Genomic DNA, 240,365 nt, shown 5'->3' with positions numbered 1-240,365 from the left:
TATGAACAAAATTTTCTACCTCTTCTCCCAGTATAACCACCTACATTCATCCTGAATTTGTGGGAGATCCATAGTGACTGAATCTCATTGCAGAAATTATCTGCAACAGTTTAAAAAATGTTTCTCTTTAATGCAAACAAGCATAATATCTAGACAAACAGACTTGGATTACAATGTCATTGTAACTGAATGAGAGAAGGAAATTATTCCAGGTTTGAAGTGAATACTAGTTTCAAACTATAAACATGGCTGCTGTATAAATATTTAATATTGAAACATCATTTTTCAAACTTTTTTTTTAACATAAGATAGTTATAAATCCTAAACCATGTTGAGAATCTGCAACTTTTTTTAGTTTGTCTGTTGGTTTTTTTTTTTTAATATCACTGGCTTCAAAGTGCTTACCAGCTGCATCAGGTTTGTTCTCACTTGTTTTGAGATTTTGAGCTAAAGATTCTGTGAGACTTATTTTGGTGTTTGCAATCAAAAACATTTAAGGCACTTCAGCAGAAAATATTATGTAAATTACTGTACCATTAAAGTGAGTCATAGTAATTGTACAGTCATTGCCCTGGAATTATGCCATGCATGATCAGAAAGTCTCTCTCTCCTGCTCTCCAGACACCCGGACCCTGCTCCGTTTCCAGCGCTGGTTATTTTTCAGCCACTGGGTGCTGCTCTCGTTAGAGGAAACACAACGTGCAGAACCGTGAAAAAGAAAACTCAGTGACAGTTTCATGGCATGAATGTGCAGTTGCACTATTCACCATCCACTCAGCTTTTTCCTTTGTAAAACTTATTTTAAAACTTTACCCCAGGTTTAGCACAGCGATCGTTTCCACTGGCTTCTGTCAGTCTGGGCTGTGACAGGTCTTCCATGAGATGCTAAGAATGGTGACAGGAAACCTGGCTGTGCTCTAACAGTTTCTTGCTTTTTTACATTGCAGCATGTAAAACTATGCTGAAAACCTTTATATTGAATTCCCACATTTTAAGGGACCTAGCAGTTTTGTTTGTCTTTAAGCAAAAAAATTGCCTGGTCAACATTTTCAGAGATGATATAACTGCACAAAAGAGGATAGGATGAAATAAAGCACAGAGGTGAAGTAACTGGCCAAAAATCACCTTACAGCAACCAAACTCTGTTTGTCATGTATTATTTCAGTGTTATTCCACTGCCTCACCAGAATCCAGATATTGTTTTGCTTACTATCTAGATATAACCACACTGTAATACTCTAGGATAACAGAGTTGGAAACACAGTAACCTTTTCCACTACCACTTAATCTAAAACTGTATTATGGTCTATTGTTCCAGAAGATTTTGTGCATGTCAGGAGTGAAAACCTGTGTTTTGGGCTCAGGAGAAGAAATGTCAGATTGCAATCAGCCAAGCATCAGGAGTAAGTAGAAATAGCAGTAACAGAAGGAGTATTAAATGAGGACACAGGATAATTCATTTTGTATGGAAATCACATTCAGCAGTGCCCTTGCTACTTCAAAGAAATGAGGGGATGACACAGGACACAAATCCAGGACACAGCAAAGAGTTTTCAGATACACTATTGCCAGACTTTTGCCTCATTTCAAGCTGCTAAAATGAATTAACATTTGGTAATGCCTGAACAGCTCTCTGATATGCAAGAGAAATATAACATGTCTCTCTAATTCACTTTTGATTGATGTTGCTGAGCTATGGGAATAGGAACCATACAGCTGTGGATGCAGACAGCTTTATTGCTTTATTTATCCCTGTTCATTATATTGAAGTGGCAGAGAGAAAACAGAGAAGAGCTGTTTGGGATTCCTTTTAGTGCTTCCTTTCCTAACCTCTACATCCCACCCTGCAAAGGACTCCTCAGAGGGGTCTGTTCTGATCTCATATCCATAAGCATTAAACATGCTTGAGAGCATGGTAATAAAATAAAGGAGCATGTCAAAGCTCTAATGGGAAAAAGCCTCGTTCTTCTCCTGGCTGCTTCACTGAAACATGGAACATCAATCCAATCACCTCTTTGGGGCTTTTGGTTGTTTGTTTGCTTTAAATGCACCAGAACTCCAGAAGAATGGCCTCCTTACATCTCAATTCCCTGTGCCTCTCTTATTTGAAGCAAGTTCATTTGAAGAAGTTCATTTTACTCTGAATTTCTGAGGGAACCATTTGCTGCTTCCAGGATCCTCTATGTAAAATAATAAAAATCACATCTCTGCAAACCAGAGCTTTTGTCATGGCTGGCCTTATCCATTTTACTGACTCACTAGTGTCCACAATCCAAATGGTCTGTATTTCCCAGTTACCACGTACTATCACCTGAGATTTATGAGGTTCTTTTAAAAAATAAATTCTGACTTCAGTTAAAGGACTTTTGTTGTGTTTGTTGCTTTTGAGTGCAAGAACATGATGAAGAAAATGAAGCAACAATGAGCTGATTCAGTAATTAATTGCAGGCTCTTCAAAGGCTCATTAATGAATAAGAAAGCCTAGAAATGTCACTGGAAGTGACCTGCAACTGCTGGTGGCAACTTGTAACTCAAGATTTTCACCTCACCTACCCACATTTTCCAACATTTGCCTTCAAGCCTATGATGAGCACACACACAAAAAAAGGCATGGCAGAGAGCAGGTAGCAGAGACACAGGAGAAGATGTTTTTTCTTTTTAAACAATGACACAATTCATAAACATGAGGAAAGTAATTTCATCCAAATCTAGGTGGCTCAGGTTATCAAATTAAATCTTACAAACTAATATAAAGTCTTCCTAAATAATAATCTAACAAATTAATATTTGTATATCTAAGACACATAAATCCTCCAATTTCAGAATTTTTTTTACTCTTTTGGTCAGTCAAAATTGTGCAGATTATAAGAACCAGGAATCATTCAGAGCATTAGGCATTCATTTTATATCCATTAAAGGTAGTATTAGTCCTTCAGTCACACTGTGTCTGTTATAGTCCATGAAACATAAAAAAGGTAGTTTTCTTGAGCTCCACTGGCAAAAGAAAAGGTCAGGCAAAGTGGAAGAAAGGTGTTTTACACTTCTTTCTTGCAGAGAAGACAAGCACACAAACAGAACATGATCTAATGTTTGTTACCCACAGGTAAAAGAATATGTATGAAATGCAGATTGTCAGCAGTTGAGCTCTGTTTAAGCAGCAATACCTCTACAAATATGACCTGTGTTTGGGGTGGGCAGCTGAGGGGGGTGTGTGGACATGAGAATCACTATGCCCTGCACATGATTACTAGATGAATTTGTTATGATCACAGTTATGCCAGTGGAACACAGAGTATTCCAAATGAAATAATGCTGCAAGGGGATATCTCAAAATGTTCCATCAGCCCCAGGGCTGTTCATTTCAGATAGTAAGGGCCAATTCTTCAGTACTCTAGAAAGCTATTTTTAATTCAAGTTAAATTACATACTCAGAGCTTCTTGTTAAAATGATTTCTTCCTTTTAAACTGTTTTGACCTCCAGAAAGTCCATGCCCATCTCAGGAAGCTGACTAGCTGGAGGCAGTAATAAGAACATTGTTTTGAAAATGTGAGAAGGCAAGCAATTTCAAGGAGCTGTTTCACATATCTCCCATTCTCTGTTGGAAAGATCCAACAAGTAATAGCCTGAGATTAGTTTCAAGTCATGTGTCCCACACCACTCACTGTTGCCAACAGAATTGCTTGGATACTTCTCTTAATTGCACAAAGAAAATTCAAATCCCCACAGACTTTCCTCACCAGTCAGACAGAACCAAAGAAAAATCATTTACCTAACACATAACTCATTACACTATTGGAGATAATTAAGCAGTCCCTTTTTAAAATTCTACATAATGTTGAAAACATCACATTAAAATACTATTAGAGAATTCCATTTAAAAAACAGCTGCTTTAATATTAGGAATAGGCAAGCTAGATCTTGAGCTTTACAATTTGTTCCTGAATCTCTGTGTATGCCAGGCCATGCTGCAGTAGAAGTCTGTGTATGTGACTATTTGGAAGGTAAAGCTCTGCTTAGTGATAGGATGTACAGCAGAATCTGCTTTGTGGTAACTCAAACTACATAGTGCTTCATTTTTAAATCAGCCATCACAAAGTAATGAGACATCACAATCCTTTCTATATCCTTCCAAAACAGGTAAATAGGAAGTATAAAATCACAGAATCATTAAGGTTGGAAAAGACCTCCAAGATCATCGAGCCCAACTGTTAACCCAGCCCCACCATATTCACCACTAAACCATATTCCCAAGGGCCACATCCACTGACCTTTTGGACATTTCCAGGAGTGGTGATTCAACCACTTCCCTGGGCAGCCTGTTCCATTTCATGAACAAGTACAGAGTGCTGCTACTGTGATATGTCCAAAGTATCAGGCAGAAGCATGCTCCAAGATAAGCTTAAAAATATAGTGTCACTGAAAAATATTCAAATCATTTCATTGAGCGTATATTATATGTGTTTCCTGCTGGACTTAAAATCACAACAGGCAAATCATCACAATAAAGGAATAAAGCATGTTTTTCCAGGATTATATATGCAGACTGTCCCAGCCCAGCACAAGGAGATCCACACTCAGTACAATGGTACAACTGCTGATCCCCCTGCAAGTGCAGCTGGACTAACCTGCAGCTATAGAAATTACCCTGCAATGGCCAACTGAAATCACTATCCACCACTCAAAATCTGCATCCTTCAGGAGCTGCAATGTTATGTAGTACCAGAATCCAGAATTTGTAGAACAAAAAAAAGTGGCTTAGCTCTTTCTTCAGTGCAGGTCCCAAATTAGACTCATAAAAGCAATTACCTGGCAGAAATAGTCTCTAAGAACACATTATAAATATTTTGGCCTTAATTTACATCAGGCTGTCATTTACATATTTCATACACTACTTGAACAGCTTTCTTTGGTCTTTTGGGAACACAAACCCAACAGGTAAAAACACAAGCATATTCCCACAACAGAGCCATTCATTGCCAATGTCCCTGAAACACATTGGAGAAATGAGAAAAAACATAACAGGTCCAGATTTTCCCTTGAAGTGTGTGCACATAATACCATAAAGCCATTAAAAGTTAGATGCAAGCAAGCAGAAGCAACCAAGAGAAATAATAATTAAAAATTCATATTCCATTTTATATCACTGAAGCACTGTCTTGAGTAATTGGCAGAATCCCTGAGCTCCTGACCAGGGAACACCAATCACTCTGTCCCTGGCCAGGGTCCTTTCTCCTCCAGAGTCATTACATAGGATAGACCAAATTAAAAAACCCACACCAACACCACTCTTTCAGGCTCTGCACATGGCCACAAGCATTCTAAAGAGTAAAAGAAAAAAGCTGGGACTGAGATCTTTATATTTAGATATATTGTAGTATCAGGAGGGGCCTTCTGGGGCTCTAAAAATAGAGAGCCTGGAGTAGACTGTACTTATCTGCTGGTTCCTGTGCCAGAAATTTCATCTTCCTACTCTGTCTCTGTCTTGTCCTCCAGCAAGGTAGCTGGGCACAGCACTACATCCCTTAGGTAGCAACACAAAAACACAAGGCACAGGAAAGGAAACAGTCTGTGCTCTGAAAACTGTACAAGCCACTCAAGTCATAGAAAAACCCTGGACAATTAAAAAAATGCAAAGAGCCCAGCAGATAAAGAACAAGGACAGCAGTTTGCTGGAGAAAGGATTCTAGGCATATATACAGTTTGAAATATAGTTCTTTCCCATTAGTCTTCACTTTTAGATACATTTAAAAGGGGTAATGTGGGACAACACACAAACTACTGCTTGTGTGAATCTGAAAGCTGTAAAGGACAAAACTGAATCCAAGTGTGTTTGCAAAAGAAATGCCTGGGTGGATTTTGTGTTCATCTGCAGAAAAATTCTGCTACATCTGCATGTGTGTATTTCACCACATTGCCTGATAGATAACTATTTCTTCAGTTCTGTGCTCAAAAAGAATGACAGATGTACTCTGAAAATAAGATGTATTTCCCTCATGAAGAAAAAGAAGGGAAAGAATGAATTACAATCATGAAATACAATCCCACAGTGAGCCACAGGTCCAAAAAGAGTTTTTCCCTGTGTTCTTGAAAAGGACAGGCATGAAAGCAATGAAGCCATTAACAATTACTTCTACATACCCACTGCAAAGCCAGCATAAATGAAAAGTTGACAGGGAGGCACACACAACTTCACTTAAAAAGCAGTTTCAGGAAACAGTTCTTTTTTTAAAAAAAAATACCTTTTAAGAAATACTGGACATAATAGGAACAGTAGGTGGATTCAAAATATTGTGTTCAGTCATATTTCTGAAAAGCTTAAGGTGAATTATAAAAAGCTGACAAACACCAAAGCTCTTTCAAAGCAAAAAGAAGGAAAAAGATAATTTTCAGAAAACTTCTCAAAGTAGCTGACCAACAATGGATGATTGTGTTAACAAGTGAAGGATTTGTTAGTGATCTGAATTCTTTCATTTTTCACTAGAATTATTAAAAAGTCATTGATAAAGAGGTTAATTTCTTTGGTATCATGCTGAACTCCTATATTTTAAAACTGCCTCTCTTGCTGGAGACTGAGTGGCAATTAAATTGAATATTCAACAGTATATTGTATATGATGAGGACTGGAGCTCACCATCTAGATCTTAATAAGCAATGGCAATATCCCATAATTTACATTTAACACCCACCAGTCAGAGAAGTGAACTTTTCTGGAAAATAGATGACACAAGCTTTACTGATTGTATCAATAAAAACAGCCACTCCCAGCTTCCAGTCATGCAAAACTGACATTTCTAAGTTTCCTGCAGGGATTAAGATAGCATGGTCAGAATTGGAAAACACAGGTTACTTATAATGTTCTGCTTTAAAATACAAGAGTGATCTAAAATTCAGGAAGACCAACAGAGAGTTCATTTTCCTACAGCACTTAACAGAAGCAAAAGAATTGCATAAGTTTTCTTGCTCTTATATCAAGGTGTTTTGACATCAAACATCAACTCAATGGTTAAAAGACCTGAACTCAAAATTTGTTTCATAGTTTGTATTTTTGCCTCTATTGCTTTTTATTTTTTTACATTTATTTCCCTTCTCTGCATCTCCTGGTGTTTTTAAGCACCTACTGTTATTCTCTTTATTCTCTGCCCATTCCTCGTGTTTAGTACTTTTATTTCCTTCACCTTGTTTCAGAGTATCAACCCCCTCTCCCAATATCTACACTTCCTATGTGGTAGTCCAGTGTATTAACACTACTGCCAACCACAACAAAAATCATATTTTGGTCTAAACATATAATACATTTCTTGTAGCAAATAAATCAAAAATGTTAGGCATATGTCTTAATATAAGCAGGCAACATTAAAAACAAAATCCACATGATTCTTTTATAGTAGAAAGGAGAACATTTTCTACATTCTAAGCAATGTAAGTTCAGGATATTTTAATCCCTCTTATACCTTAACAACTTAAATTTCTGAAAGTTCAAAGTGTATTCATGCATCTTTTGAAGAGGAGAGTTTTACTGTAAAACGTTTGAGTTTGACTAACAGGCATATTTAAAACCATAATTCTGTGGATTAAACTTTTATCTTTAAGATCTTTACTATCTCTTGAGATTCCTCCCCTTAAAAGCGACACCCTTTGCCTTCGCAGAAGTGGAGGAGGAGGATGTGCCAGGAAAAAACTGCAAGAAACACTCTTTCACATGTATATTTATTTCAGTTTTATATATTCTTAAAAATGAATTTTACTAGAAGCTTTGATATTTTTTCTTTCCTTCATGATGGGACTGAACATGTCCTTGCCCACAGCAGGGGGACTGGAACTAGATGATTTTTAAAGGTCCCTTCCTATGATCCATTCTGTGATTAAGTAAACCAAACAAGAATGCTTGATTTAATAGGACATGGCAGGACACATCTAACAATTTTTCAAGTGCAATACTTGAAATACTGAAATATTCTGTGTGATAGTAGAGATGCTAAGTAAGATAACAAGATAAACAAGATGCTAAGAAAGACAACTGAACCAATAAGACACTAAGAGAAATTTCAATACCTAATGAAATCCTACTACCTAGTGAAGTCCTCTTGCAGCTGTTCTCAAGCTGGACAGTGCTTCTGAATAACAGATGAACACACAAAATGCTGAATTCTCAAAAGCAGTGATCTTCCCATAAGAGTAGCCAAGGTCAAATAAAAACTCTGACTGTACATTAATTCCTTTGCATTAAAGCATATTAGTCTGAGAGAACACTGTACATTTCAAAAGAAAAAAAAAAGAATTAAAAACTAGTAAATGCTTTGTCAGTCACCAGCAATATTTTCAATGTAGTCAATAACAGAAATGTATGGAACATCTACTGCATTTGATTTTATCTTAGAGAGTACATCGTTTTCCACAATTTAGACTGCAGATAAATTTTGGGGATGAACTTTTTCAAAATGAGATGTGCTATTTTAAGAGCCAACCACAAATAACACCTATCTAAATGAGCCACTGAAATTACAGGACAATATTCTGCCGGTTTTCCAGCCACTATAATTTTAAATGAAAAGAACAAATTACAATTAAAAAAAAAATAAACAAACCAAAAAACCCTTCACCTAATGCATATGCTTCTGTTCATGCTCAGACAACAAGAGCTCCATGAAAGTCAAGTCAATCACATATGAATCAGAATAAAATGGAAAGCAAATAAGAAAATTTTATATGTCAGTTAAAAATATGTATTGCCTTTGTACTAGAGAACTGTTTCAGATCCAAGGCACGTGAGTAGAAGACCAAACACAACCGACTGTCAATAGGTCCAACATGCACATGCTGAGAACAAAACTTATGATTGTTTACAAATTCAGAAGTAAATGAATTAGTTGGGAACCAGCAGAAGGATCCCCCCCTAAGGATATTCGAGCCTGCAGTGCAGTGAGAGCAGAGCAGAGTAAGAGAACAGTGGAGCACTTTCACCCAGGTGCTGCACCCACTAGAAATGGTGTTTCCAGTTTAGCTGAATCCTGAGCCCCAGCTCAGCAAGGCTGACTGTAAAACTCAGGAGCAGATTCAGCGTGGCTGCACAGCTCCAGGCTGCACCTGGAGAGGTCAGACAGAGCAACCAGCATCTGCCTTCCAATGCCACACACACACACACACTCTGATTAACGTGAGTCCTCATGGTTAGGGCTGCACTTAAACCAGAACAGGCCAATCACCAGAGTCTGGCCTTAATTCTAATCTGGCCCAGGACAAAATTCCCCTGGAGTCTTAATAACAGGCAGTCTGTTAATATTGAATGTTCTATATTTTAGTGATTATCTTCATGGGAAAACAGCTTTTGCAGAAGCAAACTAAATGAGATAAAAGATTTCAGTTCAAAAAAAGGTTACCTACAAAATGTTTGCTCTCTCAATTAGCAACTCCCTCCCACACAAACTTATTTCTTAGCAGTTTGCTTTAGGCTGGAATAGGACATGTTTGATTCATTATCATGGGACTGAAAAATTAGGTTTATATTCTATATCCCTTGAAAGAGCAAGAAGAGAAGAAACATAGGCTAACAGACTAACTAAACAGGAATACACATCCTTTATTCTGGCATAAGAAATCACATCTGCAATTTATCATGAAAAAATCCATTAAGAATACCCCACAGCTAGGAAAAATCCTCAAGCTGGTGTTAGCTTTTGATTACAGAGGAGTAGAGCAGCTGTTCATAGAAGGGAAAAGAGCTACTTTCCTATTCTGTTCTTTTTCACTTTGCCAATAATACAGCTGCGTTTTCACCTTCAGATAGGTAAATTTCAAAACCAATTAGCAGGTCAGTAATTACCTTATTTATTTATTTATTTATTTATTTAAATTTAACAGAAAAACCTATTGATATCCTGTCCAGCCAAAACTGTCCTTTGTCCTTTTACCGATGTACTTGATCCATTCAAATGTCACCTTTTCATCTCAAAGCACACAGAGAACACTTGCTATTAGGTCTTAGAGCAAACAGAGCAACCAAAGTGTCTATACTTGCTTCTTTCTTCCCTTTCCTTTCTACAACGAAGGGAAATCTTTTAGGAGAAAAAACAAAAGCATGTATCTTAGCTTCCCAAAGCAGCCATTTCCCCCCAGTTTAATTATTTTCATTTATTCACTTCTTGTGAAGTCTGATTTTCCCAAATCCAAGAATTACCAATGGCTGCAGGTTTGGCAGGGAGGACTCAAGAGAAAAGCACTTCCAGATGTTAATAAAGACTATAGTTGGGGATTAGAGTCTCCACAGGTGTTCTAATTATAAATTCATACCTTTTGCTAGAGAAAACATCTCTTCTAGTGAGTGCTCTGCTGTTCTCTGTATTCACATACCCTCTCGGATTTGTTCTGTGCCTCATCCCCTGCTCCTCCTGATAGTTTCACCCTTTGTCTTTAGAAATCTCTACCCTCTTCCATCCACACTTGCTTAGCCAGACATCTTTGGAGATAGCTTACTTCCCTGTTATTCAATGCCTCTCAGTTCGCAGATCCCTAAATATTTTCTGACAGAAAATCTGGGTCCTAACGAGTGAAATAAAGGGGAATGTGTCTTGTCACAGTCTATTTTCAAGCAGAGCACGAACACCATCTCTTCTGTGGCCTCCAAACATGTGCTGGAAGCCCCTGGGCTAGTTCTTAAAGAGCAGGAGGAGTGAAAATACTTGTTTCTGGCTTGGTCAGCAGTTTGCTGGGTTACTTTGTTAACCTTTTTCTCCTTTGGTTTCTTCCCTACAAAATGCAGAACCAGTACCACACTCACAGCAGCTCACATAGCGATGACAAAAATTAATTTAAGTTTAAAATGCTCCATGCCTCTTGGATTAAAGGTGCTAATGAGATGAGAAGTGCAATCATCATCTCAGGCCTGACCTGCTGCACTTCAGCTGTTCATCCTGGCATGTGCTTCACACCCGATTACACAAAGCTTTGTCACAGAAGCTTTCTGTGTAGCTGTAGCACCAGTAACAGAGCAGGGGTTTATGTAGAGAAGCAACTGCACATCAAGTGTCTGCTTTTTAAAATGCATGTCTAATTTTCACAGGCCAAAGACTTCCCATGAACTACTTCATACAGCTGCCTAAATAATGAATACAAGTGAGACAGACAGGAAAAACAAGTGTAACAATTTTGAATATCAGCTGTGATATGCAGAACATATAACAGACTTCCCATCTTAGATTGTATAGCTGTCACACCACAGCTTTAATTACTCTCAATATAACAATATGAATGCAGCCATCTGAAGCTGTCTGGAAAATTTTCTCTAGTCATCAAATGATCAATGAGAACAGGCTGCTACTGTTGACTTAATTGTTCTAAGGCATTGTTTCTCTCTGTTTGTCACATTCTTGCCATGACCAAATTTTAGGACACATTCTCTGGCGTGCAGCCCCTTCTTCTCTACATTCAACTTCAACCCACTCATAGCCAGATTATTTGAGATAATTATCATAGAATGGTTTGGCTTGGAAGGGACCTAAAAGATCATCTAGTTCCACCTCCCCTGCCAGAGGCAGAGACACTTTAAGCAATTTATCCCAAAATTTTAATGCTGATCACTTACTGGGGCTTAATATTGAATTTCTTAGTCTCTTAATAATAAGCCCTAGTCATTAAATGATTTATCCTATGCTAGCCCACAAAAACACTGGGTTTTCTGCATTTGCTTTCCCATATTAATCATTCCTCTTTCTTTGTAATTCTGGAAAACCGCTATTCTACAAAAATTTTTCTCACAATAGGTACATGGGAGACACACTTTCTGTTCCTAGGTCAGACCTGACTATTTGGGAGACTTGCAGTCATCTCATTTATTTTGTATGTACTTCAGCTTATTCACATTAAAACACCCCATGTATTAAGCTCAAATATTTTTAATCTGAGAATCTGTTACTGCTCTTGTGATTTCTATCCGTGAAGCTCTGAAAAGGGCACCTATTACATCAAAATATGTTTTTTAACTAAACTTTATTTTGTTTACTGCTTTTTTTCTAACAAAAAATTTAAGGACAGTTGCTGATCCAGCATCAGATTGAAATCTTTTTTCTCTATGAAGATAAATGACCAGCAATTGAGACAGTACCCTAAAACAAGGTATATAACTAGCACAAATATAACTGGCACATAACTCTGATGATTGCACCGCCTCCTGTGAATTGCCCTGAAAGCCCTCTCTATGATGTGTTACCAACTGACCCCAAGCACATCAGTCAGCTGCATCAGTTAGAGCCAAAATGTAGTTCTTTCATCAGTGCAGTTCTGTAGTCAGTGAGAGAAATGAGCTCATGCTCTATGACAGATAATCACAGACTTTCAAATAAAATTAAAAGATTGATGAAAAAAATGTAAAAATAGAAAAAGCAGTTGCCAAACCTGCAAAGGAATAAGAAGATCACCTCAAGCAGACAAACCCCAAACTTTAGTATAGAAGGAAAAATATCAGGATCATGTGACTTAACATTAATACATAATTCTTCAAGATTATCAGTGCCATCTATTCTAATTAAAACTAGAAACTCAGGATTTACTTAAATTCAATAGTGGATGTTCATTGCAACATTCAGAACACCTACTTGCTGGGTGTTGGTTTTCAGTTTGCTTTTTTGAACATAAAGCACACAAAGATTTTCCCTAACTATTCTTCCATGCAAAGCCTGCATTTCCCACAGGCAGAGTATGCTTTAGCATTTCATTAGATGGACAACATTGAACTTATTTAAAAACAGAGAAGCAGTGTCATAGCTCATTTGCTCTGATGCAATTGTGGGGAGACAGAGCCTGTGTGCCCAACCACAGGGAACATTTGGCATAAAAAGACGCAGCAGGAACAATGTTTTTATATAACTAAGCACAATGGTTTGTCAGAAGGGGGTTTTCATGCTGTAGGCAAATGGCAGCCTAACCCCTTTTGTTTCTTGCATTGAAGCCTTTGCTGAAATTCAGGAGATGTGGCACTTAGCGAGTTTTAGGAGTTTCCATGAAGTCAGTCACCCAATACATGCTTGGTTTTGACTAGCAGAAACATCCTACCTGAGATGGTAATAACTTAAATGAAGCCCAGCAGTGCCAAGAACTATGCTGAGTTATGTCAAATGCCTCAACAAATCCTTGGGGAAACAATACCCTCACAGACCTACAAAACAGTAGCTAAGTAACCTGGCAAACATTTAAATTTGGAAGTGTTTTGCATCAAACCTGTAATGTCATGCACAGTATTTTTCTACTTGTTTTTCATAACATTCTTCCTTGCTTTCATTATTATGTTGTACTGTACAGAACTGACAGCATCACATCACAAAAACGTGTATCTGAAGGGTCCTTGCACCCTAAAAGTTTCACATACACAGTAACAGCAGACACACAAATGCTTTGCTGACTTCAGCAGCTTCACTTGAAGTACCTCAACTTCTTCCTGTGGACTTTTAGTATAACCATGACAGACTTCTGACAGCTCCACCAACTTTGTGCTGGAACAGGACTATTTGTGAAGATGCACAATCCACCTCCTGCAGAAAAACACAGACAGAAGGCCTTGGCCCCAGACACAGAGCCTCTAAAATCCGGTGCACTGATTTGCAGGGACACTCAAGCAAGTATGACTATCTATGTGTTATCAATATTCTCTGAATGAAACCAGGATATCACATTCACTAACCACTACTGGAGAGACTGAGCCAGAAATAATAATATATAATAATAATAATGATGTAATGAATCACACAGGATGCTTTCCAGGGCTTCAAGTCTTCTCTTTGGAACCATGAGTAGAATCACTGCCTAAAACATCGTAGGAAACCTCTCTCTAGAGCAGTATATAGGATTTTTTTTTGTTAGTTTCTAAGGTAATTAAGATAAGTGTGGGGAGAATCTTAAATTAAAATCACACCTAATTACACCTGTGTCTTTTCTATATATTAGACACTTTCTGTTTATCACGTGATAGGAAAGCTAGTCCACAGTTTCTGCTGTTCTAAAAACATCAGAAAACATTTTGTTACCTAGAAACACACTAATCAACCTGTAAAAAAAAATAGTACTTCCTTTTTTTTTGCTACATTACCTGTCCGAATGCTTATCTTTTTATTTTTGATGTTTCATATTCATTGGGACAATCTCATCTCTAAACAGAACATGAAAATACACACATATGATGAAAGCTTATATATGTAATTATATGTATATTAAGCATACTATATAAGATGCAGAGAAACCAATAATATCTTTTGCACTGTGTCATGGTGCAGAAATATTACACAGTAAACTGTATCAAACTCCTCTGTGCAGCTGGTTTTCAACATCATGAAATACTTTTTGCACTGCCTAAGGCATTTGTTTTTTAAACTGATGAATGTATGGGTTAGTTCCTTGGTTCTGCAGTGAGCATAAACTGTTCCTTCAGAGGGGAAAAATAATCGGGGGGGAATGTTCAGAGAGGAAGTATTACAAGAGCTTAATAAACAGATATAAAAGTACAGCTTCAGGTAAGACTTTAGACAGCAGCACTGATAATAACCCTCTAAAAGGAAGCGAAGCGAGATTTCGAGATGCTGTGAATATAGATTTTAGAGCAAAGAAAATACAGACAAAAACAGAAGGAGTCTTATGAAACGCAGAAATGCAGGGAACCCCAGAGGTCACCCATGGTAACACAGCCCTGGGAACTGTCTGTATGGCAGGAGGAAAGAGGAGCGAGTGCTGATGGCAGCTCTGAATCAGTAATGCATTTAGCCCAAAGGTAATGCGGGCATGTGAAGGGAAGGCATTTTAATCAATAGTTTGGAGATCTTGGAAACAGCTCTCTGATCTAAGGCCAGTGAAAGTGAAACACTAACGAGCTTCTCAAAATAAGCAGAAGGCAATTCACACTTCCTGAAACACAGATTCTCTTTACTCCTCCATAAGGCCCAAGACTTCTTCCCATCTTCTAAGAATTTATGAAATCTCAATAGCTCATACATAGCATTGGGCAAATTTGTATTGATTATCAGCCAGCAAGAACTCTTTACACACATATATTAAGAACTTGATATATCTCTAGCTTGGGTATGGCTTCTGGAGCTTAAAATATCTTTAGTTTTTTACTCTGAAGGTCTGCAAATATGTGGTGCAACATTAAAACCATCAAGACTGCAGTCTTCATAATTCTCTTAACAAAATATTGCTCATGAATTATCTGTCTTGTTAAGAGAAGAAAGGAGAGTAATTTATCAAATCCACATTTATGTATTCATTCTCTTCTCTTGTTATTTCAAAGCTTGTTTTGTACCTAATCTGCATTTAGATATCCCTGTATACACATGGCTTTTATAAATCACAGAAATCTGAGATGAGAACAAGATCTTCTTTTGCCTAAATGATGTTTTGCTTCAATTTTTTTCATTAGGGGTAGAGAGAAGTTACAAAATAAAACACAATTACCTCAGGAGTAAGGAAAAAAAATCCAACATCATCCTCTAGACATTCCAAATCAGTACAAATCTGTTTTCTTAGAATCTTTCAGGTCAGAGGGGACCTTAGTATGGGATCTAAATCCAAAATCCTTATTGAAACAGGAGAAGCATTGAACTCTGACTAGGTTGCTTAGATCTGTGTGTCAACGGGTCAGAAAAATTCCCAAGACAGAGATTCCACAACCTTTCTGGGCAACAGGTATCCCACCTCTCCCAACCTCCAACTTTCCCAGTATCCACAGCTTGGCAAATCTATCAGAGAACAGCCTTGCAACGACATCTGTTAGTTCTCTCTGCTCACTCAAACACATCCCATGTTCTATAGACACATGTAGGTCAAGATTCCTCCAGAAATCCCTGCTGAGTCCCTGAAATATAACTTCACATTTATGTGGAAAAAGTAGTACTGGGTGATACAGTAAACCATCGAGCAAAGAATCAGATTAAAAATTAATCTCTCACTAAAATACAAAAACTCTGTTGGGCACAGGAAGAAACATTTTATCCCCTTTGTAGCTAACAGGAGAGTGGCCCATGAACAGGTTGTGAAAACAAAGAACATCAGATATGTCAGCGAGGCAGAAATTTATACATGTCCTATCTGTAAATTCAAGACTGTGTGCAGTAAGCATTTGTAAAGCATCTTTAAGCTGGTATTTCTAACACAGTGTGTTGACTTTTAAGGCCAAGTTTGTTCTTAGTAAATACTATTATTTTGAGATGGTGCTCAAACCTGCAATTGCAGATGAAACATCATTATAACTGTAGCTGAAACAACAGTACAGAAAGGATAGTCCTAAGAATTGTTCTAAGTTCAGTATCTAATAAAATGTGAAATAACAGAAAATAGATACTGAGAAGCACATGATGATGATGATCAGCATAAGTCATGGCATGAGCATGTCAACATTACAATTACAGCCAAAGGCAACTATCAAATGACAGTCCAGTAATTTCAGTACCACTCTTCAAATGTTATCAGTCTAATAAAGCTGGATCCATCCTCAGAATCCGAAGTGTTTAAAATATCTCATATATTCTGACCTTTCTTTTGTGCAGCAGGATCTCCTATTTTGTCTACCTAAAGGACAAAACCAGTAAGCATATCCTCTTCATTGGATGCATTCATTTCAGAGAGCAACTGGCCATGTAAAGTTTGGTTTCTCACTTTTAGCAAAACAAAGACAGGATTAAGCAGAGAAAGTTTAGTGTTTGTGCCTCTGATTTAAGTATTACAAGATGTTCTTATACATGTAAAAACAAATTTTAAAAATTGTACTAATTCAGTAAATGATCTTATTATTCTGTCTGTCCCACCTTCTCACAATCTCCCTTTTTATTCTGACCTCTCCAAAACACTGCAAAATGAAAGTTTTCACAAAAACTATGCTAAAGGTACAGCTGATACCAGACTCCAGGATGGTGGGGTGAAGAAAACTCCCCCAGACTGCATCTTAAGCTGAATCACTTCACTTTTCTTATGTAACACCACTCAGAAAAGAAGCTTGTGTAAGTGGTATAAGCAGGAGATGTAATGCATAGGCCTAAATTTTAATGACAAGATGTCCCTCAGCCACTTCTAGAATTAAGTTTCAGTTCAGGAAGAACCCAAGCCAGAGGTTACTGATCCTGGAATTAGCACATATCAGTAAAGGTCACCACACTTTAGGCTGAGGTGCCTCCATAAGTCAATTTTTCAGTGGAGCCAGTTTCACTGGGGACAAACTGTATCTGCAGTCTTATGTAATTGTGGCAGTAGGCAAGCAGCCTCTCTTTGTGACAGTCATGGACTATTTTGCTTTCTTGATTTACAAATAATTAAAACTGTTTATTATCTTTGTCAGATAAGAAAATTGCATCCACATGTACACATTCACTTTTCTGAAGGTAGTGTGAAGTAGAAGTCAAACAGCAAGAGATCCCGACTGAATTCCTACAGCAGCCAACACTTCATATCTGCTGCAATAGAAAAACAAATCATCCAGAACCACAAGTTGCTATTTGTCTTACAGCTATAACTTAAAATAGTGCCTTTAAATTAAAGCTGACGCACAAGAAAAAAACCCGCAGAGAGATAAACCCCCAAACCATTAACTCTGGAAGTGATGGCATCAATGGAGCACCACTGAGGCCTGATGGACTAACCATGTATGGAGATCTGTTGGCAAAGTGAGGAGAACTCTTCAAATCTTACCAAACCACACACCCCAGAGAGGTAATATGAACAGAGACACAACTTACAAAATACTGGTTCTTGTGAATCTTTTCGATTATCTTTGACCTTTGCTCTTAACTGCTTCCTTAAAAAAAACCCAAACCAAACCAAAACAAATAAAAAAAAACCCCACACACACAAAAAAAACCAAGCAAACAAAAAAAAAACCCAAAACAAAACAAACAACCAAAAAAACCAAAAAAACAACCACCAGCAAATACCATGCAGGTCACATTTCAGATTTTATTTTTCATGTTGTAACTGCCTTTAAGAACAGTAATTGACATGAGACCCACGGTATCAAATGCAGTAAACACATGTAGCAAGATGTAGCCCCTTTATGAATTTGCTTAATAGTCCACATGGAAAACATGGGAAAAAAAAGATATAAGAAGGGGGGAAAAAAAGCAACATAAAAGGCTGTAACATAAGCTAAAGGACTAGGAAGGTCTCCAATTGCCATGTTAATGCTGCAATTTACTGCTCACTTAGTATGCTGATGTGTTTAATTTTTTTTCAGTGGAGCTCTGCTGAGAGGATGGTGATGTGGAAAGAAAACACAAGACAATGATTTGAAGGACAAAAAATCTTGACCATGAACAAAGAATTAAACCATCTGCTGAACAGCCACTTGAGATGTTTTTTTGATTTTCCCACTTTCCCCTTCCAAAGTGTTCCAAAATGATTGCAGGGAAGACTCAGTCTGAAAACTCACACCCAGCCCCTGACCAGGATAACGAGTTTGAACATAGGAACGGGGAGAGGTTGCAAAGTCAGTGACACAGTTCAGTGGAGGACCGGGGGCATTTGTGTAAAAGACAAAAAGACTGTGAAAATAAGGCAAACCTGGGGTCTGTGAGAGCCATAACTGCCACCTCTTCGGCTTTGAAAAACTTCCTCTTTTGGTACCCAAGAATAACATTTAGGGCAGCTAACTTTTTATTTCTTTTAACAACTATTCACTGTTTTTCCTCTTTCTCCTCACATTTTTTTCCCTTTCAACAAGTCTGTCATGTCAGTATGTGTAAGTATCCTCAGGAGACATTTTCTGTGGGAAAGGCCAAGCAATTACATTTAAAAGGGAAGAGATCTTGGTGTGCCACAAGTACAAACAAAGCAAAACAGCATTCTCAAGTGATGAAGCTAAATCAAATAAATTCCTGGTTTTCACTTACATGAATGATAACTCATCTTTACAGTTACTTTGATTTTCTCAGGAAATTCCTAGAGCCTAACCTACAAGACACAATATGGGAAAAATTAAGCTGTTTGGTCCTTTAAGAAATCAAACATCAGTAAGTGATGTGAAGAACGAATCTCTACATAACAAGCACTACACTAAAACTACAATGAAACAATTCAGAATGTAAGAACTGTTACAGATGGCATGAAGATAATTTTGACATGTAATCCAACATAGCATAAAACTGAATTAGATCTGTGGGACTTTGAAATTATAGTTCCATATGGCTGCCGTTACAGCAAACCATGAGAGATTGCTCCCAAATTTGTCAAGCTACTTAAAATAAAAATTTATTTTCTAAACAAGTAGGTTATTATAATTCTTCAGAAAAGTGAAGAGCCCAGCAAAGAAGTTGAAATTGGATCAGTTTAACGTTTGCTGTGTTGAAAGAATATATGATTAATATTTTATAAATCAAATCATTTAAAGATTATGTAGAAACTGATAAAAATATTGGAATAATATAAAATGGGTGTTGTGCATCAGTGTTACATGAATAGTGACAAAGGAGCAGAAGATGCTAGGATTAGCATGCTAAGACATTCATGTCTTTTGCATACTGACAAACTGTGGTCACCTGTTTCCTCAGAAAAGCATTCTGTATTTAGGCATGTGATGGTTTTTCCACAACAGGAATTACTATTAGATCTGTTTGGTAATAAAAACATTGTATTTCCCTGATCAGTGAACAGGCCTCAAAAATCAGAACAGCCACAAAAGGGGAGGTGGTTTCAGAATGTCTGTGTTGCCCACATCTTATGGGACAGAAGAAACCCAAGCAGACTCTTCTGGCAGCAGCGACAGAAAAGACTGCAGGCAACTGCTTTTCTCTCGAAGATGCAAGGAGATGACAGGGCTATAAAGTCTGTTGTGAGAACAGCAGATGGAAAACTGCTATATTTTTTAAAGTGCATTCTAGGGTGTGTGCTAAATGGAAGCAGCAGGTCACCAACAAGATGTGCAAACCAAACCCAGCCAAGTGATTCAGTCTGACCTAGAAAGTGAAAATTCACAGAGAATTTGTCACCTCCATGTGCCATGTGCTGAATCAGCAATAGGATTTCCTACTTCCTATCCTTCCTTTCTTCCCTCCTCTAAACAGACCACATTCTATCTGTTCTTACCATCTAAATAAACTCATATTTTCGCCAACAAATCTTATTCTTTTGATCCATCCGGTTATCTCTAGCAATTTACAAAAGGTAACTTTCTGTGTTTCTTCTTTTTAAATGTTCTCTTGTACTAGATTGAAGCATATTAAAAACGTGCTTTCTATACCCACTCTCACTCAAGCATTTTAAAAATGCAGATGTACAAACTCTGTAAAGGAGGTGACAGAACTTAATTGTCTTGACTTCCCGTGTTGCAAAACGACAGTGACATTACACAACATATTTTCTGTCAGCAGTTACACTGTCATCTTGCTTTTTTAACTACAGGCCAAAGGAACATGAAAAGCATGATGTGATCTAAAATACGCAGTAACTACGAAGTGCCACTTTGATAACTTACTACAGCATTTTCAGACATTGTCATTTGGGTGTATTTATACAAAAAGTAACTAAAAATTCTGCTGTATCAAGCCAACAGCTTGAAAAACACATGCAAGACATGAGTAAGAAATTGAGAAATGCAACTCCTCAGCATTGAGGAACATAGTCTAGTGTAGACAATCTGAATATGCATTCAGAAAAGCAGTCATGTCAGGAAAAATAAGAGAGTTCTATAAATCATTCACCACCAGCTGTATCCCCAACCAGCCATCGTATTTCACACCTCTCTTTCCTTTCACCAGAGGGAGCTGATACGCAGCTCTGAGACCATCTGTGCAGCCAAAGTGAGGTTTTAAGATGCTTTCAAGCCCCATATGCAGTAAAAGGGGAAAAAACTCCCATGACACTATTTAGGCACTTCATTTGGCAAGCCAATCTCCCTAAGACTCCTGCAGCATTCATGGAAACAGAGGATCATCTAGACAGGAAGTTCTCAATCACCATTCAGATCTTCTCTGCATTCCACACGGGCTATAAAGCAAGTCTGTGAAAACTACTTGACTAACTTAAGAGTAAACAGCTAGAGTAGAACTGCCCAAATTGTTCACCCAAGATTTTCTACATAAAGAGCAACCACAATTTCAAGTGATAATGTTTGAATATAGACAGAGAAAGATGGTGAATGAAGATATGCTCAGATGCTGTGCAAAACAGCAGGAGCACTGGAGGACAAAAGAACTTAAAATACACAGATATGATGATATATTTGCTTTAGTATTACAGATCTAGACACATCCTGAACACCTTGTGTTTGATGTCCAGATAAGATGGGAAACTAAAAGCAGCATAACAGCAATAATTAAGTAACACTTTATTATTTACTTATGGCTACAGAAATGCAACCCCAACTGTACTAACTGAAATAATATAATTTCCGTTGTTATGATTAATTAATCTACCAATCTACTGCATATTCAGTCCTGATTTCACGGTCTCTGTTCAATGCTCCCCCAGCATGAAAAGGTCACACTGTCATATTAATTGACTTTCAAAAAAAACCAATCTGAAATATACCACAAAGTAAAATCTTGCTAAGATAGAGCTAAATTTCTGGGAAATCTTTTATCACATGTGAGAAAAAGAGGGGGGAAAAACTAGTGAGGAAGTCCAAGTAACCAGACTGTACTATTTTTTGCCTATTCAGAGCAGCAAAACACAAAATTCATAGACTGAATCAATACTTCAGAAGTTTCTGATAACAAATATAACTCACTGAAACATAAAATACAAACACAAGTTTTAAGATGTATTTTAAATTCTCAAGTACTTCTTTTAATCACATGTGGCAAGAATGGAAGTGGTAGATTAGTGATTGGTTCATTTATTTTTCTTGTAAGATGGTCTTCACATTCAAAAGTCTTGCTGCAGGGCAAGGAACCAAACTGACACGGGATAACTACCAACTGCCAATGTGACAGAGCAGATACATTCCAAATTACAAAGATCATTATGTGTTGGATGCTGATTACTTGCCTGCTGAGCCTGATGTCACTTATCTGTTGCATTATGTACTCTGATCAGGAAAAGTGTTGGCAATTTGTTGAATTACTTTTTATTGAGAAACTGTCAAGACTGCTATTTAGTATTATAAATTCTGCTTGATTCTCAACTATTATTTCCATTCCCATCTCAAGAACAGGGTCATAAAATTTAATAAGCAAGAGTCAAATTTATTTCTTTTTTATAATTATTTTTAAAAAGACAAACTCTGGATGCCAGAGACCATTTTCCCTGCATTCTCCCTGGCCTAATCTTACTTTTTTTTTTTTTTTTTTTTTAAATTTCAAATCAAATCTTCAGTTAATGTTTCAGACTAGGCAATATCTCCCCTGTTCCTCTCCAGGCTCCTTGTCACATAGATGGCAGCTTATTTTCTTTGACACAAACTCAACTTTGAATACTCAGCTTGACATGCTTCAGCCATCCTGCCTCCTCTGTTAAATCCTGTGGTGGGGGAGGGAGGAAGATCCTGGGGAAAAGGGGTGTAGGAAAATACCAGGATGACAGCTTTAATGTTCTTTCACTAACACTCCTTTGGTGCAGTGCTAAGTGCCTTTCCTGAAAAGAACAACTTTTAGTAAGTACAAAACAACAAGTAGCCTTGAAACAGGCTCCAGAGTCATTGAAATATTACACCAAATAACTCTTCCAATTGGATACAAATATATCCTTAACATCTCATCCAGTATCAATGATGACAAACCAGTAAAACAGGCATGAACACAGGAATATCTAAAACAATAAAACAACAAGTAAGTTAATCAACAAGAAATATCCAGCCCACACTTAACTAGTTTCTTGGAAATCTCTAGTTCCATAACAAAAGTTGGAAAAATACAGTCCATTTCATCTTCTCATGACATGAAAAGGAACTTATAGGAAAGAAGATATTAATCTCTCAAATTAGTAGCTGAATGACCTCAAATGTCATTATGACTTGATAGACAAAGAATGTCAACAGTATCATGTAAAGATTCTGTTTGTATCCTGTATTTATATGGAACCTTAACTGCTATTTGGCTATTTAAATTTAAAGAGGAATTCTAGTGTAAATAAATTCCCTGATACAATTCATTTAGAAATCTACTGATAGCAAAGATCTATTTTTTTAAAGAAGTGAAACCATTTCATTGATTCTTCTATCAGCAATAGTGTGGCAGCAGGACCAAGGCAGTGACTGTCCCCCTGTGCTGGGCTCTGATGAGGCCACACCTTGAACACTGGGGGCAGTTTTGGGCCAAACATTGAGGGGCTGGAGCAGGTCCAGAGAAGGGCAAAGAAAGCTGGTGAAGGGTCTGGTGAAAGGAGCACAGGTCTGATGAGGAGCAGCTGAGGGAGCTGGGGGGGCTCAACCTGGAGAAAAGGAGGCTCAGGGGGGACCTTCTCTCTCTCTCCAACTACCTGAAAGGAGGCTGGAGCCAGGTGGGGGACGGGCTCCGCTCCAAGGTAACAAGCAAAAGGACAAGAGGAAACGGCCTCAAGTTGTTCCAGGGCTGGTTTAGGTTTGGATATTAGAAAAAAATTTCTTCACTGAAAGGGTTGTCAAGCACTGGAGCTGCCCAGGGCAGTTTAATGGTGGGCTTGGCAGTGCTGGATTAATGGTTGGGCTCAATCTTACAGGTCTATTCCAACCTCAATGATTCTCTGATTCTGTATCTTTATATTATCGTGAGGCCACAGTGGTTGCACAGGCAGTGACAGAATACCAAAACATCAGAGAGCAATAATAATAGAAATGACAAAGTAGTTACTCTGCCTAAAATGAAGGAATTGATTTTGAAGCTCATTCAAGTTTTTCTTTATAAATTTATAGTGAATGCATTTTATTATATACAAGGGTTTCAAAAATTATCTAATACGGAGAAAGTAAATTACTCTTCAGTGAGATAAGTGTTAAATGATAAAGTGCTCCAGTGCTGACACAACACATAAATATGCAGTATCCATAAATCAGAAAGGAGCTAATGTAAAAGCTGAGAATAAGAACTTTAGGAGTAGTCCTTTTACTTCTCCAATGATTAATATTGCCATGTATTACATGAACATAAACATGTCTGTCTCTGCAGAAACACAACGCAATGCAGATTGTAATTCTGCTTGTAGAGTTCTGCCTGCTAAATTTTCACTGAAATGAACAGGAATATTTACATGAAAGACTCACAGAAACGTTAGCATGGGTATTTGTTCTATAACTCTGTTCAAATGGATCTTTGGGAAGGGGTGACCAAAGTAGATGCTACCAACAATAGCAAGATTCTTCACCTTCTCTTCAGCTACAAAATCAGTTAATTACCTATAGTTCCTCATGAATATTAATACTCAGTTATGGAACACTGTTATCAACCCATTAGCCATAGAAAGGAAAATATTTAACTTGTTCTGAAAATTCTAGGTTGGTATTAATTAATTATTTCCTCCTCCTTCTTTCCCCCCCGCTCATTCCCCTAATTGATTAAACAAGATCCTCCACTGTCACTAAAATGAGAATAGAGAAGGGAGAGAAACAAGTAAAATGATCCCAGTTTTGCCTTCTGATTCCAAGTTATAGTAGAGTGAGTTCAGTGGAGGGCCATTGTGATGCTCAGGGACACAACGGCCTGGTAGGAGGATGCAGAGACAACAGAGGTGAACTGTTCTTGGCTCTGCACAAGAACGTGAGAACAGGAGGTGCAGAGCAACAGACACAAGTTGGAAAAGTGGAAATTCCTTTTTTCCCATTTTTTTTTTTAAATTAGAGTGGTCAAATACTGGAACAGTCACATAGAGAGGTTATGAACCATCCGTTCTTGAAGGTGTTCAAAACTGAACTGAATTTTTTTTCTGAGTAGCCTGCTCTGATTAGGTCTGCTTTGAACAAAGGGTTAGAACAGATGGGGAACTCTGGAGGTCCCTTCTATCTTAGAATATGTTACAAATCTAAACTTCTGTATAAAGATTCTTATCTTGTGATTTATTCTACACACACTGGAACTCTTCACAGAATCCCAGCCCATAAGTATCACTTCTGGCTGGTTTCCTCAAGTACCTTGTGATATCAGACTACACATTTTATCCACTTCTGAGGGAGAACAGTCAATTGGAACACAGACACTAAACTCTCCCAAGGACTCCCAGGTTTCTAACTTCAAACCAGGGTAATTCCCAAACGAAATACATACCCTACAACCTTAAATGAATCCTACAGACTATAAAATGAATTTTAATTTACCATGCCTCTCTATAGTCTCTTAAATAGCTTGGTTTTCTTTTCCAGTTTCAAAACCTACTAAAATTAATGTGAAATGATAAAAGTCCAGTAATCCTTTGTATAAGGAAGACACTGTCTGAATCTAAGAAATGACCTGATGTGAGTGAACATATAAACCACGATGAAGGAATTTTATAGTAACAAAGAGAGTGTGAATATAGCAGAAAGTAAGGGATTGTTGCCAGAGAAACAGAGATAAGCAAGGATGGTGTTGCTATAGCAACTGGGTGACATCAGAGCTTTCCTATTCAGTGCACTGGGTGATAATGAAGTGGTGAAACAGCAGCTTCTCTATCTGCCTGCTCCCGGGAGGTGGGCAGAACCCCAACTCTGATTGTTTCACACTTAAGACATGTCTAATTAGGAGGTTTACAGGTTTCTTGACATCCCTGTGTTAGATCCTCTAATGTCTAGTTCTCACGTGGGAGTCCAAGAAGAGGCACATTCATTCCGAAACAAAGGAATAGCCATTTCTCTGTCCCTCAGGAGCAAAAAGAGGATTCTAAAAGAGAATGAAGAGAGTCAAGGAAAAGATGGAAATATGGTCCATCACACAGCACTGTGCCTCTCAGGCATCATCAGGCCACAGCTGATCAGCCAGCTGCACAATGAAATTTGGGACATGATAAAATAAATTAGGTTATAACTGCTGCCAAATCAATGCTTATTTTTAAGCTTCTACATTTTCCAAGGATAATGGTGTCTTCCTGGACCACATTGCAACATAATGGAGAATGCTTTTAAGACAGTTACTTTAAACTTTTTTTAACCTTGAAAAACATCTACGATGGAGGAATAAGATATTCTCAGTATTGTAGAGGGAGAGCAAATAGAAAAGTATTGGTGATAATATAAATAGAGTTTTAAAAAAACAAACCTTCATAAAACCCTATTCATAAAATGCATAGAAGACCAAACAATATTTGTATTTCAAATAGCAAATACATCCCCAAATAGGAGCTTATATTAGCCTTGTATCTATCAAGGACTGAAGAAGCTAGAGTTTCACAGCAGTTGCATCAAAATTCACATTATGACTTGACATTTATTCTGCAAGAGGGACTACTGAATCTGTGATAAAACCCCAAACTTTCAATTCACCTAAGCCTGGCATATCACTCCTATTTATTAAGTACACAACAATAAGCAAGATCTGGACTTAATGCATTGCTAAGTTGAGAGCCTTGTTAAATGAAATTGTGCAGTTAGCTTTAAACTGAGTTGCTTAGACACCAGTAAGAAACTACCTACAGGATCAGTCAGCTCAGTGCAAGATGCAAAATCTGTCAAGAAGTTGAAGAACTATTCAAATAGCTCACAGTGAGTTTCCAGCTGCAAATTCCAGTGAGCCAGACAGATGGACAAACCATGCACCCACAGGCCTGGTTGGAGCCACATCCCATGGTGGCCACAGCAATGTCTCCACACAGACAGGAGAGTCCAGACACGAGAAATTTCTCTTGTGACAGGATGAACAAAAGCAAAAGTCTCATACAAGTAAAGCAAAGTCCTTGGTAAAGCAAGGAACAAAATAAAGGTTTCCTAACGCTACCACTAGTCCCTGTTATTTAGAGTGTGATAATACCTGGCATTATCTAAACTTCTGAAATTTTTAACATATTTGATTTATCTAAAGTCATATAAATGCAACTGGATTTGCATAATTTCTTGGTAATTGCTACAGCCAAGAGGAGAGAGGGAATAATACAGAAGGAAAAGTATCTGACAAGTTTTGACTTCTGATCTTTGATCTTGCAGTTCTGCCTGGTGAGAATGTAATTATCTGCACCCAGAACTGAATTTCACTCTACATCCAAAGGTGACAGTGCTGGTGGGTGTGACAAGAATATCTAATGAGAAGTCCATCAGTTAAAATATTGCCTTATGGCAGAAATACTGTCTTGGTGCAAGACTTTCCTTGGATCTGACTACCTTGTCACAAGAATATTTAGCCATTTCAAGTGGGTAATCAAGGCAGAATTATCTCCCATATAAAATCACAAACAAGGAAAAAGGGCTTTGCAATATGAAAAGTCCAAGGTATCACAACCAAGACAGCTGCAGTTCAGACAAACTTATCCCAAATTCCCTTCTGGACATGCTTGTGTATTTAAGAACAGAGAATAACAAATAGCCTTTAAGGAACAAGAAAAGGAGCAGTAGCATTTGCACAGTTTTGATATTTCAAATAGAATATGAAAATACAAAGAGCTTAGCAGACACAAATATTACTCAACACGAAGACTGGCCATAAACCAGTTATAACTGCAAACTCTTTAACAAGTGCTCATCTGCAAACACCAACAAATCATGGTGTGCTAATACAGATGTACATATAGAGCTGCAGCAGATGTATTGAAATTCATTTCCTGAGCTGGATTTTTAGCATTTAGGTACTGGTAAGGATGGTTGTAGATGACTCAATTCCTAAGGCCAAAAGCAAGGAGACAGATCTTCAATATTCTATGTCTGTCTTTACAGGATAGTGCAAGCACTTAATCATGTCATAGGTATTTAGCAGTCATTTAAAGACTTTTTTTCCTCATTTTTACATGTTCTTTGCTGGTATCATGGAGTCATTTCACTGCCAAAGAGCTGGATCCTGCCAGCAAGGAACAAAGCAATCCCTGAAGTTTTAAGGCTGTGCTGAATCATTAGCCCTCACACCAAGGAATTCTGCAAAGTGTGGCCTTCCAGGCAGTGGCAATATTGGATTAAAAAATAAATAAATTAAAAAGCAAACTGTAGACATCAATACTGAAAAGCTTAATCAGATTAGTTTTTAGAAAATGAAATTAACTCTTCTAATGCCATTTTACAGGAAGAAACTTGCCCTGGCATATCTGAGAAGCGCCCTAAACAGAAGCTTGGATGCACACAAAAGCTGGGTTTAAATTTTCTAGATCACTGAAATCCTTTCAAGCAAGAGTATCAGAAATGTAGCCATTTCCAGAATAGCAGACCTTTCTCACACTTTACCTTGTTTATAAATTCACATCTGATAAGAAACATATCTAAACACATTTTCTTTGCACAATACACAGCTGAAATGGAAATTGTTTTGTCTCGGGCAGTGAAGTAAGGACTTAGGTACAATAGCTTCATCTTTTTCCTCCCCCTGCCTCCAGGGACAGTGGAAATCTCTAAATCTCCTCATTGGAATTCTGTCACCACTGTTACACAAAATATCCCAACTAGTAAAATAAAATCACTGATTTAAGTATCTAAAAAATACATGGAATACACAACTCTTTCCATGGGAAACTATGCTGAAGATGATTTTTATGTAATCCTTCCTTTATTTTGGACCAAGTGATTTACCAGCTGGTGAAAGATGAGAATGAGCAGGAGAAAAGGTTTTCCCCAGGACTGAGGGGCAGAAGAGAATTGGTAGAACTAGAGGAAGATTGCATAAACATATCTTGTCTAGAACAACATTTCTCCTCAAGATGATGTTTCCACACAATTCTAAATATCTGCTATTAGACAAGTTGCTCTGCAAAGTAGCTATTACTATCAAAAAACACAGTGGAATCTGTGGTTTATTCTAAATGCCCATGAAATAATGTGGAGTCTCTCAGTTGTATCAACAGGCTTTTTGTTCAGGGCCTATGGCTTCTTTATTTTGTGAAACAGGTGACACGTTGAGCAATTTAGAAAAGATGAAGCCTGGCATTCCCCACCTGCAAACCATCTGTATCTAATTATCACAACACTAATTAGAATCATTATCAAGAGAGATTGAAGCAACAAACCCTGACTCTTACAGTACACTTTGCTCTTTTGGAAAGACAGGCAAGTTACAAGGCAGCTTAAATGAATTTGTTTCAGTTACCTCTAAGATCTGACATCAGCTGCAGAAGTGATATCTGTCTTGTGCTGTGGCATCTTGAATTTTTCACTGGAATAATACTATACAGGCTGTGTGGGGAATAAAAGATATTTTTCAAAAAACTCAGTGAACAACATCATAATTTCTGATAGTCATGTGCACCAAAATGAAAATACTCATTTTCTACAAGAACAAAGCATGTCTTGGGAAGTTGTTAAATGAGATATAGTCTATGCATGATAAGATTTCTTCTGTGCACATTAAAACATTGCCCTTTTTGACTGTTGAAAACCAGTAAAATCAAAGAAGCTGTTTCTTTTTCAGAGTAAGTACGTGTTATATATACAACATTTCTTTTACTCTTTCTTAAAATAGTTCAGATTTATACAAACACATTCAAATGTATAGAGGAACACAAATAATTTCTCAATGGACTCCCACAGAAAAGATCATTAGTGTTGTGGGATACTTGATCATGCTTCTTTCTGCATAGGTAAGGAAAAGTGTTCCTCTGATTATCTCTGAAAAAATCATTGTACAACATTTCTCTTGCTCTCAAGACACACATGTATGCAATACTTCCTTTCTAATAAAAGGAAACCTTGGTTTCTGATGAAAAGCTAATTTCATTTTTATTAGCTTCTCTGGAACTAGCAAGTACTTAGGAGTTAATCCTTAGTCACATTTTTCCAATAAGATGCCGACTCCTACTCGGAACAAAAATGTTGATGCAGTTGGAATGAATCAAGATACTTCTAGTAAACTGATTCATGCCAATTTATATAAATATCCTGCTTGAAAGTCAGAAAAGTACATAATATTTTGCATTTTTCTTACACCAGAACTGAACTGCACTTTCTAATGTTAGACAGTAAAATTCAGGAGGGAAATTCTCATTAAATATGTATTTTTTATATATATATATATATATAACCTACATTCACCTTTCACTTCCATCTTGAGGAATCACAATAGAATACCCTGCACAGTTTTGGAAAATATTTTGCCAAGAAAATGCCCTATAGACAGAGAAAAGCACTGATTAATGAAATACCTTGAAATCCATCAAAAATAATTTTTTTAAGACTGTAAAAATTAGTATATTCAAATTGTGACTTATAAAGTAATTTCTATTTTTCTCAAAGGACCACTATCAGCATGATCACAGGAAAAAAAATTAGTGCAGTTTGCTGGAATGAGATAAAACAGAATAGGATGAAAAAATGAGCCTCACAAATCTTCCCATCCTTGAAATGTGCAAAAATACAGGGGCTTTGTAGAGAGGAATGCTGAAAGCATGACTTCTTAATAAACATCATCTCCATAGAGAATACATGGCAACATTAAGCAATTATTCATTAATAGAGCAGATTAGAAAAAATTATTTGGGCTTTTAAAATTTCTAGTTTCAATTTTTTTTGCTTCTGTATATTTAAAAAAAAAAAAGACAATGTACACTTGCATTGTACTTTTTCTAGAAGAAGTAATGGCTTTATGATATTAGATTTTTTTTTTCTGTAAACTTTTATTTCTGAAAATATTTGCATAACAAATTTCTCATTTGAAATAACAAAGTTCCATCCTGTGGATAAAGCAATGGACGGGGACTTTTTGAGACACCAATTACCATTTCAAAGCTTTATCTGAGCTTCACTTGTGTATGCACAGCCAGCAATGCCTGTGCCCAATCCCAGGCCTATAAGGCTTCAAAAATGATGTTTGAGTAGACAGTTCAATCATGCTGCCTTTCTAAGGATGCTTCCCAAAGGACTCTCCTTAGCAGACAGCCTGGCTCACAGCTTCCCTCTTTAGGACCACGTGAGAAGCAATGTTAAACTGGAAACTGAGATACACAGCTATGTCTGAGAGACTGTAAATCAAACAAAACCAAAGAAAATGAAGTTCCAGTGCCAAATCCTCCTCACTAAAGCTCCACTTTTTGTTGAAGTCCTAAGGAACTTCCATAGTCACATAGGTTCTTGTCTGGATCATCAAAATCCAGCAGTAAGAATTCTCAAACCTGAGTAATGCCACACTGAAATAGTGAGAAGCAGGACCACAACTATTCTAGTTCTTTTATGGACTATATTTTTCCCTGTTACAGGATTTTTTTTGACCAGCACAGTGAGTGACCACAACAGCCTGTAACTATAATCACTGTGAGTACATTTGACAGCACCATTCCCTTGCTTTGTAGGTTACCTATATAGTTCTTGCAAACACAGTTGTACAAATTATAGTCTGAATTTTAAGATTTGTAACTGAATACAGTCAAGTAAACTTATTAACTTTTAAGGTTGTCAGTGTATCCATCAGTTCCAGCTGAATATGGGATTACTGAATAAGCAAATACAATGTGTGTGATCATCACATGAACTGCAAGGTATTAGGAAACCTAGAATGATATCCAAATCCCAAAGGCAAATCCAGAAATGGTCATCAATTCTATAGGCCAAAAATGAATGGAGCAGAGTGATGCACAACCCAGTGGTGACCCTGACAGCCCCTCACATGAAGTGAGGGAACAACACTGAAGCCAGACAGAATTATGTATGGAAACAAATAGTTGGTCCAATTATCTTGAGTATTTTGCTTTCTGCACACTCATATGACCTCTGATCACTACCAGTGTTATATTGATGTCCCTGTGCTGTAGATATTACCAAGAATGAAATGGCTTCAAAGTCAAAGATTATGTTCATATTGGTTTTAATTTTTTTTGGAGGGAGTTATCTTGCACTCCTAAAAATATTCACTGCTCTCCATCATATTGGAATACAGGGTGTACTGTGGCCCCACAGTATCTTGGGGGCTGGTTTGAATGACAAAAACTAAACAAATGTGACTATTATGGTTCTGTTCTTCGCCTGTTGTTGTTCCTTACCCTCTTCCTTCTCCACACCAGGGTCATTTCTGAGTACATAAGGAGTGTCCACACTGGTTCCTCAGCTGTTGGTGATCCTCATCCTCCTTCTAAAACTTCTCAATCTGCAAAAAGAAGCTTCTTGTCTAGTACAAACCATTCCAATCTAAAGTGCACTACTTCTACAAGAAAGCACAATTATTTCTCAGATGCTACAAAAAAACCTCTTCTCTGCATGAATGTTCTTCTTTCCAGTTAGAGGGAGGGGAAAAAATAAATCATCATTTGATTCCTCTCTTCCCCACAGGGGAAGCAAAGCACACTCAGTGAAGGTCATTTTTCACCTTCTCCTCTGATTTACCACAAAATTAATCAAAATGTGAGGTCTGATTTTACTTCTGGATTCCTTATGGCCTTATTATTAAAATAGAACTAAAACATTTAATAGACTTACCGTATGAAATTTTAACAGTTCTTGAATTCCATGAGACAGGGCCATGTGCTGTGCTTAATAGAGCACCAGCTAAGCCCCCGATCTCATTACAAATTCACTCAAGTGAACAGAGGAACCTGAGAAAGACAATAAGCAAATTTTCATTTAATTCTGGAAAAAAAATTACATATTTCTATTTTTCCATTACAGATTCGCTCTTGATACATCTCCATTTCTTTCCAAGTTTAAATACTTCAGTCTTCAATGTCTTTGAACAGGAAGTTTTTGTCAAGTGATCTTTCAAGGCTTTTTTCTTTCCAGAGGACACGGGGTTCTTAACTGGATTCCAGCAACTTAACCTTGCAATACAAAGACGGTTCAATGCCACTGAAGCAGAAAGCTACAGATGCTGCACTCTGCCACTTAAATCCTGCCTTTGGAACCAGCAGTACACAGTAAAGGGAATCTGAAGAGGGAGGGAATCAGCTGTGTTCACTTGCAGGAGACAGGCAGGAGCATGAGAGTTTGAACAGCAGATCTCTCAATGCACCTTGCACTTCTTTTGCAGGAGTAACAAAGCAAAGACCAAATCTTTTGTAAGCAATGACAGGCCCCAGGCAAACCTCAGCCATTTGGGGTCACTGCACCCTTCAATGACATTCTTCCCTGCACTCCTAGTATAAAACCCACCTCCCTAAACTATAATTTTCCCAGTTTTTCGACTTGAAGCACAGAATCTGTTAGCACTGTGCATCTGGCTGCTCTCATGACCTTTTTCCTTCCTCATACAGTTTTTGACCTCTGTCTATTAAATCCTGTTGTTCCACACCTGAACTGTGCTGTTAAATGGAATACAGCAGCAAAACCACAGAGAACCTTGTTCATTCATACACCAAGCCCCTGATTATCTGCTAGAAAGCCTCTGCCAAGCCTGGAGAACACAGAAGCTTTCCTGGGCTGTGCCTGGGAATGTGAGGAGAACCAGTTCAGAAGTCTAGTTGGCAGCTGGCAAGTCCTACTGAAATCACTGGAATCTCTTAGTATATTAATAGGCCCCACTTTGCAAACACATTTGTAGAAATACGGTCCAAATGCTAAAGAATCTACTACCACAATATTGATTTTGACAAAAGTTGTGGTATTTTCTCCTAGCTGGCAGATGGTGCTGTCTGAAATTCAGTAGCAAAACAATTCATGTAACTTGAGCAATCTCACTCCAGTGTGATTAAATAATTAGCAAAGTAACCTGGTAGCCAGAGCACAATTCCAAACCTTGTGAAACTGTCCCTGAGTAACCTTGGAAAAATTACTTATCTGCTTTGCTCTCTAAAATAGAGATGACAGTATTTCCTTCCATATAGAAGCACCGTGCACCTGAACAGAGAAGACCCTTATGCAACAAGTACAGGCCATCTGGAACACAAATATTACACAAGTTCACTTGAAAAGTCACATTGTTAAAGGCTGTAAAGAATTGTTATTGCTAAGAAGTTAAATACTTTGCATGGGGTCTAATGCATGTGGTTATAAGCAGTTTTCGATATCTTCAAATTGCCCATAGGAATAGAAACATTCATCTTAAAGATGAATTAACACTCTAAAATAAAAAGGATAGAGGAAACCAAAATTTTAGTAAGAGTTATTTTTCATTAAAATAACAACAAAGGATAACACTCCACTGAATGAAATGTCTTTGTTCCTTTGTATACATTTTCCTGAGCCTCTTAAATTGTAAGGCTGAATATATGATATTTGGGATTCTTTATTGAAAGTTAGATGCAGTTAAGCACAAAACTCATTCAGAATCACTTTTAGACAGTACAGTATAGTTCTTAATAGACATTTTATATAGTGTGCTTTTTGATTACTGGATTGCACAATTCTTGTTCACAATAAATTAAAAATAAAAAGAAAAAAAAATTGGACCTAGACTTATCAAGAAATTAGGACCAGTAACTATACAACCTGACTGTGAAAAGCAACAAGTTTTATTGACTAAATGCCTTTTTTATTTTTTAAACCAGAGGCTGTGTGTATAATTTTAAAACCTTTCCTTATAACACCAAATATCACTTAGAAAAGAAGGTATTTGTGAACCTGGCCTTTATGGCCATTGCCTCTGAACTCCAGTATTGTTCAGAGATCTTTCCAAATACCTACAACCCAACAGTCCCCCATATGTATGAAAAAAAACCTCAGAGAAACTGAACTCTCAAGTGATTACATTTTCACAGATGGGACCATATCTGAAATAGAGCTGCTTTTTACTGCAAAGCATCGGAAGCAAACATCTGTTTCTAGATTTCACCTTAAATTGTTATACTAAAGGAAAAAAAAGGTGGGTGGGGGAGACCACCACAGTAGGTATAGAATACAGTCATAACCATAAAATGTTAAGACACATGCAGATTCCTAGAACTACCAGGAGTCTTTTTTTTTATAACTGGTATGAAACCAGTGTAAAAAAAAATTCAATCTGCTAGGACAGAATATAGAGTACTTATATGTAGGTTAAGAGGCATTGTAAAAGGGTTTGCATTAAATTAGGTTACCTACATGGCTAAACTGCAACCAAATTTGGCAAAATTTCCAATTGTTCCAGGCATATTTTTAACAATCCAGAATTCTGCAACTGCATCTGCATCCAGTTTTGGGGTACAATTCCATACTGTCACATCTCTCCTTTGCTGACAAGGCTTTGATTGAGACCTCTTATGGCAAGGACCATTTCCTTCAAGTATAGATGATATTCAAATCAAATAATGGTTCGAAGGGGGAGGAAAACAGAAGAAATAAATTTATTTTCGTAGAAACAGATGGAGAAAATGCAGAACATTGTTATATTTCATGAAACTGCTGTCTGTGTAAGAAATGAAGCACAATTTATTATGTATTCATTTTGCCCATCTGCTAAGTTTGTCATTAAGACAATGAATTCAGTTCATTTCCTTCACTCCCCAGCTAAGCAGTGCAATTACGGTTTTAGAACACAGCTACTGATAAAAGGAACTTTTTTCTATTATAGTCTGTATTCCAAGCATTTTCTCATTAAATAGCTTGAAGGGCTGTCTTCCTCTCTCCTATTTTCTCTTCTAGTGTTACCAACTTCTCTTCCATATTTTCAGACTTCCTCTCTCATATTCATCCAAATACTTATCTTTTTTTTTTGCCACACTATTGCTTCTGGTGCTCCTATAGCTTCCTGTAGCTGTAGTTCTGGAGAATTTATATGTATATAAAAATTTACTTAAAGGAAACAGATAGCTACATTGGGAACTGCTTGTTTAGGTCTCATTTTTTAACCAAAAAAGAACAAATGCTTTTCTGCATATTAAATGGACAGGGAGTCGAGTTTAAAACCATCATTGATCATTGGAATTGATAGTTGGATTAAGTACTATCTTAATATTAATTTTTTTCCCCTGGAATCACACTTGAAGAAATGTTTCTCAAACACTAAAGGCTTATGTACTATTTGTTAATAACTATCTGTATTAGAAACAAATTATTCTAAAAAAGCTCTTAAAAGACTGTATGTTTTGACACTTTATTGGAGCATGTGTTTTAAGTAGGACTTGCTTTCTTCTCTTATCCTGTTCTGTATGTAGTCTGTGTGCAAAATTCTGATTTCTAGATTTCTAGATTCTAGAATCTAGATTTCTAGAATTCAATACAATTTGGGGCAATTCTTTTTCCAACTGCCTTTCTAACCACATTAGAATATCTAATGGGATGCAAAACAAAAACATTATCACTCTTAATACCACAAGAAGGCCTGTTTTGAGTTGTTGGGGTTTTTTTCTTCTTTTGAAGGAACAGTGTATTTTTCTGTAAAACAGAACATTTTAATGAGGTTAATGTCAATTGTGAAATATGATAACTCATTAAGACAGGACTTTTTATTACTAATGCCTTTGTTGTTTACTAAGAATGGAACAGTTGGTGCTGTGAGGTTTTTAATGCCTTGACAACACACAAGCCACTTGGTACCAACCCCACATATAGTCTACCAGCACACCCAAAACCTCTCACCTGCAGGATTCCTTGCTGTAGACAGAAAGTATGTGGCAAAGATCCCTGGCAGAGCGACTAGGAGGCTGCATTTCCTATCCTGCTTTAGTGTGCTCAAAATGATCTGTGCTGACAAGCTCCAAGGGTCTGAATAAATGTCATGATCAGGGCTGACCTGAGTAGGGTTTAGAAGAGATGCCATGAGAAAATGCATCTGCCACAAGATCACTTGGAGCTATAATCTGAAACTGCCTTAGGCCTATGTGAAGTATGTGAAGTATGCTTGCTGAGCAGAGCAGCAGAGTCTTTGAACTTCATTGCAGAAAACTGACTTCTTTCTCAAATGACCTGATCATCCTCACTCCATCACTGTCGTGGAGGTGAGAGGTTGTGGGTAATAAATGATAATAACTGATAGATGTTGTCTCCTCAGTGGGGAATCCCTACAGTTCAGGCATAAGCATGGCAAGAAACAGGATCTTATCTTCTCTAACACTTGCAGCATAAGCAGCCAGAACAGAAGACAGAATGGCAACCATAACATCATCCTGATCTGGCTTTACACAGAGCACCACAAGAGTTACACGAACTTGTGTCACTGCCAGTGATCAACAGCAAGCCAAAACAGAGGCAATCTGGGCCCATCTAGAATTTTCTTCTGCCCTTTTTATTATTGTAGTTCTATTACAAAACTAGTAGGAATATTTAGGTATATGTTGTTTAGGAATAAAAAAAACAAGAACACATTTCAAAATTGATGTAAGATTACTATTAACATAGTTAATGGCATGGTTTCTGATATTCAAAGTCTTGGGCCTTGCTCACATCTCATCTTGATCTGTATGGTGATCATTTGTCACAGATACAAGGGGGCTGTAATTAGCAGCATCATCACAACCCCATTTTTGGTGGTACAAGGGTAGAGCTAGAAGCTTTTGTCAGCATAATTAGGCACAAATTATACCTCAAATGCCAGAGTCATGTTTGTAGAAGCTTGGTTTGGACATCAAGCCAGACCATCCAGCTTTTCAGCAATCCTGTTTTGGCAGCCACTCTGATATTAAAAGCTTCATCTTTGACAATTCTGACTTTGACTTTATTGCCAGGTATTAAATATACTATTCCATTAACTCCCTGTGCAAACTCTCCAACAATAAAGGCTGTAAATGTAAAAGTATTTGTAACAAAGTGAATAGGTGGTCTATTTCCACAAAAAAAAAAAAGCAAACCAACACTCAAACCAAAAAAAACTGTAATACAAACCATACCTACTAACATACTAAAAGCACATTATTCTCTCAGGATAATGTGCTCCATATGGCTAAAACAATAAGGATGCCAATCTTTGTACATCAAGGAAATGGTTTAACACAATTCAAGTACACTGTTATTGACAAAAATGATTCACATTAAATCATTTTCAGCAGTTCCAACTAATATATGCTAGCCACAAAGTTTTCTAATTGTAATCAATGTGCACACTCCATCGATTCAGTTCAGAAGCATTCTTTGTTAAGCTTTTTAGCTGTTCTGACAGAATGCCTTCAAAAAAAGAACTTGAATAAGACAATTACAAATTGTGCTAAATGTCCTTTTCCTCAGTACTTACATCTCTAATCTATACAGTTATCATTACAGATGTAAGAGTAGCAGTGATCACATAAAACTACCAAAATAACATTCACAAAAGCAAGAAAATTCATAATTAAGGTTGATACTTCCAATTCATTCTATCCACCCTAGATGCTACCACTTCCAGAGCTTGGCAAATTACCCACTGTCTGATGACTGAAGCTGCATCCCAGGATTCAATAGAGACTGAGAACAATCTTAGTTTGGAGTCATTACACTTTGAACTGTACTTGAAATTATACCCATCAGTAGTTGCTCACGTGACACTTAAGATTTGCTTCTCAGTGAATTGTTTTTCCATTCACAGTATCCAAAATAGCCTTCTGCATTAACAACAGTTTTGAATTCTGATTTCATGCAGGTAGATGTTAGCTATGACTCCATTTCTATTGTGCATCTCCTGCATTTATTCCTCCTTCATGCCTGGTACCCTACTCACCACTGAGGCCTGAACAGTGTCCTCAGAGTTCTGCAAGGTAAATATTGTTACCTGGAGTTAAAACGATTTTAGGAAGTCTGATTACAAAAACTGTTTCCTTTTTTCCATTATGAACTGGCATTTTTCATGCAGCTTGATTACACCCAGATTTTTCCAAATATATTTAAAGCCAATGAAGAATGAAGCAAGCAATATGTCTTAACCAAGATGAAGTATTCAAACAATTTATCTATTTGTAAAATATGAGTTAGACACTTTTTCAGAGGACAAATGAAAAACTTGGGGGGAAAGAACTCAGAGGATTCTCAGGTCTGTGCAATACCCATTAAATGCTGATATCAGAAAAAAAGGACTGAAACTATCCTCATGGTTTCCCTCATTTGTTCTTGTTGTTCCACCATATTGATTAAAGGGAATTAAGAAATAAAGCTTGGATCAAGGGTGAAGTTACTTGCCAGGATTCCTTGCAGCAAAGTGACAAGAAAAAAGCAGGCAAAGCCCAGGTGAGGCCAGAAACAGCAGGCTCAAGCATTGGTGTTACACTTCTAAATGGCTGGTTTAGCTGTTAAATGCTGAAGCTAAAAAAAATGGTAGGAAAAATATGCCTATTTGAAGAGCAACGTAAACATGCCTTTCTTTCATCAAAAGGCTGGGAAAATACATTATTGATTTAAACAAGATGAGCTCACTATTCAAAGTGCTGAAGGACTTGATCGATTAGATGGTTAAATATGAAATTGGCAGAAATTATGATAAATTCCAAAAGGAAGATTATTACTTCAAGCAGGTAGAGAGTCAGGGCATTCATTCACTACATAAAATTTCTACTGAAAAAATTTTGCAAGAGTAATACCTTTGAATTTTGCTGAACTGCAACAGTGAGTGGGAAAGAGTGGAATCCCACAGGCCCTGTTATCTAAAGCTGGCTCAGCCATCAGACACAAAATAGTTGATTAATGGGGTAATTGTTAGAACTATTATCGGATCCCATGGCAAAAGAGGATGCCCAGACCTAATTTGTATTATGCAAAATAAAAATATCCTTTGACAAACTTCCTGTAAACAAATTTTTCTGGAGCCAAAACTCTCACATCTTAACATAATTTGGGATTACCGAGTCTAAAACCTTTTCCTTGTGAAGGACAAACATAATTTTCCAATATTGTTGTTAAGTCATGGAAAAAAATGACTTCTCTGATAGAATTCAGAATTCACAAGGATACATATTTATTGCATTTATTACTATTTCTGATAAATGAATGAAAAGCAATTGCAGTTTCCCTGTCCCTTGGGCTCCTTGCACCCTGTTCATGCCCAGTCCTTGTCAGCCATTCTCAGCACACAGTTGAGATAAGTGGCACTACTCCTCACCCTGCTCCAACCAAGAACTATATAAGAGATGAAAACCAACCAAGTTAAAGGTCACTCCAAACAAAAAGTTTAGCAGAAGTGCTAAAAACATTTTCTGTCTTCTGTAAAAATAATTTTCTCCAATATGGGAGATAATAATCATCATAATACACTTATCATGATGCAGCATTTTCATACCTTGACTACAAGAGATGAAAGTGTATATGAAATTTCATCATGAGGAAAAAATTTGTATTGAGGAAAGAGTATTAAGATATTAATGAAAATTAAACAGACAACTCATCCATGATTACAGGGTACTTTTCCTCATTATTCAGCATTAAAAGTAACACTTAAAGTGTTAAAAACTGGCATTGCAAGTGAACTCTGTGGAGACTCTGATGCTCAGCTTGCCCAGTGACAGGACAGCTGAGGGCAGGGTGTAGTGGCTGCACGAGCACACCCTTCCACTCACTCTTGGAAAACAATGCTAATATTGCTGCAGTGAGAATTCATTAAAACAGGTTGCTTATTCAAGGATAAACATTGAGTATCAGTAGCCTGGAACAGAACTAAAGTGAAATCATCTTAGCTCGGTTACAATTTTGTGAAAATATTTAGTGCATACACTTTTCTCAAACTGTTCCATTGCTTTGTAAATTAAAGCAGACTTATGAAAGGTTCTGCTAGAATACTGATGAACACAAAATGAACATTAATTTCTGGTTCATTTCTTGATACTGAAATATTTTCCACAAAGCAAAATACATTTTTAAATGACTCCTGAAAGAATAAGCTATTTTCCAGGTATCAGTAAACAAACGTGGTCGTGCCATTTCAAGTTACTGGTTTCTGCAGCAGGTCTCCAGAGCTTCAGTTTATTTCTTATGCCTTCAGACACAATCTTTTTCTTTTTCTTTTTTTTTTTTTTTTTTGGAGTTGGAAATCAATCAATTAATCCTTGAAATGACAAAGACTTTGCTTGCATTATTTCTGCACCAGTGGAAATAACCCATTAAAATCAGATTTTAGGAGGTAACATAACGGGGTTTGTTTCCAGCAAATAAGAAAACAGCTGAGAGTCACATTTCCTCCCTTTTCCTTCCACAGGCAACAGCTTTCCCTTATTACTTTTATTCACCAATATTGTCCTATGAGTTATTTTGTTTTGCTGGCAAGTATACCTCCTCCCCTACCAAAAAGATGTGCAACCTATTTATGACTCAAGCCATTTTGTTTCTAACGATGACAAAATACCTACTTTATATCATGTCCTACTGCACAACTATCGAGAACACAACATTTGAGTTGTACATCTGTATTCTTAAAGCCTAAAATTAGCCCAATTTTTCATATGACAATAATCTTATTAGCATAATTTCTCTGCCCTTGAATGATAACATCTTAATGTTATCAAGTTAATTTAAATGGTTGGACATATAGACTTTTATAGCTCATTAAAACTATTAAAGAGACCAAGCTAGGACATTCTTGATCCAAAATTACAACATATCAGTCACCCTTACTATGGTTTGAATACAGACCCAAATAATCTGATTTAATTATTTCCAATTTGCTCATTTCTACTCCTTTACACTTTCGTGATCTCCATATTATTATATCTGTTGCAACCACAAATGTTATACACATAGCAGCTGATATTAAAGAACTGTATAAATATTTTTGGTTCAGTAAAATCTGTTGTAGGCATTCACAAAATGCTTTGGCAATTACAGTCTGAAAATACAGTTTGAAGGTGTAATAACCAACTTGGAAAAAATGTTAAGCTGATGAAGAACATCACTGAAACTGATATTTAAGTTAAATAGCTCAAATATTCTTAGTTATATGTTTATATCATTGAAATTAAATATGCTAAGCACTTTTCTTTCCTGAAGTCTACACAGTAGGAAACACAAACATTAACTTTCTGGGGAGTTACAGTATTTTAGAATATCTGTTTTAATGCATCAGTGCTCCTACATTTTGTTCTGCTTATTTTTCTCTACATAAACCATAAGTGTGCATTTTATCTTTTGAAATTTCTACTTTATCCACCGAATGTGTATCACAGGTCCTCAGTCCCTACACTCCCGAGAAAGGTTGTGTGAACCATACAACCGTGTGATGCTTTTTTCCTGCTCCTCCTCCTCCTCCATGCCCACGGGTACCAGCACTGCTGAGAACTGCTCCCCTCCTCACCTGTTCGGAATCCACCTCCATCCTCTGGCTCCCCTCTCCTCAAGGTTCTTCCTCAGCTAACTGGGGAGAAACAGCAATTCCTCCTGTGCTTCCTCACCCTCTTCTAGCCCAGAAGGAGAAGGCTGAAGTAAGGCCACCCCAAACCGCAGGGTTGCTCTGCTCCCTCGCCTCAGAGTCATTCGGGTAAGGATGTTCTTTCAAACTTATCCCAAAGCACTGCCTAAAAAATGACTGCCTAAAAAATTTTTCCCTTCAGAAAAGAAGAGGGAATACATGGCAGCCGACACAAAGGGGCACCCACAGTGTAGTAGGGGCTTCCACACCTCTTCCTCTGTGCCCCGAGAGGCGCGCACAGGGCGGGCACCATCCCTGCCCTCAGAGCACAGGGCGGGCACCATCCCTGCCCTCAGGCCGGCAGGGCACAGGGCGGGCACCATCCCTGCCCTCAGAGCACAGGGCGGGCACCATCCCTGCCCTCAGGCGGGCAGAGCACAGGGCGGGCACCATCCCTGCCCTCAGGCCGGCAGAGCACAGGGCGGCTCTTTCTCTCCCGCAGGTGAGAACATCCCCCAGCTCATCACCTCCGGCGGGCGCAGCAGGGACGGCCGCCTCTCCCTCGCGGCTGAGTGGCTTTCCGAGAGAGCTGCCGGGAGCCCCGGCACAGCCCAGCGCCAGCCGGAGGAGATTCGCCCTTTCAGGTACTTCCCTCGGGCTTCCCAAAGTGCAGAGCGGCCAGTGCGAGCCCCAGCCGCCCCTCACACCTTCCCCCGCCTCGGGCAGGGCCCTGGTGGCTGCTGAGAGAGGAGCACACCAGCTCCCTTCTTCTCAGGGTCTTATCTTCCCACCTCGTTTCTTTATGTGGTGGGACTCTGCTTCTCCCTGGTCGTGTTCTGTCTGCTGTTTGACAAGGTGGACAGGAGTTTGTGCGGGTGTGCAGCTCACTCACCACCGTGGCCGGTGTTCCTGCTTGCCCAGCCAAAGCTTTTGCCATGACTGTGGAAAGAGCAGCCTCCAAGAAATGTCTTACAGGGTCTGCACATACACAAGCTCTGTCCTGTTGTGCACCTGATGCCAGGCAGAGAGCTGAACACAGAAACAGCCAATTATACGTGTAGGGGGGTTGTTAGCATTTTTAATTGAATGAGGTGTATGTGCAAGTGGAGTATTTGATTGCACATTGGGACAGTTTGGGATGGAAAGGTCAAAAGCTGAGAACTGATGCAGCAGAAAAATGGATTTGAGGGTCCGGAATAAAACAGATCCAGTTTCAGTAGGGCTGCCAAAGGCTGCTTATGTGCAGCCTGCCTGCACTGTCACCTGCACTGTCACCTGCACTGTCACCTGCTCCTGAGCACGGGGCACAAACTGGAGTTGGGCTTCTCACCTCGCTGAGCCCCTTCCTTCCCTGCTGTGCCAGTGGTGACACCCCACTGTAAGGTGAGGCCACAGCTTGGGCACTGCTCTCCCTGCCGTTCCCCTGCAGTTTGCTGCACAAGGATCTTGTACAACAAGTTACTTTCCAGTTCCTCAGGTATTCAGGCCCTTCCAGGAGTTGCTCCAGTCCTGTGGTTGCTCCTGCTGCCTGCCCACATGGGCAGTCCTGCAAACACTCTGGCTCATTGGTTGTCTGAGGCCATATCCTGCACCTCCAAGCACCTTCATTTTCCCCAAGCCCAGGAAGAACCCACCTTCTTCTTCAGTTCCTGGGATTCCCTAGGTACAGTTTTTGCATTTTCCTTACTGTTTACACACATGGTATTTTACTATCCTGATAAACTGTTTGATTTTTTTTTAATGTATAAATATGTAAATCTCAGTAGGTAGGTTGCATAAGGTGATGCATAAGAAGCTCTAGATATTTTAGGTGCAATAGAATGAAAATTATTCCAGCTAGAATAAAGTTGTTCTTTTTTTTCTGGTGGTTGTTGGTTTTTTTTCATTACAATAACTAGTGCCCTGTTTAGATTCTGGCAATGACATGATCTCTTCAATAGTTAAAAATCTTGGTATTTCCTCCTTTTTATACGTTGAGCAAAAATTTTTGCACTGATAAAATCATAAATGTAAATAAAATGTAACAATAGAATGCTATTTTGTTTTAGCTATTCTCTTTAATTCAGTAGAAATACATGTGGGCTATGGAAATGCTGTAGGTAAGCAGATATCTTGATTAATTGCTGAAAAGATGCAAACCTTGAAAAAGAACATTCTTCAAATAAATAGGTTTTCCTTCTTCAGTATTAATAATTTATTTCTTTGTCTGGCATACCCAGGTTTTTTCCCCTGAAAGTATCATCTCTCTTTTCCATTGGCAGGTCCTTACTTTGCCTTTGCAATTTGATTTATTATTGCCAACTTGGTGTTCTGGACTCCTTATCTTCTGTACTGTTGGGGTTTAGTTTGGGGAGTTTTTTTGGTGGAATCTTGTATTTTAAAAAGGTATAAAGTTGTTGTGTTTGTTTTTTTTCCTGACAGTTATTGAATTGATACTTTTGCCCAGAGGGGAATCAAATGAGTTCAAAAGAGTGGTTTGTGAATCTGGTTTTTGCTTGGGTGAGCAGCTGTAGTAGTGGAGAATGCTACTGGCTCTCAAGGTTAGAAAATGGAGGTGTGCTTGTTCTGGATTTGCTAAACTTCAAATATATAATCCATGTAAGAAACTCTCATCACATTTCCCCATGGTGATTCAAGTCATTTGGATAAAAAGTATACCTGCTGTTCTTTTGATTACAGGAGAGGAACTCAATTTGAAAGAGGTTTTAAATTCAAGACCTACAACTCTCAGCCTGTGATGCATGTCTTGACTTCAGATAACGAAACCAACCTGCTCCAGACAAATTCCATTTAAATAATTTGCAATTCGAAATTGTGGGAGTTATTTCAGGCTATAAAGTTCATACAATTCTTACATCAAGAATCTGTGAATAGTTAAAGCAAAAATAATTGAGTATTATTTGACAGTGCTCGCCAAATAGCCCAGGAAGAACTTATTTATACGAAATTCTGAAATAGTGTTTTGAAGAGACTGACTGAAATGTTTAGGCTTCTCTAATTGTCAGAGAGATTTCGTATTTGGTAATCAGATGATATACAAATGAGTCATACAGCAGTTGGGACTGAAATCTCTTAAGAAGAATATGAGCCTTCCCTATAACACACAAACAAAGGATGGGGTAAGTGTCCAAATGAACTCTGTGCAAAGTGACCCTGTGGGAACCCACCTCTGAGCTAATTGACTTAATGAGGACTAATGAGGACTTTTTACTTACTTGTAAATACTTTATTTATAATATTAAGCACTGTTAGTAGAGTAACTGGCTTTAGGAGTTAGGCATGGAAATTCAGTATGACCCCAAAAGAAAGTAGTAACTCATTGTCCAGAATGTGGACTTTGTCTAAATAAATGATTGTTGCACTTGTTGACACCCTAAAGAATTTTACTTGATAGGGATATTACGTTCCCCTACCCTCCTTTGCCATCTTGTTACTCGAGATATTTATGTATATTAGAGTGGTTGTCAATATAGGTTGTACAAATAGCACAAATAATGAGTAGCACAGACAGAAAACAGGAAAATGGAGCTCTAAAAAAGGTGGTAATGACTGCAGAACCATTATGTAGAACACAGCAAGTTAATACAATTTTTAAAATTACAGTAATTTTCTTTCAAATCCATTTGGAGCACTCGTTCCATTTTTTTCTTTTTGCAAGACAGAATGCTCCTTTCATTGCTCTTAATTCCATTGTTCTTATCTATATTTCTGGGATGAGCATTACTTTTAACAACCAGCTCAGAGACACAAAGAAGAGATGCAGGTAGAAAATGAATTTTAGACAGAATTAAAGCACTGAAGTTTGAGCAGATGTGAAGTTGGATGTGCAACTCAAAGCTCTGCTTCTGTGCATGTGCAGAGCTATGCTTGGCATATAAGGACCATTTACCCCTTCTATCACTTCTTAGCTTCATAGATATACTTAAACCAGTTGTTTCTCTGCCTAAATCCAACATACATGATCAGTTAGTGTATAAAAGCACACTGAAATCCAGCAGGAGTGGCTGGTGTACAAAATCCAGAAGCATTCTTATTCAAAGAATAAATAATCTTAAATTAAATCACAGCATTTGTGTAGAGGGAAAAGCTCAGACCTCCTTTATCAGATGAATTTTTATGTTTGATGACTCAGATTGCTCTGAGGAGATCCTGGTTTGAAAAACCAAACCAAACAAACAAAACCCCCAAACAAACAAATGAAAACAAACAAAAAAAGCTAAACCCTGAGAGCCACTCAAACACCAAATGTCTAAATCTTAGGAGAATGCTGGGCTGGTATAAGATTGCATCAAGTTTGCACCTACTTTGCAGTTTTGCATGAAAGGTGCAGGGTGACCTCATGAAACCAGGTTGTTCTTGTATTGAAATAATGCTGCTGAGAGATCCTGCTTCATATTTCATAGGATGTCCATTGCTGGTGCTTCCTAAATAACAGCTCTGAGCTTTCATGGAGTTGCTGCTTAGAGTGCAGTTGCAGGTCTCCAGGTGGGTGTGGAGAGGGGAAAGAAGCAAAATAACCATGGTATGGAGTTCCTTTGGCTGACAGTTCTTCCACCCCTTTGACCTGCAGAGGTGGAGATGCTGTTCTAAAATACTGCATACTGCTCAGATTTTTAAGAAGTGGTTAGAAGGAATGTTTGTAGACAAAACTAGGGAAATAAGATGGGAGGGAGGACATCATAACTTCAGAAAACCTTGTAGCTCCTTAGATTTAGTGGCTTTGGAAAGTGGTGCATTATCTCTAGAAATTCCATTGAAAGGTTAATAAACCTATCATAATCTATGTTTTAGTTATCTTTTTGCCATCTTGGAATATTATTTTCTTTGAGTTATCTGCATATTGCTCCTTCTGTCTCCTTGTAGATGATGCATAACAATCTTTAATTTTAAACTTTTACATCCCCTCAGTCTGTAAATAGCAGTTTGGCACCTGCGGCTTTTCCAGGACTAATTATGGAATTTTATTTCCTGATGCTTTAATCAATCTTGTGTGAGCTGTAAATGTCAGTACACACTTTTACAACATCTTTGCTGTTGGGAAGTCAAATAGTTGAACAAATTTTTAACAAGATAACTTCCTCTTCCCTTTCAATTTACTGTGTCTAAATATATGGCAAAATGCATCTGTCTGAAATGACTGCAGTGATTTCAGTCGAGTTGTGCATCTCTAAGCCCTGTTTCTCTTGCATTCTGTCACCATTTTGTTTGCACTCCAGGTTGAGGTACAAGTGATTCAAGTGATATGTGTTTGTTCAGACTCCATATCCTCTTGCCTTTAGTTACAATGCCTTCAGGCTGGAGTTGCCCTTCTGATGTTGATGTAACCTGTATTTTTTTGACTCCAGAAATAAAAATAATGCTTCTGTCCTGTCACATTTGGAACAATTGCTAGCCAGAGTACTGCATAAGAGAGTTTCTAAACTTGTGTTTCCTGTATAATACCAGATATGGTATTCCTGTGTAATACCAGAATTATGAGAACTTCATGGCTAATAATGAGCTGCTTATTCTTAATGAAAACTATGTACATTTTCAGGAAATTGCTACAGTGGAAATGCTACTGTATGAACTACTGGTGATCAATAAGCTGATGAACAGTTTGTTAAGCATTATCCATAATGTTAAATTGTATGTATTGTCCTTCCAAAACCAACCAACCAACGAAAAAACCTAGAATTATGAACATATTTGCTTTGACTGATCCAAGCTTTTTACAAGGGAATAAACCTACTTTAAATATATATATAAATGTTTGGCTGACTGGAAATGTAGGTGGTACCTTTCCCTTCAGATGTGTTTGATATTTCTGTGCTAGCTCTAGGAACCTCTTTAGGGGATTTAAAATAAAATCCATAACTTCTGTGGTGTGGGCAAAAAATGTCTGTTTTCCTTAGAATGAATGTGTGCACAGGAAGGAAAATTAGTTGTCTTAAGGATATTACTTGGTAATAAATGTCCTATTTAAGAACTCTGCAAAGCAAAGAACCAGTGTGGTGCTGCAAAATAAAGATCAAATTAATCTTTGAGAATTATTTTCCTTCAACCTAAAGGATATTACTGATACCAGTTTGAATTCCGGCCCAGGTATTTCCATTCATCTAGTAGGCTAATATTCTGCTTGTTTTGCCTTTCTAAGTTGGAATATTAAGGGAGGAAATAAATCAGCATCTTTGAATGTTTTTATATTGTCACAAATTTATAGGAGAAACTTATTATTTTTAGCAAGCCCCTCCAAGATCTCTACTTTCAGACACAATACACCTGCAACATCTCCTAAGAAACAGTGGGTGTGACTCAAAGCCAATTTTAATCAGGAATGATCTATTAATGCTAGTAGAGTAGCTGAAATGATACACCAAGATAAGAGTAAGCTATCCTAATGTGTGCAGTATAAGCTTTACCTGTATAATAAAATCAAGTACTCATAATTCATTTTGTTTGTTTGCCACACGGGGTAGGGATTTGATTTCTTTCCTTAGAAGTAATATTAGGAATACAAAAATAAAATTGTGAAACAAATGTCTGAGAAAGTGATCATGCTCTGAGAAGTAACCTGATGCCATCTAAACATTCCTGCATTATAATCTGTGTTGCATTTTCGACCTTTAGCTTGTCTGAGCTGTGCCACGCACTTAAATTCTATCCAAAATAGTATAATGATGGTATACTGTACTTTAGTATCTCCATGAACTTTAATTGTCCTGGAGGTATTTTTCTCCCTATCACTAGGGAGAAAAATACCTCCAGGACAGGCCCCTATTGCATGGGTTAGAGAGAGGCTAATGCTGGCCCTCACCAACTGCTCCTTTCCTGCAAGGTGTTTTCACCCTCTCTCAACAGCACAGTTTCAGGGGAACCTTCCAAAATCACTCCATGTGGGAGGCTACATATCTGTAGGGAACAGGGTAATAGAAGTCTGCATCACTGTTGGAATGATACTTCTATGCATAATTCCTACTGGATTTTTTCCTAGTTAACTTTACAAGTTTTGAAAAAAATATTCTATCATCTCAGCCATTCTTTGCTGGTTTTGAACTGGTGGCTGATCTGCATTTGGGGATTGGGCTTACTGGCTTGGGGATTTTCTCCTTTTTATTGCTGTTCTCTTTGGTTGCTTTACTCTATGCAATTTGCTGAAGCTTTACCATGAAACCTAAAATAAGATTAGAGTAGGGTAAACTCATAAAGGTTTGTCTTTCAGGTGATAGGTAGCAAAGGACTTGTGGCCACATATAGAAGCAGTATGCCAGGAACAGCTGAATCCCTGGGTGAGGATGCCAGCAGCATTTTCCTGTTTCTATAAACAATGATCAGATTATAGATCCTCAGCTTACTGGTTTTTAGATGTTGATATCAAAACATCTTTGCAAACCAAGTGTTGTAACATCCCTGTTTAGCAGATCTGAGTTTATTTAATAGCTTGTTCAAGTCTTCTAGTAAAATATTCTACCAAAACAGTCAATTTGTTTCATGCTTTTTAGGTGTTCAAGGGGACTTTTGAAGAACATTGCCATACAAAAAATATGTTAACATCAAATATTTCAGTAGCAATAGGGGTCCATGGGAATAAGATCAAAGATTACTTTTAGATGCCATGAGACTAGAAGTTAGACAGAGTTTTATGGTTCATGTGATGAATAGAAAAAACATGGTAGAAACTAGACATGAAAAGCTCATGTCTGGGTCTGACTGTGATTTTAAATGAAACACACCGAGCCCCATCCGTGAGCTGCACTGCAAAGGATAGAGGATGGCAGGGCCATTCAACTTTTATCCTGTGTGGGAAGTAAAAAGCAGTATTGTTTTTCATTTTGTTTCTTCCTGTGAGTTCTACAAAGTGCATTTATACTGACACATTCTGAATGTTAAACATATTTTTGAATAAAATGAATTTGTGTCAATGTATATGAGATTTGCAGAGAAAGATGCTCACTTGCAGTTCTTCTAAAATAGCATGTCTGCAAATAACTTCAGTTTTGAAAGGTTACTTTCTACTCCAGATTCCCTTTTTTTTTTTTTTTTGTTATATCTAATTGTCAGGACTTTATTTATTTTCCACCACATTTTTTTTTCTATTTAATGGTGTTTTCATCTCTTTGGTGTTTTTTTCTTCATTACTCTTTAATAATAGTATCTTGAATGATTAATTTTCATACCAGTCTACTTTTAAAGCAGTGGTTTGTAAGACAGTGTTGCCATCCAGAGCATCAGGTGCTTTTTCCCTTCTCTTTGCTGCTGGTTCTCCTCAGCTGTGCTGGCACAGGTGTGTGTGCAGCAAGGCAATGGAGAGAATGAAGCAACAGCGCAAGGTACAGCCGAGGTGGCACTTTCATGTGTCTTCAGCCCCAGTGCTGGTTCCTGTCAGTTGACTGACATTATCAGCTTCCCCATCACCAAGAGGTGTAGATGACAGGTTAAGGGCATTCTGGCAACCTGTAAAGACTGGAAAGTGTGACAAAATGTTGCATACATGCTTTGTACATTAAGGTTTTATATATGACTTTAATGACTGTCATCACAAGTTTTTACCCCTAAGGCTTGTATATGGATTTGTTTTGCTTTAATAAGTTTTTTTATTCTGTTCAGTATGACAGTGATGATGGCTAAATACTTGGTCACAATAGAGTAAAAAGGGTAAAAATCTGCTTTAAACTAAGCTTTCTATGTGTGATTGATGCAGTTGTTGATGTGTATTCATAGATACACAGCCCTGGATTATGCATGAACTAACACGTAGAACACAAATGTCAGCTAAACTGGTATGGAATTTATGTGCCACTCTGCATGAGAAAGGCCAGGATGGTAATGCAATTGCACTGTTTAGAGAATTCAGGTGTCAATGAAGTATTTTATGTGATGGGGTTTTTTGCCTCAAGTATTAAAAAACAAGCCAATGTTAAAAATAAAATATGTTTCATGTCAGTGCAGCATTAGAGAAGTGCTTTTTCAGATTTCACAGATGACAGCTCAGGTTCTGTTAAGTCAGGATGGATTGTGTCAGTCCCACTCTGTTACAAAAAGGATAGGAGTGATAAAAACTGACAGTATGCTGTGGTTGGGAAATAAAATCTAGTTTCCTCCAACCTGGAATGGAATGAATGCAAATTCTCCTGAAGCATTTTGGTACTCTTCTTGACACAGAGGGGACTCTTAAGCAGAAAGAACTGCTGTTGTCTTGGATCTGATTTTCTGCTCTGTGCACCAAGTACGACTCAATGCAAATAATTCTGCTCTAGTGGTGCTAATGAGAGAGTTTTGTTTTACCTCTTTTTTCCGTGTTTAAGGCAGTCTTTTCAATAAACATATTCTAACTCTTCTTAATTTAGAATTTAAAGAAAAATTACTTTGCACTTAAATAATTCTCCTAACCTGATTTTATTTTCTTATGCTACAATGAAATTTTCTTTCCAAGGTAGTTTTGCACTAACAAATGCAGCCATAGAAACAACTTAATGGCTCATTTTGTTCTTTGTCCTTTAATACTTCATTTCTTTTTTGTTTCTGCATATGTTCAGAATCTACAGCATGTCAAATACCACATTTCCTAGTTTTTGTTCAATAAAGATTTCTGTAATGTTAATGTTTTAACACAAATCTCTTAAATCTTATTGTGCTATTCAGTCTTCGTGTTCTCAATCCTAAATCCATCGAGACACTTAAATTTCTTTTCCTTTCTCCAGGAATGACTCCTGTAGATTCTAGAAAATCTAGAAAAATACAGTATTGTGTTTTAATGTGTGCTATATCTTCTTGCACTTATTTTTGAACTGAGGTTGTACTAATGATGGTATACAATGTACTAGAACAATTCCTTGTCAGCCTGTGAAGTCCTCCTTTGGTGCAGCTGGTTTTCTAATCAATGCTGGGACCTTTCATGTGGATTACCTGACTTGGTGTATTCTACAAGGAGCACTGCACAATTTGTTCTGTGTTCCTGGCTGACACTGTCAGGAGTTTGCCTTGGGAGGAAGGGTATGAACCTGTAATTCCAAGGCACCTGCTTTTTCTTGCCTCTGTGTCTTTGAACTGTTATTTGATCCCTCTGATTCTCCTTTATGTGGAATTTCTTCCTGAAGGTGCAACACCAGTCTCCTTTCAAGATGAATTCTAGACCTGGTGAACGAGGCAGACAGACCAGTCTGGGGCCTGCAGCAGCTCCAGTGATGTCCCAGTTAGTCTCTGGGAAGGCAGAAGTGCAACTGCAAGGAAAAGTGTTCCCTGTCTATGTTGTGTACAAGGAACATGGGTGCACCCCCATGCAGGGCAGCCATGGCAGCTCTCCTTTCCTTCCTTTGCCTTGAGCGTTAAACACTCTGGCATTTGGGAATTTTGTTGTGTGTTGTGTCACAATAACGTGACGCCTTTTGTAGAAACATCACCTCAGTGCCCTGTTTGCAGTGGTAGCAAACTGACTTGGTGGCAGTGGATGCTGCAAAGTGCAGCTCCCAGGGATGGATTGCTGCTGAAAACGGGCTTTTGCTATGGTAAAAACCCCAAACTGGACAGCTGTGATTTAATAAGCAGCATAAGAGGTGCTGCAACTGGGGCCATTTTCAGTCTCTGCCCTCACACGTGGGCAGATTTGGAGGCTGAGACACCGGTCACTGCTGCAGCAGGTTAATGAAGTGTGTTGCATTTTGTTTTAATTCATGTTATAAAGCTCAAACTGCAGCTTCCAGCTGTTCTTCCACTGCATGCTGAAGAAGCTTTTGAAATTATTTGGTCCTTGAGAAACCCACATATTTATAGATTGGAATCATTATTGTCCTTCTGTTGTGGTTGTTTTTAACACTGAAGTTGTCTGTCAGTCTTTGGGAATTTTCTGTCACTCTACCAAACTATTAAAGATGTCCATGTAAATGAGAATAACAAGTCGACTATGTAATGAAGATACAGAGTGTGCTGTCTGCATGCAGTGCATTACTAGTGTCACTTTTCCCTCCCAGTTGGGTTTTATTTTTTTTCTTAAAGCCAAAAGTAACTTTACAGAATGAATGATAGTCCATGTTTATGGAGGTTTGTCTCTTAAGTTTATCTGTGTACAAATTCAACATATTTTGTAAAGAAATGCAGTTGCTGCCTAGCTTTCCTCTTATTCCTTTAATTTTTTATGTTATGCAATATGAAAAGTTCTCTGGAAGAAGTAGTAAACAAGCAAAATTTTTATTACTTAAGCTTTGAATCCCCCATTTAACTAACTGATGTAGCCTGGATATTTACTGATACAGCATGTCGTGATAGACAAATTATCCTTATGTGCTTCTAGGCATCCCCAGCAATCTATAATAGCAAGTTCTCTAGTGACAGCAAGCTAGAAACAGTGTGTGTGCAGGGAAAGCTATCTGGTTACAGAAATAAATTCTGCTTCCCCAGAATAGCATGATGCTATTTCAGTCTTTAAATCATTTAATTTAAATAGTTCCTGCCTTGAATTGTTAACACTCTCCACATTAATGTCTTGGGTTTTTTAAACCTTGCCATGCAGACTTCTAATGAATATGTATATATATCTCCCCTCTGGCTATGTAGTTAGACACTAGAAAACTTGCAGTAGTCTATAAAGAAAGCCTTGGAAATTAAGTAATTCTGTTATTAGACTAATTTTTGTAGCACATAATCTAGATTTGTCCTCTTTTTATGGCTTAGCCCTCTCTTCCTTTATAAAAAGAAGAGGCAAGAGGTACACTCTCCTGGCTAAGCTGCATGGACAGGAAAAGAAAATACAGCTGTGTTAGTGAAGCCATGTCATTCTCTGTTGGATTTTTCCTTTTCAGTCTCCCATAGCCCTCTGTGCCTTTTTTCCCTTTGTTGGTACTTGCTGACTCTCATTAATGGTGAACACAGGGAAAGTTGTTTTGGAGGGGAACCTGAACAGCCAGTGCTTATTCTCTAAAAACAAACTATGTTCGAACCAGTTTGTCATCACAGAATTAGGATTAGGATTTCACATTTCCCTACTCCTCTCCTAATTGCTGTGTTGTATCAGTTGTTCCAGGTCTAATTTTGTGGCTTCCTTTGAAGTGTGGAGCAGGGGGATTGTTCTTGTTTCATGGAAGTTGCTGGGATATGGGATAGGCTGCTGGCCATTCCTAGTAGAACAGTTTGGTGCAGTTGGACACTGCAGATTTGGGTGGAAGTCTTTATGAAGCAGGCTAGTGTGCTCAAAAATGTGCCCACAAATATGCCCAAGCACAAGCTGTGCAACAGTAAATAGCAAGAGTAACTAATTGGGCTTTAGAAGAGGAGGCAAAAAATCTTTTGACTTGTAGCTGCCATGTCCAGCTGCCTTCTTAGTTCTAAGCCCCCAGAGGAAAAATAAACCAGATGCAGGATCTTTTTAGCTGCTCACTCTTCCTACTCTTTGCATGGACAGTTGTGTGCCCTGGAGATGTGCAGGGAGGGGCTGGGGGAGGAGGTGAACTGGACTGGTCCTGCTGCTGGTCTGCTTGGGGACTCAGCCTAACAACTAGAAGAGCTTGCTGTGCAGCAATATTCACTTACCTTCCTGTGATATCTGCATCTAGCAGAACTTATAAATCTAATTTGTCTCTTAATTTAGTATGAGGCATTCAGTCTTTCAATTTGCATGCTGTGCTAATCACTCAAAACTCAGCTCTGCCACAGTCAGTCTATTGTGTGCTCTCTAGTGTAGTAGATGTTGCCTGTTTGCCCATTAAAGAATCAAGAGAGTGTTTTGTGGAATTCTTATCAAGTCTCCGAGGTAGAATATGCAGGAAGAGTGGCCAGTTTAAGTGTTGCTAATCATTCAATTGAGAAAACTCAGAGAAATCTGAAACCACTAGTATGAAAAAGTTATTCAATCCAGTAAGAATGAAATTTAATTAATATTCACAATATATTACACCTTCAACTTAAAGAGTTCATTAGAACCTTGGTTTTGGCTGGTTACAGAATAGGCTTTGAATTTCTGAGTTATATTTTTAAATCACAAAAGAATTCGTAATACCCTTATCATAAAGGATCTTAGCATATCAGCTCTTCTCAGAGAAGTGAATAATTAATATCAAATCTGTAAGAGGAAGTGGTTTGTAGTTCAAAATAAATTATAGAAGAAGTTGACACAGAAATCTCCCTTGGCAAACCTTGCGTATTTATTGAATCTCTGTGGAAACAGTGCCTGATGAGAAGGGAATCCAGACTTTCCTTCCTTGCATTTAGTCATGTTTTCCTCCATCTTTTGAGAAGGTTGAACTATTTAGCTTGTTTCCTCACCACAAACAGGAGGCATTAGATTTGCTGACAAGGATGATACAGTTTAAAGTTTAAAATGAGACTTTTTAGACACATCAAACCAAAGAAAAGCTAATAAATTTGTAATAAATTCTATCTTGATTACCCAAGAATATTCTTCTTTTGAGATTTTAATTCAACCTTCTATATTTACACATGACTTGCTTGCAGTCATTCTTGCATATTCCTAGTACTTGCTTTGGTGTATTAAGTATTTCCAATGAGTTCAATAAAATTTTTTTAAGCTTGATTCAGAACTTGAGTCTGAGAGTGTCATAATCTTGGATCACTACAAACAAGTGTAGTTGGATATATTTGCAAAGCACCTTTTATAGTTGTCCTAAAAGGAAATATACCTTCTCTGTTGGTGGTTTGGTTTGATTTTTTTTATATCCCCACCAAGAAGACAAGTTTCTTTCTAAATTTTATTGGTATTTCAAAACAAGCTGTGTAATAGGAAATCATTTTCCCAGTAAATATTGCTAATCTTTCCTTGTCCTTGTAGTCTTTCTCATCTAAAAAAGAAAAGGTAAAATGTTGGATTTATTTTCTTCTCTTACACAACCTTTATTTTAACAATGTTGCATCTGTGAGTGGGCTTTCAACAAAAAAATTCTATATTTTTAACATATCTATTGTCATCAGGATTTTTGTGTGAGAGGGTGATTTAAAATACTATTCATTTGAAAATTTCAGCTGCTTTGTTTGTGCTGATCTAATTGTTGTAACCATGGAAACTGGAGGGGTAATGCCAGGCAGCTGCCTAGTTCTCTTCTGAAGTGCTACTGAAGATTGGCAGTACAGAACTTCACAGGCCAGTTCCCAGTCTGCAGGCTTGGATATTGGAGATTTTCTGTAAGATTATGGAAAAGACATGGGGAATCTTCTAAAGTAGTTTCTGGTTTCATATCTCCCTGTAGGCTGTTACTCTGCAAATTAAAAATTGGGGCCGCTGGCCTCAAACGCACAATGCTGTAACCCCTTGGAGAGCTGGGGGGAGCAAGGGGCAGAGAGAAGGGACTGCTGGCACAGGAAGAGCAGTGGCAGCCTCGGGAAAGGAAAACAGGTAACACTTGGGGAATTGTTGCCTGTTAGTCATTCAGATGCTGATGGAAACTTTCCCATTGGCGTAACAGAGCAACGTCAAGCAGTTCAACTGAATGGGTTCGAAAATCCTGTGCAAAAATAGCCTCCCTTGCTGGCACGGGGCCAGGGGGCATTTCTGATGGAAGGCATTTTGTAGCACTGTCATAAAGCTCATGTATTCATTAGAACTTAATGGCAGTTTTTCAGCACAAATAAGTAAACTGTTACATTTTAGCATATTATCAGGGATACTCCATAGTGGAATTCTGCATTCCAGGGCAGTTCTTCAGGAGGGTTTGGATGCAGCTGTAACACAGGCATGGTTTGATTCACGAGCAGTCCCGGTTGAGTCTGTGTTACCAGCCTTCCATGAAGGGCTCCTCTCAAGGAAGATCTAAAGTAGAGCTCTCTACTGCATTGACAGCAACCTTTTTCTATCCCAGAAGTGTGAAGGTTCTGAGGGCCAAACTTTGTAAGGCTTGTATTGGTTTTTATTTGATGCTTTGATTGATCAAAACTATGTAGATTTCAGTGGAATTTTTGAATGCTGAAGTGTGCTTTGTATAATTTTGTATTATTATATTATTATATTATTTGTATTTTATATTGAAAATGATTTGTCAGTGAGACAAATGTTCCTTTATGTACAAAGTTGTTTTTTAGCAATCTACAATTGATTAAAATTTTTCTGGTAGGAAGCTCTGAGTAAATTAAACTTACTGCCCTACTAGATCCCTGACTGAGATGAAAACGAAATGTGTCACATTTTGACAGGGAAATGAACACAGGAATTGTTTTTCTAAAGGTCCAGTAGAATTTGAAGCTCTGTTTCTGTAACTATGAAAGTCCTATATGCATAGGATACAAATAATTCCCTGTGCAATAACTGTGTCAGTTATGAACAACAAATGAAAGAAGTCTTAAGTCCTGCAATGACATCTTTGTAGGGTTTTTTGCTTCCCTGTCTTACACTGAGGCCTTTGCACCAATGGCAACATCCTCTGCAAAGCTCTTTCCAGCCTAAGGGGGATGGAGTTTTGGCTTTTGGTTGAAGCCTACAAGAGTGTTTGCACCATAGACCTGCTAAGTCTCACCTGTGGTTAATCTACAGCATAACCTGCTTATGAGTGCAGTGAAAAGGGAAAGATTCTCACATTATGCCAAAGCAGTAATTTTTCTTTATGGAGATGGCATTCCATCTTCTGCAAGAGTTATTATAAAATGTTAGTGTTGAAACTAGTGGCTGTAGTCTGCAATGCCATGGAACAGTTCGGTGAAAAAATACAGTTTAATAAAGATACAGCTTTGAGGGTGGGCTAGACAAGGGTTTGTGCCAGCTCAGGTGAGAATTACTTTGGTCATGTGACATGGGTGCCACTAACAAAAGATGCAGGTATTTATGTTATGTCTGTTCCTGTCCCTGTAGGAAGCCAAATGTTTTCATATCAGCTCTAAGTATTTGCCTGTGAAATTACATGTATGGAGTTTGCAAGCTCAAAAACTGTATATATAAAACTAAAAATCAGCTTAGGGGCATGCAGGAATGCAGATTAGGTGTTCTGTGGGTTTTTGAATGAATTAAATTTAAGGCTCTTGAGGCTGCTTAGTCTCTTTTTTGATATTGATTTCAATCCTTTAATGATTGTTTAATGTCAGTTAAGAGGTAGATGATTTTGTTTCAAAGCAATGACAGCAACAACAATCTTAAAATGCTTTGAAAGAACAAACCACTATTGCCTGTGAATGATAAAGTCAGGTAACTAATTCTTTATTTGTCCTTGTCCTCCATTTTCTCTCTTACAAAACGACTTGGCATCTTGAAGCCTTGCATTGCAAGGAACTGCAAAATATTTTTTGAAGGGTTAATTTCTGTCGTGGAGGTTGGTTCAGAGCCGTGTTCCAGTCTGGCAGGTCATTTAGATACAAAGGAAATCATAATGTATCATGATGGACTAAAAGAGATAGCTGACATCCCATAGATAAATATTTACTTCTCCTTTGTGCATTTTCGGGTAGATTACATTAAAATTAATAAACTGCTGCTGTCTTTTAAGGTTTATCCTTTTCTCTATGCAAATTGCACTGTCGTTAGGGCAGTGACACTGCAATCTGTGTGAGGGGGATGTGTCAATTTGCCACATAACATCTCCTCCAGCTGCCTCTTAACCTCTAGCATTTATATTCTGTAATGTACAATGTATTTTTGCATGACAAGTAAAGTGTTCTGAGATAAACGCATTTAGAGCAAATCAGAGTCAGCTCCAATACAGGAGTTGAAATTGTAATCAGGTAAAGATTTTTTTTTAGTCAATTTAGGCAATGAGATATTTAATATAAGAGCTTCAAGATACAAATGAGTTCTCATGAGCCCACTATTAACCTGCTCTAAGGTAATGAATACTCCAGTACTGGGAAGCAGACAGTGTTAAGGTAAAAAAAATAAATATCCAGAAGCAGTAAATTCATCTTGTCACTTGAGGCTTGACCCAAAGCTCATGTGAATCATGGCACAGAAGCAGAGGCTGACAGGACTGAATCCGAAAACCTGCACTGTGAAGAAATCTTAATTTTAGAAGAGTTAGTGAACTTTCTCTGTTTCTTTTGGCCAATGCCATCAAAAGACAGGAAGGACAACATGACAATGCCTGCACGATAAGGGGATTTCAGAAACAACTTCAAAGAGAAATGAGATCCAAATACTATTCCATGTTTGCGTGTTCTCATATCTAATTATCAATATTTCTGAATATAGGTACAGTTTTCTGACAAAGATAACTTTCAAGGCTAGGGTCTTACAAAGTATTTGCATTTTTAAAATATATATATATATAATTATTCAAATAATTTTGGTTTCTATGTGGCATGAAAAGTATGAGCAGAAAATATCCACGAGGAGGGACCGTAGCCTCCCTAAGCACAGTATTTGACCAGGGGCCTTCCTACTCCTCCATGAGAGGCACAGGAACCTGCCAGGGTTGTGGGACAAAAGTCCTGTGCAGTTTTCCTGTAAAACATCTGTGCTTTGAAGAGAGAGATCATTTATTGCAGCTACAGATACAAAGTATTTGTGCTGTGGGCCAGTTACTCATCAGTTGCTTCTTGCTGGGAGAAGAAAAACTAACCATTCACTGCAGCAGAGATCAGAAAATCAGGCTGCCAAGGGAGAGTTGCCATTTTGCTGTCATTTTGAAGGATTCTTGCGAATACAATAATTTATCCTTTCCAGCATCATATCAGTGATTTGTGTACAGTCTTTTGGGAATATTTGTGATGTTACTGCCTTGGGTGCAGTAAAATCAGGCATGGGAGAATGCCTGATTCTCTTTGGAGAATTACTAAAGTTGTTTTTCTGATGGTGGTGTATTTTTTCTTGTTTTAACCCAAAGTGCTAAAAAAAGTGGTGGGGGGGGGGGGAACCAAACCAAAAATCCTTTTTCTCAAGTGTCTGTTATATCATGTTATGCAAGATTTGGATATACTAGCTGACACAAACCAGGTCTTTCTGTTTACTTTTTCAGATGCAAATAAATTTCTTACTACAGAATGAGCATGCTAGTCTTCAGTACTGTTATCTGGGCTAAGAGAAGCTTTAACACTATTTGTTATGTGTTTGTAATGCTTCATAAACAAATAATGCATAATTCATCTCCTTGAATGACCACAGTGATGCTGAGATTAATTTATGAACCCAAACTCAAACATTTATTGTAGACCATTCACAGGAGAATTGAAAGTTTGTACCATGCTCCTGAAACATGTTGATTTTTCGAATAGTTTTGCAACAGCTGTGGATTCATTAGTTTTGTGATGGGACCTTTGAGATGAAAATCACTAGTTTTAGTAAATCCTCTATTTTGTCTCTCTCTAGAATACAAATACAATTGCTCTGTTAGTGACTCACTGATTTATTTCTTTTTTCAGGAAACCTTCATTCTATCTGCCCAGTGTAAATCCTCATTACTGATGTTTTGTATGGTTCTCATTAGACTGGTTAATTTTAATGTTCTTGAAATCTGAATAAATCCCACAGAACTTGTACTGTGCTCTAATTTATTTCAGCAGAAACTGTACTATTGATAGGAAAAGAAGCACTTGCATTTAAAGCCCTGAGGTCCCCAGTACTGCAGAGGAAACAACATAGCAGGGAAGGACATTTGTTGCCAAAGAAAAGCATTTTGGATTTAGTTAGCTGGCTCAGTCTGGAGGCATGGCATGAAGGCTTAAAGGAATTTTTTTTTACATTGTTAAAGGCAGTTCTGTTTCTTCTTACTTGCTATGCTTTTATGCCCTCCTAGCCAGCAGTGTTAGATACCTTCAAGTAGATGAGAATCTCTGTTAACGTTTTCTTTCTAGTTTGTTTTTATGACTTATAATCATTTATAGAATAGATGCATGAACACTGCAGGTTAAGAGAATGTGCTAAAAAAGACAATCTTCTCTAAGCATATTATTGTTTCCTTTATAAATTTTGCAGCATAATTTATCCTCAGGAAATTCAAGTTCAACTGTGTAGCATACCTAACTAAATACGCTGTGCCTGTCCCTGGGAAACAGATACATTTTGGGTTTGCTTGCCCTGAAGTCAGATTAGTCATCTGTGAGAGTGTGAAGTGCAGCCAGGTGACTCAGACACCAGCAATACCAGTAATTTCACGTTTACTGGCCTGGCTCATTGACAGCCCTGTTGCTGTACTGATACAGGAGCCTTCAATAAGCAGACCAAGAGCTTGAGATGCTTGTCTTCAGTACCAGTCCAGTTCAAGGAGGAATTAGATTATATGTTTTAGTTTCTGGAATATAACCCAGAGGGACATACATGCATTATTATTCTTCAGTGATGTGGTAGAAAGTGGGTTTTGGGGGTATTTTCATCAATTATTTTCTCATGAGTTACTTTTTAGTAAATTGTGTGTTTCCTACCAGAATGGAGTGATATGCAAGTTTTAGGTCTGTGGTCATGTACAGGTGTAAACCAACACAAGGTCCTCTCTTCCTACGTGCACTTGAACCTGAGTGGATTTCTTGATGTGCCAAGGCATAGAACCTCCATACCCCTTTCTTTTGATAGTTTCACTAATGTGAAAATTAAGTAAGAAACGGTTCCTACATAACTTTTCTTTCCTGTGTATGATGTCACCCTTTCCCCCTCTCTGTTTGACCTCAACTTCTTTCCTAGAAACACCAGCTGTGGCATTCTGAAAAGGCTGTCTAAGCTTCATGGCACTTGCCCATAGGGACAAGGCTCAGGTGGGATTAATCCTGTCTGGCACTAGCAGGAACCATTGTTCCAAATAACATCTCTTTTGTCTCAGAAGGTTGTTATTTTAGGAAATAAGAGACAAGATTTTTTACTTGACCTGAAAAAAGTAGCAGTTACCCTATGTGTATTTAAGTGAAGAGGGGAGTCATTCAGTTCCTTTTCCCCTTCCCTTGTCAGAAACACACACTGTTACAGAATTCTTACACAAGGAGCCATTGCAAGCCTTTTAGGGAATTCTGTCTGATTCAGGAAAGACCCACCACATGTAGGTTTTACATTCCTTATATCTGGTGTTTCTGCATTTGTTTTTGTTCCAGCTCCTGCCAATGTGCAGAAGGAAAAGCATGCTCAGGTGGAGAAAACCCATTTATGGTTCCTGATGTCAGAGTGCTGCATAGGCAAGTGAAAAGAATACAACTTCCTTATTCCACTCCCACAAAACAAACACCCACAAAAACACAAGACTACAACACCAAGGGGAAATTCTTTAAGTTCTCTCTAGTTCAGACCCCGCTGTGTTTCCTTCTTACCTTCTCCCCATATTCACACACATACAACCCATGACTTGTAATCGAGGTGAAAGGAGCAGGAGTAGGTATGGACAGTGTGTAACCCTGTGACAGGAGCAGGAGTAGGTATGGACAGTGTGTAACCCTGTGACAGGAGCAGGAGTAGGTATGGACAGTGTGTAACCCTGTGACAGGAGCAGGAGTGGGTATGGACAGTGTGTAATCCTGCATGTTTCCTTTAGGCTCTCAGCAGTGTTTTACAACACTATTTCATTTTGTGTTTATGGCAGAGCATAGATTTTCTTGCTTATTTAATTTTCTCTTCCCATGCTGCAAGCCTTAGTTCATTAGCTTAAAAGACCGTCACGCTTCTGGAGAAGAGAATATGTCTGGCAGGGGTTTTGTGGATAGTAATTATCTAAAAATTCAATCAAGTCGTTCTCTTGATTGATTTCTGGGATGAAATATAGAGGCTTCAGTGGAATTAATTGTATCCCAGTATTTTTATAATTTATGTTTTAAGCATTAGACTGCCCCACCACTCCCACTTCCTTTGGTACCATTTATTTTTTTCCTCTTACAAACTAGCATACAAAGTATCTTCAAGGTATATGCTGTGACTATGTAATTGGGTTTTTTTCATTAAATATGTCTTTCAGTGATATTAGTACTGCATTTTTACAGAAGGACAATTTTCAATCTTAAAAATGCCATTGGTAAAGCAGGTAGACTTTCCTGAAAACCACGGGAGGTACATAAATATAGAATGAAGCTGATTGTGAACGATGACCGTTTCTTGAGGAATTTATTTTCATGAACTCTGTGTGCAAGATTTAAGAAAGTATTTTAAATAGCAGTGAAAACAAAAAATAGGAGACCTAAATTACCAAAGCAGAATGATGACCCTGACGTTAGCTCAGCTGGTTAGACCACAGTGCTAATTACACCAAGGTGCTGGGTTTGATCCCTGTATGGGCCATTCACTTAAGAGTTGATCCTTGTGGACTCTGATCCTTGTGGGTCCCTTCCAACTCAGAATATTCTGTGATTTCTCTGTGATATTATCATATTAACCCTAACGTTGCTGTCATCAGCCACTGCTTGCTGATAGACCTTGATGACAAAACATTATTCAGAAAAATGCCCCATGAGTGTTGTGACAGCACCACGTTTGGATTGCTCCAACAAAAACCTGTTCAAATCAGGATCTCCTACTATGTTTTCTGCTATGGTGCATTAGCAAGTAATGAAAAGGATTTCTCAGAGATTTATTTATTATTAACCTGGCTGTCTATTTTTTTCTGTTTCCTTTCTGTGTCACAAACTGATCTGTAAGCCAAGGAAGGCTGAAAAGTCATATGGAGGGAAGCAACAAAGCAAACAGCAAAAATGCCAAGAAAGTCTTGAACTGCATGTGTCAACTTCTTACCTTCTGAATTCTGCCAAGGACTAGAGCAGTTTGAAATGTCTGATGTGCTGTGAACATGACACCTATTAACTGTCACAGTAACCCACAGTGTGAAGACAATGGTTTTGACAAATCTGAAGGTGACTGAGTTTGAGGGTGAAGAGGGGGGGTGGGTTTATGTGTCTTTACACCAGGAGATGTCACTGCAAGTTGGTATTTCCCCTCTTTCTAATGGCAGAGGAAAAAGGGATTTTTTTTTTCTGTGATTTGCTCAGCTGAAACACTTTGGTCTTCTTCTCAAGAGCATCTGATAGAGGAACCTGGAAAAAAAACAAAACTGCTTTTACTCAATAGCTAAACTTTAACCTTTTTCAACTACTGTTTTCTCATTGTTTTAATGGATCCTACTTCCCCTTGAAAGCAGAATGGTTTTTCAAGTTTTGGAGCACTGTGAAGGTGTATAATAAGGAACTGAATGGTGTGAACCAACACTGAACCCTTTGGGACTTATTTCTTTAATGGCTGGAGAAACTATTGCCAGCAGCTCTTGTCAGTACACAGGGCACTGTATTGACTGTTGCACCTGCAGTTATTAATTTGCAACCCCAAAAACATCTCTTTCCTTGCCTTTTTGAGGCAGAATGTTTTCAAAGAAATTAGGACCAAGTTTATTAAATACTAACCACACATTACTTGACCTATGGCTGTTTAAAAACCATCTGGTTTACCTTCTATTTTCTGCTGCCCTCTTTATTCTCATAAAAGCTTATCTTCCCTCTGTGATTTCAAACATTGTATAATGTAGAAAATTGTTTAGTAGAAATTGTTGTTTCTATTCCAATCATCTCATCTTATAAAACTATAATTTTATAGGCAAGCTATGTGAGAGCCATTTGTGTCAAGCTCCTGTCTTGTTCCTACTTCATCAAGAGAAAAATTAATGGTATTGTCCTTCCAGACTCAAGAACCTTTTTCAGAGAATGTGGACTCTGCTGAATTTTGGTATCTTCATTTTCTAATCTGTCCTTATTTTGTAGAAGCTGAAAAATTGTCGAACCACAATTTCATAAACTATGTTTTCAAGGCTATAAAGGAAAACAAGAATAGCTTGCATGGATTTTCATTCCAAGTTTGAATAAGGAAAAGTAGTGACTGGCATTTTCATTCACTTGCAGTTATAAAGGTCAGCCCAAGATCAGCAAATCCAAGGCTTACAAGTAACTGAGGTATTAATAGAGTAAGAGCAAAAGAGAAGTAGCAAGAAGTGTTAAGAATTAAAGTGCATTAACATTTTAAATTACAAGCAATTGACATCAACATGGCAACAGCTGATTCACAGATGAGCTGGCACTGGTCATCATTAATTAGGAGGTCAAAAGTTGCCACTAAAGTCAACAGGAGTCTCTTTGCATGTCACTTAAAGTCTTTTTATTGACAGGTTTTTTTACAAGCATTTGCTTTTTATTATTTTCACCAAAATAAAGCATATTGCGTACAGTATTTTCACACATTGAGGAGATAAATAAGTGGATTTTGAATTTTTTAATGCAAAGATAGCATATGTAATAGAAACTTATTTCTTCATTGATGTTAATTTTAAATACAGCTTGTTTGCCCTTTTTTTTAATACAAACTTTTATCTTGTTACCATACATTTCCCTTGTTAACTTGCAGATGTTTAAACTACAGTTGGGAAACTGCAATGATATGTATTGCTAGAGATAAAAAGTTGCTCTATTAGGATGAAACCTGTATATCAAGTTACCAATTGGTAAATTAAAAAAAAACCACCTTAAAAGAATGCTGTCAATTTAACTGATTCAGAAAACCTTGAATGAATAACAGCTCTTTAACCTTCAGCTACAATTCGTGTGTAAAATAGTAAGAAAATAATCCAATGTTTGTATTTCCATACTGACTGGTATGCATGTTAATTATGGTATTTTCTGAATTTCATTTAGAATTTACAATAAACCTGTTTGTAATTATAAATAAATAGAGGTATAAAGACAAAAACTGCTTTTCTTTTGAAGTTAACCAGCTACATTAAGTGCATAATTTAAGATCATAAATACATTCTTATTGAACTTAATCAATTATCATCACACTAACTTCATGTGCTCAGTTACATGCTGCATAGTTGAGAAAGAAAAAAATTAGGTGGCACTTGGTATCTTTAATGGCACTTCTTTCAGCAAAGGATAATATGCATTTGTATTGCTAGCCAGGGTTACTCTTCAAAACAGTATTTTAATATATGCTTGAAAAATACATAGAACACTAAGTAAAGCAACAAATCCTTTTTGTGTTTCAAAGCTTCAGCTGATGGTACAGGGATCATCATTGCTTGGTTTCACTTCCCCTTCCAGCAACAAGGTGATCACAGCTTTACTCAAGTAGCTGCACGTTCCCTTCTTCCCCAGTGGGTTGGTGTTGTAGAAAGCAGTCATGTCACTCTGCAGGACAAGGAGAAGATGCTGCCATTAGTGCTGACTGTGGAAAGCAGCCAAACACAGGGTTACAAGAGGAACAGCACAAATATGGCAGAAACACAAATGTGTTTTTTCGGAGTCTAAAGCTACAAAACAATTCTGCTCAATTTTCAGAAATCTCCCATCACACTTACCTTAGCACGTGCAGAACAGATTACTAAGATTTACTGCATCTACTTCTTCATTGAGTTTTCCAGGACTATACAGATACCACCTTCTTAATATTTTTTTAAATGTCACAGCTGTCAGAGAACAACTGCTCTCCTAAAACATGCAGCTGGATGCTGACTGTGGGACCTCACTGTGCTGCCACAGTACAAGTGTGAGCCAGAGCCTGGGGGGTACCTGGAGATACAACACTGACTGAAGGTTTATTCAGAAGGAAAAAAATCCAAGATCCAAACCACAGGGATCACATGAGCTAACTCATTAATCAGTTCACCAAAATAGGTGTCCTTCACTCCACACCTGTTTTTCACAGTTAATGATGTTGAAACATCTGCTTATTCTCAAATTATATATTAGCTGCTATATAAAGGCTCAACACTTTAATTCGGGAAACCGGTTGCTTTTATTAAATCAAGGGCAGAGATTGTGTGGTGCAAATATTAGACTGCTGAAGTTTTAAGGTGTGTTTGAAATTACTGGAGAAAATACTTTTGACATTTATTACATGTTAACAGGGAACTAGGAAGTATCAAAATATTTGCAAATCAGTTTTATGAAAGACAAATTAGGAGTTTTTAGCAGTGTTTTTTAGGAAACTTTGAGACAGAACATCATAAGAACAATCCTAAATAGGATACAGTTAGCTGCCAGCAGGCATACACCTGGGAATATGGAGAGGCAGATTCCAGAAAATTTACATGTAAGGAGCTGGAATTTACAACAACAACCTTAAACACACTATTCACAACTATAAATAGGGATGTCTTTCTAAGAGTCAAAAAGGCATCATTCCAAGTAGATCTGGCCTTGGGAAAAAAATCCATCACTTCAATGGAAGCTAGGGCAGCACCAGTAAAAACTGGGATTTGCATGGAATCTTTCTTTGGTTATAGCTATTGGGGATTTGCAGATTGTCACAAGAAGTCAGAGGTCCAGTGTGGAGCTGGCACTTAATAGCCTTTTCTGTGGATTATGTGTGATTTTGTTACGGCCACAGAGTCATTACCCTCCAAAATGGGCCAAAAGAATTGTAATTTCAAGAAAATTGTGTTCTTGTATAAGCAAAGGTACTATGCAAAGCAACATGTTGCTGAGGCTGGATATGTGGCTTGCTTTCAAACCTTATTACAAAAAACTAGTGGCAAAAGAGTGAACACTGAAACATTTGAAAGAATTCCTAAGGAGCATATCCTTCCTCTTCTTTTAAAGGAGCTAAATTCAGCAAGAGGAAGTGCTGTTGCATGTCAATGTTATGAATCAATAATTCTTCAGAGCTAGCACAGATATTTTCAAATATATTGGGCACAATAAAATGCCAGACAGAGCAAGGAAGATCATCCTCAGCAGCACAGGGACTTGTCCCACTGCTTTATTCCTATTTCCTCCTTTAACCAGTTCAATAAACTTGGCTTTATTACAGAATTTCAGAGCTTTGAGGCACCAAAACTTGTAGTATATTTGAAGGTCTCTAAAGCATAAACCCTACACTTCTAGTGAAGCAAATATTAGAAGCATTTATTCATTCATTTGAATTTTAACCCTTAGACATCAAAAGCTTGCTAGGTCATGAATGCAACTCCAGCACAAAAATCAGTAACTAAGAACAGGTTTGTATTTCAAGTTCTTACATTAATATAGTCAATAAGAGTTCTTTGGTTACTAAATTTTTCTTAGTATCTATGTACATAAGATCTTAAATCCACACTTCCATGCTGAGCTTTAGGTTTTTTATTTTCTTATTTTTAACTCTTTTCTGTTCTAGTGTCCCTCTTAATGAATTCTGTCCCCTTTAATAAGCAACTTTCTCAGCTTAACACAGACTCCCATTTCAGAGCTATGTAACACTGAGTGTTCTCCCTGCCCTAAAATTTTGAATTTACAATTCAGCAACAAAGTGTACCTCTTTCATCTCAGCTTTACAGGCTCTTTGCAGACTTAGGCAGCACTTGGGTATACTAATTTCTTATTTGTGTTCCATTCTGAACTCCTATCAATTGTTATTTACTCTGAACTGCACAGAATTAGCATTTATAACTTCAGTAAGAATGGTAAATTCTGTAAGACAGCAATATTTTACTCACTTGATTTTCAGCTCCCTTTGAACTGCTCTGATCTTTCTGAAAGTCATGAAATGCTTCTTGCACCACTTTGTCCAAGTCCACTTTGTCTTGGAACTCTAGCTCAGGATTTCTCTCCAAAATAACAGATATAACCATCAGCAACTAGAAGGCAGAAAAAGACTGTAAGACTTTAAATTTGATTTTTTAAAATTCAGGTTACATAACAGCACTGCTGGTAATTGCATATGCCTCTGAAGCAGGAAGCCATTTAATAATGGCACAGGTAATAGTGCACAGATAATAGGATTCTGACTTTGATAAAAGAATCACTGGAAAAGCAGGCTTTCATAAAAGGTTACAATTGCTGGTGACTACCTAGTTAAGGGCACTGTGTAAATGATTGACAATAACATCTAACTTGGCTGGGAGCCAGGGAAGTTATTTTCCATTTTATTCAGTTCACTGTGTGGCTGCACAAATGCTGGTGCTCAAACAGTGGAGAGGGCGAAAAGCAGCAAACACTGAACCTCAGCATTTGGTATTTTGAGGCATAATTACAGATTATATGTCATACTTTGACAAAGTTCATAAAAACCAAGGTCCATAAACATCAATAAAGTCTCAGGTCTTCAGAGTTTACATTTCTTACATCTGAAAGAGGTTTAAAATAGGAAGGTGAGATGACAAGTGTCCTGTTGAAATACCTACAAGTGGGCAGTGGAGTCTGTACTGGCCATGTTTGGTTTGGTAATTTTGGTATCTTTTAGCAAAAATTGGGGATGTTCCAACCACCAGCCTGGCCATTGGATGTGAGCCAGAAGGGAGAGGGATTTGATTTTCCTGTGGAGCAATACTCAAGCACCAGGGGGACATACCTGGGGACTAACAGTGAGTGCTGCTGACACCAGTGTCAGCTACCAATGGTGCAGGTGCTCTTGGTCTGCTCCAAAAGCAAACAGTATGTGCAGTGGTGGGGAGGGGGTTTAAACAGCCTCTTGCTTTACTGTTTGGTACAGGAACATGAGGAAATGGGAAGTTATTGGATTCATTAATATAAAGCAACTTATTAGAGCAGCCTCAGCAAAAATGGAAAGAAGAATCCTTTGGAAGGCAAACGGATTATTTTAGAGCAGTTTTGGCTAGACCTAGAAAATTGTTAGGAAAAGGCATGGGCTAGGGACTTGAAGGAAAGATGCTTTGGAATTACTCCTTATTAGTTTTTACCTCCTGTGACCTAATTGCATTGGTACTGTCATTAATATTTTGTAGAGGGGAAGAACATTTAGAACTTGGTATATTCTGAATATGTTAACAGAACCTGTTTAATCATAAACAATCTACGGAGAAACCACTGAAGCAAGTTTTAAATTTAAATTGCTAATTCTTGAGATATTTGAGTCTGGGTTATTTTTTTTTCCTTCAGGCTGTAACACACTCATGCATATTATAAAATGTCATTAATTGTTGGCCACAGACCTCTACAATAATTTGCCTATATTGTGGCTGGTCGATGTTTTGCAGCATATCTTCAACCAGAAGGGAAAAATTCATTTCATACATCGTCATATCCGATAAGGTTGGTTGCTGAAAGATAAATAATACTGTTACTCAAAGACCATATGCATTAAATCAAACCCACCCCCAGGTAGGGCCTGTTTACTTGTTGAATCCTACTCAACAAAGAAATATGACCAATGTAGGATCAAAAAGGGAGCAGATTTCAGAGTCCATGATTTGGAAAGAGTTTTCTAGATTTATGCTTTTATCAATGTGCATTAATAGAAATACTTGGCTTCCATTCTATTCTAACTGTATTTTACTCCCCCCCCTCCAAAAAAGAACTTGAAAACACTTTTCTGTTTTTCAATTACAACAGGAACAAGTAAAACACCATGACATAAAATAAATATTAATGACAAAATAATTCACCATTTTCAGGTAGAACAGAAATAACTGAGCATCTCTGCTGATTTTACCTGTGGCAGGAATCTCCCTGCCACTATCAAACCATTGGGGGTCCTCTCGAGGATCTGCCACACCCGATCATAGAACCCGGCCGGAGTTCGGTTGAGGGAACCATCAATCTGCCTCCTGTTCAGCCAGCTCCTGGGGGCAGACAGGGGAAACCTCACGTGAAAACCTCTTACAGATGCACAACAAAGCCATGTTCTGTGCTGTGAGCCAGTAAGGGGAGCAGTGCCATCAAATACATCTCAATATGCACATGCAGTACATGCGCTTTCAGGTGAGGGTCACTCCCAACAAACACAATAAAGATGCTCAGCCTGCAGAGATCAGAATGTTATTCTTAGGTGTGTGTTTGTTTTATGTAACTGGAGAAAAAGAATTAACTGTGAAATCTATCCAGCATAGTCCAGTAACAGCAGCAGATCGAATTCATCATGTCTAATCACATTAGAAGAACGTATTTCAGCAGAAATTTTTGCTGAAAGGTAAGAATTGCTGAAGGTAGGGGTTTTTTTCTGGTGGTGTGTAGAAAACAAGTGGCCTGTAAATTTAGAAAATTCAACAGAATGGTTTTGTTGAACTAAAGCTTTGAACAAACTGAGTTACATTCGCCATAAATCACAAATCTTGTTTGTCTTCAGAAGCCTACTGTCCACACCCTCTTTCACTTACATCCATCAAGTCTGGAATTTATTTGTCCTATTTTTTTCTTCACAATATTATTACAGCAACGGGGCTTTAGCCACAGAGTTTGAGACACCAGCAATGTGTCACTCAACTGCCAAAAACTTGTGTCTACTATGATAGATCCATCTTACTCTCTGTACAGCTCTATCCTTGGATTAGGACAAGAAAACATCCATAAAAGCAGAAAGACCAGTGGTGGTAGAAATAAGAGGTTGTTTTCTTGATTCAAAGAATGAAGCATTTTGAAAATGTCAAAAATACTCAGACCTATACATATTACCCTGGCAAGGAAGACAGTCTTGTAAACTGAAAAAGCAAAATTAGTTTTACAACTATTTGGACAATTAAAAGAACAATGCTTCATTTAAAAAAAGGTTACCTGCAATCTTGTAACCTACATAAATAGATTCAAAGTATCTATGGAGTCTGCACTCTGTTGGTGAGATATGTAATATATGCATCTACATGGTATCATATCCTGGAGCCCAGTGTAAGAGGTAGGAAAATTGCAAAAATTTTACCCTCTGTGAAAACTTGGGGAGAGGTTGGTGGTGGAGAGACTGGTTGGGGAGGTAAATAGACCATTAGCCCTTCCTTTATGACAAATTAACTGGCAGCAAGATATGGTGTCACACTAGAAGAGATTTTTTTTCTAAAGATCACAAGAGTAGGAAAAACTGTCACCGAAAAAAAAAGGCAAGGAGACAGTGTTCTGTAGTTCCTGGCAGGAAGAGAACTTCTAAAAACGAGTCACTAATGGGCAGGGAAAAACAAGTTATAATTCTGTACAGGAAGAAGTTAAAGATAGGAAGTTTTGAAGGATATGCTGGCAAGCTTTTGTACTCAGATAAGCCCCAAAAAGAATCCTCATCCTCAGAAAATCCATCTGAGTGCTCTTTACTGACCTATCTATGCTGTGTTACAGGAATCAAAGGCAGAAGCTGCTGTGGCAATTCAGGTAAGATCTCTAATGATGGATGGTGCTTGAAATGCTTACTGTGATTGACCAAATTGTTTCCTAAATAGCCTAATACATAATGGAAAAAGCTGCAAAGAGAGACTAGGGGTTGTTCTGCTACAGTTTTAGGGGAATAATGTCAGCATTAACGTGAGTAGAGAGAGCAACTAAACAACAAGAATTTAAATAAACGCAACCAATACACTGAAAAGCACATGGGAGATATAGTACATGGCCAGTTGGACTGAGAGATGACACACCAATTTAAGGAACTTGTTTCTCAGGCATTACAGATTGGGGAAAAAACCAGATGTGTTCTGAATGAAGCACAAGTAATAGGATGTGTTGTGCATTTCCTCTTTGTTGAGAGATAAGGCCATCATCCATTCAGTCAAGGACTATGGAAATTATCAGCTGTATTATGTGCCAAAGATTAATCTAACTTAACTTGAAGTAAAACCAAAAGGAAGAGTTTTGACTTCACTCTTATCAATACAGTTCAGTGGAAATATTGTAATCTTAACTTTTGTCTTGCATACTTTGTAACACAGTGAATGCTCTTTTTGGCAGCTGATTACAGCTTGGAGAAGATGGCAAGTTTCAGGCAGTACCACTCTCTCAAGAATTCTAGAGAACATCTGTTCTTAATTCATTTAATAACCCAGAAGAAAGAGGGCACTGAACAGCAGACAAACTGTTCTTACAAACTACTTAAGTAGAGGTTATTGGGTAATTTTTGGCTCCTTTCCCCACGTCAAAGAATGTAATGCTTCATTTTACAGTAGACAGATCTCTTTTCTGTGGCAGTAAAGAGAATTCCACAAAGATGAAGCTGAAAAAGGAACATGCAATATAAAAGAAACAATTGTGGAACCTGAACACATACAAAAGAATGAAAAAGTGCATTTTCCTACCTTTCCTTAAATAAGTATATTACTGATTACAGATGCCTGGTGATTTCAGGGGTGTTCAAAGCAGTTCAGAAACTAAATTCACTTGAACAGTGGATTATGAATGAAAACAGGTGCCACAAACCCCCCCATCTCATTACCTGCCCGACTGCTGTGGCTGAAGGACATCCAGCAGAAGCTGCTTCACTTCACTAGGGGACATCTGGTACAAGTCCTTGGCTGGCATATCCCCAGCACGGATTTTCAATTCATATTTCATAGCATGAATAATCCATCTGAAGCAATGGAAGGAATATATTTACTAATTAAATACAAAGTTTCCAAATATGAAAAATTAGTCTAATAAAATAGCTCATAAGAATTCCACATGATCCTTCTGTTTAGCTGTCAGGACATGCATAAAATATCAGGCTCTACTACTCGTACTGTTGGATTGGAACATGATATGAACTGAAAGGGATAATGCATATATTTTAAGAAATGTGTTGTGGAGCGTGCTTTCCATAGAAAAATTTGATTTGACTACAAAAAATTGATTGCAATTGACTACTAAAAAAATTGACTGCAAAAAATTGATTTGACTTCATGCCCTACATCCCATGTTCATTAAGACAAACATTTACCTGGCTTTTGATGTTAAAATTCTTATTCAAAATTAGGCTCTGACAATATATGCATTTTGCCAAAGAGTTTTAAAAAGCCATTAAAATGACAAGATTTTTTAAAAATACTTCAGGGCTTATTTATACTTTTAGCCTTTGAAACTCCTTTTTGCAGTCTGTCACACTTTCTTCTGCTACTCCCTTTTGAAAAAATGTGATTCAATAAGAATATGGCAACAGTGATGATTTTTAGCCTTAGGTATCAGAGGCAGACCTTGGCAAAGTATTGAAGGAAAATGCTGAGTTTTATTCTGCACATTATGTAAAACTAGTGCTACAGCCTCCAATGCAATATCAAAAGATGAAATAATGTATAGATACATTTGAAGCCAAATAACTGAGCACAGAGCTCAGTCTCTTACCATCTACACTGGATCAGTTCAAGCAGGTATTACTAACAAAAGGAAAAAGAAACTTAACTAGTTTGTCTTCAAACAGTCCATCATATAACACCTGATCAAGTCTGGGTTACATCAAAGAGCCTTTCTGTGATTATCCCAAAATGCAGCATATTCTTAAGGGAGCTACATTGTCATCAGTATTAGTCACATTCCACGGTCACTTAATTATTCAGCCAACAAGGTGCAGAATGTCTGTGTTTATGTAAGTCAAGTCACAATCTTTTCTAAAAAATTCTCAGTAACTACAGGCAATGAGGAGATGTCCAGCCAGCTGATCCAATGTTGCTTTAAATTTGATGTTTCCAAGGCCATGCATTGGAGGTGCAAGACACCAGAGAAGATTAGGCAACATGGACATATTACATTATGCAGAACATACTACTTTCATTTATTTTAGCAGGGGAATAGTGTCCTTCTCTTGTTATTAACAACACAACTGGCTCAGGAATCTGTCCTTTCCTCACTGAGGACTCAAATGTGCCTGTGGGTAAGTCCCTCACTAGTATTTTCTCTTTGCAATGGCCTACAAACCATAGCAAAGTCAAGACTGGACCTTCTACTGAGCTCTTCACTGATAAGAGAAGGGTAGAAGTCACAGGTTGGGAGTTTTTACAGTAATAGGCCTGTCAGCAACTTGATCTATTTCAACATGAAACCCTGAAAGCAAATCAATAACAAGACACTAAATCAAATCATTACCAAACTGGAATGGCATTTCTGTGAGAAGGTTAATTTTGCTCACTGGAGTGGGTGATAACACTGAAATAAAGGAAATTGAATCTCTAGCATTAACCTTGGAAGAAAGAAAAAAAAATTGCAAAAAGGACTAGATACAGGGAATAAGGAGGGGGAGGAAAGAAGAGTAACATGGATCTGTAGAGGGGACAGAAAAGCATTTCAGTGCCAAAGATTAGATGTGTTCCAGTCAAATCTAATACAGGCATTTGAAAAATTTTTGATTTTATGATGACTGGAATGTACTGCTGAAGTGGAAATATGAATTTTGTCTGCTTGAAAAAAGGCTGCTGGTATCTACCTCCAGTGCTGAAATGCTATATTTTTCTCTGTGGAAAAAAAATATGGAAGATGGAACACTTAAGTTCTGGTTTTTAAAGCATGCTCACTAATTCTGTATATCTCAGTAGCACCTGGCCTCTTCAAAGAAGTGCTTATTCAAATGCATGTATCTTCCTAAATGTGAAAAATAATTAACTCCTGTAGATAGCAGAGTAAATACAGATACCATGGAATATGACAATGCTCCAGCACAGACTATTTGTAGGTCACCTTGTCAACTAAACAGAACAACCCACTGGGTAAATGATGTTTTAAACTTGATTCAGCTTTGTGGTTCCTGGCTCAGACAAACCTATTCAGTATAGAACTGGACAACTAGGCAGCTGATGAACAGTCAAGAAGTGTTGTATGTTGTCTGCACTAGGGATACTGTTCAGCTGGGGAGTGAGGGTATTTGGTTTGAGGTGGTTTTGAAGAACAAAATTAATTTTCAACAACAGAATCCCACAGCATCCAACCCCACTCAGGCCCATTGTTACAGGGATCCAGCTGCAAAAAATCCTCTAGTTCACCATATCAGCAGTAGGAATGCTCCAAATGGACCATTACAAGGACTGCCCCTCCTCCACTTTACACTACTGACTGCCAAATTTGAGAATAGTTGTGCACCTGTTTTTGGCAAACTAATTTAAAGCAGGCTTCCTAAAACTGAAGTATACAAGTTCTGCTGCATCATCTTACATAAACCATTTCTGCAATGTAGCAACCATCTGCATACATCTGAAGCATGTATGTTCTTCTGCAATACCAGTAGTAATAAAGAACAATATGAGATACTTTACTGACCCAATCCGTATCTTCAGCATGCCCCTGAACAGCTCAGGTGAATTGGAGATGATCCAGCCAATATGTATGACAAGTTCCTGCTGAACTACGGCTTCTCTTTCATCTTGTAAATGGCATTTTTCATAGATTATGTTCTTAATCACTGCTGGGGATAAGGGGTTAGAAATAACTTCTTCCTCCTGGCCAAAAGCTCCAAGTGTCACCTACAGTATATTGAAAACAATTCAGAAGATACAGACAGGAATAAAAGCACTGGAGAAGCGATTCAGAAATTCAACTTCATCAACTCTGCTTTGCTTGTTAAAATTGCACAATACAAAAATAATTTTTTGTCAATGGCTGATGCTTGTTAATACTGTTAATTGGATGCTATTGAAGTAATAAACTTCCCTTAAGATGACAATAAATATGGAATATATTTTTCTAAAGTAAAATAAAAATGCTTTGGTTATAATCATAACTGTAACATTAGGTCTAGACAGTATGTCACTTCATACATTTCAGCTGTGAAGCTCACTTTAAATTCAAAATCAAATTTATAGTTTTGTTTTTTTATTTCTAATAGCATCCTAAAAGTTACAGCCTTCATTTTAAGAAAACATATTGCTGCTACCGGATTGTTTAACCACAAAAAAGGAATTTTGTCGGAATTCGGGTTTGTTTTTAACCTGCTGTCAGTAAAACAGCAACACTAGTTTTTCTCCTATAATAAAGACCATTGTTATAAAGTGATCAGTGAAGAAAAGTTAGGTTAAAAAGTTGCAAATAGCCTCAAATCATGCTGCACGCAGGTGCAGTTTCCTCTGCAGCTGTGGAGCGCCAGAAGCACGAACCTAAACCTCAGTCTGGAGTAGGACAAAGACAAATTTGTCACAACAACATTGCATATAAGCAAGTATACACATACACATACTTAATACAAAAATACATAAATATTCAATTAGCATTATTTGGAAGCAGCTATTCATGAACTTAATTAAAATTATTGTGCTGGGGAAAAAAAAAAATTACATCCTCCTTAGGAAAGGAAGAAACACTGTTGATTAAACTTTGTTGAAACAGAATACTAAAATCCTGAAAGACCTTTTGCTCAGCTGCCACCCACGTGTTGTCTTATGTTCAATTACAGAGGATGGCTACATTTTCATTAAAGAAGTCTTTCAAAACTTTTGTGAAATAGGAGAATATATATATATATAATATATATATATATATATATAATATATATATAAATTTTAGAATGGTTTGGGTGGGAAGGGACCTTAATCTGCTCCAAGCCCCATGCAACCTCACCTTGAATACTCCCAGGGATGGGGCAGCCACAGCTTCTCTAGGCAACTCTAGCCAGGGCCTCACCACCCTCACAGTGAAGAATTTCTTCATAATATCTCATCTTAACCTACCCTATCTCATTTTGAAGCCATTCCCCCTTGTCCTGTCTCTGCATGTTCTTGTCAAAAGTCCCTCTCTAGCTCTACTGGAGCCCCTTTTGGCAATGGAAAGGGCTCTAAGGTCTCCCCAGAGACCTTAAACCTAAAGAGTTTCATGCAAATCATGCCTCTTCCCCTCTTACCCAAATGCTGAACTGTCTTTTCAGTCCCATTCTGTCACTGATTAGAAATAGAATTATTAGCCAATTCCATATGCAATTATTAAATATATCTTCATTTTCTCTGGATTTTTCTTCTTCAGTAAAGATTTTTTAAGCCATTGGGGACTTTTAAAAGAAGCATCAGAGGCCTTCAAAATTAAAAAGTCATTTGTTTAGTTTCTTTGTTATCATTCCTTAATACATTTCTGAGGAGCAAAGACTTACCTGCTTGCCCTGAACTAAAACATTAGTAATAGATGGTGCAAGGCTGTCCACTAGTTTACCTAAAAGACTTGCTGCGAAGCGCACAACAGACCTGAGGGCAGAAAACAGAGCAATCCCACTACATATCACAAGCTAGTTTAATGAATTCATATAGCAGTTTAATGTCTGCCACAGCAGAGATCTCAAAACTAACTCAGTGAATACATCAGTATTTATAAAGTGGAATTTGGATCAGATTTTATGTACTCTTCTACGGATTTTCATTTTTTAGTCTAGATATAGGTTGATGGATCAATAATATATCTCGTTAGAACTCATTAAACTGCCAGCTCCATAAAAAGCTTCTTGTTCTCTTCTCAGCAGCATCTTGAAAACAGACAGGTAAGAGATGCCAGCTCCTCTTTTAAGACATTTTCATCATTTTGCAAGATAAATAGACTAAAAAATTACCAAGGTTAAGGAAGAGTCAGAAAGATTTTGCAAGAGAAAGTACAACACGTAACACCAAGGCTTTGTTGTGTGTTCCATGCTGAGGTAACATTTTGCATATGTAACATGAAAAGAAGAGACCTGTGTAACCTGCTAGGCTCAAAACAAGCTGCAGCTTCTAAGAAAAACATTTTTCCATATATGCAGTTGATGGCTAAAGATACAAATACTTTTAATAATAATTTCCTGACAAAATACAAACCTAACAGGCCTGTAATTGAGCTTTTCTAGCACAGGTTTTGAGGCTACTAAGAATCATTTATTCACAGAGTTAAGGAACAAATTGTAATATTCTACAGTGTTAGTAAAAGCTCAAACAGTTGATGCTGATTCCTGTGAAAACTGCTACACACTTCTTAAGGTCAAGAGCAAAGCATTTAAAAATGCATTAGCTGATACTATCAAAATGCAAATAAGCAAAAAAATAATCTCACAGAGCTGCACTTCAGCTTTCTGGGCACTTTACCTGTTTCCCATGTACCAGTAAAGTAGTAATATGTGGGGTTATAGAAGAAGAAAATTTCTGTGCAAATGCAGCACTGTAGCGCAACACCAACCTATATGTATGTCACATGGCAATCATGGAAGAGAAATGAAAAATAGTTTACATATTTTGTTTCTAAAAATACTTTTGATTTTAATTATTTACAAAAAAATACCACCAAGGTATTTTGGTTCTACCTCATTATTGGCAAAGGCCCGTTTAACTGTATGAAGAGACCAAAAAAAAAATGAAAAACAGTTTTATATTTACAGACTGCTCTGTTAGGAGTAGTTACAGAGTGAGAGAACAGAGTTCAAGACAGGCTCAACTCATTTCTTTGATAAAAATAAATTAAATTTCTACTGAGCTTTAGTGCAAAGAAATTAATAAACAACACGTAAATATCAACCTGTTTGCTAAAACCTTTCAAAGTTATTGTGACAAAGTAAGGCTCAAAGCAAATTAATTCAGGGCAATAAATCTGTATTGTATCAGTCTAACTGATTTATATCTGATCAGCAGCCTTGCTACAGAAAGCTATTGATAATATTTTATCATGCCCTGTAAGAAGTAAGAATATTAGTAATTTTTTCTCATTATTTCAATTTAATGAGAATTGTACATCGGCAGTTTTGCACTCAGTGCAAAACCAGCCTATCACCTTTCTATTTTAGAAGATAACAGTAAGAAGACATTTGTTAATTTTTTAAAGCATATTAAACCAGATCTTCAGCTGCCATGCACCAACATCATTTTGTCAGTAAAGCTGTCATTTTTCCCCCTTTAAGTGTGTAAGGATCCAGCTTTACTTTCTATAAACACATTAGGACAAAAAAACAGTGTAAAACATAAGGAACATGATTATGTGTATACAAACCAGAGCTTTCTGCTGCCAGCTCGTCTATAGATTCTTTCAATATGCTCAGCAACAGTACCTAAATGCATTTAACAAAAAAAAAAACAAAACAAAACAAAACATAAGCAAAAAAGATGCACAGGTTTTCATTTAATAGTAATAAGTTAATTTTATGAGATTGTTAATTCTGAATCTGCTTTAGTAAAGCACTTTTTTATTATGCTTAACATCTAAAATTTAGATGCAATCAAGTCCCCTGTCTCCCAGCATATGTTGTTATGCAAGAAGCCAAACCAGATTTCAGCTGAATTTGCTGCTTATGATATAGAGATGCTCGTGATATCACCCATTCTTGCTATATGTTGGGGAAAATTAATCTACATGCAGATTTGGCCTATGAAAGGTACATCCCATCATAAGGTACATACACTCAAACTGCAGAACCCAAGGTTCTGCTTCTCTTTTTAGATTTAGGTTTTATTGACTGTGTGATTATTTAATGTCAGCCTCAGTAGTCTCCAGTCGTAGGATGCAGGGAACTTTCAGTCAGTGACTCAGACTGTTTAATACAAAGTGCATATTAAAAAGGTTATCATCACGCACCATTTCATGTGGGATGGCACAGAAAGGTCTCTACAAGTTAGTTCTGAACGGTCAGAGGCACAACAGCCTCTGACCTTTTTTTTTTTTTACACAGATGATTTCAACAGAGTGATCCAATAGTCATTAAGTGGTAATGTTAGTTGCTTACAGAGGTTAGGAAATCTGCCTTGAGATTTTTCTAGAGCAAAGAACACAACCTACAAAGGTCGAAAAGAAAGCTCCTGAGGCTCTCAAAACCTGACAACAGTACAGGTAACTGGCAGAAAAGCTACATGGGCCTAATGTGCAGATTCCAGTCACAACCTGCAACAATACACTGGGCTTCAGCCAATGAATTTTATTCCACTTGACATTGTTTTCCAGTACTGAGTGCAGTTTTGGGCACCACAACATAAGAAAGATACTAAAAAGTGCCCAAAGAAGAGATCCAAAGGCTTTCCCTTGCAGGGAAGCCATGTGAGGAGCGGCTGAGGGCACTTGGTCTGCTCAGCTGGAGGAGACTGAGGGGAGACCTCATTGCAGGGACAACTTCCTCAGGAGGGCAAGAGGAGGGGCAGACACCCATCTCTGCTCTGTGACCGGGGACAGGACTCCAGGGAATGGCCTGAAGCTGAGTCAGGGTAGGTTTAGGTTGGATATTAGGAAAAGGTTCTTCCCCCAGAGGGTGGTTGGTCACTGACCAGGCTGCCCAGGGCAGTGGGCACAGCACCAGCCCGACAGAGCTCAAGGAGTGTTTGGACAATGCTCTCAGGCATAGAGTGGGATTCTTGGGGTGTCCTGTGAGGGGCTGGGAGCTGGACGTTGATGAACTTTGTGAGTCCCTTCCAACTCAGGATATTCCATGATTCTATGACATTTTTAATATAGCAATACAGATATAATATATGCTTATGTCAAAATGACAACTCTTCATCACAAGACTCAGCTGACACCAAAATTAAGAAGGAGGGCTCAATAACATGAGGTGCTAAGTCACTCCTTGGTGAATAAATAAGAGAATATTATTTGATCTGAACATTCCTCTTTTTCTGAGGAGTATTCTTATATACAAAGGCAGCTAATAAGCAGTCTTTGAAAAAAACAAAACACCAAAACTTGCAGCACAAAGGCCACGAGCCTCAGTAGCCTTCTGAGAATTATTTTACAGGAATTTAAATCCTGTGCTCTAATACAAAGCCATAATAAAAAATTAGAGTAGGTTTCACAGATACATTGAAGTCAGATTACATCAAAGTAGAATAAAAATTAAGTATATAGATTCATATATTTCATACTGTTACAGACATACAGACTTGTCTTAAGTTTGAGTTTTCTACACAGGGTCAGATCCTCTATTTTTTTAATCTATGCACAGAAAATTACAACTAGATAGAGCACTGGCCTACAAACAATCTAAAAGAGTTCATACATTCAGCAGCTCATTCCCCACCACGCTATGAATTTGCATGTCCCATTTAATGCAGAAATTGCTTTAAATGGCAGAGAAAACAGCTACACAACTGCTGGCATGCACAGCTATTATTCACGTTCATTGCAACCAAACATACATCTGCTTCCTCAAATACTCTGAATAGTCAAATGAAAGAAGCTCTTACCTTCCTTGGTGATGAAATTCGGTCCTTCCCTTTTAAGCAATATACTCGAGAGTAACGCTTGACTTGCTAGGCAATTGCAGTCCTTAAAAAAGAAAAAAAACAGCAACAACAAAACCACAAATAGCCTTCAGATTTTCAGTGAAGCAAAACCAGAACAGCTATTAAAAATTTCAAGTGCAGCCAAAGGGCCTTTTTTTTTTTAATTTAGGAAAAAGTCTACAAATGTTGTTTTTAAGGGGATTTCACAACCATTTCATACACTATGCGTGCTGTATCCTTGTCACTGCTGCTTGCAGAGGCTTCTCTGTGCTTCATACATATTAAGTTGTGATAATTTGACCTTGGAAACATTTCCTGACTTTTCTTTCTCAGGTCCTTTCATTTACAGCAGAAATGCTTGTAATGACATAGGGAACCAAGCAGAATACTTTGTGGGTTTGTATCAAACACTAGATCTAGAACAGATATTGGTAGTTTTCCTCTATATACAGGAAAAATACCAGATGGGAACTTTCCCTTGATTAAGAGGTTCGCAGTCCATCCAAGTGAATACTCACTACTCAAGCCTTTTGAATTTCAGTTTGTGAATAAAGTATCTATTCCTAAGACACATAACAAATGGGTCCCCTTCTAAGTGGTCATTTAGGAGCAAAGATGATTGGGGTAGCTGGGACAACTGACAGGCAGCAGTTACAGCACGAAGGGCCAGAGGGTTCTGTGATGCTGAGATGAAGGACTGTAAAGAGGAAGATTCTCCGAGTATGAAGAGGAACATCACACATTTTATGTTATTAGTTGCATTATTAACACTGACCATGACACTAATGCTGACTTAAGTAGGCTGCTCTTAAAGAGAATACTGACACAGAATTTCTTATTTCACAGGAACGAAGTTACACCGTATTTTTATCAAGTTTTCTTACATTAAGTTTCTGCAGGATCTCATATGTTGACTTGTTTTTCCAGTCATTAATATTTACATCTGGTTGCTGCTCAAGTTCAGAAGCATTTGGAGTACTAGACTGTCTCTTGACTTTTGAATGTTTTGGGAGATCCAACTCCTCCAAACTCTTAAATACAGGAGCCCTGAAAAATAAATATTTCATTTCTTCACAGTTCAAAACATATTTTAACTATCAAATACCACATTGTTACTATTTACACATAGCCTTACTCTTCGGTTTCAGTGATTCTTAGGAAGTCAAGTTGTTCAACAACTGCTCCAGATATTAATGTCTGAAATGAAAAATTGAAAAAAATTTAAAAATATATACATTACTATATAACTGTCTTTTGATTTCAGTATGTTGCTGGTGGTTTCAACTGACAAAGTAGTTTCTTTATCTACAGTTCCAAATATTTTTACACTTCCAGAGTATTTTTCCTCTCTCATAAGGAAAATGACAGCTTAAGACAGCAGAAGTCTCCTGAGGCTGCTGTCTCTTCTTTGCTGGTGTTTTGTTGTTCTTTTGCCTGCAATTTATGGCTTCATCAAGCAATGTCCATCCCCCAAAACTCAAGTCTGATGAAAACACCTGAGATCAAGGATTTGCATTCGAGTCCTGCACAGTACCCATGTTCTGCATCATATTGCTCATTATTTCCTGGATTGCTGAAGGACGGGCGGGTTTCCTGTCAGTCTCAGCGATGTTTCAGGCAAACACTACACAATAACATTCCTACTCTGTGTCATTCCTTATTCCAAGCATGCCTGCCCTAAGTTTGCACATCAAATGCAGCTTACAAATACATGCACCTCAAAAGATTACATACCTGAAACCAAATGTTGCATTTATCTGATGTAGTCGTTACAATTTGTTCCTTCTGAATTTATGTGAATTCCCTATTTATCTACTGCCAGAGGGAATGTATTGTACTACAGCATTTTTAAGACTGCTTTTGATGGTTCTCATTAGCTAAGTAAAACTGAGTGTGTATTATGAACTTCTATATTCCATTTTCCTTGTACACGAGCTGCAGTAAAATATTGATCTCTTACACTGTGAGATAACTGAATATAAAAAAACCTGCTTTGCCTTTATTACCAGTGTCATTCACTCTCTGCCTTGCACATCTGCTTGAACACAGGATGACAACGAGGGGAAAAATCAGAAAAGAGCTGCAAATCTTCTGAGCATACATATTTTTAAATGAAATAAGATTTGGTATATTTTACAGGAAGAAAAGAGCATTCACCCAGTTAGAGACACACATTCTCTCTAGGCACGTTTACCACGTGCATCTAAATGAAGCAGCTGAATACAGTTCGCAAAGATCAATATATATTTTGTCAGAATAGATGAATTATTCAAGAAAACACCAGGAATTAGACATGTCCCTTGTTCTTTTTCCAAATCCTTTCCTATAATGAAACAACTGTGCAATAAGACTGAGAGATTCTAGTTCAACTGCTGGAGAAGGGACACTGTATCCCAGCAGGAAAGGCACCCACTACCATCTCCACTGGCCTTAAAGTGAAACAATCATTTGTTTGTAGTTTTCCCATGTTTTAGTGGCTAATAAATAAAGCAAAGACCAGTGACTGTCAACACCTTAAACCCTTTAAAACTGCTCCTTACTTTTTACATTAAAAAAAGGAGTTTTCCAGAAGGTCCATGAGTATGGAAGCAAAAGTTTACTCCCTGAGAGTTGTTCAGTGTAGTGCTTAAAATAAGGGCACATATAGATGGAGAAATTTCTTGCCTGATAATACACCAGTTGAATCAATGCAATGCAAGAAAGTCCTTGCAGTTAAAAAAACCAATAAACAAACCAAACCACAATAACAAATGCTGTAGCCAAATGAAAGGTTCTCCCTGGACCTTTGCTGTAGAAAGAGTCAATGGTACCAGGAGAGACAACATGACCTACACAGGACCAGGAGAAATACATAAATATTTAAAGATTCCAAGAATGTCTTGAACCGTCATAGGTAGGAGCATTTCCTTTAAAAATGACCCAGCTCTTCTACAAATTAATGACTTTTTAGGGAACAAGAAGTCATAACTTGGTCTTGTCTCTTACAAAAAAGGGTTCTTCAATAGGTATAAACTAAGACGAACTAGCACATACAATTATGTAAAATCAGCACCTCAGTAATTTTCACATTTTAATGAATAAATGTTTCTGCTTTAAGAAGAATTCAAACAGCAAAGATGTTAAAACCAAATCTTAGTTCTTGTAAGAATTTTAATATATGTGAAGCATCTTTTCTCCCCCCTTGTTGATTACCTAATCAAAAGAAATCCCTCAGTGCTTGACACTCTGCCTTTATCCTTTGGTAGTAATTTCACAAGACTACCTAACATAAAAAAATCCTTCTCCCTTTTGAAAATCCTCCGTGAAGATTTTGACTTTCAAAAGACTCATCAAAAGGAATTAAAAAAACCCCATGTTTCTTTTGAGACAAACCAAAGTGTACCAAATGTCCTGAGTCTTGACTTCTTAATTTTATGATACTAGATAAAATCCTTAGAACCACATAAAAACCAAAAGCAGTAAGAATACATGTACCCATATTAGGAGTTAAGGACACAACATTCAGAAAAAACCAGCATACCTGTACTCTGTCAACATGAACTTTCACTCCTCCAACAACTCCCTTTCTAAAGGCTGCCAACATATCTAATATTGGGCTGAATCTGCTCCCTCTGAAATTTGAGACAGAACTCCATTAATTTTGCAATGAGGTAAATACCACATATGTAAGTCATGCTTTCATGTCTCTCTACCTTATATTGTCCTCACGGATAAGCACCACAAACAGGGGCCGACCGTGCATCTTCCAGTACTGCTTAATGAACTGCAGGGCATTCTAGGGGAGAGAAAATACACTGGTCACAGAAAATCACAAAACAACAAAACAAGCACAATGTACCACAACATACAGTACAAGACATTAAAAGAGCTGTCTCAAAATAACAGCACTCAAACACCCAACAGGTTAAAACCACTATATCTAATCCATCACGAACAGATTTCTTCAAGGGATACAAGCTGCTTTTCAAGCCCTGCTATTTCATAAGTGTTCTGAAAATACTCATAAGCTTGTATATCAACCAGGGAGTAAACCATGAGAGTGCAGGGTATTGAACTACATGCAGTGACCTAGGAAGTGTACATGGTGATCCAGGGTTTGAGTCCCAGCCACTAGGGTGGAATAACCAGGGCCACCTCCTGTGCACTGGAAGTAGCTGCTCAAGCCCAGGGCATGTGGCAGGTAAGCTCTGCACTGCTGCCCACCTTACAGGCAGGCAACTTCTAATATTTGTGTAAAATCAAGTAGTATTTCTTCCATGTAAGGCTTCTCCCATAACACCAGTCTCATCCCTCTTTTCAGCCAAGAACATTTGTTTTCCCAAAGAAACAAATGATAATTTGCTTGCTGCCCTACAGCATTCCCAGTTGCTTCTGGGGCAGTTTTTCTGTCAGACAGAAATGCTCACTAGAACTCATACTGGGCTGACAGGATAGTCATCTTAATACACTTTCCAGCTGCAAGATTATTTTTGTATTAAAAGAACACACATACAGAGTGTTCCCGTTTCAGTCTTCTCTTTTATCAGACTTCCCAGTTTATTCTTCTACAGGCTCTACTTTTGTCACTTTCTCAAAGGAGAAGTTACAAATACCTTAATGTCATCAATCAACATCATAACATCCTGAGACATGTAGAAATCACTGAGATCAAAAATGATGGAGTAGCAAACTACTGTCTTCCCCAGTATTCGATAGATCTGTTGAGAGAGAAAACTTCCATTAATCTTTTCTCTAAAATATCTGAAGCACTGAAGTAGCTGAAAATGAAAATTTATTTTGAAACTATCAAAGTAATAATGACTGTAGAACAGCTGAATTTAAAAAAATAATATAAAACCTACATATTTAATTTTTTATCCCCATTCAGCCAAGTATTCAAATACAAGGACTTGAAAGTAAGATATATGCATAAAATAAAATTGAATTTCAATTATGTTTAAAATAATTCAGAGAATAGCTCAATGCTTATCTAAAATATACACCAATAATAGGAATATAAACATTTCTTGAACAACCTTTGATGTTCCAAGGCACCCTATAGGTCTGTCTGGTCTTCCAGATAATCCCAGTTTCTCGTTGACTCCCAAATGAAAGTAAGCCTGTAAGAAAGAATCAGGGAAACTGATAAAAACAGCTTTTCTTATGCTCCTGCCATATCTTACAAAGAAAGTTGTGTGTATTCTGCTCTGACTAGAAAACAATTCCTAAAACATGGTCATTATTTCTATTCATGGGGTTTTTTTTAAAAATTTGTGGTTTCCTATATTAGGTCTCCTTTATACTTTCTTACTCCTATTACTTTTCTAATCTATATAATTAAAATTTTTCAATTTGCTTAATGAAATAATTTTTTTAAAGGATCATTTGCATTAACTGTCTGGCCAATTTTGCCTTCTGTAATGTTTTTTCCAGTGTAGATACAAAGGTAAAAGAGGAATATAGGAAGTCTTTGAAAATCTATATTCTAATTTTAGTACAAGCCTGCAAAATTAAAGCATCAACAACACAAACAAAAGGGAATTATCTCATTATTCATAGCTTGACTCTTATTCATGTATTCCTAGTACATATGAAAGAAAAAAATCTTCATTTATTACGGTATATGAAAATAAAACCATAAGAAAACAACTAAGCTGTGAGCAAGACATACCAGATAAACCTGACTGAAAGGTGTAATTCTTCCTTATTTGGGTGGTTTTAGGTAAGGAACCCACCATTACTACAGAATATTTAGAATTCTGAACATTTTCCAAAGTTCAGTTTTTCTTTATGCTATAGGAGGATAATTGAGAAGCAAATGAAAACAAACACTTGAAAAAGCATTACACTCAATAGCTTTTTATTGCTGTCAGCTTGGGGCCTTCCTGATCCTGCCTATGTTTCTGCATTAATAGCAAGAACTATTTAAAAGAGAAAACAAAATTACCTACCTGACCTGTTCATCCAGGCTATGTAACCCTATTCAAGTGGGAAAGGAATGGAGCCACTAGAACAGGAACAGCTTTAAATGACCCATCCTTGCATAACAAAACCAAACAAACCTCTGCTTGTAGGAAATAATGGAGACTAGAAAAATGGCAGCAGACATGACAATTTAACACTAAAACAACCTTCCTTTTGATGGAATGAAAAGCAGAAAATGCTTTCTTAACAAAACCAGAACTCCATTAGCATTGTAACATTGTCTCTTTCCTTGAAGACTCTCAGCTGGAGGCCTCATGTTGACAACACAACTACTGAAGATGTTTTGTCTTCTAGCAATAGTACTCCATCTTGACCTGTTACAATCAAAGCATCAGTTCTGATTCAGCACTAGAGCACTGAGCAGTGCATGGTTTCATGCAAGTCCAGCTGCTTCAAGCAGGTGTGGTTTTTCTTTTATTAAAATGCCCTTCAATTCTAGATTATTAGATCTGCTAATAGCAAGAAATGGCTGTGAAAGCAAACCAGACTGTTGGGTTGATTTATGAGCATGAACCAAACTACAGTGGTCTTGTACACCATCTGTTTCTGTGTTCCCTTTTCTTTTATCAGTCTGTGCCTACAGAGTATTCCACTCCTCTCCTGTGCTATACTCCATGTATCTTATCCCATTTTCTTGTTTTCCTCTTCTTTCTGTTTTCATTCCACTGCCATTCAAAAGAGGTAGATAACAAGCTTGGGGAGATACAAGCCTAATAGCTTGATATAAATTCTTATTTTTACAAAAGAAATGTATAGTTAGATAAAAAAATCTTAAATGCAAAACTCCTTACTTTGACAAGTTCTTTTTGAGCCCATATCTGAATTGGTTCCACCTGCTGGGGGGTCTGAGTTTGGATTCCATATGTGTTCAGAAAAACTTGTAAGCTACAAATGAAATAAAGACAAATTTAATGACAAAACACAGAATAGTCTTAGTTTTAACAATTATCGTGGCAGGAGATACACAAGTAGCAGTATTTTATTCTACACCATTTAAGATATCTATTGTTCAACCCTTCCCTAATACATGCATTCTTAATAAAAGTAAATACGTACCGCTGACTTTCTGCTATGAGGGCCACATGTACTACCAAATCATTTTCTAAAGGACCCTGGAAAATAATGGAAAAAATATTATTAGCATTGCTAATTAAAGATTTTGTTCAATATAGCATGAACAGGGACAATGGCTATTTGAACAATTCACAACTACAACAGACATCACTGTCTGCATTTCTTTTTCTTACAGCATGAACAAATTGAAAGAACACCATAGCACTAAAACTTGTCAGTCTCAAAACTATGGGAAGACTGTCCTATCACTAAGACTCTGCAAGAGATGTGTTCTGGAAAATCATTAATAAACAGATTTCTGGTAATCACTGTTTGGATTAGTTTGGGGGTTTTTAATTAAAAAGAATCACATACGAAAACCACTAAATTTCATACAAAAATTTAGAACTTATCTAATCAATGTATCACTTATATATGCCTGATACAACCTAATGTTTTGATACACGTTTTTGTAATGAGTGAAATAATTCAGCTTTTTGGGTAATCAATAAAATTCACTTAGAAATAACGACCTGATGATTTCAACCCTTTACTCTGAAAAATTGTGATCAGACAGGTAACTGCATTTCCTCACATTGTTTATTACACTGACACCAGTATTTATTTCAAACATGAAGTATTTTACATCAGGCAACTATGCAAACAGGAGTGAATTCAGCATGTTGGGTGAAAACACTGACTCAGCTCCCTGGGTCCTGAAGTGGCAATTCACCTTTCTTATCACAGTGGCAGCAGCACTATGAGCTAGAAAATGGCATGTCCAAGTTATTCCTTGTTCCTTTCTTCCCTGGCATTCAACAGCTGCAAAATCAACAGAACTAAAAGCAGCTCACACTTTCATTGCTAAAATGCTTTTTGTCTCCTCTTGTCTAGAAACTGGCAGAACACAAATAAGAGAAGTTAAACACATCTTCTATCAATTGTATAAAAAGACAGCATTTTCTGTGACCATAGAGATATAGATATATTGATTTAGAACAGGAAGCTCAGAGTGAATGCTTGCTTGCTCAGGCATCTGTGAGCCTTGATATGAAGTTAGATCTTAGGGATTTGCAGAAGAAATTCTTGATAATATTCTCCCAGAAGTCTGTCAGCACTACACTTCCACTACAAATTTTGGACTTTTTGCCACATGAAATAAGTTGTGATGGAAGTACGTGCACAAAGAGACCAGACGAAGGAGTCAGAAGTTCAAGTGACATTAAAAGATTTTACTGCTCAGAATAAGGTCATTGTGCCATTACTTGCATTTATACAAACCGTAGGAAAACTCAAACCAATTCTTTACCACAATAATTGTTTATAAAAAAAAAGCAAAGCCCCGATATACACATCTGAAAACAAGACTGTACTGATTCACAGACAGCCTGTGATCTACCCTGGGGGATGGTCTTCAAGTTAAGACTCATTTATTACTCTATCAGTGATGAAGTTAGCAGGACTTTGTAACCACAGACTGTAAGTTGTACACAAATCCATGTATTCCACATCACCAGTGAGGCACATCCCTCTGCAATCCCAGAACCAATTCCTCTCACACACAGCCGTGCCCAAGGACACGATTCATTTAGAGCAGTCAGTAAGTGGTGGTTCTAACACCTCCCAGAACTATGCAAACTGCATCTGCAGCACAACTGGCACAACACAAAATCTGTGGGAAAACTTGCTAGACCCTTAAAAGTATTGTGGAAAATTTTAACTGTAATTGCTGTACAACTACAGGACTGCTGTACCATTAAACATGTAACATTACTTTCACTGTCATTTGACATGTCACAGCCTGGAGAATGACAAGTATGGCCTAAAGAAACACAGATCAAAATAATTGATACAACATTCAAAAAACTGTGTCACCCTTTTCAATAACAATTGTTCTAAATAGCATTTGCTGTATATTTTTTTAAAAAAAGAGATGTGGAAAAGCATTAAACTCCTAAATATTTCACTAAATAAATCCTGTTGTTGTTAAAAGTTCCATTTTAATGTGTTGGCTTCCACATTTGTCTAATAAGGCAAGGTCAGGTATTGTTCACACAACATCAATCACCATCTCCCCAGGACACAAAAACAGACCCCCCCTTGCCCAGGCTCAACCTTCTGCCTTCCCTTTCCACATTGGATAGTGGGCAGAAGGGGCTGTTTTCAGCTATATTCTGCACGCTGTGTGCATGATAAATATACCTCAGAAGGCCAAGACAAAATAGTGATTAGTTCTTTTTTCTCTCCAAAAAGGAGAATAAAAAAAAAAATTTAAAAATCATAGTTTTTTAACAAGGTTATAAACCACCAGAGGTAGGACAAAGGCAAAAATCCTTGACTCCGTCCCTGGCACAAGCAGAGAAAGCAGCTCAGTATTAGTCTTTAGCTGCACTCTCTCTGGACAGATGTTATCACTATATGCCTCTCTGCTTACAGTGCCAGGAAGTCTCAGAACTCTGAAAAAAATCCATTCATTCTGAGCATGTGAGAAACTGGGAACAGTATCCAAGAACACCAGTGGAAATTACACCTACTGGGCTTTCCAAGCATATGGAGCAAGGTGAGGCAAACAGAAATAGCCCACAACAGGAGACACTGTACTTGACCCAAACGACCCACCTTGCTGCTACTGAACTCCAAGCTGATTGTCACAGAGCACATCTGCTCCTGGAAGCAGCTGGACCCTCTGAACACTGTGTGGCCATTGGTACTGACACACCAGGCTTGTTAAATGAAATAGAGCCTGCACACATGTGTGCCTCAAATCCCAAAACAGCATTTGACACATTTAGAATTGTGTTAACTGTGACAGACAATTGTATTAACAGGAATGAAAGCAAGAATATGTTTATAATTATCATGACAAAACAAATCATCCAATATATGGTACATCTCTCTAAACCATCCAAATTAGACATGGTCCAACTCTAAACATAACTCAGGTAGCTGAAAAATCTAAAAATATCTCAGTCTACCTCCACTTAATAATTTTAGTTCCTTCTTTACACATTATCTATCTCCCTGAAAATAAAAAAATAACCAGTCTATTATTTTAACTATTCTTTTCCCAATTCTCTTCATCAATAGGTATTAATCTCAATTCACAGTAACTGGAGTCCTCACAAATGACTGCCAAGTCTACATAGCAAAACACTAAAAGAATACAATTAATTAATTGTAACCCTAAACACATATTTCAACATAACCCAGCAGACAAATTAGTCTTACTATGGCAATTTAGTAAGATGATTTTTTGTTAAATATGAAATTAAACATAAGACAGCAATAAATCAGCTTTCACATGTGCCAGTAAAATGCAAAACAAATCCAGAAAATCCCCATCCTACCTCATTTCTCAAATGTTGTTACCATCCAGGCCTCCTTCTACACTACATTCCCCAAAACAGAATGCAACAACCATTGTTGTTATAATCTGTGTTATAATCTCGGCTGAATACAGAGCCAGTAAAAAGGAGTAACCAAATAAGCTATTCTAAGGAATCCAGTTCTAAAGAGTCCTCACTGAACTAGAATTCCCTGCATTATCTTCTTTCAATAGAGTAAATGGTGTATGGATGATTCCATTTTCTTTTTACCTTATGAATGGGATCTAACCTGACCATTAGCACTGCAAAGCAAAAGGAGAACCTCTCTGACTGCTGTTGGATTTTGTTGTGTTTTGGAACACAGACTAAAACCAGCAAAGAGAGCCCTGCTCCAGCACCACACTGGCATTCCCCAAGAGGAAACATATGGACACAGCTTCCTGTAAGTGTATTATTTATTATCACTTTTGGGAAGCTCTTAGGGCAGAGGCTACTTCTCTCTGAAGATCTGGAAATTCTCTATCATATATTGGGTACCCCAAATAGAAGTAAAAATGCTTTTCTGCTGAAACATTTCCTGATGAGTGATGCAGTGCCTTTAGAACAAACCCTCATCTTCTTCAAAGTGTTCAGCTGTGGCACATTAAAAGTTCCTGGTTTGAAGAATCAGAAGAAGAAGAGCTGGATGGGCTGCAGTAACCCTGACTCAATACAGGCTTCTTCTGAGGGCACTCCTGAAAGGGCACGTGGGATCAGCAGCTCACAAGCTCTGTTCTATTCGTAACCCATGAGGTAAGAACAGACAAAAACTGGGAAAAAATGAAGTCACTGAGCTTTCATTATCTCATATTAACATGGCAGAAGTGCTGCACCATGAACAATGAAAGTCTCACTAGGAATGAACCAACAGCCAGGCAGGCGGATTACCTTGGTAACAGCAAAGAGGAGGAAACTGAGGGCTTAAGCAGCATTTGGATAAAACAAGAAAAACATTATTCAGTTCTGAAATACTTCATCTTTTATGCTTCAATAACAAATTCACAACGCTGAACAAGGGACTTCTTGAATATATATTCCTTATATAAGGAAACATAACAGCTGAAATACATCGTTTAGCTTCCACACATACAAGTTCTCACCTCGTTAATAAAAGAAGTCCCCTACATACAGACCACGTTTTCAAGCATTCCCCATCCCTGTTCACTCATTCCTGCTGTGCATTTAATCCAAATACAGGAGAACATGGAATCATGGAATCATTAGGGCTGGAAAGGACCTTTACAATCACTAAATCCAACTGCTAACCCAGCACTGCCAAGCCCAGCACTGAACTCTGTCCCTAAGTGCCACATCTGCATGTCTTTTAAATACCCCCAGGGATGGTGTCTCAATCACACAAAAAAAAAGAACCTAATCCCTGTAGGTCTTAGGAGCCCTAAATACAAAAAAAATATGAACACATTGAAATTGTTTCGGAGGAATTTTTGCATTCCTGGCACAACCTATTACTCAAAGAAACATACCTATCTATTAGCAACAACTTAAACTTACATTTTCTGTATCATTTTGACTGCACTGCTTAATCTGAAGGCAAATGTGTATCACTTCCCCAGAACTGCAGATGTTATAAATCTTCCTTTTAAAAGCAATCCTCCATCAACTCAGAAAATGTATATACACTTAATATTTTCCTTGCACTTTAACTGTAATATTAGAAGACCATACATGACATGTAGATGACAATTTCTCAGTGAAAATATTTTAAAACTAAGCCTATGCTTACCTGATTTGAAAATCTCATGCTCACATTCCGCTGGTCTTGGGGAGCTACGTACCGTCCAATAGGGTCCAGATCCTTAGGACTTATTAACTTGTCAGCTGAAAGTAAGTGATAATAAAAATACAGAATGACTTAAGTACCTTCAGCAGCTTTTGTGAAGAAGGCATGCTAACTTATTGATGGAGTTGGTTCTGCTGCTACAGCCCTTGTTTTGGATCAGTGACTTACAGATCAAAAGGATATTCTGCAAAATTAAGAATCAGATATTGTAAAAAAACCTAATTAAATTTATTTGAAATCAAGCCGTTTCTACCATGGAGTTTTTTACATGGGAGGAAAAAAGCCCACCTAAAAATTCATTATTTTAACCTTCTCCTGAAAAAAAATGAAGTATTCCAATAAAAGTATGCTATTGAAAAATTTCAACGAATTCCTCGAATAAAGGTTCATAATCTACTATGAGCCACTATACCCTTCAAATAAGCATTCTACCAAAGTTGCATTTTGCCATGAAACTCTCCAAGCTTTATTTAATTTCTGCTACAGAGTAGGCCACAATGCATTTTCATTTCTTCTATATAGAGGTCAACAATTTTGTACCTATTCTTAAAAGCCTCCACACTGGATAACAAGCTATCAGTCTAAAAAAGAAGTGACTCATGACTCCATTCAGCTGCAAGAGAAAACCAGCACTGCCTTGATAAGAATGTTTCCGAACACTGCACCACGTAGTAAATGAAGACTACAGTTTATAAACTCAAAATATGTCCTTACTGAAGGTTACAAGTGTTAGGAAAGAAGAGAATAGATGGTACAGTGGAAAGAAGATGCTCAGGCAGCAGTGAAGGGCCCTGGCTGGGCAGTTCACCACGGAAGCTGTGCTGGAGATGCTGGTGCCAGGAGCTCTGCCAGCTACTGGATACTGCCCTGTCCTCAGCCTTCTGCTGGGACAACATGGCTGGACTCCTGCCAGGACAGGACCCCCTTCCTCTGCTCTGCTCCTGCAGGGTTATGATCCATGGGCACAAAACCAGCAAAGCTAGATTATAAAAAAATCACCATGGACAAATCATTTATATACTGACACATGAGTTACCAGATCATACATAAGGAAATCAGTCATCTAAGCTCCAGTTCACACAGAATTCTTATGCTGGCTAAAGGAATGGAAGTTACTCGATTTATGTGTGATGCAATAAAATTGATTAACCAAACGATTGCAAGATCAATGGGCTATGCATCAGTTCTTAAAAGCAAGAGCAGTTTCCAGGATACATGTTCTATTCCCACTGTTTTTTACATTGATTTATGTTGCTTAGTAATTAAAATATAAGGTCAGAATACTTTAATATTTAAAAGAACTATATCAATAGACTATTATAAAATATAACTTCAATATTTACAATTTTTTTTAAAATAGGATCTCAGTGAATATTCATCACCATTATTACAAATACAAGTGTATTAGAATGCAAAAGCAGAGATTTCTTTGTTAGCTCACTATCTGCAGCAGCTGACAACATTTAATCCATTTGGTCTACACTGTAAGAAATATTAAAAATCTTATTAAAACTAAGACTCTTAACCTAGTTCTAGGCAGCACTGAATCCACAGAACAAAATACAAAAATTATAAGGAAAAGGAAAGGAAAGGAAAGGTAAGAGAGCTACTAAATGAAAGCCTGAGTGAATTTTCAGTTGCATGAAAGAGCTGAAGGCCTGGCATTCCTTTCCCTTGTTTCAAAATGAGGACCTTACCATAAAGGTTTTACAAACCTCCTCATCCAACGTAAGGAGGAAATTGTATGAAAAATAGCATTATCATCTGCAAAAACATGTCTTTTTTTTCATAAACAATTTTTTCAGTTGCATAAACATGTGATGCCCTCCAATAGGCATCTGACACGCAGACACTTTCATTGCCTGCTACTCAGAGTGTTTATAAGCAGGACCCAAATTTTGACCTCCCTACTTCTGTGGGAGGCAGAGAGATGTGTAAGAATTGACTCTGTTTCATGTTGCTGTATTTAGAAAAGTTTGGAGTGCAAGAGGCAGAGCCCAGGCCCAGAGACAGCAGAGGAATCTAAAAGGTGATGTCGTGTGCTCGCCTACACAGCAGGAGCAAGGAGGCTGAACAAATACAAATTAATTGCTACCCTTGAGGCAACACAGTGATTTCTGAATGGATGATGAAATGGGAAAACAGTACCTTCCCAGATATCAAAGTATTTGGAGTCAGGCTTCCACTTAATTAGCAACCACCAACAAGCAAAGTAACACTTCCATCAAGGATGAGACTGTTAGTCAGGCAGGTTTTCATCCAGAAAGGAACAAAATGGAATGCAGCAGTTATAAATTAGTATGAATAAATGGAGTTCCTGATATAACAACCACCAAAATGTTGAAATTTTGAATATTTGGGAAAAAAAAGAGGGTGAATGAAAGTAGTGAATACAGTGGAGAGAAAGTTTTAGAACAATAAAGGAAACAGCAACTAATGACAACATTTCAAAAAGAGATTTAGCACAACTATTTTTTAAAAAAGCAGTGTGTAAGAATGCTCAGCAAAGAACTGAAACACAAGAATGTTATGTTACACAAACAAAATTTAGCAAATTATAAATACAATTTATTTAACCAGCATTCTGCAGGTACAGAAATACACAAATATGAGTACAAGATCAATACTAGCAGAATTAATACAGTATTCCTACATACACACTTGAGGATTACTTGACTAATATTTTTAAAGGTTAAATTAATTTTTTTTAATTAACAATAAGATTGCCTGCATTTATTTTAAAGCATTGGCTGAAAAAGGAATTATGTAAGGAATACAGTGAAAGCAAACAGGTGGAGCACCAGACAGGCTCTGTCCCTCCATACTTAAAGATACATCCACTGCTCTTGCCAAGTCTCGAATTTTTAAACCCCCCTTCAGTGTTTCTCATTTTTACTACCAACAGCCTGTTTCCCTTTACAGTGTTCACAGAAAAAAGTTTCTAGAACTCAATTTACTGATTACCAGGTAAATGCTGATCCTGTTAAAATAAACTGATATATCTTGCCCCTAAAAGAAATACTAAATAAAAAAAACAAGTGTGAAGATTTTTCTGGCTTAATCATTCTTTTTGCATTAGCCTTTAATAAAATCATTTCAAGTGAGACCAAGAGTTCATTTGTGACTGAAATTCACCATAACAATCTTCAATGGTCAAACTTTAGAAAAGAAACTAGATGAGCAATTGAAAATACATTTCAAAGGATAAAAACAACACAGGCTGAATAAATTATTAACTTTCTCTGAGACTGCAACTATTCAAAGTTTAAACTTTTCGTGCCTAAAGCAGTAAATAATTTGAATTAAATGCTATAAATCACTTACAAACATCACTGTACAGGTGCAGCTGATATAGTTAATCCAGAAAGCATCACATTAATATACTTTGTTACGAAGAAAAGGAAATAAGAAGAAAAGCTAGGAAAAGAAACAGCAAAAAAAGATAGATCTATCATGTTTAAAAGATTTTCAGTAATCTATGAAATATTCCACTAAGCTTCACAGTATGTTGCATGCAGCATAAAAACGAGAAGACTTTTAAAAAGCAATTTTTGTCCATCATGTAGGTACTAAAGCAAAAGACACACATGCCACTCATAGTCCATTCAAAACTCAAGCCACTGTTTTCGTTCAGAGTCAGAAAAACATGATCAAGACACAGTGAAAACTTGAGAGCACCTGCTCAGGCTCTTACCCAGGAGTTTGGCAATGATGTACATGGCCTGGCCCCACAGGAACAACTTCCCATCCCGGCCATTGTTACTGGGAAAGCGTTTCTGACTGCCAGGGTTCTTCTTTTCCATTTCAACAAAATCAGCTGGCACATAGTAATACTTGGGCACAACAGGACAGCCTGGGATTTTTAAAATAAACAGTAAGTCATCACTTCCCTCATTATTTGATTGGAGTCCCCCAATAAAACTGAGTCCAAAATAGGAAAAATTACACCTTAGTAACAATTTGATTGAACAGAGATGGATGTCATTCACTATCCTCTCTCAAAGCCACAAGCAGTGTAGGAAACCCAGGGCAATATTAAACTACTGCATATTTCACCAAACTTTTCCTCAGAATTTCTTCCCAGAATACATATGTTGTCTGTGCAGCATCTTACTGTGCAAATTGAAAATAAAACAATTCACCTAAAGCAAAACTCAGTTCAGGTAACAAACCATAACCAAAAGCAATGAAAGCTGGGTCACAGTGAAACACTTGGGGTGTTTTGCCCTGCAGTTAACACATGCTCAGTCTCAGGCAACTTTTTAAAATTAAAATCCTGGTCAAAAAAAGTCAACTTGGGTTTACATACTTTTATTAATTAAATGCTTAAAACTAGCACTTGAATTTTGAAACATCATGAATCAAAACAGCATAACTTCTTCACTGAAAGATAATATACCTTCTATCTAGAATTATGCCACAGGTATTGCTGATCATTGTAGATCAATAACCTTTATTTCCGCCCTTTTAAGTAATTTAGAAACATAATGACAAATGATTGACCTAATTATATGAAATAGAAATGCAAATTAATATGCTTCCTGCAAAACTAAATTTTACCTTAGTATTGCTTTAGTTCTGAATTTATTTGGATAAAGAACTGGTGATAAACAGAATAAAGCTGCAGTGTCTGGCTACGTGCTGAGACAAAAAATTGCTGGCAAGAAGCAGAGAAAAAAGTGGAAAAACGAGAGTTATTAGAGATAGAATATTCAAATGAGTGAGGTATCAAAGCACACCCAGAAAGTTTAAGATGGGATATTTGTGATGACATTCAACAAAAGAAATCACAAGATTAATTTAGCATCCATGAAACTTCACATATTCATTAACAATCAGAAAAAAACAAGGACTAGCAAGGTCAGAAAATTGGTTACATAATGAAAACTTGGTAAGGAAATGTTTGTTTTTCTTATAGAAACTAGTTCACTTCAATAAGTTTAAAGAACAAGTCAGACTAAAATACTCTACATCTACCTGTGTAACTGTACCACAGATGTAAGAACAGGTGACTAAAATGCTGAGTTTTAAAATTGGATTGTCAGTATATTGAAGCTTGTTCTGTTCTCTGGCCATTTCTTTTCCTCCCACTCAAACTTATGGTCTTTTTCTTTTTTTTAACTGAATTTTGGATGAATGAGCCTGTAAGCCATCAATAGCCTCGTCTGCAGTGCCACAAACATTCTGGAGTGCACAAACTAAGCAAGAGAACATTTATATTAGAATGCTGCCATTTTCCCTGCTCTAAGCTAGAACCAATTTCATATGCATGTAGTAAATTATTTTTTAAATCTTGTGAAATTAAGTGACAATGAAAGATGAGAGCAACTCTCAATTGTATCCAGGTGGAACACTGAAACAACCTAACTGTTGGCAGTTACTATTTGCCAGGAAAGTCAAAGTGAACAATGTAAATTGTAAAAAATGAAGCAGGGGAGGAATGAGTGGGTACAGTATAAAACTTATATCAGTATCAGCAGCATTTTTCCAGACAATGTTACTTTTGTTATCACACTTTATGATGTAATGTATCTACTACATAAAAGAGATTATTTTAGTATCAGTATTATGCCATGGAGAAACATATTGATATTTTTACTTCTCCTTTGCTCTGACCACAATATACATTAATAGGGAAGTCAGTATTTTAATTATTTCAGATAAATAAAAAGCTACAAGTGTTTCAGAGAATGATTTCCAGATAATACCTTCAGGTGTATGTTGAAGCAAAGGGTCCAGAAGATCCTGATATTCCTTTACCTGTGCAGGATTTCCTTTAAAAACGCCTAAAAATAACCAAACAATAATTGATTTAATGGAAGAAATAATTTTTTCATGAGCCTAATGTTCATAAAAGAAAAAGAAAAAACAATCTAGTGCTTATTTTTCAAAACTAAATATTTTTTCAAACTGTTTAGTATCTACACAGAAGTAAAAGACTAAACTGTATATCCTCACTTACTGCTACAGCTCAATCTCACAGGGATCATGAATCAGGTGTTCTGTTAGTAGCTTAAACTGAAATAAATGTCAAGTTACATGGGATAGGAAAGCTGTGAACTTACAGGGGGCAGGACCTGGACACAGACAACCAGCCCAGCTCACTGTAAAGAACTTCCTCAATTATAGCAGCACGAAGAGGCAGAGCTTATGTGCCTGTGTGGACACAAACAGCCTCATTCTAAGTATTGAGAGCAGAGTTGCAAACTGATCTAGATGAGAGTTGCCCAGAAATCCCATTAAATAAATACAAAAGAAATTTGAAGTAGCAAATTGAATCTCTCCAAAGATTTTTTGATGGAATGTTACATCTGTAAGTTATACAGGTATTATATCACCATATTACAAAGACTGAGAATTGCTGACACACCTCAAGATTAAATAAAACAGTTAACTCTCTGATGCTGCTTCTGGGGAGACACTGGCGTGTTTGGGAGTACCAGTGCCTTAAATGGGTTTTTTTAGCAGAACTTCCCAAAATGAATCTGATCAACACTAACATGACCAGTGCTAAGTTCATCAAAAGTTCTTAAATGAAAATATACGTCAACAATACCAAAAGCATTTCTGCTCATCCAGCAAAAACTGTATCACTTTGACAAGCACTGTCCCATTGTCATACAGGTAACAAAACCCAGCTACCAGAAGTTACCTGGATATTTAGTTGCTTAATACAATTTGCAGAAAAGGCTTTCTTTTGTAGTGTGTGTGTTGGATGGGCAAATAGGCTTACAGCTAAACCACTATTCACAATGCAGCAGTTTGAGGGGTTTCTTTAATGCTTTCATTACAGAGATATTCCCCTGTAATCTGCTCCTCCCATTCCATTGTCTTTTTGCAGTCTGTTTACACTTCAAATTTTGCATTAAGGAAAGCTGTGGATTTGGAGATATTTGCACAAAATCTACTAACAGAATTGGTCTACTTGCTAAAAGTGCGGTCCAGGAAGAAAGGACATGTATGTGCAAAGTATTCTTTACTCTTTTTTGTACACAAGAAGAGTAAAATGCTTCTTTTATTCTTCTGATAACTTCAGTTAAAGATCACTACCTTTTTGTTCTTCCCAAAACTGCAAGTGGGCAGCATTAAATGTCAGTGCCTTTCTCCTCAGTTTTGGGCCTCACTCTTTGAAAAACATCAAGCACTCCTTTAGAAATATCAATTGTGAAACCTTATTGTATCTTCAAACACAATATTTTAATCTGTGGCTGGCCACAGAGGAGTCGAGGCAGACAGCATATTTCTATGCCTCTCACTATCTTTATTTGAAAACTATTTAACATACTACAGAGGGGGGAAAAAAGAAAAAAAAAAGGCCAGATTTTAATCCATTTAGAAATCTTTTTGACAGTTGTAACCCTACTAATTTGCTTAATCAGACTTCTGTCCTATCGAAGTTTTAGCTTCCATCCTGAATCATCCCCTGAACTTCTTTGGTGTGTCTCCTATCCTCAAGACAAGGTTTAGGTAGTGGTGTTTTTGCTGCTGTTGTGATTTTATGTTTGTTTTTTTTTTAATTCAGTCAGACTGACTGTGAAAAATTGTGGCCTTTTCTGGTTCACTTTCTTCTTTCTGAATTCTGTTTCAATTTCCACTCAATATTCAACTTGAAAAGACCTGCTGCAACATTCAGTGTGTCAATGTGTTCTCTCTTCCATTTTCTTTTCTCTTGTGTGCTGCTGCAAAGGTTTGATACACTGTGAAAGATTTTTAGGCTTAAAAGGCAATGCAGGACAATGTCACAGACTGAACCTTTTAAAACACCCCTGTCAAGTTCTATTCTAAAAACAGGTCACCACAGGTTGGGGTGCTTGGGGGTTTTTTAACCCAGGAGGCAGAACTCTCAATGAGATATTTAGTGTCACTGCATTATGGTTTATTTTCGCAGGACAGGAAAATTTTGTCTCTTTCTTCTAAGAGCTCATCTCTCTAATGCCTTTCAAGGACAGGGATGTAAAGCTACACTTACCATCGATGATCATGAAAATAAAAAAAAGAGGGAATTCACACTCAATGCCATCAAAAAGCTGAAAAGAAGAAAAATTCAGACATTTCATCATTTTCATTGAAGGAAATATATCTGAATAATTCTGTTGAATAATTTCTAAGCAACAAAAGACAATCATAAAAGCAAAAACATTTTAGAATGTCAGTTTGTCATTTAGGTTACCACTCCTGAATCCTACAGTCACTTTAACTGTGCCTTTATATCTGCTGTGGCTCATTCTCAAGCAGAATATTTAAATAACCTACTTTGTAATTTTTCACAGGGAAACTATGGGAAAAAAAAAAAGAAATAAATTTTCATTTAGATAACTTTTACTGATAAATATTGTGATCAAAAGCAAAATTGTTTTCTATGCACTCAGACTGTAGTCAGCTGTGAAATGAAATGAAATGATAAATAATTTCCTTATTTGTTATGTGAAATCAACTGTACCCTAAATGTAAATGAAAGCACATTCATTACAAAACAAACCAATGACTCACTTGCTGACTTAGCAATCTCTGAAAACTGCACATGCAAATTACAAAATGCATCTCCTTCACTTAAAGCAATTAGGCATCACTGGGCAATTCAAATTACAATTACTGCAGAGGGGTGTCTGGCTTGGCTTTGTTTTCTTTTGGGGTGTTGTGAGGATTTTGTTTTGTTTGGCTTTGGGGTTGGTTTTCTTTTTCAAGTACTGCCTAAACATTTTGGAAAACCCCACTCTGTCCATAAGGTCACAGGTCAAGTATTGCTCTACCTTGATCTCTGCTGGTTTGTAGTACCGCCGGGTTCTGTCCTCCAGGGCTGTTCTGTACCCATCTCTCAGAAACCTTTTAAACCCGTATTTTCCTTTCAGTTTTCTGATAATTTTATCTAGTGTTTGACCAAACAAAACCTCATCATCCAAAGCAAATGCTGGGTAACTAAGACAGGGCAAAAGGGCTGCATCAGTATTCTGTAGGAGGAGAGGGAGAAATAGGACGTTACACGTTTAATTAGATTCCTGACAATTATTTGATGCACAAAGACTGTTTAACTTACTAAGTGAAATATAATGTTCCAAACTTACCTTTATCAAAATCCTAGTACTAACATACTAAAATAAGGTGCAAAATAAGACTTCTAAAGAGACACCAGGATAAACTACAACCCAAATATCCAGACAGAGGATTTAAAAGAGAACTCTGACTCAGAATCTGACCTGTTTTACAGTTGATAATGTGCAGGCATAAGTGAAAACATTCTAAAACTTTGTGTTTTGTTGCTGGGTTTTTTTTTTAAAATATATCCTCCAGGTTATTCCTGGAAGAAATACAAACATTTGGGTATCATATGCTCAAAAGAATCACAAATATTTTATAAAGGTGCAGTGATTAAATTATCATTTCTGAACATCTTTTTCAGGAATAGTCTTCAGGTGCTTCAACAAACAAGCTTATCTGATTAACAATTAAGAGGATAAGGGAATAATTCCAGAAGAAAATATGAGCAACCTTCTCAAGAATCATGTGTACCTATCATAAATTAAAAACATAGAAAAATTACTAACCAGTGCATCACCATTACAGGTAGGCTTACAGAAACACAAAAGAGTATTCTTTTCTGCTGACATATTCAAGATATTCAGCTGTTAAAAATAACATGTTTTTGCCAATATGACTGACATGAACCCATAAAAAGAAGAAAAGGACACAAAGATTCCTTCTATGGGATAAGTAAGCTGTGAAATCAGCTTCTGCTGGAATATTTCAAGTCTCCAGCAAATAACAAACAGCAAGAGTTATAAAAGACCATTTGACTATAAAAAAAGTAGCTGACAGCATCTTTTATTTTAATTATCCAGCATTACAACTCTTCCATAATTCTTACCCACAATAAGTAAACTATTAACGTTGAAGATTATAACAGTCTGTTTCAGGAACAAAAATGCTCTTACGTCCAAGAACATACAAAAAAGCAGAACTCTATTAACACTCATTTTAAACTACTGATTTTCAAAACCCAAATTCACCTTTGATGGTAGCAGTGAAATAGATCTTTTTTTAACTAATCTATACTTATGTCACTTAGATTTACTCACTGAGGAAATATATTTGTAACGGTAGTTTATAATAACAAGAAATTGTCTATATTCAGTAATTTATGATAAGTCAACCTTAAAGGCTTTTTTCCTAGACAAAAGAAAGAATTAAAGCTAAAACAAAAAGTGTTTGAAAAACGCAGGCACAGAGTGTATAGTGGAAACTAGGCCAAAAGGAAAACAATCACCAAGACTGCAAAACTTCAGTTATTTCCAATTTTATTTTACAATTGTTTAGGAAGCTCCCAAGATGCTACTATTCTAACCTATGTATTAACAAAATAAAGAACACCACTGTAATTCCACTTCAGAAAAACAACTACAGCACAGTGACACTTAAGAAGCAAAAATTTAACACCTTCCCAGCAAATTCCCATCCTTATCAAGCAGAACATAAGGGCCATCATGCAACTAAGAATTCACATCCATTTATTTTCTCCACAGTCTGTCGAGGAGAATTTTATTTAATTACTTACATGAGACCTTGACTCTCGGGGCAGCAGCGAACACAGAGTCTGCCTGTTACGATTATGGGCATCAAAATCCACAAATATAACAGACCAAGAGCAGCCCTGTAAACACATTACATTTGTTTAATGGAAAGGGAAGAAGGTTAGCTTATTCTGGGGAAACTAATTGGTTCTGTGTTTTATTTGGGTTATGCTGTCATAGTCTGGTATTCTGCTGGTAATTTCAGTCAGAAAATATAACATCGAGTTGAAAATAATTTGGATTTTTAAACTCATTTAAGTATAGCCAAAATTAATGATTTTATCTGTATCTATTATAATACTGATTATCAATTATATGATTCATTCAGGCTATTAATCCTTCCATTAATTCTTGAAAAATAACAACTGTATTAAGGACAAACAAAAAGAGTAGCTGTCCTTCCCTGTGACTGCAGGAAATGTTCCTAATAGTGATGTTGAATATTTCATTACAAGGCAGTTAGAACACATATTCAGCATAGAGGCACTGCTTAGATATTCAGCAGAGGTACTGCTTTGGAAAAGGGCTTCCATAGCAAACAAAAATTGTCTGCTTTTCAGTTATTGTAAGGTCTGCATTATTAACATCTACTCCTTGCAAAATCTATTTCCTAATAACATTCTGTAATTCTACACTGTATCTGTCACCTTTTTGATACCTCCTGAAACACTCAGAAAAATTCCCATATCTGAGACACTGTTTAAACACAATCAACAGCATTTAGAATTATTACCAGTAGGCAACTTCTTGCAAACTCAATGCAGTTTGTTAATGAAGAGGTATCTCCATATACATTCCAACTGATACTGAATCTCAGAACCACCCCACTGGAGGACACATTCAGTGCCAACTCATTCCATTATGGTCATAAACATCAGACCATGAGTTTTCATAAATCCACCAAATTTCTCCTAAAAAGCACTGTTTCTTTGGTACACTACTCTCCCAGGGAGACTGTTCCAGAACCCTCCCTTTCTAATTATTAAACACTTTCATTTCCAATTAAGTGTCTCCAGAAGTAGTTGGCCACCTTTCTTTGGGTGTCAGTACTACCACCCACTGAGATGCCTTTCCAGAGGGTTTTTTCTGACTCACTCTTTAACTGCACTCTAATTATACATAGTTATCATACAAATACTCAGCTTTTGCTTTACTAGGCTAAACAAAATGTTTTTTCCACTGTGCCCATGGAAAATAATCTCTGTTTTCTTAATCATTCCAGTAAGATATATACTGAATAGTGCTAAGAATGCACACAAATAATCACATTTGCTTTGATGATTTGTTAATTTACTTTCTTCCTAATCCAGACTCTGATTATTCACAAATCTCTAAATTCATCTACAAGCTCTGAACACAGCCTGCCCACACATGTGCACTGCAGTTTCAAATTCTGTGCTACAGTGAAGAATTCTTTGGGGATTCAAAAGCAAGCTAAACCCACAAGCACCTTGTCTTACAAATGAACTATTTTTCACTTCTCTAAAGACTGTAAAGTTCTGGAGTAAGGACACATTACAAAGGCTTGATTTATTTAAAAAAAAAATAAAATTGTCTTTAATATAGGATATATAGCTCATAAACAAACAAGTGATTACACTCTGACTAGGTCAGACTTCAAACATGTTTATCTTGTCACAAGCTGTCTGTCTGTCACCCCAGCAGTGATTTATGCAGGTTATACTGGTGCAGTTGCAGGTGCAAACAAATCTCTCGAGGGGCTCAACAGGATTTCTCAAAGCTTTTGGAACACAGCTGGAGTTAAGCACAAAGGCAAACTCTGCCATAGACTGAAGGTCAAAATGGTTTCTGTTTATGCCAACTAAATATCTCGGAAATAAATTCTCAAAGCATAACTGGTCTTGCTTCAGCAATTTATTCATCCATTTCAGAATTTAGTAAAAAATAATTTGAAAAAAAAACCAGCAGCCACATTTACTGGTGCTTGAAACTGTTGGGAAGGTAAAGATTACAGATAAATGTTATTTCTGAAATACAATGCATGTATAATGTCTGATCATTACTGAAGATCCTTACTAGCTCCTAGTCCTTAACACTTGACATCAGCTTTTAAAATGGATGACGTATCTTCCATTTGTACATTTTCTAAACCATTAATTTCAAAGAATATTCTTTTATTTTAGCTACAGACTACTGTAGGTATAATACCAAAAAGAAAGAAGCACATACAAAGGGAATACAACTCAGATATAAAACTCTCAGAAAAGGCTTGCTTTCCTAATTCATCCAAACCATGTGAAAGATTGGGAAAAGATTTTACAGCTATGCCACATATTGAAATTAAAAACCAGTAAAACAGTGGGATCATATAAAAGTAGTTTCTTTAAAGTCTTAATCAAAAACATAAGGGAAGCAGACAAAAGTAAGGTATTGTTTGTAGGCAGAAGAATACTCTATCATCAAGAGATACAGTCCTGAAGGAAAAAAAATGTTTTGGCAACAAAGTTCTTGTTCAGGCTAAGCTGGAACCATTATAGAATTTTTTTTTAAGGAAATAAAAAAAGTAATTCTTGATAGTAAGGGCACAGTGATTTTATCTGACAAATTCTCTACCAGTCAGTTTGCAAACCAACTTTTTTAAAGCTGGAATCTAAAACTGCCCAACTCACAGTCTAAACCATTACTGCTAAAAAAAAAGGAGAGAAAACAAACACATTTATTACCTGATTTCCAAAGAGATTGAAACCATTAATTGCTTCTAAAGCTGCTTTTGCCAGCCCCACGGAGCTGAGGAGAAAACAAAACAAAATCCCAGAGGTATCATAATTCAAGCCCAGGCTAAAATTTAACACATTTGCCAGCTTTCAGAGCTAATGATCTTCTCTTGATTTGAATTTTGTGCTTAACCTCTATGTTACTAAAATGATGACACAGCAAATTTGGGGTTGTTTTGGCTTTTTTCCTTTTTTCTCTCAAACACTATTCAGCATTTTTATTTGTCTTCAAATGGCAGAGACCATCTGGAAAAAGTGCTTTTGCTCTCACCTTGCTACCAGACATCTGGCATTATGTATCTCAAGGTCTTGCTAGTAGTTTATTGACAGAGGATTTACTTCAGCACGATTTTTCAACCCAGCTCTCAAGCACTGAAGTTTAAAAGACTGATTTCTAGCTTTCCATATAATAAAAGAACTCATCAATCTGGATTCAGAACAGAAGGGTTTTCTGATGTCAACCATACAGTGATACATCTTTTATTTCACTTACTCCATGGCTAATATCTATCACAAACAAAACAAGACCCAGAAATACTATCAACAAGCTTTCAAGTGAGCAGGTTCACATTTAAAGACATTATGCACTAAAATCACTAGATCATATAATTTAAAAACAAATTACGTATTAATTTATTACCAATTATGTACATTATACAGTACAAATAAAAATATACACTTTAACAAAGCCTTTTCTTTAAGAAAGTGTAGTTTTATACTTTCCTTGTGAGTATTTAAACAAAAAATAGTAGCAAAGAAACATTCTTCTCTTTTTCTCAGTTTAAAGAATACATAATTATATCAGCCAATTTCACTTACATCCATTCAACTGCAGTGAGGAGCTGAAGCATTAACAAACACAGAAACCAGTGCATTTTTGGCATGTCGATTCCAAAATTCCAGACGTTTAAGGTCACAGGGCATCAGAAAGTAAATTATTAAATGAGCCAGTGTGGCAGGACAGTCCACCCTGAACTGACCTAAACTCCAGTAATGCACACTATGCAAGCCATCCTGCAGGCCACCATGCAAGCTATCATGCAAGTGCAGCTGCTGGTGCCACGGTGCTGTCTTGGTGTTAAATTATGCTAAAACCATCCTGGTTCACCAGACTTCCAATATACATCCATTTTTTGAAACAAGATGTGGCAGATAAGCTAGCCTGTGAGCTTGTAAACCTGTGACTACCAGTCCATCACTTTATAACTATAAAAGCCCAGTCCAAACTTCCATATAGCAGATTGTTCCACACACTCCCCTGAAGTGTGGAGCTTCTCCTGTGAAGCAGAGATGCCTCTTCATGGTTACTCCCCAGGGGTTAAGAGAGAGAGATCTGCCCACTAGCCTGTATGGTGAGTTATATCAATCTCTACTTAATGATTGTTTCTTTTGCTACCTTCGATATAATTGCTTTAATATAATTGTTTTGTTACAGTGCAATATATTACTTCGTTATATAATACTCTACTAGTAGATTTTTTAGCTTTTACACTGTGTAGTAAATAATTCTGGTTAGGATCTTTTGTCTGTTCACTTGTTTGTTAATTTGTCATAATAAATAATTCATTTACATAAATCTTTCTGTTTTGCCATCGTTAAAACCTGTGGGACAAAGTGGTTTAATCCTACCTCTATAATTCCTTTCAATTTAAACTGCTAACACAGTCCGAGGCTAAGATGGGATCCAGCCACATCTAAACCCTTCCCCAAGAAGGAGTTTAGAAAGCAAGGGAGTCCTTTCTGCACCTCGAGACTCACCAGTAAGGCTCTGCTTTTTAAAACTTTGCCTAAGCCTTCCACTCTCCTGTGACAGCCAGTTCCCAACAGTGCTACAGTTTAAAAACATAATATCTAACACTCCCAGATTTCTGACAGCTCTATTGAACACAAACAGGCAAGGCAGAGAAAGGCCCTTGCACTTCCTATTCAGTGGTGACATACAAGTGTAGGAACTAGAAAGACTGCAGAGGTTCAGCTAATTAAACAAACACCTTTCACATTCTCTTAGGCAATCTGGTAAAACAAAGCTTACTGTAATTCTCCCTACATCATTCATGGAACTAAAATTTTAAGTTACACCTTTGTCTCCCCTGAACTGCATTTCCTCTGACCAATGTGCCTTGAGCTGTCCCTGCTTCAGCTGTACATGAACTACAACAGGATTTTACTTCACTGACCACCCATATGCTATCCCTACATCTGTCCCATGACACAGAGTTTAAAACACCGAGTTATAAAAAATATTCAGAAAATAATCACTAACATTCCCAACTTCTGTGTAAGAGTTTTGACAGTATTGACAAACAGCTTCATTGTCCATCCACAAAAAGACTTAGAGCAACCAAATTGTCAGAAACCGGCGAACAGGGACTGTGCTTTAATCTTTATTCTTCTATACTCCATGAAGCATTTTGGGATCAAAGCAAGTCTTACCTTACTGTAAATAAATTTGTCCCATTAATGTAAAACATGAAATTTCAAATGTTTACTAATCTATATTTTAAATATGGGATTTAATTACAATTACACAGAAAATACTGAAAATAATGAAAAAAATACAAGGCAGTTACAGAATTTTGGTTTTTAAGTACTACATTTACCTTTGTTGGTTTTAATGGTAGAAATAATTTAGATACTGATTTCACACTTTATCATTTATAAACGTCCATCTTCCTTTCTGAAACACTGCCAGAAATAGTACTCATGGGATTCAATTCTAATTGCTTCAACAAGAGAAAGCTGACCAGCTTAACTACGTCCTGCTCTGAGCAGCTGCCATCAAACAGTGCTGAAATCCCTCAGTTTTGTGTCTTCTGATGATAAAAGCTTTTAGTACTGGAGAATATCACAAAGAAATAAACTGAACTCAGAAGTACTGTGGATATAATTATTTCTCTGGCTTTGTTTCAAATACCTAAACAAAAATGTAGTTGTTCTAAAAATTGCTCTATTCCAATTATCACCTAGCAATTGACCAAACAAATGGGCATGATGACTCAGAACAGAACTTTTTAGAGGAATTAAGTAGCATTACCAAATTGCATATACAGAAAATGAAAATCAGAAATCCTGCACACTGCAGTCACGTTAAAACCTAATTCTTCTTTTCCCTTTCAAGTAACAGTTCTAATACCAAGTCCTACATTTTCAGAGAAAAAAGTTACTGACAAAAGCTAGAGAAGTAATAAATGTTCGAGAATATTCAAATGTTCAACTGCATTCAGATAATGTAAAACTACTCAATCTGCCTACAAAATAGGCAAAATTCAAGACATATGTATTCCCTCCTTGAAATCATCTGTATTTTACACAGTCATTATTCTACAATAACAATAATGTTTACCATAAATGATGAGCATTTTTCTACCCCTAGTTATTCAAAGCCCCTGGAGAGTTCTCTACTCACACAAATATTACTTGCAAGTGACCATATAAATCTCTCAACATTATCAAGCATTCCCTTCACCAAACACACACTTACTACTTAGATTACCAGGGGTTTCATGGGTAAATCACAGGAGGAAGTTACTTTAAAAGAAAAAAAAGTCTGAGAAGAGCCTTCATACCAAGTATGTCTTCAAAAGAGTGAACAAACAAACAACACAGCACACTTCAGGATTATGATCACACTTCAGACACTCGTTTCATTCCTACTGATTAATGCCCTCCTGTCGGGCAAATTACAAGAGAGGATTTATAATAAACATTATGCTCGTGTCTTTGTAGAGAAAATACATTCTTCATACTCTATAATTTAGTAACAGAAGAAATAGGCTGTTTTAACAGTATGAATTAATGGCAAAATGTATTTTAATAAATGCTCCTTCCTCCACTCAGCAACCCACCATAAACATACTGTATTAACATGTAGGACTCAATGCGCAGAGAAAAAGGTTCTTACTTTGAGATGGCCCTAAAGAAAACCTAACTCAAACTCTCCAGAAATATTCCTCTGAAAATTTCACAGGATCATTAAGTCATCAGCTGTAAGGAACACATGGAACTCATCTAATCCACTAGGAAACCACACTTCAAGCCAGATGTGATAACCAAGACCGATTCAAGTAAACCACAGCCTCATCTAGACAAGTCTCAAAAACCTCCAGTGATGGAGATTCCATAATTTCTTTTGAGTATTCTGTTCTGGTCCTTCACTGTGTGTCAAATGAAAAGATTTCTTCCTCATGTCCACACTGAACCTCACCAGGTGCAATCTTAAGACTTTACTGTAGCTGCCCATTATTGTGATGTGGCAAGGATTATCAAGAGCAGACTTGTAATCATAATACTAATACATTTGACCTTGAGCTACAATTAGGGCAGGGGAAGGTGAGACTAACCTAGAGAAACTGTACTTCCAGTTTGCTAAAAAATATTTAGTAAATGCACTTAAACATCATTCGTAATTCCCAGTAACTTCTAACTGTTAGATTCACTCTTCTCAGTAAAATATCTGAGGGCAAACACTAAAATTTTAATATTCTTAGCAACTGCTAATCAAAATACACCTTGAAGCATATATATCTCTAATCCTCCTCCCATTCAGCTGCTTGCCTCCATCCAAGAGCTGTGCATTTGAACTGGGACATCAAACACCACAGAGGATGGTAAAAATAAGTAAACAAGAAAAAAATCCTCCATCAGTAATAATAATTTTCTAACTATATAAATCAAAATAGAGCAAGGAAGAACAGCACTATAGCAATATAACACCTGCTCTGCAGAGAAGAGCAAGATTGAGGCTCTGCAGTCCCAGACTCGGGATATGAAGATGCTGCACTTCGGCAATTTCATTTTTCTCACAGCACATATGGGAGATGTCAAAGACGTTTTGCAGAGGTATCAGCAGATGCCTGGAGAACAGCTTGATCAAATGCTTACAGGACAAATTCATTTTTCAGAAGTTCAGCCGCTCAGGAAGGGGATCACACTGCAATAAAAGCTGTTACAAATCCTGCCTTTGAACCAATAAAAGGCGTCAATTTGCACACATCAGTGCAGACCTGCTCCAGAGTGTTCTGCTATTTATCATTTATTATAAGTGTTTTGAGCTGTACTAAGATGGAATACCAAGACTGTGAAGGTTTAAAATATCTGCATCTTTTAACATAGGCCACAATTTTACAGCTACTATTCATAGACTCCCTATTATATAATATCTTCTTTAAAAAGAAAGCCTCTTGCAATAAAAGACAATAATTAATTTCTCATTCTGAAAGCAAACACACACTGTATGTAGATTTACAGTGTAGGTTTGGAGGATCAGGAGAACACTACACTAAACACTGACATTAAGAGACTGGCTTGGGGTACATAATCACTGAAGACACATACACCATTTGTTAGTAGACCTGATGGTTGTAATTGCTTCATCAATTTAAAAAAAGTTGGGTTTTAGAGCTCTCTTTGGTAGATTCACTACCCCACGAGCATAACAAAGTACATAGAATATCTTAGCATACCCAGGGCTTTCCTCAATAATATCTAAATACATCTTTTGATGCATGTTCCTCTTCCATTTTTTTCTGATTCATGAGAACAAGGGAAATTGCCTACCAGCTTTCTACAGCAAAGCAGAGTATCAACATGCACACAAAGAAAGATAAATAGGGGCAATACTTGTTTCAGATGACCAAAGTCTACTTCTTAAATTAGGACCAAGCTCTGTGCTTCCTTTTGTGTTAGTTCAATGATCTGTTAGATTGGCTCAGTCCATCTCACAGAACTTCACCTTCGAGAAACCAACCTATAAATGTCAGTCTAGATTAAGACAGAACAACAAGCCCATTTCCATCTGCTTAAAAGATGTTCCGTTTTCCCTGGAGGAAATTCACATACTGAATAACCAGAATGCTGCAAACAACAGGAGACACAGGAGTTTATGTTCCTTTTGCACATTTGCACAAGGTGAGATGTGGAAGGAAGTATATGATTCTCTACATGAATGCTCATATAGTCTGCCATTCAACAATTTTACACAGGAGGAAAAAAACCCCAGCAAACAAATAAAGCAGATCATATAACAACAATTTTGATTTTTTTAGTTCTCATATTGGTACAAAGGTTCTATAAAAGCCCTGAAAAAAAAAAAAACCTAAATTAAGTGTTTTGCTGTAATAGCATGTAATTAGACTTATAGGTTAAAATATATGTGACTGTATGTGCACTCAGAAAAAAACTTCCATTCTCAAATGAGAACACACATTCATTGGCAATATTGAAAACTGGAAGAAACACATGTATTCTTTGCAAGCCCTTGGTAATTAGGATGATCAACAATATTTTAAAAATCCTAAGATATCCAAGCTATAGCCATTTTTATGAATAATAAAACCTCAGAAATCAAGAAGTGAAGAAAATAACAGTCACACTAGAAAAGTCAAGCTGTCAGATTACAGACTTGATCCTTCAAGACAGACAGCACATAAGCAATTCCACTTAAGTGAACAGGACCACTATAACATTAAAATGTTAAGAACATTGCTAACTGTCTGTTGGGACAGGGATCAGCATGTCCAGTTGCTTGTAGCATCTGAAGAACCTGGAAAAAGGCTCGGCACTGGGCTGGCCTCCAGTGTCCAGCATCTTCTTCCCACCATGGTGGAGATGAGAAAATCTAGACTCATGATTCAACACCTTTTTAAAGCAGGGTATTCCTAACCATTCTTGTGAATCCAAACTATTGCATGTGCCTAAAGGGTCTGAACAGTTCTGAACACAATTTTCAGAATTATATGCATGCAGCTGCACATAATTATTGGAATTTGAATACTCAAACAGCTAAGCATCTATGTGGTTATTTCGGCAGGCATATGATGATGAAATTATCTTCACATTTTCCCAAAATACATCTCTCAGTCTTTAGAGAACCTTAATTTAGTTCAAACAGTATTTTAATGCATTATTATTTTTAACTCACTCCATGAATTCTTTTATGGAATTCTTTTATGAATCTTTTTGATTCATTTACTTGTTTTAACTGACAGAGCCACATTTGCTCACCCACCTTGAATGCAGCTCTGGGCTGCCATTGTTGTATTTACTTCCTCTTTCCCAGACACCAAAATCTGGTACACGATAGGACCTCTCCACACAAAACACAAGGTTTTGGATAAAGGACACCTACAGGAAGAAAAGGAAAAGTGACTGAAGGAAAATGAAACCAGTTTTTCTATTCATTTTTTTTCCAAGAGACAAAACAGTTATTCCTCAGCCATCATAACTCCATCGATTTCTGTATGAATCCAGAGCATGATGTACCCAAGCTCAGGTATTCTCCTTAAGACCAGTTCTTAATCACAAAATATTAAGAGCTCTCCAAATGAGGTGACAATGTGAATTTATGCAAGAGTTCTTCCAAAGCCAGGGATAAAAATTATTTCATATTCAAGACACATATTTGGAGAGCTACAAAAAGGTGAGCTTTCAAAAAAGATTTATTCTACAAACTTCAGAATCCAAAAGAAATTATATCCTCCAAGATTAGGACAGAAATCTTGGTGCTGTTTCTAAATTAATTCTAAGGGAGTCAACATGCCAAAGTTTATTATATTAGCTCCAGATAATACATACTTATGCAGATTCAAACACACTCCTTTATAAACATGAATAAAACCCTAAACTAATTTATTATAATTAGAATCTCCATGGATCAACATGTTTCAACTGAATACTAAGGTATTGAAGGGTATTTTAAGGTATTTAAGGTGTATTCAACTATAGCTGGGGACCTATTTAAGCAGATAATTTTTACTCATTTGCACTGTTGAAAAAGACATTTGGAGTTGCTCAACTGTAGAAAAATTAAACTGATCATAAGTTTTACAGTTCAGTTCAAACAGTCCACAGATTAGAGCCTGGAGAAAATTTAACCACAAACACAAAATTTACGCTGGTTCATCCATCTAAATTATTTCAGGGGACTCTTTGATAAAGAGAATATTGCAATGGCTAAATACACAACCATATTAGGGGAATGACAGAAGGATCAACTTTATTACAGTCATGTGGTTTTTATTTTTTTAATGAGCTACAAAACAAAACCCAAATCTTTTACTGAAAGGTATTTGCTTTCATTTTCATTTATCTTTATACTTCTGTTTGGTCTTTTCTCTCCATGTTTCTTTAAATCTTAAAAATTTTGTATTTCAGATGCACTCTTTATGCTAATACCAGTCCATCAGCAATATTATAATTCTAGACACACTTGTCTCTCTCTATATAATATGCCTCTGCTAAAATTTCACTATGGGATGCACATGTACAATTACCTGTACCCTAAATCTTTTCATAGCTATTACTTTCAAGAAAACACTGTCCCACTCCTTGGATAAGCCCATTCCTTAGATATTCATCTCTGTAATTTAGCATTTGGTTGTATTAAAATGAACTTTCAGTGAATGAAGCCAGGATATCCAGTGATTAAGGGTGTGGCTTCTCCTATCTCTATCAATAACTGAAATTGAGATGTATCAGCTAAATGAAGAAGGAAAGAGCACCACACAGAAATATATAACTTTACTGATTACTTCTACCAGTGATGATGAGTAGAACACACATTAAAAAAAAGTCAATTAGACATTTTATGAGACTAACTAAGGGTTTCCAAACAGCAGATTTACAGAAAAAGGCAGCAGAGAGCTTGTTGCAAACCAAAACCTTCAGAAAACAATTCATTCATATCACAGGCATGTAAATGCTATAACCAAGTCAATTCTCTGGCACTTACAGAAATTATGGATTGTGTGTGTTAGGCTTATTTATCCAGAAGTCGAGCATGTGGAGATCAAGGTGTAATAAAGAACCCACACACAGCATGGATGACTGCAAACACTCATGTAACTGTTTAACCTGTGGATAACTGCTCTCTCTCATTGCCACAATCATACACTGTTATCTTTGTTATGGATGCAAAGACACGATTAAATTAATTTTTCAACTGCCAGCAGATGAAACTGGAGGGTAACTCACTGACAGCTGCCATGCCTGACATCAAGCAGGCAGGGATTGCCTCTAAAGCCAAGAGTTGTGTGTACAAACATATTTCTGCAGACAGCTTGCCAAATATCAGCCATCTGCCAGCACCTTCCACTAGGCAAGCACTGGTTCTCCATGGAAGAAAAGAGCCTAAATACACCCTGTAATGGCATCATTGGGAAGAAATCTCCAGCTTGGTGTCTGGGTAGCAGATTGTCACATCCACAATGCCCCTATGTGAACATTCTCTAAACACACAGGGAAACTCGGAAATACTGACATTATGTGGAGTTATAAGATCTGAGAATAAAGGCAACTGTTGGAGCTACACAGAGAATAACAGAAAATATGGGTCTGTGGTAAAATAATCTTGTATAAATCCCCATAGTCCAGAGATTTATAGGGTACAGTTGCAAAGAAAACTATATCCTGACAAGGAATGAATATCCACTGACTGGAGAGTCTGTACACATGCATTTTTTCTGCAGAATCTGTAATTAAATACAAACATCTGGAGGATAATATAAATTATATATCAAGCTAAGTAAATACTTAATTATATACATTTCCCTCCTCACAGACATAAAGGCAGTTCAGACAAAATAGGATAGACCTATCATATGATCTAACTAAGCAAGAAAGGAGACATTGCAACATTCAGTTCTCTCATTAGCTAAAAAAAAACAGATTAATGAAGATGCGTGTTTTAGAACTATAATACAAATACACTGTTACTGGAAAATTCTCCCTTTTTTTTTTTAAAGGTAGTACTATAAGCGCAATTAAGCTTTTTAAGGCAATACAGCAGCAATTATTAAATAGAAAAGAGTAAATTTAGACAAATCCAGTTTAGGAAAACTGGAAGAAAAAAAATTTAAAAAAACCACATACATCTGTGCTTTCCATTCTGTATCAAAACATAACCTCATTTTAGAGCAGGACAGCAGGTTGTCCTCACATGACTTGTCCTCAAGTCACAGCCAGAGTGGCTATTATTATCTTATTTACAGAAGAGTTAACAATCTCTACAAACATCTCTCACCATGACACAAAATGTTTTTTTTTTCAATTGAAGAAACAGCAAAAATTCTTAACACCCACAGGTTCATATGTATTTGAACAAAGTCCTTCAGCTTTCCAGAAAATTAACCCCATTATTTATTGTATTGAAATTCCACTGGACAGGATGTACTGACAGTTTGAAATAATGCGAAAATTGAGAACAACATAAGTAGAAGTCAACTGTCCTAATAGACCTTTTAATTCTTGACCTTGTACCTTTCAGAAATAGCAGGGAACTATAAAAGTTTTCAATGTCATGTTACATTTACTCTTCACATATTTAACACCTTTTCAGCTATTACTTTATTGCACTATCCATTAATTCATCTTTTCTGACTTACACTAAAAGCAAATAGTACCTGCAGTGTATTTTCAGAACAATTATTTTACAGTTGATAATTAAATAAAACCAAGAAAGAACAGAAACAACTTGAAGCACGTGTTTTAGGATGGGAAATCGATTTGTACCTCGTCTGTGTTGTAGATAATCTGCAGCCCCGAAGAGATCATCTCAACCAAATAGAGGAGAAATAATGACAAGGCATTGATCTGAAGTAATTAAACACAGAAAGGAAACTATAATTAACTTTATGTTTATTGGAGTCAGATAAACAAATTAAATGTGGTATTATTCACTAACAAAGATGGTTGGTCTCACTATAACACAGTTTCGCTTCTTCAAAAACATTATCCTAGACCTAATGATGGGGAAACAATCAACAGGAAAAAATGCCACAAAGAAGAATTGTCCTCTAAAACTTCTGATGTATTATCATATTTTAAATTATTTCAAACTATGCTGTCAAAATATGCTATCAAAGCACACTGCTTTGACCCACAGGCAATCACTGTAGCCACGAGCTCTTTCATGTTTACATATATAACCATTTCTTAGCAAGTAGATTACCAAAAAGGCAAGTATTACACTGAATAGTATACAGCACACCTAGAAAGCAAATCACTTCATCCCTAGTGGGAATTTTAGTGTTATCAGCTGACAGGAGTATTAATTACAACATTCAGATATGATTAGATTTGTGAAAAACTACGTTTTTGTAGCTGTACACAGCATTTATTATTAACAGTAATTACCTTCAGCAGCTATATGGATGAGCATCATGATGCCAATTCATTGATTAATCAAAGGAAACATCTGGATTGGTTTTTTATTACAGAATTCTACTATAACTGAGAATTTGCATAACTCCAAAAGTTTCTCACAGCAACTTGCTTCAATGAGGTAAAAACCCACAATGTCAGTATATGAAATCTAGAGAAACCCTCCAGAACTTTTAATCCAGTTTTTTAACTGGATTCCTATCTGAAATATAGCAGATTAAAAATTAGGTCCAAATTTTAAAAATTTGGGGATTTAAATTTGGAGATTTAAATACCCCTGTCTCCACTTCCTTAATACAAACTGAAAAGCACCAAGTACAGCAATAAGAGCTACATAATACATTCTGTTTTTCCCAACTGAGTCCCCTAAGTTACTCTGTACCCTGTTGTCTCCACAGAGCTGAAAACCCTCTATTTTTTGATGTGTGCTGATGACAGAAGCGAATGTGCATTCATGTTATGGGAAGGGTTGAGCTGCCACAAAAACCAGACTTTAAACTCTCATATACTGCTCCCCAGGTCCCAAAATTGTCTCCTCCTATAGATAAAAGATGTGCATTTTCAGAGAGCTTCACAAAGAAGTCCAAAATGCTAACTCAGGATAACTGCATAAAGCATTTTTCTCAGAACACACATTGTCTGAATCCAACACGTTTATTGTACAAACTATTCAAGTAACGTTGTCACCGTGAAATTAAATAATTATCAACCTACTGTCAGGTCTGAAAACTTCACTAGCAATTTCTGAACCAAAGACTATGCAGACTAAGGAATGCAAAATAAGGTCACGAAAGCAAAGAAGGGTCTGAAAGTGAAGAAGAGAGGGAGGGAAAAAAAGAAAGGAGTAGATCAAAACTTTGAAAAATGAAAGACTAAAACATCAAATTAGGCAATGAATCTGACTAGGAACCATTACACAAAGAAGTGAACAATTCCTAGCTAGACAAAGCTGTTGTCAGTGTACATTAAAATCTTTACTATGAATGAAAATTTCTCAAACTTATGGAAAATTAAGCTGGGAACACTCATGTTCACTGTAAGATTACACTAAATCTTTCACTTTACTGACTACAACAATTTTTTGCCAGGAGTATTTATTGACAGCCCTCTATTGCTCTCAAAAGAAGAAACTTTGTAAACATCCAACCATCTACCTCTACAATCCCACAGTTATTTCAGTACCTTCTGACCAAAACATATCACTGAGTTATTTGAAAATAGTCTATCTTTCACAAAAAGATGCAGAAGGAACCTCAGTTTTACCACATACAGCACATTTAGCACAAGTCTAACCAAACTGAGACAGCTGCATTATGGAAGAATAGAGACAGCAATAACATTATTAAAAATCAGCCAAATTTTTACATATGTATGCATGTGTTACCTGAAGGTGCCCATACTCCTCATGGGACAACACCTCATCTCCAGTGTGTGCACTGAACACAGAATGCAGACATGCAGATGGTTTGGGGTCTTGCTTAAATTTCTGAACCTAAAGGTCAATGAAAGGCAAAACATAAAATCAAAGTCAATAATGTCAATATGATTGGCAACCACAAATTCACTATATATTTCAGGTATTAAAAAATTCCTCCATATGGCCACTAAGTAAAACTTATAAACAAGAGTTCCTGACACTTAACAGAATCTATAGAGTTATCATGTCTATTCCATGAACACATTAAATACACATCAGATCATAAGTCACATGTTCATTAGCAACAGAATACAACATCTGCAATTCTTCTCACAAGCAGCAGCATCTGTTCAAGTCATGTCTTGGGCATATATAATTCCTATTATTATTAAAAACCATCTTCCTTCTACATGAGGCCAGCACATACACAGTCTCTCAGAATAAAGTCCAGTTTGATTTATGTCTTTTAGACACCAGAAAGTGTTTATTACTACACTGTGGGAAAAGAAAAGCATCTGTAGTAAACAAGACAAAACCTGACAAGCAGGATGTCAGCAATATGACACCTGTGTTAATCTAACACTCATTATTTCTATCTGCACTCAGCATCCTCAAAAACTAACAACTGCATGTCAAAGAGAAAAACAACAGCTCAAATGCAACAAGATCAATTTAGGTCAAGATTATTTAAAGATCTGAGACCACAAAGAAACAGACTATGAAAAAAGAAAAAATATGTCAGCATAAATACAACTGGCAACTCATCTGATTTGCTTATTATTATTGTTACTGGTATCACATGCCTATGAACTTTTCATTTCAGTTTGTGTGCTCAGCTGTGATGAAGGCTATGTGGTTACATGAAAACTATTTCTAATAATACAGTTAAAAGTCAGTTACATGAAACTTAACAAAATCATATGGAATATATATATTTAACTAATTCTAGAATTACTGCTAACAACTATGCAAAAGAACTCACCATATCTAAATTTTAAAAAGGAGAATCCCTGAATATTCAAGAATATTCAGAGTATACTCACAAGAGGACTATGGGTTGAGTAAATCAACTGTGTTACAACATAAGTAAATTACTGTTTCCTTATTCATTTTGGGCTGTTGCCCTTCTCAACTTACATCATTAAGTCAAAGAATACTGGAAAGTGGCTGCTAAAGAAACCAAGCAAAATAATCAAAATGATCACCTAGATAAGGAGAACATCCACAAAAACAATAACCAAGATAACAGTGCAAAGAAAAGTCTCCAGCCTTAACTAAAAGAAGTTCTGCATCTTTCCATTTAATCACTAAAATGACATAAAACCACCCACACCTACTAATGGAGTAATATTTAAATAGGATAACTAACTGCAAAATGAACCCCAAGAAGTTTCAAGTACACCCTGCATTTTACTTCACCAAACACTCGTGCCTTCTACACCCTAAAACAATGCTGTGGCCTGACAACAACGAAGCAGCTGTTCTGAGCTGGGCCACACAGTAGCACTGCCTTCCCCTTTGGAATTTTATCTCTATTTAGAAGTTACTTTTCACAGTTTAATTAATCCCCCAGAATGAAGCCAGTGCTCGTGTCCACACTCCAGTGTTTTACCTTATCAGCCTGCCGCATGTAGCAGTAGAGAATTCCTCTCATGCACTTTATAGCAGAATGCTCCAGCTCATGAGTCCTCCCCTTGTCATCATCAATACGCCTGGGGAAGAGAGATAACTCATAAAACAAATTGGAAATGCATTAGCAGGGAAAAAAAGGAGACATCAATGTTTTGGAATATTAAGTATTTAACTAATGCTGTTGCATAGTGGTGCCCTCACCCCTATCAAGATATTTATTGCCCTATTCATCCTTCCTTATTAAAAATAATAATAATAATAATAAAATGAGGGGGTTTTTTGCAGTTTGTCTTGCAACTTACACAAACATTCCTATTTCAAAATCTAAAAAGAAAAATAAATCCGTATTGATATAACATTCGGTCTCTTGCAAGGAAATGGATTGTTAATCCCTGCATCAAGCCTGCTAATGCTCTGAATTCTCCTACATTTGAAACTAGCAGTATTCCTTGAGCACAATTTGCCAAGAGAACCTATTTTTAATAGCATGCATTAATGTCTCTGTTACAAATACTGGTACTAATTACATCATACAAAAACCTGTTTACTTACCAGAAGCAGAGTGACATTTTTAACCTAGTCCTTACATAAATATTCTTACTGAGATTCGGAAACGTACCATCTCTATGGGTTTACGAATCTATTTTTGATAAAGCTTCATCTTTTAAACCTTTCCTGGGGAACTGAATAACAGAAAGAACGTAAGAGGTGTGAGTTGAGAGGTGACTCACCTGTAAGCAAGGGCCAATGCCCAGGCACAGGCAGCACAGTAAAGACTGTCATGTACCTTTGCCTTTTGGTTATCCACATAGGTCTTGGTAGGAAACAGACCTGTGGTTGGGCTCTGATGGAGCAGCAAAGTTGATTTAACTGGAAAAAGGAAAAATAAAAAGGCTAGTAACAACATTTATATTTCTTCCAGTTTCTAAACTGATTTTCAGGAATAAATCAAGGTGTGAACAACCTGTTGGAGCATGTACAAATAAAACAAGAGAAAGGAAGGGAAGGAGAAACACAAAAAAATTTGCCATGTTGTTTTTTCAGTCAAATTAGACCTTTTTACAAAAAAACTCAACAGTATTCAAGACTATTTACATGACTCTGTTCCAGCACAACCCACTTTGTACAGAATCTCCACAATACAACCCAGTAATTTCCTCTTTACGAAAAGAGACGAAAAAAGTGATTACAGTATGACAACTGCCTCCCTAATCATTTAGATACTTTATCTCTCCAGAACCTTACATTCATAAAAATCACAGTTTTAACTTAGGCCATATCATTGTATTGACATAAAAATAGAACAAGACAGAAATTTTCAGGTTGTCAAAACTTACTTAGAAAAAAAAATATTACCTTGATTCTTTTTGTACTTTAATATTTTCCATTTTGTGAATTGTTTTCCTAAATTAATACAATAACCAGCATGCTAGAAGATTGCAACTGGGCTTACTGCCCTCAAACATGACCTTTCTAACAATAATCTGTCCAGTATAAGACAGGAAAGCAGGGGGTGTTTTTCCCAGATTATTATCAAGCATTTATTTTAAAAAAGCCTCTTTATGTATGTATTAGAAATTAAGTATTCTAAATTAAAATTACAATGTTTTATGGCTTTTTGAATTATATGCTTTAGTGCCTTGATACCTTGTAAAAAAAATTGTTCTAAAATGAAGTATAAATTCAATAGTAACTTTTTACTCTGGCAGCAGCATAAGTGCCTGACAGATAAATAGCAAGCACTACCACACATTTGCTGCTGCCAAATCGAACAGTCATCTCTGTAAGGAAGCTAAAAGCAATGCACCTACAAAAAGCAGCACATGTATGGATAGACTGGGTACAACTCACACTGGGCTAAAGGAAGGGAATCTCATCCCACATTTTTAAAATGATGGCAAGACTGTCCACTATTCTATACTCTTGCCTGAGGAAAATTTAAATTTTAAATACTCAATTGCACAGCCATTAAAAAAACCTTCACTTTAGAATACAGGCAGGACTTCATTATAACATAAACCTCCTAAAACCCCAAACAATCAAAACAAATCATTGCTTCTTTAACAGTTTTGGCTTAAAATAACCTCATAATGAAAAGAAAAAACACTGAAGTTGATTTAAAGTAAGTTAGCCAACAAATAAAATTTCAGCACAAAACACATTATAACACCACTAAGAACAAAAAAGAATTTCTTACTGATCACCTGCCAAATTGTTGTAAGTACTATCAAAAAGCTTTTTTCCATTTAAATTTTTCCTCAGCTGTATCAGGTTAATGCTGCATTACTAAGCTACCCTTTTATCCAGAATAATTCTAAATTCAGTCTTCAGCTGAGCTGGATTTCCAACAGACATTTTGATTTTCAGCAAGAAGTGTAACACAGCCCTCCAGTCTTTGCACCTTTCAAACTCCCAGCAGAAATTTAGGAAACTATTCTTGAGTAGGAATAACACAGCGCTGATATTTACCACGAAAACATCAATTCTAACTCCTGTCTGGGGTAGGTCAAACATCAAACACTTGTCAGCAGATAACCTTTGTCCATCCCCATCCAAGGCCATCACGTGCAACTCAGAATGTATTTGCAATCTGACAAATGCCATCATTTTGAACACTATTTGCCACTCATGATTTTTCAAGCAGTGTATGAAATATCCAAGATACACACATTACATTAGCACAGGAATCTCATGAGGAATTGTATCCCTTTACCTCTCAGTAAATAAAAATCCTTATTAAGGACTCCTGATATTATTTTAAGACAAAGCTAATGACTTTCATAAGCACAACTGTAAATATTTTAGTGAGTTACACTGAAAATCTTTCATGGTAGGACTACTATTAACTTACCAATTCTATAGTAATGATTTAATTTATCCCATAGACTTTCCCCCTCTGGCTTTAGAAGGTTAATACTTTTAAGTGGCTCATAAATTGAACCTAAAAGAAGAAGAAAAAACAAAACACAATCAAGATCAGATTTAGTTTCATAATTCTACTATTGTTAAGAATTAGTACAACATGGTATTTTTCCTGCATGTTATCCAAAAGCACAATTTATCACATTTCAGTGGAAACAAAAAAAGTTATCTCTACAATCTCAGGGAATAGATTTCTATACACATTTTTTCCTACAGTACCTGTCTACACAAATCAGACCTCCATCTGGATCTCTAATGCCCTGTTGATACTCAGCTACAGCAAGTGCCACATAAATGTATAGTTAATTACGAAAGATAGCTATTAAATGCTAAGAATTTTAGAGGAACATTTGCTTAGAACTTAAGTACACTACAGACAAAATTCCTAACAATATGTAGATAAACATAAGGAAGAGGAACAAAAGTAGACTAAATTTAGCTATTATTTCCCTACCTGCCCTCTAAAATAGTGAACATGTACAAGACCATCAACATTTTACCTAATCCAACCTCGTTTGCACCCACCACCACATTATCCCAGCTGATCTTATATTTTGAATGGCAAAAAGAGTTGGCTTGTTCCAATGTACTAACAATGCTTAAACAGCCCATCCAACAGATAAAGTCCCCAAATTACCTATATTGCAGAGAAATACAATGCTATCAAATCCACCTCTTTCCTTCTCAGTGTCCCACATATTGATTGCTTCCCCATTTACACCCAAGAAGTCAGTTTTCCTGATATCTGAAATGAGCTAGCTATTAAAAATTACTGTGGTGAACCATTTCCAACTTCTAATTTAAGAGTAACATACTGCTCTCCCTCCATCATCACTTGGGCTTTATTCAGTGTTCTGGATGGAAGGTCTCCCACAGAGCCCTGTACTAAGAGGAAGAATGAGAATTTTCCCTTTCCGGACTGCATGCTGCCCTTCTGAAAAGCTCAGGGAATGCAGTGCCAGGGAAGCCCAGCCAGCCAAGCATTTCTGGCAGGACACAGCTGAGTGCTCTATTCACACTGGCTTTTTGGAAATCCCAGCACATACCCAAGTATTAGACAGGAGATTGTCCATATTCAGGACTCTCATCCAAATGAAATGAAGAAAAAGAAATGAAAAAGTGTTCAAGGAACAACTGGATGTGGCACTCAGTGCCATGGTCTAGGGACAAGGTGGTGTTTGGTCAAAGGCTGGACTTGATGATCTTAGAGGTCTTTTTCAACCTAATTGATTCTGTGAATGTGTGCAGAGACAGGAGTTGTAGGAATAAAGTCCTTTGGAGGGGAGACAAGAAAATGTCTTTTGCCCCTCAGGAACTCAAACCTCACCTCCAATTTAGTATTTGCTTTTGCTTTGCAATCCTAGGAGTTAAAAAAAATGCACCCCTCTCTGAGCAGATTCCTGTGGGTCTGCTGTGGATGGATGCTCTGGTGATGCTTCCCAACACATCTGAGCTTCCCCTACAGCCTTTCCCTTCCTCACTGGGAGAGTTACAAACAACACATCCATGTGGGGAAGGGTCTGAGAGGGAAGAACAGAAAGCCCAGTTTATTAAAGCTGCCTAAAGGAACAAAGTAAAAAAAAATTAAATTGTTCAGTAATGGAAAAGAAAAACTTCTAATATATCACATCTTTCATATCTACTGCTAAAAACAACTAAAAAAAAAAAAATCAACATTCTGAAGCAGTTTAAATCCATTTTTCAAAGCAATTTTATTTTTCTATTTCTTTTTGCCCATGAATCCATACCCATGAGGAGATTCATAATTTATGGTGTTATACTATTAATCCAGTTATCTTGCAAAAGCACATAATACAGTGACCTGTGTAACTGTAATTTTATAAGGCAATTCAGTGAAAGTAGAACAGAATACACAAACAAAAAAATCTTCAGGAAGTCACTTACTGCATAAAAAGTAGCAAATTTATGAGAAATATTCACTTAATAGATTTTCAAAGGCAAAATAAAGATTCTCTTAGATTTGTTAACTGTGTAACACATGCATAGTACACCATCCTTCCATGTTCACTTGCAGACTGCTAATCCCAGTATTGCACCAGGAAACACAGCTGAGTATTCACAAGCACACACACATATACACAAGTCAAAAGTTCCTAAAATAAAACTGTTCTAATTTACATACTTACCAGACAATCTGTGACCCTCTGTGGCCAACAGAGAAACAAAATAATGTTATCAAGAACAAAAAGAATATTCTTCTATTTCAGAGCATTCAAAGACTTCAACTTTAAGCAGAAAGAAGATTTTACAGAAAAAAGAGCATGAAAATGTCAAAGCACCACCATCTATGAATTATATTATTTTACATGTTTGAAACTTTACTAACAGAAATATACTAAAACAGCCAGAGTAGACTGCTGATGAAATAAAAAGGTAAAATAAATTCATAGTTCGAGAAATTTGACCAAAAAAATTAGTTTTATTCCTTGGAAGTATTCCTTAAAATAACTCCTACTATAAGTAGGAGAACTTGTTTAAATCAAAGTTTTCCACATCTTCTTCATTAATTCCCCATAAGCACCTATATATAGTTTATGTTTTGCTTGGATGTCTACAGCATTCTCCTAGAGAAATCATGAGGTAAATTATGTTTCGTTGCTATCACAACCTAATCAAAAGCAAGGAGCAGCAAACATGGAGTTGCTCCTTCCTTGTGGTTTGGAGTGAGCCCATAACAAAGTCCAAGCTATTTTTAAGACGGCTAAAAAAAGCCCATCTACAGTCTTCCCAAATCTATTTAACACTGCATTTCAGCAAGACTAAAACATGCCATAGAAAGCTATTTCCAATTACATATTTAAAATAGGTTTTCAAACTGAAAAAAAAAATGACAAAAGCAAGACTGCAACACTCTAAACATAACAGAATGACATATGCAAATAGTACCCTGGAGGTCTGGGGTTGTGTGTTAGCATTGGGAAGAAACAGAATGAGCACATTAACTTTAAATATTGTTTTTCATAAATAAATCACTTCATTGTAACCATACAGTGTGGGTTTTATTGTAGGTAAATAAGTACATATACTAGGAAGTAACAAAAAACCTATTTTGTTGATTTAGTATTTCCTCAGCTGTCTAGCAGTGTAACAACCCCAGCCAACATCTAAATGGGGTATGTGGGAGTTCAGCTCTTCTTCCACAACGAATGGAGTGTGCCCATTAGTTCCTTACACGACAAGTGGATTGCTGCAAGGCAGTTCCTACTTCAAAATCAGGGAAAAACCTGATAGGAAATCAAAGTGTTGCTTCCTGCACTAATATATTTCACACCTGCTAAGAGAACACTAAAAATCTTTATTGCAAGTCCAATTAAATCCCTGTCTGCCTTCAGATACTGCACTGACTAAATACCCTATATCCATATTCTGAATGAAAATTAATCCTCTTTTATTTCCTACCATTTAGAGTTTCCAGGGTAATATGATTTCACCAATCTTCAAGTTGAAGAATTACTAAAAAGGACAGAAACTTCCTTTCAAAGTATTAGGGAACAGGACGAAATATCAAACAGCCCAGTAGCTGATAATAAACACATCAAATACTAGTGCAGAACTAAAGTAATAAACAGACAAGGTATTTCTGACTTAGTTAAGGCAGCAAAAGTATAAGAAAACCTTATCCAGTAGATGAAATTGAAATGTACAATTCCAGGGGAAAAAAAATTACAATTTAATTATCTCTTCTAAGTAGAATATAAAACTGAAGGAAGTTAAGGAAAGCTCTCCAAGGTAGGCTATTAGCAGGGTAAATACCTATGTATATACAGCCTCTGGAGGCTGAAAATATTATGTCATCCTGATGTTAAAGTATTTTCCCATCCACCTCATTTTTATTCCATTTATACTTGAGATTAGCATTAATTGCTCTCCAGGGAAGAGCTTTAAACTGTCTAGGTGTTTAGATTTAGAAGCTGTGGCCAACACGGCTTTTAAACAACCCTGCTCCCAAATTTGTATACACAGAAGCTTTGAACACCCACACATTCTTGAAAATGGCAGTAATTGGGGATACTAAAGAAAATGAAACATAAGAATGGAATTCTGGACCAAGCCTATGGATGAAGATATGTATATTTCAACAAGGAGAGTTTATTCAAATTTTTCGAAGTACAGAATTAAAACAAACAAACACTGCCCTGAAGTTTAATCACAAACAAATGGAAGCAACACGGCAAGAACATTATTTCCAATATTTCACATGCCAGAAGAATAAAAGAAAATGTTAATTTGCATCATTAAATCAGGACAGGCCAAAAGAAAAAAACCTGAGAATACAAGATTTCTTTCTAGATTTGATGAGAATTAAACTGACCACAGCCTTTAATGTGACACTAGTTCTGGATGTAATCCAACACTTGAGACAGTAAAAAGTTCTGGATCTCTGATCACTGTAACCCTCATTACCCAACATTAGTATGGGCAATAAATCTTCACATTACAGAAGCCATTGGAACCAGAGGATTTTATTTCTTCTCACAACAAAGTTTAAGAAATGGTATCACACAGGGATTTTTAATCACTACATACAGGAGAAACTATGATCTCATAGCTGACCCTGCTTTGAGCAAGAGGCTGGAGTAGATGACATCCTGACAACCCTTCCAAACTGAACTGTTCTACAATCCAATGAAAACAGGGTAAGGAAACACAAGGAGAAGGGCTTGGAGAGGAAGATGCAAAATGTATCAAAGAATTCTTCTACCTGAATAGACAGTAGGAGTAAGCACAAGGTAGAAATTGCTACCTAGGTTGACTGATGATAACAATACAGGCAAAAATGAGTAAAAGCTTGTAATAGCATTTAAATAGCATTGAAGTGACAAAGCTTTTAAACTATCATTTATCCAAAAAAAAAATCATGTGTTAGACTGTACATGTAATTCAATTAGTATTTCATAGAATCAGAGAATATCCTGACTTGCAGGGGACCCACAAGGATCACTGAAGTCCAGCTCCTGGCCCTGCACAGGACACCCCAGCAATCCCACCCTGTCCTGAGAGCATTGCCCAAATGCTCCTTGAGCTCTGGCAGCCTTGGGGCCATGACCACTGCCCTGGGGAGCCTGGTCAGTGCTCGACCACCCTCTGGGGGAAGAACCTTTTCCTGAGATCCAACCAAACCTCCCCTGACACATTCCCGTGGGTCCTGTCACTGGTCACTAGAGAGGAAAAAGAAAAAAAATATGCACCAATTTATTTTGTCCCTTCTCTATTTCCTAATCATCTGAAGTTATTTCTCTCTACAGCATATTATACTTAATGGAAATTACTGATTTCAGGATTTACAGTAACTAACAACACACAGAAGCTACTGAACACCAGAAGTAAAATACTGACCATTGTGCCAGTACACAGGAGCTTCATATCACCAAAATGCTAAAGTCTACTACACAAGCCTTGTAAATGCTACAAGCAAGGCAGGAAACCATTCAAGATATTCAAGGCAGGCACTGCCATTTCTGAGAACTCAAAACAATAGCTCTAAAAACTACTAAAAATGTTTATTTTGCATCATAACAACAGAAACATCAAGTGTCAATACAATAATTAGGAAAGAGTAATTATTTTTATTACAATGCCAACACTTGACATGTTCTTTGAGGTTAAGAGAGGAGAAACAGAAATGGCACAGGCAGGGCAAGGAAGTTTGAGTGATTCAGTGTGGCAAGAGAGCTGAAATCCCCTTTCCTGGTTACCCTCACTAGCACTTGAACTGCTTCTGTATTTCAACAAGGACTGCACAAGAGTCCTGTACAGCCTTCTCATATCAACTAGTTTAACATATGGATACATCTGTCCCCTGTCAAACTCCTTTCAAAATACAGAGTAATGGCCTTGACAACTGCCCTGTGATTGTAGTTTCTGCTGTACCTGAGGAGAAGCTGTGCCAGGGGGCTTTGTTTTGCTTCCACTTAATTTCAAAAGTCAAGATTTGTAACAATTACTGACTTACTGGAAATCTTATTGCTTAGCTCTAAACTAGTCACATTGGGTTTTTTTAGAACCCAATTCTAAACACCATTCTTAGGGCATCTTTCACATGACCATCATCTTAAAAGAGAAATTTCAGTTCAGAGATTATTACACAGAGATACTGACAGGAACACAAAACAGGAAGATTTGATAGTAGATTTCAACCTAAGTAGATTCCAATTTTCAGAAATTTTCACTGAAAGAGTTCAAATTTTTAAGTTCTACTGTACAGTGCTAAAAATCTGCTAGCATAAAACATTGCACGAAACACAACACACACAATTATTTTTTGTTGAATTAAATAGCCACAAACAAAAACAAAACACAGAACTGCACACTTACCAAAGTTTAAAAAAGCATGCGCAGAGAAGGCTCTGTCATCATCCAAATTGGCCATTTCAAAGTGGTGCAGCTAATCACAAACGTCTCAGGCTAAGCTACAGTAATTTTCAAAACTGTTTAGTAAATGTTAAAGGTAACCAGCATTAAATTAAGTGAAAGCAATGTTAGTGGAGTTATTAACATGACAGAGTGCACAGCACAAAGTTTCATTTCATCTTATGTTTCCTTCTTCTACACTGACCTCTTGGTTTTATTATGCTTTTGCTTCCACAAAACTTATTTGAGTAAAAGGACACAGTCTACAAAAAGTGCATCTTTTGGATATTTGTCATTAGGTTTGTTATTTAATAGGAAATTCACTACTAACATCAAGAGGTGATGAATGAAATCTATTTCAAGATTAAACAAAACCAATGATTTAACTGGTGCATACAAAAGTGTTAAGTAATAGTGAGTGCAGAGAGCTAAAGCTCTGCTTGTGCATAGTGCTGCTTTTATCCCATGTGAAATCTACACCAGGATGTTTCTTGCAATCATATATATTACTTATGGCACTTAATATCTAAGTTATTTAAAGTAAAACATCTTCCACTTTGGAATGTACAAAAAGAAAACAGTGTTTGTAAAGTAACTAAAATTTCAGGGGGTTCAGACCGGTCAACTGCTGAATATCTTTATAATCTAGTCCTAATCAGAGGATCCTAATAATTTGTTGCTAACAAATGAAACAGTATTTTATTGTTCAAGGAAGAAAAATAAAAAATTCTCAAAATTTGGCTTTACTGGCAAAAACGTAATTCATAATTTAATATACATAAACATGAAGATATGGATTACCTCCTACAGGATTGGGTCTTAAATGATACACTGTTGTTGGCTATAAAACATGAGTCATTCGTGCAGTTCAGGTACTCCACCTTTACTATATCTTATCCAAGCATCATACTTGGAAAATAATAACGCCAAACAAAACAGTGCTGTTTGTGAGCTGGGACTCTCCAGCACAGGCCTCAGCCAAACCAGATAACTGGGGGAGTTTCAGTCATTTTCTATGATTATCCCAACTATGACTCCTTCTGACAGGGCCAGAAAGGAAATAGAAGAGCTCTGAAGTTTACATAAATTTCAACATACTTATAAAGATACAGCAGTAAACTTGAAAAACAAGAACATGATTTTTAGTTTTAGATATGAACGTTACCTGAAAGATTATATATAAAATTTGATTTTTAAATCAACTCTATTATTAGAAAAACTTTTCAACTAAAAAAATGTTTATTTCTTGACTAAGTTTCTTCAGTTATTATATAAAACTCTGTGAACAAATCTCTAGACAAATTTCTATGAACAGGGAAAGAAGGAATGACAATAATCACTGCACAGAAGCCACTTTTTTATACATTTAACAACAAAGTCGCTGCAGCAGCAATTAAGACTCAAGCATTTAAAACCACCCAAATGCTTTCTGCAGCCACAGGGCCTGAGCCTGCAGGGGGAACCCCAAAGTTCGTGTGCTGCTGTGGGGCTCGGGATTCACACACTCCAGACATGCAGGTTCCAGACTTGATTTTGTAAAGTTCTATGGCTCCATTTGTCAATCAGCTTTCAGATAACAGCACTCTGTTAATAATCATAATCGGCCACAATGTAACAACTCTTTTAGTGGACCGCCTTAATCATGGAACTTGCAAATCAATACTATACATACATTGAACTTTTAAGGCCAAGTGAATCAGACCAGTCTTTAAACAATCCTTTAGAGACCCCAAAAAGCCTCATTTTCTTTTCGCACTATCTGATCAGTCATTAACACAACAAAAACAACCAAACACGCAGGTAAGTAAATAATTGAGTTTTACAAGCATGTATGGTATATAAATAAACCCCCCAGGGTTCTTCTGGAAAACTGTTTCCATTAGAACAATTAAAGCCCTACTAAGACTTTTTATTTCGAAAAAGTAATTTAAAAACCGATTTTTTTGAACTTTGGAAATTCAAGCCAACTCGGTAAACATTGCCCTTTCATTTAGGTCAGAATGGAGCTGCCACGTAGCCCAAGTTCAGAACAAGAAATCCTCAAGCCATAAAAAAGTTACCTTTATCCAAGGGAAACCTGGCAAAAACTAGTACTTTTTTTTTTTTGCCTAAACACTTCATCTGTTCGACGGCTTTATACAACTGCAGTAATAAACACTCCCCCGAGCAGCTGCCCGTGCAGCCGTGGGGGCGAGTGACACCTGAGCAGTACCCGGGGCTGTGCCCCGCCAAGGACACGGGCTGTGGGTCCCGGGAACACCTGGGGGTTCCAGGTGCCCCTCTCACAGCCGGGAGGGGCAAACAGCCCGGGACGGGCCGGGAAGGGCAAATACAACCCGGGATGGGCCGAGAGCGGGGGCAGGAGTGGGGTGCTGAGCGACGGGAGCGAGCGGGACCCGCGCAGCTCCTCCCGGGCGAGCCAAGAGGTCAGACCTGAGCGCTTGGAGCGGGCGCGCAGCTCCAGCATCTTCCAGCTCACATCGGCCATGTGAGAAGCCGCTGCCGCCGCCATCCCGGCGAGGTCCCGACGGTCGGTCCGGGACGGCCGGGCGGGATTTCCCTGGATCGCCCCTGGATCGCGCCGTAAAGCGGCTCGCGCAGGCTCCGCCGGCGCTGCCGCAAACCGCGGGCCGGAGGGCCGGGCCCGCCCCCGCCGCCGTCAGAGCGCGGGCGGGGCGAGGCCGAGCGTGATGGTGGCCCGCGGGCCGTGCCCGCCGCTGGCCCCTCTGCTGGTCCCCGTGGTGGTCCCGGCGCTGGCCCTGCTGGCCCTGGCGGGGCCCGCCCGCGCCCTGCAGAATGTCACGGCGCAGCTCTTCGGGCCCGAGGCCCACGGAACGCTGGCGGCCTTCGGAGACTTCAACTCGGACAAGCAGACGGACCTGTTCGTGCTGCGCGGCGGTGAGTGCGCGGGGCCGGGACCGCCCGCGGTCCCTGCCGGTGTCCGGAGCGCTCCTCGTCCCCTCCCGGGCAGCCCCGCGATGCCGCCGCCCTCCCGCATCGGCCCCCCGGTAGCTCGGGGAGAGGCACCGGGTGCCTGTGTGACAGCGGCGGTCTCGGTTCCTGGCGGGTACGGAGAGGCTTTCCCGGGGGGAGCTGTCCCGCGAGGAGCAGGGAGATGGGCTCGGTGACCCCTGCGGTCCCGCGGGGTCTGTGGGTCACGGGCTGCTCGTTCTCTCCCGCAGCACGGCCTGGGTGCCGGGGGCTGCTCGCTGTGTTGCCGAGGGCCGTCGCACCGGTGTTTGCACGATGAAGTTGACGTTTGCTTTGCTCCTGACATAATTCCTGTGCGGAAAAAAAGGTGTTTTCAAATTGCCCTAAAATATGGGTTCGTATAGAGCAAGACATACTTTTCTTTAAAGTTGAATTTATGGTTCTGAAATAATTTATATATTTTCTCCTCTAGCATGGTCACAAATTGGTTTTTCACTCCTACTTTCATAATATTTTGGGAAACACAGAGCAACATTTCGCAGATGTGAGGAGGATAAATTGCACGTTATCCTACCTTGAACATCATGTTAAAGTGGCAGGGTAGAGAAATTTGTTCTGCACAGCCACAAGTCACCTGCCATGAGTTTCTGTTTAGGCTTCACGTACGGTGAGACCCCGAATCAGAGCTTATTTTCAGTGGTCACTGTTATTTGCAGACATTAGTCTTGGATTATCTTACTTGCTTGAAGCAACAAGTTAAGATACTAAATTTATTCTCTGATTCACCTTTTTTATTCCTTCAATATCAGAAATATTTCTCTAAGTAGCTTTGGTAAAGCATGAGTGACTTTCCCATCTAGTGGAGTTATTGAAGTGTATGGCTCCCTGAAAATGCTCCACTGACTCATCTACTGAAAAAAATGTCCGTGATAGGAGATTTAATTTTTACTTTCTTATCTTTCAGATGGATGCATATAAAAATGTGAATAGTTATAAGTTTTAGAAATAAGATTCATGGTTTCTTTGTGTCTGCACAGCAGCACTTGCTAGATCACTTTCCTATGTGACACTTACTGTAAAAGTCAGCCTGAAATAACCTACTTGAAAAAATTATTTTTCATAATTTAAGTCTTGACAAAAAGTAAATTGGAAAATTTACAGAATACCTTAAAAACAAAAGATAATAGTTCTAAACAGTAGGATTCTAAATAGTAGAATAAACAGCAGCCAGTTGTAAATAGTGTGAGGAAATGAGCGTTGGAGATAATACTGGACTTTGAGGAACAGGGGTGTGGTAAAGCAGCCCAGTCCTAATAATCGTGACCCTTAATAAGGAAATAGGGATGATATCTTGAGCCTTTTTTCTGGATATATGTTACTGTTCTGACCTTGCATTACTTCAGCTGAAGGAGAGTAATGTTCCATATGCTAAGATACATAAATGAAAATCAGGTGGTACTCACAGCTTTGTAAGGGAGGGCAAACTTACTGAACATAAGAAGTAATCTAAATCCAGAAGTATCTCACTGCAAGACCAATTAAAGTTACCAGCAAACACGGGTTTTAGTCACTTTTTGAAACTAGAAATATACAAATAAATGGAATTGTGCATATGCTTACCTGTTTTATAAGGCTATGCATGAAACAAGGATAAGTGGGGAAGCTCATGCTGTTCACTTGTTCAGCCTACCACATTCTAGTTATGTTTGATGCCTCTTCTAGTAGTACAGGGAATGAGTGATCATTCCCTTATTCACCTCCTGCATTTCATTAGGGAATTTTGAAAACTTCTGTGGTATTCTCACAGAGATATTCAGCCTGAAGACCTCTAATCTCTGTAATTGCCTTTTGTATTGAAACTATTCTTGTTTTTCACACCCTCTAATGTACTTTTTTCCTTTCTTCTTGTCCTCTCATCTCAGAAAGAATAGAGAACTGCAAACGGCATCTAGGATGTGTGCACCGTGGGTTGATGTAGTGCTACAGTGATTCCGTTTTCTGTTCAGCTAATGATTTCCAGTAGTTAGTTTGTTTTGGCTCTTGATGAGCATTGTGCTGAAACTTTCATAAATCTATCTTTAGTGATCACAGAATCTCATTTCTCAGTGGTACAAATGACTTGGAACCTGGTATGTGTAAAAACACATTTGCTTCTCCATCGTCATCATTACTTTACCAAATAGATGATAAAAAGGCAGGTGAGAGTCTGTGGTGTGAAATGGGAATTACAAGTTTTAGCAGCCAGCCCACAGGTTTATTATCCAAGGCTGAGCAGCCAGCAGGCTTGGCTGTGTGCCAACTCCCTCACTCAGCTGGGAGGGTAGTGCAGCTCGGGCATCACTAACTTGCCAGATGGGACTGTGCTGGTCCCCCCCGTCCTTTCTGAATGGGTTTGTTTTCATTTACTCATTTGTTGGTGTATTCTTCTTCTCCTGACTAGGTTTATGGCAGTTACCTTTTTTCTTTCAGAGTGAGGTAGCTTGTATTCTCCTATTTCACAGCTGTGAACTTTGCCAGAGAACGATGCTCTCGAAAAATGCTGTGGTAGCTCAAGTTTGGAGCCATAGAATTATTTTTTATTGGCAACCCAGTTCTTGCAGTTGGGATGCTACAGGTGTGAAGAGAAGAAAGAAAAAATACAATTGTTTTACTATGAACTATTGTTTTAGTTGCAGAAGTAAAAGCATTTGTAGTGCGGTTTACTGACTGAAAAATTTTATTTCATCGTTCAGTTTAAAATTCTTCTTTTTCTTCCCCCAATTTCAGTTATTTCTGCAACATAAAATATGGACTTTTATTTAGATCTTCCAGGAATATTGAAATGATAATTGCTTGTATTGTTGACTCTAAATGAGGAAATGCTGCAGGGAACCAAGTAGCTTCTGAGTTTCACTGAAAGTGCTTTTGGCAGCTGACTTGGGAAAGCAGTATCAGATCCTGCTACATCAGAGAAAGTATTAAAAGTAGCTTTAAAGCTTTAATTATTTGTGTGGAGCTGGTGCCTATTACTTTTCCACATGTAGTGTTTCTTAACTCATTACAGGAAGTTTTATTTTAAGCAATGTGATAGCAATAGCAGAGAGAAAGTTCTAACACTAAACCCCTTAAGAAGGGGTTTCATCACTACAGAAGGTTCTTGATATTAACATTCCTTTGAGATGCAGTTGGCTTCATAGGTCGTGTTGAAGAAGTGCTCCTCTTGCTTCTTTTTGAATGAGGAGCAAGTATTGGTATGGGAACTCCTTCAAATTTTTTGCTGCTGTGAGGAATGGGTATCTGTGGCATATTTGTTTACATGCTGGGTTTGTATATAAGCCATTTACAATCTTCCTCCATTATTCATCATCTCACCTGCTTCCCCAGGAAATGAGTTGGTGATCTTCCTGGCTGACCAAAAGGAACCCTACTTCAAGCCTCGTGTTAAGTTACCAATGAAGTAAGTATTGATATTCAGTGCTGAGACAATGTAAATGGCTTTTTTTCTTGAAGGTGCACCTCTGCAGTCAGTGAGAATGTTATAGAATTATCTGTGCTGCTGTTATCTCTTTGACTTGTTCAGCTTGCCCTTGGAGCTCGAATTCTTTGACCAGTTTCCTCATTAATTTCCTGGTATATTTTTGTTTTGATTTCTTTGGACTTTGTTGGTCAGATGACAGAGTTTGTGGAGGTGACTTTTGTCATTCATGTTCTTCACTAATAGATGTGACTTCCCACCCCCTTATGGAATCTTTATTCTTTGGGGTTTTTTTGTCCTCAAATGACTATTTTAAATACCCATATGTTGAAATATTTTTGTAGTTGAATTGGATTTTCAGGATTTTATTCCCTAGTAAAGCAAACTATCATTTCATATCATGTGTTAAGTCTTTGTGGCAGGTAGATCTTAGATCTCAGTCCCAAGACATGTTTTCAGGGAAATTCATCTTTGCTGTAGCTACTAATGGAATCCAGCCAATATTATCTGCTTTAGGGGAGATATGGAGAATGGTGTTCTGGTATTTCTGTGTAGAGATCTGTTCCTTTATTGAGTTTAAATGTGGCCTTTAAAAAAGCATCAATTTTTAATAAATGTAAAACAATCTGTTTATGTACATATATATGCATAATTTTAACATCCTGTAATACTATGATGGTTATTGCTTATGAATCGTGCTTATTAATAGTATTATGTTTAAATTGCTGTTAGAGATCAGCTTCATCTTCAGTAGTTTTACATATTTTTGTTATTCCCTCTTGCCTTGGAAGGAGCTAATTTGTTTAGTGCACTATTTGTTTAGTGATCTGTTTTTAATCTTCAACAGAGTGATCCATGGTCGTGTGTGTAAAGCAGAGCCTGAGTAGGTAACCAAATAAAAGATAAAGAACAAACAAATGTAGGGAGTGGTGGTAAGACATGACAGAACATAGAAGGAAATGACAATGTCTTTTGAAAAGTCTACTAATGTGTCTGTCTCCTGCTGTTTAAACTGCTCCTGTTGCTTTATGGTCTTGCTCTTGGAATGCAACCAAAAGATCCTGCTCGCTGAAATACAGTTTTGAGGACTGGTGCTTCAGCAGATGAAGGGATTTAATGGAGTCTAGATAGTTTTAGCAAATGGGATGGCTGAAGAAAGCCTGATAGCTGAAGTTTGGAGTTAAAAATATCATCTTCCTTAGACAAGGACAGCCTGCCAAACACCTGATTTAAAGATACTTTTGCAATAGATAAGGACTTTATATAATAAGCCAGGTTGTTGAAGGATATTACTCTATTGGGCCAACTAATAATAATTGGGCAAGCCTTTGGATACACAAGTGCTTTGCATTTAATTTCCGTTTTAATTCCAGATCTCTTGGTGTTACCATAACCAGTGTAGTTCCTGGAGATTATGATGGAGATTCCCAAATGGATGTCCTCCTGACTACCCAGGCACAAAGTCATGGCAGAGATGAACTTTCAGTGTTTATTTTCTGGGGACACAACCAAACATTGGGTGAGTTGCTGAGACTGCTCATTAACAGGATTGTCAGACTTCTTAATAACTTGAAGTATTGTCAGCAAGTTACAACTCACTTTACAGTGTAGTGATTTTTACAGCTAAAACAGGGATTAGCAGCTATTCAGCTTCACACCCTTGTATTATCTTGCTCTTAAACTGCGTTCAATAATTGATGAAAGAGAACAAAGCTAAAATGCTTGCACTGTATCATGCAACAGACATAACCATAGCTTGGCAGTAACCTATTAATTGAAGAGCTTCTTCTCATGGCTTCCCTATTATGCATGTCAGCTTCACAAAGATGATCTCAGAAGATTTATCTTCAATTTGAAATGCACAAAGAACTTAGTGTAAACTCTAATGCATAAACTTTCAAAATAGCACTCCTAAACCTACCAACTGTGATATAACACTTATTTCTGTTAAATCAAATCTTTGAAGACAGTGAGACAGTAAAGTTGGTATTGGAAGAGAGGTTTGTAGAGTGTCTCTTGCTGAATATTTTCAACAAATTTAGAATGAAGTTTTCAAGAGTCTCTTAGCAGTGTTTTAGATATAGCTGATTCTGTCTTTGGGTAGAGTTATGGACTGTGTGAACTTGTGAGGGCTCTTCTGTTGACTTTGCTAGGAAAGGGTTCTGGGAAGAGTTTAAAGTTTGAACAAGGACAGATGAGCTAAAGAAGATGCTCTTCAAGTCCACAAAAACTACTGAAGAATAAACACTCTTGCAAACAACTGTGTTATGAAATAGTTACAGATGAGGCAAGTGATGGTTTTAGATACCGTTGCTTCTGACTTTAATCACAGGTGAAACAAGGAACCCATGAAAGTGCAATGGATCAAATACTGAGAGAATAGTAGGTGTCTCTAGTACTTGAAAGAATATGAATGACTTGGATTAATTTATGCTGTCTTGCTTCTGGAGAAAAAATATTTGGAGAGGAACAAATGAGCATTTGAGGCCTGGAAAAGGAGTCAGAGGTTAAAAATGGGGGCAATGGTTGGTATGTAGTGAGGCTACTGAGAAGGTATGTGGTCCCTCCTTGGGTAATGGAGGGGTGACAGACAGGTCAGTAAGAGAGTACTGTTATATAAAATGTGGAAATCGTAAAGGGAAACATCGTGGAGAGAGGAGAGAAACAAGGATGATCTGGCAAGGAGTTTGGATTACAAGTAAAAGTGAAGTCTAAGGTGATCACCTGATTAGGTCTTAAAATCCTCATTTCCCATTTAGGCAGTCTAATGCTTATTTCAAATACTCAGTGTATATAATTAAGTGTTTTACAGTGACAAAACATTAAACAGAAGTCTAACATACAGTGTCAATTTTTAGCCTGTCTTCATCCCAGCTATTTCAGATTTCATGTATCTGCATGCTTGCAGTCATACATAGAAATAGATTTCACTAGGATCTATTTAGAATGTTTTGTTGAAGAGTTTAGTAAAGAGAGAAGAAGCTTCAGTATTTCAACTGTAACTTTCCTGCAAAATTTCAGGAAGCCATTTAGTTGTTTATATTCAGTGGTTCCTGATTTTTTTTTTAAATCATAAAATTCATGGTTTTAGATTAATAGAATAATTATGTCTTAGTTGAAAATACAAGTGTCATAATATATTGGTAATTGAATCAATATTTTCTGTTTTCAGATCTTAACCATAAAACTATGTTAAATAAGACTTTTCATGATGAGCCTCTAGTAATGGAGTAAGTATGACCTACTTTTTTTAAAAAAACACATTTATAGTGGTGACTAAGAGCCACTTAAATATATTTTAATGCTAAAATTTGAAATAGATGCCCTTTATCTTTTAAGAACAGGGTGGTTTGTGTAATGTCAACTGATCCAACTAAAGATGAAGAACCATAACACTCATTTTTACAAATCCTATTAGATCATCCTGGCAATAGTAACTACATGAGCTTTTAATTTTTCTTAATTTCAGTACTTGAATTCATGCAGAAAAAAGAGCCATTCATTTTTCAGTGAATTTTTTAAAGCAAAAACCTTACTGACTTATCAGACTGAGCAAATATGCCCTTCATACTGTACTTGCCTCTGTGTGAAATGCTGAACAAAAGCAGGGGTGGGAAATAGAGCTTGAAAGCCAAACCCATTGAAAGATGTTTACTGCTCCTGAAAGCTCAGACAAAGCCAAAATTCAGACAGGTCTGTAAAGCTGAGAGTTCTTCATTGCTTGGTGGGAAAATGCTGACCAAATACAGGTTAACTTAAGAATGGTTAATTTGAACTCCTGTAATGACTGAGGTGATTCTGAAATTGTTTTCTGTTTTCAGCTTTAACGGAGACTTGATTCCTGATGTCTTTGGTGTCACCAGTGATTCAAACAAGCCCCAGATCTTGATTGGCGGGTGAGCTCGGGGGTTGTTCATTAGCATGGATTTTGGGGACTTGTTCATTGTGCATCGACTGCTGCTCTTGTAAAGAGGTGTAAGACCCATGTTTAATGTGTATCTTCCAGCATTAGTGACACTCTGCATCTGATCTTTAAGGTGTTATTTTATAGGGAAAGTAATTATTATATAGGGGAAGTAGACATGCCATGGAAGCTGAGAAAACAACCCCCCTATTATTTGACATCAGAAATAGGAGAATTGTTTCTTGGGACAGTTACAGTCTAATTTGTTTAGTACACTTTGGTATTTAGTATTACAGTCTGTATTATGGAATCTGCATTTACTCTAACAGATGAAGTGACAGGTTGATGATGCAAGAACGACTGGAACAGATCTGGTAATGTAAGGGAAGGCAAAAGGAAAATATACAAGTGTTTGGGGTAAACTTAAAAAAATTTAGCTCTCATTTATCTGGGAGATTAATTGTAATGGGAAGATTAGACAACATAAAACACAGGAAGTGCAAGGTGGAATGATATTAAGTTATATATTAAGGAAAATATCGGGGAAGAGATTTGTACAGTGACAAAAAGCCGAGGTGACTTTAAGTAGCAGTACAAGTGTGTGTACAGGTGACGTTCTCTGTGTCACATCCCTGTGTTAAGCAGTGCCTTGGGCCACTCATGGGCAAACAGAGGTGGACTGAAGTCTTGTGAGATGGGATTGCAGTAAAGGGGACTAAGTTTCGCTATTAAAATTTCTGCTAACCCCAGAATGGGACTAGCTAGTAAATACTGGGATAAAAATGATAATGTCATGTTTAAATGGTTAGTGAGGACTATGCAAAGGATTATTTTTGTTATGAAGGCTCAAATCAAAGCATAAGAAAAGGTTGGATCTCTACTGGCTCAGAACGACCAGTCTCTAAGAAAAACATTAAAATGGAAATATGGGTCTGTCCATCTTTTTTTGCCAGACTGAGTTTGCCATACATTCCATCTTTGACTTCCATAAGGAAGAACTTCATTGACAGTGGCTTGGGCATTCTTTGAAAGAGAAGGAAGTTTCTCAGAAGAAGGGTATTTGAATTAAAACTCTGATAGAGAGATTCTTCTCTCAGTTTTGAAAGTCTGTGCTCAAAATATAGCAGAAACTATTTTTAGGATGAAAGATGTATTATGAATGTCAAAGACACAAGTCTTTTTACATGGTTTTTTTTTAACTATTCTCTCTTGACTGATAATGAATGGAAAAATTAGGAACAGAACTTATGTTTTTTTAGATGATTGGACCTTTAAATCAGTTGTTTGAAGAAATTTGCATCTCGTAACTTGTATTTTGCAGCTTTTAAGTGGAACTATTAGGATTGTCCTTAATGGTATTCAGTAATGTTAACAAAGAAACTTGCAACTCTGTGTGTTTGAGAAGAAATCCAGGTGTTGGTGTCACAGCTCTTTTAGCTTTGCATGCAATCAGTCCTTAAGTTTATTTTGAAAGAGTATGTTAAGAAGTCTTTGCGTTCCTATGTGGTTTTCTTCAGCTATTGTTTCAAAAGTGGAGAAATCAATGAAACCATTTCTCTGTCTATGGCAACAACATATAAGCTTTCTATCCTGCTTCCCCATGTCCCTTAAAAATGTTTAAATAAGGCTTTCCTCACACACCCTGTCAGTGAGTTTAACAAATTTGTACCTGTTGTTTCTAACAGGCTATTTTCCTTCCATTGGAGATGATTCAGAAGTGATGTAGAGTAAATAACCTTTAAATGTGTAAATGGAAACTATACCCTTCTTGGCAATATGTTTTTGATAATAAATCTCAAATTGAATTTTATCACCCTACTTTTATTTAAATTAATGGCTTATGAAACAGATTTCAGAATCACAAGGATGTTTCTGAACCCTTTGCAATGATTATATATTGAAAAATTGTATGAACTCTTGGAGATATGGAGAAGTGGAAAAGATTTGTTTCATTTTGTTGAAGAAATCCTTTCAGTAGCATTAGCATACAAATAAACTTACTCATTGTAGCTCAAAATAAGCCTGAGTGCTATAGGTAATAGCATAAGCCATGGATTGTACATGGATAACAGCTTTATGTCATCTGCTTAGAAAAGCATTTTTCCATTTTTAATCTAAAATGTCTTGAAATTTGTTCTAGAGCTGTATAACTAACTTCCTTGGCTACTTTGAAAAATGAATACATAGAAAAACCTAGAGAAAATGTTTAATTATTTCTTAAAGATTACATGCTGCATTTTAGCATTTCTAAGATTCAGTTATGACCTCTGGGAAGTCATCAGAGGCTTATTTTTTTGCTTAACATAAAATGAGTCACGGAAGATAAGGACTTCACTAATATGTATGTAATGTCACTGGGATAAAAAACATAATTCTAGACATAGTAATATCACTGTCCTGCTGGTGTATAGTGCATATTGAGATTTTTTGGAGTGTGTTAGCTAATGGTTCTGAAAGCAACATACTCAGTGATTCAGCAATGATGACTTCTGAAGGATTTTTTGCATTTCAAATCATTGCTAATAGAGAGGTTTGATGAAAGTTAATTCATTTTTAGAGCAGAAACCAGCAGTGCATGTATGTTTATAAATAAATAAATAGAAGTATCACCTGCTTGGTAAATAACATTATTAGCTTGTAGTCAATCATAATGTGAGAGTTTAATTCATGTGTTGATTTTGAAGTGTCTTGAAATAACATGCATTTACATGCAGCAGGTATGAGCTGCTGTAACAGTGTGTGAGCACTTTTGCTCATGTTTATTAGTCATAAGCTAGATTCCATAAGTACTTCCAGAATTAAAACTGCTTGAGGAAACTGGGAAGGACAGGAATCAGTGTCTCAGGATTTATAGTTGAAGCCTAGGCACTAATTATCACTTTGTGGGTGGTGATACTTTTCTGTGCAAAAAAAAAAAAAAAGGAAGTTGCTTTAGAAAGTTAATAAAATCTAACTGGAGCCCCTGTGCTATGAATCATCCTTCACAGAACCTTTCAAGCAATTACTCTTAGTTACTTGGTATATTGTAAGCTAAGTAGTAATTTTATCTTGGTATTAGCAGAACATGCTCTCTGTCCAATTTTATTTAAAGTTTCACCATTTTTTAAAGCTGTATTATGATTAACAGTCCCTGCACATTGCTGAGATGTACTCCTTTCTTTTCCTGTCTGTAGGAACTTGTCATGGCATGCTGCACTGGAAACTCAGAGTAAAATGTATATACCACACTCTCATGCTTTTATAGATTTAAATAATGACTTCACTGCTGGTAAGTCATAGAAGTGTTAAATACCTTTCTAAAAATATTTATCAGTAAGTACACAATGTAATGTGTTGCAATTTCCGTTGGTAATTCTGTGAATTTGCTACTTCTAGGTTTTTTTAAAATTATTTTAGTATCTGAAATTTTAAAATTCCGAGTTCTAAAAAGCTACTTTCAAAATTAATAGCCTAATAAAGTTTTCTACTTCTTGATGATGATCAGAGCTAATGCTTGTCCTGAATAATGTTGTATTCACCATTAAAGCCTTGTTTCCTGCTCTTAACAGTGCTGTACTCTGGTATTCAGTTGGCAATGGAATCAGGGCTTCGTTTTCTTCATCTTGAGTCTGAAAATAGTTTGATGCAGGAGAATGTTTTCAAGACCAGACTTATAATTTTTCTTGGAGATTTCAATATGACTTCCTTTTGTTTTGCTGTAGTTGGTTCTATCACTGACTGAGAAAATAATACATGAGACTTTATTCTTGTATTACTATATGAGCAATCCTGTAACCTGTTCATAGCTCAGTGTTCGGGGATGAGCACTAGAGACAATGTTTCTTATGGTAGATAAACTGTGTTCTTCCTTCATTTTGTTTGGGAGTTTGGTTGTGTTTTTTTTTTTGTGAATGCAGTTCAGCTACCATGATGAATCTATTTCTTACTTACATACCTCGTTCATACCTCCAGGCACATTTAAATATTGTGCTAAATGCCCTAAATGAATTCCGAAGTGTTTTTGCTAGATGTGCAATGGACATAATTCATATATGGTAATTTTTGGAAAGACAGTTTATCTTTTTCTTTTTTAGTTGCATGGGAATGAGAGAGGAAACAGTCCATAAATTTAATTAAGATGCTTATAAATGTTGGGGATTAAGTTAATTACTTTAGCATGCAGTCAAACCTTAATATTCAGGTTGCTGGCACGTTGCTACATGAATCTGTCAAGTGGAAATTCCAACTGGAAAAGTAGATATATGGTTGCTTACCATAATCAGTGTCATGTAATAAGCAATTCTAACACACTTAGCTCTAGAAGTCTTTTGGAATTTTCTTTTAGTGGCACAAGCAGCATAGATGAGCACTCCAGGTAGCATTTTAAGCTGAGTACACTGAAATCGAAACTCCCGGGTAGGTAAGGATAAGAAGTCCAGGTTGCTTACATAGATCAGTCACAGATGGATCCATTTTTCAAGGTTTTTGACAGCTGACAGACTAAAGAATGTTCACAGAATTCCAGTTAGTGCTAGTGATATGTGGGAGTTCCTCTATTAAATAGAAATGAAAGTCAGGATCTTTGTATGGGGAGTGCTCAGAGCTTTTATAGATTCACATCTGTTTTCATATCTCAAGATGTGAGTAGAAGCCTCTATGAGGCTCTTCCCATAAAGATCCTGACTTTTACGTGCTTGTAGCAGCAAGGATAAAACACCTCAGGCTGAAATACTGAGTTACAGTGTAATGTGTAGCTCTGTGGGAGGTGTTATGTTACAGTAACCTGAGGAAATATTAAGAAAAATAATTCATTCTGAGAAGAAAACTGGAGAAACTATTACCATAGAATTATTTTCTTTAAAGTAACGTTTTGCTTCTAAGATGGGAATAATAATTTTTTTTTTACTATCACCATGAAAATGGGACCAACTGGGAATAAGACATATGTTGCTGAAAAATAATATCAGTAAATCTGATATTTCATGGCTGCTGTGTTTTTCCAAGACTGCTTGCTGCCAAAATGGAAAGTCACCAATCGTCTGGTCCTGCCTGTGCATTTATGGCACTTCCCTCACATCAGCTCTGGTAACTGCTTGGAACTGGGGCTGCTGAGGAACACAGTTTATTTTCACTGGAGTTATTAAGGTGATCCAACTCTCCCTGCAGCTTTGGGATTGTCAGAGCCAATGTAAGCACTGAGAAAAGGTTCACTCCTCTTTTAGTAGCAGCAGTCATAGCCTGCCTTTAACCAAGCATAAAATTGCACCTTGAGTCTCACTGTACCTCTTCCAAAAAATACCTGTATAGTGTTCTCAGCACATCTCCTGTAATTTGTTAGACTGTGTGGAGTTGGGCAAGTGACTCATAGAAGTAGGCAGGTGATAGAAGGTAAGAAAAAAACAACAGAGCTCTGTGCAGCCTGGATAGACCTCGCAGAAGACACGTAAGTGCTTCTCCTGCTTGTTTAGCTCTGTTCCCTGTCAGCACAGCTGGGGCAGCATGGCAAAGAGAGTGGGATCCATATGGTGCTGTTTCTCCATGGAGTCTGTTCCTTACTGGTTGGCTCAGGTAGAGCTGGTGAGGAGGAGAGGATCCTTGTGACTCACTGTTCACCCACACAGTCATTCTTGAGTCGGAATAAAGCCTCATTAAGAATAGGGCCTGGGACACATTAGAATGGTATTAATTAAAAAGGAGGCGTTGATGAGATGCAAGGGAATAGTCTGCATGCTGAAATCATGTTGCTCAAGAGGCTTAATTGGGATATTTGATGCTCTTGTGGTACTTTTACACTGAAAAATTCAGCATATTTACTCACAGGAAGTGCTGCTGTTCATGGCTATGAAGATACACTTATACCTAAAATGAATGCACTGATTTTTGTTTACAAATAAAAAAAACAAACCACTGGAATATGCCATTTTTACTTTGTTTTGGGTTTTTTTAAAGACTTTTCTCTAATATTCTGCAGTGTTTTGGGGCTCTTTGTATTCTGTAACAGATGCAGCCAATTTCATGATTTTTAGCTGGGCTATTTTTGGCAACTCTATCATTATAAACAGCTTAGGAGATTTAAAGTGTGCTTGACATTAAAAAAAAAAGTAAAAAAAAAAAAAAGAAAAAATCCTCTCTGGGCTGAGAAGCTTTTTGCTAGTTTATTGCCTAACCCATTGTCAACCTGCTGATATTAAACCCTCCAAACACAGCTTTTAATTGCCACACTTCTCCTGCTCTGGGTAAAATGAAGTTGAATTGTTATGATTTCATTATATGAGAACTTGCTCATAAAGATGTGTTTAATCCCTAACAGAGCTTCATGAAAGGCTAACAGTGTAAGGATTTTATAATCCAAAAATCCTCTAACCACAACAAAGATAATACTAATCTTTCTTGGTGAGAGGTAAACTGGGCTGTTTCAGAGTGTAATGCCACTGCAGTTTTTAAAGAAAGCATCGTCATGTAGAAGTCTCAGCTCCTTATAATTATTCATTCAGTAAGTAATTTAGAGTTAGACCAGGAATTTTGTATAAACCATGCCAAAATTTGTGGTATAAAACTTATATCAAAAGGTCTACATGTGCTTTATGGATAAAGATTAACTAAATAAAAAACTTTGAAGTGTCTTTGCATGTGTATTAAGCATGTGTTGCTCCAGGGAGGAGTATCTGGTTCACAGAGTGCCCAAGTTGGGAAGGGATGTCTGGAAATGGTCTGGTCAACCAGCCTACCATCATTGTCACTGCTGATACATGAACTGAGATAGACTGAAAGATGAGGAGAAAATGTTTAAATAATGCTACTGGGTGTCTAGTAATACATACTCACACTTGTCATTAGTTATTTTTAACAGCTGGCTTAGGAAGGTAATCTTGAAGCTAATAATAACAGACTTGTTTGAACAGATTAAATCAGGTGTATTTCATAGAGCAGATAGTCCAGGTGAGCATTTTCAAAGCAGGATCCTTACATCATGTGACTTAAGAAGTATTTGTACAGTATTTAACTCTTTGACTTTTATAGTGAAGGAGCTAAAAAGTAACTTCTCTTTGCATTACTTTCCACTCAATCCAAAGTAAGAAGAAGCTCAGTCTTTCTCAGCAATGTATCTTGGATGTGTCAGTTCAGAGATGCAGAGAACACTGGTCAGTGGAGGAAACCCTGCTGGCAAGATGGTCATTACACTGAAGGTTTTACACTGAACCGTGGGGAAAAGGTGTCATAGCTGGAAACTGGGGCCAAGATACATGAAAGGACTTGATAAAGACCACCCAGAAAGGATGTCGAGGCGGGCACCAGTACAGAGGGTCTGTTTAAAGCTGGACTTGCACAGACACTGTTTGTGCCGTTGTTGATTTGCATCACAGTCAGAATTTTCAGTTCAGTACTTTGGACCAAGCTGAAATTTAAATTTAGCATGAGGCACTGGGTGAAACCTGATTAGACTGTCTTAACATAAGTTCTCATAGGTGTACCAAGTGATTTATCTGCAGTTGAAATTTTTAGGATAACGATTACTTTGCTGTGTCATTTTTTTCTAATGAGTCAGCTAGTTGCTCTTATATTAAACATCCTAAAATGTCAGATGTTCATTTAGGGATAATGCTGTCTTTCTAAGCTAAATCATAGTTCCTAATCACTTGGAGAAAAAAAAGGATTATTAAATAATAAATATGTCTGCACTCAAAGTTACAAGCCCTCTGCCAAGAAGTCAGGCCATGGCCCTGCAAATACTTTTAAAATGCTCAAATGTATGAGACAAGCTGCCTTGGGCTCTGAATTATACTGTAACCTCATACTGTACATCTGTCAATGCATCCTTGAATGCTGTGAGAAACAGCTGATATATTAAATATTCTGTGTCTAACTTGATTATGTGGTTCCAAAGTTTGGAAGTGCTGCTCTTACAACCAGTCTTGTGTTGAACACTAGGCACATGGTGTGTATAATTGTAGATATTTCTGGAACTGTTTATATAATAGGAAGGAAAAATCATAAATTTGGGTTTGGGAAAACTAAAATGGAAAAATCATTATTCAGAAACAGCTTGCTGTAAGCTAATTGCAGTCTCTTTACTGATTTCTGGTGGTTAATTCTCTTATGTTGCTTTGCTTTGGGAATCTAGAAACCTAATGTAGCAGAACGTTCACAATGTGTTTTCTTTTTTATTCCCAATTCTTAGTTTAAATGTGTAAATGTAGATAGTTTTCTTCTTGAAAAACAATCATTCAGATCACAGGTGATATTTCTGTTGTAATCATTTAAACCTGGATTGTGAAGATACTGTAACATTTGATGCCAGACTCTGGTTATATATTCAGTGAGTTTCCTCTTCATGGAAGCTGGGAGCCTCTCTGCAGTTAATATTATCAACAAAGCTTATTTTATACAATAGATGTGCATTTTTTTCTCTATGAAAATAACCAGGCAAACAAATTATCCAGCTTTTTAAAACTTAGCTTGTGTGGCATTTTAAAACTTGAGTAGGGGTATGTGTTTACTCTCTCTGGTTTTGCTCCCTCCCTTACATTTTTTCCCAGAACAGATATTCAGTCATGCCACGTCACTGTGTCATTCCTTGAATAGGTACATTTTTAAAATTTCTTAGCTGTTTTAAGCTCTGATAACAGAACTTACCTGTGAATTTACAACAAGTAATGGAGGCAAAAAATGTATCATATAAGATGGACAGGATATATTTCAGAGGACTTGGAAGTTGGAATTAGCTGCATCTGCTCCTTCTGGGATTGGTCTGCTTTTGCCAATGGCTTCTCTTACTCACAGCTTACCTCACAAAGAGAATCAAAGAATGAGTAGAGATCTTTAGAGAAAAGAAATAGCTGTTTTAACTTCTTTTTTCTAATCTTTTTAAAAGAGCCCATAATCTCTGCTATGTGCTTAGCAGTTTTAGTTTTAAAATTGTCATTATGAAGTGTCTCAAAAGCTATTCCTTTTGCAATTTTTAATTATATACTGATATAATTATATACAGCGGGGGATAATAATATGACATTTTTACGGGAATCAGCAGCTTCCTACAGGTGAGAAGTAAATTGGTTGTGCCACAAACAGCATTCTGTTGGAAAGCATGAATGTGAAAATGGGTTCTGAAAGCACTCTGAACACTGAGCAGTTATATTCTATTGCTTGAAAGAATATTGTTGCCTTTATTCTGAAAATAAACAGAATTGTCTGAAAGTCATGTTTGAAGTGCTAAAAGCAGCGTAACTATAAAGCATAGATCTAATTTAAAAGTTTTCCAGTTAAGTGATTCTTTTAAATTAATATCCTATAGTAATTTTTAACAATAAAAGGGATTTTACTGTTGTTATGTTAGTTATGTTGTTTATAATTGCTCATCATGTTTTACTAAATAGTTCCAATAAACACTTACTAAGTTTTGAAAGACTTGTTTGAACAGAATAAATTCACAATCTTTTGATTAGAAGCACCTTTCTTAAAAATTGGCCAACACAAATTAGCTTGTTTGGAACACATGAAGTCTTTTTGTTTTGCTGAAGTTTTTCAGGGGAGGAAGCTACTGGAAGGAGTGTTTCCTTAACTTCCTGTTTTGTGTAACTAGCACCAAAAATTCATGCCAAGTGACTTGCAAGCTCATTAGCATTGGTCCTTGTACTTGTATCCATGTTGTAAAAGCTGAGTCACCTAAAAAACCATAGCCAGGCAGGTGTATTCCATTTGCTCTAGAACAGAACTATTGCCAACCTGACAAACAAATCTGAATACCAGATGTAGAGGGTTTCTCTACCTGAATGAAAAAGTTATGAATAGAAGCATGAAACTTGTCAGGCTTGGTTTTCCACTTCCACGTAGTAAAGAAATAAAACTGACTATATCTAACTTTTTTGTATATAATATGGTTTGTGCATATTAGAAGTATTGTACAACTGAAGTTGTAGAAGTAGTACTAAAAAAATTGTAAGTAATGTTTTTTATTTTGTTTTTAAATACTTTTTTCCTACCAGTGTGTCAATCTGTAATGTAAATAGAGGGAAAATTGTAATGTAAGTACAGGAAAGTTATCTTTTACTTGTCTTTAGGTTTTATGGCATTTAATGATCTTAATACAGTTCTTACATTACCCATGCTGTTAACACCCTGCAAAGCAGGAATTTTTAGTTCAGCCCATTATTTACATATACATACAAGAAGGCATTTTCATACCCCAAAGGAGCTTCTGGTTAGAGAATATGCGCAGACACACCTGTTCTTCCACATTAATGAGAGCATGTTTAGGCATGTTTGGACCATAAATAAATTCTAATTGGGTAATGCCTTGTACATAGTGCCTGATAGTGTTTAAAAATAGGGGCACTTTTTTTCCCTCTCCTTTATTAACTTAAACATCTGAAGTGATTGTGAAATCAAGGAGTAACTTAATGTTGCTTGTACCCTGGTGGCTTCTAAAGACAGTCATAGATGCTGAGAGTTTTTATTTTGAAATAAAGCCCTCTGACATTAAACAAAGGTCAAATCAGTCATTAGTGAAATGAATGCTCCATCTATAATTAGTACCATTTTTTATAACACTCAACAGTGACAGAAAATAACAAGGATAATCAGAAGTGGACTTGGAGCAGGTTCTGTATAGTTTGGTTTTCTTGCAATTTCCAATGAGTCCTAGTGAGAAAAAACAATGTTTGGAAGTAGGGTGAGTTTGTAATATTATCTGCTTTTTATTTAATAAGATTGTCTGCAGTTGTGGCTGCCCCATCCCTGGAAGTTTTGAAGGCAAGGTTGGACAGGGCTCCAAGAGTAACCTGCTCTAGTGGAAGGTGTCCCTGCCCGTGGCAGGGGGCTGGAACTGGATGATCTTTAAGATACCTTCTAACCTAAACCATTCTGTGATAATTGCAACAGTTCACTTTGCATTTGTTTAAGAGAAACCTTTCCTCTCTGGCAGTATGGTTTTTTTACTTCCAGCCATTTCCTAAGGCTGTAGGTGTTACATTTTGGGAAATCTGCCTTAATCTGACATCAAGATCTTCCCCCATCCCAACTATCAAGTACTTTACTTCCCTTTGCTACGTCATGTCCCAAGTTAAAGATGTAAGAAATGCCCTGCAGGCTTAGTCTAGTGGTCCATCTAGCTAGCCCAATAATCTTTCTCTGGCAGCAGCAGCAGGAAAGTGGCCAGGCTGATTATTTTAGTTCTGATATTTTCCTCTTCCTGTTTCATATTTTCATGGTATGTCTCCGGAGCCTACAGTTACCATGGGGCTGTTAGAGGTACACCCTTGCCTGTTGTTTTTGGTATCCCCTCATGTACCTGTTGTCTAGTAAAAGCACCACCTTTGTATTCTGTAAATAATTGGTTGCTGAGCTGCAGATTGTTTGATTTTTATAACCTCAGGTTGGCAATATTTTGTATTTGCCATTGTTCAGTTCATCAGCATTTGAACAGCCCTCAGTACTTAGTCCTTGCTTTTTAAACTTAAAGATCTGTATGGAATGAACTTTGTTTTCTACAGCTGAAATTGCAACCTGAACTGACTTCCAAAGGCAGCGTGGCAGCATATCTTTGGATGAGTGACTTTTCCTGATCATGTGTGATATGATAGGCATTCCTTATAGGGAAAAGGGGTTGAGTTTTCTTGATATAGCTGGAAGCAAAACAGAAATTTTGCCGTTTTCAACGATTGGTGTTTTATAATTCAAAATGTGTAGAAAAGAACTGTGTATGTTGTGTAACTGAAGTACTGAACATACAGATATTAATGCATTTGTTGGTTCCACCTCTTCTGCAGCTGTTGTATGCTGAAGAATTTAGTAATAATCAACATGGAAAGCAGTAACAGTGAAGTGAGAGATGACTGCCATGGACACTGTTCCTTTGGAAAGCAGATGCTTGCAAGGAGTCTCTGCTATGGCTGTTAGAAAAAGATATTTATAAATTGCACAGGTTCTTAATTGTTTCCTCTCTCATATGCTTTTGGTTCTTGGAGTCAAAAACATAATAAAGCCAGAGAGAATCATAAAGTACCTTAGGTTGAAAGTAACCTTTGGGAATTACCAGGTCTAGAACACTGTTCCAGACATGGCTTGGTTTTTCTTACACATTTCTTTCACAAACTTGAGAGAAAACATTTGTAATTCTGAGCTGTACCAATTTGTGAACAGTTCTTTGAAGGGTCTAAATTACATTGCCCTTTTGTGCTGCTGCTGCAAAGAAATACTTTGGTCTTGCTTGCTTTGAAATCTGTGGCATTCTTGATCAAAAAGGAAAATTACTTGTAAATATTACGCCTTCGATTTGGTTTCAGTGAAAGGGAGTTTAATCCTAGAAACAAGCATGAGCATTTTGGACACGTAGCTTCTAAGAAGGCTTAGGGATAAAACAGAGGACAGTTGGCAATGAGGTACCAGTGGAATTGTTTCAGTAGGCTCTAGAACTAGAGGTGGTGTTGCTGTACCTATATTAAGTTGTCCTATGGGAAATCACAGCTTGCTGCTCTGATGTAGGAGCAGCGTGGCACAGCTCCTCTACACTATTTTTAGAAGATTATCTGCTATCTTTGCCTGCTTTTGCATTTTGCCACTGCAGTGTGATATTACAGCAGCCTTGGAGATGCTCTGGGGTGCTGGTTCCATTCGTCCTGTATAGTGTTGTGTGCCTTAGGTTAGGTTTGGTTTTTTGCCTGCAAAGTAACCTTTGTGTTCTATCTCAAATAGTGGCAGCTGAAATTATGAGGGGGAAGGAGAAAATGAAAAAGACAAGTGTTTAAATCCAAGAGTAGTTTTCTTAAGTCTGGATTTCTTAACACTGGGCTTAATTTTTTTTTAATAAAAATTTTTTCTTCCCATTTTTCTAATTCGTGTGCTTTCCTAAATATCAGTGAATAAGTTCTTCTTTCAGTAGGCAATGCCAGATACATGGTCTGAAGCCCTCTTTTGCACTGTTTTGATGTTTGAGAGAATTTTAGTGTAAAAGAAGCCAGAAATATTTCTCCATCATTGTATCTGCTGCTAAATTCAACATATTCAAAATAAAAGGATAGTTGGTAGGTTTTTATTTTTAATTTTGACTTCCTAAAAATATAACTGTTTATACTTTTTTCTAGCTTTGAGGTATGCCTCTGTCTTTACTATTAAGAAACATTCTTCAGGGTGCATATATAACATCCAGCACTTACTAACTCACATGAGAGTAACTGTATTTGTGTATTAAATGATACAAATGCAAAAGTTGTGTACAGAAGAGTATGAGGGATGAAAATAGTTTTGGAGGGGTGTGTTTTTAATGTTTCTTACTTAATATCTATACATCTAAACATCACTGGAATAATGTATTTAAAGCTTAGGTAATTTTTTAAAATAATTTATATATCTTTTCTAAGTGATCAAATGTATTTGTTTGTGTAGTCTTCTCTTAAATATTTTTATTTCTCTTACATTTTTCCTTGCAGATTTGTTCCTTACTACATCACCAAATTCCAAAAACATTCAGTTTGAGACATGGGTAAATAAGGTAAGAGAGAAAACAGAAATAACCTTTCTGTTGAAACACAGACAAGTTATAAAAACCAAAAAGTCATCTGAGAAGCACTGTTGAGGCACCAACTGCACCGTTGCATTTAGACTGCACAATATTCCTGGACACCTTTCACTCAGCACAAGTCCCTCTACAGATTTTGAACGTGACTACTCAGTAAATCAGGTGCCTCCACACACCTTAGCAGGGCTCCTGGGCTGTCAGCTCCTGTGTGAGGAGGTTACTCACACTCAGCAGGATGATTTGTAAATAAAAGGATGATCATTTTGTTTTTATTCTTGCTGTCTCAATGATTTTTAATTTTTTTTAAGTAAACTTGGTCTTGGACAAGGTTCAGATGTTACTTCTAACTGTTAAAGTTTGTGTTCAGAGTACAGTTGAGTCCAGAGTCCCGTGTTAACTAAGTACCATAAACAGAATTCAAGGTTGAGGAGTAATAGCTCAATGGATTAATATTTATTCATTTATTGAGATTCTGCTTTGGCATTGCAGAAGTATCCTTTGTACTGTGTTACCCAAATGGATTATAGTTAAAAGTTCACCTTTTTGTTACAATAGAAGGGGCTTAATGTGTTTCTTATTAGCTAAGGAATGAGTTTTTGAGAGTTTACCTGAAAATGTATCCATCATGTCGTATTGAGTCACTGTAGAACAAAAAACGTAGCCTTGTCTTTGACAACATGGCCATCTTCAACCAGGCAAGAGCAATGAAAGCAGTGAGTCATGAATCCTGTATTTCTAGCTTTATATGGACTTAAATGGACAGGGATTGGGTGTTAGTGACTACATAAGGCATTTATCCTGTCTTCTGTTGGTGTTGGTTTTTTTTAATGTTTTTACAAATTTTGGACTCCTGTATTCTAAATATTATCCTACATTATATATTTTATATGGATAGATTTACTTGTCTTTAGAAAGAAAGAATTCTGTTCTTTGGAATCAATAAACCCCGTAAAATAGGTCATACATATAAAATACATGTACATATATGTGAATCTCAAAATACCTTAATTGATCCATTAAAAGCTGTTAAATTGCTCTCTATAGAACATAAATTGCTCTCTGCAGAACAAAGTAATTCTCTTCATTGATGCACTTGTGCTTTTAAAATATTAGCCCATATGAGATATGCTTTTGGGGCCGAGTACAGGGCCTAGTTTTTTTTACTGCATGGAAATGCATCAATTTTATTTTATTTTTTCTCATCAGAATCATTATAAATTATATGTCAAGGTAAAGATACATAGTCAGACATCCAGTACAAACAAGGACTAAGTGTGTCCAGAGTTGCATTGAAGTCAACAAACTGAATATGACATGAGTCATGTTGGCTATGGATAACTGTGCACCATTCCCAAACCCTTTGTGTCCTTGCCTCTCTGGGTGTTTGTGTGGACAACATCGTGTATGAGCTGATTGCAGGGACTGGGCCAGGGGGCCTTGGGTCATCTGACATGGCTACAAAAACTCAGCATTTTAGAATGGGCTTGTTCCAGTTGTGATGCAGTTCTGTGATAAACAACGATCCAGTGCTTTTTGTCTTTCTGATGAAATATTGGACTATTGTTTTCTGTGGGCCAAGATTTTAATAATAGGTAATTAAAACGAGATCTAAACCAAATCTAATGTCAAATCAATTTATTTCCTAATGAGAAGGCAAATCAGAAGCTATTTTTAACAGGTGAGCAGCTGTGGTTTTATATATTACTTATATCTATAAAATCACATCAATATGCATAAATGCACATTAGTGTTCATAATCACTTAATTATGATTTAGATAATGTTGCTGAAATAATCCAGTCTCTTCCTCTTAACAAAGCAAAATATATGGAAATTGTGTCTGAATATTACTATTGCTGGACTTCCATAAGATTCCATGAAGGATTAGAAATGTAAAAGCTCAGTCCCAGTTTTCAAAGAGTGCAATTTTTTTTCTGTAGCTGAGATATCTCTCTGTTATTAAATTGCTTCTTTATTGATCTGTATTTTCTTTGGTTCAAAAGTCAAATTTTATCACTTGTACTGCAATTCAGTTTCTCCATCATCTTTGTTCTCTTTGATAGGATGGGAACTTCACAAAAGCTGGAAAAAGTAAGGAAATGCCCAGTGGTGCAAAAGTTGTTGGACAGTCCGTATTTGCAGATTTTGGTGAGTTTTATTCTTCCACACTACTCCTGAGTGTTCCTTTATTTTCCGTATTTTGTTAGATACTTTACACTGAAGAACAAATAAAGATGTTTAACTCTAAATGGTTTCTTATGTTTCTCTGCTTTTTTCTGTAAGGTGGTATATCTGTAAATCTTGAAATATCTGGGAATAATTGTTGATGAATTCAGCTTTGACTGTCCCAGTACATTCTGCATCACATGTGTCTACATTTTCTTGCTTTGAGTTGTAGTACAAGACCAAACTTACTTTTACCAGACGTGGAGTTTTTGTCAAGATTTTATTTTTTCCCCTAATCTTGTTCAGAAGATATTATCTGATTAAATGGTCATAAATTCTTCCCTTGTACAATCTAATAAAGACAAAATGTAAATTACTTAATTACTTGAATAAAGATTGCTGGAACTTGGTAAAATCTTAATGGTTGTGATTGAAAATTTTGAAAGACTTTTGGATAGGCAAAAAATTTAATTTATATGTAAATCTATTTTTGCAAGGGTAAGCAAAAGCCTGTATTTTTCTATTAGCCAGTCAATTGTGGCTTGTCAATGTGTGTATTTGGCTACAGAGAATAGGGAATGTTGATTATGTAGTCCAAAAAATACTATTAGTCTCTGCAGTAGAATAACAGTTTTCCATCCCAAGGTAAAGTGCTATGGGCCTGATTCTGCTGCCATGACTGGATGTAAAGAAATTCATAAAAAACTAATTTAGTACATTTATACAACACATTTGTTAATTGTGAGACTGAGCCTGTCTTTGTTGTCAAAACATAGCCTTGTTTATCATTTTCTTTTAAAATATGTTTTAAAGAAAATGACAGGTTTTAAAGTTCTTAGACCCAAAATGTGACTCTCTTAGAAGGGTTCTGAGGAGTTCTAGCAAAGGTCTTTATGACATGGAACTAGAAGACACCTCTGCTGGATCAGATCTACAGGGAATAATGGCAGGTAGAACCTGAACCGTGCTCCAGGTTCTTCTGTTGAAATGTTTAACACAGTTTCAAAAATCTTTGACAAAGTTTTATAAAATCTTTTACTGTTCGTCTTCAAATTTGAACACTTATCTATATAATATGTGAAGGAAAGAACAGAGTACTACAGTTTACAGTTAAAAAAATTGAATGTCTTAGTGTTTTTGTAATTGCTTTCCAAGCTGATGTTCTGAATAATGTGTCTTAATAGGTACTAAATAGAAATTTTATTTTTTTAACAGTGGCAATGTGGAAAGCAATCTTACTGTAGAATAACCTTATCTCTGTGTTAGGTAGTTAATGAGCCCAGATGATACATCATAATTTTAGAAGTGTATCATAATTAATGGCATTTTAATAAACCCTGGGATGTCTTTACAGAGAGAAGTGGAACTGTTCAAATGATAAAGTTGAAATTTTGAAAGTGTGACTAAATGAAGTGTGCAGTGCAGCAGCAGTGCAGTGTTTGGTACAGCCAAGGTTATGAAAGGCAGTGGCTGGTACAGATTACTCTAGGAGGGTGCAGATTTGGAGTTCCATCACCACTTTTTTTAATGCCCTGCTCTGCTAATTATCATCAAAGTCATGGGCTGAGCACTAGTGTGAGGCAACAGGGGAGCTATCTCTAGCAAGGATGAATATCATGGGAGAAAGTGTCTTCAGAGACTTAAGAAATGCCTGCAAATAAATGTAGAGGGACAGCAGAGAGGCAAGGGACCACCAGTATCAGCTGTGGGAGGAGATGCTGCCTTTCTAAAGTCATTGTTCTGAAAGGTTTCAGCCCCTTCATCTCTAGGAGAGAACACCCAGATGGTGCCATATGAGGGTCTTGCCTCTCCCTGAACCACTCCACACACACTGTCAACTTCACCTTCATTCCAGATCACTCCAGTTGAAGGAGGGGAAATGGTTTAATGTCTTTCTGCCTAATTTTCCTGAGCAATTGAAGAGTGCTGTAAATGTATCTGTGTGCTTTGATAAAGGAACAAGGTTGATTCTGACAACTATGATTTCAAATCAGGGTAGGAGATGGAGTAGAGCATTAATATTTTTTTTCTTCCCATTTTTCTAATGCCAGTTTAAAATACTCAGGGCAACAAAGAGTTACTTTTTCACTGAACCAAGTTTTAGAGAATATTGAAGTGAATATGGTAACTAAAACAGTATATATGAGTAATGAAGGGATATAATCCTAAATTCCATGTTCTCTATGAAATGTAGTCTGAAGGAAGTTTAATAATATCCCACCATCAAAAAATCCTCTTACACCACAATAGTTGGGTGTAAGAGTGCCTATACAGAAAATGGTAGGAGGAAAAAAAACCTTTAAGTGCAAAGGCAGTTTGTAGTTGAGTTCTGCTGATGTTTGTTTTCATTCTGGTATTTTTTGTTCTGTGTCAATCTAACAGTGAAGTGGCAAAAGGTCACATTACAGGTATAACACTCTCTCAGAGTAACAGCATTCACCCCTGTGCTGTGTCTGCTTACACACAGATACTTCAAAAGGCAGAGTTTTATCCTAGAGCTTCTGCCTGTAGTGAGCTAAAGGCAAAGAAATGCATTGCTAGAAATCGTTTGTCAGACTTGAATGTCTCCTTTTTTCAGTTTTCTGTTTCAAAAATGATGGAATAATGATTGTTGTGAGTCCAAAGAAGTTAAGGTATGACGGTTTGCCATTTAGAAGAGTTATTTGGCTATCTGTAATGGGGCCTGAGGGAGGTTTCGTTGCACAACAAATCAAAATATCACAACAAAATGGAAAATGAGATGAGTGAGAAGGTTGTGCTGCCTTCCACCTAAGCAGGTTTTCCAAGCTGTGTGTGCTGCAGAACGTGCCGTACGCTCGCGCTCTGCTCTGCGCAGCCATCCCCTCTTGGCACCAGGACACAGCTGCTGGGACTAGAAACACGTTCAAACACAGTCACAAGCCTCTTATGCTCTTACTTCTGTGTTGCCAGCCTCTATTTTTCTTCCCCTTTCTTGACATTTTCTGTACCTCACAGCTGATGTGCCAGCTTTGCCATTTGCTAAAGGTCTCAGAGGATTCCATATCTGTGCTTTCTCTCTCTGCCACTTCTCATTTACTTACCCTTGTGCACATTGGGCCCTGGAACGATGTCAGGTCCAGATGTGAGTTTGGGGGTGTGTCACTTGGGCTGTTGCCTTCTCATTTACACCCACCCTTCCATTTGTACCCTGCTGCATTCCTGCAAGAATCTGATTTACTGATCAGACCTTCATCTTAGCAAAATAAGCATTGTTTCAAAAGGTGACTTTGTCTAACATTATTTCCTGCTTCCAAAAATTTTATTTGAAATACCCTTTCCAGCTAAAAGTCATTTGTAAAAGGGGGGAGCTTTGAATAAGATCCTGACTGAGAAACTCTAAAAGCAACTGATCTGGGGTAAGATTTCCTTTCTTAAACTAAGCAGGTCGAACAACAGCTATCAAGTAGAAATTATTTGGATAAGTGGAGTTGGAAAAAACAGCAATTAGGTGACTCATGAGAAGCTGTCACAGATGTTGGTATAATCTCAGTACCGAGTGTTCCTAAGTACTGAAAAAATAAAGATATATTTTTTCCTTAAAAAGATACACAAATGTATGTTTGTATGCATCTATATATGGCTGTGTGTATTTTAACAGAAAATCATGCAAAAGCACGTGTGTGCATATCAATACATTTATGGTAATGGAGTAGACCTTAGACTTTATGTCCAAGTTGGAACCTCTGTAATAAGTAGCACTTCCCCCTGTTACATGATAACAATTAACTGTACACTAATCTGACCAAAGGACAGGGAACAATTGATAAATTTGTATTGCTCTTCTAAAAATAAATCAGAAATGCTTTTTGACATTTATTACAAATGGCATTTCAATTGATTAAGGTGAGCAGAGTTGGGCACTAGAGAATTTTGCACTTACTTGGCTGACACATTGCTCTAAACAAGTAAGAGCACTTCATTATTACTTTCCCTATTCTTCTCATGTCACTATGGTAATTGCAGTGCAGTGGTTGCTATAGCAAAAATGATTAATCCTCTGTTGTTGTTATCTCTGTGCTCACAGAGGCTTTTTATAAGATCTGCTTGTACTGTCTTTAGAGGAAATCATAGATGTTGTCTAGATTCTTGATAAATACTTACAAATATAGAGAGTTTTAATAATTGTCATTTAAAATACTGGGAAACATTGCATTTTTAAAGAAATTCAAGGATTGTGATGGGACAATATGAAAATTACCTTTTATTTTTTTGGGACGAGATGAATGTGAGCCATGTTATGGACACACAAACCTGCTGTTTTCTTGTTAGTTTGAAGATTAATGACATATGTCTTTTAAGTAGCGACTCAGAAACAATTAGCACAGGATATTGTGCAGTTTATACAGTCCATTAATTCATTTTTACAGGAAATTAATGTCATAATTGCTATTTAACTGTGATAGGTTCAGTTGGATAGTGGAGTTTGATAGATTATCCTTTGTGATATCTGATCTAAGAATGTAAAAGTTTGATTAATCAGTCATTGATTTTGCTTAGTTAAGGCAAAGAACTTTGTTGTGACCTGAATAGAAAGAGTAAAAATAGCTTTTTGAAATCAAACTGGATCATACTGCTCATGGTGTCCTTGTAAGTAAACACAACACAACTCTTCCTTTCTCCAGGTAGCATTTAGCCAACTCAGTTCTCTAGTTTTTTGTTGCCAATTGATTCCTTGGCTGCTGCTGAGTCTTTCTCTTCTCTAATTGATAAAGTTTGCCTTCACTCCTGACACTTGCTTTTTGACAACATATGGATTGGGATTGGTAAAGTTCTGTCCAACTCCTTCAGAGACCTGAACTCAAATTTTTCTCATATTTAAAATCCGGTTTTCCAAGTAATAATCCTAAGAGAATCTTCTCTGTTCTCCTCCCTACCAAATAATTGAACTGTTTCACATATATTAACTACTTTTATGACGTGGTAGAAATTACCACTTTTCTTGTAGGAAATAATAGCTCATTATTGCCAGTTAATTATGTTTAAACAGGACAACATAGTGCCTAACCTTGGGGTTTTTAGAAACCATACATTGCACTGTGCAAAATGCATTTCATTGAAAGATTTTTGTTTAAAGTAGACCTTCATTATCCTGCAGCTGATGGTACCTTAAATGCACTGCTTTGCTGCCTGCAGTTGCGTTTTGAGTTTGTACCTTTTAGTTTTGCCCATCGGCTTCATTTTAGCATCTGGATTTCTTTTTTCTTCAGAATGTTGCATTCTCAGATGTAGTAGCAGTGTATCAAAGGAAAAAGGTGATGGTACATTTCAGTAAACAACCCTCCTCCTTTGAGCAGTGCATTGTGAAAGTACACAAGTGCTCCTGTAGTCAAAAAAGGGATTCTATAAGAACCTTAAGATGCAGGAAGACAATACTGCTGTGTTTGAAATGCTCTGCATATGAGGAAGACTGTTGTTACTGTGATCAATTTGGATGAAAAAGATATAAAAGCTGATGGAAATGAAGAATTCTGAGAGACTTTAGATATGGAAGGGATTCTTTTAAGTAACAGATGCACTAGAGTGCTGGAGTTACAGCCTTAGATGACAGGTGCTACTCAGTACTCTTAAATAACTTTATATGTGTTCTTGATTCCTTCCAAAATATAAACATTACTTTTATTATTTCTTTCTCTCCAAGTCTTTATTAGGACTTGCATACGATGAGATATTTTTGTCCACTTAGCTTTAAATGTAGTTCCCAAACAGTGTCCATTTCTGAGGGGGGAATATTGGTTTCCCATATTTTACCAGTCTTTCACGTGCCGCTGACAAATGCTGGTATCTCCTGGGAAGATGAATTGCTGTTGCTTCATGTTAAGTTTGTCCAAGGAGCTTGTAGATTTAAGAATTACTTTGCTTTCTTTCCAACAGTGAATTTGGAGGAGTGGTGCATGTGCCACCTGCTTATTCATTCCTTGTTGAACAACTTCATCTCTTCAGGACTGAATTTTTCTTTGGCAGTGTTCCTGGTTAATATAATAGGAACTCTCAACCCAGGTTGAGTTGACCCAAGAGAGGCACACAAGTGGCTTGCCTTGATTCCTGTTATCCTCTTCATTTGTCAGCACTTGGAGATCTGTTGCCATGTGAGCTTTTAACATGTGTAACATCAGAGAGGTGCAAATGGCTCAGCCAGATTTGGGAGTGTCTGTTTTATATTAAAACACTTGGAACAAGCAGCTATCAGCAGGAAACTGCAACAGGAATTTCAGTGATGCTTATTGTTTGGGGGGGAGGTGTTCATATTGTATCTAATATAGTTTCTTTTTCCTGCTTGTATTCTGCTTAGTCCTGGAATTTCCATTTGAGCCAGAAGACAGCACTGTTGGCTCCGGTGCAGCCTGGAAGTCTCTGTGTGCAATTTGCTGGCACGGTGCATTTAAATGCTTCTGCTGCAGAGGAACTGTGAATATGAATTCTTTGGAAGGATGTAGACAGACTTGGAGTCAGAATTGATTTAGTGTGAAGGAGAGGGTTATAAGGGTTTCTTTAATGTCCACAGAACTTTGAATCATCTATAAAAGCTCTTTACATCTGTTTTTTTGAAGTTATGATTCACATTTTCTAAAAGCAGCTGACATTGATTGTTTTAATAATGTGTAATTATCTTAGTAATTCATTATAATTGTCTCTCATCATGACCATCTTGAACACCTAAAGGCAGAGAGTGACAAAAGAATTCTAATGATTTTATTACTTGAGAAGATAGATTTAAGATAATCAGCTTTCAAACAAACCTTTATTTGATTTGAATATCAAACTCAGTTGTACTGATTGTAAGCTTCTGGCCTGCCTCAGAAGGGTGGTTTTTTTTAGCACTACCCTAACAAGACTTTTTCCTCCTTATCCTCTTACTGTTCTTCAGAACTGTAAATGAAAGGCTCATGAAAAAGGAAAATGAGAACTGGACAAAGACAAGAGGGAGAGATGTGAGCAAGCTAAACGTATGGTGAAAGAAAGAAAAAGCATAAAAAGCTTCATTAGGCTGTATTGTATTATACAAAAGATGCCTTATCCTTATTTGGACTTACAATCAACAGCAAAGAAAAACTTCTTGGCTTTTATTGTACTATGCTGAGGATTTTTGTTTCTCACCGTTTTCAAGAGAACTGGGAAAAGTGCACTGAAAAAGGTCTGTGATAATACAGGGACCACGGCTGGTTCTGAGTGTGTGTTCTCAAGAGACAGCAGTAGATTCTCAAGGCATGAATGAGAACTTTGTGGTACATGAAGGGTCTTGGTTTTTTGTTGCATGAGTTTTGAAATTATGAAACCTGGACTGTTCTCACTGTCTTAGTCTGTACAGTTAGCTTTTCTCTATTTCACAGAATAGTTAGGGTTGGAAGGGACTTCTGGAGATCATCTAGTCCAACCCCCAATTTTCCAGAAAACAATTTCTTTTTATTTACCATAACTGTAATAAGTTATAGTAATTAGTCTAAGATCTAAAAAAAAAACACAAAAAGTTGATTCTATTGTTTGTTTTTAAAGGAGCAGAAGTAAAATTACACTGTGGGAGAACTATATAGCATTCAAACTATAAAAGGATTTGGATCATACACCCACCAAAAGCTGTCTTGCTCTTCATAACTACAGCTTTATCTTGCATATTATAAACCAGTTTTGAAGTGAGAGATCACGGTACCTGACATCTCCCCAGGTTCCGTTTTCCTTGCAGAGTCCATGTTGGAAAGTGCATTGCACAAATATGTGCAGTGAATCTAATAACCCTTGAATCTTGTTGCAAAACACCACTTTTCTGACACCTTTTGCTGTGTTTTTAAAGGAATTCGAACTTTTGGATTGAGGGTCTTTTGCCTATATTTACTCGTGTTAAGTAAATTTATAAGGGTGTTTGCTTTAAAAGCATCTCTCCAATATCTCTTGATTTGGGAAGAAGTTACTATGTGTGGATTCTTTTAACTTTTTGCTATTTGTGGACTCAGTTTAAAACACGTGCTTATACTACATTACCTCAGTATTGCGTTTGGAACATGGAACAATTTTTAATAACATTATGTTGGTTTTAATCTGATGTACAAGTTGTTTTCTTGTACATCAAAGCTTATGCTTTCTCAGTTTCACTCAAATTTACGTTTAAAATAGACTGGAAATACTTGAGCTATGTGTTTTTTTGCAAGTGTCAGCATTCACAATCACTGCTAAGATTTCAGCTGCAAGTAATTTCTCTGATACAACCTCTCTGTGCAAGGTGCTCCCACTGATCTGCACCAGCCATGGCTTTTGGGGTACTTTTGGTTTGGATTGGATTGCCAGGCCTTTGGAAAGGTGGGCAAAGTGCTGGAAAGAATCCATGGCTGTTCTTTGAAATACAGTGAACAGGCAGTTGTAAGCAATGATTCTCACATGATTTCTAGATGGCATAAGACTGCTAATTTTGCCTTTACGTATTTAGACATAAGTACAGGTTTGCAGGTGATGAGTATGTGGGACTGTTCTTTTTGTAGCCTTTTCCACTCCCTATAAAACTTGATCTTATTAACCATGTAGTTCTTTAGTATCACTCTAAAGCAAGAATTGTGTGTTGAGAACACGCTCGTTAACAGTTGAGTTTTTTCTTTGTATGTCAAAGATGCTCTTAAGTTGAGCAATGATAGCAAAGGACATTTGGGGTCTGGAGTATTTGGCCACATCTACTGCTACAAATGATGCTGAAATTACAAATAAGAATAAGCTCGAGATTTCCAACAATTTGGACTGAGATCTTTTTAAAATCCATACAGTAATAGAAAGACTATTAGACTCTAGGAACTGAGTGAAGAGTACAGAGGATCTCCAGAAACAGATTTCCTAGGTAGACCTAGGCTGAAGGAGATTATTAAAGACATGTTATGTGAAGTATTTTTTATAAATATTTGAAACTACAGGATGTCTGGTGGGTTCATCCAGCCATTGTCACCAATGCATGTTTGGTCATGTGAATACCTAATTGCACTGAGCAATGTGCTAATGATACTCTTTTTGGATTTGTCTTCCTTTTCCTTTGTGGAGGAATTCAAATTCAAGATCAGAGTTTAACACTGAAGGATGTTTATTCAAATGGAGATTGAAAGTGAGCAGGAAGTGGAGAAGAGTGAGTATTGCAGGTCCAAGGTGAATTTGTTGTTAGTGAGTTCTTTGATCATACTGTTTTTTTTCAAATCGAATCTTAAGTTTGTAATTTATCTGGAACACCTGCAGCTGGTGTTGGTGATGGCTTTGTGTCTAATTATGTGCAAGTTCCGTCCTTGCTGTCCTATGGATTGCTTATTCTTCAGAGCTCCAAGGTTGTTTTTGTCAATATACTGAACTGCTCCTGAACATTAATTACCAAGACTATCAAACTGAGTTATTGGCATAACAAGATGAATGTTTGCAATATAAGTAGAATCAAACATTTTATATTCTCCTCTGCTCCATAGTGTAATTTAAAATGAAAACATCCTTGTCCTTGTCCCTTTCTAAAAAAGAGGAAGAAGAGAGTATTTGAAGGTTCTTTGTCCTTGTGTGTTATTGAAAATCTTCTAAGATTACTTCAGACTGCAACTTTTGTAGAAATGTGATTAAAATATTAGGGCTTAAGTTAAATTTCATATTCAGAAGACAGATTTCTGCAACTTAATTCTATTTTAGCAAACCCTTCAATATTCCCATATGATTTGCAAACTGAACACTTTCTTCCATTTACATTTAGAAAAAGCCTGCAGTCCAACATTTAATCTAGTTCATGTAAGCAAAGATTCAAGTAACATGTTTTAATTGTTGTTCTTGGATGATGCAGAAGGAAAACAAACAGCTTCAAAAGTTGGAGCTGATTTCAGACTGGTCAGATTGGGTAGCTGCTACGTTGATTTCTGTGCTCAGTGGTAGGTAATTCCCTCTCCCATCTCTTGGGGTGAGAACTTATTGGATTTCTATCACTTAGGCTACTCCACGTCCTAAATTGTCTATCCTTGATAACAGAGCTGCCATGAGGATTTGGGAGGGGTTTAGTCGTGAGGTAGAATAATTCATAAGGCAGATGGGATGTAGGAGGCCACTAAAGGCTTGGCTTTATCACTTGGAGATATTTGGGGAAGTCTGATATTTTCATCACTCCTCCTCCCCTTATAACCCTGCTTTCCATCTCCCAACTTCCTGATAAAATAAGGGAGGGACCTAGAAAATATAACTATGCATAGATAGATAGATAGATAGATAGATAGATAGATAGATAGATAGATAGATAGATAGATAGATAGATAGATAGATAGATAGATAGATAGGTAGGTAGATAGATATACACACACACCCTAAAAGGAGGCTCAGTTTCCTAGAAATATAAGTTGGCAGGCTGAGAAAGCATTTCTTGTAGCGCAGGTGAAGTATGACAGAACTCCTAGGCTGTGTTCAGTAGTATATTGGAAAATTGATAAGGTGTTCAGTGACTTTGGCAGATGATCTAGTTTTTGCATATTAACTAAGGAGATTTCAAGTAATTTTACCAAATCCACTTGCCTAAATAAACTGGTTTGGGTTTTTTTGCAAGACAAAGTACTGTGTATGCCTGAAGCCCTTAGATTCTCTCAGTAACATTTGCAGTTCGTACAGAGATCCATTTCCCAGCATGTTCACAGGCTACATTTCTGAAACATGAGCTTTGATTTTATAGCCTGCAAAAGTGGAGTCCCTGGAATGTCCCTGAGCTGGGGCATTCTGTCTCTTTGGCAAGGCGAGGTTGGTTAGAATCAGGACTTGCAGTGGTGGCAGAACTTGCATGACTTGCAGAACTTGCAGTTCTTGCTGCTGCTTTTTGGCATTTCCATTCAACTCCCCTCTGTGTTCCTCCTTCTCAGCCCACACAGTAACTGGTGGTGGCCTGTATCCCAGTGCAGGGGCAGCATCTTTTGGGATGAGCTAGGCAGGGCTGCAAGGTCAACATGTGAACACAGGGATTTCTCCTGGAGTAGATAATGAGCAGTAAATCAATTATTACTTTTTTTTCCCATTATATGCTCTGTCAGAATTCTAGATGCAAATGGACATTGCTTGTTTAAACATTAGAAAGTCATTATTCTGCTAAGGATTTTGGAAATACGTGGATTAAAGGCATTTGAAGAACATTTTTGAAAACCTGTTATTTACTCAGATTTACCTAATTCTGTAAGCCTGGGATTTATTAGCCATTGTGTTAATCAACTTTCTAACGTTGTTTTTTATGCTAAGTACAGATTAAGATATTACATGTGAACTCATGACTCTTCTTAAGGTCTTGCTGACAGCACAAGAGTTTAAAACTAGTTCAGAAAATTAAATAAGTTTGTGTGGTGGACTTGTGATAGCAATATTAAAGGTAATTTTCTTCCCAACTGAACAAAGGGATTGATTAAATTACTAAGTACCTATTCTTCTAAATATGTCAGTAAAATTTAAAACTTTCCCTATATTAAGGGTCAAGATGAAAACAGGTCAGCAAAGGCAATCTTCAAACAAAAGGTCCAAATTAGATAATTAGGTTAAGGATTTTGAATGGGTCCAGTTTATCTCATGTAATTTTTCACATCTAGAACAGTAATAAATTATTCACAGCTGATTACTTCTTGTAAACAGGGTTTCTGAATTTGCAAATACAAAGCTGACAGGGGTTTTTTTCTCTTTGACAGATGGGGACGGACAGAGTGAACATTTATTACCAGTTTGCGAAGATGAAACATGTCAAAGAAGTGCCATCTACCTAACTAAGCTGGGACTGGATCAGGTAATGGGAGTTTGGAATAGCAAAACCCAAGGAAAATACTGTGCTTTATTAAATAATATGAAATAGAAAAACTTTTTCGGGAAAGAAATGAAGTTTCCTCACCTGTAATTATTGGATACAAGAGACTTTTATTTATTTATTTATTTATTTGTCTGTTCCCTATCTGAAAAATGCGGGTTTGGTGGAAGAGGTTACATACCTAGAATTCTTTTTAATGAATAATTCTGCTCAGGAAAATGATGAATGCTTCTGAGGAGTTTCTTGATTGCAAACCACTGCGTTCTAAGCACTATAATTGTCCCAGCATGAGATGAAAAACAAGGTTTGTGTTAAGAGTTGGAAACAGATCTAATTAACTCAAATAAGCTTCTTTAGTTTAACTTCGGGAGTTCTTTTAGAGTAAAAATATATATATACACACATACACATATATACACAGTTGAACCAGCCCACACCTCTTACCCCTTATTTCTATTTTGTCTTTGCTTGAAAAAAGTGATATACAAAGACTTTTTTTAGGCTGTGTATCTTCAGAATTGGGCTTCTTTTAAACTACTGCAGACTTGTTTGTTCATGACACTGCTGGCTTTGAGAGACATGGTCATAATTCATGGAGCAGATTACTATATATTCATTTATATAAGTGTGTGATAATCTGGTTTAAGTATTTACAGTGCCCTCATTTATAATAAAGTTGCAGCATACAGTAAATTAACCAAATGTTTGTTGGATGCCTTAGTAAATATTTTACTAAATTCATGTTTATCAATGTTTATCATGTTTATCAATGAACCAAAAGGCCAAGGTGAGGTATAAAGTACTTGTAGCTGACAGGAAAACCCACTGTAGTGTACTTACAAAAATTTACAGTGTGTGCCACACATGCTGCTAGCAAGGTTATGAATTACTGATTATTCCCTTACTGACAAATTAAAAGTAGAATTTTGTGCTGATAGTAGTACCCTCTCTGATCTATAATTCAGAATTTATCAGTGAACTTGTTACAGTCTGTAGCCCAAGTTTCAAGTGTAGATTTTCTCATTTAAAGAATCAAAATGTATAGAACACAGGCTATATCACACTTTCCTACTAGTGAGGAAAATCACTCTATATTGGAAAGGAAAGCACACAGCTTCCAGTCAGGTCAGGAAGAATAACTGGGATGGAATATACCATCAGTGTAAGACAGAGTAACTATAAATTTGGCAATTTATCTCTTTTAGCCCTCTGATCATGGCAGCTCTGTTCTCAGAAATCATGTTTTGCTGTCCACACTGTGTTTGGTTGGTTGTGAGTTGTTGGGTTTTTGTTTTGTTTTGGATTTTTTTTCTTACATTTATTCCCTGTAAACACAGAATACAGACAATAGATGATAGCATTGCTAGAGGCACAGTGTTACAGGGGAGTCTGAGTTATGGGCCATAGCCTTTGTATTGAGCAAGTGGCTGCTCAGGTCATGATATCTGCATTGCTTCTGGTTCTCTGGATGAGCACATCACACCGGTTACATCCTGTAATGGGTGAGTAGCTGGGGTGCTCTTTGTCAAAGGACAACTGCTCTTCAGCTCTCGATTTAGCTACTTACTCTTGATACTATAAGAATTAAAAGGCATTTGAGTTTTTCTGCTCATGTAAGTTTGAGACAAATATTGTAAATTAAAGTAATTTCACTGTAGGAAATCAACCCCACACAAACAGCTGGTACCACTGGGAGATACAAAGCTGTTGGTTACCTGAGAGTAGTGGATGGCTGAGGGCCAGTTCTGTTATCTGTTGCTCAGGGTACCTTTCTAGAGGGAAGTGATGCAGCAGTGACAGAGGAAGGTGTGGGTCAATTTGCATAATATCAGAATTTTTCCAAAGGAGAGTCTGTTATTGTTACCTGCTCTGAAGTAACATTGCATGTAGACAGTTTTATCTTCCTTCATTATTTCATTTTTTATAGGAGTAAACTATTAAATTACTAATACATCAAATTTTTAACCTATATTTAATGTATTTACTTAACTTAGCAATTTCACTGTGTAGTTTCAATTTTATAAGAATTTCCAAGGTAGTGACTTTTGAGATAAAAATCAGCAGTTAAATATTGTCACGTCATTTTAAAAAGTGAAGAATCCAACAGATTCTCACCCTACTAGGAAAAAAAGTATTAAAAAGTGTTAATACTTACCTAGAAACTTTAAAGCAATTTTCTCTTGATATTTTTAGAATGACTTTTTAATTAAAAATGACAGTATCAAATGGCATGCAATAATGACCTGTTCGGACCTAACCTTTTGAAAGAATTCTATCTAGAGTACTCTTTTCTTGAACTCATCTGGAGCTGATGGAGCTGCTTCTCTTAAAACATTTTCTCTTTTCTGTTCTGAAACAGTGGATGGTATCAGTATCCTCATTCTTGTGTCTGCAGCTTTTCCCATGTGTTGCAGGCTTCTTTCAGGTAGAAATCTATTCAAACATGTGAATTCCCATATTTATTTTGAATGTTTAATTTCACCGAATTTGGTCACTGTGAGATGAGATGACCCAGCTTCCAAGTTTTGACTAAGTAGGTTAATATTCATGAGAAATCTGATGATTTATTCTTTATAAGTATTAGAAATATCTCAGATAAAATTTTCTTCTTTTGGATGATGGAGCAGGAGTAAAGGCCAACAAAATACACACGAGTGACATTAGGAGATACAGACCTACTAATGTTTTAAAGGAATGTGAATGTTTCCATGGCAACAGCAGAATTGCTGTCAGATATGAAGTGGGATCCTATACACTGTTTCAGATTATGGCAGGTGTTAGGACACCTCAGACTTCTTTTAATTCACCTGCAGTCTAATCTGAGAAATGTTTTAATGTCCCTGGTACTACTTATTGTAGAAACTCTAGGTACTGTGGTATTCTTAGAGATGACTAATCCTTCTTTTAATTTTGCCAGGTATTTGGTATGATTTTTCATTTGTTTCCTGAGGCAAACAGTATTATTTCAGTGCCTTCATTTGAGAATTTCTTTGTGGGCTGGATGATTCTGATAACCTTTCTCTGTGTAATAGAAAGGTTATAGCTTTATTCCTCTTGGAAATCTAGCAGCTCTGAGGTAGGACACAGTGGTGCATCCTACAGCAAACCACAGGTCTTTGTGGTGTCATTCCATAGGGTAGAGAGGAATGTTACAGCATCGATCACCAGCTGCACTTGGTCAGTGCCAGAAGTTTTTCCTCATTCCTAATAACAGTTTAAAAGGGGGTAGGGTGGATTCAGCTGCTGTAATTGTCATAAATCTCAGGTTCTGCAAGATCCTCTCATCATTCCTGAGTTGCTCATCTTTTTCGAAGCAGCTGTGGGGCTGTGAGCATTGAAAACATGACCTTTACTGCCTTGATTATTTTTTCCTATGATTCTGAATCAATGTTGGGGATCATCATCTTCTGGGCTTTGAACACCATATTAATGGTGTAAAGTATAGTCATTTACTTAGTTTATTTTTATGCAATAGTGGCTGCTCAGCTGTGGAAGGGATTCAGGTGACCTTTGCAGGCACTGAAAGCCTGATGCCTCCTGAAATGGTGGGACTATTTGTTATGTGCAGCTGAACTACAATGCACGTGTGCTGAGAGAGGGAGCCCCAGTGAAAAGGGCTGGGGCTGGGGCAGCTCTGTCAGGCCACCCTTGGTGCTCATCTTTCTATAGGGTGGAATAATGCTTCTCATATAAGGTAGGAGAATCCCTGGCATTTCAATGAAATGTATTGGCCAAGAATGGGCACCAATTTCCAAACTTCCAGACTGGGTGGCCTGAAATGGGGCAGCTGGCAGGGGGTGGGGTTTGTGCTTCACAGGTTTCTGGACATAGTTTAAAAATGCACGTTAATCCAACAGTTTTGACTCAAAGACCTGCTACTAGGCTTTGAAACCAGAGAAGTGCCTTTCCTAATGTATAGAAGAATGGGGACTTTGCAAGAAATGATCCCTTTTTTAGTGAAGTGGGGTGAATGCAATGAGTTTTAAATGTTTCTCAAATACCCCAGACATTTTTCAAAATGAAAAAGATGTTATTTTCACAAGGCAGTAGTAAAAAATTCTCTTTTCTACTTGTTGAAAAACAAATGTTTGAAGAGCTTAAAAACAAATTTTCAAGCACTTAAGTACTTTTCCTTTTTTTAGCCACAAAATCATTAATTGAAGGATCAAAAATATCTATATAAATGTTTTAAGTAATTGTATTAGTGGCATGCAGTGGAATTTAACAGAAAGTGAAGAAGTAAATCTGATTTCTCTGGCTGAATTTTATGTGTTCATTTAGAATTTCTTTTAGATACTCATTCTATTTTTCAGTCTATTTTCATCTGAGCTGTGTAGCAGAAATCATATGATCAGAAAACTGGAAAAAATAGCTTTGTGTGTCCTCATTATACCCACCTATTTCTATCTTAGAGTGAAAGAAAAAAAATTGGTTTTAGTCTTTTCCTATTAAAATAGCAACAGCAAACATGAAGCTTAAAGTGTCTGGATTATCAAATACAAAAGAAGTAAGAGATTTATATTGTTGACAAACACATTTTCATTTTTTGCCTTCTATAGTGAAATATCCATCCTGAGGCACATGAACAATTAATCTTGCATTACATTACACAAGGCTGCAGTTCATAATAGAAATATTCAAAATGAGTCTCACCAAAAGCGTGGATTACTCTGAATTTGAAGTGTCAGTTTAAACAGTTCCTTGTGGTGCTGGAATGTGATCTGGTTATGCAGTGAACAACACTGATGTTCTGGAATTGTTACACAACTGCTCTTGTGAACAATCCCACGACTGGTTGAGCAGGATGGAGGGATCTGACTCCACGGCACGGGCGGCGCTGATGTTTGGTGGCCACTGGTGATGTTTTGTTCACCTATTGTTTTATATCTGATTGTAGACCTTAGGATTGTAAAATTGCTTTCTATGACTCACTCTGAATAGAATAAAAAGAAAATACCAATTCATATTTGTGCCTAAAACTTCATTTTTAATTTTGCTTCTTTAAAGTAGTGTTACCATACATGGGAACATTCAAAAAGTATATGATGGATATAATTGGATTTCACTGCAATGACTGTGTGAATGATACCATGTAAAGTAAAAGCTGTATTATATTTCATGGTTCTGATTTCAATCAGTGTTCTTCAAAATTACAGTATTTGCAATAATATTGTATCATCTGTCTTCTGCATGACAAATAAGTGCTAAGAAATCTTGCCCTTTGAAAAATTTCCCTTGGGTTGAGTCTTTTTCTTCTTTTCTGTTTCATAGATTTTTTTTTTTCCAAACCTTCAGCAACCTACAGTAACCAAATAGACACGTGTATGTCACAGGGTTGGGGGTCCAAATATGTTTCATTTCAACTTGGAGTTTTCAGCAGAAGTGCAGTAGATCATCACTGCAGTTCAAATGTCATCACTTACGTGGGCAGACATGCACCGAGTGTGTGCAGTGTTGGGCAGAACTGTTCTAATCTTCTAAGCCACTTGTGATATCCAAACCAAGTTGACCTTAATGTGCTTCTTCAGTAATTTTGGGGGCTTCTCTGATATGCCTGTGGTTGTGTGTAATCTTAAGGGACCAGTCAAGTGTCCCACACGATTGCCATGTGGCAGGAATGTTGTTGATTACTGGATTGCGTTAGTGAGGGAGTCTTTCCACAGCAGGAAATGATACTCATGGATCTCATTCTGGTTCCTGAAATAGCTAAATTGAGGCTTGGATGAGAGACATGTAAGATCTGTTAAGTGCTTTTCATGTTGGTGACAGTGATTCTTTAAGATGGCACCCTTCTGTCCTTTTGAAGGCATTGACAGTTAGTTGACATATAAAATTACTTTTGACTTTAAAAATGGCACTGAATTTCTCTGTAGCATTGAAATGTTAACCCTGGTACTTCGGTTTCATACTAACTTGTGAAATTACTTTGATTTTAATTAAGATAAGTTCCTATTTAGCACCTCTGCAACACTTTGGAAAGTAAGTGCATTTCTTGTCCTGGAGAAATTATATTTTGCATTTCTTTTGTACTTTCAGTTTGATACTTTAATCTTAATTTCTTATCAAATATTTCAGTATCTGATGCTGCTGGGGAGATAGGAGGGGAATTGAAGCTCTTGAACTTCTAAAAATCCATGAATAATAGAATCATTTGAGCTGAAATGAACCTTAGGAGATCCAGCCTCCTGCTTTAAGCAGGAGCAACACTGAATTCAGATATGAACTGTCCCGAAGCATACTGATAATATCCAGCAGTTTTGATGAGGGTGCTTCAGTCCTCCAGCTTTAATGATGCCTACTGCTTGCAATTCCAGGGGAAAAAAATGAGACCCAGGATCTCAAGGCCCTGATGGTTTGGGCTTACCTACACTTAAGGATTAGTATAGATTCCAGGCAAGCCTGAATTTCAGTTAAGGTGTTCCTGAATATCTCCGTATACTGGACACATTCCAAAACACAAGTCCTTTATTCTTACAACCTTAACTGCATTTTCCTGTTCTGGAATAATTTAATGCATAGAAATTACTCAGATTAATTTTTTCATTTGGTGACAGATTTAGGAAATAATCCTTATTTCCTCTATGGAAATTTGTAAATGGCTAAAAATCCTGATGATGTGAAAAAATGTCAGCTGTTTTAAATAGAATTACCTTGTTTAAATAAATAAAATGGATTGCTTTATCTAGCTGTTGTTTTTTCTTTTTATTTTACAGTGGATTCCTGTCTTGCAAGACTTCAGAAATAAAGACACAATCTGGGGCTTTGTACCATATCAAAATGACAAATCTTCAACAGAAATTTCATTTCCAATTACACTTCATATTGGAGATTACAATATGGATGGCTACCCAGATGCTCTTGCTATACTAAAGAACACTTCTGGAAGGTAGAGTACATGCAAACCTAGAAATAAAACTAGCAGGTGCATGTTCCATCATCAGTCATACAAATTACTAACTTCAGTGTATCTCATTCATTTTAACAAATGAACAAGACTTTGATCTCTGTTAAGCGTTTCCCTTTGTAAAAAGGGACTGTGAGGAATTGCACCAGGGACTGGAGCATGAGGCAGCATTTTAGGTGCTCCTCCCAGATGTCAGGAGCTGATTCTCTCCCTTTCCTTTCCCAAATCATCTTCTGTAAAACCCTGATTTCAGCTTTCAGTGCTGACTGGTAACACCAGGCTGGAGAGTTGGGGAAACTGCTCCACGCTGTTCCATGGAGTGAACGCTGACTGGTAACTGCTGAAGAATGCAACAGTGGTTTGTCCCTTTTGAAAGCCACAAAGTTTAGATAAACCTAATAATTTACCGGTGGTTCTTATATTGTCCAACTTTAACTGAAAATAAATAATACACAAATCCAACCTCCCTCCCCCACCACCAAAAGGAGCTTCTAACCCTTCCTATTAAATTTGTCAGTGTAATCTTTGACCTCCCTTTTTTTTCATTTTTTCTTCTTTACTTGCTTTCCCAATATTTTGTATTGCTACCAGCTGGTGCTATATGATAGAGGGCATGTAGGGATGCTTACAGGGGGGCTGTTGTACCTTGAGGAGTTAGTGATCCACATAACAGCTGACCCGAGGAGGTGCATCCCTGTGCTGTGCCACGGCTCCGGGATAAACGCGGCTGATCGTGACGGAGGAGCCTGTGGGCAGCTCTCACCTGGCACCTGCTGATGGGACTGCTGGCATGTCCTTATCGTTACCTTGAAGTGAAGCAGCATGTTCTCATGTGAACATCCTTTTGCTTGACAGTAGGAATGATAAATAGCTTGTTTATTCTAAGGAAAACTTAAAAGAGCTCTGGAGACCATGATGCCAGTGAACCTCAGTACAGACAGGAGATGTGCAGCGTGCTGTGCCCTGACTAGAGTCTGTCTGATGCTGCACAACTGATTTTCCCAGCATCTGAAGAAATGTGAGGTTATTTATGCTATTCCATTTTTCTTCCTCATGTCATTGCTTGCAAAAGGTATTTTAACCAATACCTTATGTATTGGTTAATGTAATGGAGTCTTAATATCTTCCTTACTACAACCTTTAACAAATACTTGCACTAGTGCATTACAAGGCAAAATAGGTCTGTCTTACAGGTGTATTTATTGTCTTCCTCTGTATGGTATTTTGCATAAGCTTGGGTGCAGGTTCATACTTTGAATTCATAAAGAAAAGAACTGAGGAGCTCACTTTGATGCTTCAGACAGTGTATATAAAAGAGAATTCAGTACTGAAGTCCAGGAAGTCAATTCAGATTTTCTAGGGGTTGCCTAAACATGAGTCACCCACTGACATTTTTGTGTTAAGGTTCTTCAGATGCTGACACACACCTAAAAATGACCCAGTTTGAAGAGTAACATGGTTCTATTCAGCCTGCGTGCTGTGATTCAGAGACAAGGCTGTGAGCAGCTGAGCTCTGTCTCTGTAGCTCTGAGCCTTAAAATAACCAGCAGAGCAGGTGTTTCTGTTCAGACATGGCAGACGAGAAGGAGGATGCTGTTACTGCCCAGGACTGGCATAGCAAAGTTAAAGCTCTCAGGCCCTGAATGGCAAGTTTTTCACTCCATATCTGCCTCAGTTGGGAGTTTGCATCTTCTATTCAGCAGTCATTGAATAAAGACTGAAAAGAGTCAGAGCAAACTAGAGCCAGTGTCTTTCCTTTGCCATAGGAATACTGTGACATCAGGAAAGTTGTTGTCTTTGGTTTTACTGAAGTCCCAGAAATCTTGTGTTTTGAGCTGTACATAGGCTGTCTTCTAGTGTGTGTCCTGATAGCTACTGCACTTCAGAAGGACTGCCTGAAGATTTATGGAGCTCAGAAATTTATTTTAAGTTATTTTATCTTTTAAGATTCTTAGGAGCCTCTGTCCTCTGGCTGGTGTAAGATTATGGCAATATAATATCATGTAAAAAAGTTTAAAATAGTTTGTAAATAGTTACTCCTGTAGAAGCCCAGGAAGTTACCTATGTCTCGTTGCAATGAAGTGCTGTGATACACTTCTATCTCTATTCTCCCTCCTTCTGAAATTTTTGCTTATTCAACTGAGTGCATTTAAAATTAATTTGAAACTTGACATAGAAGTTGAGTGACACAGTAAGGCATAAGGACTGAAGGTACTGGGAGATGATTTGACAGGTTATTGAAAGGGAGGTTCAGGAAGATGAGGAAGTCTGGCAAAAACAGAGTAACTAACCTAAAAAAGAAGAAATACATTGCATGTTAACATTGTATCTATCCAATATTTGTAGAAAAGTAACAGAAACATGCCTTGTACTTTGGGATGGAAATGAAAGGCACTTTTTTTTTTTGCACTCACTATGGAATGTCACATTCATTATTAATTCATTGTTTCTGAGAGACTTAAGCAAATACTTCCTTTTAAAATGTGTAACTGGGTCACTGATTGGAGAAAATTAAAACAGTGTGGGAATTAAATTAAAAGCTGTCCTTAAATTAGAGCAAATTAAAATGAAAACCTTATTTAATCGATTTTAAACACTTCTGGATCAAGCTGTTTATTTCTTTCTCTGAAGCCTTTCATGCTACATCTACAGATCTAATTTCAGTGATTGATTACTGTGATTAAATGATAAAAGCATTTTTGTAAACTCTTGACCTCAATCTGTGCTATCGTCTGGGAAGCCTGGTTTCTAGTTGCTGTCTGTAACATAAAGAAGTTAAAGGAGGCAGAAACAATTTTGTTCATCTGAAAATATACCCATATGTGATAATGGAAGAATTAAAATCAATTATATGCTTCCATCACAATTCAGGAAAGTACTTTCAGATCAAATCCTTACAAAAACCTACAAAAGACTGAAATAAAGATATAATGGTGGGACATACATCAGTTTACTGTCCTGCCATGTGGGCAAGTCAGGAAAATGAGTAATAGCTTCAAGTATTCTCAGAGCTGTTGTAGGATTCTGCTGTTTCATCTCCTGCCATATCCCTTTGATTTCAAATTACAGTGTGTAATATTCTGATGTCATGGAGACATTCCTTGCCAGCAACAACAAAAAAATGGAATCTCACTTGTGTTTGCAAGTGCTGAGAGGGTTTGAACCCAGAGAATCAATAAATTCCAACAGGTGGAGATGCTAAATTCACAGTAGATTCTTACATGTTTATATGTTCAGTATGTTTATATGTTCTTTTAACTTCTGACTTGAGTCAAAACCTGCACATAAGAATTCAAGTCCAGAAATTTTTCTTCAGGCTACATACATACATGAATTCTGTATTAGAAGTGATGTGTGTATATAGAATAATAATAAGTGAAGGGATTTTATCAGTAGTTATTAATTAGTTCATCTGTGCTTCCTGTCTTACATAAATGTATTCATTTTTTCACATGCTGGGTTTTTTTAAATTGACTCTGGTGACATTGAAAGTGTAAGTTACTGTGAGTTTATAAACACCTTTCTTCCATCTAATTAGATGAAACAAATTTTGTTTAACACTTGTTTCCAATTAGATGCTAATAATTGGCATCTTGCATTGCAAACATGTAATCTAAGTCTTTTCAATTCCACTCTTACTCAAAGGGAATGTTTTTCACTGGTAAAATTGGAAATACCTTATCGCTGTCTGACACTGTTGATAAATAACAGTAAAGACTGAAACTTGGAGATGAAAAACAACTGGATATGGACAGTTTAATAAAAAACTTCCGAGTACGATAGACTTCTAGAAAGTTTTCTAGGTGTTCATGCTCAGTTTTAAATTAATGTATATGTATTAATCCTTTATATGAAAGGGCTCTTATTTGACCAAATTATCTCTTCCTAAATCATTGTTAGTTGTCACTTGTCAAAAGTAAGGTTGGATAGAGGACTTCTTTTAAATGTAGGATTGATGAGCACCTTGTAATTGAGCAAATCTAAAAAGCAGAGGCAAATTCAATTACTTTGAATGTCTGGAGTGAGATATAAGTCATTTCGATGTCCCCAGTATAACTGTAAATGAACTAGCCTTAAACTGACAGCATGAGAGATGTATGAAATTAGTAGTAAATATTTAATTCTAATTGCAAAGAAATATGGTAATATAAAACTGAGATAAATCTTCAGTCTTTCTTTGGTGTTAAGCCCCACTCATAGTTATTTACCTTGAAGCATAGATGACTTTGATCAGAAGGTTCCAAATTGTAGACAACTCTATCCCAAAGTATCAAGTTATGCAGGAAGTAGAAAATTTAGCTGCCATTCTGCATTGGTGTGTATACCTAAATATTTAGAGTGCTGCAAATAGCATGTGAAGGGCAGAGTTCTTTTGCTCTCTCTCTTGTCAGTATTGAAGCTGAATTGTTTGGTATTGACTGCTGCACATTTGAATAGCACCTTAGCATTGATTTTTAAGGTTTTACCATTACAACAGTGTCTGTCTTTATAGGCTTTCAAGGACATCATTTTCAGGATGCAGATGATCATCTTCATTACAGGGAGATTTTTACTGATGGTAAATCTTCAAAATTTGGTTCGAAATAATAGGAAGGTCATAAAGCATGGAGGTAGATACTTTGATTCTAGGGATGCTTCTTTATTAAAGGTTTAAATAATACAAGGATTCAACTGGCAGCTCATAGGCTAAATACAGATGTCAAGAGTTCTTCCAAGAGAGAATTGAAGAGGTGAGGAGGCAGCAAAGAGCTGATTGCTCTTCCTTCTGCAGACAATAAGGCCCTGCAACTCCCTGTTGCTGCTGCATGAGCCACACACCAAGATTTCCTCCTCCCTTGCTCAGATGTAGCACATGGGACAGGAGGTTCTACATCTATGAATTTATTTATTTCCTCTACAAGATGGCTCTTCTACAGTGCACGTCTTGGGTCTTCAGCATCTGTTTAGGTTTTGACATTGCTTTTTATTTCCTACTGTTTGTCTTCTGTTTCTCTTGTTGATACAGAAGGGTGAAGGAAAGTGGCATTTCCATGCTCGGAGCTACTTTGATTAATGTTTTCCTTTTTTCTCACAGTGTAGATGCAAGGAAAGGAAATAAAAAAGGTTCCTTTAGTAAATAAACTTCTTGTGTCTATCCATTCACAAGGCTTATAATTTAGATTTGAACAATACTCTGTACACAGAGTGTAAGGCAAGCTTGACAGTCTTTTGTCTTTTAAATAACTATCATCCAGATAATTTCTAGCAGTTTTTAAAAAATCTGAACTGAAAGAATCTTCATAAAACTTCCTCCAAATTTTAAAAAAGTGTATGTCAAGAGATGGAAAAGAGAAATTGAAACAATTTGCTTCGCTCAGGTTGTCACAACTTGCAGTTGGCTATTCTGATGTGGATACTTAGGTAATACATGAAATGAATGTGAGCACTGAAGAATTTCAAGTTATGATTATGAGTTCTCAGATACATCTTAAATGTTGCAGATTACCCCGTTTCATTTTGGCAATGCATTAATTCAAGTAATTTTCCTAAGGAGCAGTGCCTGTGTGTGTGCATGTGTGTGACTGCATCCTGGAGGCACTGGATGCCACTGAGACACAGAGAACCCCCTTGCTGTCCCTGTCCATTCAGCAGCATGTCCAAGGTCACACCGAGGACGTGGTTTGGTTGTTGCCCTGGGCTCTGACACGCTCAGCTGGCTTTGCAGAGCACTGTCTGCTCTGGCTCCTGGCTCTGCCCCCAGAAGGAGAGGAGGAAACTTCATCTGTTGCCATTGCCAAGGCAGTGATGGATTCTAGCCGGCTCCCAGGATACAAACCTGCCCAAGGAGCTGGACTCCTGGTTGGTAAAGTCTGAAGGTTTTCCCAGTTCCAGTAGCACTGATAAAGTCTCAGGGACAGTGTATGATAGTGCTGATCATCAGCCTCCACGTGTGAACCTCGTGTGTCCCACTGACCGACAGCACCTATTCAGTATAGTCTTTACAAGGGACATTTTTCTCCACTAGACCGGCTACTCTGGTTTGTTTCTTTGCTCCTTGTTTCAGTATTGCAGCCTCTTTGTGTCTGGATTCATTATACCTCAGCAAATGCCCAGTTTGGTTTGTCTTATCCTATTTTTACTGCGCTATTCGGCTGGGGTTTGTGGTTTATATTTTGCTTTGAAACCATGGAAATCATACCAATAGAGATTTGCTTTAATCTTACATTTGTTTAAAACATCATGCAATGTGTAAGAAAATTTATTAGTGGAGCTGGGATGGGAAGAGATTGTCATAAAATAATGAAAAGGCATGGACATGTTTTGAATAGTGTTTAAGCTGCAGGACCGTGGAGGGATTAAGGAAAATGGCTGATAAGTGCACTTGTACTTGTTTCAAAATAAAGTAAGGCTATGTTTAGTCCTTTGAGTGGATGGTAATTAAATTATTCCTGCTAATTTGGACCCATTTATTTAGTGTATTCATTGTTTTAAGTCAGGCACAACATAATGATTGTCATTCGGTCTGTAAAGTTCACCTACATGCTTATGGATTTTCAAGTATCCAGGGGCTGCTAGCTTTGTCGTTATTATATTTAACCCCAGCACACTTAAACTATTTAATTACAATATTTTTGTAATGTCTGTTATTTAGATTTTATCAATAATAAATTGGTTTATATACATGTGTGTTTTACAGCAATCAACAAGCATTTTTACTAGAAAATGTCCCCTGCAACAACGTGAGCTGCAAGAGTGTCCGTCGCATGTTCAAAGTGTTCTGGGAGCTCTCAGATCTAAACCAGATCAAAGACGCAGTGGTAGCAACTTTCTTTGACATATATGAAGATGTAAGTTCAGCTCTTTACCCAGAAAACAGTCTCTGTGTAGCTGTGCCCATCCCTGTGCCCTGGGAAGGCTGCTCTGCACGAACATTGGCTTTGCAGCACGTGGGTGGACCACTCTGCCTTAAAATTAGGATTCTATTAAAAGATTTTTGAAAGATATTAAAATTAGTAAAGTTGTAAACTTCGCTGCGCAGTATTTTTTTCTTTGTGTCTCTAGGAGAATTGGTTTGCTAAATTTGGATGTTACTGAGAGTAAATAAGCATTCTAATGTAAACTTGGGGGTTTTTTTCCTCTAGGGAATCTTGGATATCATTGTGCTAAGCAAAGGCTACTCCAACAAGGACTTTGCTATCCATACATTGAAAAATAACTTTGAAGCAGATGCTTATTTTGTTAAAGTTATTGGTAAGTTATCACTGTATAATCAAGTCAAAATGGGATGTTGAGAAGAATGTGAATATTTAAACCTTTGTGTATGAAAACATTATGTTAATGCTCTGTATATGGCAATTTTAGAAAAGAAAAAACACAGAATGGGAAGTACTAGGGATTGCAGAAATCTCTCATTGCAAAATCTGAGCTTGGATTGGGTGGGTTTTTTTCATTTCAAATGGGGTTTTTTTTTATTTTAGTTTACTTATTAAAATCCAAATTAATTCTGACCACTATTTGCCTGGAGAAACTGCAGCTACCAGCATTAGAAGTCCTGACAACTAGATTAAGAAATTGTCTCATAGATTTAATAGGTTTTGAGGGAAAGGGTTGGAGTAGCTGATCACAAGAGGCCCAATCTGTGGATCTTCTGTACAATACCTCCACTTACCTCCTCACATAACATAGTGTTGTCAGTGTAAAAATTGTGATAGATATACACATATCTATCATTCGACTTAAATACTGTTATTTTAATTGTGTGATACTGTTTAAAATTTGGAGGAAGATTAGCTCATAGTTCACTAATTGGAGGAAAAATTAGTGATGATGCTTCCACATATAAATACGTATGCCATGGTGAGACAGAAAGGAACCAAGAGAAATTACAGCAATATTGCTTTGAAGGACTGTGCTTTGCTTGTCCACAGTGACTGCCTATTCTGAGAAACAGTAGCCAAGGGCACTTATGTTCACCTGTGCCTTGAGTGGTTCCAGTGTTTTCTTCCAGCAGGGACTTTTGTCTTTTTTGCTGTGCCTCTGCCATATCAAACCTACTTTGCTGGAATTCTTGTCTATGTCGTGGAAATGCTGCAGAGTCTTGTTCAAAATGGGCTGATTCCATTTCAGTGACTACTGGAGTGTTTTATGTTTTATTTATACTGCATGGTCTGTTCTGAGGGTCAGTTTGCTCCCATGTGTGAGTCAGTTTGGTGTTTTCAGTCTAAAAGGCACAAAACACACCTTACCTGAAAAGCACAGAATGGGAATGAACACGGCCAGGGTGTGGGAATTAATGAGAGACTCGGTTTAAAAAGCTGGAGTTAGACCGTGATATCTGTAATTAAGAGCAATTAGGTTTTCAATTGCGTGCCCTGCCCTGTTCCTCAGCTGCAGAGGTGTTGAGCTTTGAGCTCATGGCTTATCTGTCTTCCTTGGTTTCTTTGAGAACGAGCTGAAAATGAGGCTGTATGGGAGCCTATGAGGACAAAGCTCAACAGGAACAACTAGAGGTTCACCTTCAAAAATTGTATTTGCCTTCATGTTAAATGCATCTAATCCTTCTAAAGCACGCATTCTGCACATGATAAGGTGAACAGCACTGCAGTTAATACTGGGGACTGATGCATTTATTACTTGGCTCCTTAACCTGAGCTCTGTTCTCATAGTAATAGCCTGTAATAATTTATCATGTTGATTGGAGCCTTCTTTTAAATAATACCATGTGTGGGTAGTGTAATTCCCGAAAGCATGCAGCAAATCCTCTGGAAAAAATCTTGCATTTCACAAAGCCATATCAAAATTATGATTTTGTGATATTTTAATGGGAAAAGGAGTAATTTGCAACATGCTTTTTGTTTGATTCACTCACTGTAAATCTATCTTAAAAACTGGAGCAAGCCTTTTTTTAGCACTCTTTTAGGGGTTGAGTATTTCTGCATAGAAAGCCCAGGAAATAGGAATTAATAAGTGTCTAAAAATATTTTTACTGTGATACAGGGGGACAGTATTCCTAACAAAACCTGCTTTGTGGAGTTAGTGCATGAATAAATGCATTGTGTTCACTTATTTGGCATATGGACAATGAAAACAGCTTTGCTCATTATAACTGATGTCAAATCTACTTGGTCAGGTAATTTGTTCAGGAGTGAAACCGAACAGCAAATTTCAGTGTGTCTTTATGCCTCAAAATGGGAAGATTTGGTTGCACTTGCAGACACACTTACGTATAACAGATAAAATTAGCTTATAGCTTTAAAAGTCTGTTTGTAGATACATATAGTCTTCAAATTCTGCTTTGCCACACATTCATCTTACCTGTCCAGACTTTTGGGGGGGTTTGGACTTTATAAAATATTGGATTTTACTATATTTGGAAATTTCAATATTTTGAAATCACAAGCAAAGAATGGTAACTTGGGAGTGTCGACAGTTGTTAATAGTCACCCACAAAATATTAGAAAAATTCCTTCACTAGAGGAGTGCCATTTCTGATTCCCATAGGGAATGATTTCTGATTGGACTGCGAACATCTTACATGCACCTTTCAGTATTTCACTGACCCCAAACATTTTGTACCCTGAACTCCATGAAGCCTTAAAGTAGACAGAAGATGGTTTAAAAAACTTGTGGTGGTTAGGATGACCTGCCCTCAAATCTGGTCCAAACCTTCATTTTCTGTCTGCCACACTTGCTTTGGGATACCATAACTCATGAAGAAGTAATGTTTTCTCTTGGCTTCAGCACCTGATATGTATCCTCTTCCCTGCCCACGGCCATTACTGGCCTGCTGCTCAACCAAACTGTTGTCATTACAGTCCAAATTTTGCATCAGAATGACACCTTAGATTATTTTGTGTGTGTGGTTCTTGTTCTCATACTCAGTGACAGGATGTTCTAGGTTACAGAACAGATGGATTTCATTGCCCGTTGCTTGGTTGTTTAACAGATTTCTGAATGCAACTGATTTTTGAAACTAGTAAGTTTTAAACAAGTAATTGAAAAACTATCACAGGCTTTAGATATTAAGTAGCATTATACATATCTGCTTATAATACTTTTGAATTATTAGAATAAATAGATAATGGGATTTTTGTTTTTTACAGCTTTTGTGAATTGCTTTAAATCAAGTTCCAAAACTATGCCTTGTGTAGAATGAAAAGCCTTTACCTTTTTATCAGTTAAAACAGTAAAGCTGAATCTCTGCCAGTATTTTCAATAGTTAGAAATGAAGAATAATGAATAAAATGTACAGTCCACTATTGTAAAAATGTTTTAATTTGGATTTTTTTTTAACTGGCAGATCTTTCCTTATGAAGCTGGTTAACCAGCGAGGTGGGATAAAACAATGACCAGCTGATAAATTTCTGCCAAGAAGTTTGCTTTATGCAGATTGGGAAATGTTATACATTAACATAAGTCACATAGAAGACATTTCTTTGTGTTTTAGTGGATACCTGACACTATTTCTAGACTTTACCAGGTTTCAGAGATAGTGCTTCCAAGATGGCTTGTGAACAGAAACACTACAAGCTCACTTCTTGTTTTTGCAGTTCTCAGCGGCCTCTGTTCTAATGACTGTCCTCGGAAAATAACAGTAAGTGGAACTATGACTCTGCATTAGTATTTAGATTCAAATAAACTGAAGTCTTAATTATACCAAAAACTCTCAACATGTTAAAAGACTTATTGACTGGAAGAATGTGTAATCCAAATCACAACTGGCCAAGTTCTGTGTCTTTGAGACCCAGAACTTTGGGCAGCTGCCTGCTCAGAGCTGAAATCAATTGATGGATTGTGCAGGGGCTTTGTTACCCAGCACTGGGGGGGCTGGGATATACCAGGCACAAGGGAAACTTGGGTAATCCAGCTGGATGCCCAGACTGTGTATTGTGCCAAGTCTTGGTCTGGGCATTTAGAAAGTCCAGGCAAAACTGATTATGGGGCGGATTCAGCCAGGAGCCACTTTGGGACTAAACTGCAGTAGTGGGTGCAGTGAAGGAAGGAAATGCACTGGCTCTGATAGTTCTGCAGATAGTTACATAGACATTTGCATCTCCAGAGATCCTGCAGCTCACCCACCAAACTCCAATTAGCCAATTGTTTAGCAATGTTCACTGTGAAAGTTGGCATGAAAGAGGAACTTAGAGGAATCAGAACTAGCAGTAGCACTTTAGCTCTGCAAAAACATCAAATTGAATTTTGACTTGAAAATAGAAAAACTGCTTCCTGTGGGACCAGCTTTTTATTTGAGATTATTTTAAGACATAGAGTTTAATTTCTGTTATAAAATAATGAGGTTTGATAGTATTATTGGCTTAATTACAAAAATAGGGAGGATTTAAAAAGCAAATCTTCACAACAGATGTTGGTGAACTTTTTATTATCGAGATCACTGAAACACTATTGCCTCGGCTTTACGAGAAGTTCTCTGTCAGAAAGTAACATAAAGTATATTATGCCAGAGTACAGCTATTTGGCACCAAAAAAAATTTAAATTTCACCTTACTTACTCATCTTTCATAGATCTGCATTAACATCATCTCTGTAGTCTCCTTACTCTTCATTCTGATCAATTATTATTTTCAGGCTTTGATCTCATCTGTCATTATTATCACTTATTGTTAGGGTTTGGAACTGACTTTTTTGAGGTATGGCACTTCTTTTAGTGTTCTTTCTGTAAATTATTTAAAATATCTTTACTGGATTTGATGCCCTAATATCAGCTCCAATCTGGCATTAAAAAAAAAAAAAAAAAAAAAAAAGGAAAAATTTCCTTAAATCTATTCTTGGAGTTGTTCCCCATCCTTTTTCTTCCCCACCTTAGCAGGTAATTGTTTCCAAACCCTTCTTACTTAGGTGTATTTGTTCTGGTTTATCACTCAGTAATACACGACTACCTGGATATTTACTTGTTTTATTTTTTTTTTCCCCATGACTGTGCTTTGATGTTTCAGTACATTTTTACATTTTCTTCCTCAAGAGAATTTTGCTCAAAATAGATACCACCACTTGACAAGTAACTATTCAATCTTTTTCATGAATTAAATGAAACACTGCTAAGTAATGATAAAAAAATTGGACTTCGTGTAGTATTTTTCAATTCAGAAATACCATCAAGACTGTGCATTCTCCCAGACAGCATCAAATGAGTTCTGCTTTTTGAGAACATGCAGTTAATTCTTTGAATTTTTAGGGTTTTTTTATTTTACTTGTAGCTTCCAAGGAAACATTAAGCCTTCTGCCAGAGGACTAAACAGTATTGCTTTCTCCATGAGAAACTAAACATTACTTAGCCAACTGATTACCCTTCTTTTGAAAATTAATTTCCACATAATGCTATGACCAAAACAGTTGCAAGATTTTTTTTATTACAATTTTAAAAATAAATTATTAATGTAGAAACGTTTTTCTTCCTCTACTGTTGATTACTATAGTTTTGTCATTTCCTAAAATTTTGCCTGCCTTTTTCTTTCTTTTTTTTTTTTCCCCCCTCATAGCCCTTTGGAGTTAATCAGCCTGGTCCTTACATCATGTACACCACTGTAGATGCAAATGGCTACCTGAAAAATGGGTCAGGTAAGATAATCTGATCATGAGAATACACATATATACATAGTTCTCAGCAACCTAAAGAGCTGGAAAGTTTTCAGAGTGAAATGGGAATGGTTTTCAATAGTGTCTTCAGTTTACAATGCCAAAACCCCCCAACTTTCTCTTCTTTCTTTACAGATTGCATTTTTATTAGAAATATTGCAACTGCTTTATTTTTTCTTCTGTCCCTTCTGTGCTGGTTGGGTTTGAACAGTTGGCTGTATCTGAAAAATTGTTGGGTACAATATCATCAGTTTGTGAAATAGCATAAGCTTCTAATTATATACTTTTTCTGTCAGTTCCTAAGCAATTATGTATTAAGAAACAACAGTGGCCTTGAAATACCTAAACAGAATCATAGTAGCTGTATGAAAAAGGATCAGGATAATATCCAGTAAACACAGGATGTATTTGTCTGGATTTGTTCACTACATCTGTCAGAGTAACAAAATAAAATCATGAGTAGCCTAAGGAAGCTGGAAAGGGAATGGCTGCATCCTTTCCCTTAATGAAAGAACTACAAGGTATCAAAGAATCATGAGGTAACAGGGTCAAAAGAAATGGGAAGAAGTGCTTCATGAAACTTATAGCTTAACTAGTGGCTTAATGGCCTGAGATGTTGCAGGTGCCTCAGTTTGCAGAAAACAAGTAGCCAAAAAAAGAATAATCCATGAGGCCATGGTCCAGGCAGGGCCTGGTGTTAGAATACCCTGGGGTTGATGCTGCCTTCCTGAGTATGCACTAGTGGCTCGCAGAAGACACAGGTACTTAGTAGTCTGTTAGTCTGACTTATGACTGTTAATTTTAGGACTATAAAGGACTCACTTCTTGCTTAGGCAGCGTATCCCAAACTCTCAAGCTGAAACATGATCAGTGTGCACATCTGTGAGTGGTGCCACTGTGGCTCCTTCCCCAGGGTGACAGTCACCTGCATCTGTCACTCCAGTCTCATTTCAAATTAAACACTGATTTAAAAAAAAAAAAGCTTCCAGCAGTGCACTGGGAAGACTGACTTCTGTATAACACCAATTTAAATCATAGCAATAATTTTAGGGGGGGGTAATGCTGACATGTTAAGGTCCTAAATCAGTCTAAATTGATGGTAATGCTCTCACCTTGAATAGTGTGCTCAGGACTGTTAATTCCACCCTAGAAAAAATTGAAGAGAAAGAAGATGTCCTGAAATACAAACCAGATAGATGTAAAAACATATCCTGGTATTCTGTATCACTTCTGTATTCATACATGCTTAAATGTGGGTTTGAAAGCTTGAAAGTATTAGCCTATGTTTTAATCAAACTAATAATTAATGCTAACATCTGAAAATGCAAGGTGTTTTTTCTAATTTTTGCACAAATTCATTTTAATAAACTAATAATCCTGCCAGTTGTACGCTCAGCTTCATCTCTCTGAAGGTTTGCTCATAAGCTAAATGTAAGAAGAGCTTACATATTTAGTTGGGAACACTTAAAACTTCAGAGATGTTTAATTACACTACACTCCCTTAGACCCTCCAACCCGAGCCCTCGGGCAGCCGGTGCTGGGTAAGGACTGGCAGAGCCTCTTATTGCCACTTACCAGGATGGAGCTTTGTCAGCACCGAGGCACAAATCACAGCGCACTGGTAAAGGTCTACACAGCATTTTTCTCTTATCCCTCAAAAATCTCAATTCCTGTGGATGGGAAACTGTCCTCAGTTTGCTGTCTTTGTGGTTGGTTGTGATCCCTAATAACTCTTGAATCCACTAACTTACTTAAGTCAATCTTAGCTGGAGCATATGTGCCTCAAATAAAACCCTACCAGTTCCCTAAAAGTCGTCAGTCAGGTAGGAGACTAAATTCCACGTGAGGAGAAGACTTGAGTCAGAGATGAACAGCTGTTTGGTCTGGTTTTGCCCTCAGACTGGCCATGTGGTCAGCACGTGGCAGCTGCAATGAGCCACAGCCAGAAATCTTCTTGTCCAAGCAGGAACAAAGGAGCACAGCAGGACAAAGCTCCGTGCGCTGGGGAGGGTGTATGGGAAAACAGAAGATAAGGCTAAAGGTACTGCAGGTTCCATACAGGAACATACAGAATTCATATTCAGACATCCCTTATTTCACAGCTTCTAACCTTTTTTTTTTTATGGCATTTTCCTCAGGACAGGTTTCTATAGATTCCTACTGTGTTATCCATATGACTTTAATCCACATTGGAGTGCCTTCTCTCTTCTGTTCTTGATGTTTGGTTATCTTGGGTTTTGTCCTCTTTTTGCTTCCATGTTGTATATTGGTTTTAGAGTAGAATTTCTGGTAGGGTACTAGTAAGACATAGGCTGCTGAAGACAAGGAATTTTGTTGTACCTGTTCCTTTTTTGAAAGACATGTCTTTCAAAACAACAAAAATAGAAATGTTTGGAATGCAGTTCATGGCTTAGTAAAGAGTTGGACATCATTAATTCTCCTATGTTGTTAACTGTATTTGCAGTGCCCCTCTGTCCTCTTTGGGGCTCTTTCCAAGAACTGCTGTCAGAGCTACTGGAAACTCCTATAAATTCTATATTACAAAAGTTTCCAGCCTGCCACTGCAAGTTCAGTGAGTGCATTCATTGGGTGAAAGGGCATCTAAATGAAGAAATCATGGCTGTAAAGGAGTGCAATGTATTTATTCCTTCAGGCTCACTGGGACTTACTGCAGGCCTGCCTAAATTTGGTGCACCCATGTGAATTAAACTAACTTATTGCAAGCACAGCTTCCTACTTCCTTTGGCCACGTGACTTGTGAATCTCAGTCTTACTATCAGAGAATCAGGAATACTGATGAGTAACTCTGTCTAAGTGACAAAAAAGACATCTTTTGCCTAAGAAACCCATTAGCAAAACCATGAAACTGCCCTTTGTTCTTCTTCTTTAGAGAAGTGCTATAAATTGTTTATAAATCAGAAAAACAACGTGAGCTTTGTTTAAGTCTAATTATACTCATTTAAATTCATTGTTCATGTAGTCAGAGAAGTTTTTAGCTCTTACTACTTATTTATATTTAACACAATCTCCGACTTAGAAATCTGATGTTTTTTCTTCCTCTGTGGCATGGAACAATGCACTTATCTTAGAAATCCTTATATCTTTGTGGAATAGAACTAGCTTAAAATTTGGATCCATTTCATATATCCTTTTCCTAATTTGTTTGTTTGTTTGTTTGTTTCTCTGTTCCAAGAACAAAAACAAATACATTTTTCTTAAGCATTATCTTTAGGGTTTGCTGAATTTGGTTGGTTATGACTTTGTTGTTTGTTTGTTTGTGTTTGTTTGTGTATTTTAGGGAGGGCAGAGCTTTTAGAAGTTGAATGTTTTTACAATTTAAGATCAGCTATCAACTATGATTTAATATTGCTATATTACCTTCACTGCTACCATATTTACAATAATAAAAACCTAACAGAGTCCAGACATGATGAATTTCCTTTTCTGTTTTGACATTAGGAAATAACAATAATGAATTCCAAGTGCATTTATGACAGTAGCAAGATTGCTACAGGGAATTTTCTAATGCTGCCTTTGATCAGGTTCTCAGCTCTAATAAATTCATAGATTTTTTTGAGACTGTATAATTCCTGCAAGAACTTTTCAAAGTCATGTTTTCTGAAGGTATTACATTAAGTTTGTAGCTAGACTTTCTTCTTTTGCAAGTCCTATTTGTAAAATTCAGTAAATGTTCTAACTACAATTTCTGGCCTACAGGTTGTTATCTTGAAAAACAGCCCATTACATCATAATCCTATTTGATTTGACTATCAATAAATACATCAAGGAATGTTTTTTGTGTGTTGATAGGCAATATCAAACCCACATGGCATTTTTGGGCCATGTATAAACCTACATCTTTTCTGCATTAAGCTTTTTAAAGTATGGCATCAATGTACTATTTTAAAACTAATTTTCATCAACTTATTTGCATTCCTTATATAATATTATGGAACAATCCATATCTGAAACTTTTAATTATCTGAAAGAAATAATGACATAATAAAAATTTTAAAATAATCAATCCCTTTCCCAATAAATAATGTGAGTAAAAACATAGCTCTTTTTCTAATAAAACTAAAACTCATCATTACTTTTTTGGTCCCCCCTCCAAGTCAGCTGATGTTATTTATTGGCTCTAGGGCTGGTCTCAGCTGAGGAAGAGGTACTGGCAGGACCACTGAAACCAGTCACTTTAAGTTATCCCTCCAGCCCTGGGCTTCAGGAAATCATAAAGTACTCAAAGCAATGTCCCCATTCTGCTTCTGATCTCCTAAATTCTGCAGGACTTTAGTTGTGAACTAGGGTACTTTTCATGTAGGCAATATTTGCAAAGAGTAAAATAGAAAGGCCCATATGGCTGTCCTTATCTAGTTTGTTTTAAGGTCCTTTGATCTGCCAAGCCTTAACGACAGGAAATTTGCATAATTATGAGGGCTTTTTTAAAAACATTGTTAGAATTGTTCTCTTTCCTATTAACATTCCAGTATGTTGTTAAAAGATATCAGAATAATAATTAGCGTGTATTCTTTGCTTTTACTTTCCCACTGCTAAATTCACTTGTAATCTTACAACAAGAAATACTGTTCAATTAGCTACAGGGAACAGCAATTGCCAACGTGAGCATTAGAATTGAGAAGCACTGGGCCTTACATCTGTGGTTAATATCTCCACAGACCTTCTCTCCCTGAGAGGAAAATCAACTGCAACAGCTTATTCAAATATTTAAGGAATTTCATGCTTGAGATCAGGTCACCTCCAGGTGTAAATCTGGGGGAAGTGCACAAACTCCAATTTAAGCCGTGCTTTCTGATGGATTTCCTGTGATCTGCCTTCTCCCCTCCCCATCTCTCTTGGAGCTGTTATTGTTAAGGAGATCCCACAGTTAAGTATGAGTGCCAGCCAGGATTTTCAGCTCTACATCTGCATTTCCAGGCTTTCACTGGATTTTGTTGGGAGAATATCTTCTGTGTGTCACCCGGTGCTACGGACATCTTAATTTTCTCTCTGAAGTAAAAATACACTGATAGAGTTTGAAATAAATAAGGTCATAATTGCAGCTTGTGTCTACCAAACATACTAATCCTGTTGGACAGGAACAACAGAACAATGAATGTTTAAGGTTTACTCAAAGATCCATATCCACATGTGGGCATAAGGTGATCATATGAGCAGTTTCATTGAATGGCTCGTATGGATCAAGTCATGATTTGTTTAAGCATCTGTATGACTGAAGCTGTGTGGACTGATGGCCTTTGCAGCTCTCATTTCACAGCTCTTTCATTTTGCTGGTTTTGCTTTGTTTTGTTTTAAACCTTCCATGGCAGAATGACCTTTCACATGCTGTGAAGTCGTGCCCTTCTGGTTTTTTGAAATCTGCTTACTCTTCCCTGTTGTTGCATTGAGTTCTCCTGCTGTTTAACTAAATTGAATTGTGAGGTGAACACAAATGTCTAGCAGCCTTTATAGTCACGAATTTAAACATAAACGTTGCAATATGTACCAGAAAAAAAGCAAAGTAAGCTTATTTTCAATGGCCATTTGACACTGCAGGGTTAAGTCTGTAGAATTCCACTATAAAGAAAGAAGAGTGTATTCATGGAACAAGCTGGAATAATTCAATAATTGAATAGTGGGATTCTATTAAGAGGGATTTTCTGGTTGCTGTAGGTGGGAATACCCTGCTAGTATGTTTTTCTATATAACTCTTTTGTTTAGAAAACTATTTGAACTTGTTGCATGCAATATTATTTCATCTCAGATATTTAGGCATTACAAATGACACAGCTCTCCCCCATGCAAGTGGTTGGAATATCAGCAATATGATCATTTTATCGTTTGAAGGGTTTTAAAGACTTAACTAGTTTTACTTCTACAATTTTATGGTGCCGAGTTATCTTCCTTGAAAATATATATTCTCATATAAATTAATCAGGTTTGGAGTTTGGGTTTGCAGAAGAGTGTTGGCAGCCCTGCAAGTCATTGGTGTCAAAGTCACAAGTGTACACTTTGAATTCCCTTTCCCATATTATTTTTAGGACTCCAGAATAAGGTATTGCAGAAAAGGTTGAGAGGTGAAGTTGTGTACTGCATTAATCTGGAATTTCCTATTGGGTGGACTAAGGAAAAGAGGCAACCAGCTGAGGAGAACAGGGAACCACCCTCAGCCCCAGAAATCTGAAGTTACCACTGCATAATTTTAAGCAGAAGAAGAGCTCTTTCTCCACTATTTTTTTTTTCCAGCCAGTGACCTACAACTCCAAAGGCAGTAATAAGGGAACTGAAGTAAAGCTGTCAACTAAAGCCAAGGAAATCAAATTCTCCAACTTTCTAAAAAGCTTTCAAGTTTGAAGTTGCTGGGCTTTTGTTTGCTGGTTTTGGTTTTTTGTCTGAAAGCTGCTTTGTAAATTCTTAAGCATATTCCGTGGGTCTGTAATTGCTATCAGTTATATTTTCCCCTTCTCTTGCTGTAAGTTGTTTTGGCATATTTTCAAGTAAAATAAAGTGCTGCCAGCTTCAAAAGATGGGAAAAGACTTTGTGCAACATAGCACACTACCAGGAATGACTGTAAATTAAATATCACTGTAGTGTTTCAACTGTGCAGCTGAAGTGACACACATTCACTGGGAAATGGTACTTAAACCTTGAACTGGCTTTGTCTCATTCCAGCTGTTGAGTGCATGTTGTTCCCAGCCATGCAGCAATCCAGGCAACTTCTGCATGGCATTTTTTTGGAATAATTTTTACTTTTTCTAGGATGTATATGTTTATCTAATCTATGTAAAAGCAGTCATTGCTGTGTTGACCTCAGTATTAAGGTAGGTGATGGTACAGAAGTCTGACACTAAGGGCTACAACTCAGATACTGGTTTTTTTACCAGAAAAGATGCCTACATTGTCAAAATGTAAAAATAATGTATATCTAAAACGAAGAAATTCCTTGTTACATTTTCTAACTCCATTAGATTTTCAGGTTTTTTGACAAGTTGATTCACATTTCACAAATACCTTCAGTTACTATTCTGGTGGATGTAAGGCTTCTATTAAATACATCATTTTGCAAATTAGAGGACAATGTAGCAACTGGAAGAAATAATGACATAACATTTTTATTTATGAAAATACATTTAGCTTTTCAGCCCTAGTATATTGAATTTTGGGGAACTTTTGAAAGCCTAAATATTACTGTATTTTGAATTAATCTGAATGGCTTTAATTGACTACTTAAATGCAAATGATATTTTGTCAAGAAAATCATAATTAAAAAATTATAAGAATGGTGCTTCAGGAAACCACAAGCTTGAAATCATTTTCCATTAGTCTTTCAGTTCTGTGTAGTGATCTTGTACGTTCTGCTCTATTTAATTTCACAAAATAAGCTTATTTAAACTGATTGAACACTATCAGTATTGTGCATCTATTTCTGTAGGTTCAGGTAGGCTGTTCATAAATCCATCTTATCAGTGCTGTTTAAACAGGGCATTGCTTCTACATGTAAACACAATCACCTCCCCTTCAGAAAGTGAAATTCGTCATTTAAGCGCTTCTGCTGCCTGAAATAAGCTGCTGAGGGTGTTACAGTTCAGCTCAGGGGAGAGCAGGTACCCTTGAGCTTTCAACAAGTTTACATCAGGATAATGGGAACAGAAGGAAAATTACTTAATTCAGGTGTAAAAGAACAAGGACTGTGGGTGTCACAGACGACACATCACTCTGTTTTTCAGACAAGACTTTGGAAAGGTTAATGACACATATTGCTTCCAATTTTATATGCCAGACTTCAGAAGTAAGGAGATTGATTCAGAGGTGTCCAGGATGGTTTCTGAATATAAAACTCTGCAAAATCTCCCGAGATTAGCTATTTCTTACAAATGTGATCTGTGACAGGCTGAAACCACTGAAAACCGTGTCCAAAAGTGTTGAGGATTTTAGTCTGCGCAAGGTTTTTTGAAGCAACAAACTTAGTGATTTATGATTTGAAACAAAAATACAAACATCCACTGACACCAAAGCCCATGATAGCTGGATGCTTCAAAATAACAGATTTGAAACAAGAAGCATGGGGCAAAAGACATAGTGTTGAATAGTCTTAAAAGTAGTGTCAAAAAGAAAAACGTTGTCAGGAGGAGGAGTTTCAATTTTTGTTTATAGTAACAAATCTTCTGATGAAGCCAAACAAACTGTGAAGTAACAGCCACTTCCTCCATCTACCTTCACAGACCTCCAAAAGCCTAAAGAACAATTCTAGTGTAAGAAATAAATCCCACCCTCCTCCTTGAAGATGCAACAGTATTTTCAAATTACCTCAGAACAAGCTGTTCACAATAGTTTTACAACAGGGCAAATTGCTATTTAAATTAAATCTGAAATATTTTCGTAAGTAAATTAATTACTAGTGACTGAGAACTTCAGATATGACAATAAACTATTGACACTACTCTCTGTAATTTCTCGTTTTATTTTTCATGTTGATTCAGGGCTTTTATGTTTCTCAGATGAGTAGTTGTCATTCTTAATTACTTGGTTGCAATTCTAAGTGGAATATTTCAGTAAGCATCAAACAGAATTTATGATAGATATAGAGGGAGTAAAGCAAGAAATAGTCTCAAAGATCTCCTGTGCTTAGTCAGCTTCAATGTAAACTAGAACCTTCTATATGCTATCATCCTGCTTGGTTAATACCTTCAACTTTAAAGGCAAATAAAAAAATAGATATGTGCACATTTTCTGCCTGCTATGTAGAAGAAAACATTCCTTTCTGACCTTTGCAAATGATCTATTTACATCCTGAAGCATAAGATTTCATTATCCTTATCTTAGTAGGCATAAGAACCAGCGTTAGTAGCCATGAAATTATTCAGTGCTTTAAGAATTGCAGCTGCAGTATCTGACTCTCTAACCTCTTTAAGGCTGACTGCACACAGTATATGACATTTTCTTTTATTTCCTTTAATTTAGTTGACATTCATTTCATTTGTATGATGAAAGAAAAAAGCAAGATCTTAGTTGCAGTCTTTTCATGATCCTAAATATTTCACTCAAATAACTCTGAAAGCTTTTCAGTGTTTCATGTTACAGCAGTACTTTGTTATTTTGGGGAAAATCCTTCGGTATTAGTGAACCAAATTTTAAAATTCTTTATTACAGCATGATCAAGTAACACATACCTGACTTTTTTTTATAACTAAGTCAAATTTAATAAACCCACCTTCGTTCCTTGTTACTTTTATGTTGGTAATCAGAGCTTTCAGATTTTACATGTTTCCTCTGATTTGGGAATTATTCACATTTTAGATTTGGAAAATGACACCTAGAGATTGAGCATTTTAGCCAAGATCATGTCAGAGAAGGCAGTGACAAAGCAAGGGCAGTCTCAGGACTCAGATCCTACCCTGTTAACTTCCTGGAAAAATCCCTGTTCTTAAAGAGAAAAGCTGCTCATCAGTGTCACATCTTCCATAATGGAGAAATTTAACAATGTGCACAGTACACCTTGCCCTCATAACAGAGCACTGAAAGTACAAATCCAATTTAAATATTTCTCATCTGCTTGCTCATTACATGGTTGACACGGGGGAAAAGTAAATCTAAAATATGTATAATCTTTAGGAAGACTGTTACTGGATTTTTTTGCTAATAGCATTTTAGCTTAATAAAGAGGTAACTGCATCAGGCTGATTTTTCAGATCTCATCTGGAGCTCTGTATTTATTTGACATTTATCTTCCTTTTTAAAGTAAAGTAATCATAGCTCTAAGGCTACAATAATACAGAATATTTACCTCATGTTTAAACAAGCCTCTTTCAAAACATGTCTGACAGCAAATGGCAAGTGGCTTCCTCAAGAGCTGGTGAAGGGCAGGGGGGTTCAGAAAGAGAGAGCATGAAGTAATCATTGTACTGAAGAGGAATTCAAAATTATCATCCTCCAATACTACACCAAAGTGCCAACTTCCAGAATCAAGCCTTGGATGAGAGTGTGGAGAGGCCGAAAGGAGTTGGCTGTAAATTCATTACAAAATGTGAATTCCTGTTCTTTAATTTACATTTGGCTGTGTTTTGTCACGTATTTATAATTTCCAGTTTCAGGCAGAATCTATCAGAGGTCAAAGCAGAGAAAAATCTGATGCTCTAGAAATACTGACTACATCACATCCTGTGAAAAACACTTCCTTTTGGTCACATAAACCTACTTGTGGCTGTCAAGTATCTCTTGAACTCATTTCTGTTAATCCGGGCTGGATTCCCTGCAGTTTATGAGGTGCTGATACCGTTCCTGCTGTGTAACCAGATCACTCACTAAGAGGCTTTCTAGAGAATGAACAAAGAATCTACAGAGGATCTGAATCTGTTTACCAGAAATTAAAAGATTACAAGATTTTTTATTTCAATGGAATAACTGGATACTTTGGAAATGGGATGTCAGTGAACTTGTGGGTAGCTGCAACACTTGTCTGTTTTCCCTACTGCCTTTTCAAGAAACCAAGAATCTAGTTTTTCCCCTGCAGTTTCTTCTTTAATTATTATTAACTTGCAACCCCTGTAATCCTGTTTTCATTAAATCAATTTATTATTTGAACATTTGTTCATGAGAATTTACATAGCTAATTTTGTGACTCAGTAGTAATCACTGATTAACAAGAATTAAAGTGAACTTTCACATGTCGAGTCTGATCTTGTAAATCAGTGGGGCAAAAGACTTGGCATTAATCATATCAAAATAAATGTGGATAGTTGATTTCTTCTCCACTTGTAACAAATAAGGGAGACTTGGTTTAACATATAAATGGTGCTCAAAAGAATTGTCTTTCCTAGAAATAATCATTGAAGCTTGTTCTCCTAGTGAGTGCCCACAAATAGTTTGCAAATGCGGGATTGAACCTTTAAGAATTAAATAATCATATGATTAGTAAAATTTTGTTAAACGTTTTTATTACTGACTGTGAAACGTGTTTGTCTAGCACGTTGGTGGTTTGGCGGTTGATTTTGGGGTGTTTTTTTCACCCAAAATACCTGCTCAGTCTTCTTTTCTGGTTTTATTTCAGCTGGACAGCTCAGCCAGTCAGCACATTACTCTCTGCAGTTGCCCTACAACGTGCTGGGCTTGGGACGTAGTGCCAACTTCCTCGACCATTTGTATGTTGGCATTCCTCGTCCCTTAGGAGAAAAGGTGAGTTGAGGTTTAAGATTGTCAAGCTAATGTTTATGGTGTTACCTTTCCTAAAAGAGTTTTGATGGAAATACTGCTAGGGACACTCTTTATTTTAAGTCTCTGAAGTAAGAATATCCAAGAAGTTTTAATACAGAAAAGTTTGCCTCAGAGAACAATGTATGCCTGGAGTTTGGGAGTACGTAAGCTCTGAGGCCAATGCTAAGACCAAAGGATGAAGCTGTCTCTTAAGTGTTAGCACAGGTATGTAGTTTGTAGGGCAAATGGGTATTAGATCTGACAGTCCAATTATTATGGACTGTAGTTGCTGTAAGGCTTTCCTGGGGTTGGACTGGCCAGCCTGGAACTCACGTAATCCTTTCTGCCTCAGTGATAAAACCATGATCAGTGTGATGGGAGGTGGAGATTACTGTGATTCTCTAATCTTCAGATGAAACATAAAAGTGGGGTTCTCACCATTTCCAGTCTTTAAAGATCTGATGGTACTACTTTAAAAAGTAAGGTACTCAAATTGACCAAATTCTGATTTGGATAATTGCTTTGCCTGCCTCCTTTATATAGTTGATTCTTTTCTTCTTTCCTTATTATGTTGTTGCTTTGTACTTCTTAAGCAGATGCCGTGTTTCATGTCAGAAATAGTTATTTGCTTTTTACTCTTTTAAGGTTTTTTTTTAAGCACTTTGGAGCTTTCAGAATAAAAGTTTAAACAAAAGTAAGGGATTAATCTGTTATATTTAAAATTCTTTTAAAAAATGAGGGGTTGTTTCTCCTATTATATATTTCAACAGAGAATTTCTTTCCTTTTAAGTATGTTGTTTACTTAGGAATTGACAGAGCCTTTGTTTTTCTTTCAGTCCATAAGAAAACAGGAATGGACAGCTATCATACCAAACTCCCAGCTTATAGTCATTCCCTATCCTCATAATGTTCCTCGAAGGTAACTCCATCATTTCAATTTGCACTTCACAAAATTACATTAATACACAGTTTTAATTAGGCATTACATGTCGGCTTAAAAATAGTTACTTGTATAAAATAAAATTGGAGAACAAGGGCAGGGGGCCAGTTCTGAGATGCAGCTGCCTCTGTCCCTGAGCAGAATCCATCTCAGGTATTTACACAGACTCTCACATGGTGCCCGGAAACAAAATCTATTACAGCTCATACAAACAAGCAAAATGTTTTACCAGCTCAACACCTGTAAATATTTGCTAGCTGTACCAACATTCTTACTGACAAATTACAAAAAAGCATGGTAATGGTTGAATTAAGCATTTTTGTTGCACCAAATATGCAAGTTCTGTGTGGTTCCATAGAAGAGCTTTGGTTCAGCCCTTTGGATGCAGTAGCTGTTGCTGCAGGTGTGAATGTTCTTCTTCAGGTAAAGGTGAATGACTTGGTTACAAGAGAGCTTGAACACAGAATTCACTTTGCAAATGAAATGTTTATCTCAGAAAGAGAGCGTGATTCTCTCCCTGCTATTAGAGAAAACATTAGCCAGATATTCCAGCTGCTTTTTGCCGCTTGATCTGCCAGTGAGGTCAGTTGTATTTATCATGCAGAAATGATTCTGACATCAGTTTCAGCAGTTAATTTTACTATAGGACAAATAACAGTTAAGAAGTGATGTGCTGCTTGAGTTGCTAATTAACAACCACAGAAATAACATCTGCCAGATGAAAATTTAGTTATAGTCTGGAGGTATTTTAAGGTATGAGTTGCACAAAAAAATTTCCGTCATCCTTAAACTTTCTTATAAAGGGAGTTTATGGACACTGGAGAATAGCAGAGGATAGAATCCCCAGAAGAAATCAGATTTCATAATAAAAACTTCTTAATTTTTTTTTAACATAGGTATGTTATTTCCTGAGAGGCCTCAGTGCTGCCTTAACACAGAGCCTGCTGCTGACAGCTGTCCCTTGACAGGAAGCTGTAGTACAAAAAGAGTGTTCACTGGGCCTCAGGGCCCCACACTGTTTGAGGGATGTCTTCCAGAAGCCCTTACAATATTTAATTTCATTGCTCTCCAGCATTCTGCTGCCATAATCCACTGGTTATATTGCCTAGAACTGCAGTTGTCCCTGGGTAAACGTCAGACTGAGAGAACTGGCCCCATGAGCCTGTCCAAGAGCAGCTTGTCATGTGGAGGAAGCATCTTACTGGCTTATTTCCCCCTGCTTCTCCATATTCCCAAGCCCCAGGCATTTTTGTGGAAGTTTTTCTTATGCATTTTACTTTGTCCCAGGCAGGGGCGGGAGATAAATCTCCTAATGAGAAAAAACTCATTCCCTGAGGATATCCATGGCATTCGTGAAAAGTTAAACAGAAACTGCATTTAGACATGGTATTACTTGAAAATAATTATATTAAGCCATATATTTCCAAGTAAACATCATTAAGCTTCAGTCTCTAGAAGTAGAGTTGCTCGTTTCTGTAGACCAAGTTGTCACCTGTCTTACCCCAACAGGTTCTTTTCATCTTTGTAAGTTAAATCTGTTTTCTGCTTCTTAATGAAGGGAATTAATGTTTCCTTGGGTTTTTTCTTTTTGTGTAGCTGGAGTGCCAAGCTGTATTTGACCCCAAGTAACATTGTACTGCTCACAGCTATAGCCTTAATTGGTGTCTGCGTTTTCATCCTGGCAATAATTGGCATATTACACTGGCAAGAAAAGGTAAGCTTAATTAACTAGAATATTTTCTGTATTATTTAATACTTCCTCATATTTTACAGCCCTGTACATTGGAGATTCTTTGACTATTTTTCTACAGTATAATTTCTGACACAGATTGAATTCATTCCCAAAAGGTGTTTATTAATTTAGTATTCACTGCAAATTTAAAAATTGACATTGTTTTTATTTAAGCTCTAAGTCACTTAAAAAGGGAAATGAAGAGCAACATGGGCAAGCTTTTGCCAGCTTAAATGAGATGTCTTTGTTTCATATCTAAGCTTTCCATTTTGAAGTTTTAAGGAGAACTGTTTTGGAAAATGGAACATAAACTCAGTTTACTTATCTTGAGTTCTGCTGTTAATCTAAAAATAAGGAAAATGTCTTTTTTTCTGTATCTGTATCTGCTGATTGCACTGACATTAGCATTCAGGAATGCATAGGGAGTCAATCATGTGCATGTTGGTTCTTTGCTCTGTGGGTCTGAATTATACATGCAGTGTATAGAAATCCATTGATTTGAAGAAGCATTTTGAAAGAGGCCTTTCATGTCACAAAAGAAATGCGTTCCCATTTTTCTCAACTATGCTCAGTTCACAATCATATCCAACTGGCAGGATTGCCAATAAATGCTACTACATACCCAAACCATAATCTTAGCTGTCAAATAAAATTACTGCCCATTTTGACATGGTAGAACTGTTTGTTATTTTGTGCTTGTGGAAATAAAATGACCTTGTTAAACATTCAGGCAGGCTTTGCGCATGCTTCATATTTAAATGGTATTTGTCTGTCAATCTTCACTCTTCAAAACTTTAAGTACAGTCTCCAAATAATAATAAAGCTGGGAATGAAACACACAAAGCAAAGAAATATGAAATTTATGATGACTGTCATTAGCCTATCCTACTGTACCAAGAAAGCACTGTGAACTGGGAGTTGGGCTGGGCACTGGCTGGGTTTAATTCTGTCTCCAGCGTATCTTAAGCAACAGGAGTAGCAGAAAAGGTACTTGGACTTTGAGTTGGGGAAGGGTTGACTATGTATAATTCCATCTGGAGAAATGGAGATTTAATGGCACCATTTAAAACAGTTTTTCATCCAGTAATTCAAGCATTGCGATGTAAAGAAGGACTCAGCCCAGAGTACTTCTGGAGCAATTTTAAGCCCCATGACATGTATGTGTATTGGTTATATTATAAACTCATTTCCAACTCTGCAGTCTTGCTCAAAATAGGGTCAATATTTGGATAAATTGTATGTATTTTCAGACCACTGTATAAACATGTGTTAATTCCTATACTTTTCCTATTGATTTTTACCTTCCCACTTTTTAGAAGAAACGGTTGAGGTACTGAATACATAAGAGTGTTCACTAGGGCTGTATTGTGCATCACTGACATTGTTAAACTCCAAAGTTCCTTGTTTCTAAGCTTGTTCTTAGCTTACTATCTCTTAGTAATCCTCTCATAAAAATACCATCCCAGCTAAATGCCATTTTCCCATGGAGATCTCTGGAGTACCTGTAGCAAAGAAAGGAAGGGGATATGTACTGGCACTTAGAATTTTTCTATCCCCCCGAGGATGTGTGTCTGTGAGCTGCAGTGTTTTATTCAGCAGCTAAAATAAACCCTGTACTTTGACTCCTGCAGATTGGTAGTAATAGGAGCCCTTTGTCTGCAATAGTTCTCACACACTCGTCTGCCAGCCAAGTATTATAGTACTGAAATAACTGTAGGGTTTAGGGTAGGTGTTGCTGTCATGCCTTAGAAATTTTGGATCCATTTAAAAGGAAAAAAAGAGCTTTGAAATCTCAGTTACTAGTTTTTAGTTTGGATACATCAAATGAAAGAGTAATTGAGGAAGAATTGAGACCATTATTCATGTTACCACAAATACAGTCTGTTCTGTTCGCTAAGGACCTCCATCTTCCTGTATTTCCATTCTTTATAATGTGCTTTGGGGTCTTGAGGCTGGTCATGTGAACACTGCACAGTGATGGTACTGCTGCCAGAGAAGGTTTTTGATGGATCCATCAGAGTATCAGTTACTGTCAAATTTGAAGCAATAATTTTTTCAGGAAGCATACAAGAAATGGAGTGAAAAATGTTTTCTAAGTGGGACTGTGAAATTCTGTGGAATGTGACAAGCATTTCAATGGAGGAAAGAGTGTGCCACTCCCTCCTTCCCACCCCTTTTTTGACATTCAAACTTCTATTAACATTGATAAAATCCCTGCCAAAAAAACGCCAGACTGATACATCTTAAACCTCACTGACAGCTCTGGTGCTGCTACAAAATGTAGTAAAATCCATAGTTAATCCAATGGAGTTGCTATCACACATAAACATTGTGTAATGAGGAAATATTTGGCCTTGAACCAAAGCAGATGACAAACTTCCATGGCAGGAGACGTACACCAATTTCTACAATTGTGGTGTATATTTTTCAACTGAGATACAAATCTGAGTGCCCACACAACAGCACACTGGAGAGGCTTTTCTTTGTTTTACTCATCAAAAAAAGATGGGACTAAGCAGCTAAAAAGCATTTCAATCTGTTTTGCTAAATTCTCTCATGCTGGGATTTACACATAGTGTCTGTCATGACAAAAACACTGTTTTCTAGAGAAGTTCACACCGTGTGTTCACAAATCCTTAGAGAAGTGCTTTCATCCTCTGTTACTTCTTTAGCACACTAGAGGAGACTTGTGGGAGGAGAGGACGTTTTTACACATTACATGGATTATAGGTACAATTTAAATATAGTTATTTTTTCCAAGCACCATCTAAACTACTCTTTCAGTAGGGCAATGTGTGTGGGAAATGCACCCTACTTCACATTTTCATAATACAAACAAAAAACACGGAACATTTTTAGCCTACCTGGTGCTGTTAATTGTTGGTTGAACTGCCAACCTGGTCTAAATCTGTATTTAACAGAATGTTTTTTTAAATGAGATTCTTCTGAAGAGTAACGTAAATGACATTTACAGTTAATCCAGAATAGTTTCATCTCATATTTATAATGCAAAGTAAGTGCATACTAGGAAACAGTTTTGAGGTTTGACTTATTCCTTTTAAAAAAGCATTATTAGAAATAACAGAAAATAACAGGTCATAAATACTACAACAGCAGAGCATTAACAGCAGAAGTCAATTTTGCATAGATTATTGCTATTTCAAGCTGACATCATTTAAAAGTTAATTATTGGGGGTTTTACTAAGCTTTTTTGCCTTTTGTCAAATGAACGACTTGGAAAAAATCAAGCATTCTCTGACATTTGACAACTCATTTCTGTAAGAGTATTGCTCTAGATTCCACAAAGTGTTTTTTTTATTAATATTTTTCAGAAAGCAGATGACAGAGAGAAGCGACAGGAGGCTCATCGGTTCCATTTTGATGCTATGTGACATACCTTAATATTTATGAAGGAGCTGCTACTCATTTGCTTAATTGAAATACTGAATTCTGGTTTTTAAAATTATTACCATGAAAATACTGTTGGTGTGTTATTTGTAAATGTTGCATTATTTGGTATTTATTTGGAAAGTATTAAAATTAGACCTGAATGTCTCACAAGGCCTTTCAGTTAACAGCCTGTATATAATAGCATTTGGCCTATATTTAACAGAACTGTACATTTCTTTTTCTTAGTAAAGGGATCAAGTTGCATGAACCATTGTTTATGTATCAATTCTTTAGTAATATTTGATAGAAAGAAAGCTGTGTAAATCAAGTGTTGCCATTTCAGCAAGCAGAATACCTTGTACCACTTGAATTGGTCTTGTCATGTTGTATAATGCATTTATTCATTCCTGCAAAATAACCTGATTTCTGAAAATTAAACTTGAGCAATTTCTCAGATGACTTGTTAATTCTTTTGATTGTATTAAATGGTGCTTAATCTAAAGCATTCTGTATTTTTCTTTGTTTAAATCCATCTGTGCAATAGTTAAAGAACTTAGGAATTAGAGAACCAAAAGAAACCTGCAATGTAATGCTGGTTCAGTCATCATGGGATAGATGCAGTATTTATGTGTGCTAGTTCTGGAGAGGAGACAACACATTAAAAAATTAAAATCATAAAAATTTATCAGGATTACATAAACTGCTTTTATAATTAAAGTATAACCATATTTATTTTAGAATGGTCCAAAGTCATTATGAAAGTAACTTATATATATATATATGAGAAAGATACGGGATTATTTGTTTGGTTTTGTTTTTCAACAACTTGAAACATTTTTGAGTAGAAAGAGAATGAGGATTGACGCCCTAAAATTTATTGCTAAGTGATGAGATATACAAAGATAAAATAAGACTGTAGTAGGAACTCAGAATAAGCAATGCCCATTATCTATGGACACTACTATGCCCAAATTTCATAATAATTACATAAGATGAGTAGCTTAATTTTAAGTATTTAAAATGGTGATGAGGTTGCACTTGCCCAGCGTACTTGGGATCCTCAAAGAGTCTCTTAAGAATAATCATGCTTCTATTTTACATGAGTTTACAGTCTCCTAAGTTTTACTAGACATTTCCAATATGTACTGCTCAGATGCCAACACAGGAGACTTTCATATCACATGACTGGTATTATTCAGGACAGAATATTTACTTAATGTACACCTTTAATATTTCTCAAAGTGGCATGAAAGAGTATGATTTTTTTTTAGAGAAATACTTAATGCTATTGGACTTTTTAAACCACATTGATAGAATTGGCTCCCACCAGCAAAAGAAAGAACAGATTTCATTATTAAAAAGACACACAATTCAATAGATTTTCCTGTTTTTTCAGATGGTTGGAGAATAATGCTAAATGCATAATGCCACTGTGGCAGCAAAGTTGTCTGTAGCCCTCTATCACAATATAATACACACAGATTAGCTTCCTTATGTTTTTTGAAAAAGCAATTAGGAATAAAATAACCTCATGCTGACATTTAAGCTGTTGTCAAGTTTACAAAACATTGAACTCATATCTTTTGCTCTGAGGTATTTTGCATGCTCAGTAGTGCATCATTGCATCACTATATACAATACATTAGTGGTGCTTTAATAGCTGTCTTATAATAAAGTTTTCCACAGGTTCTGACTACTCCTAGCTTGGCTCACACAGTATATGCATATGATTTTGAATTAAGGCATTAAATATTGTTAAACCTCTTGTCAAAGGTTTCATGTCGTAATTTGGTTTTCTGCTCTATAAGCATAAAAATATGTTTGGGTGAGGTTATTACCCTTCCACCAGTAAGTTTAAGAAAGTAACATCTATTAGAAAGTGCCATTCCAGGTGATCATTACAGTAACTGAGAACTGAGAAATAGTTCTAACTACATACATTTTCAAAATGCATCCACTGTAACACAGCCCTGGTGAGAAATGCTATTGGAAGGCTTCCTCAGTGTGAAATTTCACCTATATAAAAATACTGTTGACAGGCCAACTGACAGATGGCTGTCGAAATACCATCTTTCTTTGTTCTCATTTTCCATGAGAAGCTTTAAGATTGAATCTTCCTACCAGATTTATCATTAATGCACTATAATCCCCCAACAAAAGAACCAACTTTTCTGCTGCAGATTAACAGGCATATTCTGTGTAGTATGATACTCCTCCTATGCTGAGGCCATCTTCCTTAACAGACAGCTATATTAGAAACATTTGCTGCAGTTCATTGAAAAGTGATCACTGTAAATGCACCGAGTCAATTCAGGACTTCTGTAGAGTCACAGAATGGCTTGGGTTGGAAGGGACCTTAAAAACCACCCAGTTCCATCTCCCCTGCCATGAGCAGGGACACCTTCCACTAGACCAGGTTGTTCAGAGCAATCCAACCTGGCCTTGGACACTTCCAGGGATGGGGCAATTATAACTTCTCTAGGCAACCTGTTCCAGGGCCTCACCACCTTCGCAGGGAAGAATTTGTTCCTAATATCCCATCTAAACCTACTCTCTGTCAGTTTGAAGCCATTCCCCCTTGTCCTGTCACTCCATGACCTTGTAAAAGAGCCTTTCTTGTGGGCTCCCTTCAGGCACTGTAAGGCCACAATTAGGTCACCCCAAAGCCTTCTCTTCAGGCTGAAGAATTCCAATTCTCTCCACCTTTCCTCCCAGCAGAGCTGCTCCATCCCTCTGATGAACTCGATGGCCTCCCCTGGACTTGCTCCAACAGCTCCATGTCCTTGCTGTGCTGGGACCCCAGAGCTGGAGGCAGCTCTGCAGGTGGGGTCTCACCTGAGGGGGCAGAGGGGCAGAATTTCCCCCTCCCCTGCTGCCCTCACTGTGGGATCAGCCCAGGACATGGGGGCTTTCTGGGCTGGGTCATGTCCAGCCTCTCACCCACCAGCACCCCCACATCCTTCTCCCCAGGGCTGCTCTCGACTTGTTCATCCCCCCAGCCTGGATTAATACCAATATTTGATATTGATGCTGTATAGATACCAATATATTATAATTCATATTTACAACTTCTTTCAAAGAAGTGACACCTAAATAGAAAAGGAGGAGTCAATCCATAAGTTTCTACTATATTATAATCAATATTGTTAAAGCATTAACTGTGTCAGTTTTGAAGGTATTAATAACCAAAAGAATCATTTTTAAAAATTCAGAAAATAAAATTATGCTTTAAATAATCTCATACTTTGTAAATAAGTAGTAGGGATGGGCAAATGTTTTCATCAAAGAAGTATGTTAAGAAATCAAGAGCAATAGAGATCTTGAATCTGACACATTGCTATGCTGCTTTAGTAACTCCCTGTTATCCATTCTGGGTTTTTTTTCCATTTTGGTGACAGGAACTATTTGCTGAGGCACTGTAATATCAGACTCACTGTCACTTTGAAAATAATCAGCCACACAGCATTATTTTTATAATTAATTCCTGACTTCAGTGAAAAATGTGATCTCATCTATGATACAATCCATAACAATTATAATCTTATTTTGAAATTAATGAATTTTCCGATTCAAGCCAACCAAGTTTGGGTATATGTTTGGGTATATACCAACAGTCAGATCTGATTACACTGCCTAGCAGAGAACTGCCCAGTAAGCTTTCTGAGGACTATCAGTATTCTTCATGTCTATTCCAAAGTTTGCAGTGTTTGTAACTCAGTAGTAAGCAACAGAGCCAACTGTACATATTTATGTATCATTACATATTATGTTACCACACCAAGAGCCACTTGCACCTTCTATAATTTTCTAAGTAGAAATTGTATACAAATAAGATTTATCAACTGCACCTAAATCCTACTAACAAAACTAAGTACCAGAACAGTTCAAACATAACTCCTAACTTTCTTTCATAATTATTCACTGTTGCAACCTTTTTAAAAAACCATAGCTGCTGGTCTAAGGCTATTTGTGATGTATGATCTGCTACTCAAGAGCAAAAAATACATTAGGTAATATTAAAATTAAAACTTCTCACCAAACAGCAGAACTGTCGGGAGGAGGCAAACCCAGTTCTAACAATAGAAATGTAAGGCTTTAATTGCAGCAGAGCACCTGTTGTACCTGACTCCTTGTGAACTGCTCCTGCAGGTGTTTACCTACATGGAAATGAGCAGTCCCATTGCCTTCCCTCAACTACTCCCATTCAAAGATAATCATGATGACTCGGTAGAGCATCAGAACAATACACAGCTGGCTGTTCAAAAGCTGTGTTCAACCTTTCATAACTCCCAAACCCAAGTTTACTACCAGCCTGACCCCATGACACAGCATTTTCCTCTCTGGAAACCTGCACTCTGCAGGCTCAGAAAATGGGAACTGAAAGCTTCTTCAGACCTGTCACTAGTTCACTATGAAGTGCTTTAAAGCAGCACCTATAGCAAGAAGTCCAGGAAGACAAAGCAACAGGGATGTCCCCAGGAGAAATGTCTCTGAAAGCAACAGTAAATGATGGCAGAATATGCCCCAAATCTACAAATTGATGCTACTACCTGCATCTCCCACTCTGACAGCTTGACACAGCCCTGGGAAAAGAATGGGATGGAAAAGCTGCTCACTTCCCCCAGTGTGTAATAGCTCTGTTCAGCCTTCTAATGGACAAACTAGAAGTTCAGCTCTTCAGTTAAATTGACTGTAGCAGATTGGGTCTTTGCAATTACTACCAAAACTTGTACTGAGCACAAAGTATTGTAAGGATTTTCTCCTGTTCCTTTGGTGTGAGACGATTGACCACAAATAGTCCTCCTGAATGCAAATTCAGCCTGAAATCTGAGAAGCAGGCCAGTTCTCTCATTTCTCATATCATCACAAGTAATAAAAATATCCAAGTCAAATTTTGCCATCAGCTATACTGTGTGTTCCAAAAAATAAAAAAAAGGCAAGCAACCCCCTGTTTCCTAACAATCTGCACAACAGCAGTCAGATTTTAATTATGTACTTGCAGAGAGGATAAAAAATTGTGGATGATGCACAGATACAGTAGTCTGATATTTTCTTGAGTCACTACAGTAAACATTTTTGTTAGTAAAGAAAATAATGCAAATTAGATACACCTAATGAAGACTTCTCTTTGTATAGGAGTTTTCACGACAGAACTTAACATTTCATCACACCACTATAAATACATGGTTAAGAGGTGAACACAGAGAAATCGCTTTATCCACTGCTGGAATGCAGCGGGTATTCAACATTTAATGGAAAAACTCCAATTTGAGGAGGACCGTACCATCTCTATTTGAAATTGAAAGGACAATTCAAGCAAGTAGAATAATATAATTATGTAACTTGGGATTTTGCCAGACCATCAAGCTTAATACTTCATGAAGCTTCTTAGAACACTGAAATGGATCTTTAATAACCAGAAAAGCTCAGGATCTTTACTGTAAGGTCTCGCCGGGGGTCCGGTGTGATGCTGGGCAGGGGCGCTCGCAGGCAGGAGTTGTTCCTCCCGCACCGCGTTCCTCCAGCTGCTCCTCGCTCTCTCCTCGATTAACTCGCCCTAACTGACAATCACACTGACTTGAAGAGCCTGAAATATTTAACAGATAAGCTGAAGCAAGAGAATGACCTTTTCTAACAGGATATGCTGACCTTTGAGCGTTGTAGAAAGCATTTAACATTCAAACACATAGCACCAAACCACAAGGAAACCAGAGCTTCACCTCAAACAATCATGTTCGACACTGTAGTGAGCTGCCCTACTCCTTAAGCAGACGCGATCGCTAGTTGCAATTATGCACATGATTTACAGTTTGCAAAATATGTTGGGTCTATCGAGTTGTTTCCAAATCGCTTCCACACGGTGCTTGCGCGCGTGGGGCACCTGCAGGTTCAGATCTGTATCACTGTGCAGGACCGCGATAGGGAAAAGGGAAGACCTGACTTTGGACTTCCTCCGTGCTGGGAGCGCGGCCGGAGCAGCTCCCGGGCTCGGGACACCCGCACGGCAGCTCCTGCAGGGGCCGGGCCGGGCCGAGAGCTCCCGCACCGCTCCTGCCCCCCGAGCAAACCTTTAACACGCTCCGTGCACATCCCCTCGCTTCAATACTTCTGAGCTTGAGCGAAAGCTCTCAGCTTTGCCTAATCGGCAATTCTAGGGAGGAGACATCCTGTAGGAAATACACAGCGATACTTCAACCCGTGCTGCCTATGGGAGATTTGAAAACATCTCTAAGGGACTAACATGCGTTGCTATAATTTTACACGTTGCCGATGGGCACTACAGCCTTTCGCGGCCATGCTCTCGGCTCTCGCCCTCACACTCCTCCATCGCCAGCTCGGGGAGCCCCCGTGGCGGGATCTGCGGCCCGAGACTTCTCCCTCCCTGCCCGGCGCCCGGGGGTTCCAGTCATCCCTTCCCTCGACACCGCCACCTGCCTCCACCCCGGGCCCTCTTCTTAAGTAACATGTCCCTTCACAAGCTAACCCGATGTGATGGATAACCAGAGGGACGGCAGCCAGGGCAGGCAGCAGGCTAAGTGCGCCTTTTTATTAACTTCTTGTAAAGTAATAGCTCCATTTTAGCTGTCACTCCTGTCAAACAACAGCCGCACAACAGCGTGTGATGGGCTCTTCCCGGAGCCCGAGCCGCAGGCAGCGCACAGCACACTGCGGCCAGGCAGGCACCGGGCACGCCGCACTGCCGGGGCCGTGCGGGCTCCCTGCCACGAGCGAGGGGGCGAGGGGAGGGACGGAAAACGAGGGGAAGAACCGGGTCCCTTTTACCCCACCGGGACCCCACTCAGATCCCAAACAAAGGCCGGCAGCCGGGATTCAGGCTCGCCCGAGCCACCGTGTCCTGGAGAGGGGCCGCACGGCTCGCCCCCTCCGCCCTGCCGGTTCTGCGGGCGGCCAGCACCGCAAAAACGGGAAAATCCCGGCGGACGGCGGGCAGGAGGGGCCTGGGGCGTGAGGCTCGGCGGGGAACCGGGGCGGGGGGACCGAGGTGGGGCCAGCCCCGGCTCCCCGTGGGGACGGGGCGAGCACGGGTCCTGCCCCAGCGCCCCGTCCGCTGCCGCCCCCACCTCGGTGCCCGGCCGAGCGGGAGGAGCCCCGCGGCCCCGGCGGCTGCGGCTGCTTGCGGGGCTCCGCGGGGGGCGGGCACATGCGTACAAGCGGCTCATCCAGGCAAACACCCCTCACATCTTAAATGAGCTTCATTTGCCAGCAGCCGCTCCAGTCGGGCTGGGAGCTGCCGGGCTGCGCTCGCAGCGCCTGGCGGGGAGCCCCCCGGGGCGGGCTCGCCCCGACGGAGACCCCCGCGCCCCGCTCTCGATGGGACTGAGCGCGGCGGCGGCTCCGCGCTCGGGCGGCGCGGGCGGAGCGCGCCCCGCGGGGGCGCCGGGCATGGCCGCGGGCGGGCGGGGGCCGAGCGGGAGCCGCGGGCACAGCGCCCTCGCGGGGGGCCCCGCCGCGGCCATGGAGCGCCGCTGATCGCCGCCGATCGCCGCCGGGAGACAATGGCCCTGCACAAACTCTGCTCCGTGCTCGAAGGTAGGAGCCGCGGGCGGCGCGGCGCCCTCCGCGGGAGCAGCTGCTGGGAGCGGGAGCCGCGGTACCCCCGGAGCCGCCCGCCCCCTCGGCTGCCCCGCGCTGCCCCCGCCGAGCGCCGGCGGAAACTTTGGAGCGAGGGGCTTGGGGGCTGCGCCGGGGCGGCCGCCCCGCTGCTGCTCCTGCCGGGGCTGCTCCGCCCGAGCAGCTGCCCGAGCCCGCACCGCGTCCCGGCGGGGCGGCCGCGGGTCTCGGCCCCGTGTTGGTGCGGGGCGGCCCCGGTCCCGCTCCCGCTCTGCCCCAGCGCTGCGGCGGCTCGGGGTTCGGCGCTGGGGTGGGCGCTGCCGGGAGCCCATCGCGGGTTGGGCCGGGGCCCCGCTCCCATCCCAGGCTGCTCCGGCCCCGCTGGGGACACCTCGGTACCTCTGGGGGGGGGGGGGTCCCCAGCCTGCAGGAACGTGGGTCAAAGGGGCAGCGACCCTGCCCCAGTGCCTCGTATATTCCCCAGACGCACCAACAGCATCCTGCGTTCCGGTCTGTTCACTGTAAAAATACTCTTTCTGCTTTCGGAACTCTCCTAACGAGCTGCCCAGCAGTGATCAGCTTATCACACTTGTTATCGGGAGCAAGATCTGTTTTCAGCAAGGTTTTCACAAAATCAGTCGCCACCTGAGTCACAGGCTGCTGCCTGACCGGTATTGACCTGTGCTTTTCTTCTTGAGGCTTTTAAATCTTGTTTCTAACTTCTTTCGGTTCAGAGGTAAACAACTGAGGAAGGCTCCTCATCCGAGCATTTCTTTTGTCTGTGCTGTTATTTATACAGCTCGACAATGGGCGAGGGCTTTCTGTTAGAAAATAAAGCTGGTTGTGGCAGTTAACGTTGTGCCTCAAGGGGTTATTTCTAGCATTCTGTATCTACTTGAGCGGTAGCAGACTTGATAGTGATGCAAGTCTATTTTTTATTAGGATTATTATTATTAAATTATTCTGTTAGGAAATTTTGGCGCGACCGTTTGCATTATTGAAGCCAACAAGGCATTACTGCAGGGTGGAGAACTGTTTTGATTGTGCATTGATGTCTTCCCACGGTATGAAAGTTGTAAAGAAGTCTGTTTCAAATCCAGAATGTTTTCATGGCCCAGAAAATCCCATGTTCCTGAACCGAAGGATGTATGTCTTTAGGTTTAAATAAATATTTTTCATTTATTAGCATAATAACTGAGAGACAGAAGTTACTTGCTCTCAATAAATGTCTGGCTCTCTATATAGGTGTTAACCATCCCCTGAGTTTAGACAACATAGGAACATAGGGCTTATATGGGGAAGACAAGGCATTTTGATGTTTTTTACTAATGCCTCTTTTAAGTAACATATTTAAATAGTCTAAACCACTCTATGACATATCTACTGCTTAAATACTTTCTAGATATGCAGATTTAATCACATTTCAGAAACTTGTGATTGCCGCAAATTTGACTGTTCAGGTTTTCTCCTGAACAGTCCTATATATATTTTTTTTTCATAATCACACTAGTGTCCAGGTAAAAAGTCCCTCTGCAGGAAGTCTTTTGTGTTATTCATAATCTATAAATTGCACAAAGCCATTAGTCAATAAGCTCTTAGTATTCTAAATGCATCCCTTGCTATGACTACAGAAACAACCTATCATTACTTAGCATCATGCACTGCCTTTTATCTCTGCTTCACTAAAAGTCGTCACATATTCCGATTATTACATCTCGTCAGAAACAAAAAAATGTATTCCTGTAGACAGACATACAGATTTAATCCCAAAAGGAGACTGTTGGGAATAGAATACAAAGTAACCCCCCTTACATCACAAGTTGCATCTTAAATTTTGCGTGGAAGCTCTACCTACAGTGGCAGTAATTTTTAATTTTCTTTCTGCATACAAATAGCTTTGTGTGCAGAACTGGGGGAGTTCTGCTACACCACGTACAAAGTACCATGAGCTCAATACATCATGAAAAGTCACATTTCGGTAATACTTAGAAACAGTTTAGTCATCTGTTCTTAGTATGGAATGCATATCTACCCTTGTGTCATCCACAGAGGTTATATTTTGTGACTGTATAACCTCAGGGCAGAAAAGAGCCCGTCATACTTCATGGCAACTCAAATTTCTCATATTAAGCTTGTTCAAAACTACTCTTATGTTCTTCCTCAGCTATCAATAATAAGGGCTGATTTAAATGAACATCTCAATGTCAGTCTTCCTATCTCTGTCCATAGTATTCAGCAAAACTTTTAAAAGTCATATCCTGAATCCCATCATCTTACATGGATTATTTGCTCTCACCCAGATCTCCCAGGCAGTAGTGCTGAGTGGCAGCGATGGTGGAGCACAGCAGCTCTGAGGTTGCAGTGGCTGCAGGTTTTGCTAAGTGGAGCCCAGCCAGTGCCCACCTGCTTTCTCAGTGGTGTCTGTAACCTCCTGGAGGCCAAGGAGCTTTGCTGCATTTGGGTTGTTGAAAGACAAAGCCTTTTCCTCCTGTCTTCAGTTCTCATTGAGATTTTAAACACATTAGAGTTGTTCCCTGAGCCCTGGAAAATTCACCTGCTCTACAGTAATAAACCACTATAACCCTCTACTTTGTAAGAGAGAAAAGTAGCTGCTTTCTTGATACAGCTGTGTTCCCGTTACGCTTTTGAAGTAAATATACCCACCTTGGATTTCCTCAAATCTGGTATTCCTCTAAAATGTGTTTGCTAAGCACTTGTTCCCATTCTTCAAATATACTCCCTCTTTCATTTCCTTATGCTATTATCTGGTTAAAAACCCCTAAAAACCATAAGCTAAATCCTTACTGTACATTAGTTTTGGACTATTTCAGCTAATACAGTTGGATTAATTTAAAAAGCTAAAAAAAGGAAAATATTCTCTCTAAAAAGAGAATTCTGTAGTTTCTGACCCAATAATTCAACAAGCAGCCAGGGCTAGAACAAATTATTGCTACTTCTGGAAAGTCAGCATTCACAAACTTCCAATGGGCTACAGGATTATTTCCAACTTTTGCCAGGTTGCAAGGATGTGAACTACTATTATTAACCTCCTGCCATTCTGCTCAGCCTCCTCATTTGCATTTTGGCGTGATTTTAACAGTTAATTTCTCACAAACAAGTAGTGTTAAGAAGTAATGCTTTCTTCCACACAACAGCTAGAAATTATGGCCACCTCTTTCCAAAATTGAAAGTTGTAATAATGCCCCAAAAAGCTAAAAAAAGCAGAGAAAAAAAAAAATCTGTTAATAATTTCACAATTTGTTCGTTGAAACCAAAGGCAAAGTACTGACTGAAGAGGCTGAAGTGACCCTAATGAGGGCAGTATCAAGTGCAAATCAGAATTTCATTTTTTACGTTATAAACAGTATCTACTTGCAGCCTTTTCTGCTGCACTGGGAGAAAAGTGAAACACCAAACTGCTGGCACTGCTGAGGAGTTAAGCGGAAGTAACTAAAGTTTAACTGTGGAATAGGATTCAAAAAGGAGAGTATTTGGTGGTGTGTATTATATGTTGCTCCTAATACACGTACAAACTTAATATCCACAATGCACCACTCAGCAGCATGACTTCAAAAACATTAACTCCCTAGTTTTCCTAAGAGATAGTTGACCATGACTGCTAAAATTGTACAGAACAAGTTGGTTATAATTACATTGATATTAATAGAAAGTTTCAGTGTATAAATCAGGTATATGGCTGTAGCTGGAGTACAGAATAACATGGGATTGAAGCTAAAGGAGCTGCTGAATTATGTATCCCTAGGTAATGAAAAAGTTAAGATCTCCAGTGTCTTCCCTAAGGTTTAATTCACAGGGAGAGATTAGACAGAAAAATTACCCCCAAAGTGAAACATTATAAGCTATTCATCATTTATGAACCTGTCAGAAAGTCACAGTGTAATTCATTGCAGGAATGAAGAGAGCTGATAATTGCACATACTCTTGTACACAGAGTTTACATACAAAACAAATCCATCACTTGATGTATAACCCATCTGGACTGAAATAAAATTTTAATTATGATGTCTTGGATTCAAGTTGGGGTTCTAGCGCTGCAAGGAAGCTTGCTGCCTTTGTGCCTTGTATACTCCAATTTGTTAGTTTAAATAATGAAGCACTTACAGTCTAGGACAACCTAAACAGCTTGCTACCTTTAAATAGCTTGCTCCCTCTCAATATATGACTGGCAACTGCCACCTCCAATACTGCAAGAGATGGGGGTTGGGGAGTGTAAATTTTTCCACAAAAAACCAGCAGGTAACTTTTAATGAAAAAAATCCACATTTCTTTTAGCTTATCTTTGTGCTTCACTCCATTTTCTGTTATCACAAAGCTGACCCCACTATGCAGCAGAAAAGGACGGCAAATATGTTAACAAACCTCCAAAACCTCCTTCTTTAGCATACAGTAAAATTGGTGAACACAGAGAAGCCTCTTTTTAAGGGACTGAGAGTGAGGAGGTAGAAAAAAAATTAATTATACCGTGTACATAAATTGTTGCCAGACATGACAGCAGACAGCAGAACTTTTAATATTAATTTCATAATAGACATTCCTGAGAAGATTTCCTCTGAAAAATACACTATATTGATAATAAAGAAGATGAAGAAGTCTGGTACAGTCTGATGAGTTTTTAAGTCCAGAGTATCACTATCCAAGTGCTCTAGGAATAAGTTGTCTCTTGGAAAGGTGTGTTCAGAATAGTCATGTACAGCAGGATCAGTTCTGTCAGCTACAGGGAAATCATCTGAACTTGAAGTCAGTGTATATATTTTAATAAGGTTTTTTAAGCCCCTCATCAGCATGGTTTGCACATGCAGCCTTCTCATCAGTCTCTTGCTGCACACATCTTGGAGATGAAAAAAAAAGATCTTCCATATAAAAAGGAAAGCTTCTATTTTAAAAATGAAAGCTATCATTCTTCTGGCAGAAGTTTTGCTGGCAGACAGACCCAGGGATGGATTATAACTAACAGGATGTGGAGCAACTGGTAAATGAAGCAGCCCACAGCTGCTTATACATTTCTAATGGAGGACAGGATCAGAAATGTTAAATGTTTTGAGCTAACCTAGAGGGGACTCTGTCACAGATCCATCCAAGCATGAATTGTTCTGGAGATGATTTTTATCAAAGGGATGTGGGAGAACTGCAGTTACTTCCTGAATCAGTTAACCTGGTTTCTCTGCAGAGATACAGAGTCCCAATTTGTTTCTCTGGCAATCTTAAAGAGAGGAATCCCTACTGGAAACAGCTGGAGTGAGATGAAACTGTTATAACTGAGAATAGACCTGAGTGCATTCAGATATCCTGCTGGCAGCTAATGGCTAACAAGATTTGGATCTTAGAAGGCGCTGGAGTCACTGTTAATAGCTGGTGAAGCCCACTCCTGCTATCCAGCTTTTGTGAGGAGGATTAAAAACAGGTTGGCAGCTCCGCTCACATGCTCTGGGTAAGATTTAAACCCAGCTAAAATATGTCTTGCTGGATGCATACCTTCATCTCTGCTGCTTTATTCTGTGGCAATCCTGCAGTATATTCCAATATGAGGAAATCACTGGAGCTGTTAATAGGATAAGTTGTAGGCAGCCACCTTAACTGCTCTTTGATACTCATTTTACCAATCTGCGAATGTCCTGTTGAGACCACAATAGATTAGGGAATATATTCAGACTATGAACTATAAAAATGTTGGATTCAAAAATTCCTGTGTTTTCATCCTCAGCAATAGAATTGTTTGCCTAAAAAAAGAAGCAGCAACAGATGCAATCCACTATTCCTTTTGTCAATTAACAAACATCACTAAGTGCTAGGAAGAGAGAGAAAAATCTCATTCCTTGGAATTTACAGTTCATGTTTCTGAGCTAAAAATGGCTTGAATCCGAAATGCAGTTTATAAGCTTTTTAAAAGAAAAGGAGATGACCATCCACACAGAATTATGTAGGATCCAAAGTGTCTGGACACTTTCCTGTCTGTCTAAATTGCACAAATTCTTTACAAGACCACCCAGCAGTCAATCAGTTTGAATTTCTGCAGCAACTCATCCTTGATCAGAGTCCTTAAAAGCAACCAAAACATGAGTAATTTATGTTGTACATGTAATCTGGGCCAGATAATAAGATAGGATATGATATCACAAATGTCCCCAACACATTAATAGCTAATGTTAATGTTTAGACACATGTGAATTGAAACAAGGATATAAAAGCTGGAATGCTGTGATGAGCAGTTACTGAAAATAGCACTAATTTTAGCACATGGGGCAAATTAGGAGCTAGGTTTGAGAACAGTACACAGAAAAGGATTCATTCCCATAAGGCAAAACACAGTGTATATAATTAAGACCAGCATTTGTTACTCTAGGCTGTATCTGCCAGAAAGAAGCAGGCATCCTGGCAGGGTTTTCCAACATGCATGACCTGTGTGTTGCCAATTACCATCTATATGTATACAAGGTGCTGCCTAATCCAGGGAGTACAGCAGAGAGATACAAGGAATCCTGCTTAAAGCAAGGTCTGTCATCTTTATCCCTGGGATTCTGACTACCACTGCACTAAGAATGTGTAATACTCCAAACGATTAAGTCTTTATTTGAAAAATTGGTGGAATTTTTCCCTCTGTTTCTCAGTTGTGCCTGACTGCTCCCCAGTTTGATGTTCAGCTTGCCCTGCATGCATAGATCCCCCATTGTCATCACTGAAGACAGACACTGCTCTCAGAGCCACACAGCAAATGTAGTCTGTTTTCTGTGTGTGTGAAGATCCCTAGAGCATGCAGAAAGAGAGAGGAAAGACATATCACAGGGAGCTCAGAGCACTACTGTATCCCATGAAATCTGAGAAATGCATCTTTCCAGAAAGTACAAGCATATGTCAGATTTACAGCCTAAAGCACTTGTTTTTTAAGCAACACACTGATTTCTCAATATTGAGTTGAGGACCCGTTTACTATAAAACTAACTATGTTATTCTCATTTTTAAAGAGAAATAGAAGCCACACATATACGAACCTCTCTGTATATACTTCAATACAAAAATTGACTTTTTTTTCAGCTTAGATTTATTTCAGAAAATTTTAAGAAATGCCAACAAAATCTTGACTCCTGCAAACATTACATGCTTTATTACAGCAGATCAGGAGCTTCTTTTATATTATTCCATAAGCCTACTTCAACAACAGAATAGTAAGAACTTACAATGTATGGTTAGTGTCTTCACTCTTCAAAATTTATACAGCTCTCTGCAGGCTATGTGATCTAAAATATTTCATGCAAAGAAGTGAAGAAAATGAAAAATCCATTCTTTTAAAAGCAGAGACAGAAGCTTACTACTTTTTCTTTATTCCTAGTTCATGTTCACACAGGTAAAAACTATGAGAGCTTTAAATGGTAGTACAAAAGTATGCACCAGAATTCATGAAATACAAGCTTGTAGCAAATACCAGATTCATGAATAAAAAAAGCCCCTTTTAATCTGTCTGCCTCAATGTGTGTGCTGCTGTTGGCTACATGATGGCCTCTTCTACAGGGTACATATCATGAAGTAGAAGCTCAGTATAAGGTGCAGAAGCACTAACCTTTATAATATTTACCAATGAAGTATCTTAAGTTCATAAGATCAGCCTCCAGTATCTGTGTCCTCTAGAAAATTCTCACCACACTCCTCCATTAGAAACAGCACAATCAGACCTCTCCTTCCATCCCTTTGGTAATCAATGCAGTCATGCAGTGCTGCACTGTGTGCTGTTGTTTACATTGCCAAGGCATGTTCAAGTGGCCTTTTGACTCACTAGTTCTGGTTCCTGTGCCATAATACACTGTGGAGTTAAGTCTAGACCTGTCTTTCATCTGCACTGAAGAATAGTCATGTCAGTGAGAGATGTAGGAGACTTTAAAAGAGGAAAAAAGGAGCAGAAGAATACTCTGTCCCATTGTAAGTTCATGTCCATTATAACTGTTTGAATTTCAGTTTATCAGAAATTATAAGATCATTCTTCATCCTTCTGGACGTGCTACAAGACTCTTAGTGAGTAGTTCAGTCTCTCATGTCTGTTCTGATTGTTGTGTCTGTGTCCCTGCATGCAGTACCAGGACACTGGTTCAGCACTGGCTCTCCACTGCACCATCCTACAGGATTTGTCTCTTCCCTAGACATCTTCCTTCTTACAGACTTGTATTGTCCAAATTAGCCTTTGGGATTCAAAATTATTTTTCCAGGAAGTGGTATGGATTTAGGACACCAAATGATTGCTTTGTTGTTTTTAAAATGCTCACAAAAATGGGTTAATGGAAACAGTCTGAAAGGTCTAAAAATATCTGACTGATTTTCCCCCCCTTCTTTCTTTTCCTTTCATCCTGAATATTGATAGGCCTTGTTTTCAGCCCCCAGACTCCTGTTTGCTATCCCACATTACACTGTGTCATGTAAATGCACACAGTTTAAGGCAATACTACCTCAGGCATCCCTGCCCAGTACTCTCAGGAAGAAGGTAAGTCCTCTGCACCTCTTTTGGAGCAATGTCACAGAGATAAGGACAGCACACATCCAGACTATTAGTCAGAGACACCTCCTTCCTTTGTCATACTGTCACCCGGGATAAAAGTAATGGCAAAGGAAGACCCTGAAACCTTTGCTCCGTGGACTGCTCTGAATATATCTTCAGGGTTTGTTGAGAGCATGAGAAGGATGGGCATTGCCAGGGAAGGGTAAGAAAGAGGTGGAAGAGATTAAGACTGCAGAGGGCAGGGAACAAAGAGAAGGTGGCCCATACTTACTATTTCCACTCATCCATACAACATGACAAAAGGAAGACATTAAGGCAAATATTCAGCCCATTTATCTTCTGCAATTGCCTGCATATCCATGCAAGCATATCCATGCATATTCTGCAAGGAATATGCACTGCTGTTTGCGCTTACACACACATACACAGCTCTGGACTATTTATAGAAATGGCACAGGCTTTAGAGAAAGCCAACCAGATTTTCTGAAGTCATTTTAGGGGGCTTGTTTCTTTATCCACATCAGCAAGAAGGGAAATCAATGGTTAGTGTAGCTGAACATCTATTCTTACATTGTTGCTATCAGTACAATCACACAAATAAACAGATGCACACTGATATTTGTTTTTTTAAAAAGTATACAGTAACAGTGGTAGCCATAGTAAAGAGCTGTACTAAATAAAAAACAAACTCCCAAATTTTTCAGTTGCTTGAAAGTGACTGCATTCATTTTGTTAGTCAGAAAAGTATTTATTTCACTCATAATTCTGTGTTTGGTTGCTCTAAGAAAAAAAGTCAGAGCTCATTTCACACTTTGAAGAGTGGCACAGCAAGTTCTACAGAGCTTGTTAGGTCCTTGCAAAACAAGGGTGGGCACAGCACATCTTCATGAAAGGTGAATTCAATAGAACATACTGACACATGATTTACACAGGATTGTGGAAACTGCATTTACTTTAAAAGCTAACTTTGAATTGTTGCTCCACAACCAGTATAGAAAAACCCAGAGAAAACAGACTGATAACTTTTTAACCACTATCAAGATTCTCTCTTTTAGGGACAAGTACAAATGCAGGACACAAATGCGTTGTCAGTTCATGCATTTAAACTTGGACCTCTGCACAGTTTAAACAGAGAAGCTGCAAAAATAAAGTGCAAATAATTGTGAAATAGTAGCACCTTTATGAGAAATATTAAAAACTAAAAATAGCTGAAAACTAACATCGGTCATATTAATAAAGATGAGATATTTGTTTATTTGCTTTTAAGACTAGTGAACACTCCCAACCTGAAGACCAGTAATGGGGTGCTAGATGCTTTCACCTGAAGGAGGGTGAGTCAGCAATGGTCAGTGACAGATACTTTCTACTGGGATAATAACAGTGAGAAAGCATATTTTTCAGTATGTTAATACTGGTGAAAATGCAGAATTATTGCAAAGATTGAAATTGAAAAACTACTTAAGTCTTCACCTACTATCTCGTAATCCACCCCTAAAAATCAAAAAAGCTTCTAGGAACATAACACCTGTTGCAAGACCCATATGGTATTTTAGAAAACACCCACAGTTATGAACTTGACTTACACGGGAAAAGCAGTTGTTGGTGAGGAAAGTCTCAGAATGAAATACAGCCTATTTCAGTATGGGCAGAGAGAAGAAAGGGCAGCAGAGACATACATAATAAAACACAAATGCTATATGGACACTTTCAGGAGCAGACTTTGATTCCTTTTATCTTTTCCCAAGATAATATATCCATGCCAACATTATGGGAGCCTGTAGACCAGTTGGGTCAAGATCATCGTAGTTCACAGTCAGTACATGCTCACTCTGGAACTCTCTGAAGGGCTCAAAGTCTTACAGCAACACAAGGAAAATCACAGATGGAGAAAATGCCTTTTCAACATGAGCTACTAAAATACCTGAGCAACCAGACGGGAAAACTGAGAAAATAAAATTAACTTCTTGAGTGTGACAATAAAATTCCTGCTGAAATCTCTTTTCTTTTGCTGCAGTGGTAAGACCTGTCTGACAGCTAGATTAAGAACATGGGAATGGCCATAACAGGTCAAATCAAAGGTCCATCTAGCCTGCTATCTTCTTTCACAGAGATGCAAAAGCAGAAAGAGTATAAAAATAGAGCAAATTATATTTGCCCCAAATACTAACCCAGCCTTCCAACAACTTATGGCTTAAGGGGTTTCTGAAATAAAATTTATTTCAGGGATGAGTTACAAAGTGTGTGCATTAAAAAAGGAAAAGAAAAAAAAGAAAAAAGAAATCTTTGTTTAATTTGAACATGCTACCTGCTAACTTTGTCTGATAGCTTCAGGTTGCTGTACTGGAAAAGTAATAGTTGCTCTCTGTTCAGAATTTAAATGATACTTGTGATTTTATTACTTGGATCCTATCTCCCCTCAGCCAGCTTCTGTCCAGGGCAGAGTCCAGGCCTGCTTAACTAGTTCTGTAAGAGATGTGTCAGAATTGCATAGATACTCAAGATGGAAGCAAATGAAAGATTTGAAGAGTGGCATATTAATATACTCCATTTCATTCCCCTTTCCCCTCGTGGTAATCCCTAACAATTTGATATGGCAAAGCATTTTAGGAAAATCTGGACATTAAGCCTGCTTTAAAATTGCTGATGGATAGTGGAATCTGGGATCTTTAATATGTGCTGTTCATAGTGATGCTTCTTGGGTGCAGGGAAAACATAAATGGAAGGAAAAGCCCAGAGGGAAGAAGGGAGAGGAAGGGAGGGAGGGAAGAAAAGGAGGGAGAGAGGGGAAGGAAGGAAGGAAGGAGATCACTATAACTTGTATCTGCCCATTTTCGACTACCACATCATCTGCAGAAATCCCTGGTGTTGTGGCAGCATCACAGCAGCCAGTCCTGCAAGGACAATTCAATAGTGCTCCTGAAATCCATGTAGGGATAAGACCATGCAGGGAATCCTGTGGTCCAGATTAATTTCTTGGAAGCTGGAGAAGTCTTTTTGCACACATTAGGCAAATAGAGTTTTAGGACAAATATGATGCATTATAGCAGTGAAACATCTTGTTTCAGGATATAAAAGTTTTATAGAAAATAGATACCATGTAATTTTAGAAAATGCTTGTAAATTAGTAGATACTCTAGAAAATACTCTTAAAGTCCCCCCAGACAATTAATTGCTATTCTCATATACACTTTCATAAAGAACCTGGAAGAAGAACCAACAGTGCCTGTAGACTGCACTGGTTTCCTAAAATTGAAATTACATATTTTTGTGTGTTCTCAGTTGTTTTGGTCAGTAATGCTTGGATTTGCATGAATCAGGGCTGCAGAGAATGGTCTATAATTTTGATGAATTACTGATGTTTTTCCTGTCCAATTTCTCTCGTCAGTGTTGCTGGTAACAATCCTTGTAGTGGAAGGGATTGCCGTTGCACAGAAGACACAAGGTACAATTTTAGTTCGATGATCTTCTGTCAAAAAATGTAACAGTATTGTAATTTTTAATTGAGCAATATAAATGAAAGTACTTGTGTTCAGGTATTAATAGCTCTTGGATTACCAATATGAATTCTAGTATTTTCCATTTTCCCCCATTTGCTGCATTTTCTTCTGAATGAACAAAGCAATCCAGTCACAAAGAACTTGAAAGTTCACTTACCTAGTTAAAGTTCTATGGGTTTAGATGACAGAGGTGGGAAAGAAACCACCATGGGAATTCATGTTTTCTGTATCTGACAACAAGCTTTTCAAATAGTCCACCCCCAAACATTTTTGAAGACTGCTGAGTGGGGAAGGCATTGATTTCACAAACCTTATTTTCTCGTATGTGAGATTAACCCACACTTAAAAGAGGAGAAGAATTCCTTGAACTGACACCTACAGAATTTCCTTGGAAAATTTCTGCAGGAGAGAGAGTTTTCACCCCCATAAATCAAGAAGCTGCCAAGATACCAGTGGAAGGTGATGTAATTTACTGGAGGCTGCTAAGACCTGTATCAGCATTGGGTGTCATCTCAAAGGTCTGCAAATATAGTTAGATATTAACAGGCACCTTAGAAGAGGGTTTTCAACCAAAATAAATTACTGTCCTCTTTTATAGGCTGGGTGTCATGCCAGTGTTTTACTTTTGCAATATCAAACCTGCATGCTTGCAGAAGAAATTTGTTTTATCACTTTTTTTTTTCGCTTAAGGTGGGCAAAATATTGGAGTGAATCGCATTCCCCCCACCCAGTGCGACAACTGGGTACGGACGAGTAATGGAGGACATTTTGCTTCACCAAACTACCCAAACATGTACCCCCCAAATCAGGAGTGCATCTATATCTTAGAAGGTACATGCTGTATTTCTGTTTTGTTATGCTGTAATCTTACTGTTAAATGGATAATCTTGAACTGTTAGGACTGTGTCATTTTACAGTGCTGTGAAGTATTGCATAGCCGTACTGGTAATATAATAAATTCTGCATAAATTTACTTGAACCTAAATTTGCTCTCTGAAGTAATAATAACAAATTAATAAGAAATGCAAACATTAAAAAATTAGCTGTAGGGAATAAGACATACCCTCACAGCCAGAAAAAGCAGCATCAGATCTACTGTAATCTATGAAGACACAAAACTATTAAGATAAAAATTGTAGCTCGTTATCTTAATATCACTGATAATAAACAGCAAAAGAGGAAGACTATTTTCAGACCATACTGTGTTAGAAAATCATTATGCTGTCCTTCATTAATAAAAAAGATACATCTGACTGCCATAGCACTGTACTAAAAATACAGAGATTTGTTAGCACTGCTGAAGGCACTATTAAAATAATGTGATGAGGACAAAAAATGTCATTAACTTGAATAAAGCCACATTCCAATGAGAATATCTTGGATAAAGGCTGCAAAACTTGAGACACTCTAATTATTTTTCCTCTTATTAGAATACACCCACAAAACCAACTGAAGTCAGCTAAAAATATTAGTCAGCTTTATCATCTGATTCATATCAATTAATTGAAATATTTCAAGTAATAGGTTTCATTGAGTTTTTATTTGTACAGTATGGTGGTGGTTGACAGACACCCTCCTTTTTGCATGTACACATGCACAGTTTAAGTGTTGAGTCTTGCCTGACTGTGAGGGCACCAGAGAACACACACAGCCTGTCCAGCTTCAGGGGTCAAACAAGGCAGTTGACATGGGCACAGAATCAACTCCCAAGCTTCTCCTCACAGTCCCGACACAGAAACATTGTGGGTACCTGAGTGAGGCCAAGGCCCTCTAGAATTTCTAGCCAAGATCTGTTGCTTCCTGCAGCCCCCTGCCAGTGTGCACAACCAGCTACAACTGTGTGTAACTCACGTTTAAAGAAGGCGTAAGGTCTGAACGGAGCATTAGAGGCACGTGAGTAAATCCTTTTTGCATTCAGAGAAAGCAGCCAGCGTGGGATTCCTTAATGCTGGCACTCCAGATACCAGTGAGAATCTGGAAGTTCACATAGCTCAAGAGATGCCAAGAGCAAGGAACACTAAAGTTATTCACACAGTATAAAGCCGTGGATGTGAAAGTCCAGTCTCAAAGTAGTCATAGCTGCATCTCATCAGGATTTAGGGGTCTGATCCAGATCCTGATATTAGGCTGCCACTGATTCAAACTTGCCAACATCTTTAGCCACTTGCATATTAATAACATATTTGAAGCTTTTACACTTCTCTGAATAATCTAATAAAAGTTGTCTTCTGCCAATGGATCTGCAAATTTGGACTTTAAGAAATATACCAGTGAGTAGTTCTTCATATCTTCCTCTTTTCCATTTTTTTCTGCATACCTCACTGTTTTGTCCTATATTGTGTATTTTGCTTTCACATAACACTGGTTTTAATTTATATCTTAACACTAAACCTTGTTTGAATACCTCTGCATATATGTTAATATGTTACATGTGCTGCATTAAATTTTTCAACAACGAAGATCGGCAAGCAAAAAAACCCTGTAAAACTCTATGCAAAAGTATCTTTTACAAAATAATTTTTAAAATTTTTATTACGGTGTATCTGAGATTTTGTAGCAGACTGCCAGATATATTTTGATAAGTTTCCACTCTCTTTTTTATCTTGCTGTTTTGGAGGCCTGTCTCTTCATTATTTCATGTCTTAATTTTTTTTATCTAGACCTTCATTTAATCTTTTGCTCGATCTTTTTATGTCTAGCTGCTCCACGACAAAGAATTGAGTTGACCTTTGATGAACCTTATTACATAGAACCCTCATTTGAATGTCGGTTTGATCATCTGGAGGTTCGAGATGGACCTTTTGGTTTCTCCCCTCTCATCAATCGTTACTGTGGTTTGAAAAGTCCTGCGCTAATTAGATCAACAGGGAGATTTATGTGGATCAAGTTTACGTCTGATGAGGAGCTGGAAGGCAAGGGATTTCAAGCAAAGTACTCGTTTATACCAGGTAAAGATGTCTAAAATCCTGAGTTAATGAACTCTGTGGGTGTGTTTGAGCTCTCAGTCTAGAGCTGCATTTCATCGTTAATGCTTATGGTGTCACACAGTGACAATGTGATAGTCACACTCTCAGTCCCACTTGGGATACTTGACTAAAACCACTTTGGAAAGTTGACTGAAGGAAATTACAGGTCTGTAGTTTGCTGGTGAAGAGGACAGTTGATCTTGTTCATGCTGAAGTCTTCAGCAGCATCCCTCTTTGTTCCTCTACCTCGTACCAGTTTCACCAGTGGTAGTAATGGAAGGAGCCTCTCTGCACACCAACAGCTGCATTTTCAACAGCCTGTCCTCCAGGAGTATGAGACACTGACAAAAACACCCAAAGCAAATCTACAATAGCACTCCAGCGAGATGCAAAACATTTTAAATGTCCATTCTGAAAAGCCAGAGGACGTTTCTATACAGTCCAAGCATCAGCTCTCAGTAGAACGACATGCCCTCAATCCACAGGCTCAGACAACAGAGCTGCTCTTTGGTCACAGTACTGTGTAGTTTACAGGGATGAAGGAGAGGATAATGTGCTGACAGTGCCTTTAGACAAACAAAAAGTACATCTGCTCTGTGGGGCCACTTAAAACTGGCAGGGCATTATTCTTACATGAAAATCTGACCTGATGTCCTTGTGCAATGCTTGACTACTGTACTTCATGGATACTACATGTGTGGTTATCAGCATTTTATTGTCCTTTGGGACAAAAGATAATATAAAAGTGTCAGTTCTATTCCTTTTACAAATGTATGCACAGGCGTAACTTAATGTCACCTTTACCCAACTGGTCTTTACCCCTACAGCAGATGAATACACTATCTATGATTATATATTACTGCTTAGGGATTTAGACTTGAAAACTTCAGATAAACATGGTGGCCAGTCCACTGGGAATAACATGCTAAAATGTTTCCATAGGGACAGTACTTAGGCATTTTGCTAAGTCCATTTCCAAAGGCATTTCATAAACATCACTAAATTAGCATAGTTCCAGGCTGGAACTTCAAATATACATTTAAACGTGTCTGTGCTGATTTGTGAGGAAACACTAACCTGATCACTGAAGTGGAACCTTGGATATCCCAGCCCATTACAGACTCACTTTTAGGCAAGTTCTAGTCTCAGTAGATCAAGTACCATCAGTTAACCATTATGAAAAAGTATATTCTTATTTTACTAGTATTGTGCAGACAGTGTACTACTACAGGTTTACTACAGATGTGTACACTACCTACACGTCACGTGAGGAGAAAGGAGATGGAGGAGGAATCAAGGTGAAATTCTGCCTTCAGAAATGAGGTCTCGAACTGCACTACCTGGCCTAGTAGAAGAGATAAAGGTACCCAGGGAAAAAGTATCTTCAGGATTGAACTGTCCTTCTTCACATTCTTTATTAACAGCAGTTACCAATTTCAAAGTGTTGATATATTCTGCTAAACTCGGTTTAAATTTTTCAAAACTAGACAGACAGCAGTCTGATAAAATAAATCTAGATAATCTTTCTGTGTACTCTTGTGGAGCTCCAGCAATTTCAGTGAAAACTGGAATAGTTAAATTCAGAACATAATGTAGGAACAAAATACTGAATAGTCATTTTTAGTGTTATGCTAGAAATGTGAGCTGCCAGGATAGAATTGCCTTATTCTGATAAGGTCAATCATTGTGGAATAATGTTCTCATCTAAAAAAACTTTGCCTCTTTCCCCTCCAATTGATTCAGTAAACTTTCTGGTAATTTTTATTGTGACATACTAAAAAATGGACATAATGTGCAGATAATACTAAACCTTGAAGTGATTCTCGAGCACTGATAGTCCTTGTGATTCATAACTTCTTTCTATTGCAGATCCTGACTTCACTTACCTAGGAGGCATTTTAAATCCCATCCCAGGTCTAGTATTACAGTAACAATTTCTTTATACATGAAATTTTAAATTAATATCATACTGCATTTGACAGCAAGGTATATCTTCTCCCTAGACTGCCAATTTGAGCTCTCAGGAGCTGATGGAATAGTACGTTCCAGTCAAGTAGAACAAGAAGGAAAAACAAAGCCAGGACAAGCAGTTGACTGTATATGGACAATTAAGGCTACTCCAAATGCTAAGGTGGGTTTTATTCACATAATTCAGTATATAATGTGTTTCCATGATATTCATAACAGGGAATGGTCACTAGCTGTGATTTGCATAATGTCTTACTTTCACTGAAATGAGTTATGTATCAGTGGTTTAGGAAATCCAGATAGATAATTGTTTCTGAAATTAAACTTACACAAGTCCACAGAGCTGTCTTCCTATTATTTGAAACTTCAAATACCAAATAACTGTGAAAACTGTTTAAGCAACAATTTTCAAGGGCATTTGACTTGCACTCTGGTTTTATTGGAAGACTGCAGGCAAAAATGCTGGCTAACACCTTTGATAATTTCCAGTAAATCTCACTGCCATGGTTTAGCATTTTACTTCCAGTGGTTCTGTTGGATAATTTGGTTCTGTTCAAAGTCAACATAACACGTGCCTGCTTCTCCCATCTCATTCACAATCCAGCACCTTAAAACCCACTTTCATCAGCAGTCTGAGCTAAAAGGAAAGGCTCAGCTTTCACCTGGAAACAGCTGAGAAATTATCGCTCTTCTGACTTAGCTAGAGGATCACAATCTCTTAAAGTGCCTCAATAAAATTTGCTGGACCCTTTCTGCCCAAGCCCTAAAGGGGCATTATCAGCTCCTGGAGCCAGAAATCAGCATTAGTTACTCAGGTACCTGCTATTTATGATTGTGCTGCAGAACTAGAGACTGCTTACAAAAACATCACTGTCTTATGCTCATTAAAAAACTCGAGATTTGTTGTTAGGCAGAGAGAAGGATAAAATCCTATTCACAATTCCAAAATACAATAGCTACAGCCTGTTTAAAAAAAACCAACAGCTACATGTTTCAGAATCATGTATTTGTTAATTATGAGTTGCACGGAAGAGTACATATTTTATTTTTAATAGCATATATATCTTTAATTTTGCTTCTGCTTGCATGTACATAAAAGTTAAAAAATATTTCTAAGCAGTAGCTGCCAAGATGACAAACCTCTCTGCCTTCTTACACACTCCTTATAGTTAACTAACCAGCCCTATTAACCAACTTCCAAGTGCATTCTAAAACAGCAACCTAAAAGATGATAACAAGAGGACAAGACAAGAAAGTAAAAGTCCATTAATATATTTGAGCCTTTGAGGAAATGACTCAACTCCCAAGAGCCCTATCCTAGTCTAAGTAATAGCAGTTCTACCAGAAACAATAATAAAACCATTTTCTCTCTACATTGCCACTTGAGTGCACCAGGTCTTATGCTTAAGCATTTTAATAAATTATTGAATGCTGCAAGAAGGCAGAGTTATAGTTCGGTGAGTCCTGAGATTAGATCATCATCCTAAATTATTGATTTAAAACATTACAGAAAAATAATTCTTAGTATTCTGACAGTGGTTTCTCAAGTCAATTCTGGTATAATTATGGTGATAAAATCCATTAGATCTGATATGGTTCTCTCTTGAGAAAAATAACCATAGACATTTTTAATTTCCTCAATCTGATTTTGTAATAGAAATAAACTTTTAAAACTGACACAACTACAGCAATTAAAGTACCTTTAAAATCTGCATAACAGAGAAGCATCTGTCATATATGTAATAAATTGCCTCTAGATTTCAGAAAATTACAAGGATAATCAATATAATCTAAGAGTAAGGACCTTTTATATTTGCCTAATGCTAACCCAGATGATCTTGGGAAGAGGTGAGGGCTTTTAATGGAATTATTCCTTTTTTTCATACAAATAATAGCTCTACTACACATGTGCTAAATTATTTTTAGTTTTCATTGTAATTTTGTAGCAGATATATAAAGTCAATCATTAAGAGAAAATACCATCTCTCAGTCCAAATACTAGCACTTACAGCTCACACCCACGTTTGTGAGATAAGACATCAATGGAAGACAGGCTCTCAATGTAGCTGAGAATTTCCAGCAGTAAATCTAACAGAAACAGCAGGGGGGGAAAAAAAGAAAACAGAAAAAAAAGGGTATACTGAAAATCACAAAACAGTGAGGTGAAGAATGAGATGATATGGCACAGGCTGCACCTTTGGACAGAAGGTGCAAGGGAAGGCAGTGCTGGCAACCTGCCTCTGGAAGCACTGGGAAGGAAAAGCCAGGGGGTACAAATGTCACCTGTCTTTTCCCTGTGCTCTTTTACCATGTTTTCAGGAAAGCCTGTTAGGTGTATGGGGGGATGTGGTGTGTGTCTTTTTTCCCCACACACTAAGGTGGTTAATTTTATTTTAGTGAATTCTTTATAATTCAGTTTTGAAAGGCTTTGGCACTCACTGGGGTTAAAAGCAAGATATGGCAAAAGGGCAGGTAAATAGAGCAGATGCAGGTGTGGGATTCATCCACTCTGACTTCCTCATTCACAACCTAAACAGGACTTGGAGATTCTTCTCATTGGGCAGAGATACATAAAAACCCACACTGTGCAAAAAAACTCCTTTAGCATCCATAGCACGGGCCAGAGAGGTGATCAGAGACGGTCCTCAAAACACACACAGGCTGGAGCCAGGCTGAGCTGAGCACACAGGGAAGAGCTCATGGATACAGGAGGAGCAGCTCTTCTCTCACAGAGCAGGAGACCTCAGCCTCCACCTGGACAGACTTCTTCTCTCAAAACAAGGGCTATCTGACAAATTTCTAAAGTTGAAAATGGCCTTTGCAGCATGCATAGATGACCTAGTTTCATATCTCATAAACCTTCACTAGAATTCTGAGAATTCCAGTACAACCATTTAAGAGATTAAAAAGCCCTTATGATGTGTTCATGTCATTCTAACTAAATTACTACCTTGCACGAGATTCCTGCTCCAGCAAAATAAATTATTTCCTTACTTTTTAAGTACCATCTCAATCTTCTGATTTCCTTGCTGCACATGTTTAAACACATATGCTGCCTTTTCTTGGATTAGATTTCTGCTTTTTGAAGAATTAAGATTAGCTTAAATTTATTACCTCTTCCTACATAGCCAGCTTACTTTTCTCTCTCAGTTCCATTTTTATTCAAATTACTCCTGACTTCATGGTTTGTGTCTTCCATAACACTGCTATGGTTCAGTAATTAGCTTTCATTCTGAAGCAATAAATTTTAATTTCCTTATTTTACTTCAGAGCTTTTCTGACTAGACTCCTTCCCTTATATTTTAACATTATTTTTATGAATTAAAAAGAGAACAGTCAAAATACCATTAAAATTATTTCAGCACATTTATGCATTCCTTGTATCTCTTCTAGAGTAATAGACTTCCCATTTAGCAGAGCTGCTTGGGGGTTTCTTCAGCAAGTGTGCTGCTCTGTACTTTTTTTTCCAAAGGGACCAGAAATATATCAAAGTAAATTGTTAAATAAGGACTGTTTTGGGGAGTGGGAAGAAGTGAAACAGACACCCAAGACAAAATTTCAGGTAATACTCCACGTGGACATTTAATGAGAAAATGTAAGTTTAAAAGTGTTGTGAATTGGGAGTTACCCATATTTGTAAGGGAACAGTGCATCTTATTCAATATTTGCTAAGAAAGAAAACTGTCTTGTCTGTGTTACTTTCCCTGGAGACATTAATTTCTCTTCTCTAACAGATCTACATGCGGTTCCTCGACTATCAGATGGAGCATTCAAATGAGTGCAAGAGAAACTTTGTGGCTGTGTATGACGGGAGCAGCTCCATTGAAAACCTGAAGGCCAAGTTCTGCAGCACCGTGGCCAACGATGTGATGCTGCAGACAGGGACAGGGGTGGTGAGGATGTGGGCAGACGAAGGCAGCAGACTGAGCAGGTTCAGGATGCTGTTCACTTCATTTGTGGACCGTAAGTAGATTTTAAAGTGCCTGTTCTCCTGCTATCAGGACACTTCAAGTGATTTAGGGAAAGCATCAGCTGTATATTACTCAGCAGGAATACATGAAAAAGGTTGTTTCTGTTTCTTTCACATACTAGCTGATAAATTAGATAATTGCTTTATTACAGCTGTAAGGTGGTTCCTGAAGAAGAGCTTTCCTTCATTCTTGAAAGGCTTATTTTCCATTTGAATTCAGCAATAATACTGCCCTAGGCTATGTCCTTCCCACAAACAGACTTACTTCAAAAAGACAACACAGGGACCAGAGTGAGCTCTCCCACTAGCCCCCACCTTCCAGTTCCCTGCCAGACACCACAACAGGCACTTCTCAAGCCCACACTGGATGGTCAGAAGGCTAGAAAACGTGCTTGATCTCCTTCCTATCTGCAGCTCTACTTTCAGTTTCGGATCTGGAACTACCCCACTCCACCTGAGCCTCTCCCTTTTCCTCAGCTGCTTGTGGCTCTAAGAGGTTTTTTTGTTGTTGAGTTTGGGATATTTTTTGGGGGGGGGGGGGGGCATTTGCTTTTTTGTTTTCTTTTGATGCAAGAGGTTGAAACACTAAGTACTCCTAAAGCTAGATAACTTTCCAAACTTACAATTTTAAAGCAACCCAAAGTCTTTAGCAGAAGAAAATCCGTAAAGGTATGTGGTTATTCTTTTTTACTTGGATACTGCCTTTCTTGCCAGGTAATTGAAAAGTATGTGGCTGAAAAATGTATCATGTACTTTTAAATAATTTAGTCATAAACAATTTTTCAAACTGAAAAAGGTGAATTCACACATTTTCAGATTGTTAAGCTATCTTTCTCTTCTACTTTGCTAATGATTTGTAATTATATGAAGCCAACCATGAAAGCGATCAATATTTTTGAAAAGATTTACATAAATGAACTAATTGTGCATGACAGTCACCTGACACACACCTACTGCTACTTGCAGATTTGACTAATTAATTCAACTGAGAGCAATGTTAAAAATCAATGTATTTGATTTCTGGCTTGATTCAATACATGAATAATGCTGGTTACAAAGGACACTGGGATCATTGCACCAGTCATAGGCAGCTGGTATGAGAAGAGTCCAGCTATGTCCTTGAAGTCCTGGACTGGAACTGATCAATCATTGTGACTTTTAGTCCTCATACTCCTCAAATAACAAACAAAAGGAAAATTAAGTCCATTTGTCTCATCTTTACAAACTGTGGACTTCCCCATCCCCACAAAAAGTGAGAGACTACACAAAAATGTACAATAGAGGCTGTGCTAGTGGATGGAGAAGCAGCAGCAGAAAGGATCAACTGAAAATACAGACCCACCTGTTCAGGGAAATAAGAAAGGGAATGTGTCTTACATTCCTGTTTATTCCTCTGGGCCTCCAAAAGAACTACAACTCTATACAGGTCCATATTGAAACACCAGCAGATACACATAGATCCACCTATATATACATACATACACAACCACCACTTTGGACATGAATTTCATAGATCCTCCTTTGTCTCACAGTCAGAAATATTTCAGCCTATTACATACACACCCATTTTAAACTACTGTGTTTAAATTCCGATCCTGGTTATCCTTTATAAAGCAAAGCTTGCACGATTTTTCTTTCCAAAATCAGAAGGAAAAAATACCTAAGTCTTTTCTCCCCACATGTGGTAATAAGGCCAAGAGCCTTTTATTTTATAATCTGCATCATGAACACTGCCATTTTAATTATTAGCCTTTCTCCCATGATATAGGTATAATGGCTAGAAATGTTGACTGCATCGTCCCATTTGCTGTTTAATATATAACTGAATCCACTAATAATGAACATTTAAATGATGAAAATACCACGTTACTGAAACAGAGAAAGGGAAAACCAATTTCTTGTCCAGTGTCCTGAATTCATAAATAATTCTCTATGTATATTATACAGCATCCTGAAAAGAATTATTACTATTTTTAGTATCTTTTTTCCTAAAGTCGAGGAGCTATAACAAATATTCATAAAAACATAAAATCTCCAGGGCAGCTTTCTAGTTAATTTCTTTCTTCAAATTTCTAACTATATATAGATAGATAAAAAGCTAAACTGTACTCTCTCAATCCCTGCATTAGCTCTAATAGGAGGATCCAAGAGCTTTTGATTCAGAAACAGGAATGACTTAGATGCCTCCAGTTATTGAAATCTCTTGCAATTACTGAAACAGTCCTCCACAAGCTGAAATCTGATTTGCCTTAAGATATTAATGGGCTCTAAAATGCAGATGTTCAGGGGCTGCCTCACAACATCCACACAGCAGATGCACAGAAGAATAAATATATAATTGATGGCAAGCATGAGATTTTTAAGTATTAAGTTTTTAAAGGCACGAATCAAAGCCTTCTTCCATTATCTGTATTTTGTGACTGTCTCTATCTGGTACCTACCCACTTGGAGCAAGAATTTTTTTTTTTGTACCATAGACAACACACCTGAAAGCAACCACATGGAGAGAGAGAAAATCATCTGACAATTAGTGATGTGTAAGAAAAGCAATGGTGTTTGAAACAAAGATAAAGAATGTGCTAGCATGTTAAAAAAACAAACACAAACTTACTAGTTTTATTGCTATGCATCAATTACTGAAAATTCTGAATGTTTTCTTTCTCCTCTTTCCTGCAGCTCCCTGCTCAGGCAACACTTACTTCTGCCATAGCAACATGTGCATCAATAATTCTTTAGTCTGCAATGGCATCCAGAACTGTGCATACCCTTGGGACGAGAATCACTGCAGAGGTGGGTATAGTGCAACACAGAGCCTTTATGAGCTAGGCTGGTCAGTCTGCCTTTCAAGAAAGTCATGAAATGTCTTTTTTCTGGAAATATGCTGAAGACACTATTCTGCTAATCTCAGGAAAGTGTTCCAAATTTTATATTTAAACTCAGGAGACATGTAAGCATCCTGAATATTGATCTTACTGCTCCATAACTACATTTCTTCCTCTCCAGCATATACTCTCTATTTTAAAAGGATATCAGCTTGATAAGAAAGAGAATTTTGTATTTTCCAGGCTGCATCCTGTCCATTTTTAAACTTTATCTAAAGGATTGTAGGGACAGGTAGTGCCTTTTAGAGAAAAAAAACAGAGAGCTGGAAAAACACAAACAAGCTTTCAAGCATAAGAAGCCTTTCTCAGGGCTGAAATAGAAGCAACAATCCTGGAAGACAAATACAATTTTAAAACATTTGTTTTGAGTTATAAATCTCAGGCTATTTCAGAGTAAATTCAACTGTTGCATATGGTGTGAGAAAGGATGGGAGGAAGGAGGAATTGTTAGGAAGCATGAAGTAATCACTTATGGAAAACAGACATGTGTAAATCTCTACCTCTAGAACACAGGGGCAAGAAGTATTATTTAAACCATCACAACTGCAGTAAAGGCTTGCTTCAGTATCAGGTTTTGTAGGAAAAATTCTCATGATTTGAGGAAATTGTTATTCTGTTAAAGCACCCCTACTTTTTAATTGCCTTTTGGGTAAACAAAAAGAATTCACACCGCTAATAAATACTCTAATGTTGGGTATATTATGGAAGCTTTCCAGCTAACAAAACTGATCCATAGCTTCCAAGTTCTCAATGTACAAGGAAGCTTCCTCTAAACCATCCTTAGCTTTGATAAGAGGGAATGTTGAATATTAAGTGCAATTTCTAGATCTCTTTCCCATCTTTACCAAATGCTTTCTAGAATCTCACCTAGAATCCACACTTCACTCACGTACTGCAGCATTAAAAAAATTAATTCCATGAAAAACATATTGTAATGTGAAGAAAGTGTCTTTCCCAGTATTTGTAAATTGCTATATCTGGTGCTGAACAACCTATCGTGTTTTATATTGAATGCAAGCTAAATTCTGCTGTAATACTTGCACAGCAGATAATTTAGAGGCAGCTGAAGACTAGATCCATATTGCCAGCTATGGGAGACTGATGCAACCAAATAAGCAATATTTAGCCTTAAAAAGAAAGCTGCTCACAAGTGTGCTCAGTTCCTGCAGGCACCCAGAGTTCTCATTTCATCCATATCAATTGCTACATAAATCTGAGCATATTGTGACCTACTTATGCCTAAGCCCTGTAACACAAAAATTGTTAGAAAAGTCAGTTGTGTGCAATTTATTTTAAGAGACCAGAGAAGACATCACCTTTTGCATAACAACTTTTTGATTAAAATATCTTCCAAGAATTGAGAAACCTAGATGCAGATAAGAGAACTTCCACAGTACAGGAATCCATACCTCCAACAGTCCAAGCTCTGAAGCAGAAATATAACTTCCTATTCCAATTCCTTGGGAGTCTGTTTAGTACATGGATAGTTTCAAATAACACATGATGGTGTCAAACTCTCTCCATGCACTGTGTGTGGTACACACATTTTCAGATGCCAGGAGCCAGATATCTGAAAATATTATGCAATATTTAGGCTACTGCATTTTCTTCTACATAGTCCTAAGTGCTTTTCTCCCCCACTAGCAGATGTTGCAGAGTCTCAGTGTAGAAATCTTTCAGTCCCCTAGGACAAGAACATTTACAAAAAAAAAAAAAATCCAACTGGAAAATTTGAGTCTTCAAATAAGAATTTTAAATATGGAAAACTGCCTTGTTCTGATGCTGCCATCTTGTGTGTTTTCATATGAAGTACTAGCCAAAATTCCCATATGATTTGGGTTGGTTGATTCCCCTCTCCTTTTTTTTTCCCTCAACTGACTTGATTACTGGACTCCTAAAACGAATATATCTATGCTAAAGCTCCCTGTGTTGAATTAGGTATAACAGCCTCACACAAATAGACACAACCATTACATATCCAGGAGATGTGAAAGCAAACAGCACAGTCATTCATATATCTGATATCACTGTGATAATATTTCACTTTTAAAGAAGAACTAGCTGATTTTAAATCTAAGTTTTCTTCCACGGACATCAATGGGAATGTTGCCTACGGGAACAAACCATGGCAAGAGAAGCATCATCTGCAGCTGGATTTAACCTATTTAAGGTTAACTTAAGCCTATTTAATTCACAGATTTTTGAATATGAACTGATCAGTTAAGGTTCAGGAGGGAAATCACCCCCCAGCTGAGTCAGCATGCACTGGTCACAGAGTTCCACCTGCCACTGAATTATCATATGGTAGCCACTAATGACAGGGAATTAGACAAATCCCACTGACATACTGGTCTCCAGTGCCATTAAATCATTTTATTAATATGGCACTTGCATGGCAATCACCATAATTTGCTTTGTTGAAATACATTATCAGAAGTGTGGAAAATAGTAAGTCTTATCGTGATCCTCGTTTTTTCTTTGCAGAAAAGAAAAGAACTGGGTTGTTTGAACAGATCACCAAAACTCATGGGACAATCATTGGCATCACATCAGGGATAGTTTTAGTTCTTCTCATCATTTCAATTCTAGTGCAAGTAAAGCAACCTCGCAAAAAGGTCATGGCTTGCAAGACTGCCTTCAATAAAACCGGTTTCCAGGAAGTATTTGATCCTCCACATTATGAACTCTTTTCACTAAGGGACAAAGAAATTTCTGCAGATTTGGCAGATTTGTCAGAAGAACTCGAGAACTATCAGAAAATGCGACGCCCTTCAGCAGCTTCCAGATGCATCCACGACCACCACTGTGGCTCCCAGGCCTCGAACCTAAAACAGAGCAGGACCAACCTCAGCTCCATGGAACTGCCCTTCCGCAACGACTTTGCGCAGCCCCAGCCCATGAAAACATTTAACAGCACCTTCAAGAAAAGTACTTACACGTTCAAACAAGCTCATGAGTGCCCTGAGCAGGGTATAGAAGACAGGGTGATGGAGGAGATTCCATGTGAAATTTATGTGAGAGGAAGGGAGGATACGGCACAAGGTTCATTATCTATTGACTTTTGACTTCCTGATGAAGGTGGTATCAGTGTATATACAAGATGCTTGTGTACATTGACAGTGTATATATTGAAAGTGTACCATATGCAGCGTGTGAGATGCACACACTTTTAGCTTATTATACTTCATTTAAAAAACCCCCCAGTCTTCATAACTAATTCTTGCTGAAAAATGAGGAGTTTCCTCCCATCTTCCCAAGCTACCTATCTAGTGGAAGAGTAAGACAGAGACTTTGCATGGAAATTATAAGAAAGGATATTGGAAGAAAAAACCCTACAACTACTAATCACTGAACACTGAAAACAATGGCTACTATTTTCTTCTGGCTACCATTTTTCTCTTCTTTAGACGTCTGCTTTTGAAGACAATTTTAATACCTCACTTGCATAAATAAAAGTCGTTAAGTGCACCCCGTGTATGTCAACATAGGTGTCTTATTGTATTTGTCAAATTGGAGTAGAGTTAGTGTTAAGTGCCAGTTAAGACTCAAGAATTATGTTACAGCCATCTGTTTCACTTGCCTACCGTTTCTGTTGCCTTTAATTACCAGTTCCTCACCCTATCCATTGTGAGAAATAAGTGAAAAGGGTTACTGCCTTTTAAAAATACTAAGTTATATTTTAGTACATTTGGAAATACATAATCTTTGCAGCTTTTGGTTAAAACACAAGTGAGTAGTCGTGTTATTCTAGATGCAGACTTTTACAACGGTTTTCTTTCAAGGTTTAGGATTCTAAAATATTCTGCCATATATTACAGCTCCATATGGCACATTGATTTCACAGCTCTGCACTTGGGAAACAATTTTGTGCCTGCGTTTTCCAAGTATTTACATAAATAGACTGTACTGTACATTTGTCTCTTAAAATAGCCTTTTACTCCTTGTTGCAGCCAATCTTCCCTACTGAAATCAG

At 37.5% G+C, this 240,365-nt stretch overlaps 3 protein-coding genes across 11 annotated transcripts; 2 read left to right on the top strand and 1 right to left on the bottom strand.

Moving 5' to 3' along the window:
- Positions 1-64,958: 64,958 nt before the first annotated feature.
- PHKB (phosphorylase kinase regulatory subunit beta) lies at positions 64,959-133,225 on the bottom strand. 9 transcript variants are annotated; one of them, XM_064671123.1, is made up of 33 exons: positions 133,022-133,160; positions 130,553-130,647; positions 126,364-126,381; positions 124,146-124,235; positions 122,026-122,164; positions 121,275-121,374; positions 119,630-119,737; positions 117,595-117,675; positions 114,095-114,210; positions 107,038-107,101; positions 104,338-104,433; positions 102,539-102,736; positions 101,758-101,815; positions 99,497-99,574; positions 97,483-97,641; positions 93,732-93,826; positions 88,626-88,681; positions 88,361-88,454; positions 86,621-86,704; positions 86,198-86,302; positions 85,298-85,380; positions 85,126-85,216; positions 82,741-82,802; positions 82,490-82,652; positions 81,567-81,648; positions 79,390-79,447; positions 78,495-78,585; positions 75,724-75,926; positions 72,938-73,072; positions 70,250-70,379; positions 69,750-69,857; positions 68,295-68,435; positions 64,959-66,009 (listed from the first exon to the last, which is right to left on the bottom strand). In XM_064671123.1, the coding sequence occupies exons 2-33, from the start codon at positions 130,605-130,607 to the stop codon at positions 65,872-65,874; spliced, it is 3,279 nt and encodes a 1,092-aa protein (XP_064527193.1). In that variant the 5' UTR covers positions 130,608-130,647; positions 133,022-133,160; the 3' UTR covers positions 64,959-65,871. The 9 variants fall into 9 exon arrangements, with proteins under 9 accessions (XP_064527193.1, XP_064527194.1, XP_064527195.1 ...); XM_064671124.1 differs by lacking the exon at positions 78,495-78,585 and adding an exon at positions 77,540-77,630; XM_064671125.1 differs by having other exon boundaries at positions 130,553-130,665; positions 133,022-133,159.
- Positions 133,226-133,241: 16 nt separating this feature from the next.
- On the top strand, positions 133,242-205,491 carry ITFG1 (integrin alpha FG-GAP repeat containing 1). The gene is made up of 18 exons (XM_064671131.1): positions 133,242-133,486; positions 136,883-136,955; positions 138,347-138,492; positions 140,146-140,203; positions 140,795-140,869; positions 144,051-144,145; positions 154,281-154,342; positions 156,432-156,516; positions 168,198-168,292; positions 175,024-175,196; positions 181,891-182,041; positions 182,336-182,444; positions 185,744-185,787; positions 187,691-187,769; positions 198,833-198,957; positions 199,812-199,894; positions 201,512-201,629; positions 204,980-205,491. Exons 1-18 carry the CDS (start codon positions 133,279-133,281, stop codon positions 205,037-205,039), a joined length of 1,839 nt encoding a protein of 612 aa, XP_064527201.1. The 5' UTR covers positions 133,242-133,278; the 3' UTR covers positions 205,040-205,491.
- A 6,766-nt stretch (positions 205,492-212,257) lies between these two features.
- NETO2 (neuropilin and tolloid like 2) lies at positions 212,258-239,875 on the top strand. The gene is made up of 9 exons (XM_064671132.1): positions 212,258-212,588; positions 224,495-224,551; positions 225,297-225,437; positions 227,306-227,554; positions 229,442-229,486; positions 229,576-229,703; positions 233,275-233,503; positions 236,187-236,300; positions 238,877-239,875. Exons 1-9 carry the CDS (start codon positions 212,555-212,557, stop codon positions 239,455-239,457), a joined length of 1,578 nt encoding a protein of 525 aa, XP_064527202.1. The 5' UTR covers positions 212,258-212,554; the 3' UTR covers positions 239,458-239,875.
- Positions 239,876-240,365: the final 490 nt, after the last annotated feature.

Source organism: Pseudopipra pipra, chromosome 14, assembly GCF_036250125.1.
Source record: "Pseudopipra pipra isolate bDixPip1 chromosome 14, bDixPip1.hap1, whole genome shotgun sequence".
Taxonomy (NCBI): domain Eukaryota; kingdom Metazoa; phylum Chordata; class Aves; order Passeriformes; family Pipridae; genus Pseudopipra; species Pseudopipra pipra.
Note: the sequence above shows the minus strand (reverse complement) of the source record. Positions and strands in the feature narration are given on the sequence as shown.

Coding starts and splice junctions, on each gene's coding strand:
- PHKB (XM_064671121.1), bottom strand. CDS start 133,100: ATGGCGGCGGCAGCGGCTTCTCACATGGCCGATGTGAGCTGGAAGATG. Junction 102,737..104,337: donor CCCGAGAGTCAAGGTCTCAT/GTAAGTAATTAA, acceptor CTCCTCCTACAG/AATACTGATGCAGCCCTTTT. Junction 69,858..70,249: donor CAGGGAGATTCCTGCCACAG/GTAAAATCAGCA, acceptor TTTATCTTTCAG/CAACCAACCTTATCGGATAT.
- ITFG1 (XM_064671131.1), top strand. CDS start 133,279: ATGGTGGCCCGCGGGCCGTGCCCGCCGCTGGCCCCTCTGCTGGTCCCC. Junction 156,517..168,197: donor GTCCGTATTTGCAGATTTTG/GTGAGTTTTATT, acceptor TCTCTTTGACAG/ATGGGGACGGACAGAGTGAA. Junction 199,895..201,511: donor CCTCATAATGTTCCTCGAAG/GTAACTCCATCA, acceptor CTTTTTGTGTAG/CTGGAGTGCCAAGCTGTATT.
- NETO2 (XM_064671132.1), top strand. CDS start 212,555: ATGGCCCTGCACAAACTCTGCTCCGTGCTCGAAG. Junction 212,589..224,494: donor ACTCTGCTCCGTGCTCGAAG/GTAGGAGCCGCG, acceptor TTCTCTCGTCAG/TGTTGCTGGTAACAATCCTT. Junction 229,487..229,575: donor CATTTTAAATCCCATCCCAG/GTCTAGTATTAC, acceptor TCTTCTCCCTAG/ACTGCCAATTTGAGCTCTCA.